Source organism: Penicillium cosmopolitanum, assembly GCF_028827165.1.
Source record: "Penicillium cosmopolitanum strain IBT 29677 chromosome Unknown utg000009l:1.0-9042332.0:1.0-9050551.0, whole genome shotgun sequence".
NCBI lineage: Eukaryota > Fungi > Ascomycota > Eurotiomycetes > Eurotiales > Aspergillaceae > Penicillium > Penicillium cosmopolitanum.
The window spans coordinates 4,691,883-4,961,419 of record NW_026622679.1 but is presented as its reverse complement, the minus strand read 5'-3'; the positions used below and the strand labels follow the sequence as shown (position 1 = coordinate 4,961,419).

Below are 269,537 nucleotides of genomic sequence, written 5' to 3'. Positions count from 1 at the left end.
GCAAAGGTTCTGTGGAGACTGATCAGACTATGAGCAACATTGTGTCTAGAAAGATACACACCTGCGTACATCGCTTGACACAATTGCAACAGGGATACTTGCGGTCACACTATTTAACTCAGAGTAAGTAGACGACGAGATAACTATCACTTCAGGCTCCCTACCTTTTGCTTGCGCCGATGGCATTCGGTACAGGACATTACAGTCCTATTTCTTTTCCGAGGTTTATGTCCCCCATTCACGCCACTTGAATGTGACATAGATAGTCGCGACGCCATTTGACACAGGTAACTGGCAGGCAAAAGAGACGGTTCAGAAAGGCTGATTGGGGGGGGGGGGTCACCATAATTGGAGAGGGTTCAGCGGATGATTTTACCGCGACACGTTCACCGCTTACGTCATTCACCACGTGAATATAAATGCTTTGTAGAAGTAGAAGTAGAAGAATGTAAAAAGAATGCATGTTGAAGGACGACTTGAAGATTCTGACATACGTATGGGGAAGACGACAGTCTCGGGCGTTATTTTCACAGGTACTGATTTTCTAGTTGTAACTAGTAAAGATCGAACTTTTTGTTACGGTGTGAACCACACGAAGTCCTGGATTCCATCAGGTGGTCAAAAGGGATTTAACAAAAGGATAGGACATAGAGAGCAAAAAAGAAAATCTTTGTTTTAGGCACCGGTGCGTATGTGCACGTAGTTTGATTTTCCTGCAAGTGCCTACTACTATCTTAATAGAAACACCCTATCTCAGCTAAGAGACAAGAACAAGCATTTTCTGGCAATGCCCGTAATATGATGCAGATGGCTTGGAATTTGCAGGACTCGAGAGGTAGTAATTGAAGAGCGCAGGTAGTGGCACTGATGTCCAGAAGTACTATTGTATAACACTGATCCTGTTCAATATAAACTCCGAGCCCCACTCATTATAACCGAGCCGAATTAAATCCTCGGAATCTATCATGTGAGATTATTCGAGATGCAGCGGAGCGTAAAGAAATTCAAATCTTGTGACTCTAATCCTTTGTTCGTGATGTCCTCGAATATGGTGAAAGGCTTCCTTGGGCGCGATATCGTTTTGGGAGGGTTGATGACTGCGGAAATATTTTTCAAGGAAATCCATGGACCTAATCGATTCATGGAGAGTAATGTATGTAAAGATACGTACTAAGTAATAAAGTATCTCTAATACTTACTGATTTGGAGGAATGCCCGGGCTACCAGCTCTTAATCAAAATCCCGACTGGGCCATCGCGATGCCAATAGTGGGGCTGACCGAGGAGGATATCCTCTTTCTTTGATGTGATTTCCGCCACAGAAATTGTGTTGCCAGTGGCTCAGAACACGGCCAATCCTACATGACTTTCAAAGAACTCGGCTATTTAACAACAGCGCAGTTGACCTATGGAATCATTCCTGTCAGAATTTAAGCGAAATGTTGCGGTGTTGAAAACAACAAAGATTCTGAACGCCATCGAATATCTCCCCGAAATGGTGCCTGCAGATATATATGCTCATCTCGAAAACTCGTAATGCTTCAATCAACACTTCTTCCCCAAATACCGAGTCACCATGGCCACAGAACTTGTTGATGAGCGGACTAGTAGAGTTTCCCAGTCGGTTTTTCTGGTAAGGATTGATTATCCCTTTTTAATCAAATGAGAATCTTTCAACTAATTTGTCATATGGCAGGGGTACTCTGGGCCCTAACTGGGACCTCTTTTCTCTTTGTTCTGTTTCGGCTTTACGTCCAGATTTCGTCGTTCCGTCGACTGTTTATAGATGATTTTCTTGTTATACTTGCCTGGGTTATCATTCTCTCCGCGGCAGTTATCTGGCAGATTGAAAACAGCGCTCTTTACGAGCTTTATGCAATTACCGCAGGAAGAGAGCCATTCAACCTTGACTTTTTGCCTCGGTTCAATCAGTTCATGCGGCTCCTCGCCCCGCTGCAGATATTATTTTATTCTAGCTTGTGGTGTATCAAGTTCTCGTTTTTAGTATTCTTCTATCGACTCAGTTCAAAAATCAAGGCTTTTCGAATTTGGTGGTTTGTCGTTTCTTTCTGCACTGCGGCAGTCTATATCGCGTCTATCAGCGATATCGAATATAAATGCAGCTTCGGAGGTATAGAATACATCATACGTAAGTATCAAAACGGCCAGAGGAATTGGCTAAGGGGACCCGGAAGACGGCTGAAACTTGATAGAGCAATGTACTCAACTGAAGCACATCCATTACGAAAACCGCACCTTTTGGGCAAATTGCGGAGGTGATGTCCTTACCGACTTAATGAGTGAGTTTACGGAGACAGAAACCCATAAACCATTTCGACCTAATCAACAGTGTGTCTAGTTCTCTCCATTCCTATAGTTGTCCTGTGGAATACTCATATTCCGCGCCGCAAGAAGATCCTATTGCTCAGTATATTTTCTGCAACAATAATCATTATGGTAGTGGCTATCGTACGAGTTGCTGCTGACAATACCTATGACAAAGAGATAAACATTGGCTGGCTATGCTTCTGGAGTTTTGTTGAAGTTGATACAGGTGAGAAGATGTGCCTTTCTAGGTTATTTCCACATATGAGCTAACCTAATTTCCCAGCCATCATTGTATCTTGTGTGGCTTCTCTCCGCCAGCTTATAGTAACATCACAAAACCAGAGCTCTTCGGGAAAAACAGCCTACCATGGTACAACTGATCCAATACTGAGAGCCTCAAAGCCTGGCTTTAGCCCGACATTTTCACACTCTGTTGCATACGCGGAGTCTCGAAATGAGGATGATGAAAAGGCACAATTCCCAAGCAACATGGTTCACGTTCAAAATGATATTGAAATATGTACTAGAGTTGCAAGTCAGTCTCAAGATGGTAGTAGATCTGCGACCGAAGCAAATCCGAGTCTCGGCCAGTGAATTTATTCTTTTACCATGTTATATCGCGATACATAGTCTTCACTTAGTAACACTGGATAACTATGTAGACTAGATTCCAAGACAGATATTGAGTCAGAAAGTTATCCAGATATCCAGAAGCCGGGCAGAATCAGGGCAAGTACCCATCCACTCCAGCAGATCAAATGATTGAATGAATGAATTCCGCTGGGAGAGTTCATTTCGTGAAATAATATGTCAATCGATGATTCTCCCGGCATCTATCCGATACTTCTGAAATGTTCATTGTCCAGCCTTGTGGAATTTGGAAAGACTTGATGCTTTGGTGATGATCCTTATAGTAGTTTTTGAAGCGGCCAGACGACCTGACGTCGGCCACTGATCCATCCTTCCAATCATCCAATACTAGTGTGATGGAATGCCTGCTAAGCTGGAAGCATCTCACAAGAACAAAGTCTAGCTCTTCCATGGGGAGAAACTCCAGCCCAGAAACGCAGAACATGTGATCCACCATTTCTGTCTGGCGCGAAAGAAATGACTCCATTCTGTCGTGTACTAGTTCGCTGTACTGACCAGCATGGCGAGCAATATCAAGCATTTTCTTGGAAATATCAACTCCAATCAAATGTGTGATTTTATTATCGGAGCTTGCATGTAAAGCACGACCGATTGCACCGCTACCACAGCCAAGATCGATCGCTGTCCCAGATAAAGAAATCGGGACTTCAACTTGATCCCCAGACTGCGTAGTCTGACCATAGCAATCAAAAAGAGAGGCTAGTTCTGTGAAGTGTAATTCGCGAGTACCAGGGTTCTTCAGGAAGAAGTTGGTGATGTAAGTGTTGATGACGGCTCTATACGCTCCCGGGAATCCATACTTGACGTCTGTGTCCTCAAGTTGAGATCCAGTTGGATAAAAGAAGACAGGAAGGGGATCAACCTCGATGACGTAGGCTCGACCGTCGCGGCCAATACGCATGTCAACGTCGCAACCCATATAATTTGTGTACATCTTCTTGGTTGTAAACGCCTCCACCGCCATCTTCTGCAAAAGCCGATAGAGATCGGGATCTTCAGCTTCCTGAAGGAGCTCGTAGCCAGATTCCGAGTCAAACTTTAGATCTAGCGTCAGGAAACGCCCATCACCGGAGACTTGTTTGTATTTGGCGCGTTGCGGAATGAGTGGGACTGGGGTTTCTCCCATTGCTATCACCACGACCGAGAATTCTTCTCCATCAATAAATTCCTGAACGACGATGTCTGTGCTATCAGGCCCCGCGGATTCATGAGCGTCTGCATATTGATCTGGATCAGGATGATCCAGGGCTATCGCTCGTTGTATGCGTACGGGGCGCATTAATTTGTTCAGTCGCTCGATACAGTGAATGAGCTCGGTCTTATTGCGGCATAAAGAATGCTCATCGATGAACATGCTTCCATAACTGGACGCAGGTTTGACAAATAATGGAAAGTTCTCAGTTCCGGGAACTAGAGGACTACCCTCCAGTTTTGCTGCAGCGAAGAAGTCCCATTTTGACTCCTCTCTTTCGGAGCTTTGAACACCAGCAGATGGAAGGTTGAATGACTCAAAATATCGAATCGCATCTATTCCTGCGAGTGAATCATCGTGTGTACCCCACATAAAGTTCAAATAAAAGTCATATCCTTCTTGCACAGCCGCATCAATCTGTTCCTTGGCTGTCGTTTTATGGATAGTTTTGTGCGCGACCGTGTGCTGAGTTGTGAATACACCTGGATTCATACATAACTCCTGCGCCTCGCCAACCGAAGCTTGCAGCTCCTCAAAACAAGATTGGAAAACACAAATTCGCATTGTGGAAAAGCCGTGCCTCAAGATAATCCGGGATTCTGGCTTGTGTTCAAATCGATGAAGCACGATAAAGCTGTCGCGTGTTCGCCTAAAAGCCTCCACCAGATCTCAGCTGAACCCCTCAGTAGTAAACACCAAACCTGCACGATCAGCTGAAGAAATCGACCCACTTTAAATTAATTCGAACCATTCAGCTCGTATTCGATGGATATTTTAGTCAATTTACACCGCTTATCCTTGATATCAACCAATGGCTCGAGTGCAGCGGATACTCTTAGCCGATATGATGAAATTGGATCGCGATCTTACCCATGAATTGAGATATTACGAGGAGGAATAGTATATGCAGTATACTGGAACCTGGTAGATAATTTAGAGACTTGTAATAAAGCCACGAAACGCATGGTCTAACATATCTCAACACATGAATATAAAATCTGGCAGTCCATTTTCAACTTCGAACGTTATTGGCAAAAACAGCCGTGGCTGTAGCAAAAGCCACCATCCCCTCTTCACGCCCCACAAATCCATTTTTCTCGTTGGTCCCTGCTTTCACGGAGACACGAGCCCTGTCAAGTCCAACTATCCGAGCAACTGAGTCTCGCATTGCGTCACGGTGGATGCTAATCCGCGGTTTCTCGCAGACAAAACTCACATCGCAATGTGTGATTGTGCCACCCGCCTCAGCAACGAGCTTGGCAGCATGGCGTAGAAACATATCGGATGATGCTCCTTTCCACTGAGGGTCAGCGGGAGAAAAATGACTGCCAATGTCGTCCGCTGCGATAGTGCCGAGGAAAGCGTTTGTAAGTGCATGTAGACCGACGTCGGCATCCGAATGACCCAGGAGCGATGACTTGTGTGGAATTTTCACGCCACAAAGAATAATCTCCTCTCCCGGTACCAGTCGATGCGTGTCATAGCCATGGCCGACTCGAACATCGGGTACACTGTTTGCATGGGTGCTGTTGAGTTGTAAAAATCGATCGGCTTCCTCGAAGTCCTCTGGGTAGGTCAACTTTATGTTCTGAGCATCTCCTGTTACAATGCGAACAGGTAGCCCCGCTTCTTCGAAAAGGGACGCATCGTCTGTGTATTCTGTTGTAGACGTGGCAGCACGCTCGTGGACTGCGAGTATAGCCTGTAGCTCAAATGCCTGAGGCGTTTGCGCACGAAAAAGACCATCTCGCGGGATTGTCGCTGTGATCAGCCCGTTTGAATCGGTCTTTTTGAGTGTATCAGACACCGCTATGGCTGGAATGACACCTACGGCAGGCTCCTTTGTGATAGATTCAAGAACCCTACCCAGTAGCTCATGTGGAGCGAATGGCCGGGCTGCATCGTGTATGAAAACATGCGAAGGACGACCGGGAAGTGTGGAAAGAAAGCGAAGACCTTCCAGAACCGACGCCTGTCGCTCATTACCACCAATCGTAGTGTAGATATTTTGGTCGCGATCGATGCAGGCCTCCAGCAGATCCGTGTCATCGGGGTGGTGAACAACAATAATAGGGTAATCGCAGCTCCATGACCGAAAAAGTTTAATGACGCGATTTATCACAGTATCCCCTGCGATCCGGCGGTATGCTTTCTGGCAGCCAACTCCTGCACGCGTGCCTCTGCCAGCAGCAGGAATGACAATGCCGACGGTTGGCATTTGTTGCGAAATGGGAATAGTCATTTGAAGAGGATGCTTTATTGTGACAGGATGAGTGTGGGCACAGATACAAACAGATAAGACTTGCCCCTCTTCTCGAACTGGATCTGCAGGTTCGTGGGGATCGGCGCACCCAATCTCGAATTTCGAACAGGTCGCGTGTCCTCCTTCCATCTCCAACCATACCGGAATTTCCCAGTCTACTCTATCACACGTTTGTCCTCTTTTTTGCCAGCAGCTGTTATCAATATTTATTGCACAACAAAATGACCCTCACATCCAAATCTCAGATTACCTTGCAAGTTCCTGCCAAAGTTAATCCCCAGATTTGTGTTGGTCCGCTTCGAAAAGATGGTTATCATGATATAACACTGGCATACCAGGCTATTTCGATCTACGACATTCTGACCATTTCTCATGCACCCAATGGCCCCACCATACAGGTCACCGGCATGGATAGCGACCGAGTCCCAAGCGATGGTCAAAACCTGGTGATCAAAGCAGCCAACATGGTTGCAGCTGAAGCCAAGATCGAGCCACTAGTACATTTTGAGCTCGTCAAATCAATTCCTTCGGAGGCGGGCCTTGGAGGTGGCAGTGCAGATGCTGCAGCTGCTCTTGTGGGGTGCAATATCCTGTGGAACTTGAGTATTAGCACAACAGACCTCATGCATATTGGTGCACAGCTTGGTGAAGATGTGCCTTTCTTCATTAACGGCATGATGGCTTTAGGAATGGGGCACAAGCAGCCTCTAGTGCCCCTCGTGACGAAGGAATATACCTGGAATTGGGTGTTGGGTGTTCCCTATCGCGGCCTGTCGACGAAGGCTGTTTTTGCGCAATATGACGAAATATTGGCTCAGTCAGACAATCCAGAAGAAGAATATCTTTCACGACGACAAGGCTGCATTGAAACTCCATGGGGAACAACTGACCCTGAAAAGCTCATATCAGAGCTGGTCAACGACCTTGAACGGCCGTCTTCTAAGCTTCTTCCTGATATCCCCACTGCTCTTCGGGCGGGCAAGACCGCAGGTGCTATCTGGAGCCTAATGAGTGGCTCCGGATCAACTTGCGCCTTTCTAGCAAAGGATGAAGTCCATGCAAAGTCTTTGATGATAGGGTTACAAAAGCTAGATATTTTTAGGGATGTCAGAATGGCCAATGGCCCAGTTGAGGGCGTCAAGGTCATCGACTCTAGCCCATAGACTGCAATGCGCACATTCATTCATTCATAAAAATATGTATATGCCATGCATCCAACACTGATGGCTACCATTATTTTCCCTGCCTACCTGATCCACGCAAAATTCATTTCTTTGATACGTGAGACCTTTGTTGGGCAAGGATGCATGGAATAAATCCGTGAGTCCGCGAGTCCGTGAATTTGCGGGGCGTTTCGTCCGCAAATCCGGGAATCCGTTTCTGTGATCTATTGCCAACTCCGAACCCCTCCAATCCGGATTGCTTTTCGAAATACATAAATAATGGCTTCGTATTTTGGATTGTTTATCTACAGCTCTCCTCAAATCATCAACATTCTCTACTATCATCACTTCCGCTCCTAAATTCTCAAAATGGTTGGCTTTGATATGCGTGGATTGACCCCGGCACCGGTCACTCCCTTCACCCCAGACGGCACCGTCGACTATGAAGCTATCCAGCGCCTTGGCTCTTGGCTCGGTAACATTGATGGGGTCAAAGGCCTTGTCGTCTTAGGTCACGCCGGCGAGGGTACTTTTCTCACCACAGATGAGCAAGTCTCCGTCATCAAGGCCTTTGTCAAGTCGGTTGACAACAAAATTCCAATCATTGCGGGAATCACGGGCGAAGGGACAGAGGTCGCCGCCTTGGAAGCAAAGCGAGCCAAAGAATCTGGGGCGGCTGCTGGGCTGCTTTATCCGTCTCATGGCTGGTTGCGCTTTGGATACCAACCTGGAGCGCCTCAGGATCGTTACCGACGCGTCTATGAAGTGTCTGGACTTCCCCTGATCCTGTTCCAGTACCCCGACAATACAAAGGCCACATATAGCCTACAAACTATGCTCGAAATCTCCGCTCAGCCTGGCTGCTTCGCAATGAAAAATGGCGTTCGTAACATGCGCCGTTGGGACACCGAAATTCCTGTTATCCGTGCTCAACGCCCCGATCTTCAAATCCTCTCTTGTCACGATGAGTATCTGTTGCATACCTCTTTTGATGTCGATGGATTCTTGGTTGGTTACGGAAACATTGCGCCTGAGCCTTTGATTGACCTCATCAAGGCTGGCAAGGCGAAGGACTACAAGAAAGCTCGAGAGATTCATGACCGACTCCTTCCCGTCACCAAAAGTGTCTATCACCGAGGATCGCACATGGAGGGAACTGTCGCTCTGAAGCATGCACTCGTTGCCAGAGGAATTTTGACCCATGCTACTGTCCGCTCTCCTCTGCTCCCATTAGAAAACGGGGCTGAAGATGAGATCCATGCAGCGATCCAGTCTGCTTCACTCAGCAAAATTATCTAGCAAGGCATCATTTTTCTGTCAAATAGTCCAAACACTTGAAATATTATAGATAGATGTGCATACAGAATTGAGCGAGTTGGTTTACTACCATCACTACCAGGACCACTTCAGGCTGCTATCCGAACAAATCCATGCGACACTAATTTAATGCATTATGTTTAGAATAAAACAAAACAAAATAAAAAAAAGTAACATGAAGCCTGGAAGTCTCACAAAATGAGAGGCTCCCATAGGCCGCCGGTTACGGATTTACCCCGGGCTCCAAATCTCCGCACCCCCGCATTGTCGACATGCCGGGCTGCCTATTTGAATCCGCGTTTTCCGATTTCGATCTACCTCTCTGCATTTCCTCCCTGTGCCATCCCATGCAGGGCCCAAGCTCCACTATGACCCCTTCCACGCATTCCTCGGCATCACCGGGGGTTGAAGCCGTACGCTCACCGGATTTGGGCCGCGTCACGTCCAAACGGCCTCTGACAGCCACGGATAGCACGACAGACGCTGAGAATCGTCGCAAGGATCCCAAGGTCAGCAGAGCCTGTGATACTTGCAAACGAAAGAAGATTCGATGCAACGGTACACTGCCTTGTAGAAGCTGTGCAAAACGAAAGATTGCTTGTGCTTATGACGCCAAATATGGCCGTGGCCGACCCCCGACCCCACCTTTCTCGATACCATCGTGAGTCCAGGAGACAAGAACTCCAAGACCGCTAGTTGACTCAAACACGACTGACCGAGGATATGTGGTATCGACGGCATCTGCTCCGCTCACCCGAGAAATTTCGCAGCATCCACATAACGATCCGACATCTCAAGCTTTGCAAGAAATAGAGATCGAAGATCAGTACTTTGACCCAACTTCTGGTTTGAACTTCTTACATCGAGCCTGGCGAAAACTCTCGACTCAGAAGGGAGATGGGGCTTCATATGGATTTCATGAAACAGATAAACGTCAGCTTTTGGCTTCAGCTGGAGATCGTCCTTTCAAGGTCGACAGAAATGTTTTCGATGCTTCGGGGTTTGTTTGTGTTCCCCAAGAATCGACACTGCGGAAGTTGCTGGAATTTTACTTTGAAACCTGTGTTGTAACATATCGCATGTTGCATCGACCAACAATAGAGGCTTGGATGGACGCTTTCGTCAAGGATAGGCGAGATGGCCAACCGATTGGGTGCTCGCTCGGGCATGCAAAGTCGGCGATTTTGCTGGCTATCATGGCCATTGCCACTTTGAGATACGAAAAGGTCCACGGAGATAAGTCGTCTCAAAACGAGGCAGTTGCGCTTGGTCAAAGTGACCAACTTTACTGCATGTCTACGAATTTAACCGAGACTGAGACCGGATTCCCGCGACTAGAGTCAGTGCAAGGGAGGCTTCTCCAAGTGCTGTATCTACTCCAAACGTCGCGTATGAACAAGGGTTGGTATACTTTCGGAAATACGTGCAATATCACCCTATCTTTGGGTATGCACAGAAGACGCGACTGTCAGCGAGACGTGTCATTTGCGAGTCGTCGCCTGGGTTATATTTCACTTCAATGCTACAAGCGCACCTTTTGGGTAGCATACACTATTGACAAGTACTTAAGTGTGGTTTTCGGACGGCCGAGGCTTTATCAAGATGAGGATATTGACCAGGACTTTCCAGAAAGTGTGAATGATGAAGACATGACACCTCAATGTCTATCATTATCTGAAGACTCGGGAGATTGCCACATTGATTCGCTAATATTGCATGCTCGGTATGTATCTGCTGATATGGCTTTGCGGGTTCGAAGCTGATGGGGAAAAAAGAATCGCTCGAATAATCGGCACCATTTCGCGTCAAGTATACTGTGTCGGAGAAATATCGAAACATGATCGATTAGTCTCTGCCCAATTGCTTCTCCAGGAATTACATCAATGGCGCACCTCTCTTCCTGCTCATTTGGGATCTGTGAAACCGTCAACCTTAGTACCAAGTTTCCGACGCCAAGCCGTCGCACTTCAGTTGGCTTACTCTCATGCAATAATGCATGCCACAAGACCATTCTTGCTAGGTGATGAAAATGCCGAGGTTTCAATGGAGTGTATTTCTGCAGCAAAGGCAAGCCTGGAGTTAGTAGACAAAATGGCAGGCGACAGCACCTTGTTTCACTCCTTCTGGTGGACACACTATGTAACATTCTGTGCTTTGGCGGTGGTTTATGTCTGGGGCATTCAGTTGGTTAGGCGGCCAGCGCGTCAGACCGATGATGAATTATATGCGAAGTTGTTTGATTTAGCTGAGAGATGTCGAGCTCATCTAAGGCAAGCAACAGCCGGGTTGTCACCTAATCGGCGATACGATATTATCCTTGAAGAATTGAGAAGAGAAGCTCGCAACTCCCACAATCATAAAGGTGGAGAAGCTGACCTCGACCATCAAGAATTTCAGACTATCGAGGATGATGATGGCCCCGGTCTACACGACCCATTTTTCAACGATCCGCATGTCACGAGCTCTTGTGACCCGAATTTTCTAGGAATTGCGTATAATGGAGGGACCTCTTCAGCATTTGGATTCGAGGGAGCATTTCAGTTTTCTGATTGGCTAACACTCGACTCATCGGTACGTCTTACAATCAACATTGGTAGAACCTCGTCGTCGACTAACTTTACTCAAGGCCTTTTTCCCAGTGGCTGATCCTAAGTCTGTGTCTCCACCATGGCTTTCTGCCTTACCTGAATGAATTTACCATTTCGGTTAGGATTGGCGATAATAAATATGATGTGTAGCTCCCCACAATTGGATTTCGGATTTCACGGAAACGCTCGGGGGGAATCCGGAATCCGGGGAAGCCAAGCTTTTTGCGGTTCATCTCCGCGGGCTGCTTTTATGTCGCGCCTCTTCTCCCGTTCGTATATATCACTCAGAATCCCACCTGCAATTGAAAGGGGGGTATCTGTGTCTACCATCATGGTTTCTCTGCGACAGATCAGCACTCGCCGGGCATCCGAAGACATGTATGAGAAAGACGCTGCCGTGATGCATCTTGAGGAACAACCGCATTCTGGGATCTCTCCCGAGGATCGAGAATTTCTGGACAATTTCACACATGAAGCAAAGCTCAAATTATTGAAGAAGGTGATTCCCACAAATAATGACCATCAATTGACCGCAACTGAAAGAATTCGCTAATTTTCTGTTTCTCAGATTGATGTGCGTGACTCAACCTTCCGACACGATGCACTGTAATCCGCTTTTCTTAACTAACACTTTGATTAGTTGCGACTTGTTCCTATGTTTGTTCTTCTTTATCTGATGGCTTATATAGATAAAACGAATATTGGTGAGTGAGTCTAGACATTGACCTCGTAGTGGAACTAACAGAGACCAGGAAATGCCAAAATCGAAGGCCTCCTTCCCAGCCTACGAATGAACGGAAATCAATACAACATTGCACTCTCAGTATTCTTCATACCATATGTTCTAGCTGGTGAGTTACTGAAAAATGAAACTTGGATGGTACTAGTACCTAGAGTTAACAGTTTCGAAGAGGTTCCAAGCAACATGATATTGAATCGATTACGCAGGCCATCGCGATATTTAGGGGCCCTTATATTTCTTTGGGGAATCATAATGACATGCACTGGATTTGTTAAGAACTTTGCTGATCTTGTCGTGATTCGGCTCCTTTTGGGACTTTTTGAGTGAGCTTTGCCCTTATACGATATGGTAATGCAGAACTCTAACCCAACATTCTCCATAGGGCTGGCTTTCTTCCTGGCGCTGTGCTCGTTATATCGAAATGGTATCTCCCGGATGAGACACAAAGTCGAATTGCCATTCTTTATACCTCCGCTGCCTCGGGTGGAGCATTCTCTGGTCTTCTTGCCTTCGGAATTGCCAAGATGGATGGCGTTGGCGGCTACGAAGGCTGGCGTTGGGTCAGTCTCCTCAACACAGTTTAGACCGCTTGGCATGATCGCTAACTTTGAAGATATAGATCTTCATCATTGAAGGACTCATAACCATTGCCATGGCAGTTCTGTGCTATCTTCTTCTCATAGACTCCCCAGCCCTGTCTCCTAAATGGCTTAGCACGGATGAGATTCGCTTTTTGGAACTTCGTCAGATTGCGAATCTTAATCAGGGTGAGAACCATAAATCCTTTGACATGAGAGCCTTGATTAGTGTTGTTACAGATTGGAAGATTTATCTTCTCATCTTTGGCGCCTGGTCAAATGCTGTTCCTAACTATGCTCTCAAATTCACCATGCCTGAAATCATCACCTCAATGGGATATACTTCTGCCAAGGCCCAGCTGCTGACCATCCCACCTTACGCTGTTGGAGCCTTTTCCTCTTATGGCTTTTCGGTATTTGCCGACCGCTATAAATGGAGAATGCCATTTATTCTTGTTCCACAACTATCTATCGTCGTCGCATTTGCAATCTTATTTTCCAAGGCCGCCGAAATCGATAACAACATAGCTCTCTGCTACTTTGGAGTATGTCTCGCTTGCTTTGGAATGTACCCTATTCTCCCGGGTGTCAATACTTGGAATGTTTCCAACAACCCCGATCCGCATAAGCGAGCCGTCGCCATCGGATATCTCATATGCATGGGAAATGTGGGCGGAATTATTGGCAGCTTCATTTATCGTGCAGATGAGAAGCCCCGATATCCAACGGGCTACGGCACATCGTTGGCATTTGCGGCGGCAGGAATCGTGGCATGTCTTGTCTTAGAAGGATTGCTTTGGAGATCGAACAAAAGGAACTCGCATCTCACTGTGGAGGAAATCCGCCAAAGGTATACTGAAGGAGAGCTTCAAAAAATGGCCGAAAGAAGTCCCCTTTTCAAGTACACGCTCTAGTCACGAATTAATTTTGTCATGATGGACCCGGTGGGAAATAACATTATATATGAACCTTGGAAGCTTTTGACCGGAGGACAAAGTTGAAGAGTAGATGGATTTATATGCAAATATATAATTTACATCTGTTGAGCATTTGTTTCTCGTACAACTTGCATGACAACTCATGGTCGCGGCAGATTTGCCCAGGAATAGAAACACAGCCAAAATTCAGTACATTCCTCCAATAGTACCCAATCTGCCAGTGCCGTGGAAAGCCATGGAGGGATATAGTTTGTTCAGATAAATATTCTGCACCAAGCCGGTCTCTTACTAATTTTTTTTGTAGATTGTGTTTTTTATCTTGAACTACGGGTGAATTTGATCGACGTCCGAATCTCTGAATTCCAATGCCCGAAGCCCCTATAAGGAAAGTGCGCGCGATGTGCGGGAATGAGTGCGATGAGTCAAACAGACCTTTGTGTTCGTTCTAGCCACTTTTCATTTTTGAGACTCTACTAGTACATTTGTTCATTCAAGTTGAAGCCCCAGTTCACGGAATATTCCTCAGATACTAGTATATCCGCTTTTCTGTCTCATTCGTCACTACCTCCGAATGCCGCTCCGAGGATTAGTCACAGACTCACACCCACTCACTTCTGGCAGCTACATAAACTACTAGTAGACTCGGACCTTGCATGACATATTGCATTCTTCCATCTCACTCTACAAACAGAGCCAACCTTTTTCATTTCCAGGAAAAATTTCATCGACTGAATTTTGGATTTTCTACAATGGCATCGTCAGAAGAATACAAAATCACCAAACTCAATAGCAATGACTTTGACGAGTGGGCTACCCTCTTTCGGGCTTATATCGATTTCTATCAGACTACAATCCCCGACGAACAATACCGGAAAACCTTTGATCGAATCCTTGATACCAATTCTGACCTGTACGCCTTGGTGATGAGACAGCAGCAAGGCGAATCCGGAGATGGAAAAATGATTGCGATTGCGCACTTTTTCCCTCAGCAAACCCCGTGGAGCGAAAAGAATATTATGCTATTGAACGGTATGTTTTGTAAATCATTACCTGAGCCATGTGTCCGTCTATAGTTTACTAACGAAATTATTTGCTACGACCAGATCTCTTTGTGGATCCAGCAGTCAGAGGAAAGGGTCAGGGTCGCAAGATGATCCAGGCAGTGGCAGATGCCTCAAAGGAGATGGGGTGCCTTCGACTTCAGTGGCTGACGAAGCATGATAATGTCACTGCTCGTCGACTCTATGATACGATGGCAGACACCTCATTTGTTCAATATCGTATGGGACTATAGAGAATCCTCTCCGGTCTCACAAACATTGAGATCCTCCGTACCTACGAATCAATTTATTAATTTCTTTCTAAATAAATCGTCAGATTCGATTATTTCTCAATTAAACTAGTCAAACAATGTGCCTTTAATGACTTGTTTGCAAAATATTTGTCGCAATGCCTGTGACTAAGCATGGTCTTGCATATGCGACATGTGACTCCTTAAAAGCCCAACAACCACCAACAATCGAGATCTCCCATTTTTCTCATAGACCCCATGGTGAGAGGTCTCCTTTCGAATAAAAGGACTTCTCCACGGCGCTCAATCTTTCCCAAATGAACAACCATCTACTACTATTCCCCTACAATCAACCAATATCAACGACATGGCTAGCTCGGGTGACTCTGCCGCTTCGTCAAGTCATATTCTCCGGGCCCAAACAACACGCACCCAGTCAACCACAGGCAACGCCGATTTCGATTGAAGGCGAGGGAGACAGGCTATCTTTAATCAGAGTCATATGCATTTTGGTTTATAAAGATGCTGCTCCACCTGCACCGGATCTACATTTGGTCTCCGATGCTAATCTTTCGGGGACAGCGGGGCAGATCCGCCCGAGGGGTAATTTCAGATAAAAGCGCCCCGGAACCGGAAGGTGTATAAACTCGCCGAGGTGACACCATCTTCTCCTCATCCCACCACTATCTTCCTACACAGCAATCGACTCACGCCATGGGCAATCAACTCTCCTATCTCGAAACGCCTCATGAAATTGACCTAGGCCCTAAGGGCAAGCTCCGAGGAATTCAATATGACAACAAAGCCCGCCGATACGCAGGCATACCCCTACGCTCTACCACCAGTAGGTGCGCACCGTTGGAGAAAGCCTCGCCCATTGCCCGCGGGCACAGCTATAGTGAATCGGGAAGTCCTTTCGACGCCTCGTTTTTCCGTCCTGTTTGCCCTCAAGCGAAATTTGAGTCCGGAGCCGAAAAGGACGTGGGCCCGGAAACGTATAGCGAGGATTGTTTGCTGCTGAATATCTGGACTCCTGTTGAAGACCCTACAGAAAATTCAAAAAAGAAATGGCCGGTTGTTCTTTGGCTTCACGGTGGCTGGTTCCAGCTAGGCGACCCGCTTCAAGAAGTTGGAATGAATCCCACCGAGATGATCTCCACTGGAAAGCTCAACGCTATCGTGGTTGGTATCGGCTACAGACTCAACGTGTTCGGATTCCTTGCTGGTCAGGCTCTGCTTGACGAAAGTGATGGTGATAGCGCTGGTAATTTCGGTCTCTGGGACCAGCGCTTGGCCATGGAATGGGTGTACGAAAATATCGCAGCTTTCAACGGTGACATCAATAATATTACACTGGGTGGTCGCAGTGCTGGATCTTACGGCGTTCAAGCACAAGTTCTCTATGACTTCCGACGCGAAACACAGCTATTCCACCGTTTCTACATGATTTCGAATGCGATTCCGGCGCAGCCCAAGGCACTGTCAGATGTGAATCCTCAATTTGACGAGCTGTGCGAATACTTTAGCGTGCCGGCCAACCTTTCCGGTCCTGAGAAATTAGACAAACTGCGTGAAGTGAGCTACCAAGATCTCGTTGCCGCACTGGAGAATCTCAAAAACCACACATTCCGCCCCGTGACAGATGAGCTTTTTATCTTCAATGGATTCACCGAATACAATCACAGCGGTGCATTTGCCGAGGAATTCAAGAAGCGGAATCTACGGATATTCATTGGAGAAGTTCTCAACGAAGAGACTCTCTACGCGACATATAACAACCCCGAGCCTAATCTCGAATCACTTCGGCTGCAAGTTTCGAACTATTACGCACCGGAAACAACAGATCGCGTATTGAAGTCATATAAGCTTCCCACCACCCAGAACCGAGAGGAATGGAACACGCTTTTTGGAAATATAATTGCAGATGGGCAAGTTCGAGCTCCCTCACGCTGGTTGGTGAATTGTCTTAGCAACCATGGCGTGCCTTTGCGTGACATCTGGCGGTATCGCATTGCGTACAGACTTTCGTTCATTACAGATAAAGTGTCACCTTTGTCTTTTGGCGTAGCACATGCCATGGACAAACCATTTTGGAAGTGAGTTTCAAATAAACTGAGTTCTCTTTCTCAGCTAACTCTTCATTAGCTTCTCGATCATGCACGGTCCCACTCCCCGGGAAAGAAAACTGATGGAAGACTGGATTGAGGCATTTGTCGCATTTGTGAATGATGACCAGCAATACGATTACGGCACGAACTCAATTGATGAGATGAGGGTGGCAACACCGAACTGCAGGATTGATGTTGAAAAAGATGAGAGATGGTCAGATCTGGTCAAGTTGGGCGAAATCTTTGCAAACGATGTTTGATTCTTTCTGATCATCAGCCTCTCTTTCCTTCTTTCTTGCTGCATAATATGAATTCTGAACTTGAATTTAATTACAACCACCATCAGTAAGGTGACCCCTTCCAAGGTTCCAAGCCCCCGAGGTTCCAAGATTTGATGAACTCCGAGTCTTCGATTAATAGTTCGAGGCTCCGGTCGACATGCGGCGCTCCTCGTCGTAGTATCAGAAAAATATAGGTGCAGAGGACTCGGGCGAGATAAATATAGAACCTACTGGCATCGTCTCCAGGGCTAGTTGAAACAGTCCTGGGGAACGCGACGTGCAAGGCAATTGGTAAAGTATCATAAGGCATTCATGGAAGTGTCGATCATGTTGATCCTCGTTCAGGCGTCCAAGCGCGTTAAGATAAGCATTGGCCGGCAGCGCGGGGTATGCGCTGTCAGAGGACGCCTGACGGCAATGCGTTCGTTTAATTGACACTGCCACTGCCATAGCCTTATTTGCGGGATGGAATCGTATAAATGAGCCGCAAATTCCCACCCAGAAATGAAAAAGACGGACATTGCAATCCACTCCACTCCAAACCATGGTGAACATTCACTCTGCGGCTGAGTCTGCTGTTAAAGCCTACAGTGCTGCTATCGCACTTGGTGCCAATTATTCTTATCCACTTCCAAAACTAGCAAGCCATGTCTCAACTTTTTTTATGCCTAATTATACTTCCTACTCTCTTGGAGAGATAAACCTCTCGCCTAACCAGTCGGTTGTTGCCAGCGATTTCGAGTCCATATATTCCGAATGGAGATCAAACGGTCAACCCGGAACTGTGATTCAAATTATTCATCATAAAATTCAGCCTGTGTCCAATTCAAGTGCCATATGCTGGTTGAAATACCATATTGATCCACAAAACGGACTGCCGGAGTGGGAGTGGACCAATGTCTATGGATTTTGTCGGACCGAGGAGAAGTTCACAAATGGTTTATATGGAGGGTGGGAATTCGCGGTAGAGGATAACGAGCATTTGCAATATGCGTCGCATGTTCATTAGTGTCCTTCAGGGATACGTATAGCGAAAGTCTGGACAGACGTCGTTCTTGGCTTACATTTATGACGCAAAAGATTCCATAATTTCCTTCAAGTTGATATAACGAACAATTTGATAATTCCATATCGTCACTCATAATTATATACAGTATGTAGTCTTTCTTAGCTATCTCTACTCTATCAATCTAAAGCTTTGAAGAAGGTGCTTTTGCCACAAGGTGCTGGTTGACAGGGGTGATTGCCTTGCCATTCTGGAGAAACGAGATGATATTCTCCATTCCCAGTCGCTCGAATCCAATATGCGAATCCAGGGAAGCGCCAGCATTGTGCGACAAGATTTCGACATTTCTCATCTTTCCAAGCTCCTTGTTCACATTCGGTTCGTCGTAGTGCACATCCAGTCCAGCAGAGGACAATTGGCCCTTCTTCAGAGCATCCAGCAAAGCAGCCTCATCGAGCAGCTTTCCGCGGGCGATATTCACAAGCCTGGCGCCAGTCTTCATCTTCGACATCAGTGATGCGTTGAGAAGCGTCTCTCCACTGAATGGAGTAGCAACCAATACACAGTCCGACTCGGCTAGTAGGGTATCCATGTTCTTGTGGTAGGTGGCTTGAGAAACTTCCTCCAGCTGGCGAGGCATCTGGACAATATCATGGTACAGAATCTTCATGTTGAGAGCCAGGTATGCCTTTTCTGCGGTGCGGCGACCAATTTGACCGAACCCAATAATACCGAGTGTGTGCCCTTTGGGGTTCAGCGAAACCGGAGCAAGGTTGCGATTTGCGTCGACGAATTGGTTAGGATCGAGTGAACGAGCTGCCATCGCAGACCACGAAAAGAGGCGAAAGGTTGAAATGATCAGCCAGAGAGCAGCATCGGCAACAGACTCGGTGCAAGCTGCGGCGGCATTGCAGTAGACGACGCCTGAATGAGAAACCACCATGTTAGAACCGTCTCGTTAGAACGAGGGAGTCCGTCAAAACTTACCCTTCTTAGCCAGGGCAGCAGTGTCAACCCAGTCGAAACCAGCGCCCGCGCTGGCATATACTTTGCAGGAATCCGGCAGCAATGAAATCAACTCATCGTTCCAGTTTCCCATTTCGCCGCCAGTATTCCAGAATGGCCGATAGATCGCAAAGAAATCGCCAAACTTCTTATCCTTCAGAGCTTGGATGAACTCAGATCGCGACATGCTGTATGACCGGCGAATCTCGAAGTGCTCTTGGAACTTAGTGTGCAATTCATGGTTCCAGCGGATGTCATCACCAAGCTGGAGGACGACTGGCTTTCCCATTGTGATTTGTTTTCCCGTAGCTTTCTTTCGTGGGGTAAATATTTGGAGATGCGCGATGTGTCAGGAAAATGTGACGGCGACAAGATTTTTTTTCTCAATGGCTAAAAAGTGAAATACAAGGCTTTCCATACCAACTCATGCATTAAATTTAAATATTTAAAGACGGCCAAACTCAGGCAATACGGTTATTGCAGTTTGGCGGCCTCTGTCCTCCGCGGCGGACGGCTATTGAATGCGTTCGGCTATTGAAATCCGAAAGATGGAACAACCCCACGAAAATGGGAAGATCGTCCCATATTCCATTTGATTAGGAGCCAAGTGGATCGCTTGCTCACCCCCCATGGAGAACTTAGAATCCTAACTGCCAGTGAAAATGCAGATCCGCCTTGGGCTGCATTACTTGTTTCTCCGCACGATCTCCGCACGGGGTTTCGGCTACCCCAGTTATTCGCTTCGGAAGTATGTTTCCCATTCGATACGATGTGGTTCTGATTGAGGTAGAGCTTTAGGTCAAAATCATATCTGTATACGTTTATCTACCATTTGAAATAGTTCAATTGTAGCAGGCTTATCATAACACTAGGTAACTAGCTGCCAAGTCATGCCATAGTGTCCATCCGCTTCAATGGCCGAGCTTTTCGTGTCCACTGATTCAAGTTTTCATGTCGGGGGAAAAGACCAAGAAAACGCAGTGCAGTAAATTATCAAGCATGGCCTCTTTCTCCAAGTCCATCATTTTGCACGAGAGCAACGCCCGGATAGTATGTATTTTCGCCCGGATCCTCTTCCCTTGACGCAAATCCCAGTGTCATACTCCCATCCTTCCAGAATCTCACATTAATATCATAAACCCAAGAACCCTCAGGATCCTCTAACCTCTCAATGCGAAATCTTTCCTTCACCCTCGGGCTCTTTACCCAGATTTTCTCCATTTGTTTGAAGGAGTTAGTCACGACCCTGCGATAACGAAGTCCACGTGGTCCATTACCTGCACGAAGCGATACTGATAAGACGTAGGGTCGAACTGGGGAGGTGTAGCTCCAGCCAGGCGCTTTCTGGTATATTCTGTCGTTACAAATCCAACCACCCAAGTCGCGAATAACAGCCATGAGCCGAATTTCAAACCGTACAGATAAAAACGGGCAGCGCGAATGCCTGTGAGTTCAATCCCCAAGGAACGGGCATAATCAATGACGAAATTTAATATCCAAAGAATATGAACATGCGGCTAATTTAAGGGGGTTGTCAGCGGTATTCTCAGAGTTGGAGCGTCGTCAACTTCAACTTCTTTGGAAGGTATAACTATTTACCTTTCAGCGAACCACACGAGTGCGGCGATGAGGCGATCGAATCCCGAGGCTGTGTTCAATATTTCCATGCCAGAGTTCCCGATAGAGGTGATGATTCTTTCATCTGGGATATTCAGAGACTCGAAAGTAGGGTCCGCTAGCACATCTCGACGGGCTGCTAGGAGAAAGAATAGGGGTTCGAGAATCTTTGCGGTAGCATCGGTTGCCAGTGGTGGGAGGCTGCCATTCACAGCCTCTAGGTCTGACGCCGTTCTTTTACTGGGAAGGTGATCTATGGCTGCTGCCATTGTCGATATCTTGATATTATCTCCGAAAATGGGAGACAAAAGGGTGGAGGAATAGTTGCCAGGTGAAGAAAATTCGCTGCTCGGATGTGGCTGTGATCCTGACTGCCTCGCTAACGGACCTCAAAACACCCTGACTGCCTTGCCAGTAGCCCCCAACTGTCTTGCTAGTGAGTAGTGGCCCCAGATTCTGAGAGAATTTTGATCAAGCTTTAGTATTCAAGGACACTTCGAGTTTTTTATTCTAAAAGAAAGTTTCTATTCAAACCGCTCTATAGGTTCAACATCTAGATAATATACCAGTCACCATAATCACTGGCAGGTATACGCCATGGATAGGTAGACAAGGCACTAGCAGTTAAGCAAAGAGACTACACAGCCTTCAAGTCAGAACTATTGCACCGATTCTAACTAAAAGCTTCGATGTAAATATCTTGCCATTGGTGAAATAAAACAAAGAAGATAGTACACGATACATCTTGCGTGCAAACAGAACAGAAAGGGAAATCAATAACGAAAAAGGAAAAAAAAGCTAGAAGCAGAAGCAGAAGCAGATAAACGCCTTGCGCCCAGCGCAATACCGAAAGAAAAGAAGTTCGATCTTGAAATCAGCAACGAGTCCGAGTCCAGTCCGGTCCGGTCCGGTCCGGTCATGATAGAACAGAAGCAGAAGAACATCCGATGAGAGAGGGGGAAACCCAGAACTTAAAAAGAAAGAAACAACCTAGGTAAACGTGATGGACGAGATGAGATAGAGGAAAATGATAGAATAAAGAAGTGGGGGAAAACCCGTCCACAAAATTGGAAAATGGATTATAAGAGACAAAAGAAAAAATCAATATCACGGAGACCAGCAAGGTAACATCAAGACCAGACAGACAAAAGCACAATGAATGACATTGACACCTCATGCAAACAAGATAGAAACCAAAGGGGGTAAGTAAGTAAAGTAACACTAACTCCACACATCCCGCCAGATTCGGGTAAGAAAAAAAACAAACAAACGCCATTTAGAACAGAGATAATCAGTGAAGAGAGAAAAAATGAACAAGATAAAAACTCCGAGTCTCCGGACCCCGCTCCTGAAATGATATCCCCCGAATGAAAACCATTGCCATTGCATTTGTTGGTGAAAAGAATGAGCGTGAAAAAGAGAGGAAAATGGAAAAAGGTGAAGCGATGAAAATAGGAGAAAAAAGAAAGGGAGGTAAATCTCCAACGTTTCGGTCATGAGCAACAACACATCGATCGCTCGCGGGGTTCAGCCGGTCTTCGGGCCAGTGTACTTCACCCGTGGGCGGAATCATTCCAGCAAAGCAAAGCAAAGCGTCTAGCCTAGACTAGCCGCGACGTCTTCGCAATCCATAATCCTCAGCTTGAAGTTCCCGAATAAGGCGCAAGCTTTCCGCATCGGGACCCTCCTCTTCCAAGTGGTGGTTTATATGCTTTGATTGGTGAGGAGACATGGAGGTCGTTGCGTGACGTTCGCGCTTCTCGACCATTGGAGAGCTCTTTTTGGCATGAGAAGAGGAGGGGCGAGAGGACGGTTTCTTAGCTGGGTGTGGACCGGGCGTGGTTCTCCGGGGAGGAAGAGTAGTCCGCACTGTTGGCTTGTGTGGGCGGGCGGCAGTAGTTGAATTAGCTGTCGCTGTCGTTGCGGCCTCTAGAGCGAAGCGCTCATTGTATCGGGGTTGGCGAGATGAATGACGAGAGCTTGAATTGGGTGTGTGTAGCGTCGGTGCCTCGCCTTCGACGGAGGTCATGGGTTCGCCATCTTGGACTACATCCATTTCATCTGCTAATGACGTGGGTGGTGAGACGAGAGAGGCCGTTGGCTTTGAAGAGACAGAAACAGAGTTGGCATCTTTCATCTCGACAGACTCTGCGTGAAAGGCAGGTGGTGATGCGTATAATGATTGGTTCACAGGCACATCTTCTTCCATGTGTGCTGAAGGGAATTGATAAGCCGAGGAATGGTCATGGGGGTCGAGAGCTTCGTTTTCGTATGTTACCGGAACAGCCTGCAAAACCTCTTCCTTGCTATCAGCCTGACCGAGGTCAAAGTGTCCCTGATTCACGATTGGCGATGTGCTCTCTTGCTTTGTCTTCTTCGAGGCGGGAACCGTCTCATCATCGTTCGTTCGAGGCCGCTTTGCCGAAGTGGTGTTGCGGGGTTTAGATCGCTCTTGAGCCTTGATAGGATCTATCCGGCCGTATTCGTCATGTATACAACGACGCTGGTTTTATTTAGCTTAATACATTCGAAAGTGGGTGTTGGGTCAAACTTACCTTGCTCTTCCGGCAATCGTCGCATGCCTTACTACGACCTTTCTTCCCACCATTAGCGCCATCAGGGCTCAAATCATGAAGCCTGTTAGCTGCTGCAGTAGACGTTCCCATGACTGCGGATTGGAATTTTCCAGCGGCCTCAAACCCATCAAGGCCAACCACGCCATTGTTCGGAAATCCGGCTTGCGAGGCGATTGCCGCTAATGAGTTCAATGCGGAAACCGCATCTTGGGCCAGTGAATTTGGAGTGCTAACACCTGACGCGGATCCAAATCCATTGATTGTCATTTGTTTGCCCAAAATCATGTCGGCCGGCTCATCCTTGTGGCGACAACGGATACGCCGTCTCCGACAAGCATCGCAAGCTACCCGCTTCGGCCCTGAGACCGGAGCCTCGTGGTGCGGAGGATCGCGATTTTGGAGTCGTCATTGCGTCCGGAGCCACGTAATCAGGTGTATAACCAGCCGGCAAGGATGTCGGATTCTCGACCAAGCGCTCGGCCTGGAGCGCGGGGGATGGCATGATGTCTTCCAAGCGCTGAATGGGGTGCCTCTCCGCATATGTACGCTGGCTGTCGATATTGCGGTCCGATCGGCGACTCGGTCGTCCAGCGGGCTTCTTTTCATTGAGGGAAACCTTGGGGTTGCTTTCGATAACACCCGGTCGAGTCCATCGCGGTGCCGTCTCATTGCCACGTTTCCATGTAACCCAGATTCCGAACCTCCGAATCATTTCAACAGGATCTGTGATTGCTTTCGGGATGGAACGGCGGATGGCATTGCGAGCTTCTGTCGTGACACCTTCAACAAGATAGCCACTAGCAATGAGCGCTGTCCGAAGAAGATACTTAATCAACTCAGGCAAACCCTCAAGCTCCGCTTGGGAATAGAATCGAGCGTTGTAGTAAGCCGATCCCCGAACTTCTTGGTTGGCAAGTTCTCCAAACTCGTAGTACACGGGGTACTCTCGGTGAAATCGAGCGTTCTCATCCTGCACGAAGTAATCGAATACATTGGAGGGAATAGGGTCATCTTCCAGATATCGCAGGGCTGTGTACCACTGGATCTTCTGGAAGAATGGGTATCGGAATTTCCTAGGGACCTTGGTCTCCTTCTCAATGTTGAGCACCTTGATTTGCATGCCGTAGTTCAGCCTGGTGAGGAAGTTGCCGCCGATTACCAGGCTGTTCTCAGGAGTCCATACGGCATGAATCCAGCCTGATGGAATCAACATGGTGTCCCCTTCGGAAAGATCAACACGATAACACTCCTTTGTCTGGTTTCCGAGGAAGATTGAATCCTGCGCAGGGGAGTTGCACCACTCTTCATACTTCTTCAGGTGCCTATCCTTGGGTGGAATGAAGAAAAAGGTCTTCTTGCCCTTGAGAATATGATAGTACACTGAAGAACCACCAAAGTCGATATGAAAGTCGGTATAGCAGTCGGCAACAGACATCAGGCAATAGAATTGCACTTTGGGGAAGTCACCAATTTCTTGTAGCTCCTTGGGCCAGACAGCATCTTGCAAATCCAAGTCCCGAACGATCTTAGGTCGCTTGATGAGTCTGCCGAGCCTGCTCTGGGAGACCTCCAAGCTGATGACGTTTCGGACGGGTTTGTTGGGTTCGTTACTCTCGTAGTAATCCGCCCATTTCTGCATATCCCACCTCCTATCCTCGCCCTGTTGTGATTTGACATCAATGACCTCAACTCTCTCTTCGGGTCCGTAGAGTTCCGCCACCGCCCGTACCGTAAGGCCTTTGGGGATCACCATGTCCAATTGATCCTGGCCACAGTCAATATTCTCTTCAACCTCGGCCTCCTGTTCCGGGAGATGCTCAAGAAGATCATCAAACATTTCCTTGGTAGAAGCATCTTTGATCAAAGATTCAAAGTCTGGGTTCACTTCGGGGACAGGCTCATGGGTGTTCCAGCAGGCAGGTATCACGATGGGTTCATTCCAGCCATTTCCACGCTCGAAGTATTCGGCAGTGACCAATTCGGGCTTCATGCGGGGGAAATCCTCCGGTTGGAAGCGTATTTTCCCTTGTCGAATAGGCTCCAGGTAGTGGTGTTCCATAGAATCGGAAGCTGCCTTGACAAGGCCTTGGTTGAGACCTGCGTAGTCAATTGCTGTACGGGCTCGCGAGGATTTGCGGACAAAAGTGGTCTGGCCGTGGGCTGGGCGACATGAGCGACATATGAACTTATCAATGGTGCGCACTTCTCGATCGCTTTTGAAGCCAGCGCAGACGATATGGAACCATCGCTTGCATCCATCACAGCCAATCCAGGTATCCTCTTCTTGCTCCTCTGTCTGCACTGGTATTCGAACCATATGACATGCAGCACAGCTTGCCTGGCTTGGTTCGGCTTCGTCTTCCTCAGCTTTAGGCATCGGGTCAAACGGTTTTTGCAAGGCACCAAGTTCAGAAATGCCGGTGGACCGGTGTTCCCCATACCCAGCATATCGAGACGCGTCTCCTGATGAGATATCCTCACTCTCGTCTTCCCACACAATCGGAGGTAGTGTCCCTGCGCTGGTGGTCGGACGTGCCCCCCGAATCACCGGACGTGGTGCAAATGCTGAGCCATCCGAACGAGATCTCATGCGCGAAGGCGGGTGACTGTCCTCCGAGAGGAATGCATGTTTCCCGTCCGGGTATCCATCATTTGCAAATCCAACTCGATTGTGCCTTAATTCGTCACCTCCGTAGTGGTTATGAGACTCGTCGATGCTGACTCGTTTTTTGTGGCTGCTGGGGTGAAAATTGGTCGGTCGGGCGAGGTTTAAAAGAAGCTCGGCATCTGTTGTCATGCTATCTGGGATCGAGGATTGTATATTTGAGGGCGCTTGTGAATGTGAATGGGAGTAAGAAAGGGTATCGGAAAGGGAATGGGAATGAGAATGAGTTGGTTGGCCGCGGGCATGGTATGGTGAGGGGTCTCTTTCGGATCGAGCTCTCTTCGCGGGGCGTTCGGAGGTGTTGGATTCGGGAGGAAACAAGGGCACGGTCGATCGAGATGGGGGGGAAGGTGGGCGATCAGGAAGTGGTGTGAATGTCGGGCTGGTTGCGAGGGCGATGGTCGCAAGAGTGTCGATGGTTGAGTTTGACCGGCCGTGACCCGACCGATGATGTGAAGAGCCATCCACCGCGGGGGTCCGAGTATGATTCGACGGTCGTTGATCACCATCCAGACTTGTAGCCCGAGTGATACCGCGCTCGGCCCATGATGAACGAAATTCTGCGGTGGACGGTGTGATGGGCTCGACGGCGCGTCGCGGGGGGGACGGAGTTCGGTACTGGGGCGGACGCTCCCCCAGGGGAGTCAGGAAGGAGGCCGCGCTCATCATCTTGGCCTGGACCGAGTCGGAAAGTATTGGACGTAGAAACGGACGAGTAGGAGGATCGGGGTTGCGAATAAATGCGCTTCCGGCTGGTGGGTGCAAAGCGGGGATCATGGACCACACGGACTAGCGAGTGGCCGTCGCAGAGGAATGGAAAGTCATTCCTGGCAAACGGACATTCGCAGTCGAAACCGCAAAGCAAACCGGGGCGCGCTGGTCGACAATAATATCGACGGCGCGGTGGGGAGGAGGAGGAGAAGGTCAAGTTATGTTCGGAGTGGACGGAGAAGTCGCAGTTGAGGGGGGTTTCGTTTGGACGGCGGCAGGCCAAAGGCGCCGAGGGTCGCGGCGCGCAGCCCGCGGGCAGGGAAGGAAACGGAATGAAGACAATCCAGTGGGCAGGAGAATGAATTCCTGCGGTGTAGCTAACAGGCGCGACTGGAGCTGATGATGTCGGAGGGGAGGAGGGGAGGAGGATGAGTGTAAGGAGGGAGGAGTGAGTTGGTGGTAGTCGAGTTGGCAGGTCGCAAAGAGCGCAAGGTCAAGGTATTGGGGGGAACGCGGGACAGCTCAACCACCGAAATGCCTTTTGGTGCCGGCAGATCTCCCTTTATACCGAAATCAAATCAATTCCAGGTGAATGCTGAGAGTGAAGCGTCCCGCGATCGATTGAGTGACTTGGTTGAAAGAAGGGAAAGAAAGTAGACTTGAATGGCCGAGAGCTTTCCCAACTTGCGACGCTCTCATCGAGCTCTCAGTGTAGTATAGTGTATGGTGTAGAGGGTATATACCATCCGGTACGCGCGTATTGACCGATCTCCGAGCAGGAGTACCTAGAGAATGCCAGTTGATACTAGTCAATTACTCAGGAGGGGTAGGTACCTGGTGCTCTGTGCACGTGCACTGATAATGTCACGTATTGTCACCGCTTACCTCATCCTTTCTGCCTCAGGCATTAACTCAACCGGATTAGGCAACGCCAAGACTTCCATGGCTCGTCTGCATGCTGCGATGTCTCGCGCTCTCCTCTCCTTCCGAAAAAGAAACCACCCGCCCAATCTCGATTCCTCCCCGGGTTTCTTGCTCTTCAATTTACATTCATCAACTCCATTCTCTTTTATTTCTGCCACTGAGGATGAGCCGGAAGCTCGCCCCCGAAGCAAATCGGTACGTACCTGGAATCTTTTGCCCCTCTCAACTCGGCCTTGTCATCCCGCAAAAAACCCGGAAGCCCATCCCGCACCCCCGAGACCACCATTTGTCGTTCAGATATGCTAACTCGTCTTTTCTCTTTTTGCTAGGATTCTCTTCGTCAAGAACCTCAAGTATGTCTCAGCGCGATCCGCCATCCTCCATCCTCAATCGATTTTCATACTCGCGTGATGCTTGCGTGATGCTTGCGGAATACCATCTACAGTCGAATTTAGATCACTGACGAGATATCTTTTTTTCTTCTACAGCTACAACGTAACCGCGGAGCAATTATTTGACCTCTTCGGCAAGTTCGGACCTATTCGGTATGGCATTGCTCGTGTTCCTTCTTTCCTTTGCTCGACTACGTGGATGGACACGCCGTTGACACTTTCTTTTTTAAAAACTAGGCAAATTCGCCAGGGTATCGCCAACAACTCCAAGGGCACGGCGTTTGTGGTATACGAAGACGTACACGACGCCAAGCAGGCATGCGATAAGCTCAATGGATTCAACTTCCAGAACAGATACTTGGTCGGTATGTGCAGCAAGATACGTGGCGGTGATGGTGGTGCTGGTGGCGGCAGTGGTGTGGAAGCAGAGGCGATGAACACAAAGCTAACGGATCTTCCTCCTCTAGTATTATACCACCAGCCCGAGAAGATGGCACGTTCAAAGGAGGATTTGGCGGAAAGGCAAGAAAATCTCGAAAGACTTAAACAGCAGCACGGGATAGAATGATGTGACGACTCTCATGATGCCCTCTGCGTGCGGCTCGCAGTGCATGGTATTGCAACGGCTTTCCTGCTCTATCGATTCCGGGATGGTTGAGGGGTTCTTCGGCGTTTTGTTTATTCCCTCTGGTTGATTTTATTTCCTTTCGTTTCGTTGCGTTTCGTTTCAGGTGGGAGACGGAGGCTCGATGGGTTTTGACTCCTCGGTTATCATTTATCAACCAGGAGGCTCTCGCTTGAAGGATACACTTCGCGAGGGCGGTTTCTTTTCTTCTTCACTTCTCTTTGTCTATGCTATTATCCTCCTATTCCAGATTCTCGTAATCAAATATGGAAACCCTTTGCTCGACGACTCCGCTGGGACCAGTTTCTGTACCCCATATCGTCTATTATTCTAAATCTCTACTCCCTGTTCATCATGGCTCTTCTCCCCTCCATTCCAACTATTTAAGATCTACTCAAACATTAAATAGAGTCAGGCGGACACTGCGACACTGCGTCACAGCCGCACTCGACTCCACCCTCCGGCAGGGTCCAATTAAGGGACTATCGCTCTCCCCGTCTTTACTTAGGAAACCCCCCTGGAAAACAAAAGCCAGGGAAATTCTAATCTATCTTGAAATGCAAAAAAGCTACAGCGATAAACCGGGAGTTCATGTCCATAAAACCTGCTGAGACTACCTCAACACCCGAGTTCCCTCCAGCCAAGTAACGTCTAGTCTCCGGTTAGCCGCGTCGATCCCGGTGCGGGGAGAGACACCGCCTCCAGGCAGAGCTCGACTGCGACTGCGACTGACTGCAACACTGCCCGGTTTTGGCTGATGCCTCAAGACAGAACTTCATCTCTTCATTCATTCTCTCGTCCTCCTCCCCAGTTCCATAACCTCGACACCCAAGTTCATGACATACTGAAGCCTCACCATTAATCAGCCTAGTGGCACCCAAAAGCGCCCCCGCGTTACACGAGCCGCCTGGTGTCTTGGCTTGGCCACCCGACCCCATTTCTCTCTGTGAATCATCCTACAACATCCGGGCTTGCTTTCAACCTATCGACCTATCGGCCTACAAACCACACCCCAGTAATTCACGATGGATCTCGCTGCTCCCATCATGGTAGCTGCGAGAGCGACATCAAGTCTCATCGCCGCTTCCCAAACCTCATATTCCGACCCGACGCCATCACCGTCCGACGGCCATAAGCTATTCTACCATGGCGCATCTGCCTCCGACTCTGGTGCCTCTGGTGGAGAGGATCAGGGAGAATGCCACTTATTAGGACCATTTTCCCTTCTTGTTCAGTTAGCGCTGGGAGGACTGGCGCTACTATCGTTGGTCTTCAAGCGGTGGAGAGAACGGCCCCAGCGGCCGGTAAAGGTGTGGGCATTTGATGTCTCGAAGCAGGTCTTTGGTTCGGCTATGCTTCATCTCTTGAATTTGACCATGTCCATGTTCTCCGCTGGTCAGATAGAGATCAAACCGTCGTACAGACCGAATCCCTGCTCATTCTACCTACTAAATCTGGGAATCGACGTGAGTATCTATCTCCATCCCTCCACTCTTCTTCTAGCCAACCATCATATCAAAAATATGTGCACAGAAAGGAAAATGCTAACAAAAACCCACCAGACAACCCTCGGCATCCCAATTCTAATCCTCATCCTCCGCATCCTAAACATCCTCGCCTCCTACACACCACTAGCAAATCCACCCGAATCAATCGAATCCGGCAACTACGGCCAACCACCCAAAGCATTCTGGTGGTTCAAACAATCAATAATCTACTTCATCGGCCTACTAGGCATGAAAGTCTGCGTCTTCTTCCTAATCCAACTATTCCCCTTCATCGTCAAAGTCGGCGATTGGGCTCTACAATGGACAGAAGGAAACACTGCACTTCAAATCATCTTCGTCATGCTCCTCTTCCCTGTTACCATGAACGCGATTCAATATTACATCATCGACATATTCATCAAGAAATCGATTTCCCAGGACGGTTATAATTCCGACCTAACGACTGAGGGATCAACGACTGATAGCGTGGGGCGTGAGGCTCTACTCGCTGGTATTGATGATGCTTATTCGTCTGATAGTGATGTTGAAGGTGAGGCGCCGAGGAAGTCTTCTATTGCTAAGTCTGTTACGAATGCTACGGCTACGGCTACGGCTAAGGCTACTTCGCTTCAGGAGTCTGAAGGTCGGTTTTTGGAGGAGGAGTTGAGTATTCCTGCTCCGCCTTATCAGCCTGAACCACCTGGTTCGAGTGGGAGTGGGAGTCAGAATGGGCAGAAGGAGGGTTCGGGTCTGAATGAGTCGTCGCAGCACTGATGATTGATGGCTCTGGGATGGGCCTTGGCGTTAGGGTTGGAATTGGTCATTGCTGGTGTATGGGAATTTTTATGAATAAATGTGCACACGATTATTGTTTTTGAGTATTTTATCGATTAGAGACTATGTTTATTACTTCACTGCCATGTTTAGTGCAGTCATAACAAATTAAAGCAACTCGAACCTATACTGTTTGGACTGGGAACAGTCCAAGACCATGACTATATATTCTTTGCGTAAACTCATTTTCGATCCTTGTGAGGAATCTAATCCATGGATATACCACTACTACTTCCAAGATTGCAACCGTCCGTCCGGCTATTACCTATAACTTGAAGTTATAATTTACCTTGAATAAGATATTAAGTACTAGTAGTATTAATATGCATCAACCAGTACCGGGTCTATGATCATTTCCAAGGCCGGGTCTACTAGCACACACCGCCTCCACCCACGGCCATCTTTCTGCCGCCCGCGATCCCAAATTTTTTTTCTGCATCGAAACAGCCAACCTTAGCTCCCACGCCGATCCCGTGGAGAGATAAATTTCGACCCAATTTCTGTTCACCCGGGTTGAAAATTCGAAGCACCGAGAAAATGCCCAAAACAGCCCTTAAGCAAAAATCCAAGCGGACGACCGCCCGGTCTCCGCTCGACAATGCGCCGATGCATCCCCGTCCCCGTCCCGCAGACAACGACATTGACATGGGTGACGAAACCTCCAGTGACGAGGAAGATGCCCCCGAGAAGGATGCCGCGGAGAAGAAGCTTGAGAAGATGCTTTTTGGCGACGACGAGGGGTTCATGGGGGCGTTGAAGAGTCAGCAAGAGCGTGCGGATGCGATGCAGCTTACCCTACTCAGTGATGAAGATAGTGAAGGCGCTGATGGTCTGGGTGAGAGTGATGCGGAGGAGCAGGGTGATTTGGCCGATATGGCCGATTCGGATGTATGTGCACATTTCCCCTTCTGATGTTGCTGTTTCCCAGCGCATTGTATTGTTATACGCAAAACTGACAAGATTGGTTTTTTTCTTTCTTTCTAGCTCTTCTTCCTCGACTCCGGCAGTGCACCCGCTGATACGAATATGATTCCTTCCCCGGAAACACCATCGGACGAGGAGGACTCGGACGAGGAATCTGCTCCAGCCGTCTGGGCCGATAGTGACGACGAGCGCATCGCAGTCTCACTAGCTGGCCAGGCTAAATTGCGCAAGTTGCGCACTACCGAAGACGAAGATGTTATCAATGGCAAGGATTACGTTCGACGACTGCGCAAACAATTTCAGCGCCTTCACCCCACGCCCGATTGGGCGAATCCTGAACTCGCGGCTAAGCGGCGCAAGGTGGACTCGGACGACTCGGACGCGGATAGCGCTGAGGATATGGACTCTGATGAGGAAGAGCAATTATCCATGCAGCCTCTTGCCAAATTGCTTCAAAATGCTTCGGATCTTACTCGTGTGGAGGATAATGCCCGTACTGGCGGGAAGCGCAAGTTGCGCCAGGAAGTTTTGGATATTCAGCGTTTGAAGGATGTTGGCAAGACACAACCGGTAAGAAAAAGAACCTTCCAACAAAGGCTAAGAACAGATTGCTAACCATTTCTGCTTCTCTCTCTCTCCAGTCCTCCGTCGACTCCCTCACTTTCCACCCACACTACCCCCTCCTGCTCTCCTCAGGACCAGCATCAACCCTCTTCCTCCACCACATCTCCCCCTCATCCCCATCTCCAAACCCACTCCTAACATCCCTGCACATCCGCCGCACACCCCTTCACACCTCAACCTTCGCCGCACCCAGCGGCAACCGAATCTTCGCCTCAGGCCGCCGCCGCTACTTCCACATCTGGGACCTGAGACACCGGCAAAGTGGACAAAGTAAACGGCGCCTCAGACCGCAACGAGCAAAAATCCATGGAACACTTCAAAGTCTCCCCCTGCGGCCGCTACGTCGGTCTAATCGGCAGTTCGCGCAAAGGCGGCGGTCTAATCAACGTCCTGGACAGCGGTACTGCGCAATGGATTGCGCAGGTCCGCGTTGATGGTCGGGGCGGCGTGGCTGATTTCGCTTGGTGGTCTGATGGTGAGGGATTGACTGTTGCTAGTAAGAATGGAGAGGTTTCTGAGTGGGATGGGAAGTTGCGTCGTGTTGTGGCGAGGTGGGTTGATGCTGGTGCTGTTGGTACGACGGTTCTCAGTCTTGGTGGGAGATCGGGTCGTACTCAACTTGGTGGGGATCGGTGGGTTGCTATTGGTAGTTCGAGTGGTGTTGTCAATATTTATGATCGGAGGGATTGGGCTACTGCGTACGCTAATGCTAGCGCTGGTGGTGCTGGCGGTGCTGGTGAGAAGGATGCTGCTGCTGTCCAGAATGGAATTCCCAGAAACCCGGTCCCTGTTCGTGCATTGGATCAACTTACTACCCCGATCAGCCATTTGGTTTTTGCGCCGGATGGACAAATGCTTGCTATGGGTAGTCGGTGGAAGCGTGATGCTTTGCGACTTGGTATGTTTAATTTGTTTTCTATTCTATATTGCTTGTTTCCTCGGTTTACTAACATTTTCTTTTTTTTTCCCTTTCAGTCCATCTGCCCTCCTGCACCGTCTACAGGAACTGGCCTACATCCAACACACCTCTTGGCCGTATTTCGGCAGTGGCTATCTCGCCTAATTCGGAGCAATTGGCCGTCGCTAATGAACAAGGTCGTGTGCGACTTTGGGAGATTCGTGGGTAGAATGATACCTACCAGTGATCACGACGTTGGACTAGATTGAAGGACGATATTCTGTGTCCCGTGTCTGGTAGGTGGGTGGATATTTGATATCTCGCCCAAGTGGCTTGGCTTGCCTGGCCTGGCGATCTCTCGTCGATTCCAACCTGGTATGGGATTGATTGGATCATTCAAGTTTTTTATGTATATTCAAGTTCGGCTTCGGCGTAACATATATGGCATGGCATATTAGAGTTGGATAGTAGCGCTCTGCATGATAGGAATGTATGATGACCTCAGGCTTGATAGAAGGAAGAATCAACATTCAAATAAAAGTACTAGTATTGATGCATGAACTTGAATTTGAACCGCTGTAGAGAGGTAGAGAGGCTTCCGATACATAATCTACTTTGTACAGTTATGTAATCCCCTATAGAGAGCAGCAGGAGGAACTTGGCTTAGAGGTTTTCTATTGAGTTAAAAAAAAACCAATAATAAAAACAAAAGGAAAGGGATATACATAATTCTGCTTCAATACCAAGTCCCAAATTGTAGAAGTACCGTATCAGTCGCCAAGTGAGTGCGGACAAAACCATGGATGTATTATTTGGGGAGAGTTTAGAACTGAGGATCGCACTCAATACCGGTTTCCCAGGCAATTGTCTTCTTCTCTTTCTCAATTGACTCGTGAAGTCTGGGGACATCCTCATCATCGGAATCGATTGCTTACTCCAGTTCTGCCAGAGCCCTTTCGAAGAATTTCAAGGCACACGCATGGTTCTCGATATTTGCATAGACAGTTCCAATTAATTCAAGTATGCCGGTGAGGTCTTCTTCATGTTCAGGTGCAAGTATTTTCTCAACCCCTGCGAGGGCCTTTTCGAGGATCAACAAAGCATCTTCATTCTCTTTGCTAAGTATTCCCTATAGATTAACAGAGAAGACAGACAAAGCTACTACTATTAGATAAACAGTCCTTCCTTAATATATTACTGTCTAAAATAAACTCTTAATGTATCTGAATCTAGGACCTAGGAGGATCTCTCTACTGTGTATCGTAATATAATTACAGTACCAAAAACCCCTTCTGGTCTAAACAGTACCGTATATAGTCTGATAGATAGTCTATTCCTAGTAAATATATGCTTTAAGTCTACTTTCTTAGTAGTACAGTGCCTAGTTAGCCAGGAACAGTAGACAAACCCTACTGTATATAAGGAATTAGATATACTTTTTAATAAAGAGCTTAGTATATAGCTGTATATTGATAATCTACAGAAGAAAGCTTGTAAGGAATATTATTGTTGCTTTACAAAGATAGAGTAGCTTAAGAGGAAGATCTATAGATCTGCTTCCTACGTTTATTAGGTTGAGTATAATCTCTATCCTTAGTTGGATTCTTTTTTCTAGTTTATTAAGTATATATTAGCCTCAGTATCATTATATTAGATACTATCGATTATCTATAGTCTCTCATAATTTAATCAATTCTAGTAACCTTTGTTATAAAGATACCTAAAATATTCAGTATAGAATTCCTCTAGGATCAATACAGCAGCAATACCATAAAATATAGCCTAAATCTCTATATTTTATGCAAATCACATAATATTATTATTTGCCCCACTTATGGGCGGGTTATAGGCAGTCAGGGCATGCCCATCAATGGGCGGGTTTGCTAATAGGCATGCCCATGCCCATATGGGTTTACACAGGTCTAAATATACCGCGAAACTTGAGAAAACGACAGCTTTCTTTCTTGGCAATATCTTTCTCAACCTAGACCTCGATAACATAGATTGTAAAACCGATTGCCATATCTGTCAATGGAAGGGAAGATGTTGGTATGTGCCATGCGTGGACTCCATCTTTCCTCTTCTGAACAGTCTTCTTTCTGGGATAAGTGGAAGGGGGCGATTACTATCTTACTCGGTGGGTTCACGGGTGTGACTTAAGTTCGAGGCTGAATCAAACTCATCGGTGCAGGGTTATACTGCAGCCACTGGCTGTCTTTGGGGGTTATCTCAGAGAAACGCCTCTCCGTCATAGCCTCCAGCTAGAACGTCGCCTTGCTTCCTGACTAATTCAGGATAAAATTCCCAACACTCGCTTAATGAGTTTCGATTGAGAGGAAACGAATGAAATTCCATCCCTAGTCAATGGCTGGGGGCATTAAACCAGAATACTGGTTAAAAGACACCTAGGTTAGATTATAGTCAAAAGAAGCAAATATCGAAAGACTATTGGAATGGACCTTCGTGCTACATAACTAATCTTGGCGGGGATATACAGCATATCCTTTCTCCGGGTATCCACCAATCCTGCTGCTGAGACACCTTTCTTAAAGCCACGTGACAGCATCCTCCGAGGGGTTCTCGACTCCTCCGATCTCACGAGAAGTATTGTCTGTTGTCGCTTAATCGCTGAAATCCACATAGAATGGCTTCTCCCATTTTCAACGTCCGGAAACGCAACCAGAGAGCATGTCGGCGCTGTCATCGGCGGAAGCAAAAGTGCGTGGGATTCCCCTCTTGCGTCAACTGCGAGGCTGCAGGTTTGCAATGCACGAGATCCGAAATAGCCGGGTCACAGACGGTAGCGCAAAGGTACCATGGTATGTCAAAGGATGTACTTTATGACAGAATCGAGGTTTTAGAGGCCCAATTAGAGGCCATTTCGAAGCAATCTGCAGAGGGGCAAACATCTGCTCATTGTACCGGCCAACCGTCATCAAAGGGCGGAGATCTGACCGATGTGATGGGGCTATTGATGTCGGAAGATTCATTTCCAAGAAGCTCGATTGGACGAGATATGGACTGGCAATTTCTTGAAACGTTTAAGATCCACCCCGAGGCGAGCATTTTGAACCACGATGGCGAGCAAGACTTTATCTTAGACACACCCCGGCATGACGAGCTTGCCCCAGTTCCGAGTCATGCTGATGGGCTGGGATTCTTACGAACATACTTTGAGACCTTCCATAACCGGATGCCGTTTCTTGATCGAGCCGAGATATACCAATTACATGAGGAAAGACATCAATTGGCTAGCTCAACACCTCGACAGCAGTGGAAATCTTTCATAATATTCGTTATCTACGCCATCGGAGCTACGACACAGATGTCGCCAAGCTCTACTTCTGACGCTCCAAGCAACTACTTCCGAACAGCTCTGCAGCTCAAACCGCCTATTACTAAACTTCGCTCCTTAGAAAGTATTGAAGCAATGATGTTGCTCATCATGTACAACCTGAGATCACCAACCAGCTCTAATATCTGGTACATGATTGGGTTGGCTATGAGGGCAACAATTGACCTAGGACTGCACAGAGAGGTCAATTACCTCATGTTGAAATGCGATGATGCGCAAAGGATGCGCAGACTGTTTTGGAGCGTTTATCTCATGGATCGCAGTATCTCCCGACTTCTCGGTCGACCCTTCAATATCGCTGAACACGATATCAACGTGGCATTACCGGACAACAATGATATCTCCTTCCAGATGTTTTCTGATCCACAATCAGCGTTTAAAGGGTATACACAGTGTGAACCGACCGTTGGGGCTTTCATCCCCTCCATTCACCTAGTCCGTCTCAAGTCACAAATTCAGAACAAGATCTATAGAGCAGATAAGGAGGCCCGACTACTGTTCCAGGAAATTTTCCCTTTGCTCGCTGCTCTGGAAGAGTATAAAGCGTCCATGAAATTTCAGCTCCCGCCTATCGAAAATGACTGGATACACATGCACTGGAACAACGGCATTTGCATGCTACTAAAGCCATTTCTCAGCCTGCTACACCCAGATCATGAACTTATACACACTTGTCTGAAAGCCGCAGGGAATATGTGTCGATTCCTGAAAGGTCTACATCAAAAGGGCTATATCGGATTTGGCTATATCCTAATCAACATCTTATTGAATGCTGGACTTACAATGTGGTCGGTAGAACAATCCTCATGTCTTTGCCCCAGAAAATCTTTGCTTACTCCGGCTTTTAGCTCCTGTCTTCTTCGATCGCCGAAGCACTACTCCACTACGGTTGCAGATGATCTGTGTGCCTGTTCCTCCGTTTTATTTGCAGTCACAGAACGCATGAACCACCTAAAAAAGTATCGCGACACTTGGAAGGCCACCGTCGCTAAGGTCATGAAACATCTTGAGCATAGTTTAAATCATTCACAGCTAGTGGGTCAGGGAAGCTTCACAATGCTGAACTTGGAGGACGACTGCATGGTATCAGGGGTGAGCAATCTGGCTGCCCCAGATGATACTGGCAGCCTTTTCCAGTTCCACTTTGATCAGTCTCTCAGTCATGTCAGCAATTTATTTGACCCCAGTACACAATTGCCTCTCCAAATGCAACTATCGGGTGGAATTCCTGCTGTTGACGATACGCAGCTCGACTTGCAATGCATCTTCAACGACCCTCAGGACTGCCACTGTGAAGTCCACAGCAACTTAGCTCAACTACAGCCATTTGGATTGAGAGAAAATCAGCCTTGCGATTGGATCCTCTCAGAGACTTCCTGGAGCGAACGCGAGCTGGACTTTCGAATGATTGATGAACTGTTTGGAAATATTAGGGCTGGGGGGGTGAACGACATTCATGTTAGAGCTTTCTCCCTCTAGGGTACCCGTCTGTAATTATTTTCGGTTGCTAGTTATATTCAGATTTACGGCCAGTGCGTAGGCCTCGAGATGGAACCGCAAGACCCGCGCGGCGGTTTTAGGCGGAGGAGAACTGACCCTCAAAGGTGCGAGTGACCCGCGCGGGTCTACAAACATAACTAACTATTCTCCCTTTTAAGCTAGCTATCCTTAACCGGGAGTAGTTAACGATTAGGTACTAGATCGGTCGCGTGATAAAGTAGGTAGCACGTTTAGGACGCCTTAATAGCCGCCCGTTTATGTCATGATATCGTTATGGGGGCTATTCCCGCTTCTAGGGGTATAGAATATTTAGTTATCCTGATTTAGAATGAATAACGTCGTTTAGTATATTACTCCGTTAATAGGTAAAGAGTAGTGGTTTACGGACGGTAGAACCTGCTTGATTTACGCCAGGTGCATAAACACGTTGTACACACGAAATGGGATTTGTGTGACAGTGGTGGTTGGCGTTGATTATGCGTACTACTAAAAGCACCACAATCGTGCAGGGTGAAGAGAGACTAATCAAGAGAGAACAAAAATCGGCCTGTTAGACAGAGGAACAAGCAGTGGAAGTTTGAATCGGATGGTCAAGTATGCCCGGGACTTCTACCCGAGATTAAAAGAGATGTCAAACTTGTTCATTTTACAGTTATATCAACAGGGCGTCATTAATCTCATCTACGTCTCGATTTCATAATTCAAGTATGGCAAGAGCAATTCTCTCGGTTGAATTCAACTGTCGTCCGGCATGAACTTGATCTGTTCCCCCAAGTGGTCACGACTGGCTGATTCAAAGCATCTCTCTCTCTCACACCACATCACCGTTCCAATGCTTAAACGCCCTTGTGGGCAATTTCAAGGCAAACATGCGATCAATCTCCATGGGGGAGCGTCCTTTCATCTCGGGGACGGACCACCATGTCCCTATGATCCCGACCGCTGCAAGTCCGGCCATGACAAACCCGGTTTTTGCTCTGAGATTTCCCTTATCTGCGTTGTAGATATAAGGCAAGATGATAGAGAATACGCCTGTAGCTACGCCGCTAATAAACCAGCCTATTCCCTGTGTCTTAGCTCGCAATTGTAGAGACGACGTTTCGGCAGCCACGACATGGGAGGCCGGCCATATCCCCATGCCGCAAACCATGGTGATAACCATCATTGTGACAGCAGAATACCTGCTATAAAGTGAGAAATTCTTTCAGTAAAAAAGGTCGGATGTACCTACCAAATGGTAATAGGCCCCGTGAAGCAACCTGCAATGCCCATTGCAAGCCACAAGCCCATGGCGGTTCCTAGGGTTGCCAGCGATAGAAACCGTCTTCCGAATCTATTCAACACCCACAAGCTGACCACATTTCCAATCAGACCCAGCCCGATGCCCAGAATGAGAAAGATCAAACTGTTGGTCGATCCCATCCCAGCAATCTGCAGGAAGTAAGATGCATTAGCTAAGAGAGGTAGGCCGAAGAGCTGTGGCAGCGCACTAGCGAAGGCGACGATGCCTGTTCTTCTCAGATGGATTCCCTTGAAGCAGTCCGCATATGTTTGCGACTTTCTTTCTTCCTCTTCAACCAGTATGGACGTCCGCAATTCGTCGATAATTGCTTCCGAATTAACATCAGGCCCATCAAGTCTCCGCTGCGCATTTACCGCTTTATCCACCCTTCCTCGCCTCACTAGCCATGTCGGGCTCTCCGGTAGCATTACCGCCAGTAGAAATGGAACAGCGGAGAATGGCCACTGTGATGCAAAACAGATGCGATAACTCGTCGCTCCCTTATGCTTCAGCGATGTATATACCACGATTGACCCAATTAGCTGCCCAAGGAGGGTGAAAATCGGTAAAAAGGCAATGATGGGGCCTCGAAGTAACACCGGCAAAACTTCAGACATGTATGTTTGTACCACGCACAGCAGTATACCAACACAAATTCCTTGAAACAGCTTTCCAGCAAGGAATAACCCTCGTCGCGAATCTATGGCGTCAGGTACGTCCGCAACGTAGCATATGGCGACGGCGATTGCTGAAAGAAAACTTCCAGTTGCGAGCGAGAGCCGGCGTCCTCCGCGATCTTGGAAATGTCCACCGAAGATGGAGCCGATCATCATTCCAATTGGACCAGCAGCGTTCCAGAGGGATAGCCATATGGATGGAATGATGTACCTGTCACCGAGTTGTTCTCCAAAGCGATGTCTTTCCGTGGTTAGAAGATAGATAGTTGATGGAACCAAGGCGAGACCTTACTGAAATGCCGGCATCGCAGACACTGTTCCCACAATGACTAGATCATAGCCATGCAAAAGAATGGCAGAGCTCAAAACAACATTGTATGCGATGACCCTAGGCCACTTTTTCATCGACTGCCAGAGAGGAATATGACCCTCCCGAGGGTTGTTATCTGTATCGGGACGAAATACATCTTGAACAAAGACTTGAGTACGTTTGACTTCCGAGCCTATCATAGTGAAATAAATCACACTTCTCGTGGAAAATTCAGCTACCTTGCCCCCAGATTTTACTGATTATAAATGATCTTCCCTACAGCACAGACGATGCGGGATGGACAGAGTCGCCGAGGCATCTTCATTGTCAAATGTGACCTGAGCTAGGACTTCGAGCAAAAGCTATCTCTAAGCGAGCACCAAGGCGAAAGGCAAGTAACGCCGCCGTCGAATAGGTACCCAATGATCCCATTGCATTCGCAATAAATAGCTGGATTTGCCGATTGCACCAATCACACCTCGCGGCAGCGGCTCACCCCGCACGAATGCCGCGGATGCCTATTGGTCGTCTACAGGATTGAGTTGGGCGTTTCTTCTCCTCTTCATGGACAACGACAACTGTTCTGCATTAACCGCGCTTACCCTGTGTTGACATTTTGGAAAAAGCTAGAAGCCGAAAAATAGGCTTCAAAGGTCCGAAAAATAGGCTTCAAAGTCCGAAAAATAGGCTCTGCGGATGGGGTTGGGACGCTAAATTGTGCCCAATGAAAAGACATGATATCAACAGAGACTCTCATCTGCGGGGTATTACGTTACTTTACTGTAAGGTAACGTAACCAACCACCGAACTACCAGTTTTTTCCGCACCACGAAAACTTGAATGCAATTGAAGATTGTTTATTCAACGCGTGTTTTCTCATCACTATGTCTGAGAGATGCCTTTACCTTAAGAAAATCGCATGCAGATTGCCACATCAAGACGTGGAAAGAATTTCGTTGAAGACCATTGCAGCTAGGATTTTTGTAGTAATCTAAGGAAACAATTTCGTGTCTATTTCGTGTCTGCCTCCATGGTGTCAAACCCGATCAGAAACACGCGCAAATGGCCACATATAAACGGTCCTTGAAATCCCTGTGAAACCCCTGATAGATGCAATAAACAAGGCTTTTCAATTCGGCCAGACTGCCTACGCAGAATTGCACAGATATTGCTTCACTGGTGAACCAGCACGTCGCAAACGATACAGTCGTATATCATACAATGCGCGAAGAAAAAGGGTCCAAGAGTTATAAAGTAGTGGTTCAGGGCTTTATAAACCATGATTCAAGACATAGAGTATATAATGATATCTAGAATTTTGACGTCACTGGCTTTGCTATGGGACTTTGATCAATATCTAATGAAGCACAAACCGGTGAAAAGCCTCGGAGGATTATCCAGGGAGGTCGCGAATGAGTCTGTCGCAAAAATTAAATATGTCAGATTTGATTTCTGAACTACAGCAGTTGCATCAAAAGGCGAACACTAGGCAGATTGGAATCAAGAATTCAATCTTCCTCTCTGCTTCTCTAGGGAGGGTTCTTTTTATATCTACACAGGTAGGTCTTAGCCCGTGTTCAGTAGATTAATTAATAGGGCGCGGAGCAGGGTGAGAGGCGTACACACTAGGCCTCGCAAAGGAGATCTGCAACGCTGTAGTGGTTGTGGAACTGTCGGACACACAGTACGAAGCTGTTCTAAGAAATAGATCTGTTTTGAGCTTTCAGATAGTCTACTTTAAGCGTTCGTGGTTAAAAGGCTTAGAGGAATGGAAGAGCGCGGAGTCACTGGCTGTTCGGTTGTTGATTTCATTACTCCTTCAACGAATGAAATGATGAATCCTCTGTATGGTTGAACGTTGAGTTTGGGAACCAAACATTTTCTGCCATCACAATTCTCATCTTGACCCTAATTGATCTCTTCTGTCATCAAGTCCTGAGGCCATCGAGGTGCGTCATGTCCATTTCCACGAGTGCCAATGTTATAACCGAGCTGGACGGCACCGTGGAAATCGATTACAGGTTTGACAGTTTTGATCTTGGATTTCAAGGCTGAGCTCTCCCTTGTCTCGAAGAAGAAGGGGTTCAAAATTACTTCCCTCTTTCCCGTTTCATTGAAGCCAGGACTCGCGATACCGTGGTCGAAGGATTGTCATAGGATCTATGTGCTCGGTATGTTAGACACCCGCGTCAGAGCTTGAGCTCGCTTTTCATGGGAAGTACGGCACTTGCCTGAACACCACGTTACCATGACGAGCCCATAACTTCTCCCAGATAGCCACTGGATACTCCCCAACGCAGTCAACAAGCCATTTGTTGTAATAATTCAATGCCGTGTCCACAAGGTAGCTGCCCCCGCTTTCCGCCCTCTTCATCAAAGCGATTAATATCGCAGAGACGCCGACGACACCTGTCATATAATCGCTATGTGGGAAGACAGCCGTCACACTCTCACCATCCTTTAATCCCATGGCTTTGCCGAAGCCATGAGAAACCCCGACACAAGAGTCGCTAATTTGCTGCCAGCCACTACGGTTAGACCAAGGTCCGTACCAACCATAGCAATTCTCACGAAGCACGATGATGCCTCGCGAGCGACCTTTCGTCATATTCAATATATCATGGGGCCCGAACCCATACTTCTCGAGTGAGCCTGGCCGGTAACCTTGGACGACTACATCCGCCTCTGCGAGGAGTTTCCACAACTCCTGCCTGCCGGTTGCGGTCGTGAGGTCAACACTGCAGTTCCATTTGCCCCAATTCAGGTCTATATGGAGTACGTGCATGTCCGGAAGACGTGGAGAGGTAACTCGCATAACCGACGCTCCCAACTCTGCTAGACCGCGAGCTATCGCTGGACCAGCGATGATGCGAGAGAGATCCACTACTTTAAGACCCGCAAGAGGCCTTTTGGTCGATTCTTGGCAGTTGGCGTTTTGCCACCATGTCGGACCTTGAACTGAAGACGGGTAATCATGAATTTCGAACAGCGAAAGATGAGAATTCGCCTTTGCATGCTCGGTTGCTCGAAACGACTCCACAGATTCGCATATGACACCAGATGTCTTGTATACATCCGAGGTCAGATGCTGCAATTCTGTGCTAGAGAGTCGAGCCACGCGCTCAACGAAAATTGCCGCCGCTTCATCACTGGTCGACACAGCAAGGTCGTGCGGAAGACCTAGCATATCCAGAGTATGATTTGGATTCAGATCGCCGTGCAAGTTGAAAAAGCGCTTATCTGCAGTTTTATAAATATTTGTAACCATTTTTCGATAGGCCGTTGAGTCCCTGCCGTGGAAATTGTAGTTCGGGATAATATTGTCCAGTGCGTTGAGATTCTCTGTAGGCGAAATTGGATTTTTGGAGTCGTGATTGATTGTCCAAAGATAGCAAGACATGAAAAATAACTGAGCATGATCGGTATCGATTGTCGCACCTTCAAAGGCCAAGTCATGCTTTCTCTTCATCAATACACCGACGAGAACTGCTTCAAGGGCCTTCAGTGCTGCTGCAGACTCAGCAAATCTCCAATTAATTGGAATGCTCGGTTCATCGTCTCCCGAAAAACCGATCTGATGAGAAAATTCTAGCGCCTCCTCTGGTAAATACTTTTTGATCCAGGCATTGTTGAGAAGTCGTTCAAATACCTGCCGCGCGCTAGACGGGACAGAGTAATGTAGTGAGTGTTTCGGCGAAGCCATCCCGTTATCCCACAAGTAGAGCGTCGGTAGGATCTCTATACATTTGCCAATTAATATGGATGAGTGTGGATGAGATGCGTGGAAGACGATAAAGCTGGGTTCCTGTCTACAGTAATTCAATTGCGCAAGGACTCCGTCAAGTGGGTCCGTTCCGTTACTAGCTTCAACAATACATTACAATACCATTCCATACCCATGATTTCCGATACCAGTTGCTTGATGGAAGGAATTTCCCCGCGAAAGTATACTCTGGCAGGGAATGGGTTTGCACCGCCGCCATACTCCTCCCTCATTGTGGGGCAGCCCGACGGCAGACCGAAATCCCGTTGAGATTGAGCAACAAAACCAAAAACGAAGCAAGAAATCACCATTAATTCGGCCGGAAACGGACAAGTTTACCGATGAATTTTCTAGCTTGCAAATTTACTTCTCGAAAATGACTCGTGGGCGCCACATCGCGGATATTTAAAAAGGCAGAGCTCAGCTAGATATATGCCAACCTCACCGGGCACTTCTCAAACCCCAGCAAGAGAGAATACAAGATCAATATATGGGCACAATGGAGACATCTAGCACTGATATGGAGCAGGCCCGAGAGCTTGTCAATAGCCGCATTGACCAAGTCAGTCAGGAGTTGCACGAAAAGGTCAACAAGGCGCTTCATGCCAATCCAGAGACTTGCTTCAAAGAGTTCTTCGCCCACGATACGCTTACCTCCTTGCTAGAACTGCATGGATTCAACGTCACGCGAAGCTCCTATGGCCTGGAGACTAGCTTTGACGTGTGCGTGGGCGATGGCGGACGACAAGTTGTTTTCTGTGCCGAGTACGACGCTCTTCCAGAGATAGGGCATGCCTGCGGCCATAATCTCATTGCGACTTCGTCCATTGCCGCCTTCTTCGGAGCTGCCCACGCAATGTGCAGGCTTAATATACCGGGGCGACTCCGACTCCTGGGAACACCTGCGGAAGAAGCCGGCGGCGGCAAGGCGAAGCTCATTGATGCAGGCGCCTTCGACCCCCCCGAGGACATTGCTGCTGCCATCATGGCGCACCCGATTTCAAAGCAGCGGTTGAACTCCAATGCATCACTTGGCGACATTTCAGGCCTGGCGGGTCCCAAGGCCACTGCTAACCATAAGTTCCATGTGGAATTTCACGGCAAAACCGCTCACGCAGCAAGCGGGCCATGGGGTGGTACTAATGCCCTGGACGCCGCAGTTTCGGCCTACCAGAACGTCGCACTTTTACGTCAACATATTCGCCCAGATGAAAGAATACATTCCATTTTCGAAGTCGGAGGTACAGTGCCAAATATCATTCCTGACTATACGCGCATGAACTGGTGCGTGCGCGCTCCAACTATTGCGCGAGCCGACCTCCTTCTGGAACGAGTGAAGAGCTGCATAGGTGCTGGTGCAGCGGCATCTGGCTGCAGAGTCAGCTACACTCCGTTCGTCCCCATACTTCCATCCTGCTGAAATGAGGGATTACGCTTACACGTTTTTCCAGGTCTCCAACATATATGAATCTCCGGGCGAACAGTACACTATGTCATGCTTATGTTGAAGACATGGACAAGTTAGGCAAAAAGGTTATAGCCTTGCACAACGAAGGGGCTGGTTCGACAGATATGGGCAACGTCTCCCATGTTGTCCCAAGCTTTCACGGTGTATTCGCCATACCAACTGATCCGGGTGTTGTTAGCCACAACCCAAACTTCGCCGCCGCCGCCGCCACAGATGGAGCACATGCCGAAGCAATCACATGTGCCAAAGGCATGGCTATGTTGGCTCTCCGAGTTCTTGCCGATGATTCTATAGCAAGTAAAGCCCGGCGCGACTTTGAAACACCCGATGAGACACACTGAGCTATAATCATCAAGTATCTCAAGCTGTGTTTGGGTTCTTCTAAGAAGATATTTTCGATACGGCTCGAAGGATGGGAAGACTCCACCCCCCAAAAAGGATGGATGTGGATATCAGCGGAGGGCTTGTCTATGCTTAACTTGAATTTGCTACTTAGGAAAGGAGTAGATTTGGGTAGTAAAATACACCCGAAATAGTTTAGTTCCATTTATATCGTGATTGCTTTACATTAGGGGGATTCTCAACACTCCGAGAATCGGGATTTTCAACACCCTCTTTCCCTATCATATAAGCAAGGATACCGTGACATGTCCTTGTATCATCCACTCTCTTTATCTGTTCTTCAACTTAATTCGACTTATCTTTTTGGCCTGGGTTTCTTAATATATTAGCCCTATCCCATAGGGGTAAATACATCTAGTCCCAATGTATTTAGGGGTTTTTGCTTAAGTATGGCCCTATACCCTTATTTTACTTCGCGTCGGCCTGCAAATCCCCGATTCCTGTCGATTTCGACCCAGTAGCCCGCAATGCGACCAGCCCCGAAATTCAATGGCTAGCTTCGGTTTATCATACTTACCAACCATGGCTCGCAGAATGGAGCGATTTTGTAGGTGATAACAGAACTTCCGGCGATCTCCAGCACCGCCCCAAACCGAGTGGGTCGATATGGGATAACACCACTGTCACAGGGAGTTGGATTGAGACCAAAGACTCAGACGTCCAAGAAATTTCTACTAAGTATGGTCGTATGATTAACAATATTACTATGGCGATGCCCCACGGTGGTATTCCTGGTGCGGCAATGGATAAAAAAAATAAGATTCCACAGCCGAATGATATCTCGGGGGAAGTTGAAGGTAAATACAATCTTGAAGCTACTGTTCCATCGCCAGCGGTCAATGTTCTATGTGTTGGAATGAATGAGTCCGAGATATCTCCCCTGGTCTACGATACATGGCCTGATGCAGACTTCAACGCAACTAGCTGGATGGCTTCCCCGCCGGAAAATATCCCTAGGGCTCCATCCTGGCTTAACAGCACAGTAGTCGATGATATCTTCGGCTTTGGGGAGAAGTATGGCCAGCGTCCTCCTATTTTCGGTACATTACCGGAAGCAAACAACACAATCTCTAATATAACAGGCCTTTGGCCCTCCAGTGCGATATACTTGCTGGGTAAACCAAGCCGTGCTGATCCACCATATGTTTTGTGCTCAATTCGCACTAGGTTCACTGGTGTATGCTCAACGCGGTACCGTGCCTCTCCTAGCGGTGCTGTTCTGAGTTCAAATTGTGAAGATCCCAAAAATCATCTTCAATATAACTACCGCAATCCCGATTTTCAAGAGAGTAACTGGCAACCTGATTGGAAAAATGTCGCCTCGATGTGGGCTAATTCACTGAGCCTTGGGTCAGGAATCATAAACAATGAAGGCAGCAATTCACGTCTCTTGATGCAAATGGTGCCTGCTTACGACTCCTCCACAAAAAGATATTCTCTCAGTGAACATTTCCCTTCTACTAGCGAGACACTTGCTGTAATGGCCAGTACTATGTTGATTTACAGTTCGAAAGACGCACCTTTTATCCCGGAATGGAACTATACTACCGTGGATGATGTTCTTGTCGAGCCTGTTTATCAATATTTCAAAGCTTCTCTACAATTTACTAGCCTCTCTACAATTTACTGGGTACGCTTCCGGCAGCAAAAATCGCTGGCAGGGTGTTTTTTACGTGATATTGCTGTCTTGCTTCATCACAAGTTTCATTTGTTTCGGATTTATTATATTCGAAGCCCGTGGTCACCAAGTCACCGACTTTACTGAGCCACAAAATTTATTTGCGTTAGCAATGAACAGCCCATATAGTTCGCGATTGAAGGGGGCCTGTGGAAGTGGTCCTGTTGGACGGCAGCTTAAAGAGCGTTGGCTTATTGGGATGGCAGAAGAAGAGGCGCACTACTATATTCGGGCCAGAACCGACGGGCAAAAATTGGTTGCTGCTAGACGAGCTACCAGATCCCGAACTGTCGAACAAATGAGCATGGATGATCAGTCAATGTCATTGGAACCTGTGAGGCCTGCTGTCGATGAGTATCGGCGGGTTTCGGAACGAGACTCGTTCCTTGGAAGGTTCTATTAGGTGCCCAAGATTCAGTACAATCCATGCTTTTACTCAACTGCCACAGCCAAAACACGAATGTGCTGGCTACGCAGGTGCTTCCTTACTGTAATTTAAACAGAAGATTCATATTGTAGTAGGGGGCCGCTAGAAATTAGTTTGACCGCTTGATTCACGTAGATCTTTCGCGATCCCTACTTTAGTCTACCTTTGATTTAGCTCCTTTCAGACATTTCGTTAATGCATTGTAACCTATAATTCACGTGATAGAAAATCTCTAAATTCTTGGACAAACCGATACAACTCTTACTCGACATTGATGCTTATCATAGCAACTGCTCAGCTCTAAGGTGATTTGGGCATTTAAGCCGTGATGGCCCTGTTCGATGAGGCTGAAGTTGGGTGCGTTACACCTTCCTCGTAGGACTGGAGTGTAAATTCTCTAATCAGTGTATTGTATACTACCTTTTTTTTAGAGATATTTGTCTTCTAGTCGAGATAGAGAGATATAGGCAAAGGAAAGAAAAAGAAAAGAAACCTTGACCCCAAAAAGGAAGGGAAGCAATTCCGCACGCTCCAGTCCAACGGAAGCAGAGCGGCAGCGGTAGCAAAAACAAAAACAAAACAAAAGAATTGAATCAAATGACAGGTCCAAATCAGTGTAATATAATAAACTCCACAAAGACCCAAAGAAGCAATTCATATACTATACGCCTTTCTCAGCCATATCAAATCAAACCAAAATAGGGTAGTCCCAAAGAAAAGCACCAAAGGAGAGAGGGAAATCGTGCTTCGTTGGGTTCTTCTCACACCAACCCTTGATCTCCTCTTTCTTGAAAAAGGGAGAGGTCGGGTAAGTAAGTAAGATAAGAGGTGGTTTCATAGATAAAACCAAGCAAGCGTAAAGCGTAAGGTAGCAAAGCATAGCATAAAATAGTAAGAATATAAGAAATGGGAACTTGAATTGAAACGCTTCCGTTGAGACTGGACCAAACCAGACCAGGTCTATCCTGTCTGGTCTTGGAATAATGCTGGGATATGGATATCAGGGGGTATAAATTGAAAATTCGAAAGTCGAAACAAAGTGGTATATCGGGATCTTGTAAACTTGTGGCGCGGGTTGAGTCATGTAATAGGTCGTGAGAGTAGATGGCGAGGTTCGTGAAGGAGGTAAATGGGAAAGGAGATGTGGTTGTGGGAGGTAGGATGCCAAAAGGGGCGGCGTGGTGTTGGCAGAAGAGGATGAGATAGGACGAGACAGAATGCGAGCGTGAGTTGTTTATTCACTCCCCGGTCCCAGACGAAGTCCACCTTGGAGTCCGCACATCATCCCCAATCCAGTCCTTAATCACGCAGACGGCCCGATCCGGGCCCTGACAGAGCTTCCGGCGATTGAGATGTTTAAATCGGGGTCCAAGCGGCCCATTCACAAAGTGATATTGACCGGCGAATCTATACTGGCGACGATCGCCTAGCGGGTAGAACTTGTCGCCCCAGTGGCCTCGGAAGAAAAACCACTCTGTTGGTGACTGAGGATTCACGGTGGATGCGCGTAGAGTGTTGTTGGCGTAGGTGTATGCTTGCTTATTTTGCAAGGGGTCCCAGAGCGGGCCCCGATCTGTCACGTCATGCAATAATCCCCATGGGAGAATATATTCATGCACCCCGGCCGTGGCGTACATGGCATGGCTTCCTTCGGCAGAGTAGATCACGGGCTAGGGGGGGATTTCTGTTAGAGCTGTGCGCGACTTTGGGTCTCATTTTGTTATTTCGATAGTGACTCACTCGTTGTCCGATCTTTTCTATAGCCTCGTAGCGGTAGGCTTCGCCGCCATTGTGGGCGCTAAAGAACATGGCTTTTGGTTTGCCGTTGTGGAATCGCATTAGGCAGTGCTCCCAGTCGCCGACATGATTACCGAATCGCACATTGACGACCGTATTTCCCAGGTTGAAGCTGTAAAAGAAGAACCAGAAGGCGTCGACGACGCCATTGCCTTTGTCCATGACGACCAGGATGGCTGGGGCATCGCTGCGGCCTCCAGGGTTCTCAGTCCCAGGAGGGCTCCCAGGGGGGCTGTCAGTTGGAGCCTTCTGCAGAGACTCCTGAATTGGATGACCGCCGAAGCGCTTGCGCAACTCGATATGAAGTTTGCGATTTGCTCGCGAGCCCCAAGAAAACCATTGGTCATTGCCCTTTTCGCCGAGATGTCGCAGGTCGTCCCATATACTACGATCTTTTTCAGATTCACCAGGGATTTGACCATCGACCCGACCATCCCAGTCAGCCCAAGCCTCTTCTTGGACCAACTTGTCATCGATTTCGGGAATGTTTTGCTCCCCTTCTAACCATGGCGGGCGGGACGAGGGGTCATCATTGCTAGTCAAAAAGACCGGACGACCCCATTGATATTGATTAAGTTGATCGAGGTCGCTCAGGTTCGGATGCTGCGATTCGGACTGAATTGGGTCGTAATTGAGATGGGGGGTAGTGTGATAGAGATGCTCAGCGATGTCGCCAGGCCAGAATTGTTCCTTGGAATAAAGATGGACGAGTGGGGCATAGTCGAAGACATAGTCGGGGATCTCCCGGCGTTCCCGCTCATCGGCATCCCAGTCTGAGTGATTGGACCCGCCGCTAATCCAGTAGGACTGCCAAGGTTTGGTAGGGTCGGTACCATTGTCGTCGTCGCCGTTGTCGTTATCGTTGCCGTTGTCATCACTATCCCCGGGATCTGTCCATTTTGCGGGATTTCGCCGACCGAAAGGACCGTGGACGGTTTGTAAATGCGCCGCACCGCAGATGCCGAGCCAGCGGCAGGCTTTGCGATCGAACCAGGAGCGAGAACTGGCGATCCACGAGCGCTCGTCCTTGTCCTCCTCATACCAGACGAAAGCGCGGGGGTTGGTCGCGCGGACTATGCTGTTGACGGAGACATAAGCGATGAGTGTCAGCAAGACAACAATGGCGACCTTTGCCGTTCGAGTCATCTGCTGAACGAAGCGGCAGGGACTGCCAGAGTTGACGCAGGGTCTAGTCGATGATCATGGAACGAGAGGAAGGGTAGGGTCGGGTAGGGTAGGGATGGAGAGAGAAGGGAAGGAAAAGAGAAAGAATGGAGAATGGGAGAAAAGAGAGACAAAATCCAGTGATCACGACAACAGGGTAAGACTGGGCATGGGTTGATAACAAAGCAAAATGGCTGAATGGGTTAGGCAGGGTGGGTGGCCTATAAGGATGGAATGGACAGAATCGACAGGATTGGCAAGGTGGGCGGGATGAACGGCATGAATGGCATGGGCGGTGCCGATATACGCAAGCGTTCCTCGTGAGCAAAAAAAAACCAGCAGGAAAACCCAAGCCGAAAGGTAAAAGTGGCTCGAGCGAGTCAGAATGGGCGGACCGGGAGTGTGCGGAAATGGGCAATGCAGGGCGATGGAGAAGCCGGATGCAATGGGCTAGACTAGCGGCCGATGCGAACGGGAGAAGAGAATGGGATTGGTGCAGGGATGATCGATGATCAAGGGAATGGCGGAAAAGTCGGGAGAACAGTGCGAGGCTAGCATAAGGCTGAGTGGAAGTACCTCGTGGTGAGGGGAAGTGGTGGAAGTGGTGGAAGTGGTTGGAGTGGTTGGAGTGGAGTGGAGTGGAGTGGAGTGGGTGAAGTGGGTGAAGTGCAAGTGAAGTGGAAGTAGGAAGCGGGAAGCGGGGTTAAGAAGTTCCTGATGATGAGCATCACTTCTCTTGAGTTGTATACTAACTTGACCCATATAAATATGATTATAGATCTGGATATAGAGTATAAATTAAGCCACTATTATTACCACTTCGCTAATCATCCCATTGTTAGAATATACTAGAACAAGTACTGTATACAACCAAGGCCCCCTCAGTAGAGTCCTTGGTCAGCACCTACACTAAGTAGGGGAATTATGCACACATCTTTTAAAGGACAGCAAGGCAATACACAATGGGAAATAATCCGAGAGAGGAAGGGCAAAGACAATAAAAATGGTAATTAACTTCAAGTTGTACTAAACAAGTAGCCTGTAGGCCCTGATGGAAAACCGATGGAATGGTCACCTGATATAATGGTAACCGCACCTTACTATTTGCGAAACCAGACGACAACCACAACTTTCACTGCCACAACGAAGCCTGGGGGCACTAGTAGACAGAGACTTGGTGGTATTATATGACCAGTGTATGTCCTGTACATAGAGTAGTTTTCAAAGTTAATTTTACCTATATTTCCATTTTAGCAAGGAGAGAGAGAGAGAGAGAGTGTGTGTGTGTACTATCAAGCGAAACATTGCATGTACAATTGGAAAAAGTCCATCCTCTTGTATTTATACCAAGGCTTCCGGAGCGCTGCCTACGTAATACTAGAGCCAATGACGTGGTTAAACTATATGTCAGATCTATTAACGTAGGGTGGGTGAACTACGCTAGTATTCATGCCATTGGAAATGTATGTCTTTACTACTAAGCTCCTGTGGGTATGCATGGACTGTACGACCGGCCTGGCTGCAAGTTTTGGCCTGGGCACATTTTTACATGACACCCACTGACGGAACCATGCACTTCAAGTTCTTCCTAGAATTCGAATCTTGACCTCATTTATCAGGACCATGTATATGATTCGCTTTGTATTTAGAAAAGAGCCGTAGATCCGCTCAGCTATTCTCAAAACACATTAGATCATACGGGATCTCACTCGGTGACGACACACATAGATGCACATGCAGATCTCTGCACCCGTCTGCGCCCTTACTCCTTGATCATCTGCGAAACCCAACATCTCCCCCGGCTTTTCCCATTATGAAAGGGAGACCCGCCAAGTGCCAGCCAGCTGAAAACCTTACATTTCTGTACGGCGCTTATTGAGGCGCTTCCAAGGTTTGCATTACCGTTGCCTTATAGAATCCGGGGAATGAATCGATAAATCACGTTGTGCAAACTTAAACTAATGCTGTGTGATTTCAGAGGCACCTGGACCCGCATATTACTATGCAGCATGCACTAGTTATCATGTAGTAGCACCAGTTCCTGTCCCTTTGTCGATAAATAACCCAATGGCTCAAAACAAAAAACGAGGTTCCGCCCAATGATAGATGGTAGTTGTTTCTAATCAGCTGGTTGTTATGCAGTACATGTCGCAGGACGGTGTACTTCCAAGTTTATGTAGTATTTTTCTCTTTTCTGGCTGATCATGCCAGTTGATGTAGTATGGCCTGGATGGATTTTTGGACAATGATACTCGGTCTCACTTCAGGCTGCCAGTGCCCAGGTGGAATTTTCAATTTAGTTCAAGTTGTAGCATGAAATAGTAAGGCGTTAAAAAACGTTGGAATCTCTATCTGGCTAACCCTCGATCTCCCAGGTACTCATCCAATATTTCAGCAAAGAAATTGAAAGCTAGGGCCAAAAACATATTCCCAAAACATTCCCACATCTGACATTTAGTCCTCATTGGACTATGCTATTCTAGATGTGACCCGCCTAGAATCGGGTCATCTGTCATTGTACCTGAAGCCTGATAACTCGCTCACCGCCTAGATGACTCACCCTTATCTCCCAGGTCACGTGTCGATCGCGGGTCGCGACGTGATGGAAGCTCTGTAGATCATCCATTGCACACTTTAACAATAACACTGCCAGCTCTTTATTACCTCAATTGCCAGTCATGGAGATCGACTCTCACCTTGACCCCGACTCAGATTCAGACTATGAATACGAGTACCACCCCACCGAGACAGAGGTTCTGACCCCTCTTCCCTTCCATTCTCTTCTCCAATTCATCCCCAGATCCAACTAACCACCCTCCCCAGAGCTTCTACCTCAACCTCGACCTAACAGCCCACCATGGCCCAATCCGGCCCCCACGCCAACGCCAACCCGACAAATCCAAAGATCAATCCCGAGCACAAGCCCAAGCCCAAGACGACGACGATCCAAACCAACCCATAGACGCCTTCACCCCACTCGAGAGCGCCGAAGACTCCCTCACCCGCGAACGAATCCAAATCCTAGCCCTCCACACACGCAACCCAATAATCGCCTACCAAAATCAAATCTTCAGCTGCTCCTGGGCCGATCAAATGGGCACAGAACTCCTCTTCGCACACCCAGATACTGATCCAGACATGGATCCCGCCCGAACCACGCCCCTCCACAAGGGCCCCGCATTCGAGCTCCTCGCCGCCAACAGCGTTAAGATCGTCGGCCGCAAAGCAAACCTCACCTCCAGCAGCGGCCTATCTGGGACTGGGACTGCAGCGCAGAGCGGCTCGTCCACTGGACAATCGCACCAGGCGCAATTTATCGCAAAGCTACAAGCACTCAAGAAGAACAAGGGGGAAACGGACGAAGTAAGGACAGTCTATCAAGTGCGTCGAAATGCCGATGTCGCAAAGCGTCTTGCTGCGTGGGCGAACCTGGAGGCATGGGCGAAGACGGAGGCACAAATCGCCGATGTGCAGAAATTGCGGGAGAAAGCTGCTAATGGCGATGCGGATGCTATGGAGCAGTTGGAGATACTTTTTCGTGCTTATTATGAGGAAGACTCGGAGTTTCAGGGTCAGGGTCAGGATGAGGATGAGGATCAAGATCAGGGTCCTTCTTGATTTGTGGTCTGGTCTGGTCTTGCCGTTGGGCTTTCTTTTTGTCGAATTTATTGTGCTCATTGCTGCTCATTTATGGGTATGAGTTTGTGGTTGGCCGCTGGACCCTGATTGCCATCGCGGCTAGCTCAGCTGCACTGGACTGGACTCTGTTCTCTCTCTCTGAGGAAGGTTAGTGCAGTCGCGCATCTGAGCGAGACGAGAACGAGCTGAAGTCCGGGATAGGCATCCCTTACGAATTCTTCCACAGTGCATAAGTTCTGCCCAGAGTCCCTGCAAGTTTGGCAGACCGAGGATCAATCCCGTTCGGAATCACGGGCCCCACTCGGCTTCGCGGCAACATCTATAATCGGATCGGATCACATGGCACATGCAAATGCAAATATACTGTATGAGTCCAATTCCAGACCCTACAGTCTCCCGGGCGATCATCTTCCCCTGATGTGATGGGTAACGTCATCCCAACGCCTTGGATCGTCGGGCTCCCCGTTCCTGTCCCCGTCCCCGACCCGACCAACCATCCTATCTACCTCGGGTGAAGTGAAGCAACCAGTTCCCCGTGCGACCGAGCTGTGTTCGTCGGATAGGATAGGATGGATATTCGACCCGTTTTGTCGCCTCTTCCCTCCTGTGGCGAGAGCATTTTGCAAAAGTACTAGTACATTGGGTTGATGTATCGCATCCTTCCAAAGGTCTAGGTCTAGGCCAGACCTAGACAAGTTGGATAAAAGCAAGCTAGACTAGTCGAGTCAAGCATCTCGCTCTCGCTCTTGACATCATAGCAAATCATAGCAAACCTAATAATGTACCTTTGCACACCTCTTTTTGATCGTCATACGACAGTAGTAATCTGTACATTACATGTGAGATGGCATTTGGATACGTCTGTATGTACTTCCGTCACCGACCTCAGTCGCAGACAAGTGTAAAATTCACTAGCCTGGTCAGCCCAGCCTGGCGTCTCGTATGCCATAGTATGTGGCAGACTGCCAAGTTCTCCTGAAATCACTCCAAAACCTTGGAACAAGAGAAAGGAAAAGGAAAGGAAAAGAATCAAGTAAAGTAATAATAATGAAATTGCTCAGATCATAAACAAACACACAAACGCCAGAACAACCCGAACTTGAACGCCTATCTCCATGACTTTTATGTATCCCAGAACTTAAACAGAACAGAACAGAACAATTAATCCATCCATCCATCCATCCGTCCAAGCTAAGCCAAGCCAGACCAAGCCGTCCATACATATCCCTGACCAGCCCCGACCAATAACCCACACTAAAGATAGAAGAACAACAAAATCACAACAGCGCGTAAATGAAATGAGAGAAAAAACAAAACAAAGGTATTAAGCTGGCTGAATCCCAAGCAAGACCCCCCCAAAAGGAAGAAAAAAAGGGAAAAAAAGGGGGGAAAGTAACAGAAGAAACAAATCACGCCGCCATGCCGCGCTAACCGAACCGAACCGAACCGAGCTGAACTGAACTGAGGAAGAGTAGAATCGCAAATATCGCTGCAAGATGAATGAATGGTGAAGTCGGTCGCTGTCGTGTCGCTCACGCCGTCGCATCGTCGTTTTTATCAAGTTTCAAGGCGTCCAGACGGGCGTGGAAGAATATTGATGTGGATGTGATGTTGACGGTAACGAGTAAAAGTAAAGTAAACTTGACACTCTCAGCATGACCCATTGGGTGCTGCCCTGCCCTGGGCTAGCCTACTCAAGACTCAAACTAGGAATCTTCTCATGCTTGGACTTGGTCGCTTTGCCCGTACTGTCGATGGCCAGGGAGACCGGGGACGGCGGGGGTGCGGGAGGTAGAGTATCGTGGAACTTTGGTTTTGAAGCGGAGCCCATGAATGCGCGGGAGATGTCTTGTGAGAAGGCGTCTCTGGCGGTTGTGGGTGGGGAGAGGGTTAGGGTGTTTGGCGTGGAGATAGTGGCCATTTTGTTGGTGGAGTGGGTGGTGTTGCGAAGAGAGATAAATGGATAGATGGAGGGAAGTCGAGGTGAAAGTGTTGTGGTTTGTTTGGCTGGAAGTAGAGTAGAGTTGGAGATTGAATTGAGATTGAGATTGAGTGATTGAAGAGGAGGGTGGAGCTGGAGCTGGCTGGATGGAACTCTTTTGTATTGTGTTGATCGGGTAGAAGTGGCAGGAGCTTCACTTGAGTTCACTTGAGGTGACGTGACTTGGGTTGACCTCGGTACGGCGCTTAGATCAAATGTCGCGGCTGATGGATCGGATATGGCCCGGGTTTATCTGTGTCTGTCGATGCATGAGCTTTTGTCCGAGCTGTTCTGTTGGATTGAGTCTTCCGAAAGCGCCCGAGGGGAGAGCTCAGCTCGGCGGATCGGAGTGCTTGATATGATGTAACGAAGGATGGGCCGGGGTAGGGTGGGTTCGGAACTTACTCAGGATGGGAGGATGGGATGTTGCGAGTCTTTCCGATTTGCAGGTGGATAATGTAGTGTAGTGTAGTGTAGTGCAGTGGTTGGAGATGATATGGAGTATGTGTGTGAAAGTGTAGGTGAATGAATGCCTAGTAGCTGATAGGTAGAGAGAGAGGTTTAACGAATGGGTGGTAACAAATTGGAAAATTAGAGATGGAAGGACTAATGGAAGGACCAAGGGAAAGCAAGGTAATTATACTCGATCAACTCCTAATCGGAAAATCCCAAATCCCCCTCAAGCCAGCGGAAATGGGCGTGGAGTAGGCCAGCAATTACTCCGGGGTACATGCCAGACAGGGAATCAACAGGTACCCAGTACACTGCACTGCACTGTGGAAACACTCTTCACTCCACCTCCACCTCCACCTCCTCCCAAGCCCAAGGGGAAGATCGGCCTCGCCAAGATCCCCATCGCCTCATTCCCACTCTGGGGATAATTGGATGAAGACATTCCGGAAGGGCGGGAGGCTTTCCCGCCTGACGCGTACTAGTCTAGTGTGGGGAAATGGAAATGGAAATGGATAAAAGGGATCAGGATCAGGATCAGGGCTACTCCGGGGGTTACTACAGTACTAGTGTGTCCACCCAATTTTGTGACTCAAAGCTCAGACTCAGGCTGTACTGTACACATCATGATGTTTCAAGGGGCAAGCCAAGGCCCAATTCCTTCGACACAATTCCTTCTAGAAGTTACTTTACCTGAATTTACTCTTCTTGCCGGAGAAAACCCGGAGAAGCGCTGATCCCATCCCGCTGTCCTACCCAACAACCACTCTGTCGGGCGATTCTCGCCCCCGGAGCGTCCTGTTTACGGGGGAGTTCCGGGGAAATGGGATGGAAATGGAATGGAAATGGAAATTGAACCGCGAGATACGGTACAATTTCACTTCAACTCTACTTTAGATTTGGCTACGGCTTAACTGTAACCTACACCTACGTACGAGTAAAGACAAAGACAAAGGCAGTCGAAGTGAACCATCCCATTCCATCCACAGCCCCAGCCCAGTGGATACCAACCACACTACACCACACCACTCCAATACTCCATGAACTCCACACTTACTCCACGCCAGGGGTACACATCGCCTGATTCTTCAGTTGGAGAATGGCGGTGGCCGACACTCTTTTATGGTTTGGCAATTGCGTACTTTACGATAGATTTGCGGGTCAACTTCTCGGACGATCACTGGCACTCACTGCACAATGAATTTTACCCGTACCTCTTATATGGATCATCGCTTTCCCACTGGCAGGATTCGACCGTTTCTTTGTTCCGACGGTGTACTGTAGCCGTGGAGACCGGATGCACTATCGATTCGATTCGATTCGATTCAATCGCGCCTCGCTGGCATACTGTACTCTCCCGGTGGGTAATGGCTAATTATTTGGATTTGGATTCGGATTCGGACCCGATCGCCCCGGCTTCAAGGGATTGATTGAATCGAAGCGAAAATCGAGACGAGGTGTGGTTAGGCGAGGGAACGAGTAACGATACCTGGAGTACTCCTACTGTACATTAGAGCCCAAGGAGAGATCACATAGCACATAGCACATCACATAGCGTAGCGATCATGCACTAACTACGAACTTGAAGGGCTAACTAGTGGTTATTATGTATGGAGGACGGAGTACGGGGTGCAATTATTCTAATTGTTTAATTATTTAATTATTTTTTTCCCTGCCGGATCGAGTTCGTCTCTGATCCGGGGAAGGGGGACGGGGATGGGATGGAGAAGGGGAGTCCCCATTCCAGCCACTCCGGATTTCCTGGTCCTTGGATCTCCGGGGCTCCAGTTTAGTTTAGTTTACATCTCGTAGTACTACTATGGAGTACTATTTCAATATTTTCAATCCCCGACATTCCTCAGGGTTATTTTTATTTTTATTTTCAGACTATTTGGCTATTTTGTTCTAGACCCCCCTTGTGATGGGTGAAGGGGGTTGGTTGGACCTCTTCGCTGACACTCAGGCTGCCACTGGCAGTGCCTGTGGTTAGGTGGCCTTGGAACTTGGCCTATCATTAACTAACACGGTACCCTAACATCTATATGTATATGTATAGTGTGTAGATAGGACGGTTATCTATACTCGAAGCTGTAGAAGTGCCTACGATAGCTACGAGTATGCCCCTGTCCCTGCCTCTGCCCGGGGCTGCGGCATCCCATCGCATCCACTCCACCACCGTTTGCAGTGCACTGTACAACTAACCCGCCTCACCGCCAGACGCCAGAGCCAGAGCCGTTCTGCAGATGAGTTGTTCTGTTCTGTTCTGCAGGTAGATCTGATCAGGTACCACGGCAAACATGTCCAATCGTATCTTAGTGAGAAGCGAGTAAAGTAGCGAGTACCTGCTCTGATGCGGTGGCCATTGTACTCATTCGTACCTGGAGCAGGGACTTTGCAGTGCTCGTATGGGATGAGATGGCCACGTCGACACCTAGGTCTACGCCCCCGGGTCTCGGGCCTCAAGATAAGGGAGTTTCTACATATTCTACCCCAGGTTCCCATGATAGGGTCCGCGTAAGGTAGAGTTTGCTCTGGTCTTACTCGTACTTATCTGCCTGGAATGGAATTCGAGCAAACTCAACTCTGCGCCTTGTTTTGGGCATGGAGCTCGGATCTCGACAGGGGGTGGATGGTAGGGTAGGGTGGTTATCTATGAGTTGGGGCGAGGCTGGGGCAGCCCCGAGTCAGACACGCAGGGGATAACTATCGTGACCACGCCTTGTTCGGGCTCGAGGAGTTGTCAAGTTCTTGACCTTGACATTTGGACTGAAGAATGCTTCCGGGTTGAGGTGAGATTGATCGACGAGATCTGTCTCAGTTCAAGTTGTCAAGGTACAGTACAGTACACCAAGAGATAAGGTCGCTGTCCAGTTGGTCTAGCAATGGTTAGGTGGCCTTTACTTCTGCCTCTGCCCGCTCTGATAAGCACAGTTGGACACGAGAAGATTGGCCGTTTTCTCAACGGGGAGATAGCCGGCTCAATTAGACTGGACTCTGGACACTGGCTTGGACCTCCTGGACCTCTTTAATGCATGGCAACATTTTTCTTCCCATGACGGCCATGGCCATAACCACGATCATTCCCAAGGAATGAGATGAGATGAGATGAGATGAGATGAGATGATACACCCTAACGAGCACGAGTCTGACGTGACGTGCTGAATGGCCCAAGCCGCCATAATTTACTCCATACAAGTTATCCCATCTCCATATTCCCAGTACTCCCGCTATTCATTCTTGGAAGGTATTACCTTAAAATAATCGCCGGTCGGAGACAACTTCCAATGATGAGGCGGCGCACCTGCGCAGTTGCGGACGCGATCACGTAAGGGCCCCGCCGGTCTCCAGACTCAGACCACGATCCAGACTTTCCAGATTTTCACCCATCCAACGATTCACGATTCACGATCCCTCAACGCGGGGCGAATTTGCAGAGATTTCACCACGACCACCGGCCACTGGTTGTGGCGGCTACCCCGCAACCAGTGACGATCGCATCCAGGTACCGCGGGCTTCCCCCCTCCGGTTAGTCGTTGGTTAGTTGGAGAGACCGGGCCGGGTAGGAGTAGGCCAGGGTTTTAAGGCGTAATAGCCTTGGCTATTACCCCTCGATAACTGGCTGCTTGGCTTCTGTTTGGCTGCGAGTACTAGATGGTTCCCCAATGTTGATGTTGAAATTTCCCCAATGGCGATAATCCCCCGGACATGACGATTTGGTGGTAGGGCTGGGGTTGTTGAGGGATTTTACTGGGGATTAGCGGAGTTGTTTGGATGAAAACTCTGACACATTGGATTCTTTCATTCTCTTCAGCTGGCAGGTGACTTGGTTGCCCCTGTAGTGGTGGTCACGGGGGTCTTTTTTTAGAATGAATCAGTTGCCACTGGTAGTAGGCTGGAGATAGTATGGGAATGATACTAATTATACTAGTGAGGTATACCAGAGGATAGATAGATACTAGTAGACAGTGTAGTAGTAGTGATACTGCTACTACTATCGCCAGTACTATCGCCAGTACCAGGGCTATATCGCAAGAGTATGTCCAGAGTATACCCTCATGAGGCATTATTCGGCCCGCATGACGCGGGATTTTCCCACTCGGTCTTGTCCTCGGGGAGAGGGCGATATTAACCAATTAGAAGCCCCGCCATCGCCGGTTCTTAGTCACAGAAAGGAATGAGCGTTGCTGCGGATCCCCCAAAGTCCATCGAGACCGCGGGTCCAACCAACTAATTATGGAGTCATGGAACTCTGCCAGTGCGCCTACCGTCGGTTGTCTCTGGTGGTGGTGGTGGTGTCTACCTTGGAAGTATCCCATCTCTGGTTTGTATTTAAACCCTGCCCATTCCCCGGATTTTCTAGATTTCCTTCCCCTCAACCATTTCCTCCTCTATTTTCTTCATAGATCTGTGGAATAGTCCATGGCGCTGGTGAGTACTTCTCCTCCTCCCCCCCACTTCCCTCCTTGCCGGCTATCTGCATGATATCATCTTTCCCACTGCCCCGTCACCACCGTCACCGTCTTTGGTATTCTGGAATTCCAGATGCTTCGGAACCAGGTCAACCCTGGCAGAACTGCCGATAAGCAATTGCTTTACTCTGCTCTGCTCTGCATTACTCTGCATTGCATTGCTCTTCTCAGCTGCCAGCTTATCTGTCCACGTGCTGCACCTGCCTTGGGGTAACTCGGAGATACTGAAACCCTTTTGTCTGGAACATTTGGAAACCCCCCCCCCATTCAATCATTGAATCACTCAAAGAGCTGGCTAGGACACCGCGGCTAACCTCCCCAGCGTCTTTCTTTCTCTCTCGCAATTCCCATCTAGACAAACATGTCGTCTCCCGCCCCTTCCACTCCTCTGTCGGAGGCCTCCAATGGCACTTCCCTGCCATCCCGCCCTCTCCCCAAGCTGTTCAACAGCCATGACGGAAGCTCCTCCGGCACTGGAACTCCCATCGGCTTCCAGCGCTACCCTCACAACAAGCACCTCGATCATGCGGTCGGCCCCAACTCGCGGCATCCGTCCCCGCAGCCCACTCACCTGGGTATTCCCGGCACTCCCCACCGCATGCTGTCCGAGGAGGACCCCGGATATATCGCTGCCACCTTCGAAGGCAAGCAGAAGCAGATGGAGCAAGGTGAGCAACATAAATTCAAGAAACTGCCCTACAATTGAGCCACTTGCTAACATAACCCCAGTGATGGATCAATTGGAGGAGAAGGGCTTCTTCCCCGCCGATTTCATCACCTCCGAAACCACTTGGTTCTATAACATGCTGGGTATCGATGACACCTACTTCCAGACCGAGTCCGTGGATAACATTGTCACCCACATCCTCTCTCTCTACGCTGCCAAGGTCGCCGCCTACGCTCGCGATGACAAGAAGCTGGAGATCCGTTTGGACAAGGAGGCCGAGGACCACGCCGTCTACATCGATACCAGTAAGCCTGGTGTCGCCTCCATGGATGGCCCTCGCTACGAGCAGCGCATCGATGAGAAGTACATCAACCCCTCCAAGGGTGCCAACAGCTACCGTGTGGAGACTTTCCGCTCGCCAACTGCCCTCCCTGGTGACAATGGCCAGCAGCTGCGCTGCTACTTTGTGTACAAGTGCCAGTTCGCCAACCCCAACCCCGACCCCAACGAGACCAACATCGATATCATCGGTGAGAAGCGCTTCCTCCAGAAGGCCACCCCCAACACCAAGGCGGTCTACCAGGAGATCATCTCTACTGCGGTCGGCCGCCACGGTCCCGTCATCGAGATGTTTGAGATCGAAGGCAGCCGCGAGAAGCGCGTTGTCATTGCCTACCGCCAGGGCTCCGCCATGGGCCTGTTCAGCGCTCTGTCTGACCTGTACCACTACTACCGCCTGACCAGCTCGCGCAAGTACCTCGAGCACTTCTCCAACGGTATCACTGTTATCTCTCTGTACCTGCGCCCCTCCGATTCTCCGGAGGTTGCCGCTCGCCACCCTCCCATTGAGGCTGCTATTCACCAGATCATGAAGGAGATCTCTCTCCTCTACTGTATCCCCCAGAACCGTTTCCAGAGCCACTTTGCTACTGGCCGCCTCAGTCTTCAGGAAACTATCTACGCTCACTCTGCGTGGGTCTTTGTGCAACAATTCCTCAACCGTCTTGGCTCTGAATATACCTCTCTCTCCGCTCTGCTGGATCCCAACAACAGTGTCCACGCTGAGCTTCTCTCCAAGATCAAGAAGCGTCTCCGCACTGAGACCTTCACTGCCGACTACATCTTCGAGATCATCAACCGCTACCCCGATCTCATTCACAAGCTCTACTTGGACTTCGCCAACACCCACTATGTACAGACCCAGGGCCCCACCAGCGATGACTTCCTGCCTACTCTCTCCTACCTCCGTCTTCAGGTGGATGAGGTCCTTGATAGCAACAAGCTCAAGCACTTGATCCGCAGCTCGGCTGCCAACGAGCACGACGAGATGGTCATGACCTCCTTCCGCGTGTTCAATTCCTCCATTCTCAAGACCAACTTCTTCACGCCCACCAAGGTGGCCCTGAGTTTCCGCCTGAAGCCGGACTTCTTGCCGGAGCATGAGTACCCGCAACCCCTCTACGGCATGTTCCTGGTGATCGCCTCGGAGTTCCGCGGTTTCCACCTGCGTTTCCGTGATATCGCCCGTGGTGGTATCCGCATTGTCAAGAGTCGTAACAAGGAGGCTTACAGCATCAACTCCCGCTCCCTCTTCGATGAGAACTACAACCTTGCCAACACTCAGCAGCGCAAGAACAAGGATATTCCCGAGGGCGGTGCCAAGGGTGTTATCCTCCTGGATGTCGACCACCAAGACAAGGCGCGGGTCGCCTTCGAGAAGTACATCGACAGTATCATGGATCTGCTGCTGCCTCCCGTCAGCCCTGGTATTAAGGATCCCATTGTCGATCTGCACGGCAAGGACGAGATCCTCTTCATGGGTCCCGACGAGAACACCGCCGAGCTGGTCGATTGGGCCACCGAGCACGCCCGCAGCCGTGGCGCTCCCTGGTGGAAGTCTTTCTTCACCGGAAAGAGCCCCAAGCTGGGTGGTATTCCCCACGACACTTACGGTATGACCACCCTCTCGGTCCGCCAGTACGTGCTCGGTATCTACCGCAAGCTCGGCATCGACCCCTCCACCATGTCCAAGTTGCAAACCGGTGGACCCGACGGTGATCTGGGATCCAACGAGATTCTCCTCTCCAACGAGAAGTATGCCGGTATCGTCGATGGTTCCGGTGTCATCGTCGACCCTCAAGGTCTGAACCACGACGAGCTGATCCGCCTCGCGAAGAAGCGCGCCATGATCTCAGAGTTCGACCTGTCCAAGCTTTCGCCTGAGGGATACCGTATTCTCGTCGACGAGAAGAACGTCAAGCTTCCCAGCGGTGAGGTCGTTACCAACGGTATGATCTTCCGTAACACCTTCCACCTGCGCCACACCGAGAAGTTCGACGTCTTCGTCCCCTGCGGTGGTCGTCCCGAGTCCATCGACCTCTCCACTGTCGGCAAGCTCATCGTCGACAACAAGTCCGTCGTCCCTTACATCGTCGAGGGCGCCAACCTGTTCATCACCCAGGACAGCAAGCTGCGCCTCGAAAAGGCCGGCTGTATTCTGTTCAAGGATGCCTCCGCCAACAAGGGTGGTGTCACCTCTTCTTCTCTGGAGGTCCTGGCCTCCCTCTCCTTCAACGACGAGGACTTCGTCGCCAACATGTGTGTTGGTGAGGATGGCACTGTTCCTCAGTTCTACCAGGACTACGTCCGCCAGGTCCAGGAGGTCATCAAGGAAAACGCCACTCTTGAGTTTGAGGCTATCTGGCGCGAACACGAGCAGACTGGTGTCCTGCGCAGTGTCCTTAGTGACCGTCTCAGTGTGGCTATCACCAAGCTGGACGAGGAGCTTCAGCAAACCGAGCTGTGGGATAACATTGCTCTCCGCCGATCTGTTCTGGGTGACGCCCTTCCCCGTCTTCTTTTGGATAAGATTGGTCTCGACACCATTTTGGAGCGGGTACGTTTTACTCCCCCTGGGGTTTCCCTGGCTTTCATCCGATTGTGCTTTACTAACTCTGCTATTAGGTCCCTGAGAACTATATCCGCGCTATCTTCGGTAGTCACCTGGCCAGCCGCTTCGTCTACGAATACGGCAACCAGCCCAGCCAATTCTCCTTCTTTGACTTGTATGTCTCCCTCTCTTTCCCTTTCCTTTCCCACTGAGCGTGATGAGAATATTTTAACTAACCCATTCACTCTAGTATGAGCAAGCGTCTGGCCAAAATCCAGTAGAGTAGATAGATGATCTGTTCTGTTCTATCTTCTTATTTGTGTTTGTTTTGTCCCGATCCGATATCGATTCCCACATCACGCGCGCCATCGCGTAATGGTTTATTAAACTAATACGGGACGTTTCATGCGTCCCCTGATGAATGTATGGTTAAAAAACAAAAATGTGCCCAATGTTTTGTCTTGTCTTGTCTTGTTCTGGTTCAGGTTCAAGTTCAATGCAAAAATGAAATGCAAATGCAATGCATGCCGAGTGTCAAAAGCCCAGCTCTTTTTTTTGAATTCTAAATGAATTTTTCATGTTCATGTTCATGTTCATTGTGTAACGGTTCGTGGTCCTTGTTGAAGGGAAGTAAATTGAAGTAAACCTTAAAAAGAAAAAGGAAAATCGACCCGGATAACTGTATCCGGGAAGTAAGTAAGGTAGGTAAAGCCGATGCAACGCTGATGCTAGATGCATGTAAAGAAATGAAAAGAGAAGAATAAGAAGAAAATGAAAGAGCAGAGAGCCCCAACCCCCACACCCTCTGAAACTAATTCGGGATCACCCCAATTCACTCCAGGTAAACAGCCTTCCTTCACGAACTTCCACCACCCACCTCCTACATACTACCGACTCTCATGCCTCACAGACTGCGACTCAGCAATAATAAGCACAATACAAGAAACCAACAACAAATCCACCCCCTCAGCAATCTCAACCTCCCACCTCGTCCGTCTCCCAGAACCAACAATATCCAAAACCCTTCCCCGCTTAACATGAACAATCTTCCTCTCCCCCATCATAACCTCCGCAACCGTCGAACTAGCCTGCACAACCTTAAGTTCAACGCGGGGGTCAATACTAGTCCAACTCTCACTCCAGCGTCGCCGAGTCGGATACGGGGCTGCGGATGCGGGGGCTGGTTCTCGGGGTGGTTCGATTGCGTCTAGGAGATCGCGGAGACTGTGGTGTGAGGAGTGCCGGCGCATTCGTCGGACGCTTTCGTAAGAGGGTAAGACTGTGCTGCGGCTTTTTGTGTCGCTGTCGTCGTCGCTGCTGTCGGCGGTGCTGGAGAGGGATGTGCGGCTTGATGAGGCGCTGGGGGTGTTGGATGTGTTGCTGTCGTTTGAGTGGGAGTTTTCGTGCGAGATGTCGTTGGAGTTCTCGTTATCGCTGTGTGTTGCGTGTCCGGCTGCTGCTGTTGCGCTGTATGGGGGTGGGGCGTCCCGGGCTATTGGTGGTGCGTGGGGGTAGTTGCTTATTGTTCGGCGGCGGGTTGGCGTTGGTCGATAGTATGCTGATCCGAGGGCTGCTGGTCTTGGTGCTGGTCCTGTTGTTGCACTCCCTGTCCCTGTCCCTGTTGCTGCCGCTGTTCCTGCGCTGCGTTCTGCTTCTGCGGCTGCGGCCGCAGCTGCAGCCGAGGCTGAAGTAGATCCTGGCCCGGACGCTGGTGCTGGCGTTGGCGTTGGCGTTGGCTGCGCAGTTCGAGGCCGTGATCTTGATAATGATCTTGTCGTCCTTGATCCACTCGATCCACCTAAACTGGTGCCGGGTCCCGGACTCGTACTCGGACCTCTCCCCCCGCGCGAAACGGTCATCCCCTCGCTCCCCGCAACGAGGGCGTTGGAAAACCTCGCCCCAATTTTCATCCCGATAGCCCATCTCATTTCTGCGCAGAGGAGTTCATCGCCGACGCCGCCGGCTCGTTTAACGATCCACTGGCCGCGCCACCAGATGCGGCGCAGTTCGAGAAGTGGGCGGCCGGATACATCTCTGATTTCGCGTTGTTGGGAATTACTCCAGACGCGGCCGGAGACTGTGTAGAGCGGGGTGCTGCGGCGGAAACTGTCGATGGGTTCGTCTTTGCGGAGCTGGGCGATTGTGAAGGCTGTTCGGGAGGAGGGGGGTTTTCTCGTGTTACTGTGAGTGTTGTGGGGGTGTTTGTTAGGCGGTCTGGGGCTGGGGCGAGGAGGTGGGAGTGGCGGAGGGCGATGGGGTGGTCTGGTGGTTGGAGGGGTGTTGATGGCATGGTTGCATGGTTTTAGTGAAGTGGGAGAAGAAGAGAGGAAGTGAGGAAGAGAGGAGTAGAAGTGAAAGGAAAAGTGAAAGTGGGAAGTAGAAGTGCCTAGGTGTGGCTGGTGGAATGCCAATGCCAATATGAGGGGCAGTGCAGGTAACAGCATTCGGATATCCTCAATCAAGTTACAGGATAGTTACAGGATACTAGAGTAGTGCAAAGGCGCGGGGGTTGGCTTGGCAGATCATGCAACTGGGTGAGATAATGGCGCAGTGGGGATTATGCAGGGGATAGTGTAGTGTAGTATATAACTAGTATACTATGTTAGTATACTAGTATTGTTGTTGATCATATAGATCTACTGGATAGTGTAGGGTACCTAGTATATCACTGTGAGTAGTCAGATAATGGAGAAGCGATACATACGTCGCTAGTGAAACACGTTACTACTCCTATACTGCTGTGTACTCCGAGGTTAACTAAATATACTCCGACTCCGCTACTCCGCACTCCTCCCCGAGTATAATTAGCACCGCCACCAGGTACCAGACTAGCTGCTTGGCACTGGGAGGCTACTCTGTACTATCGTTATCGGAGCAATTCTTGCCGAGGTGGTATAAGTGTAGAAGTACCAGTGCACACGACATAACTAGGTTACACTGTATAGCATGTAGTATACAGTATAGTATAACTATAGTATAAGTATTGTATTATGGAGTATATCTGCACACTTATTTCATTACTAGTATAGTATCACTGGTCCACTGCCTCGTATATTCATCTATTCTACGGAGTATACCCTCCTTTCTACTCTACCCTATGTGATCCATCTGGTCTGGCCCGTCAAGTGGGTCATATCGACACTCTCACTGTTGGCCACCACTCCTCCTGGCCCACTCTTCTCTCCGCTTCTTCATTTTTCTGTCTTGCTGCCAGCAACGGCTCTGGTCCAGGCCTAGCGTGCCTTAGTGCTTCTCCCCGAAGCTTGTTTGCTGAGGAATCGAATGATATCCTCCGCCTTGTCCCCCGGGCATGCATGTAGACAGCCACCATCGACACACCCGTTCATGAACCGTCAGGGTTCTCTTTCTTCTTTTGTTCTGTCGATCCCAGGAACACCGAACCATCCCCGTCCCCGTCCACTTGGCAATTTGACCGCAGCACTCGGACAACACCCCATGTGGACCCGGACGCGTTTCTCTCCTGATCCAAGCCGACTTTAGCGGCCATATGACTTCAACCCACATTAGCGACGTGGGTCAGGACTAGTATTCATAAAATCATAAAACCCAGGACGGACCCCCCAAAAAGTCCCACCCCCCAGAAATATGAATTATTGCCGTTTGTGGGGTGCGTCTTGCCAGGACTCTTCCTTGTCCTCCAGCTCACTCGTTTGCATCCCCTGTCCCTGACCCTGACCCTCGCCCTCGCCCTGAATTTTATTAAATCACACCCAGACTTTTTCCTTCCCCGGAAACTTTAATACTGGTCAATACTGGTCAATCCTTCGCTGAGAAAAAAAAACAGTCCGCCTTTTCCGACACTTCCGATTGGTTCCGCCACTTGACTCCGGTCATCTTCTATGTCGGACCCGTTCGATAGGGAGAAGGTCACCCCTTCTCCTCCAAATTATCCCTCCGCCGATACATCAGTGCACGAAGATGATACGAATCATCATCCGGCACATGCCGCCGACCCCGATATAGGAGGAAGGAATGATCTTGAGCCCGAGACTTTTTGCCGCGATGAGGCTAGCGAGAAGCCCAGCACAGCATCCTACTCAGCCCGATGGAGAACCCTCAGCAAGCGGGTCAAAGACCGTGCAGGCACAATTGCCGAGGCACTAGGTCGACCGCATGAAGCCGGGGAAGATGGACTGGATGCCAGCTTCTCGCCCGAATATTATGGCGCAACCGATGATATCCACAGCCACCAGGCCCGCGTGGCAAATGATGAGGAGGAAAGGATGACGGGCCATGATCATGATTCTCAGGCTGAGCATCTGATCAATAATCTCGGCCTACCGACATATCGAACTCGCGACTCGTTGCCTCCATCCGGCGCAACCACCCCGGGGGAGCGGAGCATCGACTCCGCTGAATGGTGGTCTTTTGTCTCATTTGCTTCGTGTTTATGCCAATAATCTACCTGCGGCTAGTCGTATGAGCTTGGCTACTACGGCTGTCGACTTTGACCCTCCGACTGAGACTATTCCACCTACAGCTCCAGATACCCCGGGCACATCAAGCACGGCGGTTGACAATGGCGCCAGAGCAGCCACTGCGACAGGCACGGCGACGGGCACTGCTACCCCGGGGGAAAGAAGGATAAGATGAAGTGGTACGCCAATTCGAACAACAGCAAGCCAAACGCGCTGGACAAGTTGAAGAAAATGGAAAAACCTTTGACAGGAAACGAAACTCCAAAGCAAAAGAAGCCCGGTCATCACTATACTTCCTCCCTCGTGGCTGCATCCATGGATATGGGCAGGGTAGGTGTACCCGGTGCGCAAGGCTCAACGCCAATGGGCTACCGGGAACGCAAGAAGCAAAAGCGCCAGAGCCAGAAGGATGTCAAGCTGAAGGTGCATATTGCGGCAATTCTCGCACGACAGCAGTATATCATGCAACTCTGTCGTGCATTGATGAAATACGGTGCTCCCACCCACCGTCTGGAAGAGTACATGATGATGACATCCAATGTGTTAGAAGTCAAGGCCCAATTCTTGTACATCCCCGGATGTATGTTCATGTCCTTTGACGACGCCTTAACGCGCACCGCCGAGGTGAAAATTATCCGCGTGGTCCAGGGCTTAGATCTCTCCCGACTCGCAGAGACACATAACGTTTACAAGAACGTCGTGCACGATCTCGTCGGCGTCGAAACAGCAACCCAAGACCTGGACGAAATCATGCAGCGCAAACCTCGCTACAACCGCTGGACTTTGGTCCTACTCACGGGTCTAGCCAGTGTCGCCGTCGGACCCTACGCCTTCAGCGCCCGACCAATCGACTTGCCAATTATCTTCGTCCTCGGCTCGATCGTCGGCTTCATGCAAAATGTCCTCGCCCCAGCCTCGGCAACATACTCGAACGTCCTCGAAGTCTCAGCAGCAGTCCTAACCTCCTTCTTGGCCCGCGCATTCGGAAGTATCCAGCACAACGGCGACCGCGTCTTCTGCTTCGCAGCCATAGCGCAATCATCCATCGCAATGATTCTCCCTGGATTCGCCGTCCTAAGTTCCTCTCTCGAATTACAGTCCCACCAAATGAACGCCGGCTCAATCAGAATGGTCTTCACAATTATTTACTCCCTCTTCCTGGGCTACGGCGTAACAGTCGGAACAACCATCTACGGCTTAATGGACGGCAACGCAACAACAGAATCAACCTGTCCAACAGCAAGCCTAGACATATGGGGCAACGAATATATCCAACATTTCCCCTTCGTCGCACTATTCTGCCTCTTCGCCGCTCTAATCAACCAAGCCAAATTCAAACAACTCCCCGTCACAGTGCTTATGGGAATGTGCGGCTACGTAACGAATTACTTCAGCACCAAAGTCCTCGGATCAAACCAAGTCGCCAACACAATCGGCGCATTCACAATCGGTCTCATTGCGAATCTTTATAGTCGGATTTGGCACGGTCATGCGGCTGCGGCGATTATTCCGGGTATATTTACGCTTGTTCCTTCGGGGTTGGCGTCGAGTGGGTCGATTATTTCGGGTTTGCAGTATGCTGAGGCTGTTAAGAATCATACTACTAGTTCGACTAGTGGGGCGACGAGTAATTCTTCTTTGACGTCGCTTGGTTATGGGATGATTCAGACTGCTATTGGGATTTCGGTGGGGTTGTTTGTTTCTGCGCTTATTGTTTATCCGCATGGGAAGAAGAGGAGTGGGATTTTTAGTCTTTAGCTTTCTTGTTTGTGTTTTGCTGGTTATTAGTTGTATTAGCCTGTGTCTGAGCCCTCTACTACCCTCGCGATTTAGCCTTTATCTTGCATAGCCTTGAGCCTTGACTCCGACCTTGCCTGGTGCATTTTTTGCGATTGTACATACTATTGCATCTGCATTACGTGCTTTTTATCTCTGTTTTCAAGTTGTACATTTACACCAGATTCTGTCCAACAACTTCAAGTTAAACGCTTGAAAACACCCATTCCACTTCCCTTCAAGTTCCATTCGAGTGCTGCTCATTGGCGCACCCCTCAGGACGTGGGGTCGTGCTAAGCTGAGGTCTTAAAAGGCTAGAGGAGAGTTAAAGTGCTCACATAGAAAGCACTGGCTGCTCAAGCAAAAATGCATGGTCTAGTTCCAAGTTGGCAGCGATGTCACGCCCGACTTATGAGTATTTTCATGGATTTAGAAAAAAAGAGTCGCTAGTATTTGGCGGCCTTTGAATTTCACGAAGTGGAGAGTGACCTCGCGGGGAAAAAAAAGAAATGCATCGTCCGTGAATCGAACACGGCTCTCATCTTTGGAAGAGATGAATCATAACCACTAGACCAACGAAGCTGGTATATGTAAATTTTGCTAAATATTTGAATAGCGAACTCAGGAGTTCACTCAAGTCTTATGGCATGTTTTTCCCTTGGAATAGAACAAGGCAAATCCTTTTGGATCTGGCCTCTAGTTCGCGACCATTCATGCTTTATCCATGGCACTAGTACTGGTTACTAGTAGTCCGAGTCCTATTCAACATTGAGCAGAGCATCGTCCCCTTCCAAGGTTCCAAGCATTCAAAGTTAAAGCTTGGACTTAGCCCATTCATCAAAGTCGCTCTGAAGAACAGTATTCAGTCGCGAAAATGTGTAGGAAAAACCCTAGCCACAGATTAGTAAATGGCTGTTATCCTTTCCAAATTTCTACTTATACCACGCATTTTTGGAAATTTGTTTAACGTGTCGCCTGCCACCCACCTGGGCATGGGCAGTTCATTTCCACCACATACCTGAAGAGAAATAATTTCCATAATTTCCCTATGCGAGAATTCACTTCTAACACGCTCCCATAACTGATCCCCGACTTCAGACTGTTGAATAATTGTTTCGACAAAAGTAAGTAGGACAAGATCTTTATCACTGAACCCGACCTTTTCATCTTCGAAGTTCTCATCCTTGAAAAAATTCAGTTAATGAAATAATTATTCTTCTTACCTGATATTTCAAGAGTAGACTGTTGTTCCTTAGTCACCCCGGCCTTAAGGGACAGGGGAAGACGATGAGCCCATTCGTAGACAGGGTTGAATTTGGATGAGGTTAACAGTATGACAAGTTCGCGGTCTCGATTGGAGAGTTTTAGATTTTTGAATTGGGCATGTCCTAGTTCGGTCCAGTGATGCGCTGTTGCTGTGCTGTAGGAAAGAAGTTTTAGTATGTTGATGGTTGGATGTGATGTGGCGGCGGCGTGGGGGGTGTTGTAGTCAGGGTAAGGGAGTTGGGCCATGGCTTTTTTTATAGGAAAAAGGTTGGATATATAGCTTTTATATACAATAGATAGATAGCTGGGTTGAAGAGCTAAGTTGGAGTATACATAAAAGTTATTCTGTGAGTTTGATCATTTTAAGGTGATGAATGCCAGGAATATTGCGCTGACAAATTCGACCTCGTATACGAGCGGGCCAAGCTTTGGATTATTTTTGAGATTATGGATCTGGAAATTTATATCCTCGGTCCCAAATTGATTGTACTAGTAGTTCCAAGGCTAATTATACCTAGGTAGGTATACTCTACTTCGCTACTATTTTTTTGGAGCTTAGTTCAAAAGGTGTATACTACTAGTAGATACCCGACCCCTTTCATGGGGATATATATGCACATACTATCGTTCAATTTTTAGCGAAAAGATAAAATTTCTTTTGACACAAGGTCAGAACCATGAAAAATGGTGATGATATGCGAACGCTAGAGATCTAGGAGAGAGCAATGTACTAGCGACGAATAGGTGATCTTGGATGCCGAGGGCATCTCAGCCCTAACATTCTGTTTTTACCAGACGGAACCTCCCATCTAAAAGCAAGAAACCGAACATTCAAGTTTATTTCTTCCCTTTGTTCCTGCCAAATCTTGCCATGTTTGCTTTGAATTCACGCGTCCGTCTTGCACTTCGTCCCGTGGGTGTGCCACTGGGATAAGCAAGCGAATCCCCTTCTTCTAGTTTTAATCGACGATCACATCTCTCACTGATATATCAAGTTAGTTATCCCATTTTGACTAGACCTCGAAGATGAAAGAAGAATGTAATTACCTCCACACAAATCCCGCGTAAGAGGAACGAGGATGAGGACTTGAATCCGCGCATTTCTTTAAATATTGCTCTATGTCGACTCGCTTGTAGTTCTCTTTATTTCCCCATAGGCTGTTGTAGGGTGTCTCTGATTCGCCGGGTGCTTTCTTGAATGTAGGAGTTGCGACTTTTCGTGTTGGCGGTCCAGGTCGTTGATTGTCCTCTGTTTTTGGCTTCTCTTCTGAGGTTGAGGGAGATCCGAACCCGCTCAGTAGCTTTGAGAGGTCTGGGTATTTGCACACTGAAACGGATATTTCCTTTTGAGGCTGTCCGTGTTGGGCCTGGGATTGGGGCTGCTGTCCTTCAGCGTCAAGGTTGGAAGGACGAGAATCGACTGCCCGGGCCGTGGAAGACTCCAGTTCCACTTGTTTCGGGAAGTCTAAGTCTTTGTAAACTGGAGCATATATTTTCTTCTGATTCTCTCTGAAACGGGTTTGAGGTTGGTACCCTTTGACGTCGTGCTTGGAAGGACGAGAAACAGAAACACGACTGACTGGTTTTGCGTCGTGTTTGCAAGTTCTCTTTGTACTGTCCATAAAGACTGGCGGCTCTTTCAATAATCTTTTGCTTCTTCTTGTCGCTTCGGGGGACTTGTTTTCACGCCTGCGCTTTCGTGATGACGGCATGGTTGGGGATAGTCTTCTTGCTTTTTCGTTTCGCAGCGCTTTGTGCCATAGAGATGAGTAAGACATGTGTTTGACGAAGTTGGATTATTTGGGAGGTACGAGAGGGCTCTTGGGGAAGAAAGAAAGGCCGGTGCTGAGAAAGTTCCAGTGTCTGGGTAACTCAGTGAATAAAGAAGCTGTACCGTGGTAGCGGGTTTCAAAGAAAGGGTCGCTTTCCACATGAGTTTGTGAAATCGGGAACGAAATTGAGTTAGACTTTACGAACTGGCGAATGGGATCACACCTTTGGGTTTGTTGCTTTTTCTCTTCGGTGTTCTTTGGAAGGCTGGTAAACATGATTAGTACTTATAGAACGGAGTAACGGTGCGGGGAAAATCGTGGTCAAAAAGTCGTGGTCACAAAACCGTAGTCAAAAAACCGTGGTCAAGGAAAATCATGGTCAAGGAATACCGTGGTGAGACTAATGGTCCATGCAAGTTTTTATCGAAATATTTACCAGCTTCTAGGAATTGGACCATGAAATCTCTCGGTCTAGAGGCGCCTGGGTTTCTCAGGATTTGAGTTGATGATCATCAGGCAGGGCTGTAAGATATACTAGTACTAAATGTAGTAACAACGTTCAAGTTATTCATTGATCCACAACATAGTAACAGATCCCTTAACGACTCAGACTCTGAATCATACTTTTGAGTTCAAGGTCTAGTTCATTTTTCACTCGAAAAGACACGCCAGTGAACCGCTGTACGCCGGCTTCCCAAGCCCAGAGATCGATGAGAACTGGAATGATCTTATAGGTGGTAAGTGTGAGTCCATTTCTGGCAGGTACATATACGCAAAAATAACATGATCTGAAACCAGGTCGTTACAGACGCGCTCGAAATCAGTTTTACCACGTTCGATTCTTTCCCAAATACAATCCTGAAACACACTAGTCCATGTGTGACCTGGTTAATTTCAAGACCTCGAAATGTATATTGTAAAATCAAGTCATATGATGAGTTGCTCTGTAATTACATAGAGATAACAATACGATAGAGGCTGGCATCTCGTGTTGCAGTTGACTCATGCTTTAACGTGTACCACTGGCCCCAGGGGCAGGATTTCCGTCCCGGGGGGTACCGAATTGCTGTTGCTGCTTCTTTTCTTCCTCGTCATGGTAGCACCGAATTGATTCCTCCCGATAGCATTCGTCTTCACATTGGATTTGATCTGGAAGTGACAGCTGCTGATCAACATGGCACAACTCATGACACGCGTTTGTCGAATTCCCACCTATATATTCAGTCAGTGTCTCCCTCCTAGATAATGCAAGAATAGTATAGTAATCATACAATTGCCGGTCGACCCAGGTGGATAACGGGTATATGGACTATCTTCTCTTGGACCTTGTCCGGGAATAATGGTAACACCAATTTCCCAAGGCTCAGGGACACCCTCACTACCACTTTGTCGTTTGACTGGTGCAGCACTCGCAGTGAGGGCAAGGAGGATGAGCGTAGAAATCTTGCTGAACAACATTGTGAATATAGGATCAGGGTGTAAGAGTTACTCTGTTCTTAACTAATGTAAAACTGAATTGAATATATACAGCTTGAGGGTAGTTTGGTCAGTATTTAAATGTATTTTTCTCTTGCACATGTTACTGTTGGATATGTTGGACATAGCATGTAGGGCGAAAATTGGTAATGATGTGCGCTAAGCCACAGTAAATGCTACCCAAGCAGTAGACACGAGCTTTTCCGATCAGTAGTGCTGACTTGCGGCCCCAAAAGGTACTAAACATCCCTGCTAGATAAAGGCACAGCTGCCAAGTCTCTTATTCCATCCTGATGTCTTAGAAATTAGCGCCGCTTTACGTTATGGTTGGTGAACGAAGAAGGGGCCATGCATCCAAAGTGCAGGCAACCATAATAGGCATACCCTAATACAGAATAGAGTTCGAAAAAGGATCGAAGAACATAAAGTGGTGAAACTGAACTTGAGCGCGTTTATACTTCCGCTTGGAAGACACCGGAGTATCATTTTTGTACCTTGACACTACGGTTCCCAGGCTATCAAATATATCCACTGGTGGGAGAATACCAAAAGGAGGGTTTTACGGTGGTCCGGATGTGTTGCAGTCTTCATTGTTTGAACGCGATCCCCAAGCATCTGGACTTTGATTATTACGCTAGATCTATGACCCTTCCGCCCCACTATCGTCGAATGTATATCGATCATTGTATCGTCCATTTTCGACAGGCCGTGCTTTGCTGTGGTGACCTGATACCGGTGACTTTGAAACCTGTTCTGGTGAATTCGTCTTTCCCTTATCCAGTCACGTTTTATCTCGGGCAGACAGAGCATGAGCACACCTGTCGGGGTACCGAAGCAATAAAAACTTGGGATTCCACTAGGGGAAAACGGACAGGTCGGATTAAGCCCCATCACTGAAGGTATGGTTTGCGTCAACGAAGGCATGGGATAGTTGGCCGGCTTACTCACCTGATCGATCCCTGGCACGAAGGACACAGCTTATGCATACAGTAGATATTACTGTATGAATTCATGTACATTGATCCTTAAACTTCATTCATAAATTCCTTCACTTTGAAATTTAAGCCTTTCAGATGGTATTCATCAAATCAATTTTGATACGAAAAGTTGGTCTAGGAAATTAATGGACATAGGGTAGAGATTGCGGTAGGTAGTCCAAAGACTTCGAGTCTAAGAAGATGCCTCATAGAAACTTCCTCGGTGAAATTTGAGCGCACAATGCTCAAAGAGCCTTTCATTTGCCTTAGTTTTGGCTTACCAAAATAGACTTTCCTATTCTCTTTGTTACATATTTGTCATAAATACCCTCTGCATTACCATCTGCATGCTCTCTTTGTCAACCCTCGACTCGACAACCATTCTTACATTTTCATCCAAGTGAGATTCATCGCAAAATGGTGAATCCCGATCCCAATCCAAACGTCAGCCTCGAAGAGTTTCCAATTAGTCGTCGTCGATATAATCGCAGGACAAGACGCTCTGAACCGATTCCTATACCCCCAGAATGGGAGAGGAAAGTGAAAGCTCCGCCTGAAGCACCACCCGGGGCAGAGGATGAATGGCCTCGTAGGGACGTGTGGTTAAGTCAGTTCAAGAATGATGCCCAAAATAGGGTAACATGGATTCCGCCCCAGTGGCGGAAGGGGATATACTATCCTGGAAGAGATTGTACCCAGCCCGACGACCCCGACTGGGAGAAGCAGCAACGAGAGGATGTCGAAAAACAGCAGGAAAGGTGAGTTCGAATCAAACATTGGTATTCATCCCATTGTTAGCTTCCTTTGACTAATTTGCTTTGTTTAGACTCGATTTTCTTGAGTACGGGGACTTCATGGAGGATCTTGATGTTAGACCACAGCACGAAGAAACCATACGGAGAACTTTAAAAACTGTCGGCATATGGAAGGACAAACGCCTGAAGTCCCATCCTCCATCTGATGGTTTGACTATAAAGATGCAAAATGCTATCAAGGAGTTTGCTTTGAAGTTGACTCTGTTGCAGCTGGCAATGCGGAATCAGCCAAAAAATGAAAAAGCTGACAGCAAGAAATGGATGGCCTTTAACGAGCAGATAAAGCAGATCCTGCACGAGTGGTGGGGAAACAATACTAAATCGCTCGAGAAAACAACAGACGAGTATCTGAAGGAAAGAAGCAGAGAATACCAGGATGAACGAGCAGAGGAGTACAGAAAATTTAAAGAGAGTCAGTAGTGATTGACAAAACTGAGATATCATCTTATAGTCTTTGTGCATCCAGGCGCTCGAGGTGTGCGCAAGTTGATGATTAATAGTTGACTGGTTAGTGGTCATAAATCCAAATTTCCTCAAATAACTCAAAATTGCAGGACCGCTACTTCTAGGCAAACATGAAAGTATTCGCACACTTCCCATTTGCCTAGAAGATCCTGAGTCTTGAAGATTATTAGAGCATATTTATTGATATACATAATTGTATCTCTCTTTATGTCATTGTTTATTCGTGATCTTTTAATATAATTTATTGCTCTTTTTGTCAAGGATTCGAAGCCGAATATCAAACAACCTTGTAACCTTACGCTGAACCCCTAGAGAATATATTAATAATTTACCAGTAAATCACTAGCAAAGGGTGTCCACTTATGCTACAACATGCCTTTCTTGATTGTCAAGTTGACTTCTTGATTTATTTATCGGCAGATGCTTTACCATGAAATCAGATACAATATTCATTAACTGTGCTTCTTCACAATCATCAATACCCCTTCTACTCCCATATTCAGTTCCTCCTGGCCCTTCGGAACCCCAACTTCATACAAAAGTCCTTCAATATGCCCCCTCATAACCTTTACAATATCCTCCTCCGTTCCAGTCTTACATGCATTAGCCTCCCTCCATCGAGTAACAGTCCCCTTAGTACCGAGCATTTTCTCAAGCTTGTCAAGATCGAAACTCATAAACTGTGGTTCCTGTTGACTAGCAAAGAATTCATCACCATTGGAGCATACAGTTTCCTTATTCCATACTTTATGGAAAAAAGCCCCTTTGTCAAACTCATCTTGTGACTCCTCCAAGGACCAGGGGAGTACCAGATCGGTGTATAAATCAAACACAATCCCAGTTCCCTGTTTCGCATGCGCTCTCAGAAATTTATCTTGGATCTGAGTTATGTAGTCCTGAATAGCCGCATGGTTCGGCGTGGATGGATGGATGTAGCCTCCTCTCGCAGCCCAAAGTGCAACACTACCCCCAGGATTGAGAAGCTTCGCAGCCCGTGGCCAGAAGAGAGACATGTCAAACCAGTGTGCCGCCGTCGCAGCGACTATGAGGTCGACGCTGGAATCGGCTAAATTCAAAGACGTGCCAGCGCCAAGTTCCTCGGCAGTGGAAGTCTCAAACTGGATATGACTGCCGTCAGAGGAAGTCCCGCCGAGAGAGCGGGCAGCCTTGATCATCCCCTCAGAAGGATCGAGGCCGATGGCTTGGGTGAAATGCGATGAGAGGTCACGAACGGCATTTCCTGGACCACAGCCGACGTCGAGAATTGTGTTGAGCTTGCCTCCGGTGGAGACGTGGTAGTCTATGATTGTTTTGTATAGGTTTGGGTGGTATGTTGGTCTGTTTTGAGAGTAGATTGCGCCTTGCTTTTGGTTGTAGGAGCGGAATGTAGGCTCTTTCGAATCTTCCATGTTGATATGCGTTTTGCCTTTTTTATTGTGAAGGAAAGATGCGAAGTATTCAAGACTAACTCAACGTTCTTGTCGATTGGTTATTTACATTCTTCAGGTTGTCGAATCCCGACCCGAACCCCGCGGTTCCCTGGAAGATGCACGCTGAAGAAGGTTTTAGGGGTTCGGAACCCCGAACAGGGAGAAATGCCATGATTAACCTTCGTATGGATTATGGTTATGGTTTATGCATCATCCATTTCTTGAGGATAACTTAAGTTCCTGGAGCCTAGGGCGCTGCCTAGATCTGTGTTTACCAGATAATTTCAAAGAGGTACATACGGTAGATTATACGTCGGATTTTCTAATTCAAGAGGTGAAAAAATGCATTTTTATTGATGCATAAAACCTGCAAAATTAATAAAGTGAGCCAAAAAGAAAAACTATATTTCATCCCAAATCTCAAACAACAGGCTCAATATCAAACCTCATCTGCAAATTCGTAGTCTCCGCAAGCTCATTAGTATGAAACCAAGTAGCAACACGCGCAATCCGCATCGTCCCGCGCTCAAAAGCGCCTAGAACCAAATAAACAACCAATTTACCAATCCGAGTAGCCAGTAGCGCCTGATAATCATCAGTCCCATAGTCCCAAGTCAACATCTGCTTATGTTCCTCAGCAAGCTGTTTCGACTCATGATGAATATGATGACTAACAAACTGCCTAGTATCGACATTCAAAATGTCAGACACGAATACATATCTCAAATCATGCAGACAAAAGTCTTCCTCGTAGACTGCCTGCGTAACTCGTGACATGTAGGGGAAGATACTCTGGGAAGGCTTGCCTGAGGGAAGTATAGCTGGAAGCTGAAATGTTTTGAAAATATTTTGTAGGATTATTACGCCTGGCCCGGTTATACCGCCCCAATTCTCGAAGCCGACGTCAATATCGACTTCTTCGTCTTCTTCTAGTCGGGAAATGAATTTTGTGCGATAGTTGTTCTCTAGCGGGAGGCCTAGTGTGGTGGCTTGGACTTGGTATACTTCTGGAATAACGTGCGGACCGCCTAGTTGGTCGATGCGCCATTCTGCCTCTAATACGATGTCTTTGAATGTCAGCGTTGATTTGGGGATTGGGCAGGGGATGGAGGGGTCACTGAGCCATTTTTGACGTTCTTCTCCGGCTAGGCGTCTCTCCTCGTACGTCTCGTACTCGACATGCTCGACTGAACGAAATGCCATGGTGGAATAGTCACCTAGGTGAGTCTGAGCTGGAAATAATGCCGGTGGGGTGTGTTGGTTAGAGTCATATTGAGTCAAGGGTATGGGAGTTTAAATATCTTGATGTCGAGGGCTGACAAAGAGGTAGGATAATCGTATTGTTATAAAACATCTACGGTGGTGGGATGAATGGCTAAAAAAGGGAGTAGCTAAGGGGATGAGCCTAAACAATGGAAAAAGAGGCATGTAAGACAATGGTGCCAGGAGGCAGAATGATTTGGATAAAAGGAATGTGGCACCTTTGTCATAGAATCTAGAACAATTCCAATGTTTGCCTAGGTGCTAGAGTCCTAGAGAATATCTTCATCGACAATTGATCAGTCTCAAGTGCGGATATGAGATATGCTAAACGAAAATGGATATCTCGTCTTGGTTTAGTCTGAATCAAGTACGAGGAGTAGTGCTCATTCTTTGGTTCATTGCGCCTGTGTAGTATGTACTAGTATGCTTATTATATACAGGCGACAAGCCTTCTTCCAAGTATTATTGTACAATTCAAGAACTAGACCCATGTCTCATTCGTGATACCATCAAATTTTAGGCCCTCGTCACAGTCAGTGCGCTTAGTCTTGGACAAATGCGCCCACAGATCGGGATATTTCTCGCGAGCCCATGCCTCGATCTTGTCTTTCGCGTATTGGGAGGGAGAAGCATTATAGAAAAGTCCAATTCTGGAAGAAGGTTAGTTCAGAAATATTCAGCACCAGGAGTGGGGATATGTCAAGTACTCACGTTGTGCTTGTCGGGGCCAATCCGATCTCAGATTCCATATTATCAATAGCCTCGGTAGCCAGGTCAAAATCACACTGAGCAGCGAGCGCCTCGATATAAGAGCTATACAAACGACGATCAATCTCAATATCGAGTTTCTTGATCTTCTTCAGCATCTTCGTCGCCTCGTGGGTACCATCAGCATGAGACTCGCAAGCCTTGAAAAAGATGGCGAGGGTCTTGTGCGAAGGCCCCTCATCCGACTGAAGGATTTGTCTGAAAATTTCCATACTCTTCTCCGGAATTTCGCACGCTGCGTACGCCAGCATCAAGCCATTCAGGATGCGCGTGTTAAGCTCGACTTCAAGGTCAAGCTTGAGCATGTTGTGCACCAGTTCCAAGTTTTTCTGATCAGCCGCACGCGCGATTCCCTGCAGACATCTGGCATATGTGTCGGGCTTGGGTCGACGCGTAAGATCTTCGGCCTGGCGCATGTGTCCGAATACCAAGGCCGCAAGGTCACTCCGATTCCGATCGAAGAAGGAGCCCATAAGCTCTGTTCTAGTGCTAACGCCGGTCTCGGGGAAAGCCACCTTGAACAGTTCGTAGATAGTCCATACGTTTTTGTCTGACTGGCTGCGATCCATGATATAATCGATCAATGCAGTGCGGACCAAACTCTTGCCTTCGCTATCGAAAGTGCCCAGTCGTGGGCGAAGTAGTTCGGAAACCGCGCCAAAGTCGCGACGGTAGAGAAGCATGCGCGTAAGTGCAGTGACGGTTTGTGGATCGAGACGGACGTGATCTTGGAAAAGTGGGTCAAGGAGAGCTGAAATCCGTTCAAAAAGAGCACCGCTCTGCTTTGAGGCACAAAGCATAACGATGAGCCGGTTGGCGAGAGGAAGATAATCACTCGCCAGGGTGCTAGGGTCAATAGTGGACTCCAGAATCTTGAGTGTCCTTTCCACATCACTGGAATTGACTGCCGATTCCAGTTGGAGTAGGTAGGTCTGCTCATTGGCGATGAGACCCCACTTCTCGGGTTGCTCTTCGAGGTCGATAACCAGCTGAGGATTTTGAACAGCATTGGCATACTCCATGAGCGCATTCAAGTCTAAAATTGTAATCGCTTCTTTCAGGTGAGGGTTTTTGGATGTCCAGGAGTTGACCTTCTTGCCAAGCAAAATCGCATTGCTGCCCTGAGCGGCCTCCCAGAGAAGATTGATACCAACAGTCTCGGAGGTCGGGCCTTGGGGCAGAGATTGAAAGATGGGCCTAGCCCAGTCAAGTTGCGAGTGTAGAATTGCAGATTTGACGACAGCGATCTTAGCGGCGATAGAGGGCTCGCCATTACCGGCGAGAGGACATTCAAAGATGGTCTGGGCCGCATTGAACAATCCCTGGGCGACAAGAATGTTGATCAGCTCTTCCTGAGAAGATTGATCAAACTTCACCCCATATTGATCGAGTTCTTGTGTAATCTTACGCAGTTGGGGCCTGTCATCCTTCATGGCAACTCCCTTCAAGACCGTCAACCAAGGTGACGGTTTGGCACCGCGAAATTGACCTCCAAAATTGATAATCACCTGTCGAGCCTCCTCGGGTTTTCCGTTCACTGACAGAAGGTTGATATAAAGAAGAAGGGCAGGTCGGCTTATCGTGTTGGGACCAAATCCATGGTCCGCACATAGTTCGAGGTAGGCAAAGCGAGCGATCTTGAGCATGGTATCACGCGCCTCAGGAAGACACTCTGATTCCGACAGCACAAAGAGCATCCTTTCCAGACTCTCAATCGAGAAAACCTTGTCCCATTCCTTGTCGTCCAGTTCGTTCTGCTGGGCCTTCATATGCTTCCATGTGATCGAGAGAAGTCGTGCTTGGAACAAATTGATTGATCCTGGAGTTTCCACCCGGGTAGAAAAGAAGAGCTGGAAAGCTCTTGCGAGCGTGAAATTTGGAGGAGCTCGGCTTCTATCCTCGAGGGAGCGCTTCAAGTCCACCATTGGTTTCAGGCCCTTTTCCGACGGCAAGATATGAGAGCCACCTCCTTCCATGGAACTGATGTTGAATGCAAACATTGTCCGTCGGGAAACATGGTTCAAATTGGGGAGACTCGTCCGTACTCGCGCGGGGGAGATGGTATGCAATAGGTGGTTTCGGCGGCATCGGGAAAATTGTAGGGGCTCATTGTTGAGAATAGCCCGAAAGACTCGCCTCGAGAGATGAGACTGCATTTTCAGAGTATTGCAGGCTTGATCCCAGCGAGATCAAAGCCAAAGCAAGTGGTTGAAAAGGGGAAGAGGGGGACAAAGGTTGAAGGTTGAAGGTTGAAGGTGTTGAATGTCGGGGAAAGCTGCGGATGCAAAAGTTCGCGACGCGGAGAGAAGGCGGTCTTGGCTGCCAAAAAAGATCCGCCTTGACTCTTCCTCATCAGCCAACTCCACCACAATTCAACTCAACTCAATCACCACAGCCAGAGTGATCGAGTTCAGTCACACTCATCATGTCTCTCAATCTCTTCTCCCAGTCCTCGCTGCTGCGCAGTGTTGCCAATGCCGTCCCCTCGGCGTGTCGCTGGAGCTCGACCGCCGCCATGAGTGCCTTCACCTCCCAGCGAAGCACAGGTCAACAGCAGAGTATGTCGCGATAGTCTCACCAATTTGCATTCAGATTTCTTTGTGGTCACCCTGCTTTCAAGTGCCATGCCCTTCGTTGCTAACTGTTTCTACCTCTGACAGGTCCCCGAGTCTCCCGACGCCGCTTACCGAACCGCATGCGACTTATCGAAGATCAAAAGGCACAGGGCGAGAGCCGTGCTTTGGAGAAATTCCAGACTCGCGAGTGGAAGGCTGGTGATGTTTACTCCCCACACGATCTCAGCCCGGCTGAGATGAAGAAATGGGGAAAGCGCAAGAGTCCCTCCCGGGATGCTTTTGATGCGTTGAACTTGAACCCAATGACTCTCTACAAGGTGCGCACACACTCTCCTCTTTCCGCTCTTCTCTCTTAAGTCAATTGTCGAATCGTAAAATGTCGCAGCCTGACTCTTCGCCGGGTCTGGTCTGCCCATTCACATGATTTGGACAAGGCATCTGCGATGGCAAATTGGAATTGGCCGTTGACATGTTTCCCATTAAATAGAACTTTGCCGTTATGTCCGAATACGTTTCACCCCTGGGCCGTATCAAGCACCGCGATCAAACTGGCCTACGACCCGTCAACCAGCGCAAGATCGCAAAGGCCATCCGCCGAGCCATGGGCCTCGGCCTTATGCCCTCCGTCCACCGACACCCCGAAATCCTGGCTGGAGAACTCAAGGCGAGGATGGAGAACCGTCACCGCTAAGGGACATGCATTATTCTTGGTTTCTTTACCCGAGGTATTCCTCGAGGGGCTATGTATGGCGTTCTTGTATAAATCAGCCACCCACTAAAGTATTAGAAGGGGGCGCACATGTATTACTACTCCTGTGGATTGAATATATCAAATCAAATCCTTAAGTAACTGCTTCTTCTGTATCTGAGAACATTAATTGTAGCCTAGCACACCCTCAGCCCTAATTGTCCATGCGTGGCTGAGGTGAAACGAGCTGCCTGATTTGCGATGTGGCCCTGACCCGCCCCCGACGTCAGTAAACAACGTGGGCAACTTGGAACTTCTCCCCTCCATTTCGACTCTCACCTTTCCCCCACCTCCACCGTACACCCCCCCAATGTCAATCACAAACGGTATGCATATACGGACCTTAACTGATGCTGGATATACCACAAGGCTTACATTCCCCGCAGAATCCATCTGGGCCGCGAGCCCCTCCACCACTCGTGGCCAGCCCACCCAGCTTGCATCCGACTCCAAAGGCGAGCGACTTGCTTATGCTGTACGACACTCCTCCAATGCCACACGAATCCCACATGTACCCATGACTATTTCCTGACCTCGTCAATTACAGTCCAACAAATCCATCTTCCTACGATCGATCGATGACCCCGCAGTCGCCAGACAATACACCGAACACAAGGCCGCGACAACCGTCGCTCGCTTCTCCCCCTCAGGCTTCTACGTCGCCAGTGGTGATGCCGCCGGTATCGTGAGAGTATGGGACTGCATCGGCGACGGCATCACCAAGGGTGAATACAGCATCGTCAACGGCCGCATCAACGACCTAGCATGGGACGGTGATTCGCAGCGCATCATCGCCGTCGGTGACGGAAAGCAACGCTACGGACACTGCATCAGCTGGGACAGCGGCAACACAGTTGGAGAAATCTACGGCCACACGCAACAAATCAACTCGGTCTCCATCAGACAGCAGCGACCACTCCGAGCCGCGGCCGCCGGCGACGATAAGAAGCTGGTCTTCTACCACGGCGCACCATTCAAATTCAATACCGGAATCGGAGACAAGCACACGAACTACATCGACGGCGTGGAATTTAGTCCCGATGGCTCGACTTTGGCTAGTGTGGGTGCTGATCGTAAGATCTGGCTCTACGATGGCAAGACGGGTGAAGCTCGGGGTCAAATTGGTGAGGGAGAGCATAAGGGTAGTATCTTTGGACTGTCGTGGTCGAAGGACTCGCGCAAGTTTGTCACTGCGAGTGCGGACCGCACTGTTAAGATTTGGGATGTCGAGGCTGGTAAAGCTACTCAGAGCTGGACTCTGGGTGAGGAGGGTGCCCTGGCTGTTCGCGATCAACAGGTTGGCGTTGTTTGGCCGCCGGCTAGAAGCGATAACCTGCTTATCAGTTTGTCTCTGAGTGGTGATCTGAATTACCTGGTGGAGGGTACTCCCGAGCCCCGACAGGTTGTTCAAGGCCACCAAAAGAATATTACCTCCCTGGGCCAGTCCACGGTAGACGGTAAGGAGACGCTGTGGACTGGTAGCTTTGATGGCCGCGTCTGCAGTTGGGACGCTGCTACGGGTATCGCTGGCGATATTGAGGGTGATGGTCACCCCGGTTACATTGCCGGTCTGGAACCGACATCCGAGGGCGCGGGTAGGATTTACAGTGTTGGCTGGGACGACACGATCCGCTCGATTGATGCCAGCGCGAAGACTTTCACTGGCACTGCTGCCAAGCTCGGCGGACAGCCCAAGGGTGTTGCGGCGGGCGATAACACCGTTCTTGTTGGTGGGGCTGAGGCCGTGGAAATTTTCCAGGATGGCAAGAAGACTGGCGAGTTCAAGAGTAAGGTCGGCGTTACGACTGTCGCTGCCCATGGCGCTCTTGCTGCTGTTGGTGGTGAGGACGGATCTGTTCAGATCTGCAATATCTCCAGCTCGGGCTTGTCGGTCCAGTCTGAGATCGCGGCTTCGCGGGATCAGATCTCTCAACTTGCTTTCTCCCCCGATGCTGCCAACCTAGCTATTGGAAATGGAAAAGGGCGTATCGTTGTCTACAAGGTCGCTGATGGAAGTCTCGTCACTGATCGCTGGACGGCACACACAGCTCGCGTTACTTCCCTTGCTTGGAACAAGGCCGGTTCTCATGTTGTTAGCGGATCGTTGGATACCAATATCTTTGTCTGGAGCTTGGCTAAGCCTGGTACCAAGTTGGAGGTTAAGAATGCTCATAAGGAGGGAGTCAACGGTGTGGCTTGGGTTGATGCCGGCTCTAAGATTGTTTCCGCGGGTGTCGATGCTGCGGTCAAGGTGTGGAAGGTGGAGGGCCTGCAATAAATCGACCGGTCTTCGCCATGAATCGATAAATCATATTTTTTGATACAAAGAATTTACTTGACTGTGATATCGGACTATTCATACCGTAGCTTACAATAGTAGTACTACGTTCATGATTCTCGGGGTGGGTGGGTAGGTAGACCGTTAGCTTTTAGTAGTTGGCCATATTGTGGGATTATTCCTTCAAACCGTTCCTGATATCATATCGTACTACTATTCATGACCGAGGTATTCTGGCACCAATTTAATACTAGTTATAAGTTCTGGTAAACGACATCGCGGTAAAATCCTCGTTTATCATTCAAAGCTCATTGGGAAATTTCAAGGTACGAACTCCATCCGACAATAGATTAGAACAAAGGCAGAAGACCTAGTGATTCCTCCTTCCAGTCTGCCAGACAAACTAATCAGTCCAAATAAGCATGCGCCGACATTATCAAGCAAAAAAATACAAAAGCCCAACAACTACCACTGATAAATCAAAACGATTCCGTTAGACTCCATTGATACACATGCTATGCCTCTAAACATGTATATTTCTCATGTGCTGCGTGAGATTATCTGCCCGATTGCACACCATATCACAATTTTGAATGGGACATGGGTGAGCACCGGAGAAAAGTGGAGTTTTTTGAGATGTCGAATCAATAAAGATTCTCGCTTGAATGTGCCGGAATAACGACAACCGTCCCATTTGCAGCGTATGGGGGCAGCTAGTGGGTGATCCTGTGATCTGTATATGAGAATGGTAAGTAATCACCCTCATATACTAATACAAATTGCGTTGTCGAGGCAAGTATCAAGGGAATCGAGAAAATAAAAAACATAAGAAATAACATACCGCTGGGATATTCTGGACCTCTTGCGTGTAGTTTGAAGACGGCCATGGGGCTGATGACTGAGGGCTCGATTGTAGACTTCGTTATTGCAGGTATCCTCCTCCTGGTTTGCTTGATCTGGGAAGTCCGCAGACTGACTCCCCGGCGAGATGCGATCAACATGTGAGAAGAAAGTTGGTGTCGTTTCGGGAGAATAATTCAGACTGGGACTTGGAGTAGGATTGTCGAAGATAGTCGAAGTCGCATTGACAGCCTTTGTTGGAGATGGTGCATTCCAGTGAAAATCTCCACTGACAGATGGCGTAGCGTGGGAAGACGAAGCAGCATTCCAATTCGATGTTGATGCTCTTGCATCCCCACTCCACCTCCAATCATGGCTTGGGGACATGTGCGGGAATGGATGAGCTTGAGCCTGAGAAAGGCCCGTCATATGGTGTTTATGATAATTGCTTTGATCGCCATCCCAGTTCATGTTGATTTTTGACCAAGCCATGGCCGAAAGAGATAGCAAGCAAAATAATAACTTGAAGTTTTCTGTGGCCGGGGAAAGATTCCTTCAAAGAAGAACAACTTGAATGGACTGTGTTCGGAGGGCTCTCAATCCTTGATTTAGATATTATGTCTGGCGTAGGATACGATATCGATTAAGTACTCAAGATCCATTGAATACGAGAAAGGTGTTCCAACTCAAAATATTGTAGATCTTTACATATCGGCAGGGGTGAGAGGCGCCGTGCCATATAGAATCGTGAAAATTTGGGAATGGACAAATCAGGGCCTTTGATTTCAGAACGCCACCAAGGTGCTTAGGTTAGTTGACCCTAAGTCCAAGCCCTTTGTAGAGGCACTGAACCCCGATATGCGCGAGCCCAACCATTTCACAAGTAGCAGCTTGATCTGCAGGAAAATTTGGGAATGAGCCAATGAGGGCATTTTTCTGGTCCTGAGAAATTGGAATTAAGCCAATTACATATCCATATATTGCTCCACATACCCAGGCGTTGACAAGCCGGGGGAGCGTTCGACCCCAGAGTGGCTGCAGTGTCAAAGCCAAATGGACCAGTTAGCCCTGCAGTTGCGTTGTCGATATGCGAGGTGAGTTAACCACGCGCCAACCCAGAGTGAGGCAAGGCAGACAGCCATCCAGAAAAAGAAAATACATTTTCGAGGATTTTCCTTTAAAAAGCGTGACCCCGTCCGTGGGATTCGTTTCAAGCTCCCAGTCCCTCTAATACGTAGACGGTAACCATCGAACCTTTTTACAGTCACAATGGCCGACCCAGGATGGGATCTCTACAAGTCCGAGATCGAAAGGTTATACATTCACGAGAATAAGACACGTGATGAAGTGATGAGCTTCATGGCAACAGAATACTCCTGGAACAAAAGGTAAGTTTCTTTTAGATCCGGGGTTGGATTCTCCGCTCACGGCGATATAGCGGTGCAGTGTACTCGAAGAAATTCAAAGAGTGGGGGTTGAGAAAGCATTCCCAGCCGAGAGACGACCAATGGATTTCCAGGAAAGTCGACAAAAGGAAGCGAGAAAATGAGAAGGAAAGCGAGGTCTTCATCAATGGGGTTCAGATCCATCCTGCGAAGATCGCTAGATCGAGTTACAGAAAGGGTTTCATGAGCGAATATTCCCGACGTGGTAAGCCTCATCTTTTGACCTCATCTGAACGTGTAATAAACAATTTCTAGGCCTTTCTCCAAGTACCCCTGAAGGCTATGTTGTGGCTACGCCCGTATCGCCTGGTTTACAGATTTCGTGGAACAATCCTCTTCCGTGGATACGATTCATGCGTCTACTTCAACCCTTACAAAATGATGGTGAGACCAACTTTTGAAATATTTACCTAGGTATGAGTTTAACTAAATGCTTCGTTATATATTTAGATGCCTCCCTCTCTTCCTCTGCCTCCCTCGCTTTCAAGTCGCATAATGGCTATGAAGTGGTCAAGGGCATGGACTTTGAGCTCATGCAACACTTGAGCAAAATTGTATCGTGGAATAAACTCCAGCACTCTCCAAACATGCATAGCGCTTCCCGTACGTCAGCAGCTCTGAGTATCCTCATGCCAGAAAACGAGCCCGGCCAGCATGATATCTTGTCAGCAGATCTGAGTACTTCAAGAGCAGGAGTTCGGGAGCATATGAGTGTATTACTCTACCTTATCTCAAATAACCTGACCGCGCGAGATCCTAAAGAATATTTCGAAGACACACTGGCACGGAACGACAAACTAGTGTTACAAATTCTGAAGGATACTGGCTGGAATGATTCAAAGCATCTCGAGATTCTACTTTCAGCTCGCGAGCCAACTGCCGAGTCTATCGCCGAAAGGTTGTTTGCTGCTGCAGTAAGACAAGAAAACTTTGACATTGTCCAAAGGATGCTCCAGTCTGGTATGAGCCCCAATGGGTTGATCGAGGGGAAAGTAGCGTGGCAGGATGCAAACTTCGTTGCTCCTTTGCAGTTTGTATCGGCAAAAAGAGGAAGTGTTCATTTTATCAATCTTTTGATTTCTCACGGTGCCGATGTGAATTTCTCGATTGGCGACGATGGCAAAACTGCCCTGTTTTATGCCCTCTATCGTGACAATGAGGCTGCCATTCGTATACTCCTGGATCACTGCCGCACAGTGACATGGAAATGCGCCCGTTTAGCAGCTTCTTATACACCTGGTGATATTCGGGATTTTACTCTGATTGAAAAGATCATCGACATATATTTACATCAAGATCTGGGAAAGCAACGGGGTCATGATACCGAGATACTTCAAGAGGCCGTGTGGTGTAACAATCTGCTTATCATTGAGCGTTTCGTTGACAAGGGGGCTAACCTGAATGGGCTGTTGCCATTGGAGATACGCAGGATAGGTGGTGAAGTCCAACACGAGACTACTTTGCTAGAACTTGCGACCAGGCATGGATGTATTGGTGCCGTACAACCTTTACTTCAAGCTTCGGTTAGCGAATATCCGTTCCTTATTTGGCCGCCCTACATTTCACCACTGGATTTAGCAGTTGAAAAAGGCTTCATTGATATTACTGAAGTTTTACTCGGCTCGAGTGCTGACAATCAAGCTGCTGACGAGGGTGAAAAGACGTTACTTGAGCGTGCCGTTCCAACTAAAAATCTTGCTCTTTGTCAAGTGTTAATTCGTTACGGTGCTAAGATCGATCGAGAGCCATGCTTAAGCCAAGACTCTCCCTCGGCACTTATGATTGCTGTTCAGCAAGATGTCACTGATATCGTTGACCTTTTAATCGGCTCAAATGCTCGATTAAATGACGTTTTCGATATTGACCCGGAGACTATCCTTGGAGCAGCTGTCGAAGTTGGGAATGAGACGATGATCAACAAGCTTATAAGTGCTGGTGCAAGAGCGATAGGACCACGAATCAACAGAATTGGCAATTTACAAACTGCTATCTTTCTGAAGAACGATGGAATTCTTCCGCGACTGCTGGATGAGTCTGGTCCTAAGCTCCTTGCAGCGGCTATTTCAGCTCAGGATAATGGTCTGGCATGGTTCTTACTCCAGAGAAATGCCGATAAAGAACGGAACAAAACAGCTTTGCTTGAGAAAACACCACTGCGGGCCGCCATTGAAATACATAACTCAGCCATTGTACTAGCTCTCCTTGAGCGTGGTACCAAAGCGACAGATGATGATCTCACGGAAGCTATCAAGGACAATTTTGATCTTCTACCGATCTTGCTTGCAAGTTTCACGGGAAGTGCCCCGACGGCAGCTTCAGCTGCGGTGTTGAAAGCCTCAATGCTCGCCCTAGAGCTACTCCGAGAAGCAAATGTCGACTTGAGGGGGACACCTCAAATGTCTGATCACAAATGGGATATTAAGAACGTGTATCACCTGCAAGGCTGTTCTTTCGAGTCTGTACTTGAAATAGCGGCTTGGAAAGCCGATGAGGTTATGTTCAAGTACCTTCTTGAATGGGCCTCTTCAGCGCAGATGTCTTGGAGTCCAGAGTCTGTGAGCCGTGCTTTAACAATGGCAATCTTTGAAAAAAGACACGCTCATATAGTCGAGTTAATGCGGCTCGAATCAGAATTGAGCTGTGACATTGCCAGTGATCCCTCATCTGATGAGCCAGCCAGGCGCCAATTTCGGACATATACCCCTCTGCAAGCAGCTGTGAAAACGCAGCAAGCATCGGTCGTTCGTGATCTAATAGTCTCAAAGGGAGTCAATGTCAACTATTTAGGAGAAGGTAAATTGAGAAGGACACCATTGCAGCAAGCTGTTGAGCTTGGAAACATGGAGATTGTCAACCTTCTTCTGGAGAACGGGGCCAATGTCAACTATTTAGGAGAAGGTAAACTGAGACGAACACCATTGCAGCAAGCTGTTGAGCTTGGAAACATGGAGATTGTCAACCTTCTTCTAGAGTATGGGGCTGATGTAAATGCTCCTGGTGCCTACGACGGAGGTGCGACTGCTTTACAGATCGCGGCTATTCAAGGATACATCGGCATTGCGAGGAGGCTGCTTGATCTTGGTTCAGATATCAACCAAGAACCCGCACGGGAAAATGGGCGTACGGCTTTGATGGGCGCTGCAGAACATGGTCGCATTGATATGTTACAAATGCTTTTAGACGAAGGAGCAAAGGTCGTGGGTGATTTTGAGGGTTACTATTACGACGCTATTGAGCTTGCAGAGGGCCAAGGCCATTATGCTGCAGCTAGACTCTTGAAATCATTCAAAGGCTCGGTTGAACTGGGCACATTATGACGCCTTGGCTTCTTTCTCTGTTTTCCTTCCTCTTTCATGTGCTATATTGTGCTTTACTGCTTTTCATCCTTTATCAAGTTTTTGCTCTGTTATCGACACTCAAAAAATCTAGGTTTATCGATAACGAGACGTATCACTAGGCCTAATCATCTGTCCCCATTGCCGCCAGTATCTCCTCCGGGCCCTTGGCTAGAAACATATGACGAGTCATCCAGTGACCCTTTTGGATTGCTGCCACAGCACGCGGGCGCATCTCCTTCTCGTATGCTAATGTTGCTGATTCCAGGTCATTTACGCCAAGCAAAATGATATGCCTCGCTAAGTTGACGCTATCATGCATGGCATTGTTAACTCCATCTCCGGTCGGTACTCTGTAGAAAGGCAACAAAAGCAACTTCTGTCAGCGGGAAGATATTCCTTTGGCTATCTAATAGGGAAGAGAACCGGTTCAGTATATACTTACGTCAAATGCACGGCATCGCCAACAAGTGTTACTCTTGGAACGTGATCCCAGGATAGGATTGCATCCTCAGTCATGGTATACAATGGCCATGAGCGAAATTTGCCATCACATGATCGAACGAATTTTGTGAGGTCTGAAGCCCATCCTGTGAAGTATTCCTGCAGAAAGGTATCCCACAAAGTGGATGCACTTGCGAGTATAGATTCGTCAGGTATGTTTTTCTCGGAAATCTTCAGACCCACGGAGACATGGTACGACCCATCACCGAGGTAGTACAGAAAGATTTGCCGTTCTTTGCCAAAGGCAAGAAAGCTTCCTGTACCTGCCTTTGAGGCAGCCAGCGGGTAGATGGGGTTCTCGGGTTTGATAAAAGAGGAAAAGAAGTGAATACCGGAGTATTGCGGTTTGGAGGAGATGATCTATTACAATAATATCGTGAGTTTGGAATCCGGCTACTCCACTGGAGCCATATGGGAACTAGGAAGTTTACTCACTGTCGACCGAACTTTAGACCAAGCACCGTCTGCGCCAACCACAAGACGAAATCCCGATTTAGGGTCCTGGTGCGTGAAATAAATAGTCACAGAGCCATTGTTTTCTTTCTCGATCCTTTGTATTTTGTGATCCCAAAGAATCTTGGACGGTGGAAGAGAGCTGAGAAGTAGGTCTCGTAGATCCTTTCGATCGATCTCTGGCTCGTCTTCGTCGCCCTCACGAGAAAGAAAGGAATGAATCTTCCCCTGAGCATCAGCTATAGTAATCGGAACACCATAGCGTGCAAGAGATTGGAATTTTGGAAGTAAGCCGGCTTCAAGGAGGGCGGCCTGGCCTGTATTAGGGTGAAGATCGAGTGTACCGCTGCTCTGATGTTCATTCGCCCAATTTGCAGAGACATCTCGTTCAAAGACAACATAAGGTATCTCGGCAACTTCCAAGAGCCGTGCGAGAGTAAGACCCGCTGGGCCGGCACCGATGATGGCGATGGGGGCTTGTGTCTGCATCATGTTATGAGTGAAACTCGAGGGACGATTTGAATGCGGACGCAGACGAGAAGGCAGTGAGAGGCGACATATTTATAGATTTTTTTCAATGGCAGTTAAATACCGAAAGTTGTACTCGAATTGATCTCGCATGCTTGAATACATCGGAGGTTAATATGAGATATCGGGATTCGGAGTTTAAGTCCACTCGGAAGTTACGCGCAGGCCACGCCACCTGTCCGGTAACTTCCGACTTTTTCTGGCACGGAGATTAGCTTCAACAACAAGCACGTCCGCCTCGAAAATGCCTCCAACGCTGAGCGATCAGAATACCACCCTTTCGGAATATGCCTGCGACTCATGCAGATCGAGCAAGGTAAGCCTCGCGTATTAACTTACATCCGCGAGCGAGCATTGGAACCTAAACCCCCCTTGGCAGGTCACTTGCTCCCGCGAACAAAATGGATGCAAACGCTGCACGAAATCCGGAATTTCGTGTATTTACTCGCGATCGGGCGTCATTCGTCGTGCCAAAAAGCGAAAGCACGAGACACAACAGGCTAGAGACGCGACTTCTCAGCGCTTAACTCAGACCGATGATGGCTCGACTCCCAAGATTATTCGAAGCGACAGTAGTCTACAGTCATATCTTGCGTCTGATATTGAAATGACCCAGGAATGCTTGGGTGGCTCTAAGACCGCAGATCAAAGAGGGCCATCTGACGCACTGCTGATTTTGACCGAAGCCTGTACAGCCACACCTGTTGACCGCGAGCCAACTTTGCCGGAGAGTGGTAAATCAAGAAAGAGGACGCGACTTTGGTTCAAGAAATATGCCTCAAGATGGTCGGAAAGTGTGCATTATATTAGAGCTGCAAATTCTATTTCCGCCGCTGACATTGCCATTAGTTTTTGATAATGCCTTCCGAGATAAAGAACCCTTGCTCAGCCCGGCGCCTCCTGAGGTGGTACGATCTCTCAAAGCAGGTCGCCAAGACCAGATACAAGAGAAGGCCTGGTTAGTGATGTACTACTGCATTATATTAAAAGCAGTCGACGATCCTCATCTCAAAGACCAGCTGCGACAGGACCTCTGGGCCTCACTCGAAAACATCAGCGTCCTGCTCAAACCTAGCGATGCGAATATTCAGGCTATTCTCATGGTTATTGGTCTTGTACCGAACTTGGTCGACCCATCCTTATGCTGGATGCTATCTACAAGCGCTTGCAGAATGTTGCAAGCTCTGGGGGTTACCCACAAAAGGATTGACACTCAGACTCGGGAACAGCGGCAGTTGAGGTTCTGGCAGCTCAACCTCGTGGATAAGGCGCTCGCTGTCATATTTGGTCGATCTCCGACCTTCCACCAGGGGATGGTCAATGAGATCAACCTCCCAACATTGGAGCAGATCCGACCATCTACACAGCAACAAACATCAGACGGTAGCAAAGGATATTTTGCATCGCACCTCATATACCAGAAATTTCTGCTCTCGAAAGTTATGGCAGATATCTGGCAGTGCCTCTATGGTGTAATAGAGGATCAGAATATCGCGATAGAGATGGCAATTGTTAGCCTTGAATATTGGTATAAGCAGGCACACAAGGTATGTTTCAATCCCGGGGGCTTTGCATTCAAATACGGCTGTTGACATCTCAATCCTTGACAGATTCTTGAAGCTGCTGCGATGTCCGAGAAACCATTTTGCGACGCCCAGAATGCCAAGTCAATCGACATTGGTCTTCGCAGCCAAGAGTTCCTCTACCTTTACCTGAAAATTATTCTGTCTCGAAAGTCCCTACCTCGTTACTCCGAGTGCATTACTGGCTCCAAGGAATTACTCCACCTGCTTCTTCACCTATCTCCGGAGTCAGACGAACCATATCACCCTTTTCTCTGGCAGTTTCTATACTCCCCATTCACTGCATTTTTATTATTATTTCGTGAAATCTTACTCAACCCCGATCCGGGATCCGAAGGAAATAAAGAGGCTCTGGCTGCTATGGAGAATCTTCCGGAGTTTCTGGAGAAAATGACTTCACGAAATCCCCTTGCTACGAGGTTAAGGGAGGCCTCCAGAGTGCTCATTGACCACGCGAAGTCTTTTTTGAATTCTGGACCATCCGCGGCTGGATCCGAGGGCCCAATGGCAAAGTCAAAACGCATATCGAGGGACACAACGAATTTGCTTGACTTAGATCTATCACGCAATCAGTCTGCCATTGCAGATGCAGCAAGAAATACCTTCTGTGACTTCAATGCCGATGATGTGTTCGAATCCCTCAATCAAGATCTCGAGGGCAATGAATTATTTGACTGGCTGAGTTGGCTAGGCGAGACATGATGAGGATGTGGATGAGGAAGGTCTAACAAATATGGGCGTCTTTAAGGGTCGCTTCATTCGGAACCATGGGACAGTATCCACACTATTGGGATTTTCTAGTGAAGGAAGGGAGCAAGGTCTCGATACCAAAATTCAATTCCAACTAGCGAAGATCAAGTCATACATAATAGGATGCAAGGGCATTGGAAGTGCATCCTCTTAATGCAGCTGCGGTGCATTGCAGAACCAGCGCAGGCCTCGAATGGATGGAGTAAAGAAATACTCTCCTCCTCGCTGATCCACCCAGGGACTCGTTCCAAGCTCGAGTTTGTGGGTCTTCTCCGAATCCACACCGTCATACAAACTGATATGACCTTCAGGATGGTCCTTACGCTGTCTCTGGTTGATGAATGGATCCATTCCAGGGCCGTCCTTGTGAGCTCTCTTCTTGGACGTCGGGAACACGCTGTTGCTTGCCCAGCCTTCATAACTGTCAGCAGTATCCAAAGATAATCACGGAAAGGGGGCTTACGGGTCATAAGAAGATTAAATCCATCTCGGATGTCACTCTGGTAGCAGGTGAAGTAAATACCACGGCTTTTGGTGGTTTTCTCCGTCTCATCCGGTCCAAGCTCAGGTCCAAACGTGATACCACGGCGCAGAATAACGGTAGCATCTTCCTTGTCAGGTTCCTGATCAGGTTCCTCGTCACTGTCAACCTCCACATCCGGGGGGTTGCTGGTGTCGTGAACCAACGGATCGGTGAATTGACCTTTCACAAAGTCGTCGTCTTTGCCCAGGTCGCGCTTGTGGTCGGCTCTTGGACGCATTTTACGGGCATGCGCGGCGAACGGGCAACCCAAAATGCTCTGCTTGGGCCGGAAATCGAAGTCGTTTCTGAATGCAAGACTCTTGTCGTCCTTGTCGGGAGTTAAAGCGACGGGCGCGCCTATAGAACATCAGTACGGTGAATATAGCAATGAAGAGATAGGTCACAATACCACTTTTCCAACGTCCCATCATGTGTGCGGCCAGTTTTTCGGCACCGTTGACTCCAGTATAGTTCGGAATATCCTTTGCAGCTTTCTCAATAAATCTGAGCATGGTTAGCGAAGCCGAAATCTGGAAAGCCAGACAACTCATACTTATTGAACTCAGGGACCTTCTCATCTAGTTGACGGAACACAAGAAAACTACCTTCCACGGACCAAGGGGGGGAGTTTCCCGTCGTGGGTCTCCCTTATGACCGACAAAGATGTATCTAATTCAATCAGCTCATGTTATGATAGATATGGGTGGAGATATTACCCCGGAAGACACGAAAGTGGCTCACGTGGACCCGGCTCGGGATCCAGACCCTGGATCTGAGGCTGCGAGATGTGATCCTCAAAGCCGAAGCTGCGTATTAAGTTAGAACATTCCTACTGCTCGATAGGAACTGACTTACTGCTCTCTGCCACGGAGTTCTCCGGGCCGACGCTGTCCATGCTTCGCGACTACCGATTCCATACTACTCTTGTTCAAGTCTCTTAGGTGGAAATTGGTCTCAATCTTGGCAATTCCCTCATTCAGAGTTTGCTCGCTGGACGCAGCCACGATGAAGACCAAGTCAATTCGCCAGCTGTCATCGTTTGCTGGGTGTCCAGGAGGTGGCTTGAACTCGGGAAGCAATCTCTCTGGGATGTCGGCGCCTTCGAAGATGAGATCGCTGTACATACCCTTCTCAAAAAGGCCATCGTTGATTTGCGCTAGGTTCAACTATTATATTCTTGTTAATGATCCTTTTTTGAAAAACCCGAAAAAAAACTGAAAAAAAGAAAAGAATTCGGGGTCCCGATACTCAATCGAAATAGCCAAACCTACTTTTTGCAGCCCCTTCTGGGAAAATGAGACATTTATACCCGACATGGGAATTTTTGTTGGTCTGCCACTCTCTGCAGCCGAGCTGATCTTTCCCAGACGCTCTTCACACTGCTCTCCAGTGGTGATTTCGTCGATAAAATCTTTGAGGTCATTGCGGAATCTGTTCACATTCGTGATCTTGTAGAAAAGGTAGGACTCAAACTCCTTGGGCAAGCGCGGCCAGATACCGCCCTGGATGTTGCTTTTATCGACTGGATGACTCATTGTTTTAGCTCTAGAAAATATAGGCACAAGAGAATCAGGGGAAAAGAATAAATGAGGAAGAGTTGGAGTTCTTATGCCTAACCTCCCACATCTATGATTTATTTCTACACTATAGTTTGAAAAAGATATCGTATCCAATAAAATCTCTTCAATTTCAATACCGGGCCACGGCCTAATCATCGATATCCATTTCTACTCGCTTCACTTTCCTTCCACCTTGGCTGCCTGTGAGCTGACCCTCAACACCGCCAAACTGGGATTCTCGCTGATTCTAGGTGGACCTTGCCCCGCCCCAGTCAGCTAGCTCTGGTTTATCAGCGGGGTTTGATATTGAGAACCGAATTTTTCTCCCGCCGAGGTGGTCGCCTATCGACAAAAAAAATCGGGTCACTTGCCGCCTTCGGATGGCCTGGATTGTATTTGTTTATCCATGATGTCAAAAACATGCAGAACGCCACCATATATGGAGTAACTCCGGAAGAAACCCACAATTCGTGCAGTGGCGTGCTTCATGTCGACGTAAGTATCGAACATGTCAAACTCTGAGGAAACTTAAATCATGTCAAGAAGGTTGCGGTCCGCTGGCGTGCGCCCTGGCCCGGGCCCCTTGTGGGTCTGCACTACTGCACCGCTCTTTCCTCGGCTCGATCTTGATCCAAAGGTTCTCGGCTTGATCGTCGATCGCTGTTCCTGTCAACTAGCGTGCACCGCGATCGGCAACCATCCAGCAAATTAAAAGCCCCTGACTTCCAAACGATGTTTTCTGATTCGCCCCGTAATGACGACCTGGCGTTCACAAGCGCGAACTGGTGAGTGGGGGTGTAATGTACAGCCCTCTCTGTACTCGACCCAACAACTAGCTACGCTAACATCTTCCCCGAGCCCCCCCTGTGGACCTACGAGCTGAAAAAAAAATCAGGAAACTCCGTACATAGATGGATCATGGATGTTTCTCTGGCTGTCGAGGGCCCCATCCTGTGCCCAATTTGCAGTTGTGTCATCATGTAAACATTTACTGGTTATTATTTGACCATGTTTCATTATCCTACCATTGTTGGATCGGAGAGATACGATAAAGGCTATGCACACAATTGCATCCTGCATATAATGACATTCCTGCTTTAGATTCAAGCTGACATCATCGAACAACACAAGTTCGACATTCTGTTGAGAGGCGATATATCGTGTGGCGTCCGAGTCTGTTTCCGATTAATCCCCACCTGAAGATCAACTGCAAACTTGTCTATTCTGAAGACCTCCACAAATCCATATGAAGACATTCCCAATGTGGAAATTGAAGCATCGCTCAGGGTAACATCTGTTCAGTAGAGATTAAGAACTCCCTAACAGGCTTGTGCCTCCATAGCGTATTTGTGGAGCAAGAATGGTTCACACCCAAAGAACTCCGGCATGTGAAATGACGGACGATACCTGGAAGACACGTATGTAAATGACGGGACATTAATTCATCATGAGCGACCCTGTGGGGTCGATGTATGATGATCGCATCCATACAGAAGCCCACATCGCCTGCGCTATGTTGGCGTGGCGGTCATTAGCTGCTTGGGTCCAGCCCCACCGTTCTGATCGACATCGCCTGAGCTTCCTCTTCTCGTTTTGAGTTTGGCATTGGAACCCTTCCTTTCCATTATAAGTTCTCTGGCGAGGAACTCCTGTATACAAGGTAGTCAACCATCTATTCATTTTTTCACAATGAAAGTTCCATACGCTGCCAGTATCCTTCTAGGAGCTGTCTCCGTTGGCGCCCACAAATCCGCCGATTACTCCTACGAGTCGACCGAGGGCAACCGCCCCGAAATCAACGGCCAAGTCATTGGTGAAATTCAATGGCAGTCACCGCCCGTCAACTCGACTCTGTTGAACGTCAAGCAGTTCCGGGTCACTTGCACTCGTGAGAAACATCGCAACTGGTGTACAAACGCCATTGACGGCAAGAGTGACACATATTGGGAAAGTGACAACATTGGTCATGGGGTACCGTGGATTTCAATTGATCTGAAAACAGTGCACAATGTCAGTGGTTTGACGATGCTACCTCGGTTAGACGTGAATGGCACTGAGGGCCAGATTGCCAACCATCGTGTCTACCTTAGCAAGGATGAGCGAGACTGGGGCGAGCCGGTGGCCTACGGAACATGGGGCAAGAACAAAGGCATGAAGCTCGCTGCTTTCAACCCCACGCCTGCGCGCTATGTCAAGCTCGTTGGTGATACTCCTGCTCTTCCCGACGCGCCTGGCTGGCACGAGCCTATTTCAATCGTCAACCTTGGTATCTACGCTGCCAATTATACTCTCCCCATCGAGCCTGGCAAGGGTGCCTGGGGACCGACGCTCGATTTGCCCGTCATCCCAGTCGGCGCGGCCCAGGAATCGAACGGCCAGATCATTGTCTGGTCTGCTTGGGCTGATGACCAGTTCTTTGCTTCCCCAGGTGGCAAGACACTCACCACCACATGGAACCCGAAGAACAAGACAATTGAGCAGACTGTGGTCGCCGACACCCACCATGATATGTTTTGCCCAGGCATGTCCATGGACTTTAACGGGAGTATCGTCGTCAGCGGTGGTGGTGACGCTGGCCGAACAAGTATTTTCAACGGAAAGACCTGGGAGTATGGCCCTGACATGCGTCAGCCTCGAGGATACCACGCAACAACGACTCTGTCCGACGGTCGAATCTTCGCGATCGGTGGTTCTTGGAGTGGTGGCAACAAGGTGGAGAAGAACGGTGAAGTGTACAACCCCATTAAGAGGAAGTGGTACACCCGTTCCGGAACAAAGGTTAACCCCATGTTGACTAATGACCGACTGGGTCGCTGGCGTGCCGATAATCATGCCTGGTTGTTTGGATGGAAGGATGGCAGTGTCTTCCAGGCTGGCCCCAGTGTTAAAATGCACTGGTACACTGTTGATGGCAGCGGAAGTACCACTTTCGCTGGAAGACGAATGGATGATGGAGACTCCATGTCAGGCAACGCTGTCATGTTTGATGCTGTACAAGGCAAGATTCTCACTTTCGGAGGCCAGCCCTCTTATGATGGCTCTTATGCCTCCAAGAACGCCCATATCATCAGACTGGGCGCTCCGCTTGAGGAGCCTCTCGTCAAGGTGGCCGGAAAGGGTTCAGGCAATGGCATGAACTTCCCTCGTGTCTACCACACCTCTGTGGTTCTTCCCGATGGCAAGGTCTTTGTTGCTGGTGGCCAGGCCTGGGGACAGCCCTTCAACGAGCATACCGTTCAGCACTATCCAGAACTTTACAACCCCGAGACGGATACTTTCGAGCTCATGAACGGTCAAAACATCATCCGTGTCTACCACAGTATCTCCATGCTGCTCCCTGATGCGACTGTCCTGAACGGCGGTGGTGGTCTATGTGGAAACTGCTCTGCGAACCACTACGATGCCCAGATCTTCACTCCACCCTACCTGCTGACTTCCACCGGAGAACTACGCGAGCGCCCCACGATTCTGAGCGCTGACAAGCGAGTCGTCGTGGGCCAGGTGTTGAAATTTTCCGCTGACAAGCACATTGGATCGGCATCCCTCGTTCGCCAGGGAACGACTACTCACACTGTCAACACTGACCAGCGTCGTGTCCCGCTCGAGCTGAACGCCCATGATGGCCACTCTTTCACCGCGAACCTCCCGGACGATGCTGGTATCCTCCTTCCTGGCTGGTATATGCTTTTCGCCCTGGATGCCGAGGGCACGCCTAGTGAAGCGTCCCTGGTGAAGGTGGAATTGTCTCAATATGCAGAAATCGAGCTTGAGGAGATGCTGGAGGACGACAGTGACCATGAAGACGTTGAAGGTCACGTTGCCCATGAAGAATGCGATGAAGAGAAGATGGCAGGTATGCTGTCCGCTATCCTCTCCTCGCCTGGCCGAGTCTGGAAATCGTGGAAGCCCCTCCTTGTATTGCAGGGCAACTAAGGTGTTCAGTTGAAGGTGTTCTACAATGCCAAGCCTACGAGACTTGCCATTTTAGCGGGCATAGACCTACTAGGTTCTGTCCGAGAATATTTGAGATGGAACTCCCATGGTACATGCTGTACAAGCATCGACTGATTTTAGCGTGTTGGAATTTCTGAATTCAAAAAATCCTCGAGTCTCCACCTGGTAGATTTCTAGCTGAATTCCGCTCCTGTAACGAAGGGGGATGGTATGATCACCAAATATATAAAAGGATAATTTGGTGCTGGTGAAATGTTTATCTAGGATAAATTCATATGTTACCCCACCACCCTAACATAACCAATACTACTAGTAACCAAATCCTGGTCGTGAAACTTGATCCTATAGCTACAGTATATACTTTCTCTGCCCAAGGCAGTTGCCAAGACCGTGATCACAGGAACTCTGAGAGTATCTGGTATGTCCTTGAGCCGCATGATTTAAATCTCTCCTAACAGGTTCTAGAAACCACATTTCTTTGATTGAAAGCAAGTTAGATATAGTACTAGGAAATTAAATTTTGACTGATTGAAGAATTGCCATTTTCCTTAGCTTGGCTTACAAAAATTTCACTACGTCCATCCAGAGAAGATAACCAAGACCAGAATAGACAGTGGTAATGACCACAATATATCTAGTTTCTATAGCGTCAGCAAATCAGTTTGCTCGTAGCCCCCAAAAGAAGGCAAGTCTAAGGGCTAGAGTAGTATTACAAGGAGTGCACGAAGCACGGCAGGTTTAGCCGAGGGCCTATATCATCCGTTCAGGGGCTTCAGGGCGTTCAGGTAAAGGACTGAAGGGGCTGAAGTGGTAGGGGGCAAAATATACAATAAGATGAAAAATAAAATTAAAAAACAAAAGAAAACGTACAACAGATATTGTATAGTAGTAGTCAGCTAGCACCTACAAGTCTGTCCTAGACAGCCTACCACCCTAGCAGGACACCCCTTTAGCTCTTTACCCAACGAACCAGAACTAGTATATAAAAGTTATCTTTGTAAATTCTAGCAGAGAAAGATTTGATAAGATACTAGAGTATAGATAAGGGATGAAATACATAGTTTTCGCTCTTCTTCACTAAGCCGTCTTTATCTCCGTACGGGTTTCTAAATTGATGTCAAACCCCCCCATCTAGCTACTAATATTATCCTTTACTTAGTTAACTCTTTACTATTCTCTACTATAAAAAATAAAAACAGTAAATATGCAAGCTCTGGATATAAATGGTAAAGCTTCCCTTTTAATGGCCTCCATACAGGTCCAATAGAGTTCAAATCGGGTGAGTGGGGCGGCCAATCTAGGACATGGATACCATGGGTTTCAAACCACTCTTTTGCTTGTTTTGACTTATGAATCCGCGCATTATCCTGCTGGAATGCCATATCAGCCGTGTAGGTGTCAACCAATTCCATTTCCGGTGCCTCTAAATAGGAATCTGTTGTATATCCACCTCTTCTACTCTCATTATAGTCACGATTCAGTATAACCAGCTTTGTACGTCCACCAATCCAGATTCTGGCCCAAACCATTTGGGAAATATCCCTCACATGTGGCTTAATTAGGACAAGATCACGTCTATAGATTTCCCCTTCAAGCTGAGTCACATATTTAGCGAGGTAAAATACTGGATTCTCCACACCTCTTGGTTATTCAGCATCTCCCGATGAACCTAACTTTTGCATATATGTTCGAAAGTCTCGTTCTCCCTACGATGAACGTATATCTCAATCTATCTTGTCGAGACCATAGCAGACCATTTCCAGTGGAGTAGCCGAGTAGCCTACTTTGTCCACAAAGTGTTCATAGTTCAATAACGCACAACACACTCCGGTCAATCCGATTTGAGTAGATCTGTGCTCTCAGTATTCAGTGCTCCATCGTAGTATAGATCTCAACATTTGTAACCCTGTGGTTCATGGATTAAGTCCGACTTGATCTTCTCCGGTAAGTAATTCCCAAAGAACCACTGCGGACTGATCCAATCATATCCATCCCTCTTGTTTCCCTTTGACATCATCCGAAAGATCTTTTGAATGCCTTCTGGGCTCCTCGGCTTGATATTCCAGTCATAATGTGGGATTTTTCTTTGAATGTAGCCCAGCATGAATGCTGCGATAGAGACGGCCACCGGTGTCGCGAATGATGTGCCTGACATATACTTGCTCCCTACATTCGCTACATTCGGATCGTTCAGTGGCCAATATGACGATACGCAATCTCCAACAGCGCTAAAGTTATCCTGCTTCGTATCCGGCTCTTCTGGGGTCGGACTAAACCAGGACTTGTCGCCAACTCCACTTGCCGAGTGGATACAAAGAACACGGTTATATTTCCCGGGATAGGTACGTGGTCTGTTCCCGCCGTCGTTGGATGCCGAGGCAAAGACAACGATGTTGTTGTTCAAGCATTCCTCGACCTCTTCCTTTACCTCGTCCCGAGTTCCTGTCTTATTAAAGCCAAACGATAGAGAGATCATATGGACCTTCCATGTCTCTCTGGCATGACGCAAAGCCTTTTTTACTTGTCAACGTGCGCTCTGGAAAGTAAAGTGAAAGGAAGAATTACTCGGACTATCCTTTCCCGTATCGTAATATTCTCTTCCTCGCCGCATATTCGAGAATTGACGAATTTTTCAATGTATAGGTCGACATTGCTCGTAAGCTCCAGCAGGATGCCAGCAATATGGGTACCGTGGCCGGACGTATCCACTGTCACGTCACCGCCGTTAAAGGACTTGTATTCTTTAATTCGGTTTTCTCCGTTCAGGCGTGGATGATTGATATCGAAACCAGTGTCTATAATAGCGACTTTGATGCGTTCTGGCTCGCGTCCGATACCAAAATCCGTACGCAAATGATTGAATAAACTCATCCACTTCTTTGTATTCTCACATTCCCTACTGGTTTATTAGCCTAGGTCAACGTCGACTGTGCATCTCTTACCGAGAACTGGGTGGACCTTGATCTTCAACTCCGAATAGTTCGAAAATGGCCCTGTTTATATCGCTATTCTCGAATTCTGAGCCACCAGAAACCCGACCTCGAATATAATGCGACTCAGTTGTAACAGCAGAGTCGAACGGTGAATTGATAGCCACGTCCGATTGCTGTAGCGGACTTCCCAAGTCAAGGGCTTGGCTCCCAGCATGCGCATCCATAAGGTCAAACCCGTGAACTGCCCTTTGAATCAGATTTTCAATCTGAGTCGCATTCTCAAGCATTTTCCGAGGTACATTTCGGTGTAGGTGATTCTCTGTGGTTCTTTCTTGCATAGTAATGACATCCTTGAGCAAATGCACTGCGTTTCTAACAGCGTCGGTTTGATACATGAGTGCCAGCTGACACATGGAGGCTAGTAGAGAAGAATCCTCTTCGCCAAGTAGCCTTTTTTGCGCCCCGACCACATTCTCAAACAGCTGGACTGCCTTCTTATTCTGGCCACCGCTCCAATACGCGACCGCGAGGTCATGCTTGGATGCTAGTAGAGCAGGGTCATCTTCGGTACGTGTTCTTTGTCGCACTGCGACCACATGCTCAAGAAGCTCCAATGCCTTCTCAATCTGCCCGTCGCTTCGGTACGCGACTGCGAGGTTATGCTGGGACCATAGTAGGGAGGGGTCTTCTTCGGCAAGCGTCTTCTCTTGTAGCGTGACCACATGCCCGAATAGCTGGACTGCCTCCTTAATTTGCCCATTGATCCGATATGCGACTGCTAATTGATATTGGGAACGAAGTAGAGAAGAATCATTCTCAGGAAGTGTCCTTTCTCGTACGGCCACAACGTGCTCAAAATGCTGCACTGCCTCCTTAATCTGACCTCCAGCTCGATACGCCAGAGCGAGCTGATAGCTAGATGATACTAGCAAAGAAGTATCCTCCGGCCATGCCCTTCGTCCTACCGCCATCACATGCTCAAGTAGCTGAACTGCCTTATGGACCCGGTCGCAAGTTCTATACATGACTGCCAGGTCATACTGGGATCCCAAAAGATATGGGTCAAGTTCAGGGAGTATCTTTTTCCGCACCGTTACCACATGCTCAAGCAGCCCTATCGCTTTTTGAGTCTGGCCATTTTTTCGATATGCCACTGCGAGGTTGTGCTGGGCTCCCAGTAGAGAAAAGTTTTCTTCACCTTGCGCCCTTTCCCACGCCATAACCGTGCACTCAAGCTGGCACAGTGTCTCCGTCTTCTCCGTCTCACGGTCGCGATTTTGATAGGTAATTGGGAGGCCATGCTGAGAAGGAAAAAGAGATTCGGTGCCATAAGCAAACGACTCCTCCTTCACCTGAAACTGATCATGTTGTCTAGGTTCCATATCACGACCACCCGGCTATTGAAGAGATTTGGAGGATAGTGTTGAAGATTGTTGTAGGATGATGATCTTGGCTTAGTTGGGTCCCAAGGATGGCTGCTAATTCTTTGCTTTTGAGCCCTGTCAGATTCCCTCTGGGATCGTACAGAAGGATAATGCAGCCTGACAACGATATAAGTCCGCCGTGCAAGAAAAATTTGGCCCTTGGGTGTTGGTTGTGAGATGTATTGAACTATAGGACTATTAATACCAAGCGCCTGATTGGATGAGGAACCAAAGAGAAAGAGGAAAAATCGCTAAGTATACTTATATGTTTCGAAGGACCTCCTGTGGGGCCGGGTCTCGAGGAACTAATTTATAGCCACGTTTGCGAGCAGGGTGGGTTGTATGCGCCCTTTACGGACTCTGCTAAGAGTTAGGGATAAATTCTCGTACCAACGGTAGGCTTCAGCCAAGGGCCCATATTTTTAGATTCTAGAACTCATCAGACTTCAAGACCGCACAAGATTTCGGGACGGCAGTATCTAGACCACCGGTCCAGACCACCCATCCAGTCATTTATCCCATGACTCTACCCGGACAACTATTGTCGTCAAAAGGCGCTGGTTGGGTTTTCGTGGGTCAAGCTGTCCTTAAATGCTGCATCATTTTATACACGCTGTCTGCATCCGCATGCCTCCCTGTTGATCTACACTCGTGAGTTCAAATGACCCACGGCGCCGCTGAGTAAGGATACATTACACCCAAATCATGGGATGCGTACAAGCCGATCTTGCCTAGACCACCTGCTCGTAGAGAGCTTCCTGCTGGGTTTTCGCGATTCTTGCCTCGTTCAGTTGGACGAACACCTATCACAAGCGTATTTTCCTCACTTCGTCGTTGCCATGAGGCTGACCACTGCAACTTTAAAACGCTCTAAAATGCGTCAACCTTGATATCTCTCGGCAGCTACGATTGAATTTGACATTTTGCGCATCCCACCGCTAAGAGGCATCACCTGAAATGCCAAGATACGATTTCGATATGCGCCTGCTAGAAAATTCAGCTTATTAACAGTGATCGCTTTGCTCACGTAGTATTAGACATATTACACGGCTAAATGTGGGAATTAACATGTGTCACCCTGAGGAATTATTAAACTGAATATATCAAATTCGAGACGGTCCAATGATGTAAGATCAAAGAGGGGCGACGGGGGCCTTTTTTTTCATTGCTACGTGTCCAAATATACAAATAGAGGCGGGTTACGTACATGTTGGATAATCATACCCTGTAGGGTGCTAGTGGAACGGCTCCTTCAGTACGTTAACGTATTTCAGTGAGCTCAGAATTGAGAATTTCATAACTGACAATCTGCTAATCATTGTTCCAAGTTAACTACACTTTCGATCAAACTTCAAGAAGTAGAGATACCCATCGAATAAGGAAAATATAAAATGGAAAGAAGTGCAGAGCCTTTCTGGTACCAAGGATACAAGTGTGCCATACCGCTGGACTGCGGCAAATCTTATCATTTCTCCATGTCTTCATAGCATTTGGGGTCAAGATCATCGAGAAGAAGATCCTCGGCATCCACAGGCTTCTCCAGCGCCTCTTGAGGAGATTCAATGGGGACTTCGGCAAGACGGAGGGCATCCACTGTTAGCCCAGCCTCCTTCAACTTCAGCGTCTTGCTGAACAGCTCGGTTGTGACCTTCTTCAACTCTACAGCAAAAATACTGCTCTTACCCGTCCTGGCCTTGAACACGGTTACCCTTCGCGTGGTCGAGCTTAGATTAGCATGTGGGTCAAAGAGATTGCCCACTGGGTTGGGAACACCAGCAGCGAGAGTTATCTGGCCGATTGGGAGTTCAGCATTGCCTTCATATGTGCGGGAATCTGCCCCTTCCATAGAAAGCTCAACTTCCTCGCAGATCATGATACCGACGACAAGGCACACAGGCCACGTATTATGGTAGGAGATCCAACTGGGAACAGTTTTTCTTTACATTGACGTCCTTCTTCAGGAGGGCATCCATCTTCCCGGTACAGCTCTTGTATTTGTTTGTTGCAGTAGAAACTCCCTCGCTGTATGATGGATGAGGTGGACACGTGAGTCAATTATGCGGACGAACAGGCCGCACGCATCACGTATCCACTGCTTTCTCTGAGCAGGGCCTTCAGGGTCTAAGTCCCCATATGACCGCCTTGGGATTATCTCTTCACCACTGATCATGCCAAGGTAGATTCCGCCTAGCTCACTTTGGTTGATCACCACTGGTGGTTGGGTTGGGAATGAATGATTATGTTTGACGACTTTTTCGCCCCTGTATAAGAGTATTATACTTTGCTCAACAGATAATGTATATGAGATACGCATACCAGGATCGGATAGAGGATAATGCACCGCTAGTGTATGAGTAATTGAGGTCACTAAAAGAAGCTCTTTGGCATATGCCGCAGCAGTGGCAGCGGCATAATCCTGCCATTCCTTATTCTTATGCGAGTTGGCATAGTCGCAGATTCCATGAATAACCAGACATGGAAAATTATTCATTAGTCCCGCAGTTTCCATCTCCACGCAATATGCACCCAGTTCATGACTTATCTGATCCCGTAACTGACTGTCTTTCACCACTTGATTGGCGGATGCAATCAGTCCATAGTGAGCTACAGGCTGATTTAGATCCCGAGGAGGACGGGGTACAGAGCCGCTGCAATGATTGATCTTGAATAGCACGTCGCCCATATCGACAACACGTCAGCCGTGTATGCTGCGGAGCTACGTACCATAGAGGTGGTACTCTAGTAAATTCTGAGCAGTACCGAGCCCTGGGCTAGATAGGCGAAGAATGGCCTGGTCATCTTTGCAGACAGCGAAGCGGCACTGAAAGCGCTCCGCCGACCGCGCATGCCCTCAGGCCAAGTCAATCTGGCAGGATGCCTGGACTTGATCCGCAAATTGACGGAGCGGGGGATTCGAACCGAACTCACCCTGGGGCAGGTGGATTTCAGCTTAGACTGCGGCATATCGTTATCCGCTGGAGCGGATAGTTGGATATCGATCTATGATCGTTATCGTTTTGCGGATATCCTACGATATCCAACAACTATCCGCACTAGCATAAACTTCGCCTATTGACCCTGTTCAAGGTAGTCAGGTGATAGTTATGCAGCTGATTAGCTCCTGGTTTTTATGTGTATTTTACCACGTTTTGATTTGAGTGGTACGCAGTGCGTCTTTACCATACTCTACATAGAAATAATCAAAAATTTCAATTGTATTCATATTAAGAAAATCTGGTAATTCTGATGGGTTATATTCATCCACATAGAACCGGTCATGGTTGTGGCTAATTTGATTTTTACATTTGGATCAGTATGAGTTGTTGAAAATATATCTATCTTACTGGCAAACCTAGACACCTTGTCAAGTTCAAGTGCTCTCTTATATACAACGCCACTAATCTCCATAAAATATTGTTGAATATACTCTCAAAATAATTGCTATATCCTCAGGATTTCAGGAACATATTTTGTAGCCTACCTGTTTGTATACCATTAAGGAGAATCCATGAAAAATATTCTTATTGTCATGGTAAGCATTTTTTTTTTCACTTGGCCACGTATTTTCAGAATAACAATGTGCTTAATATACTCAAGACACAAACGAGGCATTGTAGTCACTACTTCACGCCCAGCAGATAATTGTAGGCATGCACGCCTCCTCGTTCTATGATGGTCTCCTCTCCTTTTAACCTGCAAAAACAGGCAATGGGGCTGAGTTTTCCGAGCTTAAAATGGGAAATACTAGTTAGAAGTTTACTATACAGAATGGAAATGAACCTCATTGGGGGTGCAAAGTCCGACTCGACAGTGAGCCCTAAGGCAAGAGTATGCTGAGTGGGAAGGAAGCCTGTGCCATCGTATCTATGGGACGGGTTGTAGTGATGATGATGAGATTGAAGACAGTATAATGTGATTTCGAAATGGGCTGTGTTGGTCGCTTATGAATTAAATCAAATGTCTCGAGTATCTTCCTGCGTCCTGGCCATTTGGTTGAGTATGGAGACTGTTAAGCTGCTACCACCGCTTACCATATCCTCTGGATACCGTTTGCCCTAGCCGTGTGCCAACCTCATATGTTGTTGCATCTTGTCCCTGCGACTAAGCCTCTTGTCGCAGTACTTGCATTCAAATTCGGACGGCGAAACATGCTGTGACTGGATATGTCGCCATAAGGTAGATTTCGAAGAGAAATTCCTCGCGTATCTACAGCCCTCCCATTTACATGCGAAGCTCTGGCTTTCAGTAGATTGAATATTTGGATCTAATCCGGCTGGCTGTGAGGAAGGAGTTGAGGGGATTCGTTGGCTGGAAAACTGCGTTGGGTCAACCGACTGGCGGCTATGGTAGCTGGATGTCGGGGTCTGCAGGAATTGAATGCCCGAATTCAACCCGGGCAAGAATCCACCTTCATGTCGCGAGTACCCGTGCTGGAATGTTGGGCTCGATGAGTCCGTCAGGTCGGTCAGAGAAGGAACATAGGTTGTAGTGCTCGGATCACTGTTCGGAGCCATCGGTTCAGGAACGAAATTTTGATTCTCTCTCAGAATAAAGGATGATGGGCGCAATATAGAGAACTCTGATACGTCGTGTGTTTCTGGCAGCGGCGGAATGAAACCATGCTTGGACTTTTCCGCCATGTCGCCGAAAACATCGAAAGCTGGAATAATAATTGCAGTTTGGGATTCTGTGTCACCTGCAGCGATGTGACCGTATATCATTCCTGTCTCTGCGTCTCGGACCAGCGAGCCCGAGTCACCTTGCTGAAGGAAACCTTTAAATTGAACTTGAAGAGACTCGCTGTATTTGGTAGAGTTCGGAAGTCGAATGAAAGAACGCCGATTGGACAAAACACCACTAAGAATACTCCCTGAGCCTGTTGCTGAGATGACATTGACTGAGTCGGAATTCAGACGAGTGATGTTTTCAAGAGAGAAAACAGGAAGTAACAATGAAGACTCGTCGATATTTTCAATCTCTATCAACGAGTAATCCAAAGTTTTTGATTTTAAGTAGGCGAATTCTACCCCTGCTCGGAAAGAATGAACCAATGAAGATGACTCGCGACTACCAAGAGGGGGCACTCCTTGAATGGGTTGACGATGAATAACATCCATTTCTCTAATGTCTTTCGACCGGGGTGTGAGACCATCAGATTTGGATTCTGATGCTGCATCGGCTTGACTCAGACCCCACTCTGTCTCTTGGCTGCTTGAGCCAGGAGTCAAGCTATACCGGCTCATAAGGTCAGCCTCACGAGTATCTGGTGGGCCTTCGTTCGCACCATCAAAACCTTCAAAAAAGTATTCGTCATCATTTGACTCCAAATCAACCGTTGAATTCGATTCGGTTCGAATGTATTCTTCTGGATAGGATATATGTGCTGGCACAAAGTAGAAACTTTTGCCAGATATCATGACCCTGGCTCCGATGGTTGCCACCCGAGGATGCCCAGAGGTCGTATAGGTATTTCGTAGCACCAGCTGCAATGCTTGGGCGGAGTTCACAGTTTGTCGCCCATGATCGACCTTGCTCAGAGTATTGGGACGGCTCTTGCTTGGTAGATTCATTGGACTCGGGGATTTAGAGCCGCGACCACGGAGTGGGTTGTTGTTGAACATTATGAAGGGAGTTCTACCACTCGAGGAGGAAGTAGGTTCGGTTTCGATGTTGAATTTGCAGCCCAAGGACCGCGGGGAAAGCATCAGCAATCGCACGATCTTGAGATGAGGAGGATGTTTCCAATGGCCAAGGAGGATTCCGCTCGGGCAATTACTGAGAATATCGGACTGTTTGATTGCTTCGACTGCTGCTTTTCGAGGCTCTTCCTAGCTGCACGAGAACATTATGTGGGGAATTGCGGTGTCGGGCGCTTTTCCGATCATGAACATATCGAACAGAACTAAGCTAGGACTTGGGACTGGACCCACAGAGTTATCGAGTACTTCCAGAATTCGTGCGCTGATTTCCTCGAAGACTTTTTTAGCAGGCCCCTCGGCCTGCCAACAATGATAGTCGCCTCTCATGCCGCAGTGTCTTCCAATGGAAATTTGTGATTCGGGCCAATCGGGCTTCGATTTACTGAAAAATGGAAACGAAGGACGGCGCCCCGGAAATCCCATGATGGCTCTGAAAAAGGTTCGGATAGGAACTGAGCTCGCTCGAGATGATATCGCATTCAAATAGTACTGATCAAGGGAAAATAAGCGTCCACTCTGTGTTCGTAAATGAACCTAGCTAGGATATGCATGAAGAAGAAGTCGTGAAAGGACAGGGAAGTATGCGGTGAAGAGAAAACGCAAATACGAACCCCCGATCTCAATCTCAACAACAAGTCTAGTATGCCTCGATGCTACGTGGCGTCAGAGGCTGTGCTGCCAACGCATGACATATCACTCTCGTCACACCGCCTGATGGATAGTGTACTTATAAGAGTGTCGAACAGGTAAGTCCAGTAGGGGATTTCAGATAGAACGAAAAGCCCCACAAAATGCTTCACTTACAAAATCTACCTTCGCCCGCAAATACTGTTTCGCTAGATGTTTCATTTGTCGAATCACCAATGCCCTCACCCCTTCAGGAGAAAATAATTTCCCATTTATGGGGCATCGTCGACAGATACCCGAAGCGATCTTTTCGCCCATATTTGCAATATTACAGCGAACAGTGCAGAAGAGCAGTGGAGTCCCGCGAGAGCAGCCTTGAAATGAGGACGCATGAGCATCTCGTGGAAGTTGCTGCTTGCATACAAAAGGGAGACTCATGGTCCGAGGTGAGGAATTTTATACAGCAATGTAAATGGACCAGCGACCCACCTTCAAATAAGGCTATCAATGCATCTATAGACCTGACAGTCCGTGTCCTCTATATGATTGATGTTGGAGGACTTGCAAATGCCCATTATGGAAGGGAAAGGTTGATCTGGAATGATGGTTTCTTGCAGGACTTCATGCGGGCGAAATTTCCGGAGGCTTGTTATATCGAAGACGATGGAATCAAACTGGGTATGGAGTTTAAGATCTGCAATATTGATCAGATTGCAGGTTTTCAGGTAGTACCTACCTCGAACCTTTACGACCATCTTCGAATTATTGACAGGAGGGTGGAGATTTTCCACCACGCATCCTTTTTGGAATCCCATAGAGAGTGAGTGTAACGAAAGTTTTGGTACCACAAATCCTCTAACTTATGTGGTGATATGTATCTTACAGAGACCGAATTTTTCCAAATCACCTTGTTGATGAGACAATGGGAACCTTGGCCCTTTTATTTCCACAAGGGGATAAACGGACAAAGAAGTGGTTTAAAAGGCTTAAAAGGCAGCACGGACCGGAGGAGCTAGACGGTAAATTACTGCACTGCGGAAAAGCGGAAAGACATATCAGACACTACAAATATTGGCACGACCGGCTCATTGAGCTCAAAATAGAATTCGATAAATCTCGGCCATCCACCTTTGCACAATGGTGGAATGATAGGCGTGATATTAGCCAGTGGTATCCACTCTGGGTCGCCATTGGTTTGACGGTCTTGTTTGGTTTGATACAAAGTATTGAGGGTGCGTTGCAAGTGTATAAGGCTTATAATCCTTAATGATGGAAAGATCAGCCCAAATATGGATCTATGTTGTTTACGGAGGTAGCTACCCATTATTCGAGGCCTCAATTAGCCAGTCTTTCGGTACATTATTGAAACATCCATCAATAGGAAGTTTGACTTGAAATATCACGGACAGTAGACCCAAGGTGAAATTCAGAATGCCCATGACGTAATGTCAAATGGTCAATTTAGATGCACCCATTTCTCTAGCTAGCGTCTTGGCAGCGGGCCAAGAAATAAGAAAAGAGTCCAAATTGGTGAAGCTGGATTTGCACTTCTCTGTAAGTCCCGCCCCCAGTGAGCTCGCACTGGGCGACAGTCCTCGCCAGGCTGTTGGGACAATGGATTCATACCTTCTCGTGGTGTCCGGTGTTAATCCCCGTTGCGGGAGACCAAAGTGAATCTGTCGTGGTTGTGCGGTCCGGCCCGGCGCGCTGTGTGTGGGGCACGACCATAAAACCACACCAAAATCAGGGGAAAACGGGATATGAAAACCATCCGACTTCTTCTTACCCGACTCGCACTCGGGCCCAGACGCTGGTCTTGCATTACCAGTCGAAGTGGTGTCGCCCTAGGAAGAAGACAGGACACCCCTGAGCTTGTATACGGTCTGGGATCGTATCGTGCGAGATGCGGCGAGGCGGTAGTGAACCAGCGACGTAGGCAGTCAAGCTAATATCAGACAGACCTCGTTCAAGGCCCAGAGGCCTCGTTAAGACTCGAACTCGTTAAGACTCGGAGACGTCGTTCGCTGGAGACCTCATTAAGGCGAAGCTACGGGTAAGCTCTAGCGCGGCTGTTCTGCGAGACACGGGCACCGCCGAGACACGGGCAACCCTCTTAGGAGATACATGGGCAATCTGGAAGATATTGGTGGTTGGCTGATGGTAACTGATGAAGCTCGTTAAGGCTGTGCCACGGGTAAATCATCGGCCCTGTTTAGTCGCTGGGGACCAAGCTTGGTTAGTAGGGAGCGATCGACATACACTGCCGGCTGGAGTGTATACGAGGGCTCTCTGCAAGACACGGTCGACCTAGTAGAGGGAGACCTCCCTAGGTAACGCGAAACGAGAGCATAAGCTTTCGCGGGGCGTGGTGTACAATGGTAGCCACTGTGGCAGGGGTGGGCCCTTGTCAAGAGACTGTCTGTATAGCCTGAGAGGACCGATGCGCGTATCGGTGTAGAAACAGACGGAAGTCAATTACCTTACTCGCACTGGGGGCCTGAGACTAACCTCGTTCGGTTAAAGCGGTGTCGTCCTAGTTGGCCTGCCTATGATGTATGCTTAAGGAGCAAACTAAGAGATACCCAGGGTGAGAGGCCTGGTGAACCTCAAGAGTCCAGAAGCCTCATTATAGGGTGAAAAAACTGGGGTAGTGGTCTATACAAGTAGGCCTGTCGAAGCTACTTAATGTCTTTTGGCCCTTGTCCGTTGCCCCCATGGCGGTCGGACGCCTTTGCGGAGATCGAGCTCGAACACGACCGGGAAACAGCGAGAGAACGAGCAGAGATTGCGAGGAAAACATCGAATATTATCGTCTACTCGGATGCCTCCGGTCGCGAGGGTCATCTGGGGGCTGCCATCGTCACACTCAATGATGATGATGAGGTGATAGAGTCTCAACAAATCCAGGTAGGACCGATGGATTGTTGGTCGGTTCATGTAGCGGAACTCATTGGCATCTTCTACACGGTCAACATGGTGTTTAAGTTAGCTCACCAACGTCCGATCATCAGAGACAGTAGGCACACAACCGCCACTATTCTCTGTAATAGCAAATCAGCCCTACAGGCAATCCAAAACGCGAAAAATAAATCGGGCCAGCGAATCATCCAGACAACCCTCTATACAGCCACCAAGGTCTAAGCAGAATCTATATTGCTCCGCCTCCAGTGGGTGCCAGGGCATTATGAAAACACCGGTAGCGATGCGGCGGATCGACTCGCTAAGGAAGCAGTACAACCAGTACAACCGGGCAAAACCTATCCTTTTCGGCCGCTACTGTCAAGGGAGAACGCGTATATCCGTAATAAGATTCATGCTCAGTGGGGACAAGAATAGAAGTTAAGCACCAAGGGCTCACACCTACGGAAGATTAACGACACACTACCAGCGCGGTACACCAGAAAACTCTATAGGAATTTACTCAGGAACCGCGCATACTTGCTGACACAGCTACGCATGGGCTACAACTGGCTATCTAGCTATCGAAAGAAGATTAGCTACAGTGATGATGATCAGTGCGAGTGCGGCACGCAGAAGACAGTCCGCCACGTTTTGATGGAATACCCGAGACTACGAGAGCCGCGAGCGGAATTAAGAAGACAAGTTGAGGACGCGCTCAAAAGTGTATCGCGTCTGCTAGGAGGCTCAAATAAAGGTGACAAAGGTAAACCAGACACCGTCTCGCGAGCCAAGACACTACGAGCTGTACTGGACTTCGCCGAGGTGTCACAGAGGTTTCGTAGTCGTGCGTCATAGGGACAGCCTAACAATAGGGATGGCAATGGGCCACGGTAGGCCTTGACGAGGCTCTAAGATACTGTCAGGAAGTGGATCACTCTACTTGTACATAACCCAAGATATATAGTTGTCGTATCCTGCATATCGTTCGCGAAGTTGAGACACTGGATTGAGATACAAGTATGATGATTATTCTCTAACTATGCAACCAGGCGCAGCTATTTGTAGTCCCAGTAGCTTCCTTCTGCCTAGAGTGATGATGGCAGCCTAATAGGCTGCCACTACTGTATCTATACGTCATGTAGCCTGGGAACTCGCGAGGGGACAGGGTAAATGATTTCACACACACACACACTCTCTCTCTCTCTCTCTCTGTAAGTCCCTGAATTTGCACTAACCATAACTACAGATAGTGACAAGCTGGCAACGTTACAGTTCTCAGTGGGTCTCATATTCGCGGCTTACCTGGCGTTCATTTAGCAACAGCAATTTACAGGCAGGGCTATCTCCCGACCGTATCAATAATAGAGGAGAGACTGCCGCTGATAGTATGATCCAAAAATTTGGCGGTAGACTCCGCAACCTGCATAATCAGCAGACAACAATTGATATCTGTTCAGACCTGCTAAAGGTTGGAGGCTATATGACTTAGTCAGCCCTTGATTGGAGACACCGAGAAAATCCCTTCAATCCTGCTTATTATGCTTTCCGTGGGGATGGACGCAGAAATGATGCTCTGTTCGAAGACTTTCCCTTCCACCTCATTTGGAAAATTGCTGATGAGAAAGGGCTTCAAGGTAAGAATGCATTACAAGAAATTTTTGTCGCCTTACCCCTTTTGGGTGGATAAAATATATGATCCATCTCTGTTTTTTACATCTGTTCCGTCAGCGTGAAACCATATTATTGAATACTCTATCAATATGAGGAACTATGAATAAATACTTATGTAAAAGTAAACAGTACACATTGTTACCTGTGAATCCTTAGTGTTATCTAATGATTTCGACGTTGGAAGTGGTCAATAAGGGTTATCGACAAAACAGTATGTAAAGTTGTTAGTATCTATGGAATACATTGTATAGCATATGTATCTTTATGGGTAGAACTATAATTTTATAAAGTAAACCTTAAGATGTCGTTAAAGTCACCTTATTTTAATATCATTTGAACCGTTAATTTTTCTTCTATCATTCTGTTTTAAAGAATCAAGAATAACTGGCACAGATACGCTGTAAATCAAGTTCAAAGTTCCTAATATTAGACTTAGCTGTTCTAATTATACTATTTTCTTAACCTGAGGGTTACTTTGAGGTGCAGTAAGGTTTATTCAGGTTTATCTCTGAGGTGTGGTGAGGTGTATTGAGGTGTAGTGAGGTTTATTTAGGTTTACCCTTGAGGTACGGTGAGGTGTACTGAGGTGCGGTGAGGGTTAGTATAAGGATCATCCACTAAGCTAGCCAATAGAATCTATCTATGTGAATACAAAAGACGATAGATTAATTCTAGTATCTAGAATAGGGTCAAACAGAGGCTCTAGAAGACTGTATATCTTTTTGTGTAAAGTAATCAGTAAGTTTCTTATCCTCTTCTTCTCTAGTATCTAGCTAACTGAATCTACTATATCTTAGCTCTTAGACCTCTATCTATCGTCTAACTTCGATAGTTAAGACGGGGTGCCAATTGACGTGCTATACTTTCTCCTCCCTGAAGACTCTCTATCTTAACGTAAAAACCAGAGCCAGAGCCAATACTAATCTGAGAGCTAGTTTAGATTAGTTCCTGACCTTCTAGACTCTCAGTCATATACTATACTACTTACCCCAGATACCCTTTTACGAATTAAACCCAACCGTATCAATAAGATCATTGTCTGTATACCAGAAATAATAAAGGAGTTTGTAGATTAGTAGCTTAAAACTGGCTATAGTAGGTTGAAGCAGAATCTTAACTAGGATATAAGTCCTACTTAATATTGTATAGATTACTGGGAAAGGTTTCAATAAGTTGTGAACACTAAAGATAGAAAGCTAGGCGTTATATATAAATATTGCCGTATAGTTCTCGTGTATCTAGCTATAAATTATACAGGGATATTGATAATACAGAAGTATCTTGATGGCCTAAGGTATAGATAATGATTACTAAAGCAGGTACTCTAAGAAACTAGTAGTGTCTATCAGCTACTTAGTAATATGGTATATTTACCTAGGTCTTTTGTTGGATATTAATACTAATCCTTAATTTACTATATCTTAGGCTGAGAGAAGACCAGTATCTATCTTTACCTAAGAAATGTAGGAGTAGAAGCTTCTTAACCTAATTACTGTAACGTATTTACTCTTTCTCTTCGTTGAGTACTAAGAATTCTATAACCTTATCTCCTATACCCAACTAGTACCTATGCTACCAAGTGTCCTATTAAGAAAGGTTATTCGTAAGTATCTCTGAGAGTTTGTTAGAGAGTCTTAACAAGAGATACTAAAATAGCTTTTACCTAATATGAAGATATTGATTATTCTTAACTGTTAGACTTTACTATTTAAGTATATATTTATAGCTATCACAGGATATTTTGTAGACTAGGAATAGGAGTATTACAAGGTACTCCTTGGATTTAAGCTAATTTCTGGTACTTATGCTGGCATTAATCTTGGTGAAGTTGTCATTTGGATTCTACGATAGTACTAGATTATTTACTGTATATTAGTGGTAACAACTGATAATACGTCTAATAATAAGATACTGTAAGATGGGAATGCTCGTAGGCTGTCTGCGTTGGCAGACGGGTCGATTGCGAAGAGACAACACCACCACACTCGCAGAGTGCAAGGAGACGATAGGCAAGCGTGACGCTATAGAGAATCAACAGAACGAACACCAGAGCGAATAACAGAACCTTTCATAAGCAGTATACCGATACCGCAACCTCAGCAGCCTCAGTAGAACATTTCATAAGGGGGAACATCCATGTTGAATTCATGATCTAGAACGAACGCTACTTATTCTCTAGAAACAAAGCAGGGGCCTTGTTGCTAAGGCTTCTGTCACATGACCCTAGGGCACCGATGTTGAGAGCGGAAATCCCCATTACAATACTTAATATAGTGGTAAATCAGTTAATCAAGAAACTACAGTTAGAATTAAGCTATCAGGTGTATACAGCCAATTCATTCTTGTTTTGCACATCCCAGTGCTTCCAAATCCTATCTTTAAAAGGAGCCCCAGGGCAGGGTCTGCCAGTCTCAGATTAAGCAAAGGTAGCTGTAGTTGTAGTCGTTACTGTCGAGTTAGAATCAGTAACACCCCAGCCCTGCGTTGGGCCTGTGCAATATGCATTTCCAATATGTAGATCCGAGGTGCAGGAATCTGCCGATAGAGATGGGTTTACAGCCAAAAACAGCGAAAATTCAATACCACCTTGTACACAGATTGCTGTGCAGCTCTCATCATACTTAATGACTGTATGCCAGCGTCCACATTTTAATGTAGTGCCAGCTGCCACCGTGCTATTTTCAGGCGGTGCCACGGTTTGTTCGGTGTAGCCAGTGCTAGACCCGGGCAACGAAGTGACACCAGGTGGAGGAGTCAAATGAGTATGGGTACCTGCTTGTGGTGATACGCAGAGAACACGTCCGTAGTTGACAGCCCAGTCCTGAAGATTGGTACATCCACCATTAATCCAGGGATTCAAACGGCGCAATGTGCCACTATCCATGTCAAAATCATCTTCAATGGTGCGACATGTGGAGTTGGCAGGATATGTGAAGACATTATCACACGAAAATGGCAGGCAGATATCGAGGCCTGCTTTAATGTGGTCACAGCTGATAATCTCTTCGGTTCCGATGAAGAGGGCCGCTGAAGAAACCAAATGCTTCTTGGCGATGGAATCACAAGTGTCTCCCTCAACGGTGGTGTAGGTGACATCAGACCCACAAAAGTCATTTGGCTCTTCAGTGTGATCTTCAACTGGTGGTGCAATATCGGTATCTCCGCTCAAACTGCACTTTTCCTTCACGAGTTTTAGGACTTTCCGATAGCTTTCATCGTAGAACGAGTATGGGGAGGATTGTGCCATTGTGAGAATTTTTGTATGGCAGTAGGAGCACAAATCCTGCTTGGCCATATCTTCTGCAAACCTGACCGCTGGGAATGCCTCAACCACATCTATGATGAGACGAAATGTTAGGATCATTCTCTGCCCCGGCAATGAAGAGTTGCAGAGAAGGTGGTTGACTCACCACTGCAATACTTGCCACTTTCAGGGTCTTGGAGACATGTCTGGTTCCAACCAGCCCACAGAACGCCACCGCGGAAGTTCATGACGTCCTCTTTAGTATCGAATTCTGAGCAGTGATGGGTAACATCCTCATACCAAGTCTGCATCGACTTCTCGCATTCCGTACTACAGACCATTTTGGCGATAGTTTTGTTTGTATACGACCTTGGCCAGCTTCGCTCGAGGAAAGAATAGGTCTCATCCGGACAATTGATCAATCTGGTCATTGCAGTTTGGCATGCAGAGGACAACCCTTCAAGCAAACCATCATCCTCTGGGCTCGAGTAAAGGTAGTATCCTGTGAAGTTTCGTTGTCCCACGGTGTCAGTTGGCTTTCGATACCATCCCAGCAAAGAGGAAGTGTATCCGTTTTTGACATCCCTTGACCACAAAGGGACACTATCATGTGGGCTAATGCTCTCTTGAACTCCTTTAGTAACCAGGTTGAAGATCCAAACATCACTGCTTTGTTCAATATAAAATACGCGCTGTTGGCAGCTCTCCGTATTGAGGCAGTCTTGAGAATAGTCCGAGAACCAACTGTACATTCCTGTATAATATTATTAGAGCTGCCAATATAAAAATTGATAGTAGTAGCAAGATAGGTCTATGTGAAGCGAAGGACTGTGGGAATATACTAGTACTTACCAGATCCCAGCAAGTACACCGAAGAAGAATCAACCACGCGAACAGCCCAGGACACAGCACATATCGAAGAATCATCGCGGCAATCTTCAAAATTAGGGTCACTTGGGAAGGTGCCGATCGAGAAGGGAGCAGGGGCTTTGGGAATGGGCTGGAAGTAAGGCGACTCAGTTTGTAGCATTCCCATAACCAGATTCTTTGCATTGGAAATCTGATATTGGTAAAGCACATTGTGCTCGGATGCAGTTCCATATAGCCAGCTGGGACCCGAACTCTCGACCAGAATACCTCGGGCAGAATAGACATCAAGTTGGTCCTGTGAGGAAATGTCAAGATCATGATCGGCTGTCCAAGCCCAGATATTTTCCATGTACGCAGATGCTTTAGGAGTAATGTGCATTAGAAGTGAAGCTGCAATGCAGTCCTTTTTCACGTGACCGGACTTTTTGGGACAATTAGCAGCTTGGAGCTTAGAGCCTTTGGCACCACCAACACGGAAATGTGAATCTGGTAAAGAAGTTGTTAAGGAAATATCAGAGTTAAAGAGTGCAAGTTTCCAACTTACCCCACAGGCCTACTGAGCCTTTAGTGGACTCATGGATGTTCCATTCCAATAGTACGGCGCCGGCGGTCGGCCCAGAAACCGTGAAAAGTAGGTCCTGGATCTCCATAATACCCAAATCCCCAGGATCACCAACCTTAACGGCCACATGAGGGGTTTCAGCGTCATGGAACTTTTCCCCGCTAGCCATTATTTGCGACCATGCCTGGCCAATGACACGGGACCCCTTTGGAATCTTCAAGGTGTCCTTGATGACGTATATGCCATGCGGAATGAACACGATGGAGGAGAGATTGGCCGCTATAGAGAGAACACCGTTCAAAGCAGCAGTATCATCAGTGACACCGTCACCTTTGGCACCGTAAGCTTTCACATCGAAAACCTGGCTCTGTCCCAAGTCGTAGTATTGCGGCCTCCGACGGGTAAACAAGTTTGCTTTCACATATTTGTTTTCTCCGACGAGACTTTCTTCACGCGTCATAGTGGGAAACTCGGATTCTTGAGCGAAATGGATTCCACTGGAGTTGACGTAGAGGCCGAAGCCCCATGCGTCAAGCAGGACCTCATTGCCTCCTGCAAGAATTATTTCTGAGGCTTTCTCTGCCAAAATAGCACTCTTCACGTTAAAGAAACCGACATTTTGCAGCAGAAATGCCGTGGAGTTCTCGCCGTAAAGCGATGTTACAATACCAGTAGGCGTGTTGGCAATGATAGCATCGACGAGAATAAATGATCCCACGCCCTGACCAGTGGACGTTGGGCCTCCAGCCTAGTTTGAATTTGTCATTAGATTCGAGTATAATAGGGATAAGAGTACTTTTGGGTAATTGTAGACTCACCCCGCCTGTGATGGTAATACCAGTTCCACAGCTTTCGATAACAACATCCTGCATGGTCCACGCCCAATCCCAATGAATTTGCATGGCAGTCTTGCACTGAACAAATACTAGCTGACTGGTCGTGAACTGCTGATTGCCTAGATATGCACTGCCTCTAATTTCAGAGTCGGATCCCTTCATATTCCGGCCCAGGCAGGAGGTAGGAGACATACCCAAAATTACCACCAACGAATGTTAAATTCGCCATGAATCCACCGCTCCCATTTTCCATATAGATTCCCTTTCAAAAGACATGAGTAAGGGAACTTTGAGTAAAACCCAAAATGAGACCTACTTGTTGCGTGTTTCCTGTTGCTTGAGACATGTAAAACTCAATGTTCTCAAGGGACGTGCCCTGTGCAACTTGCCAATGAATAGCACAGACGTAGGCACTGGGATCAGTACGTGTGATATCGACTTTAAAGTTCCTCACACTACGGAGGAAATTATTCGTATTGATATACCTACCATCAAAGTTAGAGCGCTCGTCAATTCGGAACAGAATGATTTAACAACTGAAGAGGCTTGCAGGTGTAAAAGTTTTACGTACCACTCTTCTTGATCTCCCACATAGACATCTGATGTAATAACACCTAAACCGACAAAACTTCCTGCAGCTAAGATGGTTGGGTAATTCCCGGGCTATTTTTGATGAGACTGGAGACATGCGAAGGCGGATTTCTTAGGTTTTGAACTTACATCTCCGAGAAACTGGGTGTTATAATACTGAATGATCGAAGTGCTAACAAGGTACGTACCCGGCGGAAGAAGACAACCGCTGGGTAAATTGTGCTAGAGCCGCAGTCGGCACCACATCTGTTGCCATCTGCAATGGCTTTGTTGATTGCGGCTAAAATTGAAATTGAGCATTAGCTTTCTTTGATTTCATTTGGCATTTCTTGCCCACTCATGAAAAGTATCATACCAGTATCATCAGTCACTCCGTCGCCTGTTAATATTCTCTTTATTTAGTAATGACTTCGGAAAAACGGGAAGACAATCTAAATAGTATGCTGACCTTTTGCCCCATAGTCCTTCACGTTTCGAAACACCTTATAACCTGATGGTGCATAAGGGCTAAGGCCTCGCTGTTCCAGGTTCGCCATCCAATAGCCTGACCTCGAAGCTCTCTTGGATAAATTTCCAACCTCTTCGGTATTAAAAGTATTTCCAAGAGAAATATTATCTAGCGATGGCGTTGCATACTCATATAGTCCACTAGAATGTTTGTATGTCTGCTGCGGGGTGTTGGTGTCATTCGATGGCGAGAAGTACTTCATTCTCGCCTTTCTTGCCAATTCCTCATGCTCTCCAGTCGAGGGAGTGGGAGGCTTTGACTCGGCCAGGATACGAGCCGCTCGTGCCAATTCAATAGGGATACTATATGCACCCTGGCCGATCGAGCTCGAGTTACCTTCATCGCGTTTCTGATGCGCGCCACTGGGACGAGGTCTCTGGGTGTCTCCAGATGCATAATCCAGCGGAGGTGCGTTAACCTTCTGGCCAACTACGCGATCAGAGTCGGCGAACTCATATTTGTTGTAGGTGATATTTTCGTAACGCTGTTTGTTCACCACTGACAACTTCTTCAAAGCAAGAGCTACCATCTCCGTGGCATCGCCCAGTCCATCTCGAGGAGAGCTAACTGGAGAAGAGGCCGACTCAGTGCGATCAGCCGCTGTACTTGAAACGGTTTCTACTCCACGATGGAAATGTTCATGAAGGTGGGCATGCCCCAAATGCCTCCCATGACTCTGGTGGGCTATGACAGCCAGTGCCTGAAGAGCTGTCCCGACAATAAGAGCGGAACACTTCATTGTGACGACTGGTAGCCTTTGGAGTACTAGGAATTGCTGGATAGAAAAGACCAAGTGTGTCAAAGGTAGGTTTTATTTCCAAGCGAACTTTGACCACTATCGACTGCAACATACCAATCCTCTTTCAGCATCCGGTAATATCCGGGTCTATTATTTCTCTTCTGGTGGATTCAATTCTTCTCCGGCCCCTTCTCTTTCTAGATTTCCATGTTGTAATTCTTATCGATTGCCATAAATTGTTGAGGCGAAGCGAACGGTCTTGGCAGGATGTAATTACTATTAGTCCATTCTTCGATATGTGGTTGCCCCATGCCTCGCTTTTGCAAGTTAGTCTTATTTTCTTGGGCTATAATAGCCTTGTGGAGCTCGAGCCATTGTTTGCCTCTTTCCAGTAGTGTGAAATAGTTAGTCAGTATGAACCACTTGTACTCCGTACAGTTCCTGAATTTCTCCGTATCCTTGGCATTGATCCGGCCTCTTAGAAACGATCCGGCTGCTTGGCATGCATCTAAGAGAGAAACGTTGCCAATCATCTAAGACATCAAACTATTGGTGGAAATTGCGATTTTGAATCTGGGCGTGAGACCCTTATTTTGAGCCAATTTTTCCTCACAGCTTCAGCCTACTGGTAGTAGTATATGGTTGAGTGGCTTGGAGCTAACAGGTACTAGGTAAGGACATCCGTTAGTTAACTATCCAAAGTACTACGACTAGTAATGTCCCACCTAATTTCCGATCATCCTGTTCACTTGTGAATTTCCCATGAATCTCAATAGTGAATCAAATATACTACTAGTAACCAAAATCTCATGCTACAGCTCGGCTATACTAACGATACCTACTAGTACTAGGGCCCGATGCTCAACGGGGGCGGAAGACCCTGGTCTTGTTTCATAAGACAATAGAACGATGTAACATGCGTATCCAGCTAGGGACTAGATCGATTGAAATATATGGATAGCCATCTAACATTCAAAGCTATGTAACACGCCTCTTCGCTTCTAGTACGATACCACTCCACGGAAAGCAAAAAATTCAGCACGCTACTCCATAATCAGAATTTCGCTTCGGAGACGCATGTTAATAGCTCGAAACTAGATGAAAGAAGGAATCCACCGACGGAAAGACCGGAGGATGACAGGGGCCGTCTAGCTATCTGGAAATCTTTCTCTGGTCATGAAATTGCGGATGTTGTTCTTGATCCGAATTGTTTTTAATAGGAATTATTTTGTGTATATCGCATCCAAGTCATTGTCAACAAAAGCTTCTGTGCTCTGCATAGGCACCGGGATATTGGAAATATGTTAAGAAAACGCTGGGGGCTCTTAAAGAGCCTCCTGCTTATCTTTGTCTTCAGCATCCTGATCGGAAATGTAGTTGCAAAAGGATGTAGCAAAGAAAGCCCATGTGCTACTGGCTGCTGGTGAGTTATTGTTGATTTTTGAACTGAAGACTTGGTTATCTAATGTAGTCTTTCCTATCACTACAGTTCAAAAGATGGATTCTGTGGAACAACTGAAGAGCACTGTGGTGCTGGATGTGTCGATACTTGTGATTACAAGCTTGGATGTGATGCATCAAATCCCTGTCCAGAGGGATGCTGGTAAGATGAAAGCTGTCTCGCAGAATGTGGTATAATATCTAACATTCGAAATCAAAACCACATAGTAATAAGTTTGGAATTTGTGGTCTAGGGCCTGACTTTTGTGGCAAAGAGAATTGTGTGGCAGGTTGCGATTCAAAAGCTGAATGTGACCCGGGAGACTATGGGTTGAAGTACGCGACGTCGAAGAAATGCCCTCTCAATGTTTGCTGCTCAAAATTTGTGAGTTTGTCGTACTTTATTGAAACGATCTGCATATACTAAGTTTCTAAGGGATTTTGTGGAGTGACAAAAGAATTTGTAAGTTCTCGACCAAGCACCCATGGATCTCACGCGATATTCTTAAAGGGGTTTTTTTTCTCTAACAATAGGTCGCATTGTAGTGCGGAAACAAAACTGTTGATCGAGGTCATTGCTCTGAAAGTGGACGGCTAGAGCGAGTAGTCGGATACTTTGAAGGCTGGGCGTCTCGGAGACCATGCAACCGGTTCTGGCCTGAGAATATCCCTGGTGGAGTTTACAGCCACATCAACTTTGCCTTTGCGACAATCGATCCCGAAACCTACCAAGTCAAGCCCGCAGATGAGCGCGATGTCGAACTCTACACCCGCGTCACCACTCTGAAGAAAGGCGATCCAAACTTGAAGGTTTTCATTGCTCTCGGAGGTTGGACTTTCAATGATCCTGGTCCTACTCAAACAGTCTTCTCCGATATTGCTAGATCGGAGAGTATCCAGAAAAAGTTTATTAAATCACTACTTTCGTTCATGGCGACCTATGAGTTTGATGGAATTGATCTCGATTGGGAATATCCTGAGTCAACTGACCGCAACGGGCGTCCAGAGGACTTCAAGAATTTTTCGAAGTTCATGGCAAATTTGAGGAAAGAGCTTGATAAATCTGGTGGTCGAAATGGAATCTCAATCACCCTACCTGCATCATATTGGTATCTTCAGCACTTTGACGTTAAAGCTCTTGCTAAATCAGTGAGCTTCTTCAATATCATGTCATATGATCTCCACGGAACCTGGGACATGGGCAACAAATGGACAGGCGAATACCTCAATGCTCACACCAACCTGACAGAGATCGACCTCGCCTTGGATCTACTTTGGAGAAATGACATCAAGAAGGACATGGTCGTTATGGGCCTAGCTTTCTACGGTCGTGCATATACCATCAACCCAGCTTGCACCAAGCCGGGATGTATGTATTTTTCCGGCGGTTTGAAGGGCGAGTGCAGTCGAGAAGTTGGAGTTCTGCTGAATAACGAGATCGATCAGATCCGTGAAGACAAAGGTGGCAAGCCGACGCTAGACAAGAATGCTGCAGTCAAACTCTATACCTGGGACAACCAATGGGTTTCATACGACGACGCTGATACCTTTAAGCTGAAAGCCAACTTTGCACGAAAACGTTGTCTCGGTGGAGTGATGGTCTGGGCAATGAGCCACGATACAAAAAACGCAGACTACTCCAAGGCCCTGGGAAAGGTCACAGGGTATATAGGTGATAAGCAGTTCGATATGGGTAATTCGAATGTCACTGAAAAGGAGAACCACGACCATTGTCATTGGACTAATTGCGGGTTACCGTGTCCAGCAGGTTGGCACATGATAGAACGTGATGATAAATTCAGGAACTATGACGGCGAGCCAATGATGGATTCTTCGGAGTGCGGAGAAGGTATAGGCTATCGTTCATGGTGCTGCCCACCCGGTAAATCGCCAACCTGTGGCTGGTATGACTTCAATAATGGTCGCTGTGAAGATGGATGTCCTGGTGATATGAAGGAAATTGGTTCGACTAGAAAGGGCTGCCGAGCTGATACGTCTCAAACGGCTTGCTGCACCAGTGAGATCCCATCCATGGCTCTCTATGATACGTGCGACTGGGGGGCCTGGCCTTTGTGTGAGACTGGTACCTGTTCTTATAAAGGAAGTACCATGACCTCAGAGCTTGGAAGATCCGCCACTGGCAGTGGAGCGCACTGGTGTCAAGATGATAGTGGTTGGGATGACTCCGTTTGGCCAAAGGGACAAATCGGCGAACAGAGATATTGCTGCAATACCGAAACGGAAAACCGAAAATGGAAGAATTGTGGGTGGGAGCAACATCAAGGTGCCCTCTCAAAAGACATGAAATGTGTCGGCTTCTGCTTGAATGGAAAAGTTCAAGTGGCTATGGATGTCCGTAACCATGGCTGTTATAATCGAGGTTATCGGACTCTTTGTTGCGAGCCCGCTTATTACACTGAGACAACTCGGTATTCAAATGATGTTCTGACATTTCAAGATGCCGTAAAGTCATGGGGAGGCAATCCGACTTGTGCGATAGGGTCTAATAAGAGATCTGTGGAGACGACGGCTTTGGCAGTTCGGTCTGTGCTTCCACCTTCAAAGCAAGTGAGATCCTTCTTACTAGAACTGTTCGTTGCCTACGCCGCTGCGAACTTGGCTAAAGTTGGCCCGCTTTGCGAAGTTTGGAACAATTACGTCAAGGAAAAGGGATGGTCGAATCTTGTGTGTGAGACTATGTGTAAAGGCGTCACAGATAACACATCTCACGATTCTTATGTAGTTCAATATGGGTATTACAACCTAACGAACGCTATAACATGTGATCCAGACCTTTGGAGCGAAGTTCTTGTTGATGGTGGTAGGACTGATATTATATGCGATTACGACCCTTGTACAGATGATCCTTCATTGTGCACGGAGGAAGGCTTTGATGCAGATTCCATAGAGGAAACCTCATCAGACATTGCGCGAAGGCATTTGGAATGGGACGAAAAAGTAAGTTTCTTGAAATAAACTACTATTTCAGACCAAATTAGACTGACAATTGCCCAGAATGCCGTACTTCATATCCTGGATAAGCGAACATCCAGAGAGAAAGATTCTTTCCTGTGTGATGATGGCTTACTTCAGGTAAAAGTAGAATTTTTTCGCCAGGGATTTCCGAGCAGTGGACAATGGCCTACCAATGATCCCATCCGAAGTGAGGCTATTGATAACCAAGATGTGACTTGTACCAACACACAAACAAGTGTGAGAACAGTTACGTTGACGGCAACGTCAAACTACCATAGTAGGTCAAATAGCCCGGGCTCTATCTCTCATTCATTCGAAGATTATTAACGTAACCAAGCGGAACATATCATTGAGCTACAAAGCATGTCCCTATTCTTCAAGTGGGCTGCGGAGACAGCGCGCTGCGGAGTAGATTGCAATTTTTTCCTCGGCTTCTTCAATCAGGACGTTTTGAGGGGAACTACTGCACTTCCGGGCGGGTACAATCCAGGAAAGCCGGCTGAAAGAATCATGGAAACACTTGGCAGCTCAAGAAACGACCAGCAGTTCCGTTTGTTACAAAAGCGTCTAAATGGAATGAAAGCGACGGTGAGTTGACACAATATGCGTCTTTTCCTGATTTTTGCCCCGTCTATTTCAACTTTGCTGATCGGGAAATACTATGAGATAGATATGGCGCGGTGCCGATCCTGTGGCTAAGACTAAATTGGCCTCTGCCATCAAAAACATCAATCCGTCACAGGCATTGACCGGCATTAAACGGGTATGATTTATATTTTCCAATTAATATGACAGCAACTGGTTGATAACAGTTATTGCAGGCAATCTCTGTATTCAGTTATTTGAATGACTCTGAGGTCTGGAAACGATTAAAGGCGACGAACAAGCTTCTTCGGCAGGAGCTTAAGCTCACACAAGACGAATACAATAAATCAACGGGAAAGAGCGCCAAACTCTTGGATTGCTGGGATGAGTGGTTCGAGAATCATTTGAACGACATGGTCAGTGATTCCACAGACTGGCTCACCGAAGCACTTAAGAAAATGGAAGATGCATGGAAGAACAAAAACAGCAAGCAAAGGGCTAAGGTACTCCGAATCATCAAGGACCTTCGAGGCCAAATCAGCAAAAAGGTTAAGCTCAATGTAAAAGATGTTTACTAGAAGCATGCTTTAATTTAGGAAGAGAACATGAATAGTGAGATAGCAGCCGGACAGAATCAAATGTCTATTGACGTGATACTTGAGACTTCACACCTTCAAGTTGTAACAATGAAGACATACTAATACTAATACTAATAGCACGTAGGCAGGACTAAAAAAAAACGAATTTTGCTAGAAGACTTGGTCCAACACTAGTAATAGAATATTGAATCACTATTGAGAAATAGTGAGTTTCCTATAATCATTGCGGAAATGGGATCGTGCGTGACGTAGTCCGAGTCCTTGCAAGATTTGAAGCATAGTTACTAAGTAGTTTTAAGAACCTCAAGTTGGAGGGTTTTCTATCGGTGCAGTAAATGTGAACGACTTCGCATATGTCTTTTTCTGATTATCATGACAAGATTTCCTATTCGGCTCCTCACTTCCTTCTTCCTCTCTGGGAACTCCTAGGCCCTTAAATCTTTTCTTCGTACCATAAAACACCATCTGCATCGCGGCGATTCATTTTAGAAATGTGGTTCATAGATCCTGCCCATGCAAGGGACAGCAGTCTGTTGAGATGGCACCGCACAAACCCCTGATATAAGCGACCCCTGCCCCTAGAAGTTGAGCTGGGTTCATATTCAGGGTCCACAACTGTCACCCAGGCACCATTTTCCTCAATCGCACCAGGTTTCGATAAGTCAGAAGCTTCAACGGGTTGAGGGTAGCGCAAAAATGACTGAATGGCTTCTGCATCTATGACCAGACACCAGCGAAATCGCACACCAACAGGAAAGAACTCATTTGTAACAAAATCTTTGAATTGCTGCCGAACTTGATCGATACTGGCTCCATCGAGGGTAGTTTTATCTTGGAACACGAGGGTGCGATATCCGTCGCGTAAGATTCGATGTGCATCCTCGTTCTCTTTCGGTCCATCTCGTAGCGTTCTTTCAAGAGTGGCAAAGATGTTTCCTTGGATTGCGTCCATGGCAGTGTCCCAGTGACTGTCGGATTCCGGGGTAAAGACCGTTCGATATATCGTATATCCCCATGGCCAGCGATTGATTTGCTCTTGCAAAAGCTGACTGGCTACTCCTTTAGGCCTATGGAGCTTGCTTTTGATATCACGTCGTCTCAGCCCATGCTCGCGCTCAGTCTCCTGTGGTGGAAAGTCTCCCGACTGAGATTCCCATGGCTTCTCCCAGTTTTCATGGTGAAATTTCCAAGGGAGTGGCACTCCTGCGGGCACCTTGTCTAGTGCCTTTGACAGTGACATGGCGGAATCTGAAAAAAAATAAATTCAAGTCTGCACTTGAGAATATTTTGGAAAGTCGAGGCCCGCTAACTCGCGCGGGCACTAGATTCCTTTATAACTATTTACTGTTGTACTAACAGTAGCTAGTACAGTTTGGACCAAGCCATCGTCTTGGCGCCAAGGAGCTTAAATGACCCATGTAACCTGGTGATACACCGATACCGTATTTTACAGGCAAGCACCTGGGGGAGCCGAGCACTACATTAGGGTCTACTCCGTACTAGTTAGTCATTTATGATCTAAGTAGTATTACCTGGTAGTTATCTTTTGACAACTGCACTTATACCTATTTCCCATGTTTATGATTCTCGCAGCTGTACACTATATTACCAGTGGTAGTAACTAACTAGTGTAATGGGGATTCCCGCTCTCAACATCGGTATCCTGTAGTTATGTGATGGAGGCCTTAGCAACAAGGCTACCGTTTTGTTTCGTGAGATTAAGTAGCGTTCGTTCGATACTATTAATAACAATATATATGTTCCCCCTTATGAAAATGTTCTACTAAGGCTGCTAAGGTTGCGGTATCGATATACTGCGTATGAAAGGTTCTGTTACTGCTCGTTTGATTATCTCTCTATAGCGTCACGCTTTGCTTATCTTGTTCCTGTACTCTGCAAGTGTAGTGGTTTTGTCTCTTCGCGATCGACCTGTCTGCTTGACAGACTGCCAGCGAGCATTCCCATTTTATACTAGTTAATGTAGTGGGGGAATCGCTCTGGTGATATCAGGTGACGTTGTAGGCCTCAGGCCTTGCTCCCATTTTGTATATAAGCCCTTGGTGATAGTTACCTTACCACCACCTACCGTTTGGGTTAATGTTATCGTTCCTTATTGTGGATTACGTGCGCCGGTAGTGACAGAGCTCGGATGCTCTGAATATTCTATCTCTAGGGTCCTGTCTACTCTCTATAATACGTGTACTCTACGGGTGTGGTGTTATCTCTCTTATTTCTCTTCCCTTGTCTGCAGTATGCAGACTGCTATCGAGCATTCCCATCTTATATTAACTAATTAACTAACTACTACCAACACCCGCACCACCATGCCTGGGCTACCCTACCGCCCACCTACCTGGCAGGATTCTGCCACTCGATAAGATACCACGCAGGGGACCAACAGTGCTAAACCGGAAGGGTGATAAACTAAACTAGAATAGGCTCCACCGTAACTGTCTGATAGTTAACGTGTTTCGTAAGCGAGCTGGCCACATACGAGCCGGCCTCTCCAAAACACATAGTAAATATGATAAATTACAACTTTATATCTGAACAACCATCTCTATTCAAGAGGCTTTAACCAGTGACTATACTCTAAATAGTGTTGGGAACTAACCTTGGAATATTTGAAGTCTAAAATCTGAAGAATATTCAAGTTTTGGCTATAGAAACATATATATTTTCGTTTAAGACATTTAAATTCCTATTGAAAGATAGGAATGCTCGATAGCAGTATACGCACTGCAGATAAAGGGAGAGAAGCAAGAGAGACAACACCATACCTACAGAGTACACATATCGTAGAGAGTAGGCAGAACCCTAGAGATAGAACATTCAGAGTATCCAAGCTCTATCGTTACCAGCGCACGTAATCCACAATAAGGAACGATAACATTGACCCAAACGGTAGGTGGTGGTAAGGTAACTATCACCAAGGGCTTATATACAAAATGGGAGCAAGGCCTGAGGCCTACAACGTCATCTGATATCACCAGAAAGATTCCCCCACTACACTATATATTTTTATAATATTATTCCAAGGTTTAATAATTATCTAATTTTTTTTTTAAAAAAAAAATAACTAGAATAACTCTTTATTTTAATAAAATCCCATATGATAAAGTAAAATCAAAAATAATGTCTGGTTGTTGAACTATTTAAAGTTACAATCTGTTATATTTCCTGCATTTCATGGGGTGGCCGGCTCGCTTGTGAAACACGTTATGGCGTAGCGCTAACATTACTATTTTTCACGAGTACAGGACAATTGTGGACTGAAAATTATTCATCAGAGTTTGATACCGAACGTCGAATTTTCCATGGGATAGAAATTTGAGATCACTGTCTTAATTTAGCGACGGTCATTCATGCCACTGATAAAAAGCTTCATCTTGCCCACTTTCTCGCAAAATGCCACCTCCTCATTGAAGATCATTTCGAGCCGACGAATGCCAGTCTTTTCCTTCCAGAGTCTGCTTGACTTATCTTGCGGAGGTCAAATTGTGGCAATAGAGACATCGGGCGAGATCTCACGATGGCAAAATATGTGGCAGTCTATGCGACGTTTTACAGGCTGCCTCAGGAAAAGGCGGCTGCAAGTCTATCCTGGCGGTTGCACGGCTTGCGAGTGAAGGGGGAGACTCTAAGAAAGAAGTGACTATCGATCACACATTTTACCAACTATTCGTCTATTACTCACAAGGGCTTCACTGCGTTTTTTGATGTGAAGGTAGCCAAGCCCGGACTATACACCTGTCAGCAGTGACCCAGAGTAAAGCAACGGAGCAGGGCAAGTTTAGCCGAGTGGCCACTTCATCCATGCAGGGGTCTACAGGGCGTTCAGGTGAAGGGCTTAACAGACTGAAGGGTAGACACTAAACCCAACCAATCCAAAAAACCAAAAAGAAGAGTAACATACAACAGCAGGGATTCGCATGTGGTCACCCACCATACTACTAACCTGCCGGCGTGTGGCTTAAGTACGGCTGAGCGGACGGGAAGCCCTGTTCTCCACACCCTATGGTCGTATGTACTAGATATCGCTGGAAAGCGGCATATATTGTACTCAATAGTAAGATTATTACCACGAATAACATAAGTGCTATTTCTTGTGAGAAAGGTGAATGTGGAACAGAAGGGGTGAGAAGTTACCCTAGAAATCTCCATATGCTAAACATGAACAAAATCTCCTCTCACCCCTACTGAGCGGGTGATCGTCAAATCCTTGGGGACTGGACTGTTCCCGTGATTGGAATTTATTCCTTTTTATTCTCTGTCTCTCTGAACCAAAGTGTGTTACCTAGCGAAGAGGCAGCACGCTCGTAGACGTACAGGTCAAACAAACAGCACCAACAGCCAATTTCATCCGCCACCAGCAAGAAAGCTGGAAATACCCTTATACTCAGGGGTATAGCGGCCTGATGTCACTTTCGCTTTTTTATGCATATCTGTATGAAGGATTTGAATCAGTGTCCGAATTAAGTTCGGTAAAAGAATTGGTCTACATGGAATATTATGGCAACTTTTTGTAGCAAACTTCTCGCCGAGCAATGTTACAAATGCACCAGGATTGCGGGTGCGGATATCCACATCTATTGAGTCAATATTTCAGATATTCACCAATTATTTAACGAGTTAGGAAGACACAAATTTCACATCAGGATATGCTACAGAAGGGCCGCTCAGCAATTCTGACTTGTGCCCGTAAGCAAAATACTGCAGTGTCGCAACGGTGTATGAAGTAATCACATCCTTAGCACGCAAACCACCTATCGTCCCAATACTATTGGCTTGAATAATTTGTCGAGCTTCATCCGAAACACCTAGAGCATCAACAAGCACTGGAAAGTCAGAAAAAGTGTAGTGTTCAGACTGTGCGAGTTGTAGCTCAAGTTTCCATCCTCGTAAATTTGACGAAAATGTTGCCCAATTATGATCTGTTGCCTGGGTGTGGTTTGAGTTACCAAAAAGCAGGAATGGACTCGACAGTCCTTTGTCCAGGACAGACCCCCATAATTTACCATCTAAATTGATACCCCCGACGAACCGATTATCAACTAGTATTGTCTGCGCTGCTGTTGCTCCGCCGAGGGAATGGCCAAGGATAGTTACTCGATCAAGAGAAAGTAGATGCGAATTTTCCTGTGACAAGGGGAATATGTTTCTGATCACTTTCTCGTCGTGCATTTGATCAAGTAAAAATGACATGTCCTCAACACGAACGTCCAGTGCTGAAATGTATTCTGTTGTGGTAGTGATGGGTATTCCGAGAACAGTGCGGCCATCGGGATATTCTATGATGTCGGCATCATACGGGTGGTCGACGGAGACAACAGCAAATCCGTTGCTGGCAAGTTCTTGAAGCAGCAATGTGTACATCAATCTTGAGGTTGCCACTGCCGGAGAGAAAAGCACCACTGGGTAATCTCCGTGAAGTTTGAAAGGCGGTGGCTGCTGCTGTGTCCGAGTCTGGATACGAAAGGACTCGAATGTACCTGGGGGTAGTCCAAAAGACTGGTAAGTCTCATCTTCTAACCTGGCTGTTGCATTCGGGAAGTAAGATGTAGAGGGTACACTTCCGCAATTGATGGGTGTAAAGGTGGTGACCATAATAGATCGTTTACCTCCCGTTGGGTAATAGGGATCGGTTCGAGACACGTCAACTAGTTCACTTGCATGAAGCGTGACATCGCATGGTCCGGTGCTTGAAGGGAGAGGAACAATTGCCGTTTGCGCGAGGCTGATGAGAAGAGCACCAACTGAGCTTAGGATGGCCCGAACCATTTTAGCGGCTCTCCGACGATGAAAATAAAATGACACGCGTATTGTAAGGTGGAATTAATAGGGGAGTCCAGCAGCAAACTATCATGTTTATATACTAATAGTAGTTACCACTTGATATGTACCCATATAGGAGTATAAGATCGATTTAGTCTTGATTCTACCAGAAGCTAGATTGCCTATGAGGCATTTTAAAGGCATTTGCGGTATTTTCCGCCGCCGGCCTGTGCCAGCGGGCAGCGCCCCGGAAGGCCCCCCGTGCCCAACCCCCCCGGCGCGGGAAGGCCCCAGAATCTAGAGAGACCGACGATGACGACAACTGTGCGCCCCGTTATTCGCGACCGGGCAACAGAGAGCCATTTTGCGACGACAGGACTATGCAATGTAACATCTGAAGGGGTGGACGGAGCGAGACATGCGGCATCGAAGGAATACCGGCACGTTATAGATACGAAGGAGGCCGGCGAGCCTTTGGACAAAAGCAAGAGTACCGACACGAAATAGCCAGGAGGCCGATGTAGCCCGAATCACCCCAGTGGCTAAGCTTCTAGATGACATGCATTACAAACTTGGTGTCGGATCGAGCGGCATCGCTATTAAGAAAAGGCCAGTACGTCAGGCTAAAATCAGAGGCACCATTGTCGGTGGGATGGGGGAAGAGTAGCGATTGGAAGAATGGATATGACACTGGGTGCAAAATAGAGAAGATGAGGAGAGGAGTTGCGGAGATGGAGGAAAGAGAAATTGAGTCCGAATAGATCCCGTAATGGGGTTTTTTGGCCTGAATTTGGTTCCTACATTTGCCTGAGAGTTGGCAAAAGCCTTAAACAATCCAATTTGTAGTGCGATGCTAGTAAAAATGTGAGAATGGATGAGCTTATCAAACCTTCTCCGTCTCCTCGGCATTCGGATTCCCATCCTTGTTATCTTCATCGATAGATTTGTTGTAATGGTCCTCATAAATAGGGTTTGTGCGCAGCTGGTTCCGGTAGCCAAGACTTCTCCAGGCTCTGGGCTCATTTTCATAGAGCTCATTGACTTCCTCAAGGGCCAATCCCTTGGTCTCATAAACCATGGTGTACACAAACACCAACGCAATCCAGCAGAAACTACCCCAGATCCAGAAAACATTAGACTGGGTTGGATTAAGCGCTCCAGTGAGGTATGGCGTGATGAAAGAAAGAAGCCAATTGAAGAACCAATTGGCCGCTGTGGTCATGGACAGACCCTTTGCACGAGTTTGAAGCGAGAATATTTCTCCCGTGACAACCCAAGCACATGGACCAAATGTAGAAGCTTTTTTCGGCATTAGAAAACTTGACTTGTATGATGGCAATGTTTATCTTACCAAAAAAAGACACGTATATGCATATGAAGGCGAATTGAACGCATTGCGAAGTGAAATTTGAGATTGGAGTCGCCGCGCCACAGGCCGAGACAATATACTGAGAAATGCCCATGCCAACTGCTCCAATCAAAAGCACTGGGCGACGTCCAAAATTGTCGATTGCCCAGAGACCTGGGAGCGTCATGACAACATTGACACAATTCACGATGACTTGCAAGATAAAAGAGTCGGGCAGGCCTTCCACGTTTTCTGCAAAGTAGCTCGTACCATAATAAATGATAAAATTGATACCAACAAGCTGCTGAAGAGACTGGAGTATGATTCCAGTAATCGTACGTTTACCGGTGGTACCCTTGAAGCATTCTATGTATGATGCAGATCCAAGAGACTGCTCGTGTTCCCAATTGCTCTTCAATTCCGCGAGCTCAGCGATAATGACTGGGTCATCCGCACTCAAGCGACGTAGGAAAACCAAGGATTTAAGAGCTTGTGAATCTTTGCCTTTTTTGATCAGAAAACGAGGCGTTTCTGGAAGACAGAGCAAGCCTCCGGCCTTTTTCCAAGTCAGTTTCGCTTACTTTTCCTCGTGATGTAGAAGGACAGGCTCACCAGAATTAAAGCCCATGCAAATTGGATCGCAAGTGGAATACGGTAGCTTCCTGGAAGCTCGTCAGTCATCCTTCAAGGTCTGTCAGTCCCGGCAAGGAAAGCATTGGTAAATACCGCTGTCGTTCCTGTTCTGGGTAGCCCAGTTCACTATGGCAGCCAGGAAAAGACCGATTGTGATGCACAGCTGGTAACATCCAACAACCGCACCTCTAATCCACTTAGGGAGTGTCTCGGATTGGTACATGGGAACTATGGACAATCAACAATCAATTCTCAACTGCATTTCGCCAATTGAAATACCTTGGGCGGAGACCAAACCGACTCCGAGACCGGCAAAAAAGCGACCAGCAATAAAGAGAGGCTGCGAAGTAGCAGCCGTTTGAAGAGCGACGCCAAGATTGAAGGGAAACATGACTGACAGGATGATTCCCCATCTCCGGCCGGTGATGTCTGCCATGATACCCGCCGCGAGGGCACCGACAAAAGTACCAACCGACAAAATAGAAACAATTAGGGATATGCGGCCTGCATTAGGATGATTGAATTCATCGAGCCAGTAGGGCATTGTCTGGATGCCTGCGATAGTCCCAGTATCATACCCATAGAGAATACCTCCGAAGGACGCGAACAAGCCAACTAATATAGCTGGCCACGCGTCTCCCTTCTCATCCGAAGGGCGTTTGAATAGCATTGTTGTTATGGGATGAGATAAGAACGACTATTGGGCAGTACTAGTAAATGGAAGGGGATTCATCTGGTGGAAGATCAATGATCTTAAATATTTCTTGCTGGTGCCACTGCCGAGAAATGGATTTCTTGGAAGTTAACATCTCGGGCGCAACCCAAGCCCTAATATGGAGTTTCAGCGACTCAGCGTTGATCGCCAAGGTAGTCCCGTGGGGGCTAATGACGCACTCGAAAGCCTAATTTATGCAAAAGGAGCAAGCAGAAGAGACTCTCGGAATATTGTACCCTTTGACTGCTTCGGCTTCGGAATGCCGACTGGTTCTTGAAATGTTCTCTTCCCCCCTCCAACCCGACCTAACCTCGCAGAATTATTGGCTGCCCAGATTTACGACTGGTCTTAGACCTCGCGACGTCTCAAAGACAATGTGTTTCAGTTAATGCATTTCCATTCCAACGCCCCACGATGCAAAACTGCTCCCCAATCAAAATATCATCCAGTTGCTGTATTACTCCGACGCGATGCCGATACATGCCCGGCTCGCACGGGCTGTTAGACTTCCCCGTGGATTCCCCGTGGAGATAGGTCTCCCCACACGCGCGGAGGCTTTCGTAAAAGGCCACTCTTGTCTTGGCAATACTCTGGCTCGGTTTTAATTTCCCACCGAAATACATAAGGAGAAAATATCACCGGCTTGGCATGCCTACTCTTCCAGGTATCAGGCAGCACCAAAGGGAAACTACTAAGCGGTTTTAATTCTGGACTGTACATTCGGCGAAGCAATAAGCCAAAGTTTTGACATGAAGCAGTAATGCTAGCGCTACAGCAACCCGATAGCGGAATTATGTCAGGATAATGCCGCTGTCAGCCAATTTCACATAGGCCAAATAATATACCATACCCAAGGCATATTACTATTACCACAGCAAGCCCTGACCAATAGAGCCTTTCTACCGAATATATCTCCCCAGACGACTGGCTTGAGCATCTATAAAGATCAACACGGGCGAAAATGAACAATTGTGATACCAGCCAATACAAGATAGCTGGAGCAGTGGTAGATGGGATAGCCCATTTGTATGGCGAAGATAAAAATAAGCTGACCGCTGTTCTGTGTTTGGCAGACCAGAGATGACGACGCTCGCAGCTCTTTAACAGGGGTTCCTGATTTCAAGTTCGTAGCATGCTAGTATGAACACCATTCCGCCATCACAAACATCGAAGTCAATATATTGTTGAGCACAAGATATATATGAAATAAGCAGTTGGGGTATATTTGCAAGCAGAAACCCCCGTCAGAACACTTATTAACAATCGATTGTATACCATAAACTGGCTCCACGGGTCGCCGATAATGTGGCTCATGGATGAAAAGCTGTTTGTGCCATGACTCTTTGCAGAATTTTATAGGGCTAAAAATGCAGCCAAACATCCCGATGAGATCAGAAAATAAATGCTCCACTACCATCCATTGCTTACTTCATGCCAGAGCTAGCGAGGGTCCAGTTAATATTGGAGAAATTTAGTGCGGGGCGGGTAAATAGGCTGCATCAGGTTGAAGATCATCAAAGGTCTGTATGGTGTTTAAGGAAGGACACAAAACATGGTGTCGAGCCGAGCGGCCACGTCATCAAGCCATGACACTCGGGGCATGGGAATAAATTCAATAGCCAAAAAAGAAGCAAAAGACCAAAAAGAAAAACATACAACAGATATTGCATGGTGGTGGTTACCTAGCGCCCACGAGTCTGTCCTAGGTCGCTCACCACCCTAGCGAAGCGCCTCTTTAGCCCTCTACCGAAAGAGCCAGAACTAACATACGAATGTTACCCTCGCAAATTCTAGTAGGGAAATATTTAATCAGGTACTAGATATTAATTTCTATGGTTATCTTTTAAAAGTATAGCCAAGAAAAATTAAAAATTAGAATCAATACTGATCAAAATAAACTCCTCTTTAATAATACTTATAATGCAAGGAGAAGAGCTCATCTAAAGTACTTCTATTAGTAAGCTTAAGATATAAAGATCATAAAAAGACTATAGAATACTTATCTATACCCTAGTATAGGTAGATATTTTTTAGATTTATAAGCTAACTAAATAGTTAGACTTAGATCTAAATACTCATAACTCTAATGTATTTCTCTTTAAAGATATAGTAATTTTTTAAAGTATTCTCTTTACTAAATTACTAGCTTTCGTCAGAGGTATCTCTAAGGGGACGATCGGAGGTGTACGAGTATATAGAATACTCCGAAACACTAGATTTGGTTAGTCATCGATTACATCATCACGATACCCCTGGATCCCAGTCTGGTTTCTGCAGCACTTCCGCCTTACTTTGCTGGCAATTTCCTTCTTTGACAATTACCTGCTCGGGTCCAATCTGTCCCTAAGAACCACTAAAATGAGGCGTAGCTATGAGGTAATGAAAAAAAAAAAAATAACCCCTCTCCGTTCCATCTAACAAAGATACAGAACGCCCTGAGGCTTCTTGAGACACGAAGGCGGAAAACCCGACCAACAAACCCCGCAGCACCAGCCACACCCCAAGATTTCGCGACACCTAGCGGTAACCCAACTGTGAAAGGCATACCTAGTTTGGTTGGAATGAAGGAATGGCTGCAGGCGTTAGGACACTCTGTACGAATGCTTTGTAATCTACTTTCCCGGCAGCGCCCATTGTTCTTACCAAGCCTAGGAAAACGATGTCGACAACCTGAATATAATCCATATCACCGGGACAAAAGGAAAGGGGAGTACTTGCGCTTTCACCAGGTCCTTTCTCCACACGCATGGCTTGAAGACAGGATACCCAAAGCGAATTGGGTTATACACTTCCCCTGATTTGCAATGCATCCGGGAGAGAATACAGATTGATAATCAACCAATCACGGAAAATCTCTTCACGCAATATTTCTTCGAGGTCTGGGAAACTCTTACGTCCCCGGGCTTAGAAATAGCTACAGGAACCACAAGACAACCCCGTTATCTGCAGCTTCTGGCTTTGCTAGCCTTTCATACCTTCATCAAGGAAAATGTCGACGCAGCAATATTCGAGACACACCATGGCGGAGAGTATGACGCCACGAATGTGATACGGAAGCCTGTTGTGACCGGTATAACGTCTCTGGGGATGGACCATGTTGCACAACTAGGCCCTACTGTCGAGGATATCGCTTGGCATAAATCGGGCATTTTCAAACCTGGAGCACCTGCGTTCTCTGTCAGCCAGGAGACAGGACCTGGTGAAGTTCTGCGGAAACGTGCGACCGAACGAAATACTGATTTGACATTTGTCTCGTCCTCTCACACCCTCCCTGTCAACGAAAAGGTGCTGAGTGCTCCAGTACAACGATTGAATTGCTCTCTAGCCCTTCAGCTAGTTAAAAGATTTTTGCAGCTCAAGGATTCCAAGTATGTACTGGACGACGACGACATATCTAGGGGCATCGACGGTTTCTCGTGGATGGGGAGATTTGAGGTGATAGAAAGTGGAAGGTCACGATGGTTCTTGGATGGTGCGCATAACACGCTGAGTCTTGAACAAGCAGCAGAGTGGTTCTCGAAGAATATAAATGCTGCAGATGCACCTACGTAAGTATATACCTTTCATGCTCATACTGATTTGCTAAGTCCTGTGCAATCCAGATATCGTGTCCTTATCTTCAGCCATTTTTCTGAAGAGCGAAATGGAGTTGATCTACTAAAATGCCTAGCGTATGCACTTCCTAAGCACGACGCTAAACCTGATCACGTTATTTTCACGACTTACCAGGAGAGAGAAGATGGGACTACGAGAATAGGTGAGAGATTATAGACAGCTGCTGTCATCGGATATAAAACTAACTGTTCACTTGTTAGACAAAACACTTAAAGTTCCAGAGACTCCTTTTCCGGACCTTTGCGCAATATATACTTCACTTTGGAAAGAAATCCATCCTCATGCTACAGTCTCAACTGAACCAACTATTCAGGGTGCCATCAAGCTCGCGGAACGGATAAGTATGCAACAAGGTGGTATGCAAGCTTTTGTTACCGGGAGCTTACATTTGGTTGGGGGAGCGCTCAATTTGTTGCGGCCCTAAATCTACGATCCGATCCACTTTGATGTTCGGAACAGCATAGCCACACACTTTTGTGTTTGCACCGTCTTCTCAAATGTCACAGTCGTGACGGATAGGGAATCTTAGTTCGGCAATGGCTCAAGGGAATGCTGTGCGTGTCATGACTCGACAATCTTGTGGGACGGCGACGCTTCGGGTCTTGATGAAACACACTTCTAGAGACAATTGATTCCTGACTTCCTCTCCAACATTGAGGATAATGGCTATGATTGCTCTCGTCAAATGTTTCGTAATAAAATGGAGCCTTGATCTAGACTACCAGATGTACCACTATTTCCCATAATATATGAATGCCGTCTTCTAAACCTACAACTCACACACGATGTGTGCTTGGTCCTGTGAGGAATTACCTGGGACGTATTAGGACCATATTGAAACTGGTAACAGCTCAATTCACAAGAATCTAGATATTGGGAGAACTGATAGTATAGTCGTCCGATACGGTGTAGCGTTTAATATTGCTATTTCTCACGAATACAAGACAGTTGGGGGAAATCCACGGTTAATCAAAGCATAGATGGCCACAAGGTCGCAGTTGTTTCTGCATCCAACCAGTCAAGGTCTAAGGAAGTGCCGACGTACAAACAAGAGAATTGTTATACCAGTCATAAAAGTACACTCTCCAGGAGAATCATTTTAGATTACAACTGCCAGTATTTCAGCAGTGGGCTCGTTTATATTAGTCTGATGGGAAATGGGTCAATGATCCTGATCCTCTGCAGGGTTCTAGGCTCTACTATGTTTGCTTAATTGGGCCTGCAGCGCCTGTACGAGATCTTATTAGCATGGTTGAGTCGGTAATGATTATCGTAATATGCCTATAGGCATACCTAAATAGGTATATCTATGGGTTTGTATAGGTCTAATTGTAGAGTAGCAATAGTAAAGCTTCTGCTCAGCCAGAGAGGAGCAGATATCTAAATAAAATGCGGACAGCAGCACCTAGATCTACTTTTATTCTTATATTCAATCTACTGGGCGCTTGGAAATATCGCAGCTTCATATTCAAATGTAAAGCAGTTGAGGGCCATCCGAGGAGTCATCAAAATTTACGCTGATTCACTCTAAGATACACCTAACAGAAGCGGCTTGAGTTTCGTCAATGTTCCATATCAGTCACGCCCCAAACGCATGCGGTTACAAAATCACAATTGTTGGTTATAAAATGATAGGTGGTAGTTCCTCCTAATGGGGTCGCGATAGAGGATTACCAGGTACATGCCGTCCATAGAAGCCGGTAGTCCAGACTGCAGAGAAGGAAGGAACTGGTCGAGGATTGCCATTTGCTTTAGCTCATTTTATCGACGGGGATCCAGGATCGTCGATCCTTCGCTGGCAAAAACTTTTCGCTGTCTCTAGAGAGGAGGCAGCCAAGCGGTGACGATGGCCACAACATACCTAATTTCCGCAGTGTCAGCGAGTCAGATTGTTCAAGGCCCCCAAAAAGGCGAGTTTCAGGGCCGGTGCAAGAAAGCAGGAAGCACGGCAGGTTTAGCTGAAGGGCTACGTTATCTGTCAGGGGCCAGGGCATTCAGGAAGGAACCCGAAGGGCTGAAAAGTATGGCGGAAAGGATCAATGCAACCAACGAAGAAAAACAAAAACATACAACAGCAGGGATTCGCATGTGGTCACCCACCATACTACTAACCTGCCGGCGTGTGGCTTAAGTACGGCTGAGCGGACGGGAAGCCCTGTTCTCCACACCCTATGGTCGTATGTACTAGGAACCACAGAGTAGAGGAATATATGGCTGGAGATAGGTACCCAGACTGTCAGGGGAATTATGTACATGATATTGGGCACTAGTCGTACATATCCAATTGGAGTAATCCGAGTGAATGCTCATATCCACATGTCAACCCCATTGCCAGCGCGCTGTGCGGGGCTGCGATGATATGATCGAGCTCAAGTTGTCAGACAATCTTCGCTCTGCTTGACCATGCGTACCCAAGTCCTCTGGCGGGAGAAAAAAGTTCAAAGTACACTTGCTACCCAGGCGTTACACGCTCGTACGCCTTTGGTTGGATTACTGAGTCCATATGTCCTGCCCACCTCGGAATGAGTTCCAGATTGGTTGGATATGCGCTCTGGCGGTCGAGGCCGCAGCAGCCAAAGAGATGCTTGACGAGAGGTATGAACCTCTAGATGGACAGGATGGTAACGATTCCAATGCGTACATTTTGGGTCGAATTGGCAAGCATAACATTGTCATTGCATGTCTGCCAGCAGGGCAGTATGGGACTTCTTCGGCGACGACAGTTGCAAATCACTTGACACGCACCTTTTCCAAGTCACTTCGAGTTGGATTAGTGGTTGGAATAGGAGGTGGAATCCCTTCCAAGGAAAACGACGTTCGCCTCGGCGATGCTGGTATCAGCTGTCCTTTTGGCACTTATGGAGGTGTTGTTCAATATGATATGGGCAAACAAGTCGCTGGTGGTGCATTCTCTAGAACTGGGTCTCGTGGATAGCCCGCCTCGGTCGCTATTGACAGCTAACAGTCGTCTCAGAGCCGATGAGCTCACGGATGATCCTGAATTTTTCGAATACATCGAATGTGCAACGGCGAGAACAAGTCGTACGAAGAAGTTGTTTTGTCACCCCGATCCCAAGGATGATCGACTTTTCAAAGCTGAGCATGATCATCCTGTTAATGAAAGCTCTTACGACACCTGTTCATCCGATTGGGAAGTGATACGCGAAGTTCGGGAGGATCATCTTCCTCGAACTCACTACGGCCTAATTGCATCTGGTAACTCGGTGATCAAAGATGGGAGAGTCCGGGAAAAACTAGGTACAGATATTGGCGCACTCTGCTTCGAGATGGAGGCTACAGGTTTAATGTTAGACTTTCCGTGTCTCGTCATTCGGGGAATCTGTGATTACTCCGATTCCCATAAGAACAAGTAATGGCAGGGATATGCAGCGTTGGTAGCGGCGTCTTATGCTAGAGAGCTGGCGGGAAATTTGCCTCACAGCCAAGTCAATCAGGAGCAGCTGGCGGCTAATATTTGTCGTGGGCGATTTACCAGTATCTCCAAATATCAATGCATTTTTTCTCACCTTCCATTGAACAGACTCAATAGAAGATTTGAATGGAGCAGTTCATGGCACAAATGAACGGCTTGACAGGGCTTTCAATCAACAGGCAGAGTAGTCCGATGACCAAAAGGCAATAGTCTTCATTGGAGAGCAACACAAGTGCCATTAAGCTCTTAAAACATCAAGCTACGAGAGCTATAAGGATATCAATCCATCACGCGCTCCAGGGGCTTGCCAATGGGTCTTACAAAACCCAACTTATCTCAACTGGCGTGATAGTTTGTCAAATAGCCTTCTTTGGGTATCTGCCGACCCAGGTTGCGGGAAATCGGTCTTATCCAAATCATTGATAGATATCGATTCCAAAGAGCTGGAGTCAGGAACATTGGTTTGCCACTTCTTTTTCAAGGACAACGAACAGCAGAATCGGTTGAATACTGCTCTATACTCCCTTCTGCGCTAGCTATTTACCCTAGAGCCGACCCTGATTTCTCACGCAGAGAATCTATTCAAAGTGACCGGAGAGAGGATGCAGTATGAGACTTCTACATTGTGGGAAATATTGCTTGATGCCGCCGCAGAGTCTCGGGCGTCCACGAGGTTCGACGTTCTACACATGGAAGGTGCGATGACTCTACACAAGGCAGGCGCGATTTTTAACACTCCTCATCGCCGAGATCGGCTTTTGATGACACAAATTGGAAGCAACCATGGAAGAAAGAGACGATAATGGTGATGGAAGTGTATGTAAAGTGATCTTGAACAAAATAGAGATGCCGATATAGGCCGATATAGGCCGATCTTGAATGCCCGAGGCATAAGCCTCCACAGCTTTGTGTGTCTTTATAACCACATATAGCACTTGCTCCGTTGGTCATATTTTATTTTTTACTCCGCATTTAACCTTTTGAATAGAATTTGCGAATAAAACCGTCTTGTTTTGGGCGTCGATCAGGAGGTTTCGATTTTTTCAGCGCTTATAGCGCAACATTTCACGTAGCTTTTCCGACGGGCTTGCTTGCTTTGCTAAGACTATGTACGTCTTACTTTCTCGTCTCCGATAAGTCCATTGAACACCGCTATGTTATTTAGTGGCTTATTTCTGCTTGATGTTCACTCTGCACTACTTCTGAAAGTAGCAGAATTCCGGCATGAATGAATCAGTTATTCCCTGCTTCAATGTATATCTCAAAATCCGCCAAACCTTCAAACCATCAAAATGCTCTTGCTTTGTAACATAAGCCACAGTTCGATCAGCTTCTCACAAAATCCTCTTCTACAATAATGTATATTCCTATACTAGATATATGACTTGGCTTTCGTGTTAATCGAAGCTCTATATTTAGATGTGACCTAACAGACAACGTTACATTAATGATAAGCTGGTCTGTCTCTTTTTTAGGTATATGAATGCAATGAGTGCCACTTTCCGATTCGGGCCTAATAGGCCAGGTCTAATTTGGAAAGGAGGAAAGCCGTAACAAGCGTTCAAGGTGGCGGCTTACCCGCCTGTAAAAGAAGCTTATGCGGGTGCTATCTCGGGCTTATTTACTACTAGATATATCGGCCCGGGGGTGCCTGAGTATATCGAAGCATTTGCCTCGATATTTTAGTTTTTCTAGTATGTTGGAATAGCATATGAACTCAAGCGTTCGCTGTTATACAAAGAGCCTGAGTGATGAGGCTCAAGCTGAGCTTCCTCGTCTCATAGGAAAATAGTAGTACTCCAAGTTGCCATACTCCTCATTGGTCGGCAAAAAGCTCCAGCGTTGAGCTAGGTATTTACTAGTTCAACTTGGCGATCTTATGTACTACTATCAGAGATTATATATATATATCGATCCCGATCATGCAGGGCAAGTGGTAAGCTTACGACATGCTATATTAGTAGTAGTGCTTATCTGCAGCAGTTGACTTTCCCCTACTCGGTCAAATGGACCCTATTTTACGCCATCTTTACGGGTTATCGCTTTATATTGCCGTAAACCTTGGCATCGGTCTTGGAAAATGCTTAATATGGCTCAGCTGTAGCGGGACTGGCCCCGTGTCCGCACTATCTAGGTAAAAGGGGATCCCGACTAGTAAGATCCTCATGTGAATTACTTCTCGGTACTACTCGGAGTTTGTTACTTTATGATTTTAAATCATTCTCTAGCTATATATAGCACAACTTTCTCTTCGATTGAAAACTCAGGCAAACAATAAAGTCAATAACAAATTGTCACTTCGATTCGATTCGATTCAGTCAAAGCTCAATTGTCACTAGTTCTACTTAACCTACCAATAAGTGAGCATTCCCTCTAACTACTATATATGAGACGTAAGGCTAACCTGGTGTCGAAGTTATCCAATACTATCTTCGAGCTAAAGTTCGTCACACGTCCTCCACTGAGGACACTGTCTGAAACCACGATCCCGCACTACGTGTACGATTGCCAGCATTACAATTGTTACAAATCCCAAACGGTATTAGATATCTGCGTCAGAGCGGCCACAGACCATTATGAAGTTCAATAATTTGATCATGTACTTGGCGTTGCATCTCAGCTTTGTGGCTGGCAACCCAGTGGATCTGAGCGGCACGACAGCTGGTGAGACTGGCAAACCAGTCGGTCTAAGCCATACGGCAGCTACCAGTATCGAGGCAAGAGGGTTAGTGCCTAGGTCATTGAGTATCGCTGGTACAACTGACTGGTATTGCTGGGCAATAAGCTCTGGAGTATTGGCAAACCCAGGATATGCGACCAGTCTAGCCAACCTCCACATTCAGATGTTTGCGTTCTTTAACGCCCCCGGCAGTCTTGGGCCAGATGAGTTCAAGTTTACAAGCACACGCAACAATGGAGTTATTTGGACGGCAAAAGTTATAGTGCTGGCTACTACGCAAGCCTTCACGATAGCTGACGCAATAAATGACCTATATGCCAGTCTCAATCTGGGGAACGGAATCTCGCGGAGAGGGGGTGTTGCCTCGACTGCGCAGGCAACAAATGGCAATGTCGGAGCATTAATAGAGATGATATCCATGATCAACGGCGGTGGTAGTTATAATACATTGAAACGTGATGTCGACAGTGATGAAGAGGAGGAAATTTTGTCAAAACGGGATAGCTGTGAAGCTGCATCACTGGAATACCTTGACTGTTGCAAAATCGAGATTGATTGAAAAAGGAGAGCACAAAACGATTGATGGAGAGAGAAAATTGTGTGATGGTGTATTGAAATTACAAGTTACAGCCACGTTCGAGTTCAACCTCGTTTATTTTCTCTCTTGAATTCTTCTTGGAATTATATTGTGCATGAGGCTATACGGATTGCTGAAAGCAGATAATGCTGTAGCTAATAACACCGCTTGCTTTATTTACACAAAATCAACACTTTATGACGTTGCATGATTTCCCAAGTAATATATAAATGAAAGTACGATCATCGTATCTATTTATCGAGAAATCATCGCGAAGAACATTTTCCAATGAGCTAAAAGAAAAGAGTTAAGTTATCCAATACCTAAGGCAAAACAGAAAATAAAGTATAAATCAAGAATTTGCAGAGATACGATGGGAGAATGGTAAAAATACAACAAAATTAGTTATCTTCCTAGTAACCATGTCAAGAATCCCACGTTGATAGCCAAAGGACCAATACTCATGTTGCACTTGAGCTACATTTTAAAATAATTGACATTCAAGGATGCAGCTTACAGCCAACACAAGGGGCCGGCGGTTCGGTTCCTTGATAGATATCTGGCCTTGGATCCCCTGAAACGTTCAAATACCCAACAGCCCCCTTCTCCAGACGAAATATCGCATGATCCACAAGCGTATATGTCCCAGGAACGAGCATTTTCATGTCGACCATTGTAGTATCCCCTGGTGGAACACTAACAGTTTGTACAAACTGACCTGGCGGGCTCAAGACATCACTATCCCGATATACCTTCATGAAGTTACTTCCAATGACATGGAAAGAACTCGTCAGATTTGGTCCTGCATTGCCGAAAAAGATGCGAACAGACTCTCCAACTTTGGCCTTTAGTGGTTTTTCCGTTGTCAATGCACTTTCATGCCCGTTGAATACAACGACACTTGGTTCTTCGCGTAACGCATTAGGATACGAAAATTCCACTTCTGACGACGGCCTTCCATTTTCCTCCACTTCTGGTGGCTCATGGTAGAACTCACTCTGCATCACGTAGTACTCGTGGTCTACCGGAGTCAGATCACCCTCAGCTGGCTGCACATACATAAGGCCATACATGCCGTTGGCGATGTGTACAGGCACAGGTGCGGCGGCACAGTGGTATATGTAGAGCCCGGGACATTGAAGACGAAACCTCCCAGTTTTTGTCTGTCCTTCTTCGGCTGTAGTCAGAGCCGATCCTCCCCCGGGTCCCAAAAATGCATGGCAATCGATGTTATGGGGATTACCGGACTTGTCGCAGTTTGTCAGCGATAGCTCCACGACATCCCCCACTCTCGCACGAACAAATGGTCCAGGAACCGAGCCGTTGAAGTTCCATTTCTCGTACTTATACTGGCTGGTCAATTTTTCTACCTTTGTTGTAGTCACGAGATTCACTTGAAGGAGGACTGGGTAGTTTCTCGTTATTCGTGGAGGCACATCGGGTGCGGTCGTGAGTAAAGCTTCTTCTGTAGGAAGCGTATTGGCTTCGTCGGGGGTTTCCCCTCCGCGAGACCCGTTCATATGGAAAGATAAATATGGTTTCTCTGGTCGTGCGACTGGCCGATTTAACTCTTGATTTGAATGGCTAGATGTCCCTCCTCGTGTCGAGTCCATATAGAGTGGGTTTTGTAGTTTGGCATACACGATGATGCTCGTTATGATGGAGGTCGAAAATAATATGGTTCGAGCGAGCCCCAAATTCCACATGTTAGATTCCTCTTGTTGCTTTTCTGATTGAGGCTTTGCATTTGTTTTCATTGATATACGACGTGGTAGAAAGGAGTATCTTGATGCCAGTGTGAGATATGTGTTGTTCCTACACGCTCTGGCTGGCGTTGTCAATCCGGCAAAGACCCTCGACATTTTCATTTGCTGCTTAAGAATGAAATATACTATTTGGTGGGTTGATGTTTTTATAAGGCAAATATAAGGCAAAAATAACCTCCTTTCATTATAATAGTTATTGCTATGTATATATGAGATAGGACTGGAAGTCTCTTACGTCATGACAGTAATGGGTGTTGACTTAGTACTACTTTAACACACCTCCGCGGAGTTGTCCAAAATTACCACGGCGGTCACCGATGTGTATACACTGGTAGGATTATAACATCGTTGAGACCTTTGTAGGATAATTGGAGTTGCGAGATGGTAAATTGAGATACGTTTCATCTGGCACCCACATTTGTCCCTGGTCTGCGCCCACCTTACCGCATAAGGATGGTACAAATAGTGGGACAAGAGATGAGGAAGCGGGCACAGATCTTAGACCATCCGAATCCTTCTTTTCAAATCCTTTTTAATTTTTGCTGGATACAGAGGAACTGGATGGAATGGGATGATGGACGCAAGCTTTGGAAGAGACTAACTGACGGGCTCTAGACTTCCCGTACTGAGAAAGCAATTTAGACAACTGTCCATGGACATTATTGGTATTCAATTCTGTGACCGAGAAAAACCAATCGTGATTCAAATTTCCTAGCATCTATATCGACGGGTTAGGCTTAATCGGCTTCGGACGCTCGACCCAGTCAAAAGGACCACATGGTTTGGTCAACCACACATCCTCCGGGCCTGCAGCCCCCCCTCGGGTGCGAAAGGTCAAACAAAGTGCCACTCAAAAAGCTATGAGGGAATCCGTGATCAAAATCATACCCGGTCTCGATCTCTTCAATCTCATCGTTCGATAGCGAAACTGCCAGGCCAGGAATACTGCCTTTCAGATGATCAACAGTCCGACCACCAACAATGGGGAAGACATAAGGCGCCTTATGACAGATATACGCCAGCGCGATATTCAACAGCGTCACACCTTCACCCTTCTTGTTGGCGATTTTCTCCAGAATAGCAGCAACTTGCCTATCCCGCGCGCACACTGGGATGAATTTGCGGCCATTATTAGACTTCTCGCGGGCCTTATAGCCTTCAGCCGTCTGGAAATTACCGGCGTTTAATGTCGCGTACGGGGCAAGACCCATTCCTTCATCGGCGCACATGGGAATGATGTCTCGTTCATGGTCTCGCCTCGCGGCATTCCACTTCCCTTGATACACCGAGAATTGCCGTAGCCCGTTCTGGCGAGCGTACTCGTTCGCCTTCGTCACGACCCAAGCAGGTGTATCTGAAATGCCAAGATAGTGCACCTTCCCTGAAACGACCAGGTGGTTGAGGCTCTGCATCAATTCCGGGATCGAGGTTGTGTAGTCCCACCAGTGCACGTAAAACAGATCAATATATGTGGTCTGGAGCTTGCGTAGAGACTCGTCCACAGAGTGGTTCATGGACTTGGTTCCGGTGCCGACGAAGTTGGCTTGGATCTTGTCTTTGCAGTGCAGCATATACCCAGAGGTGTACTTGGTTGCTATCACGAGCTCGTCGCGGTTCTTGCGGGAGGCGATCCATTCACCTAGCCAGACCTCAGACTGGCCATCTTGGTAGGCATTTGCCGTGTCGAAGAAGTTGCCACCGTTGTCGTAAAAGAAGTCCATCATTGCAAAGGCTTCGTTTTTGCTGCATTCGCCGTATTTTTCGGGGTACTTGCCGCCGAATGTCATTGTGCCCATGCATATTGGCGAAACCCGCACTGAGGCAGAGGGGGGCTAGCTGGCGGTAGCGACCTAGCATGCTCTTTGGATCAATAGGCATTCTGTCAGGCAGAAATTTACCTGGGCTGATTAAAAAGGGATCTTTTAATGCATCGTATTGAAGGCTGGCTTTGCGAATTTATAGGTGAACTTGAATTTAACCACAAACCTGACATAAAATGACCAAGCTATACAGCATATCTTCATCCGCTCTTAACCTTAACTCCGGTCAGCAGTAGATTTCCGGTGTGGGGCATCGGCAAAGATCGTAATACCCAACCCGCAATTCTCAGACCGTTTCCTTGAATAAGTGCTTTTGTTAGATTTTTTTGTTGCTAGGGATGAGTCGATATTAATGAATGCAGTAGATATTGCAAGAGATAGAGCCCTTTTTTTTTATATGTATCTCCTGACTCAAAAATTAATTGAAAGTACGCCTTTTATTTGGGAACGAATGTTAATACTTCGCTAAACTCCAGATAAATCCCAAATGCTGGAACGATTGTAAACAATAGAACATGGTCCCCACATGACGTATGATAAGCAAATTGCAGAATCTTAAGCCCGAAATTCCTACGGATACGGATTTGCGCAGTTTCCAAGTTGCAATGAGTAGTGATAGCCGAAAGCACGCATTAGGAAGTGACCCCGTTGCTTAATCGGCATTTCTCAGTTGACCTTCATCCGCTACAGATACTTTTTCAAGCATTTTGCTCCATAACTCAATTGATGGCTAGGTGAAATCTCTCTTGGTGGCATACGACGTTATCTGCCAAGAGGACATGGACAGAGATATAGCCCTGGAGTACCTAGGTATATATTTTATTTCATCTTCAACTCAATATCCTGCTCCTTCAAACCTTCCTATCCATCCTTCCAGGTCAATTGTCAGGGCCATGACCTTTCCTCCTCTAGTATCCGTAGTATTGACGGGGTGTTCTGACTCCCCTCCTGTGGTGACATAAAGTATATTCTGCCCATTAACAGGCTTGCCAAAGGCAGCCGATGTGGCAGTCATCAAATCCGTCGAATCCCGTGAGCCCGCTATAACCTCGTGTGATCCATTCGGAAAGACCTTAATAACCACATTATTCGTAAGTCCCGCTAAGTATGCAACGCCATCTGAGGTAACGGCAAAATCATCAGCGAGAACATCATGGGTGATGATCTCATATGGTCCTAATGCTTCACCGGTACTTTCATCAATAAGAACACGACAGAAGATCTGCCGAGGGCTATTGTCGTAGTACATGTAACTGTTGGCTATCCTCAATCCATTGATCCCGAGCATTAATCCCAGATCATCATTCGGTTCCATTGTCATATCCTGATGTATGACTGTATAGTTGCCAGTATGGGTATTGAGTCGCCAAACCAACCCCAACTGAGAATCTGAGATTGCAACTGACACCCTTTCGTCATCTAATGTAGCCATACCATTCAGGGTTCCAGCAGGAAGAGTTGCAATTCGAATTGGCTCTGAAGCCTTCTCGTAAACACTTAGATCGACCTTCCATACAGAGTTTGATGCAATGACAGCATAAGTATCTGGTGAAAGCTCCGTAATCCCATTCACGGAGTCTGCTCCATCAAAGTGGTAAACCAATTGGGCCGGGTTGCAATCTGATGGAGCTGAAGGGATGATTTCCCAGAGCTCCGGTGTATTCACAAGTGCGACGAGAATATTGCCATTGGGCCGCACAGCGATATTTTCAACCCAGGTACCATTGGGGAACCTGTAAAACTCACGTAGACTGTGAGAAGAGAGGCCCAAGGCGCAAACAACGGTAAGCAGAAATATGATGAAAGCCATTCTTGGTGCCAAGGCCTGGGACGAGAAGCAGAAACTATTTGGTTTGGTACTATGCGGGGGAGGGCTGTGATCGAGGAAGTAGTGGGCAGGCAATTCACTCTTCTCGATTTTGATTATCTGTGAAGGGATATTTATGAGCGTTCTTTTTTTTATTATGAATCGTCTTTCCCTCCCAAAACGGTTTCAAGTTAGTTGAATATGCTGGATGCTTATTATGCGTCATGGTCCATTCCGACGGCGAGCCAATGGAAATGGACTTTACTTTGGACTCTTCGATAGTGGATCAATAAATGCCAAAGGGGATGTATGTACGGCTACCTGAGCGGTTGACGTATGATAAGCAGCTTGCTTGGCCAAGATTCTTGGCGAATTCTCCAGCCCGCATCCCTTTTGTTATGGAAATCGGATAGATAGTATAAGTTTGTGCTCCTCCGGGGCTTTCAGTGCCTTAAATCAACACAATTTGCGAAACTTACTTACACCTTGTCATTATGCTTCTATTTAAATTGTTGTTTGACACATTCTTCCTAATTCTATCTGTCGATGCGCTGCAGCACGAAACGAATTTAAGCGCCACCAATCCACCCGGAGCAGCTTGTGCCAAAGCGGTAGGCTCATTTGTAGTACTCTTCGACGGATTTTCACTGACATTAGTTATAAGTGTGGAGAACTATCTTCCGAGTTTGGACCAAATCTACACTATTCGAATGATCGAAATTTTACGGTTTGGGACGCCAAACAACAGGAAGTTGAATCCGCCTGCCACGTGGAGCCATCCACTTCCCAAGATGTCAGCAAGATCCTGAGTATTTTGGTCAATCATTGGTGTCGATTCGCAGTCAAGGGTGGAGGTCATGCTCGCAATCCAGATGACTCGGTATCAGTTGGCGGCGTGACGATCGACATGCACTTGATGAAATCCCTCCAAGTGGCCCCTGATCGGAAGACGGTAATTCTTGGTAGCGGCCATGTGCTTTATACGATGTATCATGGCCTCGAAGCATTTAATCTGACCACAATCGGTGGTCGGGTCGCTGATGTCGGCCTTGGTGGTTATGCCTTGGGCGGAGGTATTTCTAATCTATCACCCAAGTATGGCTTGGCCGTCGACAATATCTTCGAATATGAGGTATGTACTAATTCGGCGAAAACTGCCCCCATGCATTGGAGTCTTGATTAACAGGACGGAAAGATTGTTCTGCCAAATGCGACAATTGTGCATGTCAGTGAACAACAGAATTCTGATCTCTACTTTGCACTCCGAGGCGGGATGAATAATTTTGGCATTGTGACGCGATACACTATGCGTGCAGTTCCTCAAGAGATGATTCTGGGTGGCGACAAGACCTATAGCTCGAACCAAAGAGACATAATCGCCCACAGCGCTTTTGAACTTACTACCATTTGGAAGAATGACACCGACATGGCATTCTCCTATGGTTACAGCTTTGATCAAGCATCCGATAATTTTTCCCTTAGTTTCACGCATGCATATGCGCGACCGGTTCTCCACCCAGCTCCCTTTACCCAGCTTGAAACGATTCCATACGAATCAAGTACAGTGCGCATTGATCGAATGAGTAACCTGTCTATGGAAGGCGCTTCTCACACGCCTTCTGGGAGTCGGTTAGTCTCATCCTTGTCTTAAAAGGTTTTCCGGGGGTCTAACATTGAATTTGAAGTAACCTTTTTGCTACCATGACATATCATCCTTCCGCGAAAATGGACCGACGCATCATGGAAATTATGGCGGAAGAGATTAAGCCAATCAGGCAACTGGCAGGATTTTTCCCCAACGTGATTTTCCAACCTCTTTACGGAGGTGTGATCCGCGCAGGTCATGAAAGAGGTGGGAATGCTCTTGGGATCAATGCCGATGGGCCCCTGACCAGTGAGTTGCCTACTCCATCAATGGATCTATCATTTGCCTCGCACATTTGGATACTGATAGTTACTACTTGCCCTAGTCTGTCTTTTGACAGTGATGTGGAATGATCGACAGGATGACGATGCTGTGAATGCCTTTGTCCAAAGGTGGATCGAGCGTGCACAAACCGCTACCGTACAATCGGGAAGCCACCATCGCTGGCTTTACATCAACTATGCTTACCACCAACAAGATCCCTTCTCTGGATATGGTGAACACAACAAACAAAAGTTGATTGATGTGCAAAGGGTGATTGACCGGCGGGGAGTGTTTACCTCTCGAGGCTTATGTAGAGGTTATTTCAAATTGCTATAACAACAATATTGCGAAATTGCGTGCATATAAAATCTGAGACAAGCTTACCATAACATAGATCTTCATTATGAAACAGCTAACTCATGAACTATTAGATCCGTATCTATTTTCCTATGTACAATTGCAAACAAGTAGAACTGATCCCATACCCAGACCCGAAAGGAGATGGGATCAGTTATTGAACACCAAAGGTTCTTCTCCACGAATTCCGCGCCAATAATTGGTAGATTTGGCAAGATCATCACATCCCTTGACGACCCAGCTCCACTTACGCAAGAAAGTCTCACTAACTTCCCACCCTGACGGAAGCCATGGGTTGCTCCATACAATCAAACCGGTTTCGTCGTTTGAAACATCGTAGAAATCAACAAGGTCGTTGCAAAGGGCATATTCATCGAAGTCTCCATATTTTTGTAATAGATTATCCCTCATTTGGGGTATCGGGAAAAGGTCTATCCAAGGATGATGGCAAACATCCTGTTGTAATGAAGTAGGACGGAGACTTGGTGGGTAATAGCTGATCTGAGATTCAGGAACACCTGCACACCAGGGGGAAATGGCATCTTCATCTAGCCAGTCCAAGGTGAATCGTATCACAGAGGTGTTATCAATGAGCGCTCGGAAAACATTGAACTGAATCAGAGTCAAGAGTTGATCGACGTTTGGAGAACCCAATGAATAGTCGTTACGCGCCGAAGCCTCGTATTGCGCCATAGTTTGCAAGATCTCTGCCCCATTCATTTTGTGTATTGATCTTTTTGTTTGTATACTCAATTCAGATGAGAAGGTATTTGTTTCTATTCTTTCAATTCTTCTCGGCGCTTTTCTGCGCTCCTGTTCGTGATTTTCACATTGATCTTCCGTAACTCTATGGCTCTCCGATCGCTCCAACGGGATGGAAGCCATGTCGGACCCAGGAGTGTTTGTAGTGGGTTTTGCTTGTCTTCGTCGACCTAAAGCTCCAAACCAATATCAGCCAAATGCCATGCTTATTCAATAAGTGAAAGCATACGGTAAATTCTCTGGTTCAGCCGATTTTGCAGCTTTCGCCGATGTGCCGGATCAGTGATACCAGCCCAGTTTTCATCGGCCGAGCGTACTTCGAGCAGGTCCGGCATGCAGCCCGAGGCACGGGCAACCCCGCCTCCGTGGGAAAATTCACTTATACTGTTCGGCATTTTCAGAGGGTATCCAGAACCGCGAAAGATCCAACACTGTAAATGGTATTTTAGCCATCGATTGCCATAGTGGGCCGTTCATGTGACCCGCATACTCATTTCACCATTCACCATTTGCTGAAATCCAATGTGGAGATTGATGACGTATAGTAAGCAGGTCGCATGTTCTCTAAACCTTTTTCCGCTGTGGACTTTCTAAAACCTGCGGATTGTCTTGAGATGTTTGTACTGCATATATTACTTGTAATAGTGGGTGGGTGTCTTTTATCCAAAACTCCAAAGTACCCAGAAAATCCTAGAAATGTCTTTGGAATTTGGAGAAAAAGACCCTCGAATTGGAAGCAAAAATCTGCAAATTCTTTTCGATTATGATCTTTCAAGTAAGATAGAATGTAGGCCACTGAGATTGTAGCTGAACAATAATATTATTCTGATGCTAGCATATGCTGCCAAGGGAACCAGAGATGTCCTGAACAACATTTAGGGGCACAATCCTGTACCAGCCTGGTCTAAACTCCTTGACCTGGATAATTGGGATGCCAGCTTATGTGTGGAAAAGCTGCAGAAGACTCCCTACATGACGCAAAAGACGACATATTCCTGACGAAATTTACCAATGACTCTTTGGCGATTGGAACATATCAAGCGGGTATTCCGGAACTTGTTCTCGCAGTTCAAGTTCTCATGCGCGATTTGCGTTGCCGAGATAGCGAAAATTACACAGTGAACCTGGTTGAAATATACCATGATTACATTCTAGGTCTTGTATGGCAGATGATCGATTTTTCAAATATGAATACTTCCAAGGTTACCGACAGTTGTTAGGAAGCCAAAATTATCACCAGCCCAGGTCATCGACTTTTGTCAGAAATACGACTCGCTATGTAGGAACTTGACATTATCAAGAAGTTCAGCAGGTCCCAGCAGCTTCTGTGTACCAATTGCAGAAGCTTTATTCCCCTTATTCATTCCGGATAGCCACAACCTCTCGTCAATCATCTTTCGGGTCAGAGAAAGCCACGCTTGATTCACTAGTGACCGGCCTCGAGGAAGATACAGCAAATATTGACCGGCTCATTGAAAAATTCGAATCACTTACCAAGGCAATTTAAAGTGGCGTCGAAGCACGACAGGAGGATCATGGCAAGGCTATTTCTGTTTTCACCATTGTGACTGTGATTTTCCTACCCTTATCATTCGTGACAAGCTTCCTTGGAATGAACACAACAGACATCCGGGACACAGATAATACGCAAATTTTGTTTTGGGTGGTGTCTTTGTCGCTGACAGCACTTATAACTGGGCTCTCCCTACTCATTGGTCTCAAAGGAAATGAGATCCAAGAGTTCATATATTCTCGAGGGTGGTTCAAAACGGGAAGTCATTGAAACTGGTAGTCAGTTGTACCTCGCCCATAGAAGTCGGTGATAAATCTGACGATAAAAGAGAAAAAAGTCAGCAATGCATAATCTATGATCAATAGCTCTACCTGAATCTCATCCAGCCCACATGATTCAAAACAACGTTCGAAATATACTGCAACTTAGAGCTCTTCTAGCGACGTATGAGGTCTTATGGCCTCCGCCTACTATTGCTTCATCCATTTGTCGTAGCTACTATGCTCTACTGGTAGGTACCTAGGTATCTGATCACCATTCATCCATTGTGTAAGAGACTTTTACTATATTATCTATTGAATATATAACTTGGACTTCTCCAGAGGATGGTTTAGTCTACGATCTGGATTACTGGAAGTGCCCAGTATAAGCAAAGAACCCATGGGCTCTTAAATTCACAAAAGGTACAAAATATTGTTATTATGATTTAATTGAGGAACAAGGTCAAATCACGAGCAATATAACCTAAGAATAGTATTCCATAGAAAGTGCGTGGTCATTGCCCACCGGACGTGGCCGCACCGACCCTCACGCGCCTTCTTCCTCCAAAAGGGCTCCGCTTCCAATCGTCAGGCAGCAAAACGTGGAGACCTGCAAGCCCGGTCTTGCAAGACTGCAGCGATCAGAGAAACAGGGAAGATCTCCTGCTGAGCTTTCACCAACAATGCTCCGCACGCAATGAGGCCGCCCCCATCCTGAAATCCCCGTAATGTCGACGACTGGAGCTCCAAGTAGCTCCATTCCACGCCGTTTTCTGCGGCCTCAGGTATGTTAAACCTACACCGCGAGACCGCGAGAGCTGTCAGCAAGCTTGACAGAGCTCCCCCACACAAAAATCCCCGTCAAAAATTCCCAGATCCCACAACGGCGAAACCTTCTAACAACTATACAGCTACGCCAGGCAACATTTGTCCTCCCTCGAACCGGCCAACGCGTCAAAGGCCTCGTGAACCTACACAACCCCAGCCGCATCGCAGGCGCTTCACACGCTACCGATGACGATAGCGCCAACGATGAGCGTCGCGGATTACTCACGGGCGAAATCGAAACACACCATGATGGAATCATACTGCGGGTCTCTGCGCGGGCGCGAGGACTCGCGACCCGGTCGAAACAATTCGTGGCGTCGGAACAGGGCATTGGGATTTTGAAATTTAGTCTGGCTTACCTGCTTGGTTCGTGTGCGACGTTCATTCCAGCTATTTCAAATTTCCTGGGCCAGAATGATGGGAAACATATGGTTGCTACTGTTACGGTGTACTTTCATCCTGCCAGGTCTCAAGGAAGTATGTTCCGTGCCTTGATTTGCGCACTGCTTGCTTTCTGTTACTCGGCTTTCTTGTCCGTTTCGAGTATGTTGTTTGAAAGTCTGTTTCAGGATATTCTCATGGCGCCGGCCCTTGGTCATGCTCTGGTTTTGATTGTTTTTTGTGGAGGTGGGTTGGGGTTTGTTGGATGGACTAAGCAGCGCCTGGGTGATCCTCTGGTGAATGTTGCTTGTTCACTCACGTCCCTCTCGACGATTACGGTTTTGACAAAAGAGGGTGCCGTTCAGAGCGGTGATTTGTCTCTGAGAAAGATCTCCCAGGTCCTGAAAATGGTGATTATGGGCGTGGTTGCTGCCACAATGGTATCCTTCCTGATCTTTCCCATTTCTGCGCGCAAAAAGCTTCGAGCGAGTCTCGTGACGTCCGCGGATACATTGGCTGTTATGCTAGCCATGATCACGGAAAGCTTTCTGAGTGGCTCAGAGGAGGTGCTCAAGTCGGAGGAGTTTCTTGTGGCCGAAGCCAAACACCGCAAAGCCTACAGTCAGCTTGATAATTTAGTGCGCGAGGCAAAACTCGAGCACTTTGTCGCTGGTACTGAAAAGGAGTATCGGTTGGAGAAAAATCTCGTCCGTTGGGTACAGGATATCACCCACAATTTGGGAGGCTTGCGCAGTGCGGCGTCTTTGCAATTTAGCCTGATTCGAGAAACCATCGCCCGGGAGTCTGGATCATCGAGTGAAAACGCTCACCCTCAAGGTAGCATTCGCTCTGACTATTTTGCTTCTCTCGAGCGATCATGGTCATTCCCTGACGGATCTATCCTGGAACCGATTGAGGAGCGTTCCGAGGAAGATTACTCGCCAAGTGGGACATTAAATTCCCCGTCATCAAACAAAAAAGACGACTCGAATGAAAGAAACCCTCTTCTTCCTGCGGATGTTTTCACAATTTTCATTTCACATTTAGGCCCGGCTATGGTAATCTCCCCTCCCCAAAGAAAGATGAGAACCTACAAAACTAACAGTTAATAGCGCTCGCTGGCTTTTACAATGAAAGAGATATTCAACGAAATTCCTTTCGGTGCAGCCCCGACCTACAAAGTTTCAGTGGACAGTCGCCTCCGCATGAGTTTGGACCGAGCCCTTGAACTCTACCGCGAATCACGAGAGAAGACACTCAAACAGCTCTACCAGCAAACACAAGCCATGAAAATGAAGACTCCAGAAGCCGAAGCAGACCTCGAGGAAGTATCCGCCAGTTGTGGTCATTTCAGTTTCTCGCTGCTGGAATTCGGCGAGCAACTTCACGAATTACTCGCAATATTAGATGAATTGCAGCTCGAATCCGAGGAAAGACCCAATGGGCGATCTTGGAGCTGGTTGAAATTTTGGAAGTACAAGGGGGACCACGTCGTTCGAAGAGGTTTGTCGTGCCGCATCCGTGAAATTTAGAGTCTATTAGCGCAAACCATACTAACTAGATCCTAGAAGCTTCTTTTATGGCCCCATTACGCGCAGAGAATCGCAATGCCGCCCATACGCGAGCTAATCTACGACCCCCTGCTGAAAGAAGCGTCAAGGAAAGACTTGGCTATCGTCTGTGGAAGTCTCTTGAGTTTTTCCGCCGTGATGATACCAAGTATGCGATCAAGGTTGGTGCGGGTGCTGCGCTTTATGCCATGCCAGCCTTTCTCCCTTCCACCCGTCCATTTTACACACACTGGCGAGGTGAATGGGGACTGCTCTCGTACATGCTTGTTTGCTCAATGACCATCGGAGCCTCCAATACCACGGGTTACGCGCGTTTCTTCGGAACATGCCTAGGAGCCGTTTGTGCCATTGTTGCTTGGATCAGTACAAGCGGTAATGTCTATGGCCTGGCATTTTTCGGCTGGCTCATGGCTGCCTGGACTGCATGGATCACTATTGTCCGAGGAAATGGGCCCATGGGACGATTCATCATGCTCACCTACAATTTGTCCGTGCTCTATGCCTACTCGCTTTCCCAGAAGGAGGGTGGCGGATCGCAGGATGAAGGTGGTCAGGAACCCATCATTTCGGAAATTGCACTCCATCGAGTCGTGGCCGTGTTTTCGGGTTGTATCTGGGGTGTTATTATTACTCGACTCATTTGGCCCATCAGTGCTCGGGAACGATTGAAGGACGGCCTTAGTCTGCTTTGGCTGCGACTGGGTCTTGTATGGAAACGAGACCCTCTTTCCTGCATGGAGAAGAGCGGTAGATCTGTTGTTTACATGACTGCACGAGAGAGACTCGAGCTGGAGCGATTCCTCTCGCGAATGGAATCTCTTCTGGCTGCGGCGCGTTCTGAGTTTGAGTTGCGAAGTGCTTTCGCGGACAGTACCTACACTACTATTATCCGACGTACGCGAAACATGACGAATGCGTTTCACGCGATGAATCTCGAGTTAATGAAGTCCGACATGGCGACTGCGGGCGAGATCTGTCTGCTTCGGTATACTGCGAATGAACGACGACAACTTTCGGCTCGTATTAGCCATCTTCTATCTGGTACGTCTTGAGTTAATTGGGAGGCGGGCTTGTGTCTCACTTAGATTTCTTCTAACCTTGTTACAGTGATGGCTTCATCTATGAAGCTTGAATATCCGCTCAGTGATGTTCTCCCTAGCATTGACCATGCTCGCGATAGGTTGTTGGCTCGCATCTACCGATATCGCCAGGACCATGAGGCGTCGCAATTAACCACCGACGAGGACTGTGCCCTATTGTATGCTTACAGTGAGTTCTTTTCCCTATTTCCTTGATCTGGATAGATTATTCTGGCATTCCCTGGTTGAAACATGCTTACATTGTTGTAGTTCTTGTAACTGGCCAGTTGTCGCAGGAGATTATGGAGATCATTGCGGAGATCGGGCAGCTCTTTGGCGTACTGAGTGAGGATGTGATGCAATTAGCGTAGAGAATATCTAAATGCTATTTAACTGAGACCAATCATATTCTTCCTAGTTATCTACCTTATTTAATTGTAAATAGTATATATAAATATCTCTATTCTGCAAAATTTATACTCTGATGTTCAGTCACACTGAATTCGGGGCGACTCATCCGTTTCTGGCGGGGAACCGCACGGCGGAACCTCAACCTCCAACCTCCTTCCATCACTCCCTTACCTTTTCATCATCGATCCATCATCTCAACGCCCATTCCATCTCGTCCCTCACTCTCTTCAGTTGCGCACACCTCCTGCTACATGAATGCGTAGTCCCACCCTTCGGCCTCGCCTCGTCGCGCTCCTGCGAGTCCTCCAACCATGCAGATCGACCCGGCCGCCCTGAGTCGTACCGACTCGGCCTCAAATCCGGCGAAGAATGCGACGCAAAGCGCTCAGACGACTGTCAAATCTTCCAGAGCTCTGATCTCAGTTCCGCGACTCGATCTCGAACACTCTTACACGGACCTGAAGGCCGCCATCGGAGACAAGTGGGCCGAGTACAAGGAGGCCACTGCTCTGTTCCTTCTAGGTATGTCCCGGTGCTGCTGCTGTCTTCACGGGAATAGGAAATGCGATATCTCGGATTTGATTTCAAATCACTTATTTCTGTCCATTTAAAATGGATGAAACTATATTGCGCAAGCCGAAGCTAACCTCCTACCCTCCTTCTAGGACATTACAACCAAAATGAATACGCGTCGCGAGTCGACCCCATCCTATGCGCCGACCCCAAAACCGAACACCTACATAATAACTTCATCTGCGCGATTGTCGGCAATTTAACACGAGACCTCCCCGATCATGGCGTCGCAACTTGGGTTTCCGCGAACGATAAGCCGTCAATGGTATCCAAGCCGGTCTCGGGCGACGCCGCAGAACAAAGATTGAAGACGGAGGTTATGCAATTACCGCCCAGAGACCGGAGACGAATTAAGGGGATTCCAGAGGTATGCGCTGAAATTTCCCCCCCTTCAAAACGTGACGGTGGCCTTGGTAGTTGTGTAGGGAGGGCCTGGTCTGGCCTTGCGCTGGGGGAGAAGAAGGAAGCTGGTGTGTGAGACTTATGGCTAACGAACGACTTCATCTAGCGTGACCCCAATGATCCAGCGCCAAATGAGCTGGAAGAATACCACCAAGCCAAACAGATCAAGCTTCCAAGCCAAGTTCCCGCAAGCGCAGGCGGGTTAAACAAAACCAGTAAGGACAACCATTTACTTTTATCTCCATCTCCATCTCCACCTCCACCTCCACCCTGGCCCAGATATGACATGCGAACTCGCACAAGCACAAGCACACGCACACATACACGCCCTCACATCCGCCTCCGCATCTCGGGCTCCGGCTCGGGATCCTCCCCCGGACCTCGGCCGCCACCCCCAAGGACAAAGAACTGGGACCAGGACTAGGACAACTTTCTAACTAATCGCGTCGCACTGTAGATTGGGAACTAGAAATTCGAAAACGCTACGCGCAACCCCTCGCCGCAGAAACCGGAGAATTCCCGGACGCCGAATCAATCCACGCCCGCATGGTACCGATGTGCTACGAAGAGTCCCTCCCAAGCGGCGCGGGTCTACCCTGCGCGGAATTCATGGCCATTGCAACAGAAACATTCGTCAAGGAGGTACTTTCTGCTGTATTTTCTCGGACTCGGTCTAATGGGCCTTCGGGAACTATTAATGGTATGATGAAACGCAATTACAGGCAGCAGTTAGAAAGGGAAGAACTTGCTTTTACTCGTGGTGAGATCGTTAAGGATACCGCTACGGGGCTATTACCTGTTGAAGCGAGGGAAGCGGGGACGCGGAGAGCGCTCGGTGTTCGAGATTTGAGGTTAACGCTTGAGCTTGGTGGTGGTGTGTTAGGTCATATGCCTTTGATTATTGATCAGATTGTTGGTGGGTATTTGGAAGATGAGCTTGAGACTGAGAAACAGGATCGGGTGTTGGAGAATGGGGTTGGTGTTGGTGGGACTGGGGCTGAGGTTAGTGAGAATAGGGATATCAAGCCTGCTCCTGTTACCGAGGATGAAATGGATCTTGATGAAGATGATGATTCATTCGAGGATTGGGAGTGGGAGGGTGGGACGGCGGCGGATCGAGATCAATTGGGCTCATTACTTGATGAGTGTCTGTCCCTGGCTGCTTGAAAGGTTTGATTGAGACTTATACCCCGTGCTGCTTCTGCTTCTGTTTCTCTTTCTTGTTACGTTCTCTCGTCCTGCCCTGACCTGCCCTGCCCTTTTGTCTTCCTTCTTCCAAACACGCCGCTGCGACACTGCCCTCTCTTTTCTTTTCCCCTACATTATTCCCTTTCGGTCTTTCTTGGGTGGTTGGAGGATCACGGCGTCTGGGATTACTGGGATTGTCACGCCTCGTGACGCCCATTCATGCATTTTGGTTCTGGAGTTCTCTTGAAGATCCTTCGGGCTTTGCTGTTGCGTTGTTTTCTTTCTTTTTCTTTTTCTTTTTCTCTTTGTCTTTTTTATATGGGGCTAATCCCAAACGATGTAAAGTACATATCCCTTTTGCACTTACGGATGAGCTTGTTGGAGATTATCCGTTTTATTTCTTTGGAAAACTTCAAAAAGCACTGGCACAGACAGATACGATACGATGGCGGTGGTCTCTTGACGGATGAGGTGTATTGGAGGAGACCATCATGCTTGTTCGATACCCATGAATCAGATTCGTTCATTTTATACAGTTGACATAGTTGTAGAAAGTTGAATTCATCACTTGGATTGTAGAAATAAAATAGCCATAGAACAATTCCTTCCATGTTCAAAACGCCCTTTTTAATTGCATTTGCATGTTAATACAGTCCAGTTCGGTGACCGGGCTTCTTTAGTTGATGGTGTCCGCAACAGCCTTCAAAATCTCCTCCGTCGACTTGGTCGCATTGGCTGGGTCTTTGGAAATGGATTGCCACACCTCGCCATGCTTAGGCTCAGTCGAGACACACTTCGAGACAACGTCGGCTCGTTTATCCTGAACAGAATATTCGTTAGTAACTGTTCCCATTCCTGTTCCGTGCACACTCGGACGAAAACTAACCTCTGTTCCATGTTGCAGCAAGAACTTGTAATACCAAGCCCAACCATCGCCATAGTCACTGTCTGAAACAATCGCCTTCTCAAACCAAGTCATAGCCTTGTCCAATCGTCGCTCACCCCAGAAGATCCGCGCCACGGTGATGAACAAGATCGGGTCATTGTCCACCTTCTTGATAGCCTCTAGACTGCGAGACTTGCGCTGAGCCCGAGGCTCCAGGTGCCAGATACTTTCGCTCCAGAGGAGACCAGATGCCGGGATTTCTTGAATGGCTCTTGACATGAGATTCTTCGCTTGTTGGATATTATTCGCCCGACGTTCCACTCGCACACTTTCTGTCCAGAGCTCGGCGCTCTTGGGTACGGCCAAACGGGCTCGATCGAGAACAGAACGTGCGCGAACGATGGCACCGGCCTTTTCTTCCAATCGTGAGGCTAGTAGCCAGAGTGGTACCGATTTTGAGCATGCTCTGGTACCAGTTCCGTATGCCTCGCGTGCTTGGGGGAATTTCTTCTGAGACTCGTAGATTTGTCCCTTCAGCATCCAGAGTTTGTCGGCCTTCGGGTACAATTGAAGACCCTGTGTGACGAGATCCAGCGCGTCATCATCATTGCCTAATTGTCGCTCGAAAGCAACACTTTTGATCCAGACACGATCCGTTCCAGCTTCGCGACGAGCTGTGGCAAGTAGTTCACGCGCTTGGTCGATTTGCTTGGCGTCAGCCTCGAGTTTGACGGCGGCTAGCCAGATATCTTCGTTGTTGGGGTTCTGGTTGAAAGCACGGCCGAGCACACGTCGGGCATCGTCAATTTCTCCAGCCTGCCACTTCTCTCTGGCGAGCTGTAGCCAGAGTTCTTCGCTCTGGGGGCATGCCTCGACTGCTTTCTCGAGAACCTGCCATAGAGCTTCCCGATCGCCGTGATTACGTTCGAGGTCGGCGGCTGCAAGCCAGATTGATCGGCGGTTGACAAAGACCCGCAGGGTGTAGGCGTAAATGGCTCGGGCTGTTTCATAATTACCTCGAGCAATGCTGGACTTTGCATCGTCCATCCAAATATCTTTGCGGTCATCATCTTCGTCCAGGCCCCATCCGAGTGTCTCTCGGATAATAGAGCCGCAAGTGAGGATGGCGCCCTCCGCCTCGCAGCGTTCAGCTTCAGCAATCCACTCCTCTCGCTTCAACATCGCGTTTTCCTTGGCGAGGGACTGGATGGCACGTTTCATGACATTGACCTTCTCGAATGTACCCATCTGCTCTTGAAGACGAGCGGCGGCGATCCAAATCTCGTAACTCGTAGGAACAGCCTTGCGGGCAGAATTGAGTACTTTCTGCGCATTCTCCGGTGTCTCCAGTCGAGCAAGAGCCAGCCAGAGTTCCACTGACAAAGGAATCATTTCCACGGCCTTGGCCAGTAACAAGCGCGCATCCGCTGGATCGTCTTCCAAATTAACGGCCTCCTTCCAGATCTCGACGGATTGAGGGATATGCAAAATGGCCTGTCGAAGGACATTCTTTTTCGCGCGCAGATCTGTTTCCAGCTTCATGGCCTCGAGCCAGAGTTTCATTGAGCGGTCGTTGTTTTTAATAGCATTGGCAGCGATGATTTTCGCATTATGGCCTTCGTTGAGTCGGATGTTCTCCAACCAGCCGTCCTCGCTCTTCGGACAGAGCTCACATCCTTTGGCGATGGTGTGCCTAGCCGCAACAATACGACCCGCCAGCTCCTCTAAACGTGCGAGTGCAATCCATCCAGGTGCATGCTTGGGGTTGGTTTTGGTGACTGATTCCAGCAGGACTCGAACTCGCTTGATATCACCGACCTCGACCTCTCCAGCCTTCTGCTCAGACTGTGTTAAGCTGGTGAGATATCCCTTGGGATCAATACTAGTGGCGCTTCCAGAGGTATCGCTGGCGGCTGTCGATCCGAACGCGGCTTGGTCCAGTCTGACCTTCAGAACCTTGTCACGCGCCGCACCGATATCCGCGAAATTGGTCATGGTCCCATCAGCAGCCTCTCCGTCAGGCTGAGCTCCATCTTCAGCAACAGTTGTATCGAATTGTCCAGAGTCCCTGGCGCCTGCGATGACGCTATCCGGTACGGCGTAGAATCGTTGACGTAGGTTCTGCTTCGCTCGTCGATTTTTGCCGGTAAGATCACCGACTTCGGGGAGGTTGGCCCAATCGTCTTCGGAAACGGCAGCGAGTGATCGCTTGAGGTCGGCAAATTGCTGTTGAATCTTGGGGTTCTTCTGTTCATAATCTTCTTGTTCTTTTTGCTCTCGAGCTTCCCTGTTGATGGCGAACGAATATAGTCGGCAATCTATCCAAATAGAGGACTGGCCCGATGAACAAGATGTTTTACGGGACAGAGGTGGGAGAGGGTAATAAAAGGGAAAAACTAACCTTCGAGCTTTGCGCCTCCTGTCCATCTTCTCATCTACCTCTTGATAAATGCGATCTGCCTCATCGTCCTCCTGATCGAACTGCCCATAGGCAAACAATCCCACCTCATTATCGGGATCCTGGAATCGTTCATCGTCCCCCTCATCTTCCTTCTCATCCTTGCCTCCCTTTTCGCGAGAATTGTGTCCGTATGCAGTGGGTGCTGCAGCTCCGAGTTGTGCTGCGCGCTTCGTTAATGCGGCTTGGATCTGTTCTGGCGTTGGGCCTTCACGCGCGGGACCCAAGTCGGAACGAGTGGTGAAACCGGTTGCACCACGACCCAGACCGGCGACGTAATTATCAGGCGCCTGTTGGCTGAGGAAATCCTTGCGTCCGGACGCCATGGTTGGCAACGCAGCGACAGCTAGAGAAAGTCGGCGCAAAGAGAGGAAGTAGTTACTCGTAGTAGATGGGAGGCAGCAAGCAACCGGGAAAAGGTAAATCCGACGCCGACAATCTTATCTTTTCGTTGCGGCAAAAAAAGTCGCCCACTTTGAATCTTGGAATCTTTGGACTTTGGTCAATTGAACTGCAAAGATTTTGCAGATTTCAGACGAATCTCAGGCTGTACAGCTGGTCTATTCAAAATGCCCAAAGTCAACAAGAAGAAGCGCAACAGCGCAACTTCAGATGCGGCCGCTAAAGCCTCTGCTGCCCACAGTATCTTCAAAATGAACACAGATATCGGTCAACACGTTTTGAAGAACCCCGGTATTGCCGAGCAGTGAGTTTGTCATTTTATTGTGTATCACTTGTCTAGGTTACGTCGAGACTAATCTCCAAATCTCCATCTCCAGAATTGTCCTCAAGGCCGATCTCAAACAAAGTGACGTGAGTATTTCTCCTTCTGCGGGGATCCGAATCCCCATATATATACTCCGCTAGATGCTAACCATTCACCACCACAGGTTGTCCTCGAAATCGGTCCCGGTACTGGTAACTTGACGGCCAAGATTCTGGATAAAGCGAAGAAGGTCGTTGCGGTGGAACTGGATCCTCGTATGGCGGCTGAAGTCACCAAGCGTTTCCAAGGCACTCCGGCTCAGAAACGTCTCGAGGTTATTCTTGGTGATGTGATGAAGACTGAGTTGCCATACTTTGATGTCTGCATTAGCAATACTCCTTACCAGGTATGTTTTCACAAACACAAGAAAAAGAGACTACGTCTACGTCTTCTTGGTCCGAATTGGAGTCTAAATAACATCCCATCTAGATTTCTTCCCCTCTTACATTCAAGCTGCTGGCGACTAACCCGGCACCCCGTTCTTGCATTCTCATGTAAGTTGTACATTTGCGACACTGCAATCATTTATTCGCTCTATCTATCAAGCTAACATATTTCCTTCCCATCCAGGTTCCAGCGCGAATTCGCCCTGCGCCTCTTCGCCAAACCAGGCGACAAACTCTACAGTCGTCTCTCAGTGAACGCTCAAATGTGGGCTAAAATCGACCACATCATGAAAGTCGGCAAGAACAACTTCAAGCCACCGCCTCTAGTTGAATCGAGTGTCATCCGGATGGTTCCCAAAGTACCCAGGCCACAGATCGACTATGATGAGTGGGACGGTCTGCTACGCATTGCATTCGTGCGTAAGAACAAAACTCTACGATCCAGTTTCATCGGTACACCCACCATCATGGGCGTTCTCGAGTCAAACTACCGCACCTGGTGTGCGCAGAATGACATTGCTGTCGAAGATGGACCGGCCGAAGACGCTGATGGCGATGTCATGGACATGGGCGATCAACAAGAGAACGCTGAGGGTGATGAGGTGGATGAGGTTATGGAAATGGATGACGATGATGTTCCTGACTTCTTTAAAGAGGAGACTAATGCCCGCCTCGCGCAGGCGCTCAAGGGCCAGAACCCCCGGAAGAAGAAGGGCAAGGTTGCAGAGTTGGTGCGTGAAAAGGTGCGCTCTGTTCTGGAAGATGAAACTGGTCTTGGCGAGAAACGTGCGCGTATGTGCGACGAGAATGATTTCCTGAAGTTGCTTTGGGCCTTCAACCAGAAGGGAATCCATTTTAACTGATTGGGGACTGGGATTTGGATTGGGACTTAGAATCTTTCTAAGTCTTCTTGCTGGGGCGCCAGACTATTATAGAGTCCAGTGTGTAATTGATGAATTATGATTACTTTCAATAAAAGATACCATTTTCAGGAGGCACGTCGCCTTGCGGTCGAAGATGTGCGCTTGAGTCCTGGAATAGACTCTGCCAGATGAATGCTTCGCTCAGCAGGAGTTCGATATCTTTCTCGGTCCAGTCCTTAGTAGGCAATGCTTGGAGGAACATCATAACCTCCTATGAAATTCGTTAGACATTAGACTTGTTTTGCAGCGGTACTGACTGTGAGAAAGAAGATACTTACCTGGAAATCCATCTTGACCAATTGATCCGTCCATTTGACCAAGAACGCAGCACAGACATAAAGATGAAATCGGGAGAAGCCCTGCTCCTCGGCCTAGAAACACCACGAGCATCAGTATCGATCTTCAGCAAAAGTATAACGGCGGAAGGGGGCATACCATGTAAGTATCCCACATGCGTATGGTATTCCTGATGCTCATTTCCCGCATGAGCAAACAATTCATCCACCGGAAACTAAATTGCATAAACTCCACGCCTTCTTGCTCCAAGTGCTTCGCAAGAGCCGAGTCGATTCGCCTCGTCAGATCACGCAGAGCCCTCACCTGTCGGTGAATTCCCGGCTGGGCATAGATATAATTATCTTGAATCCCATCGAGTAATTTGGTCAGACACCAAAAGGTATCGGCTTCAACCGCATCCAGAACGCTTCGGGGTAGTTGGCCAGGATCCATACCCTCTCCCACATTCAGATCCGTAATATACACACCTAGAAATACTTGCCAGAATGGCGTGACCAGATCATTGATACCTTGCACATAACCACTGGCCGGGTGTCTGATAGCCCACACATACAAAATCCGTTCTAAAGATCGTTGTGTAGCTTCATAACCGTAGAGTGGGATGTGAGGGCTTGTGCGGGGAACATCGATGCTGATCTGGTGCCAGACTGCCTCGTCCAACCCCGGCCACGGCCTGTACTGGTTGAAGGCGGGTTTGCAGCTGCCCCGCTGCCGCGCTCGAAGGCCTGTCGAACTCCGTCCAGGTACTCCTTGCGCTTCCGCTCTAGTGTCGAGATTCGTCTTTCGCTGTTTGTGGGCAGGTATCCAAGAAGTAACTGCCAGGTCATTGGACGAACTTCCTCTGGGACTCCAGACCACGCGAGATCCCGTAATTCGTTTAGCGAAACAGTGCTTGCCTGAAGGATGCGTTTGAACTTGTTGATCCTTGAGATGCGACTTGAATGTATCTCCCTGTCTTTGACAGAAGCATTTGTGGGGGGTGCCGAATGGTTGATAAGATTCAAAGCATTTGCCGGATCTAGATCCTCACGTTAGCATGCATTCGATTCGATTCGATGCGACAACTTCGAGAATTATTCTGTCTGACCTTGCAAGATATCCTTGTATTGAGGGCGGAGAATCTTCTCATCGCTCTTTCGTGAAGTGGGATACATGGGTGTACCGCGTTCCTCTGCAATGTCCGAGCTGTTTGCCCGTTGTCTGCTGCTTGATGCAAGGCCGAATCCCAGCGAGGATGAAAAGCCCCCCCATACCACCCCCGGGCTCAATATTCTTTGATTTTGAGGGAACGGGTTTCTTCTTTCTCATACTCGCGAGACTTGGCAGTCCAAATTCGTCTTCGTCGTCATCATATACAATGTGGTCTTCTTCTTCTTCATCGTCGTCGTCATCGTCTTCTTCCTGGGTGGGATTCCCACTCCAGCCATCCATTCCTTCTTTCATGAGACCGGTGTAGCTTTTATGGGATGGAGACGCGACGTTTCCTGTTCGGTGGCCTAGGTATGATGGTGGGGACGGCGCATTTGTAGACGAGGATCGAGGTGGGGTTCGTGGGCGCGTATGGGTGGAGGTGCCACTACCAAGAAGGCTGTTTGTCAGTATGATCTCCGAAAGAAGCAATTGGGCTCAAGTCGAGAATGAAAACAGGGGGGGGGGGGGACGAACTGTACTATATCCGCATGGGAATATGAAGCTCCGACAACAGTATTCTGGCCATATGTCTTCGACTGTCCCTGGTTACTAAGGGACGTAGATCGGCCAGCCCAGAAAGGAGAATCGGCGCGTCTTAGAAAGAAAGGTTAGCTTGGAAGAGAAGACAATGGTGTATCACATACTCGGGAATTGTCTGCAACCCGGCCAGCTTGGATTAGCTTGATGAATGATGGGGAAGTCGCGAGGCGATATATTACGAACCAACCTGGACCATTTCCTGGGTCAATTGTCAGTTCAGTTCTTCCAGCATGTCTTAATAAAGTAAAGGGCCAAGCTTACCTGCTGTCCTTTCTTATTAGCCATGGCTGTCAACTGTGATCTTGACGAGTTTCAAGTGCGGGGCGATCCAGTCCAGTAATTGGAATCGGGGTATGTAGTGTGCTGCGCCAATCGAGCCATATAGCAACGAAGAAAGAAGGATTCTAGAAATCCATTGTTAGACCGAGTAGCTGTGGGGGAGTAAATGTTTGAATCTGTTCAAGTTTGAAAGAAGCCAGGGTAAAGGGTAAAGGTAAAGTAAAGGTGGTTGTTGACGTAGAAGAGCACCCGTGCGTATGTAAGCCAAATCCTCCTCCGCTTTTCCTCAAGGGGGACCAGCCAGAGAGGAGATTACCGCTTCATCTCTTTCCACCCACGCCGGATTTCTAACTCTACACAATCCGTCGGTTTTAGCTTCTCGGATCCTTGTCACTTCCTTCCGCATTGTCCCCTTACACTTCGCAGCCACCTTCTTCCAGCAATCATGGCTGAACCGGAGGATCTCGAGGAGGATCTCTTCGCGGATCTGTACGTTAACCCTATTTTCTCGCCTCTTCCCCCTCCCCCTTCGCTCGACTTCATTTGTGCCATGAATTGGGTTTCTAATTACTTTGCTCTCACTTAGTTATGATGCCGACGAATCAACCACCCGCACTACTTCCGCAGTAGAGGCATCTAAGCCCGTCGAACCTGTCGCGGCCGCAGTTCCTCCTCCCGCCGAGGAACCTGCTGCTGCTCCTGTTTCGGCTGTTCCAACTTACGACTCTTCAGCTCCCGATTCGTACCCCTCATACCAGGCGCCCCAGCAAGATTACAATGCAGGTTATCAGAATGGCTCCCAAGCCTCCGCTCCACCCGCGCAAGCTCCTCACGCAGACCATGAACCTCATGGATCCGGTACAGGAATTAAGGAAGATGGGTAAGTTCACGTTTCCCCTCCCTGCCTTACCGATGCGCTCGCACTTGGTTTATTTTTGCTTTGTTTTGCTCTTGCTTTTGGCTTCGATTTTCGAGGTCTACTCTCGCTATCAACCGGGATATCTGGGTGGTGTCTATTGCTATTCACGGTATACACATATGGCTGGTTCTGCTTAAGGGATTGGAAATATGACTCCACTTCTGGGCCACGAGGAAAATCTCTGCAGAAGATTGAATGAGCTTTGTGGGGCATTACAAGATTCATTTTATTCTCGACTGTGTGGAAATGAATGGCAGGTTTCAGACTGAATTCGATCCACTGTTCGTGCAATTCATGGGGCTGGTATGTGGTGTGGAGGAATGTTCCTCATCGGCGGTCATCGGCAACTTGCAAAATGGGTTACACCGGATTTTTCTCCTACTCTCAAACCTACCCGGAAACACCACTTTCAGTAGCTGGATGCTGGATTCCTAGAGATCGGAATGAAACTGCCCGAAACAAACCTTGGAAAGAGAGAGACTCGTGGGGATCATATCATACATTATCTCGATCAAGGCCAAGGACCGCGGAGTCAAAAAGTTCAGCCACCTCGGACTCAAGTGTGAAACTGAAACTGTGGAACAAAAAAAAGATCGATCTCTTCCGCGAACCTTTGTTGCGAGCGCCCTACATATAGTACAGCCGATACTATATAGCTTCTTGTCGATATACGTTGATAGAGCAGAGCAAGAAGTAGCAACGCTGTCTGGTCAGAGTTGAACAAGCTAGTTTCTATCCGAGTCTAGCATGGGGCTTCTCTATTGGACAAGCAAAGGTCTTCGCTAGCTGGGAAAAAAGAAGCAAGCAAGCAAGCACAGAAAGAGAGACAGTGACAATCCACTTATTCGCCCTCAAGAGTTCATATTCGCAGACCACATCTTCTACTCTACATTGCCCATGGCGTGGCAAGTTCTCAATCTCAAGAGGAGGATACGGCATGCAAGGTCCCCCACCCCCAGGCTCAGGTAAACCAAGTGGGCCTGGTTGGGAAAGGGATCCTTGGAATAACGCCGTGGAGTCGATACGTGATTCTACGTACTCTGCGCAATTAGCGTATATCCCATCCATATGCCGCAAGCAAACACAGGGCAAAGGGTACAGGGCACAGGGGTGGAGGCCCTTCCCTCCCCTCCCCCCCTCCAGGCAGTTTCAGTTCAGCATTAGCTGTATTCGTGAATAGCAGCTTAGCACCACCCAGCTCGATAGCACGAGCTTTCATTTACACTTTCTTCAACGATGTGATTGATTTGACTTGAGTCTTGCCGTTGCATTCAAGTTTTGCATTTTGCGTTTTCTCGGTGGCACTTGTATTCTGCTTTTGATATCACTCTATATCCGTCGATGCTAATTACTTATTACTCTGGTTAGGAAAATGTTTATTGGAGGATTGAACTGGGAAACCACAGATCGTATGTATTTCATTGCACAGGACTCGGACAGGAAGGGCATCATAATAATTGATATCGGGTCTAATCTGACAACTTTGTGGCAGATACTCTTCGTGAATATTTCTCTCAATTCGGCGAGGTCCAAGAATGCACAGTTATGCGAGATAGTGCCACGCAGCGCTCGCGTGGCTTTGGATTCTTGACCTTCCGCGATCCTAAAACTGTTAATACGGTCATGGTTAAGGAGCATTACTTGGATGGCAAAATTGTAAGATATCTGAACACCCACGAATTTGTAGTATTCCCTCTCTACTCTAGACCGTGACTGACAACCTCAATTCAAAGATCGACCCCAAGCGTGCCATCCCCCGTGATGAACAAGAGAAAACCAGCAAGATTTTCGTCGGCGGCGTAAGCCAAGAAGCCACCGAGCAAGACTTCAAGCAATTCTTCATGCAATTCGGCCGAGTCGTCGACGCAACCCTCATGATCGACAAGGATACCGGTCGACCCCGCGGCTTCGGCTTCGTAACCTTCGACAGCGAAGCCGCGGTCGAAAATGCCCTCTCCCGACCCCTGAAATCCTAGGCAAGCCCATCGAAGTCAAGAAGGCCCAACCCCGCGGCAACCTTCGCGATGAGGACCGCGGTGGTCGTCGTGGCCGCGATGGCGGTTATCAGAACAACATGAACCAGGGCGGCGGAGACGGTGGCGCCCAACAACAAGGTGGAGGACAGCAGGGTATGGCCAACGGCATGACTCCTCAAATGATGGCGCAGTACTGGCAACGCATGCAGCAATATTTCGCCATGATGCAGCAGCAAATGAGCATGGGTGGCGGCGGTGGTCCTGGCGGCGGCATGCCCGGTGGAATGGGCGCGATGGGCGGAATGAATCCAGCCATGATGCAGCAAATGCAACAAATGCAACAGATGCAAAGACAGCAGCAAATGGGTGGTAACCCCCAACAGCAGCAACCGCAGCAGCAGCAACAGGGAAGTATGAGTCCTAACCCTCAAAGCCCCGGATCTCAGTCTCAGGCATTGCCGAATATGATGAATCCCGCCATGATGCAGCAGGGTGGTCAGCAGGGTAATGGAGGAAACGACGGCGCCAGTCCAAACCCTTACAACAACCGCGGCCAACAGCAACAACAGCAGTCAGCGCAACAGCAGGCGGCCGCCGCTGCCGCTGGAGGACCTGGCTACAATGCGCAGGAACAGATCGCTTTCGAACAGCAAAAGTATGAGCAGCAGCAAGCTCGCCGCGTCATGGACAACCGCTCTTTCTCGCCTTACCAGCAGGGCGGTGGGCCGACCTCTTGGGAGGGTATGTACGATGAAGTTCCTCAGCCCAATATCCCCACTGGGCCTCAGGGCATGGCCCGTGGCGGCAGTATGGGTCGTGGTATGTTGGATGGATACCATACCTACTCTACTCTACTCTACTTTGTAGAAACAGAGTAGGGTAGGGGTCTTCGAAAATGGAAAAAGAAACAGATTTGCTAATTCGTGTTTTTGTCACAATTTTAGGCACACCTCCTCAATCCCAGCAGAGTGCTGCTCCAGCAAATGCTCCCACCGGCCCCCGTAATGCCGGCAAGCCTGGTGCGAATTATCGTGGAGGTGGTCGAGGTGGTCACCGTGGTTTCCATCCTTATTCTCGGTAGAAAGGAAAGCGAGAGAAAAAAAAAAGTTTTTCTTCTTTCTTGTCTCTGTCTTGGTGGTCTGTCTGGTCTGGTCTGGTCACTTTTCCCTTGGAGGGTGGGCAATGAGTTGCGCCTCCATCTGTATCCTTTTTTTCTCTTCTCTTTCTTTTGTTTTTTTTTTTTTGCCTTTTTCATTATCCATTTCTCTTTCTCCCTTTCCTGCCTTGTTTTTCTACAACTGAAGTGAAAATCCCTCGTCAAAGTTCAAAGTCTATTCTCTGATTTGTGCACTTGCACTTGCACTTGCACTTGCGGTTAAGGTTGTCTTGTCTATCCATTTCATCCATTTCCGTTCCAATTAGCAAGTCTGGTCTGGTCTGGTCTGGTCTGTCTAGTTCTCATGATTCTTTTCGAACGGCTGGGAATATTCCTTTTCTTTTCTTTTCTTTTTTTCTGTTTTCTGCCTTGTTTTAATTTTCTCAAGGGAAATGATCGATAGTGTATGAGATGAGATGAGATCAGAAAGAGCTTACCCTAGCATTCCATGGTGTGGTTATTTCGATAAATGTTCGCCCCTACCTTGCCTTGCGCTCAGCTCAAAACAAGAATCAAACGGTCAATTTGGCTGTTCGCGTAGTGTACGTTAGGATAGATGTTCGAGTCTGTTTTTCCCACACACTGCACCGCACCGGTCTGACTAGTACTATCCTCGATTTCTGCCTCTAGTGTTAGGTAGTACTCTGGGGAACTAAGATTCGAGTCATGTAGGTAACATCACCATGTCCAGAAAGTCAATATACGATACCCATCAATGTCATCCAATATTCCATCCCGCAGAGGTGGATCACGCCAAGAAACTATTCTTAGAGTCTCAGGCATTGAAAATACGTTATTCTATTAAAAGTAACTCCGGTTCTGTCATGCCATTAACTCCCACCAAGTCTTGGATTCTTCGAGGTTCTGATAGAAGAGAAAAATAAGTGTAAAAAGGGTTTACTAAATTGCTTTATGGTCAAATCTATAGCATGTACAAGGAAAAATCGACAACGCATTTTTCACCAAAGCTGAACAGAAGACACGACAAATGCGCTGAAATGAGAGAGTAGGTCGAGGTCGAGGTCGAGGTCGGAGTATGGAACAGAAAGAAAAACGATGGTTGAGTATGTAAAATGCGACGCACGTGTGCGTGTGCGAGAGAGAGTGTGTGAGAGAGGTGTAGTTTTGGCACAAAAAAATCCAAATGAGAATGAAAGAAGGAAACCGTCCACGCTAAACAATAACACAGAAGACAAGGCGTCCAAATGGAGCCAGCCCCTCTCTCCTTCCTAGAGAAAAAAAAAGAAGAAGATAAGAGAGTAGGGGTATAAGAAGGAAGTTCAATGAAAGAAACGCAACGGCAGCATCGTGAGATCAATATCAGTACGCCATGCCGTAACCGGGTTTAGTCGGATGGCGGCCCTCAAGTGATGGGCTTCGCCGACCGTCGTGAGACTGCTGGCTGTAACTGCGGTCATGGGTATTGGCGACGCCGTAGTCAGCATAGACGAGGTTCTCGTGGCTGCCGGCGGAGGCGTGGCGGTGTGATGGTTGATCCCTATATGGCTCGTAGGGACTGGCAAAGTTGAACCTGCTCACTTCGTTGTAATCTCTCTTCGGGGGGTGCTCGATCAGCAGGGATTCGCGGGCATCCAAGGGGGTGAGGTCGTCGAGGTCACGGTTGGCCTTTTCGGCTTCCTTTCTCCTCTTGGCGTGGGGGTTCTCGCGAATGCACATGATGATAGCGTTGACTGCGATGAGGATCGCGAGGACACCGGTGAGAGTGGACTGGACGACAATGAGGACAATGCCGGTGACTGTCTTGGTGGTCTGGGAAAGACCTAGTTCTTCAACGAAAACCAACACACAGGCAACGGACAACACACGGACGATCTGGATGGTCATGTTGATTCCCATGGAGGACTTGGTGGCGTAGGGGCGGTTCCACAACAGGAGAATCAAGAGCAGAGCCTCGACAACCAGCTGGCCGGCACTCTGGGCCATTCCGTGGCCCTGGGCTCCGGCAATGATACATCCTTGGCCAACGAGTAGACGATGATTGGGATAAACAACCACCAGAAGTCCTTCTTGTAGTTATCATAGAAGAGACTGTACTTGCGCCAGGTGTCCTTGTTATCATACAAGGAAGTCGCATCGCCTTCAGCCTTCTTGTACTTGCGAGCCATGTAGATGATACGCCAGGCGAAGAAGAGCAAAACGGCTGTGAATAGAGCCAGAGTGATCGCAGCCAAAAGTTTAGCGGCCCACGAGTCACCATTCTTCAGTTGATAGACACAGTAGAGCACCCAGATGCTGTAAAGGACAAGGATCATATTGGTGATGGTACGTGCCATCAGACCCCAGTAGTCTTTGCGGAAGGTTGACAGCTTCTTGGGGAAGTTACCCCAGAGGGCCCAGGCTTCCAGGATAACCTTCACCAACAGGATACCAACTATAACGACGGCGATGACAATGGCGAAGATCAAGAGGACAGTCATGAAAATATTGGCGGAAGGCACCATGAGGTCCTCGCCAAGTTTCTTGAGACCGGCTTCGGAAGTCACATTAATATCCGAGAGGCTGTCGCTGCTGCCCGTGCTGTTGGTCGAGTCGGACGAAGAGGTTTCCACAGAACGGGCCATAATCTCACCACCGAGACGGAGCACCATGTCTAGGCCACGCTTGGTTGTTGTCGACGAATTCGTTTTGGAGGAGCTAGAAGACAGGTCGTAGAGGTAGCTGTAGCTGTTATCGGTCAAGTTTCCACCGGTGGATTTGCGGAAACTATCGATCGAATTCTGCATGCTGTCCCATGAGATGAGGCCAGTACTCCAAGCAAAGTTCTTGGAGAAGCTTGAATAGACTTTAGGATAGCTAACACTCAACATGCCATTGGTGGCCATGGAGTGGAACCAACCCATCACGTCGCCGAAGCCTGGGCTCGAGGAAGTAGCTCCCGGGTGACCTGCGGTACCGAGAGCAGACAATCCACTGAGAGCTAGGGCACCAGCTGCAATACCGGCGGAAGCCCAAGCGACACCCTTCACATCGGTCGACTTTCCATTGGACAATTCGGATTGAACACAGGCGACATTATCGCCATCAGCACTCTTCAAGACCATCTTGGCCTGGCCATCCAGGTCGGGTATGTTGAAGGCGATCGAAGGGATTTGACTGGCGTAGTTGTCGGGGATGCTATAGCTTCCCTTGGCGGAGAAGGCGCCAGAGGGGACTATTCACGAACATCCGGTCAGTATTACCGAACTGCTGAAGGTACCACAATTGCGATTGGAAGGGGATGGCACTTACCAGGACACAAACGGTCGACGTGGATTTCCGTGCCACATGGATCGAACGTCTTCGAGTAAAGTTCGTTGCCGTAGGCAGTCACGGTCAGGGTCGCAGTAACGTTTTGTTTCTTCGAGTTGGTACCAGCCACGTCGAAGACAACCTCGTTAGTAGAGCGAGTGTAAGTGACATCAAGATTTTGGACTTTGATAGCGGAGTCCGTCATGCACAGGTTGAAACCACTGGTGCTCAGGGTGTCGGTGGCCAAAGCAGGCACAACACCCAGGCCCAGCAGGGCCCAGACGAAGGACCGCATATCGAATCTGGTCTGGTGTTGGGGTAACCAGAAAGGATGTATATTCAATCACCAGTATCGGAGAATGGCAATTGGGCAAGTATTCGTCAAGGGGAGAGCAAAGGCGAGAATATTACAAGCACATGGGCGAAGTGAGGGAAAAGATCGTCGCGTAGAAGGCGGCAGGATCAACCTGCGAGCTGAAGAAGGGAATAGGAGGTGAGGACGCGGAACGAGGGACGAAAAGTCGAGTAGTCAAGTAGTCGAGTAGCGAGGGGTTCGCTAGGTTAGATGAAAACGAAAGTGAGTCGAGGAAGAGATAGAGAGAGAAAGAGAGTAAGAGAGAGGAAGAGAGAGAGTGGAGGAGAAGATCGAAGGGAAAGTCTCGACCGGACGAGGTGGTGGTTGTGGTGGTAGTGTGAGTGGTGATTGCCCCCTGAAGGAAAAGGCTGATTGGTTCTGCCGCGTTTCAGAAGTCTAGACTTTCCTCCTTCTTTTTCCCTCTCCATTTTTATCCTGTCCCACCAGGTCTAGGTCTACGCAATTTTATTTTTATTTTTACTTTCATTCTTACCTTATTCTTATTCTACATATCCTACCGTGGATTCTCGTGAATGCAGTCAGATTCACCCCATGTTGACAGTGGAGCTCAGCTCCCTGCGGGCCGTCCAGTGCCCATGGTACATACAGACTACCTGAGACTAGAGTCCCCCCCATCTCCGAATGGCGCTACGCAGGATTTCCCACTTCCCAAAACCAAGACCTGACTAGTCCTGACTAGTCTTGAACGAGCCCAAAGCCAACGCCACGCTCAAGCCACAACCAATACGGAGTACCCGTGAATGACTAGAGGGAGGCCTTCTCCGTGTCTCGTCCCAGAATAGTTATGGTTTATCTCCCCTGGACCACTGCCACAAATGCAAGGTACACTCTTCAGTACTCTGAAACCTGGACAACCGTGGATGTCACTGCGGGTCTTGACGCAACATTCCTAAGCTCCTACGGAGTACTCCTAACGGTAGGAAGCCAGGGTTCGCCATACAAAACGCAGAGACGCGTCGATCGCTGGAGCTATCTGTTCTAGACGCTCTGGTGGATCTCCCTGTCCCAGTAGATCTCGATTCGAATCCAGAGTCTTGGCCCTGGCGAGAACATTAGCTCGTCCACTACGGAGTACTCGTACATGTACACCTCATGAAGTCAAACTCTGCTTCCCACTTCCCATGACCACTGGAGGAAGTGGTCGTGTGTGCGGTCCTGTCCTGCCCTGATCGAGGGTTGTGACAACAATCCACCCTCAGCTGCTTATGAGTGGTCCCAGCGTCATCAACCTGAGACACGGCCAAGCGCCAGGGCACCGAGTCAAATGGCCCCCCGCCTGCGGCTGGTCTATAATTACCACCACCGCTGTCTCACAGATCCTGCGCTCCGGGTTTCCCGCAAGGCTGAGCCTTGACCCTGTAAAAATTTCTCCGTAGTGCCACTGCCATGGTGCCTATGCCGTAGACCCTTCATGCACTTGTCAGAAATCACCCCAGCCCCAGTCACTTGGTATGTGGCGATGACCTGCCATGTGAGATCACACACTGAACTGCAGATCGTCATCCCACCATACTCGTACACATTCTTTTTTTGTATCTCAGCAACCAAACCGCAGTGGGCCTCGATTTGAGGGCCAATCTCCCGAATGAGTATAGTGATTATGGAGAAGTAATCTGTCATGTTATTGTTCCTGGATCCTACCGCCGATATTAAAGTTGACCCTTCAATTTCACCACACGGGTGACGGGTGACAGGTTATCGGTTACCAGCCCTGGAGGTCTCCGACCATAAAGCTTACTGTTACAAATGACGTGCGGGCAATTTTAATATAATTGCCGATTTTCTGTAGTACTCTACAGGTACCCTACTAACGGTTGTGTATGGATGAATGCCAATATAAACTGACTGGGCAGCGAATCTCCCTTTCCATAGTTCCGGCGGTGGCAGTAGTACGCACAATAATATTCTCACAAATAGCATCTCAGCAGTTCATGCAGTCTCACTCAGGTTATTATTCACTGACAGGATCTGTGGTGAAATTCACGTACTAGTATGACCTGTTTAATCACTTCAACATCACACCGCAAACTTGCATATCTGATATGATACCTCTCACGGAATCATCCCCGCGAAAATCTGGCTGCATAGATGTAACTCTGAATCATACAGTATGTTGCGATACTCTGCCCAACCCCCACTATACCCACAGCCTGAGATACATATTCTCTTCACTTTTTACTCTGCATTTCACGCATCGCAGCTCTGGCACTCCGACTACCCCCAAGCTTCGGTCCCTTAGGCGGTTCAACCTTGCTACCACTACCGCCGCTGGTAGTCGCTGGCTTTGTGTTCGTACGAGCCCGACGTCTCGACTGAATCGCATCCATAAAGTCGCGCCGGAATTGCTCTGCGATTCGGTCGTCGGCTTCTTGGTCGTCGAGATTTGGTTCGTCTTCGGGTTCGTCGTAGACGTCCACTGTGGAGAAGGACCAGGGTTAGAATAGATTCTAGAATCGAATCCTAGTATCTACGGGTCAACCCGCAGGAAAGACTTCACTTACGTTTGCTCTCACGTAACACTTCCTCCACAAGTCGGTCTCGTTCAATATCGGCGCTGGTACGTCTGCGATTTCGCCTTGACTTGCCAGAGTCTTCTGCTTGACCGGGCCGATCGCGGTCTGTTTGTGATTCTCCAGAGCCGAATCCTCGTGTTGCTGCTTCAGTGCGCTCGATGTTGCGCAATTTGGCCTCTTGTCCGAGGTCGATTTCATGTAATCTGCCCAAGGAAGCGGGCTCACGCTCTGATTGTGCTTGTGCTTGTCCTGGTCCTGGTGCTGTTGGTTTCTCGGAGTGCTGCGAGATTGGTTGTTTTTCTTCATTCTCTGGTAACGGGCTGTGTCGGTATCGTTTAGCCATTTCGGAATCTATAAAGGCCATCCTTATCTTGTTAGTTTACTCGCTTTGTGAGAGTGGTCTTGCAAGCTACTGCAAGGCAGAGGAAGTCGGGTCGTACATGTGCCTATCTACATCCACCGTCTGGCCGGCATTCCCAGTGAATCTGTCGGTCATATCGCGTATGCTCTCTTTCTCGGATTCCCTCGATGACACTAAGGCAGATTGTCGGTTTGAATTTTGACCGGGTCGCGATGTGGCGGAGAATCCAATTCCTCCTTTTCGAGCAGGATTGGGGCGTCGCAAACGGACAACACCGGTGGATTGTGTAGATTCGTCATCATCTTCGTTCAGCTTGGACTGGCCCTCTGGTGTATGCTTCGGATCCGTTGTGCTAGTCGCAGTCGTCGTGTCGCGACTGGTCTCTTCGGCGTCTTCATCTGGTCGGCGTCGAATGAACTTGCGCCGCTTCGCAGGGCGAAAGAGAGATTCTGGGGCAACATCGACGTCCTCCATTATGTTCTCAGTATGAATTGATATGGTGAGAGAATTGATGCGTGGGCAAAAAGTAGAAAGAAAAGAAAAGAAGTGAAGTGCAGTGCATCTGTGAGGGTGAGGTCATCTGCCAAGCGGAACTCTTTCTCTCCGCCAACCGCAAACCGCCCAAAGCTCCTCCCGCACCGAAAAGAACCGCTTCTTCTCCCTTGAACCACACCCTTGTCCCCGCGCAAGGTTTCGGTCCTGTTGACGTACCCGGTTGAAGTTTCGATTAAATATTGCGGTATCCTTTCAATTGCGCACATATACTCGCGCCTTCATCATGAATCCTTCCAATCCACCCCAAGCTGCTGAATACGGCGGAGGTACGTTGCTTTGCGCGATGCGACAAATTCCCTTCGAAAAAGCGTCCATTGTTACCTTTAGCAAAAGAGAACCGCGAATTGATTACCCTGAGCTGAAACTAACCTATCTCTCGACGCGTTATAGACGAAGTCTCCGCCATCGTTCTCGACCCAGGCTATTCAACCACCCGCGCTGGCTTCGCCGGTGAAGACGCCCCCAAGTCCGTCATCCCAACGTACTACGGCAAGTACAACTATGAGGGAAAAGAGAGGCTGGTCTTTGGCGACAACATGTTTGTCCAGCCGCGCGCGGGAATTTCCGTGCACAACCCGATCGGCAAGGATGGTATTGTCGAGGATTGGGATATGGCAGAGAAAGTCTGGGAGTACTCCTTTGCCTCGCGACTCACTGCCACGAAGCCGGACAATCCTTTTCATAATGGATTAAACGATATCTCTAGTGAAGAGCTCCCCGCCGAGATGGAGGTTGAGACGGATGAGAAGCCTCTCGCTGATACGCCGCTGTTGATGAGTGAGCCTGGTTGGAACCCTGCCAAGGCGCGTGAGAAGACTATTGAGATTGCTATGGAGAAATGGGGCACTCCTGCTTTTTACCTTGCGCGGAATGGAGTTCTTGCTGCGTATGTTTTACCCCCGCTTTGGCATTGACAAGCATTAAAGGCGTTCTGATTGTCTGAGCTTGTCTGCATGTCTGAAAACCCCCATCCTTCCAGTCTGCTAACTCGACAACAGTTTCGCTTCCGGCAAGGCCTCCGCACTGGTCATTGATATCGGTGCCTCCAATATCTCCGTCACCCCAGTGCACGATGGCATGATCCTAAAGAGAGGCGTGCAGCACTCCCCACTGGGCGGCGACTACATCTCATCGCAAATCCGCGCCCTGTTCAAAAAGAACTCGCCCCAACCCATCACCATCACCCCCCACTACCTGATCAGTTCCAAAACCGCCGTCGAAGCAGGCCAGCCACCCCAAGCAAACTACCGAACATTCCCCGCAGACCGCGCCCCCGACGCCTCCTACCGCGCATTGCAAGAAGAGCGCACCTTGGCCGAATTCAAAGAATGCGTCGTGCAAACCTGGCCGGGACCCAACAAACTCTCCGGCCCGGGCCCACGGGAATCTCAAACGAAGAACTCGCTCGCAGCTCGCCGGGCCGTCCATTCGAGTTTCCAGACGGATATAACCAGGTCTTTGGCGTTGACCGATTCCGCGTTGTCGAATCGCTCTTCGATGTCAAGGCTGCTATCCCGGATCCCGACTCTCCTGTTCCCGCGCCTACGCAGGCCCAGACTTTGCCGGAGGTTATTAAGGCTTCGTTGGCTGGCGTTGATGTAGACATTCGTCCTCATTTGTTGTCTAATGTTGTTGTTACTGGTGCTTCGAGTTTGGTGTATGGTTTCACTGAGCGGTTGAATCAGGAACTTATGACGTTATTCCCCGGTCCTCGTGTACGTGTCTCTGCTCCTGGTAATACCTCTGAGCGTCGCTTTGGGTCCTGGATTGGTGGTAGTATCCTCGCTAGTCTGGGTACGTTCCACCAGATGTGGATTTCTAAGAAGGAGTACGAGGAACATGGTGCGAATATTGTGGAGAAACGGTGCAAATAATTTGTCTCTTACTTATCTATTGTTTGACTTTTGTGGTTTTGTTTCTCCTTTTGCCTTCTCCCCAGCTTCGTGTTCCTCAATGGGCTCATGTGTTATGAAGTGTAGTGGTGCTGGTCCATGTTGTTTTGGCTTCCATGTTGGGCGTTTAAATGCTTAGGCGCTTTGCCGGGGCTTGAGTATGCGGATCCAGTTTGATTCGATTCGGCTCGGCCATAAGGGTCTGAAAAATGAATGCTAGAATTTTTCTTTTTTTTTGCCTCTATAATATCCTATCCTCTCTGTTTCCGTATGTGTACGAATAATGCCATGGGTACTTGAGGCTTTTTCTTCCCTCTTTCAAGTTCTCTACAAGGGGGAGCAAAGAATACTAGTAGGTCATTGTTTCTAATGGAGTCTGTGATCTGTAGTCTGTAGTCTATATATCTGTCTATTGTAGGAAAAGGAAAAGACCGGTCTGTACACTCAACAAGAGTGATTGGGTATCTTTGAACGGGAACCGGTGAAGCGAAATGTTAAAACGAAAAGAAAAAGAAGTCGCTGTATGCAATGTGATGTTTGTTGTTTCTGGAACCAATCCAGGGCGTAAGGAATGGGTTTCTGTTCGGATCAGGCAGGTATCGAGGGGTTTGCGCTGGTGTGTGCCGGTTTGTATGAACTGAGCTGAGCTGGAGTAAAGAAATGACTCTCTCGAAATCCTCAATGAGCACATTCAACCGTCCGAGGTTGATACTCCGCCGCAAGAGAAGGAATAGACGCTGGCGTCGGAGGCGGCACTGCCGGCAAGGCAGTAATAATAGATCCAGAATCCCCTGCAATATCACGAACCTCCTCCTCTGCTTCTGCGCCTGTTATTTCCTGCGCACCACTTTCAATACCAAGACCACCATTAATACGTTCAATCTCTTCATCCAAATCCATCTGAACAGATAAAACGTGAATCCTCGGAGAAACATCCGGCCTCCTCTTGAACGAGTACGTATTCAGGAACTCCGGCTCCTGAATCCAGGACATTTGTCTCTCCAAATCTTCGGCTGATAAATGCCCACCACCATTACCGCCGCCCTTGTTTCTGGAGTGGAGGTTTTCAGAAGACTTAGCGCGGAAAATGGAACTGGGCCATTCTTTCGTTTTGGAGAGTGAATTGCCGCAGCAATTTGCTTTATGCGTGATATTATCCCATGCTTCGACTACACGGTCTGTTTTGAGGAATTGGGATATTTGGTCTTTCATTGTTTCGGCTCCCGTTCCGTCGGCTGGGCGCTGTGAGGAAGTCTGTGGTCGGGATCGGGTGGGTGATTTGCTGTTATTGGTGGCATTGGTGGTATTGGGATTGGTCATGGTCATTCCTTGCTGTGTTCGCGGACGTCCGTTCGCCCAGAGAGTTTTCAATTGTTCGATTGATGCGCTGCGGGATTTGAGAGTTCGGGCTGGGGCTGTAGATGGTCTTTGTGGTGGTTTCTGAGTTTCCGGGACCTTTTCACTGGCGGAGCGTTTGGGTAGGAATGGTTTCGATAACTTTCTGCTTAGTCTGCCAGGTATCGGCATGGGAGGGGGTGGTAATGGTGGTAGGGTGTCGTCTGTGTTGGCGGCTGCGACTAGTGCACTGCATGATCTGGCTCGACTGAGAGATTTTGGTAGAATTGAAGTTCGCTTCGGGATTCTTTGTTCGGCGTTATCGCTGGACTTTTCTGCGGGCGTTGCAGGTGTTGCAGGTGTTGCGACTCGTTGAGATACTGATGTTGACTTTGGCTTCAGGAGCGGATCGCGTGGTAGTGGTTTGTTTGATGCGATGCCTGGAGTTGTCGGACCCTTTGCAAAGAGCATTTGTCTGACGGACCTATTTCGGCTCAGGCCGCCATGGGATGATTTGATGAATGATCGCTGCTTCAGTTAGAATTAAAGCTTACGATGGTGGAGATCTGAAAGAGAACAAGACAACACAACACAAGACTTACCAGGTCTTTTCGACTTGCTACTCCCACTCGTCGTTGCATCTCAGTAACAGCAAAAGCAAGTTGACCAAGTCCCTTCTGAAGCGCTGCACCACGTCGACGTAGTTTAGACATAGCAATAATCCACCCTTCCATATTTTCCATCATAGCCTTATAAAAAGCCTTCAGATTCTCCGACTGAAAAGAGCCCTCGTCCGAAAGTTGAAGAAGATAATGCCAAAGCGCACCCATCGCCTCCTTCCCCTTGAGAAGATCCTTAATGGCGTCGGTGATAGCAAGCGTGAATCGATCAATGGAGTGCTCGATCTGATCGTTATAGGCCACCAGGGCTAATCTGAAATTCCGATCGGATAACATCTCATCAAACATCTCCAGATTGCCGAGGGGTAGGCTGAGATACTGGATTCTAGTACGAACGTCCAGGTGAATGATCAGGAAATCTTCTGTGCTTCGTTGTAAGAAGCCGTCTAGTTCGTCGACGTGGGTTTGAAGGATTTTCATCACTTCTTGATCTGATTTGGCCATTCCTTTCGCTAGCAGATGGACGCCGAATACCATTTGGGAGACCAGCTTCCAGAATGGATGGTATCTGTGTACAGGCCAGGGTCAATCTCAATGTCGTCGAGTGTAGGGTCACTACGAGAGAAATCAAAAGAGTTAACCACTTACTTCTCGGATTCCCTTTGGCGCCATTTTCGTCCGCAGAGTCTTTCGTATTCGTCATTTTCTAATAAATCCCGACGCCTGGTCTGCGCGTCGATCTCCACTACCCACTCATTCGCTGACTTGTGGGTTGCTTCGAGAATTGATTCTTGAAAGGGTCCTTGGAGCTGAGAGATCGGATGACTTGGGTATGGACTGGATTCCAGCTCCGTGTTGGTTGGATAATCTGGTTGTGGCTGTTCTGTGTCGGTGAGAATGATAGCAGGTAGCGCCACCTTCTCCATGACTTGGGTTTGGGTTTGGGTCGCCATTAGACCGGTGTATTCAAGTTGCGGGTTTCCAACCGCTCAATTCCCGTATGGGTTGGGTCACGGTTGTTGTATTGCTATGGGTTTGTCGAATTTCGCGACGAAGTATATAATCACACCGGCAGTTGCGGATAGGATCCACTTCTCTCGGTAACACTTGAACGTTCAAGGACGAGTTGAGATTGAAATTGGATCAGTGTTGGCGTAGGACATTCCAATTAAAGTTGATGCCAGCATCCATCGGGGGTGGTCGGGTATAAAATCGAAATCGAAATCACGATCGGGACCAGGACCAGGAGTACTCGGTACGCAAACTGTGGGTCATCGAAGGTGGTTTATGTACTGGTTACTTCGTTCTCCGGATGTGAGACTGAAAATGGCTGGAGTATGAATCAACATGCAAGGCCGCCTCAACAACCACAATTCAGGCGGAGGCGGGCTATTTCACTGGGAAAGCGAGGGCGATGGAGATAAGAGACATCCAGCAAAGAGGGAGAGGGGGGAAAGAAGCCCTCGAGGGGATCAAAGAGAATGAGATTGAAAGAAAATGATGTGGTGGCGTGGGGGGGGGTTGATGCGCGTCGTGTTTCAAAGGAGACGAAACCACCAGATGAGAAATTGGGGAAATTAGCGGAAACCGTGGGTATTTGCGTGTCAAAGGGAAATTGTTGTTAAAAGATTAAAGAGATCTGGACTAATTTGCTTTCACTACGGAGTAAAATGACCTGAATATTCTTATTTCCCAGTCTTAATTTTATTTTTTCGTTCGAGGGTGCCCCCCCTCGGCTCCACCAAAGGGGAACTTGACACCGTTCGTTCCGTGGCCCACGACTTGTTTTGACAAATGACAGATGGCTCTAACTAGCAAGGATGGGAAACACGAACTGACGATCCGGGCTCGATTGTGCTGACAATAGAACAAGTGGGAACCACCCACGAGTCCGAGGCTGAACAACCCGCCTCTTTCGGTTTATTGGCGGCCGATCGCCATTTGGCTTCTCCACCCACCAACAGGGCGTGAGTTGTCGTGTGTGGGTGCGAAACGGAAACATGAGAAAGAGACCAGGTTCTGGCCGCTCGAGAATCAATGACGATCGGCGCTTTACCGAGCCAGAACCACTCTCGAAGCTTACCCCAATTGTCCTGTCGCCCCGGCGCTAGCCTCCCCCCTCCTACACCCCCGGCTATGACTATGGCTATGGCTATGGCTAGTCTAGGTACCGTGCTGCTGGTCCTGGCCCTGGCCCTCCTCCGCGAAAACGGGGTCCCAGAAGTTCGTCGGGAGCGAGAGATCCAAAAACTCACCAAAGAGCATGTCGATGTCCGCAAACCCCTGCATCGGGGCTTCAGCGTCAAAATCTTGCACCGATGGGAGCGCACTCGCACTTGCACTCGCACTCGCACTCTCTAACGGTGTTTTCAGCGGGCCTGGGCCTTCGCACTCAGGGGCCGTAGATGGCATTCCCGATACCATATCGATCGTCCCTGGGGCCAAGGCCAACGCAGTGGAATTCGTGTTTGTGGGTAGTGCGAGCCCGGGCGGCTCTGACTCCAGCTCTAGCGCCTGCTCCTGCTCCTGCGCGGGGGCGGCACGGACTGTATTCGTAGACGGGCGCGGCAACGGCAACGGTGCTTCTGCAGGTTGGGTTTGGGGCTGGGGCTGTCGACGTTGCTCAGGGTTCAAGTCCATTTGGTGCAAGGCTTTTCGCCCCAATCGCGCCATGGCCTCTGCAGAATACCATTGAGGGCTAATCTTTTCCAGTAGAGAGCAACACGCCTCGAGACTAGCCTTTGCTCGATTGAAGTGGGTAATCAATTTGCTTGAGCGAAGCTGTCGATATGAAACACCCATAGAGAGGGAAATGGCGTATGGAACGATAGGATGGGGTGGGAGTTGATTGTCGCATTCGACTGCGACTATGGAGTAGATTCGAACGGCTGCTAGGCCTTGTCGAATTGATGATATTCGTGTTCCATCGAGGCTTTCGGTTAATTTGTAGCGACAGGATAGAATGGCGACGCAGTGATAGTATAGTTCTAGTAAGCCTATATTTAAGAAAAAAAAGTCAGTTACATATTCTCAAAAATAAAAATAAAACCGCGTGCCAACTTACCGAGAGTACCAAAGTCCACACCTCCATTCGTATGCTCCTCCACAATATCTTCAAAAGCAGGAAATCCTTCCTCCCACCCACTCGTGACTCCCGCAGAGGGGCGATAGAATGATATAACGGTCGCGAGTAATTCCGAAACGGCCAGCCAGACCGCAAATGCGCCTCGCGTCTCTGCGACCCGTGAATCCGGTTTAGTGACCCCGATATCACGGTCGGCTAATAGAACTGGACGACCCCCGATACTCGCATGCATTTTATCCAACGTCCACAGACTCCAAAATAGTCTCGGGAGGGGGTCTGCAGATGTTCGGCCCGGCCGGTCAAGATGCAAACCTACCGTTTGGGCCTGGTGGATTGCCTGGCACAGGTGCAGAGATGCGGCCTCGGCTCCTTCGTGTCCTTCGCAGTGTAGAGACATCAAGGCCCATATACGAATCCGTGTTAATCGGTCTGGCTCCAGTTCTGCTTCCATGGCTGTGACGAGGCCTTTGTAGACTTCTGAGCAGAATTGACGGGAGGATAGAATTGGGCCGTCTTCTATTAGACGGAGGTCGGGGCTGGCGGCGGGGGATTTGGCTGCGACGAGACAAATGGCTCGATCTAGGAATGTAGATGCGGATGCATTTGCTTGGGTTTCCTTTAACACTTTTATGTCTAGAACGGGGACGAGAGGGTGGATTTTCTCGATGAATATTGTGGTGAGTTTCTCTCGGGTCGATTTGGGAAGCTCGTGGCAAGCTTGCATTGCAGATACATATCTTTGGTGCAGGATCGAGCTAATCTTTTGACTCTCAAGGGCCCCTGCTGGTGGTTGAGGCAATACCGAGAGAGAAATCGCGCCTGAACCAGCGGGTTGACTTCTGTCGGGCTCGACATTGTCATTTTGCGTCACAGCGGTCGAAGAATTGATCCATAAACCAATCCGATCCCGAAGGGGACTGTCAGTGGGAGCGTCGAGTCTTTCTCGAATAACAGCCTCTGGGTTTAAGTCACCCACAAACCGTTCCGTACTGTGGAAGGAGTGAGATGGCAACACTGGATCTGCAGAAGCGGTCCTCCTTCGAGGACGTCGCTCGAAATCGTCACCAGCGGCGTTCGACGCCTGCGCTCTGATTTTGCGCGGCGGTTCAGCAGCTTCTTCCTCTGTGGGTTCTATGCCGAGAGTAAGATGTCGACACCGTTTCTAGGAAGCATGTCAGTATTAGATTGCCCATATCATATCATATCATATCATAGGGTCGATCTAGGGTCTAGGGTGATCCTTTGCGCACCTTTCGCCGCTGGCATGCGGGACAGGCTCGCGGAGCGCGTGTCCTACTCCGCGACTGGGGAGTATTAGCCAGCCAGGTGAGCTCCATCGATCTCACATCGCACTATGGATTTAATAAGGGGGTGAAATGGGGTGCAACAATTGATTTATCGCAAAAAGAGGTCGGGTTTGATCTGCGACGCTACTCTGCCGCAGGAGCTTCCAAGCTTGAGGTTTATCGATAAGTCTGCGCGTGGGGCCAACCCGAAGAAGCTAAATTCCAATGTTCCTCTTGCGTGGAGCTCCATTTAATTACTACGAGGCTTTAGTTTTGAGTGACCACCTTTCAGCAGTCAAGAAACTGGAAATAGATAAATAGCGAATTTAATCTCTATTGACTTTTATTAATTTTGTGTAGGTACTAGTACAGAGAACCACCGGGTCTGGAGACATATATAGTCTACTACTAGGTCCAGTATCGACAAGCTTTCGTGGCGCAATTGAGCGGTTACCCCGGGCTATATGGCATTCAAGAATGGCAGCTTCTGTAGCTACATATTCTGCAAAATGCTTATTGTTATCTATTGACTCCAACAAAATAGGATTGGAGAGAGGAAACTTACTTCAAACCCGAGCCCGCCGATAATAGTTTCGCCGTGTCCCAATTCAGTGATTATGAATTAGGCATTGACTTGACGGATGCCTTCTATCGTCAGCTTGAGATGAGTGATGTGAGTAACTGGTTCTGTTGGGTTCCCATTGAAGTCTATAATCGGAATAGGGAGTTTCAGGCGTTCGGTCAGTCTCGCTAGCTGCGGTAGTGGGTTGCGGGTGTAGCTTCAGCGGTAGCAATGACAGAAGGAGATGCTTTCTTGTCAGGACAGTCCTTTGCCATATGACCTTTCGCCTGACAATAGAAGTACTGTCCACCTTTTAAGGAGCGTAATATACTCAGTGGGAATGATGACATTCGCCCAGTAATGTTCGGCATCGCAAAGTATCCCCCGTGCCGGAATTTGATATTTATCAGGGGTGGTGATGGAGGTAATATGGTGATAGTATCAATAGGTGGTTGTAGGTTGATTGAGAGATAATAATGAAGCTACTACTCAAAAAATTGTCGCATCCTGAATGCCTGAGTCATGTCAGTCTCAACAGATGTCAATTTTCCACCCTCGCTCGGGTTTCGTAAGGAATTCTGTGTCAACCTTATGTGTGATAACCCACCCGGTTTAGCATCGAGTAATTTGGACGCCATTTGTGAACTTTTATCTGAATTGAGCTGGCTGTGAATTTGTGTCGATACTTGGACCAAGAGAAGAGGCGTGTGCTAACCCCGAACTGTGGGCCATCTGGTCCGTAGAGGCATCGGCGAAGGGTAGTCAGTGTAGGTGGGAATGTCGGCAGGGAAATCCTTCGCATTGTTATAAGCACCAATATTAGAGGGCTGCCGAGTAGTAAATGAGTTCTTCGGCGATTAGAGATTCTGCTAAGGCCGGTGGACAACGGGTGCTATTTATCTGTATCAGCTACTTCCTTCTCTGACATGGTCCATAAAAAGCTCAGAGGCTGATCTCACATATATGGCCGCACCTTGTCCGTTCCAGTGACATTTGGCGCAGCACCGAATCGAGACATCCGGGGCATGGAACGTCACGCATTAAGTCCAAGGTCTCATATCTCGCTTACAGCTTGTGCGTGGCTGGGGCTCCACGGTTCCAACAATCTGGATGGATATCGACTAGAGGTTGTACCGGCTGGCGTGGATACGTAGGAGCATATCAACGTCTGACCATGTAACGCGAGCTCGGAGCACTGAAAGAACGTCCTTTCCCTTGTAGCCATGGATGCCTAGTGGATGCCGCAGGCGTAGGGCATCAACGAATGACAACAACACCAGTTCGTTACAGGGTGCCCCCATTCATATGCTTCATATACCCATGTGTATATATATGGAAAAACACCACGTTGAGTCTATACCACCAGCATCCCCATTACCAATATTATTTCCCCGATAGGAACTTGAAGTTTTGTTACTACCCCTGGGCCTACCCTAATTTTCTAGAGCCTCGTCTCCGGAGAGCACAGTGGAAATAGTGCAGTATAGAAGGATAAGAGGAGTAATTTTTATTTCCGAAGTTGTAAAGGCACTAGTACTTACTTAAAATAATATCATGATTAGGCAGTAACAGGATGTTAGTTTTCACTTGCTGTATTGGTCATGGTAAAGGCTCGGAAGAATGGTCTGCTATCTTTGTTTAGCAAGAGCATTATATATAGTGTGTTTATGGTCACTCTTTTATTGTTAGAGATTTATTATTAAGACTAAAAGGCGTATAGATATGTATCCTAAAATATGATTTATTTAAAAATTAAAGATCAAGGGGTTGTGGTATGCAGACATATACCGGCAAAACCTTCCGCGAACCAAAATCGAAGTTTGTGGAATCCGGTTAGTTACCTCAGCATTTACCCAGCCTAGTGGCCACGTCCTGGGGAGTCCCATAATGAATAGTGCTCCTACCAATTATAGTCAGAATGCGCCAAGCTATGTACCATATAGCAGGGCAATTGGGTGGAGGATCAACTAGGTGTTCTATATATGATCTTAGGCATTCAAATGAATGGAGTAATAAAGGGGCTTTATTATGCCTGAATATTTGGTGCCAAGCAGAGAGATTTAAGAAAATATAATACCAAATGTATAGTATAGTATCTTTGTGCTAGTATAACTGGCGCCAACTTTATATGTTATAGCGAAAATGTACAATATGCCTGTACCAAGAAAGGGGGTCAGTCCTAAAGAATGACAGGTCAAAATTAGCAGGGAGTCCGACCGCTCATTCTTAAGTAGGACAGGGCGCGAAGGTCACCACTACTCCTTTGTATATCCTCTTCTAGGGTGTTTAGGAATCACAATACATTGGACCTTTCACATCATGATAATGTATGCTTATACTAGATAGAGGTTACTGCTAGCTATATACATACGGTCCTAGACATAATTAGCCCTGGGGCACATACAAGATTAATGTCTATCACTTGAAGTATCCAGTAGGCCTCTTTCCTAGACTAGCCGGGGAAAGGAATGCTATTTAACCATCTGTAAAATCAGGGGAAATGGGAGTTATTTATCATGCAGGAAAAATTCCCAGGCATTCCATTCATGGCCCAAAATTCTAACAGGAAAAGAATGACCTTAAACCCCTATATAGCTAGCCCCTTCTAATAGATGGATAGAACAAATTGTGCTTATTTATCACAAGCAGCAGTACAGCAGATTGAAACTCATATTCTTTCCCAACTGAATTTGCAAACGCCTTCGCAAAAATGCATGTTGCTCTTCTTGCCCTTTTGTGCAGTGCTATAGTCACTGCGCTCCCTGGAGATGAGGCTCCAGAAAAGTGGGGTGGGCACAGAGGTGGTAACAAGATTTCCCATGTTGGAAATAATATCGGTAATGGGAATGGTGGTGGTCTTAATATTGACACTGGGGGTGGTAATATTGGGTGTATTGGGGTTGGGGTTGGGCTCGGATGTGTTACAACCAATTGTCCTACTACAGTAACAACAGTTACTTCTGGATATGATTGTGGCGGGATATTCCAAGGTGATTGTGGCGGGCCAGGAGGAGGTTTTACAAGTTATTGTGCTACTCTGGCTGGCGAAGAAATATCCACGACCAATTGCTGTGCTTGTGCTGCTGCTTCCTTTTCCTGTTCTACTACTGGCAATATTTTCACTTCTGCGCCCTATGCAATTGATTGTGGATTCAATTTTCCCATGACGACTGCTACTATCACGACAGTTACGACAACTCCATGTGTCACTGTGATAGTCACGCAGGCTGATGCCCTGCTTGACGCCGTGGAAGATGTGCCTGGCATTCTGAAGGTTGTCTAAACCAGCGGCACTGAGCGAGAGAGCTACAGAGATCCTTGGCTAAGGTAAAGATCTTCCTTCTTCACTACTGTTACGTGTGGGCTGACGAGTTACTTTATTAGCCTGGCTCGGGACAGTCTTGGAGCTATATTGCCTTGGAGTAGAATGGTGCTACTATACACCGAGAAGACTTGTAATTGCGATGTCTCGGGGAGTTAGTGGGTGACAAGGGGAGGAGGGGCCATTGAGATAGCGACTGTTTATGTATATTAATTATTCATACTGCTTTTTTTATTGCCTTTTTATCCTTCGTTTGGCTGTACACCCCCACGACGCAAAGTGGCTATCTACCTAACTGATACAGAAAGAATAAATCCAAATGGCTACATAAGAAATGTCATTTGGATGCAAAACAAAGAGATGAGTGGTAGCAATCCTGAAAATCGCTCCCCGATTAAGAAACAGCATGCGTTTCCCGCTAAGCTACTGCAATCAAGGCAGGCCGAGCAATCTGGCAAATTGCGGGAAGAGAACACGCTAGAAGGCTTTGAGGACTTGAAGCCATCTGCAGTGTTGAATTTGGTAGAAATGACCAATAGAACAACCTTTTTGTTTGCAATGGCATGACGAATGCCATGGTTCTTGACACATGTGTTTTGCGTGGTTGTCATTGGAATCAGAATTCTTCATGAGAGCATGAACTTGAACTGCTTGATTGTCTTCGTAAATGAAAGTCGGCCATTGAAGAAATTGAGGTAGTTGAGCCTCTTCAAGAACTTGAAAGTACTATTACAACCAGGAAACGTCCTAGGCGGCGAGAATGGCTGCAATATATTCAGACTCAGTACTGGGCTGGACGATGAGCTGTTAGCGTCCACGCATAAGGCTCCCAGACAATATGAACCCGAATCCGCTTGCTGGCATAGCAGTATCGGCATGCTTTCCGGTCCAATCTGTGTCGACGTTTCCGTACAGAGGATTGACACTTGCGACGGTAAGGGATGCAGATGTCGATCATACCGACGAGAAATGGTAGGTTCGACCAACTGCAACGAACTACTGGTGATACGGATTGCGCATAAAGTCACGAGCCTTAGTCACGGGAAAGGCAATGTCATATCCCGCTCGCTAAGAACTGAGATCAGGGAATACGTGACATGGTCATTGCGTTCTGTTCCGGGTTAAGTGCGCCGGTCAGGTAGCCAAAGAGCACAAAGTATGTACCTCGCAGAATTGAGCAAAGCAGCAACCCTTGGAAAACAGAGGGTCGGGATGCTCCAGTCTACAAGAGACAGAGAGCACCGAGCCAAGTGCACATGATCCCCTCAGGAATCACCAGGAATGCAATTGGTAGTTTATGCTCCACGCATCGTGTACGTGACTCGATATCACCATCGAGACGGTACTTAGTTACCAGTAATGTACATATATCAGCGTCTGACCACTTTGGCTTGCGCACTCTCTGGTCTTTGGACTTGGTTAGCATCCGGTATGCCCAGACTATGGGGCCCGGGCAAATCGTAGGTCAGGTCACCATTATTGAGGCTCTCTCATAGTCTCCATGAGAAATGGAATGAAAGAAGACCAATCTCGACTCAGTCCTGTTGAGGTATAATGACAACCTCAATCACCATCACGCTGTCATGGAGTGTGGTGAAGAACCGGGTCATTTTGTGGTTACTGGGCTCCAGGTCTGGCAATTTGATGCATGGTGCTTGTTGATTTCCAACATATTTTTAGCTCCTTCGCATATTTTGTACTCTGCCTCGAATGCGGATCCTTTCTTCCAATAGTCCGGGGCATCTTGAAGCATAAGACGATGGGTGGTTTGTTCTCTGCGGTGCATCGGGAGCTAGCCTTCTTTCCCCCCAAGCCCAACCGACTGTTGACCTCCAGTCCAATCCGCGAGGATATAGTCGATGAGTGCCCGCGCTTGGTTCCATTCTGCTCGATTTCCATACTGGTCAGAAAAGGTATTATCAGTAAAAGCCTTCAAATATGCTCGAAGTAAATGCTGGTCGGGAAGCTCTTGTGGCGTATACATACCGCGACTCGGGTTGGAGGATCTCTTCAGCGATATTTGCGACTTTTGGGACGCAATTTCGATGACGTCCGGTTTTCCTTCGGCTGGAAAATGACGTCCAGTTGGTTTTCTGGAAGTGACTTTGCAGTTTTTAACTTGAAAGGCCTCAGAAACAGCGAGAGCAAAGTTTCCCAAGAGTCCAGGTATCTATCTCAAGACTTCTAATGTATAGACTTGTAACCCCATTGCTGGATGCGCTGATTGAACGATTGAGCAGAGTCCTGATAAACGGGGTATATCATCGCTTTAGCGAGACAGTATTCGGAGGTCCCAGGCAGCTCCTCGCTGAAGGTCGTGGAAAGAAGGCTGGGCGGGACCATATATGAGGCGTAGCCCCAAGACAAGAGTCCGCAACAAGGAAGCCGACTCCTTTCACAGTGGAAATGGGAAAGAAACGCTGATATTGATCAGAGTGTGTGAGTGTAGAGCGAAGTTTCCCGGGCGAGGGGGAAATGTCAACAATAGGTGTCCCCGATGTTTTGGGAAAGAGCGACCCAGCTGCCTAAGATAGGCAGTCGCACCTTAAATAGTCTCTGTTTATAGTGCAAGATCACAAAGGGTTTATTACTTGTTGATGTGATTTTTTATTAGGCCTATCTCTCCATTGTAGCATTATCCATACATAATAACTTGAACCTCAGAATCTGCTTGCACTTTCTACAGATCGTAGGCTTTTTGACGTCCACAGATGGATGCATTTGATTACTGCGAAAGTAAACAAGTTAAATGATCCGTTAACTTAATACCTGCTACCCAAATTGGAATCAAATAAAGCTTGGCGCTAATGCAACCCGCTGACGTCTTAAGGGAAATTTGAAATTTCTGTGGGTTACTATGTGAGCCTCACATACACGTAACCCCAGGCTAGGATAGATCCTGGAATCACACAAGAAAGAGGTCCTTAATACCGGAAAATTAAATTATCTCGACTGATTTTAGGCAGATAGATGTCTGCGACCCTTAATAAAAGGAACATCCTTTCCATGACATGACCTAAAATCAACAATACAATTCCGCTCTCAAATCCGAACACCATTGAACGCCCTACATCGCGACCAGCCAGACTGTACTCGAGACAGCCCTAATTCCAATCCAAACAAAAGTAATCAAACACGATTTATGTCCCACCTCTGTCTTGAACCACCACAATGCAGTAGTATTTAACCCACTCTCTAAATCTTGAACTCAATCAATCAAATCAAGCCTTCCCAACAGGAGAAGAATTCTTCTCCGCCTCAATCAAAGCCTCCAACGCATCCTCGTCATCAAACTCATCGACTTCAGCATTGGCCTTGCTCTTCGCATTCCCTTTATCAAGAGTTTCAAGTGAGCACTTGGCATTAGTGTCGGGCACCTTGGCCTCCGTCTTCGTCCCCGAGGGAGATGCATTTGCCAAACTCGAGGAATTCTCCTTGTCAGATGTAGACGTAGCGACATCCTCTTTAATCTCCTTTGTAGAAGTACCCGGTACCAAAGCCCAGTCAATAATCTCATCGTCACCGTATCGCGACGCGAGCCACTCATTACATTTGATGAAATGATTGTTGCCGAACTAAATAGAGTTCCTTGTTAGTTTTTGCCTTACACACATACAAACAAGAATGAAATGCATTCCATGCATAGAAGTAAGTACTCACAAATCCACCATGCGCACTCAAAGGACTAGGATGCTTAGAAAGCAAAACACAATGCCTATCCCTCTGAATCTTCGCAACCCTCGCCGCAGCCGGATTCCCCCACGCCAAAAACACGACTCCGTGCGTGCGAACCCGAGCAACGAGATCAATAGCGCGTTGTGTAAATCGCTCCCAGCCTTTATTCGAGTGGCTGTTTGCCTGATGGGCGCGCACAGTTAGACATGTGTTTAGCATTAATACGCCCCGCTCGGCCCAGGGGATTAGGAGGCCGCCGTTGTTGGGGGGTAAGGTGAAGGTGGTGGGGTATTCCTTTTTGATTTCTTTGTAGATGTTTGCCAGGGATGGTGGGGCGCGGGTTGGGGGGCGGACGGAGAAGGCGAGGCCGTGGGCTTGGTTGTCGTTGTGGTAGGGGTCTTGACCGACTATTACTACTTTTACTTTGTGGAGGGGGGGTGTGGCGGGACCTGGATGTGATGAAGGAGAATTGTCAATTGATATGTTTGGAGGAGAGCGAATGAGCTGGAAGGAAAGGGAGGAAAGGGGAGGTACCAAGAGTAAACATCTTCCTCCGGGGAAAGACTTTAGCTTTAGAATCCTTCTCCTTTTTCAAGAAGCGTTTCAAGTTCAGGAATTCCGGTGTCACGATTTCATCTTTCAGGTGAGCGAGCCAGCTTTCGTCTAGAGTATCAATCTCCAATTGTAGCAGCTCTTTCTGCTCCGGTTTCAGAGACGCCACCCATTTTTCCTTGTTGAAGGAAGTAGGTCGAGGGGGAGAGCTAGCATTCCCCGATTGAGTGTTCGCAGGCTTTGGCTTGGGCGCACCGAAGAACGAGGTAATGCTGCCGCCCTTGGGTTTCTTGCTGTCTGCTGGTGAAGAAGCGGAGTTGTCTGCTTTGCGCTTGAGGGCTGGGCTAACCATGATGGCGAGAGATGTGCCGAGGTAAGAATGAATCAATCGCGTCACAGCATGCAAAAAAGGAGGGAATAAAGGTGAAGATAGTCCAAGGAGTGGAATTGTCCAGGGGTAAGGAATTGACAGGACTCGAGAGATCGGTTTGATGTGAGCCGCATTGATCGACGCGCCGCGGGTTCGGACGCGTCGTGCATTGCGGCCGAATTGGGTTAGATAGACAAGGCGGTGAGGGAGAGTATATTGACTATGAGTATGTAAACAGCGGACCTGTGAATGAGTAGTAGCAGTAGATCTGAAACACATGAGAGTAGAAGTTCATTAAATCACCGTTTCCTGAACGTGCTCATGCCATGATTGGGGAGATGTATGGTCCGTATGGAAAACTATCCACGCACGGTAAACCTGGGAGCTAAAGAACAAAAATAAGCCCACTTTTCGGAGGTTGAATCTAGACCGAGTCTAATACATCATGGCTATCTCACGAAATATCAATTTCTATTCCTCAAGTTAAATATGAGAGTATATTTAAAACTAGAAAAGGTGGGTAAGATCGTGATGGATGTCTAAGTCCATTCTCCAAGGTAATTTCCAAGATGACAAGAACTGCACCCTTTCTGCTTTTTGCACTAGGTAAGATAGGTGTCAAAGTCTAACATTCATATAGGTAACTGACACACACACACACATATATATATATATATATATAAATTGCTTGGTTCGAGGACAAAATACTGCAATCAAACTTGCTGAGTGCACTGCATGGTGTGCTCGAAATTACCCAAAACTAGCTATAACCTGTATACTTTCTGCTTTGCGTGGAACAGGGTCATGTTATGTCTGTGGGCCCTTTAAAGCCTCACCATCGCAGTCACTGTGTGACGGGGCCTGCAAAGATGCGAGTACCGACATCAACAATTGTGGGCAGTGTAATAAGGCTGTAGACAATTCCCTGTCACATTGATGCGGAGCTGCGCTTACTCTAATACTAGTGTCCACTGGCAGCTGGGCTACCATGCGTGGCATCTATTCCTACCATTACGGAGTATGTCTACTAAGTAGACGAGATTGGGTAAATGGCATCACGCAAACAGAAAATTCGCATTCAACTTAGTGATACAGTAACACTAAACGACAAAACTTGATTCAATTCCCAAGAATTGAGCTAACTTACAGCTCATCATGACCCTCCTCCTCAGCAGGAGTCTCAGCAGCCTGAGCAGCCGAGGAAGTAACATCACCACCCTCCTGGGCCTTCTTAGCGCCCCCCTGGAAACCGTCAATCTCGTACTTGCCATTCTCCTTGATGAAGGTAACAAGGTCCTCAACGGTACGAGAACCGTTGTACTCAACAGGCTCGTCCTTCTTGCCAGCGGGGAAAAGCTTGATGGTGGGGAATCCGGTGATGGAGTCAGGCACATCGTTGGCAGTAGCGTCAACCTTGGCGACAACGACCTTCTCCTTGAATTCGGGCACGTCGGCGTACAGAGCGGCGAGCTCGTCGTACTTGGGTGCCAGGGCCTTGCAGTGTCCGCACCAGGGGGCGTAGAACTCGACCAGGACGTCCTTCTCGTTGTCCAGGACGACTTCTTGGTAGTTCTTGCCGACGATGACGGTCACGGAACCCTCTTGGGTCTCGGGGATGGGCTCGGACTTGATGCTAGCCTCGACCTTGCCGGCCAGGACGTTCTTGATGAACTTGCCGACTTCCTTGGCGTCGATCTTCTTGGTCTGGTCGTAGGGGTACTTGGCGTTCTTTTTGGTCTCCTGGATGGCGAAGGCGGGGAAAGTCTCCGGCTCGAGGTTCAGGTTGCTGGCGTGGGCGCCGAAGAGCTTAGCGTCCAGGGTGACGATGTTGATCTCGCCGCGGTGCTTCTCGGCAATGGGACGGAAGTCCTCTGCGAACTTCTCGCGCTCCTCAGCGGTCTCGGCGAAGATGTAGGCCAGGGGAAGTCCGGCGGCCATGTACTTGGAGTAGGTCTCGGGACCGAGCTCACCGACCAGGGGAGTGCTGGCGGTCTTCACCCACTTGAGGAGGGACTCCTCGTCGAGCTTGCCGTCGTAGACAGCCTTCTTCTCGTCGAAGTCCTTGTAGAGGACGATGGAGGGCTGCTTGGCACCCTCGGCCTTGGCGATGGCGGCGTCGTGGGAGACACCGAAGAGGTAGTTGTCGCGCTGAGACTCGGCGAAGTCGGCGAAGCTCTTGTCGGCGGTCTTGTCGTCCGAACCGACGTAGCCGATGATGACGATCTTGTCCAGGGTCTTGAATTCCTCCAGGTTGTCCTCAGTGACGTCGGAAACGGCGGGCATGGACTGCTTGGTCATGTAGGAAACGATGCTAATAGTAGTAAATAAACAATGTCAGCGGGGGCCATTATTATGATGGAATTGGCGCGGCATTGCCAAAGGAGCAAAAGGAAAACTTACGAATCCGTTTGACGGGCACCACCGTAAGGCTTGGGGTCCTCAGCGCCGCGGAAGACCTTCAGGGTCGGGTATCCGTCGACATCGTAGTCGCGGCAGAGCTCCTCCTCCTCGGTGCAGTCCACCTTGACCAAGGGAATGTTCTTGCTCTTCAGCTCGGTGGCAGCCTCCTCATACTTGGGAGCCAGAGCCTTGCAGTGACCGCACCAGGGAGCGTAGAACTCGGCCAGAACAAGGTCGTGCTCCTTGACGAAGTCCTTGAAGGTATCGGTGGTCAAGGTGTGAACGTCCGAGGCAGCATCGGCCGCGGGCTCAGCAGCGGAGACCGCCGCAGTAGCGCCTAGAAGGCTCAGAACAAGAGGGGTGAACGACCGCATAATGATGATGATTGAATAGGGAACAAATGAATGCCGTATCTCAGATCACCTGGAGAGGGGAAGCGTGTTAGTTGGGGGTGGTAATGGTGGTGGTGGTGGTGGGGATAGTATCAGAGCAGGGGAATGGGAATGGGAATGGGAATGGGAATGGAAATGGAAATAGAGGGAGTAGGAGATAGTGAAGCTATAGAGGGAGTGTAAACTTACCCAGACAGTTAAGCTTGGGGGAAGAGAAAGAGGAGGGCAAGTATGTATTTATCGAAGGAAAGATATGGGGGCCGCAGTTGAGGACAGTTTGTTCATTTGAGGCTACGTAGAGTGGAGCTCCTCTGCAGAGTTGCTATGCAGGGCGCCTACGCAAGGGTTTACCTGGGGGGGAGTACCCACTGGGTACGAGGAACTGCTAAAGTTTTTATATTATATTAGCAAGTATTTCCCAAGTATTTCCCAAGTACTCTGAATTCCCGTCAGGTACAATTTGCATCTTTGTCGCCCGGCTAGTGGTGGATTTGCTTTTGGCACGGCTCTAGCTCGTTACACGCCGTCCAACTGGATTATTCATTACGAGCACTAGCCTGACACTATTCCATGAAATACGGGGCTGGGGGCGGGCTTGGCATCATGTCGTACAACCATTCTTACTGAACACTGTGTCTTAACTTTTGACAATAATGCTGAGTACTCCGTACCTAAAATGTTATTATTGAATAAATCTAACGATCTGTCCACATGTAATACACATGGTACATACTATACGTAACTACATGGAGATCTCAGCCGAGGAGACCCCGAAAGGAGGACCAAATTAAGGAAGACTAGACTGGCAAAATGATCTACATGGTCCGAGCCACATCCTCATCTTCCACCCTGACCGACATAGTCCCATAACCCGTGGCCGTGGTTTCTGAGATCCGATCTAATTCGGCTCCAAGCTCAAGCGCATCTCGTTTACCACGGTCCACATCCACGAGCAACATCAGGGGTAATGGTAGGATAATGAGAACGGCCAAGAACACAAAGGCCGGACGAATCTCCCCCATATCGATCGGCAATGATGCCCACGATGGCAGGTCCGAAGACGCTAGAGCCCTTGTCGGTAATTGCATACAGTGCATAGAATGCAGCCTCATATCCAGGGGAATGAGCTCGGCAAAGAAACTCCGACAGTATGAGGATAGGCCTCCCATGACAAGTCCATAGACGGCCCCCAACGGGTACATTTCCCAAGGTTGCTGGAGGCCAATACCGAGTCGCTGCACGGACGGAACGAATCCGAGGATTCCGTAGATTGGAATAAGTTCAAAGAGGATGATGCAGGCAATAATAGTCTGTGACGCGCGCAATCCGAGAAAGTTCGATACGTAGCTCCATGAAAAAGCTCCAAAGACCCCGGCAATCATGACGATCACATTGATCAGCCCCAGAGCTGCCGGTTTCATGTCCAGCTGGGTTTTGGCAAATAGCACGGCTGTCCCGCTGACGGTGGCGATCCCATCACTGAGGAGGAACCAGGCGGCAAGGAAAAGGAGAATGTCTTTCAGACGACGTGCGCGCATTGCGGTTTTTCCGAGAGACTTCCAAGCATACACGATGTACGCAACCGAAGAATCGAGGGGTTTCCCATCCGTTCCTAACAGAGGTGGACCCGGTCGGGGACGCAGCCAGGTCATTGCTGGGATGGTGAATACAAACCACCACAAGCCGATGAGAAACATCACAAGACGCAGTGATAATGTCGTTTGGTTGGTCATTGCCACGACAAAAATTAGGATCATTTGCAGAATTACTGCCCCAATATAGCCTATTCCAATTCCATTGGATGAAATCTTGGTGGATAGATTGAGCTCCAAGGAGGTCACTGCCTCTGCCTTTCTCCCATCTCCAGAAGTGGATCGCAATAAGGGCGTCGATGAATCGAAATAATCCTCGTTATTGCCATTTTCGTTGGCGGAGAAGGGTCTCGTCGTGCCGTTCCCAAGCTCTGCGAGCCAGATACTGGTGGTTCACCTTCCTTTTCGAGCATCGTTGGGTGATAGCGCACAAGGACTGGTAAAAAGGAATTCAACAATGTAAAGGATGCACCGAAGCATGTATTCGCAACGATGGCAAGGAAACCACCGAGAAGATAAACCCGGGGAATCACAGCAAGAAACAACATGGTGGCTGTTGAGCCGACAAAGGCAAAAGTGACCAGCAACTTTTTGCGATAACTTCCGTGGTCAGCGGCCCCAGACATCGAAATAATGAGAATGGCCTGAACCAAGACACTCAGAGAGAATGTATACAAGGCAAAACTGGCAGTGTTGACCTCGGCACCTAGGATATAGACGATACATTGGCCGGTTGCTGGGGATTGCGCGCTGTAATCGTCACCTTGGAGTGGATGTTTGGCAGGGTTCCAAGTGAGGCTACACGGAGTTGTTTTATCTGATAAAAGAACACCTTGATCTCGTGCTAGTTGTTCCAGTGTGATCGGGAGGAATGACCCTGTATAAGCCTGGTTAGGAACAAGGAAGCTCTAAAAGTAAAGGGGGGGAAGAAAGGAATTGATCAAAGAGAGGACTCAGGTACCCATAGCACAGACGGTGAACACCTCGGCAGCCCAGCCGTAGCAATACCAGCCCGCGAGCTCCTTTTTGCTGGTCGGTCTGGGGTCATCGTCTAAAAAGCGAGGATGTGGCCCCTCGACCTCTTCGTCAGGATCCATTGTGGAGGTATATTGGGGTAGGAGAAGGAGAGGAAGGAGAAGCTCAAGAGGAGTGAGCTTTGAGCTTGAGTGGAGATCCCGCATGATGAGGAACGGTGAGGTCATGTGGGACTGTCTGTAATTACAATGTAAGGCCAGTGTGCAGATTACTATTGTAATACCAGGCAGCAATACTCAGGCAGCAAGGCCACCACACTCGGAAGGGACGTGCGCAGCGCGCTTTCACAATTCAATCACCTTTGGGATCTGCCGTTGCATCTCTGACATCCCACTCACTCTCCCTCCTTTCACCTCCCTTCGATCCCTCACCGGGCTTATCCGTCTAGCCACTTTCCTTGCGACAACCTTTGCCTCTTCGCGGGCTTTCTTCCGTCGGTCCTAGACGCATCACGCAACCGCCATCACAGGCGCAACCCCGAACGGCCTCACTCAAAGACGCCCTTTCTCCGCACATCCGATCCAAATTTCTCCTCGGTTCCGAATCCCAGTACGAGCTGCTTTATTGCGCCCGGTTCTCTTGATTATGCCCGGGGCCATTGTGCGGGGTGGCTAGTGATACCGCATGGCACTGGGTTGAGAAACGTCATTCTCGCCTAGTCTTCAGACCCAGCTTCCCTTCCTTCCCCCGGCGTCATCTGTTTCGATCCCAGGCAAGCGGCTCGATTAGATCGCTTGTTCTGCGCCGCGCAGAAGGCCCAGGAAGGGAAGGCGCCGGTTAATCAACGCGCTCTGCCGAGAAGATTCCCTTAGACATGCCCGGCGTCATCATGGACAATGTCAACACCGAGGGATTTGTGCAAAGGCCGGCTCCCAATGAGACAGTGAATGGTGTATCTGGCTCATATGGGAATTATGAGAAGTCCGGCCAACATCCTGCTGCTACGAACGGGCCGGTCCTGGTAAATGGCGCAGGAAGGGGACTCGATGCTTTGAGCCAACAATCAAAGATGCCCATCCGTAATGCTGGAGATAATGACTCAACGCCATTCGAACTGCCTCATATCACGCAAGGGTTTTTCCCGTTCGGCACCCTTATCAATCGAGCTGTGCAGCAATGTTGGAACGATCTGTCGGAGTTAATCACTGAGTTGGCCGCAATCCAAGTGCCTCATGAGCCATCCTCTGCGTTGACAAATGGGAAAACCCCCGGCAATCAGTCTTCGGAAAATGTGCACAAGAAGCTGCGCATTCTTGATTTCGCGTATGCCAAAAGGGCCGAGTTCATCAAGCTTCTGGTTCTCTCTCAGTGGAGCCGGCAGGCTGCGGAAGTCAGCCGACTTATTGATATTCAAAACTTCATACGTACGCGACATCAAGCATATATCTCAGCGGTCCAATATGTGGGTGAAATGAAGCGAGATCTGGTCCGAGCGCAAGTCGCCAACCCAGATCTAAAAACGGCTCTAGAGATTCTCTCGAGGGGCCGGGTTAGATCTCTACCAGATGTAAGTTCAGTTGTGTTTTCCGTTATATTTATTCTCTGGAGGTCTTTCCTAATGCGCTGCATTTAAGTTTGGCTACAAGCCCCCAAAACCATTGACAGCCAAATCTACGCTCAAAAAATTGCGCAAGATCAATCGCATCATCAGCGTGCGATTAGCGGTATACGACGAAGTACCTCATGCCTTGCGCAATTACCGAATTCACGATGGCCGGGTTACATTTACAGTTCCTGGGGAATTCGAGCTTGATCTTGCTGTGGCAGAGCAAACGAATACTTCACAGTTTTTCTTCGTGGATATTCGATTCCTTTTCTCCCCTTCATCTAAAATTCCGAAAGGCCGAATCTTCAACGAGCTTGATGCCAAGGTCAACGAGATTCTTCACAACGACGGCTTATCGGGATGCTTCGACTTCCTCCACGGCCTGGTCCTCACGAATAAAATAAGTACCTTGCATCGACAGGCTGTGGACCTTGCAAGAGGTGCTTGGTCGGATTCTTTGCGTATTGAGTTGCTTCATCGGATATTGGTCATTCAGTATTGGTCATCCAGGGCCGGTCCCAAAAGCTGGATAGAGATCGGTGTTCAACGAGGCTCCCGGAATTGTGCCAATGGAAACAAGAACCAGGTTCCATATCTCGGTCTTCGCTGGGTTCGAGACGGCCAAAGGGTTAACAGCGATAACATCAGTTTTGACTCGACTGTGCTCTCGCTTGAGCAGGTTCTACGGAGCGTTATCGCATTACATACATCACACCTACTCGCCACCGCTTTCAACACTCTCAAAAAGAGTTTACTTTTCGCTAGTCATACATTATCACTCCGTGCTCAGTTATCAAAAACAGAGCCAAGCGACTGCCACCTTGACATGCAATTGACAGCCTCACGGGATCTCAGAATTTCCGCTGAGCCTTTGTCAGGTGCAATTACCCTGTCTGGTCCATCCAGTGCCCTGGAGCGACCAGACCTTGAGCGACAGCACAAGTCTGCGATTGATGAAATGCTCTCACGGGTTACTCGCCTGAGATGTCACACTGCAGTGAACCAGATCGAATTAGGCATCAAGCCGCTCGGTCTTGAAAGCATTAACCAGAGAGGCCTCGGAGTCAACGTCAGCCGTCTTTTCCCTCCAAACACCTTGCGCTCTGCCTTCTTCAGTCACCAGTCATGGGATCGCCGCTGGGTCGTTGCTGCGACAAGTAGCATGGATGGCGATAAATGGTGGCTAGTTCATATCCTTGTTCGACCAACAGACGCGACGCGTCCCTTGCCACTGTCGCATTTCATGAAGGACTCAGCACAAGCCCATCCTATCAGCAACAACTTGATGCCCTCTCAAAATTTTGACTATTCTCACTTGCTCAGAACTCGTCCATTCCTTGTCAGGAATATTGGCAATTTATGCCAACGCCCGGTGCTTGGCTGACCTGCCAGGGGCGCTGTTCCATCCACCATTGAAACAACTGCGATTAGGGCCGAAGCTCGAAGTTCCAGACCTCGTGTTCAGCTATAAGGCCAACGCTATCCCAGCCGTCTTCCGACTTGCCTTGCCTCCAGCGTTGCAAAAAGGATCCTACTTGCGAGATTCGGTCCGCCTTTCTTTCAAGGGAATCGATCGCCAGACTCACTCGGCCATTTTGGTTGCCTACGGTTCTTTCCGATTCTGCATCAGATCCCTCCTCCCTCTTATCTCTAGCACAGATCCATCGCTCGTCGTACAAGACAAGGGATCCGGTTTCGCAATCCGTTTGCTTGTCCCTGTTGGCCAAGCTGTGCTTATTCCTCTTCTTGAGCGTCTTCAACGTCTGGACTGCGTCATCTATATACTCCAGTCTCTCCTCCAGAGGAAAATGGAGCCTCGGTCATTGTCGCTATCACAGATCGCATTCAAATATGGAGAAACCAAACTCCACTCTGCCCGCCTCAGTATCGATGTTTCAGAGCCGCCGCTATCGTCCTATACTGAGGTCAAAGCTGTTCTATCAAACTCCAACCCGCTCTTCCGCCTACGCTTGAGGATAGACTTCGACAGTCCCAGCCCCCATCGTCGTATTCAAGAATCACTCACTGTGGCTTTGAATGAGCGATTCTCCGAATCAGGCGTCGAGTCTGCCCTTGCCTCTATAGCCGAAACGTTCCCGCTCTTACATAGCCTGGAGCAAATCACCAAACCGGTCCAGCCAACGTCGTCAGTTATACACATCATTGTCCGAAGCCCAACGGTTTTCCAAATCCACTATGCTCAGAAAGCCCGTTTCCGATTATCTGCTCGGCCGAGGCAAGGGCGTACTGTGTGGGTACTGGAAGATTTCAAAAGTGGCGTTGGTCAAGCTCAGGCTCAGGCTCAAGGCCAGAGCCAAATTTTTACCTCGGTGCGCGAACAGGTTTACAATTCCAAGGGTGATGGCTGGCAAGGTCTAGGTGATGGTGCTCTATCTTCCACGGAAAAGGTGGGAAATCTCCTTGCCAAGTTACATGAATGCCTCAGCTCCTGTGCTCCTGAGCCCATCCCCGAGCCCACGAAACAAGAAAAAGCGCAACAATTCGGCACTGTGGCTCAGTCCCAACCACCACCAGGTCCAGCGCCCGTGCAAGCGCAAGCGCCAGTGACATCCGCCCCGAAACAGAAAACGAAACCTGACTTGAACTTGAATTTGAGCAACCTGAAGGCACAGCCACAGGTACAGGCACCACCGCAGCAGCAGCAGCAGCAGAATAATGGCGCTCCGGGAAATGCCGATATCATCACAATCGACTAGTGGACTGACTAGCTGCTTGATTTTTTTCTATTTTCCATGTTTACTGCCAGGTGGCGGGATGGAATGGAACGGAATCTATTGTTTCTTCTTTTTTTTCCAAATCTTATCTTAGGATTTGTTAATCCTGGTGAACTTGAACAACTTTACTCGGCAATTGCCGTGGGATGTTCGACCCTTCACGATTGTATTCTTAGAAATTTCCGCTGCGAATTATATGCATATTTACTACCGGACCTACCTATTCTACGTACACTATTCGGTAGAAAATAAAAAAAGAAGAGAGGGGGGGGGGGTTTATTATCGTAGCATCATTCCATTCCAAATGGTATTATCTATATTTTATACTAGTATCCTTCCAACCGCCAACATCACGGCGCAAATACCCGCACATGCACATACTAGAGTAGAGTAGAGCAAAGCAAACTCAAAATCTGCATGCATAGGACCTCATACCAGCCGGCGTCTGCTTAGTACCGGTCCTCTCTAACCTTCCCCCGATTCCGCAAAACATCATACTCAATCCATCTAACAGTCGGCACCGCACCCTCAGGAAGCAATCGTCCGGGATTCATAACATGACATCCCTCATAGGTCATACAGAAGGGACTAGCCTCGGCATCAGCTAGGATCAGAGCCGTCGGTAGTGGATACAGTTGAATGGCTGAGGCGTGGTCCCAAAGAACCGGTCTCATGGTCAGTGGGAATGGGGCAAGTGTGCCTTGGTCAAGGACTGTTTTGACTAATCGTCGCGCCATCGTTGCGGCGGGGGATGTTGTGTCGGGTTTGTTTGCGGCTGCGGGTACAGATTCGGGCTCGGTGGTGACTGTGTCGTTTTCTAGGGCTTCGTGCATTGTAGTGTCGGGTTCGGGCTCGTCTTCGTCTGTCTTGGTGTTTATTGCTGTTCGTCGGAGACGGCTGGATATATCGTCTCGGAATATGGCGATGTCGTGGACGGGTCCGAACCATGATAGACGAGCTGGGTTTGAGGTCCAGAAGGCTTCGCCTGGTGGTGCGGGGGTTGAGTTCTGGTGTGATCGATCTAGCTCTGCATTGGCGGTTGCGAAGGCGCGTTTGATTCGAGATGTGAATAGTTCTGGGATTGGATGGCGTGGTATTGTTGATGCTGCGCCTCCGGAGAAGGCAGCGGCCCAGGGGTCATTGTCGCCGGGGACAAAGACGAATGTTGAGTGTTGGAGTAAAGCAGGGAAGTCGGACAACACGACAGCGAGGGAATCGAAGTATTCCTTGTATTCGATGCTCCCTGCTCGTCCACCTCCATTAATGACGGCTGTTTGCACGAAGTTGCCTATCAGGACGAAAGTCTGGGGGCGTTCATGGAGGGCTAGGTCATTGTAGGAACTGAAGACTTTGCGTAGCGCATCGAGAGTTCTCATGTTGTCGAGATTGACCTCGCTCATCACAGCGACTTTCAATCTCGGCGGTGCTGAGGTCTCCGTTTGAGATTCTTGTTCCCGCTCGCCCTGAAGGCACTTTTCTTGAATTCTCCTCATACGAGCACCCTGGGCACGCTCGCTGCCAATTCCTAGAAAGTCAACCCAGCCGAATCCGCCGCTTGAACTGAGCTCTCCGCTACCTTGGCGGTTCCCGGTTCCAAGAGAAATATCTCTTCTCTCGCATGGTGGGCCGCAGATAGATACTCCGACAAAATGGCCGCCGATGGAACCGCCCACGCCAGTGTTGCCGCCCAGGACAGATCCCTTGATCATTTCTTCCTCTTCGTAGATACCATCGACTAGCACGATCATGCCCGGTGCGAACCAAGCTCCGTCTTCCGGGATCATTCTTGCATGGCTCAGATCGAGAGACACGGTCCCGGTCAAGTCTACCAGTGATAAATCACCGGTTGGTGATGTTGTCAAGAGTCCCAAAAGGAGATGGGATGTACCGCTCCGGCCGAGCAGGTTTGCAATCGGCGTTAATTTGTACGATTGTCCCGTTGCGAGATTCGAGGAAGATCGCTGCAGTGAAGGAACACCTGCGATTCCCAACGAGCTTTGGAAAGACTCGTTGCGAAGCAATCTCTGATAGACCAGGTTATACCTGTCTCTGAACAGGGCAGTTTTGTGTGACGGGGGTGGGAACAATGTCGGCTTTGACTTGAGGGTCTCGAAATATTTCTTGTCGACGTTGTAGGTTAGGCGGGGGAGGTCAAAGGCTTCAATCGCCTTTAACCAGTGCCGAGGGTGAATTGATAGCTGGGACTCATCTTCCTCATTATCGGCGGATCTCGAGGCAAATGAACCTCCTTGGGAATGATCGTTCAAGTCAATACGACCAACATCAGCACCCATACTTGAAATATTTCCAGATCTATCTGCGGAGTTGTTTTGTTTGCCAGCGACGACTCGCCCACCACTCATACTTCCTTCGAGAGTTTGCAGGATAGCTTTGAGAGAGGCACCTTTCCCTTCTTCGACAATGACTCCTCCTCCGGCCCTTTTCCATATTTCGCAACTTCGTCCAGGACTTTCTCGGCTAGGCCTTCTTCTCGCCAGCCGGAGCCACAATTTTTGCCCACGAATGCTGCCAATGTCTGGAGCGCCGAGGAGGAAATAGTGAGGTTGTGCTTGCGAGTGAAGGTTCGGAAAGCGACTGGTCGGAGGGTGGAAGGAGGGAGTAGGATAGGTAGAATAGATGTCTTGGTAGGTGGCGCATTGGATTTGTTCAGTCGAAATGGACGTGCTGGTGTTCCAAACGCCGGCGAAGACGAGGGAATTGGATCTGTATTTCCCATCTTGAAGCGATCCGTATGCCGTGGGGTGGAGGTGGGATCCATCGTTGCGAGAGAACGCGCTGTGGCGTGGAGGGGGTGAGATATTGAATATTTGAAAAATTCAGTCAATCAATCCGATGATTGATTTGAAAGCAAAAGCAAAAGCAAAGGGTGATCAACTTGATCACAAAGTCTGGAGAGTCGCCAAATCCAAACGAGGTTGGAAGTGGAAAAGACGAGTAAGACGCGTGACGCGCTCGCGTGGAAAGTTGGTCTTATCGATAAGCCTCACTCAAGGGCAAAAGGTACCGCAACACTTCTTCACCTCTTACACTCACCCACATCGGCACCTCCACCTACATATAACCTCTCCCTCTCCCTCCACACAATGACTACCTCTCCACCCCCCGAGGCACCAACGCGCGCCCAACTGGACGATCTCATCGCCCGCGCCGCCGCCAAAGATGCCTCCAAAGATCACAACGCCGCATCAGAGCTTTACTCGCAAGCCACCGAGCTCCAGGCCGCGCTGAATGGCGAATTGTCACCCGAGAACGCCGATCTCCTCTACTCTTACGGTAAATCGCTATATAATGTCGCCGTCAGTAACAGCGACGTGCTCGGTTCCAAGGCAGCTGGCGAGCCTGCTCAAGGGCAACCGAAGAACGCGAATATTTCCTCGGCCAAACCAGCACCCAAGGGCGAGGGATTGATCAAAGACGCGATTTCAAACTCCAAGGCCAGCGCCAATACAGCGGATGAGAAAACAAAGTCTGAGCCAGCGCAATCGAAGCCGCTTTTCCAGTTCTCTGGTGATGATAATTTTGTCGACTCGGATGAAGAGGAGGAAGATGGAGAACAAGGAGAAGAGGAGGAGGAGGAAGATGATGATGATTTCGCCAATGCCTTTGAGGTGCTAGACCTGGCGCGCATCCTTTATCTCAAGAAACTGGAAGCTGCGGAGGAGAACGATACTAGCAAAGGCAAAGGCAAAGCCACCTCCGCCGACTTGCCAGAAGATCTGAAACACATCAAAGAACGCCTCGCGGATACATATGACCTCCAAGCGGAAATTTCTTTGGAAGCCGAGCGATTCTCTGATGCGGTGACTGATCTACGCACTGCACTTGAACTTCGCAATGCCCTGGTCCCCTTCGAAGATCCCTCCGTCGCAGAATGCCATTACAAATTGTCTCTTGCGCTCGAGTTTGCTTCTGCGCAACAACCAGGCGATGAAGAGGAAGAGCAGCAACCGAAGACCATTGATGAGGCCATGCGCAAAGAAGCCGCGACGCATATGGAGCGTGCTATTGAGAGCTGCAAGGTTCGTATGGGACGGGAAGAGAAGGAGCTGGAAGCAGCCACAGATATGGAAGAGGACAAGGTCACTGCGGCGAAGCGGAAGATTGCAAATGTCAAGGAGATTGTCGCTGATATGGAGCAAAGAGTGAGTCCTGCACCCTGCCACCATTGGGGATTATTCGTGATCCATTTTATACATTTATGCTAACAAATTCTGCAGCTGATTGACCTCCGCCGATCTCCCGTTTCACTCGAGCAAGAAGATCAAGGGAACGAAGCCATGCTAAAGGGTATCCTTGGCCAAATCGTCGGCCAGTCCCCGACAGATCAGAAAGCAAAGCTGGACGCTGTGAGCAAGGGTGCAACAGATCTTTCATCTCTGGTTCGTCGGAAGCCTGCTGCTGCCCAACCCCCCCAGCAGGGATCGAAGCGCCCGGCTGTCGATGATGCTGGGACGGAAGAAGACTCCAAGCGCGCGCGGGTGGATGACGCATAGGCTTGAGGCTTTCATGGTCTGTCTTATTAGTGGTTTTTGGATTCCTCGGGCGTTCTAGGATCAAGTCATATCTACTTTTCTTATCTTTCTCATTTTTGTTTTTTATCATCAAGCTCATAAAAGAGTCATTTCAGTTTATGGATCTTTACGAATCAAAAGCCTCCAGTAAGGGTATCGCCTTTCAAAAATGTGCAAATGAAGTATATGGTATCTGATTAATTGCATATTAATAATAGAATGGGAAACAGGGCATGAACATCGCTAGAGAGTCCAAGTCGACAGGGTATGGGGGGTATCATATTGTGGAAAGGAAATCAAAGAAATGCCAGAGAAAAAAAAAAAAAAACCAGGAAATTCGTAAACGATCATCACTCAAGCCCTCCCATCCTTGAGAGCTCAACTCCCCTGCAAACCCTCACGAAATTCCAAACATCGTAGGTTTCCGCTCAACCTTCCGACTTCGACGACGACTGGCCAGACCAGAACTCCATATACCAGCGAAAAGGTCCTCACATTCATCTTCATCCTGGCTATCAAATTCGACCTCTGCCTTCGCGTACACATCACCCCGGTCCCGATCCCGATCCTCCCGCTCCCCTCTGGGCAGTGCGTCGGCGTCAACTTGAACCCGAACTCGATGATCATCTAGCTCTGGCTCTGGGTCTGACGGCGGCGACTCCCAGCACGAAGTTGCCATAGTTTTCTTAGTTTCAAGAATGAACTTGCCCACTTTATACCGCTGAGACTCCTCCTCAGCAGCAACGTATTTCCAGCCTAGCACACTGCCGCAAAAGGCGCAGCAGACGTCACTGACCGTGTGTGCGCCTGTGACTAGTTGGCGAGGAACGGGTCGTTGTAAGAGTGTATTTGGCAGTGATGCTGTGGCTGATGATGATGCACTGACTGATACGGCTGGCGCCGCGGCGCCGGATACCTCGCCTGAAACGAGGTATGCGCGTCCGTGTCGGCCTGTGAAGCCTTTGCTGATTATTTGGGAGGTTAGGCAGAGGTGCACGGCGCAGTCGGAGCAGCGGAGGTAGGAGGCGTGGCCGTTTAGGTATTTGTCGGTGTGGTTCAAGTTCAAGTTGGGGGTGGAGCTTGAGCTTGGAGAGCTTGAGCTCAAGGGTGGTGGGGGAGACTGGGGAGATTGGGGGGACTGGGGAGAGTGGTTTCGGGGTTGGGATGGGAGGAGAAAGCGTGGGAATAGGCTTTTTTTGCTCGCTTCTTTCGACATTTTATATGCTTGCGAGGTTGATGGAGAGAAGTTGAAAAGTAGGGATGGACTGATGGCATGCGCCCGGTTGTCATACTTCCCTTGCGGTGGCTGATCTACTGATCGCTTATCTTATCGCCGAGCTTCTATAAAAGAGTCAGGGTCCCACTTTGGGTTGGGGTAATTTAAGGTATAAGTGGGTAAGATCGATGATCAGCTACCTTATGTCTATGGGGAAAGTATAGGAGAGATTGAGAAATAGTTCGTTGTTAGAACACAGGTTGAAAAATAATGATGCCATAGACTATCTCTGGGATACGGCAAACATGAAGAAGAGAACCTTATAGGAAAGAACTGATTATAGCCGATGTAATGACCAAGGTCATCGTCGCTGATCATCGAGGCTTTCAAAAAAAACAATTTTGAAAAGAAAGCGAAGAAAAGCGCACAAAAGAAAAGAAATAGAATAAAGAACTCCAGAAGCTACAACGCATGAAAAATAAAGCGTCATACTCGCCAGCGCTTTGAATAAGCGAAAGACGCACCGGCGCGCGAGGGTCGAGCGAAAGCGAAAGCGAAAACACTCTTCATCGCTGCGCGAACGGCTATACTTCTGCCGCTAGGAAAAGCCATTTTGGGCTAACGAATGGACCCGAATCCCCAGCCGTAGACCACGGCTCAAGGGTTGTCAGGTTGAACCCACACCATCCTAGACTGCGAACGAGTTCCATTTCATTTGTGTGTTGTGAACGTTTGACGCAGGCGACGATCTGTGAGCAGTCGAATGCTTCTACCCCTGCGAGTTCGAAGAGCGCGATTAATCTGGGGAAATTGGTGTTAGCATAAGCACTAAGAACTCTCCGGGGGAAGTAGAATGATGACTCATGAGTCAAATTGCGCAGTGCAGTAGTGCAGTAGTGCAGTAGTGCAGTAGTGCAGGGGATTCTTCTTCTTACCCAGACTTAAGGCCGTGGGCCAGAGCGCCATCCTCGAAGAACACGAAGAAAGTTCGCTCGCCGTTCATATCTACCACAAAGCCACGATAGATTGCGTCGCCAGCATAGTCCCAAACTTCCACCCACTTCTGAATTCGATCATGTCCGAACTTAAACTCTGGCTGAATGTTCTGAAACGCACCCATTCCCAGTGACTCCTGTTCCGCACCGATCCCCTCACCAAGGAAAGTCGCAGAAAGTGTGTCACAGAAGAGTCTCTCACACTCTTCCGGAATAGTATGCATCGCCTCTCCCTTGTACTCGGACCGGTAGTTTCCGGGCCAGGAGCTGCGTTCCGCGCTCGGGGCGGGACGCTCGGGGAGAGGGCTTCTCATGGAGGTTTTAGACCCTGAGGGGACCTCAGGGACACCACTGTGCTCCTGTTGCGTGTGGGGTTAGTATGGCTGGCCTGGCGGAGGTGGGAATGGGGATCAGAGGGACGTAGACGTACCGGCGCCCAGCGTAGTGCAGTAGTGGAAGCCGTGAACCTTGGAGGTAGAGGAGTCAACGGAATAGCAGCTGGCGAGAGCTGTGGATTCTTGGTCAAGAAATCGGGTCATTTGATTGTAGTGACTACTACTATGATTACTTGAGTAATTCGCCATAGTTGATTTGAACTCGGGATCTTGGGAGAAAGTATTGTGAAGGTTGGATTGAGTTGGAGGTGGTGGATAAGGATATGACTGATTAAAGACGGGGGGGAAGTTTGAAGATGGGGGGATTTTCTCTTGGGGGAAACGGAGCATCACCTGATCGAGTCCGTGCGGTGCCAGTCAATTGGGTTGATATTGCCACTTGGGCAGCTCCTTGCGATCGGATTCTTTTATGATGCAGTGTTGCATATTTTTGGTTTTGTTTTGAATTTGTAGGTTCATCTATTTTTGACTAGTTCTAGGGTCGGAGTTTGGTAATGTCGCAAAGCGCGTACTTCCGGAGTATACAAGTAGGTTCTATAGATGGTAGGTAAATGCAGAATACTACGACGTAGTACAGTCGGCACTGATCAACATAAAGAGCAATTTGATTTTTTTGGTCTTCTCGGGAGTATCTGAAGTAACTAAGTTATGTTCGTAAAATGAATCATGCTTCATTGGGCAACTCGGTTAGAAATACATATGGTTTTTAGAAATGCATGGGAACTTCCGTACCGCTGATTGGTGGAGGCACGATAAGAATCAGATGAAGATGAAGATATCAGGGGAAAGGAGAAAGGGGAACAGAAATAGAATGGGAAAAGAAAATGAAGAAAGAAAAATCACACCGCTCTAAAAGAAAGAAAGAGAAAAAAGTAAATGAGAAAGGGATGCCTGTACAAGGGTGCATCCAAACCAACGCCAAACCATTACCCGTACCCGAACTCGCATTTCTAGGCTCAGCTCAGCTCAGCTCAGCTCAACTCACATCAGAGTTCCCGATAATCACTCGGTCTCACCCTGCGATTTCTCGCCTGGTGACGCTGAGGATTCACCGGCTGTCGAAAATACGGCGAGTCCTCTTGATGCGAGTAAGGGCCACCAAACGAAGTCCGTTGCTGGTTAGAGAAATTGCCCATGTTTGGACCGGGGAATCCGCCATTTGGCATCGGGGGCATTTGGCCCATGGGGGGAAATCCCATACCCATGGACGGATCGCCATTGAACATGTTGGGAAACCCGTTCGATTGATCGCCAAACATGCCAGGTTGAATTTGGTTGAATGGCATATTGGGCATATTGGGCATATTCCATCCACCGGGACCCATATTGGGAAAGCCGTTGGCCATGGCCATGGGGTTCATGAAGCCCATCGCGTCGTTGCCGAAGCCGGAATTGGAGAATGGGGGCATCATGCCGGGTCCAGTGAATGGTAATTGCTGGCCGTTGAAGGGGGGAATTGCAGCTTCGGCTGGGCTGTCCTTGGCATTACCATCGACACTGGCATTGGATGCGTCGGGCGGGTTGTCACTGCGTGGTTTCTTCGCCGCAGTGTCGGAGTTCGCATTTGCATCTGCTGACTCTGGAGTTAGATCATTTTCAGCGGGCCTTTTCCTTGACTGTGTTGATGCAGCATCGTCCGTCTCAGTACGAGGAGTAGATTGTTTTTCCTTGGGAGCGGTAGCAGTCTCCTTATTTTCCGCCTCATTAACTGTCGCTGCTTCTTGACTAGCAGCAGCTTGCTTCTCCTTTTCTTTCTTAGCCTCGGCCTTCTCCGCCTCGTAAGTTTTGATTTTGGAAACAGCCTCTTCATCAGGAATAAGGTTATCAAGAAGGACACCCTCAGTGGAACATCCCGGGCAAACAAAGTCACTTTCAATCAAGGCATTTGAGATACAATCATTGCAATAGGTCCTCTGACAACATGGTGTCTTTGTTGGCTCTAAAAACATCCGCTTGTCAATCGGGCACTCCAGACCTTTAGCTTGCAGAGCCTTGCTCTCCTCCGCGGCAGCGGCCTCGGCAGCAGCCGCCGCTGATGCATTCGCCTTTTCCTGGTAAAGTTCCCAGGCTGCCTTATCCGGCTTCGCGATGACGAAGTCTCCATCGGCATTCACCATGACTCCGGTGTTTCGTGAATCGTCGGTGGATCCATCGGGCGCCAGAGACTCGGGCTTGTCTACCAAAAGCTGGAGAGATCGCGGGATGCCGGTGGATCGCTTGACCCTGTATTTGCCGTCGTATTTGGGATCGTCGTTAGTTGGACACTCCTGGATCCAATGACCTATAGATATCAAAGAGATTAGTTTAAGATTTGAGGATGAAATGGTTGTTGGGGGTAGATGGACAAACCTTTCTCTCGGCAGCGATAGCACAAGTAGCCAGGCGGAGGAGGGTGATTGGGGACATTGACGGGTTTGCCGCGGCCGCGGCCGAATGGAACTGGGGTTGCACTGCGTCAAGGTGTTAGTGTTTTTGGACTTGGACAGAATATACAAACACAAACACAGATACTTACTTGGCCATCTCTTGCTGTTGTTCCTTCCATTGACTGGCCTGCAGGTTCATGAGAGCATTGATCTTTTCTTCTTCCGTTTGCGCATTGTTCAGCTCCAAGACGTTATTGCTGACTGCACGAGCCCCTCCAGGTGCAGCGCGAGTGGTGGACGGTTCGATGCGAGAGGCGTTGCGGGCATTGACGGGCATTTTCCCGGAGACATATCGAGCGGCGCCGCCTTTGCCGGGTCGAGCTGCAGGCAATCGGCGGGCAATGACCGAGGTTGATCGTGGAATAATGGTCGTATCATCGTCATAAGCTACTGTATGTTAGAATACTGCTGGGAGGACAAGTCAAGTTTCTCGGGGGATTGGGGATTCCCATCGGCCTACCTTCTCCGTTGTCCTCGTTGTAGATAGATAGTTCGAAATCAGATCCGTCACCCAATCTACTTTGGCTGATAATCTCTCGCTTGAGTTCGAAAACAGAAATACCAGTACCGTCAAAGGTGACCCGGGAAGGCTCCTTTTGGGACTTGAATTTGAAATGAACGGACGATGACATTGTATTGAGCTGTGTGTGTGCAGCAAGTATTTTGGGCCTGAAGAAAAGATTGAGACCGAAGATGAAAGGCGCGACACAATCACAGAAGTACAGACGAGAAAGCAAGAAGTAAGAGGGGAAGGGAAAGAATGTCAACTGAAAGGTGGGGGAGAGGGGTTGGGAAGAGCGAAGCACGAGCAAGATATTAAGAGCAGCACAGTAAGTTGATTCCTGGATAGTCGCTGGGGCCTATCACTTGAGGGATCTCTTGAGGGGATGGTAGATTGTTGGGATATCTCTCTCTTGAATGATGGAAGGTGAGAGTTCAAACTGCATATGATTCAAGACAGATGGAAAATACAAATTCCGAAAGTGAAAAAGAAAGAAAGAAACCGTCGCTGACACTGAAACAGGACGCGGCGAGTGAACCAGTTCCTTTGTAACTCGCAGAACCACCTCCTTTACCCAAAGTGAGACCGGTTGTCCGCCCTCGCGGTCGGGGAACCCTGTCAAACGAGAATCGAGATCGGTCCGAAACCAGGCCGAGAGATACTGCTTAGTACGATGTAAATTCACTTGCCGGGTGAAAAGGAAAGGGGAATTGGATATGCGATGTCGAGTACGTTGGGAGGGGAAGGTGGGTGGTGGTGGTGAAGGGTTGAGGTTGAGGTTGTCGGAGGAGAAGTGCCGCCGTCGCCACTTTGCGTGGTGAATGAGTCACGTGGACTGACCCACTCGGCGAGATTTTAGCTGCTTTCGGTGGTTTGTCATCTTTTCGAGACTGGATGCCTCGATTTTATTCCATGCCCACCGTAATTACCTTTAGATAGTTCTAATCGGTTCGGTCTACAATATCGTCGCGATTTGTGTTCAGAGTACTACACGTTTACATTTATATCAGATATATACTTATTGACATCGTATGAATGGTCGCGTGACTCACCGCTTGAGGCGCCGCTATACATATTACGAGTAGTAGGGAGTACCTGTCATCCATATCGAGATATATTGGTTTATAATCACGTTCCATTCATTTCATAATATCTATAACTTTGAAAGATTCTACAAGCCCGCCATCACCTTGCCAATTTAGATCGTCGCCTCAAATTGACGAACGAGGAATCCTCCCTCCTGGAGGTGATCTTTGACTTGGCTGACGGTATATTCACCTCGGTGGAACTATAATTCAAAAGGTTAGCAATTTGTCAATTTCACTTTCTTGCAGATTAGGACCTGGATAATATCTACTTACCATACCCGCACCCAACGCGGCATCGGTAGTCGTTTTGCTAAAGACCTCGGCAAAATGAGCCGGCAGACCAGCACCACTAGAAGCAATGACAGGAATCTTGATAGAGGCCTTGACATCATTAATCAACTCCAGATCAAAGCCGCTGTTGCTGCCATCCTTATCGATGCAGTTCAGCAAGATTTCACCGGCGCCCATAGCCTCGACGGCCTGCACCAGTTCACGCACGTCCATGTCGCGAGTCTCCCGGCCGCCCTTGACGGTACATTGGTACCAGCAGTAGCTTTGACCTGCTGCGTTGGGGTGCGCGGTTTTCAGAGTGTGGTGGTGGGTGTCTTCGGGTTTATCGACGTAGACTCGCTTGGGATCAATACTGACCACCACGGCTTGCTTGCCGTATGCGTTTGAGATAGATTCGATGGCAGTAAGACCGCTCAGTTTCTTGCCTGCTGCGTAGTATTCTTCCGCAGCGAAGACGGCGTCAGAGCCGATGCTGACCTTATCCGCGCCAGACTTGAAGTACATCGTCGCCACATCCAGTGCAGGGACGTGAGTGCCGTCAGTATCGACGGTATCCTTGATACCGCCGCCAATAGTCAAGGGAACGAAAACCGTTTCCGATGCCCGGCGCAGAATTTCAAGCATGGGTGTATCGACCAGCGGGCAATTGCGGAATGAAGTGATGTTGAGGATAGTGACTTCGTCAGCGCCTTGTTCATAGTACTTCTTGACCATATCGACAGGCTTTCCTAAGTTTCGGACCTGACCCCCGGCATCAACGCCGCTCTTTTCACGCACATCGTATTGATCGCCCTTTGTGACGACCAGGTCGCCGTTGTCATTGGCTCGCACGTCAAGACAGGCGATAACTCGGCGAGTCAGACCATCTTCCTTGCCGGCAGCTAATTCTTTCGAGAGAGAGGTAACCTGGTCACCATTCAAGAAAGCGCGAAGAGCCCGTAATCCTGCAACGCCACTCTTCTCCGGGTGAAATTGTGTGCCAAAGATATTTCCACGGCTGACTGCACCGATGAATTCCTCCTCGCCGTAGGTTGCTGTTGCGACAGACCAGCCGTCCTTCTCCAAGACACCTGGTGTGTAGGGGGCCGCGTAGGAGTGAACATAGTAGTATTTGCTATCCGGTCGCAAGCCGAAGAAGCTCTGTTCCTTCGATGATTCTCCCTGGTTCTTCGCGGAATTCCATCCGATGTGCGGCACGCTTTTGGTCTTGTCGTCGAATTGTTTGATGTGGATGGGAATGACGCCCAGTCCCGGGACAGCGGTGTCTTCGTCGGAACCTTGGAATAGAGCCTGAAGTCCAACACAGATGCCCATAAAGGGTTTACCGGAGTCGATGTGCTGTTTGATTGGGCCTAGGAAGCCGCCCTTTTCGAGTTGGGAGAGACAGTGGCCGAAGTGGCCGACACCGGGGAGGATCAATTTCTACCACCAGGAATGTTAGCGGGGGTTCCAAGACTAGCCAATGAATCACCAATTGTAGTATATCGTCACACTCACGTCCGCATTCTTCACATCCTCGGGGGTCTTAACCCACTCCACTTCATATCCAACCTGGTTGATCGCGTTGACAAGGGAGCGGATGTTCCCCGCAACGTAGTCGAGAAGGTGAACAGTTGGCATGATGAAGAGACTGTTCAACCTGCTAAACCAAGTACTCCAAAAAATGTGCGGAAAAGTGAGCGGTTCCAATTGCGGTTCTTAGAAGAGGATTAAATGCGATGGAGCCCCTCCAAAATTCACCCGCTGACTCACACTCTTTTCTGCCCGGCAGAATGGCAGAAGATGGTGGGGTGCGGTCGAGAGCTCCACATTTACTCCAACTACGGAGTAGTTTATTGATGTTATCAGTTCATTTGGCTGACATCTGGTTTTTATAAAGACTTGTTTATAGATAGAAGATATGGAGATGTTGGGGGGGAGAGGGAAAGAATAGTTCCCTCTCCAATACGCTTTTATTTTATTTTCCCGAAATAGTGTGCTGATGCTGTGTATCTAAATGATCGCTCATTCGCTTGATGCTTGAAGGTAAACCAGTCCATTTGACGGCTGTGATTGTTGATTAGTGATGAGTCAAATCCACATCAATAGAATGGATTGGCGGGACAAAGTGCTTACTGGAGTAAATTGTCGTAGACGTACGCCTGCAGACTTGAGTATGGCGGCGCTCTGAATTCAACCACATTAGTACAACGATTACCCCAAATACGAAACACTTCATCCTTGCAATTGCGTACCGATTCATCCATGTTGTAACCATGGGCGTAGACCACTTCGGAGATTCCCACTTGGGCAATCTTGACGGTGCATGTTAAGCACGGACACCTATGACCATGACTCATGAGTGATTGATCCAACAGCACCCGCACCCAAAGTGATATAGATTAGATTAACTTACGTGTCACAATAAAGGATCGCGCCTTCTCGAATACGCTCTCTGCCCGCTTCCAGAAGCGCATTCTCCTCAGCATGCAGACATAGACACGTGGAAAGACCGACACCTCCACCATCGCCGCGATTACAGCGAGGACCTAGGGGTTAATTCATTAGTCGCAGGTAATGGTTCATTGCCAGAAAACAAACTTACATCCGCCTTCATTGCAGTTTGTCAGATGTCTCGGGGTCCCGTTATACCCCGTGCTAATAACCCGGCGTTCTCGAACAAGCACGCATCCCACACGCCGCTTCATGCAGTTACTTCTCTGGGCCGCAAGAGATGCAAGCTGCATAAAGTATTGATCCCAGTTGGGCCTGAGTCGCTGCTCATCTCCAAGGTCAAGCGTTTGAAGAGATTGGTGGAGCTCTTCGAGTGATGAGGAGGAGTTGAATAGGCGGGCTTGGGCTCGATCGGTCAGGTAGACGCGCCCGATATCCTTCTCGTAAAGGTGACGATCATTCCATAGAACGAATTTCTCAAGATCTGGTGGGTCTAGTTGCCTTCGCCAGCATCTGTATGTTTCCTTGTGAGTAAGTTCAACTTCCTCCGAGGTGATCAAAGTATAGATAGAGGTCGGGGACAACGAACCGGTCCGAAAATCGCTTCCAGCGGAGGCTGACAGGTGCGTCAACGCTCACAAGTAGGAAGAATGGGCGCAGAATGAAGCGATCGAGGGTTTCGCCATCCGCAATATCGGTCGTGACCCAGCGTTGTTGCCAATGTTTTGTCACGAAATCGAGAAGGGATTCCGGTGTTTGGAAAATGTGTTCGGGCGGCGTGGCACCGGTTTTGCTGACCTGGGAGGCTTGGAGTCGTAAATGATCATCGGGTTCATCGGTGATAGTGCGACTCGATGGCTGACTGGCGAGTTCTAAAAGGCGAAAGCCTTGATGTTCAATAAGGTACTCGGCAATTGCATGCTTGCCGGCACAGATGCCTTTTTGGGAAGGGTTGTTAGTTCGGGCGAAGTGATGATTGTGGCGAAGTGATAGGACTGTTCTGCTGACCTCCACACAAGCCGATAAGCATTCTTGCGTCAGTATGAAACTAGGACCTTGGAAGGGGAAAAAGAAGAGAGCCCGAGATCTGGTGGGGTGGACACAGGGCAGGGCGATCACGCGTCGGCGGCGGCTGATCTCTCCCGCGGGACTTTGCTGGTTCGCGCAGCCGCCGATTACATCAACTTCCCCACTTCACCCCTCTCACTCTTATCTACATACATACAGCCACATCCTGTTGTACCAGATCAACTCAAGCAATAAAGGCCACTCGGCGATTTTCCTGCAAGATGCAGTACGCCCCATTTGCCTCCGATATTGACTTGCCGTTCTATACGACGCTTGCTTCTCATAAGATCAACCATGACAAGCTGGACGACTCGGCTCGTCCTGTCCTTGGTCTCTATGAAATTCGCTCTACAGACCCCGATAATGCTTCTTGTCGGATCCAGATTCATGGGAATTCCCTTGCTTGCTATGAGTAGGCTGAGACCAGACATTCCCGGGTTGGCGATCATCATCGCTGATTAGATCAATAGGGCACCCGCCGGTCACTATCGCGCCGAAGGTATGATCAAAAATGTGAATACCATCGAGGATTATCGCAATATGGACAAGTCACATATGCTGACCCAAGCTGGAAGGACGGTAGGGAGAGCCTGTCTCACTGTCTTGATTGATTTCGACTAATGATATTACTATAGATCTGGGATGCCATCAATGATGGTACTATATATTCCTGTCCTTCATTGCTTTCGTCCTTTGTTATCCTGTCATTCGCAGACCTGAAAAAGTATAAGTTCTCTTATTGGTTTGCTTTCCCTGCTCTCCATTCCGATCCGCCATGGATTCCCGCGCGACCAGTCGGCTCGCAATCCGACACCGACACCAACCAGGAGGATCTAAGCACCCTCCAAGGGAAGAATCTATCTTCAACCGAAAGTAACTCTCTCGTTGAAGCGGTGCAAACATGGAGTTACAGCGTCGATGACCGACAACGGGGCTTTTTCTTAGCCCGCAAACAAAAGCCGGATTCGAATAGCTCCGACCAAAATACCTGGCGGATAGCCTCGTTATCGGAATACGAGAATGGTTTCTTCAACGGTGCTGCTCTTGAAAACCGCTATGTTTGCTTTGCAGATCCCTCAAATTACGAAAAGGCTCCGGGCTGGATGCTGCGAAACTTACTGGTCCTTGTCAGAAAACGCTGGGGTCTCAACCAGGTGCAAATTCTCCGATACCGTGATACCCAATCGAAGCGTGACGAAGGTCGAAGTATGGTGTTTTCACTACAATCCAGTTCTGAGCCAACCAAGGAGCAATTGCAGCAGAGCCAACTGCCAAAGATTACTGGCTGGGAGCGCAACCCAGCTGGGAAGTTATCCGGGAGGACTGTGAGCTTGGCGGAATATATGGACCCTACAAGGTTTGTTTCACCTGATATACGTAACTCTTAGGCAGTATTCCTTGCTAATTTCCTTTCAGACTAGCAGACCAATCAGTCGATCTTAACCTCAAATTGATGAAATGGCGAATAAGTCCCACGCTAAATCTAGAAAAGATCAAGCATACCAAGTGTCTACTGCTGGGTGCGGGGACTCTTGGGAGTTACGTTGCCCGGAACCTATTAGTATGTTATGCCTGGTCCCCCCAAGATCTACGAAAATCTACAAAACCGAACTTTTCTCTAACGATCTACGAAATTCTAGGGCTGGGGCGTCAAAAAAATCACATTCGTGGATCAAGGCAACGTCTCTTTCTCCAATCCCGTTCGGCAGCCACTTTTCAAATTCACAGACTGCTTGGATGGCGGTGCGCCAAAGGCTTCTCGAGCATCAGAAGCTCTCACCGAGATTTACCCTGGCGTTGAAACTGCCGGCCACGTACTTTCGGTGCCAATGGCAGGTCATCCGATCATCGATGAAAATGCAACTCGTGCCGATTTCGAGACCCTTCGAGCACTCATAGATGAACACGATGCTATCTTCCTTCTCATGGATACGCGCGAGTCTCGCTGGCTTCCTACAGTAATGGGGAAAGCGGCCGGGAAAATTGTGATGAATGCGGCACTCGGATTTGATTCATTCGTAGTAATGCGTCACGGTGTGGCGGCAACTGATGAAAGCTCCGCGGAACTCGGATGCTACTTTTGCAACGATGTTATGGCGCCAGCAAACGTAAGATTTGATTACAAAAATTCTGGATGCAACGCTAAGCTAACCACACAAAACAGTCTGTCAAGGATCAAACGCTCGACCAGCAATGCACAGTCACCCGCCCAGGTGTTGCAGCCATAGCTTCCGCACTCTTGGTCGAGTTGCTCGTTTCGGTTCTCCAGCACCCAGACGGAGTCTCGGCACCAGCCCCGTTGAAAAAGGACGAAGATCGAGGGGATCACCCTCTAGGACTTGTACCACACCAGATCCGAGGGTTTCTCGCAACGTTTGAGAATATCGCCGTGACGGGAAAGAGTTATAATTGCTGTAGTGCGTGCTCGGATCGAGTAACGAAAGCGTATGAAGATCAAGGGTGGGACTTTGTTCGCAGGGCCCTTAATGAGCCTGGGTATGTGGAGGAACTGAGTGGACTCAAAGAGGTACAGTAGTCCTTTTACCTCCCTTGGTAGAGGTGGACCGTATCTCCAAGATCCCTTTACTAACGCCAAAGCTAGGTTCACGAGAAGGCGGAGGCAGCACTTGCTGATGTCGATTGGGATGAGGGCTCTGAGAATGAAGAGCTCGAAATTCTTTAGCAGGGTCTCAATACGAGCAACGACGTCGGTCAAGTTGCTGTAGATCATATGCGGATTGCTATGCTATGCTCATTATCACGCTTTCCGATCTATGCCAACAAAAAATGACTCTTTTGATTCCTGGAAAGGCGTTAGCTGGTGGTTTCTTCAGGGGCTCAATGGGACGGGGAGAAGTTGAAAGGCCTACGCTTCGGGACGATTCAGGTTTTAGCCGGTGGACTTTGTTGAATATTGCTTTGAGGTTACTTTCCAACTCTTTATCTTCAATTCCTTGGTAGAATTTGCAGACAAAATGTCCTCCGGTTCGAAGAACAATCGAGCTGAAATGTAAAGCCGCATTGCACAAATCCTGGCGATGCAACTTGATTGTTAGCCATGAAATAAGCCCTGGAGGTGTCTTAGGAAGATCCCTAAGGTCCAAGATTGTGTGCAGTGCAGTGACGGGGTAACAGTACCATGCTTCCAGCGTGGTCTCGAAAGGCGTTTCCACTTGTATTCATCATCCTGTTGTAAGGATTACTTAGACTCCGTTTCCAAAAACCAGTGGTTTGTTGCCAGGGAGCGGACATATCACTAAGGACCACATCTACCGTCCTTTTATTCGCCAGTTTCTCGGGGTTGGTGGCGGTTCCATCTCTCTCGGTATCGGTCTCGGTTTCTAAGGCACTGGGTCCAGCCTCGTCAATGGCGCCGGGCGGACGCGGCCTGCCTCTATTGGGATTGCGCAAAAATTCGAGAATATATGATTGGATTTCGGGGTCTAGGAAGTTGCCCTGGATGGTCGATACACCCTTCGGGGGTTGTGCTGGGATAAGGTCGACGCCGAGGACTCGGCCGCCGGGTTGGGTGCGGTTCACAGCTACCTAATGATTGCATATGTCAGAAAACTTTCCTTTCTAGAAAGTCGATAATCCTGTTCATGTTGGATCTGAAGTAGTGATCACATACTTGCGACCAAGACCCTGGCGCATATCCCTAATAAACGTCAATTGTAAGCTATCCCGGAATATCATATCCAGCAGTTTTGAGAGATCGAACCAGATCAACCACAGTCTGCCCCCGTTTGAAAAGCCGATACTTCTCATCAATCTAGACCATGGAATATCGTAAGCTAAAGCGCAGCAACGAGGAGATCAAGGGCGCTAGGCTAGAGTACCTGAAGCAGCTTAAAGGCCGCTCGGCTTTTCAGGCCTTGGACGGCCGCCTCTCTCGTGAATTGATCCTTCTGCTGACGCGCTTGCCAGCGCTTAGACGATGCCCATCGGATCTGGCCCAGGAGAGAAATTTTCGAGAGGCCATTTGGTCGGAGGGAGAAGAGAGAGCACATATTGCGCGTCGAGTATTATTTAGGGGGTGGAAGAAGGAAGTTGGGGTTCTGCCGGCAAAATGGATAACAAGCTCCAGTGGGTCTTTTGATAAGGGCAAGCGTGCATATCCCTTCCCGACGAACTAAATATATTACATATGTACCAGCAGCTGAAAGCCCTGCTACTAGTCTATTATACCTGGGTGGTTGTACCTAGGTACTAATACGTAACATATTTCCCATGCAATGTGGGGCTTTCCTATTCTAGGTACCGCCGCTTTAATGAGGGCGCTCAGAATCAGACTCACTGAGCAGCTCAGAGCAAGTCACTGTGGTCAATTAGTAAGGCTCTGAGTATCTCTGAGTGATCAGTGATTCCTCTGTGATTACTTAGAGACTGATCAGAGGCCTTTATTGAGCACCCAGCCTATACCCGGCCTATGCCAAAATTGGCACTCAGCCCCATAACAGTGTTTTAGCGGAATTTTTTTTTCGATGGCCTACTGAGCTTTAGCTTCTTGTGGTGTCTTTTCTATTCTTGGCTTGGCTAATCTAGAATAGATTGAAAGGGCGATATGACAATGAAAATTCTAATTAAAAAAAAAAAGATTTGTATTTGTTATGTAGTGCTATAGGAATAGTTTCTCTTTACTTATTTTATTTATGGCTGTCACGGGATTCGGATGATACAACACCTCAGGCATTCGACTTCGATCTGAGGCCGAATCCCCATCGAGCCCCCAGCATATCGAGGTCCACCCAAACCCTAGTGTATTTAAGATCCCACAATCATTCAGGATTCTTGATCTCTTCAAGAATCAGTCTATGTATCAACTGTCCAATCTGATCTCTACTATCCGATATCCTTGCCTAGTCACAGGTCTCTAGCCTGACAACTTAGTAACTATTACACCATCTTCTAAAGTATCTCCATTAATCATACGCAAGACTAAAATACCATTATTATAGTGGATAAGTTTGACCCGTTTGGTGGTATCCCTATCCATCGGGCTGGATTCTAAATAATGAAGAATATCGTAGAGATTAAGGACATGTTCACGCTGAGCGACCTGATAAGACATCCAACATACGAATTTTTTGCCCGACCTGATAGTAAAGAAATCTCTGTTGATAAAGAAACTCTAAGCTATAGGCCAGAATAGATACTAAGTAAGGAGTAGCTATAGCGATTGCCTTGTTGATATTAAAGTAATAGAAGACAGCCTTGCAATAACTAGCCTAGGTCTATAGGGCTATAGAGCCTTCCTTGCTATATAGTAGGAAAATCTACTGACTGAAGTTAGCTTTTGATAATCTATATATTCTTTTAGCCCTCTTTAGATAAAGGAAAAGTAAAGAGAGGAAAGAGTTAAGTTTAGCATGGCTTACCTTAATAGTTTTCTTTACGATAAGCTCGCTTTGTATAGAGTTGAAAGTAATATAATTAGTATAACTAAGCTGGATAGAGTTATAATGGTCTAGTAAGATAGTAATTTAGTAGAAGATATTAAATAGGAGATTATCTAGTTAAGATAGACGTATAGCAGAAGAAAGAGGGATATAGTATTAATAGTATAAAATGTAGGGGAGGGTGGTAGGAGACAGAATAAGTATAAAAAGTATAAAGAAGAGGGAGGTTAGGAAATAGGAAGATAAGTAAAGAGAAGAGAAAGAATAGAGTTAAGGTTAGAGAGCAGAGAGTAGAAGTAGAAGGCAACTTTAACTAGGGGAGTAGAGAGTAGATAAGTAAGAGCCCATACCGTACATCATAACTACAGAGTAGTCTCTTCTCTCCTCAGAGCCTTAGAAGCTCAGTCTTCCCCCCTTTCACACTTCGCTTTGTCACATTACACAGCCCCCTTACCCCTCCCTCGCACTCCTCGCCTTCACAGTAGATATACGATATCCATATCCTCAGGTTAAATCTAGTCACGCTATAGATGCCATCAGTGGATCCCTCATATCCACTAATAGCAAGAGTAAGGCTCTTTTGCTTGTGTTGGGCCCTTTACCAGGGCTTCTTCGAGCCCTGACTGGTTATACTATCCTTCCCAGCTGACCGTTGCTTTGACTTGTTAATTTCGATTGATCCCAGATCTCGGATCCGACAGATCTAAACCTTGCCATAGTTTCCCCCAGCACAACAGGGCAACACAGGAAATTGAAGACGGCTGGTATGGACAATTGCATTTCAGGTATCTGCTTCCTTCCAAATCCATATCTCAGTCTGGATATTCGTGTTCATAACTTATACTGCGATGGACATACTGATTGTATTTCTCAACCAATAAACAGCGATCTTCCAATATGGCCCCCAATGTGACCTCTCCCCTGAACATCATGTCACGTGGCGGCTATTGGCAGCGGGTTTCTTCACGAACTCAGCCTCAACCCTCGAGTCTTGGATGCTCGTCGTGTCAAACAGACTGCCGGCTAGAACGAGAAAATGGTCCGCCTACCTGATCTAGTTCGCGACTCGAAATTAGAGACCCGATTTGCCCCCGACTTCAGCGTTGAGACAGTACACACCTATCACGAGTCCGAACCCGCTCGACGCCGACTTGTCTCGATATCAGAGCACTGGAAAAGAGAAGGGAAAGTCGGTGGCGGCGGCTACTCAACCGTCTGGGTAGAAAGATGTGGGAAGGTTTCACGACATGGTATCCAAGTGCGAGCTGTGAAGCAGATCGAGACAGGGGGCCGGTTTGCCCGCATTGATTTCAACCGCGAATTAGAGGCTATTGCTAAGTTCTCTCATCCAAAGGTACGTGACCGTATAATACCTTTCCAGTATGTTACTAATGTACACATAAAGTATGAAAGATGCTTCGTCAAATCTTTCGGATGGTACAACACCCCCCAGAACCTCTTCATTACGATGGAATATCTCAAGCTAGGCGATCTACATGACTACCTCCTTGATAAACCTCCGCTATCAGAGATCCAAGCACAGGATATCTCATATCAAATACTTGAAGGCCTCCATATGATGCATGAAAACGAGTTCATGCACCGTGATCTGAAACCGAAAGTGCGTTTCGCCACTTTCTCATGGAAAGATTATATTGACATCTCATTTAGAACATTCTCATCAAATCCCATCCACCTCAGCAGGAATGGTGGGTCAAAATTGCGGATTTTGGTATAAGCAAAAGAATGGAAGAATCTCCTGAAACGTCGACAACACTAAGGGGCACCACTGGCTTCATCGCTCCTGAACTATACGGTTTCATTGATCGGGGCAGCCTTTATTCACCGGATATCTGGTCATTGGGGGAAGTTATCTTCCAAATACTCACCAAAAGGCCTGCCTTCAAACCCATTGGTCAACTGTCTTTATACGCGCGACAACCGGAGATGTTCCCAAGCTTAGCTCTCAGCGATGCGGGTGTTACCGAGATTGGCATCGAGTTTGTGCGATCCTTGATGTGTCCTGAGCCTGGTGGTCGTTTAACAACTGAAACGGCACTTAAGCACGCATGGATGCAACCGCCAAACTCAAGGCTGAATTTGGACCGCTTTTATCAGAGATGTTATGAACCGCCAGACTTTCTAACAAATCCTTATCAACGTGCAGCCTATTTCAATCGACTTCCAGCAGATGCAGCAAATGGGAAACCCAACTCAAGGCCGAATTTAGACCCTTATCCGAGACCTTATGAGCCGCCAAAGTTTCCAACAAATCCAGATCCACGTGCAGATTGTCTCAATCCACGTTTAGCAAATCCAGCAAATGAAATACCCAACTCGAGGCTGAATTTGATCAACTCCTATCCAAGACGCTACAATGAACAGCCAGAGTTCCCATTTGATTGTTTTGAACATCCAGCCTGTGGCAACCTAGAATTTCAAGAAATCGAAAATCCTAACGAAACGACATTAATTTATGAGGGGGGGCTATCAGGCACCAAATATAATCGTACGACAAGGGACTTCTTTCACGATGACTTCAAAAAATGCCCGCCTTGACCAAGAGCGACCTTTTCACCGCAGTCATAGGGGTTTCCATCAACAGGAGCTAATAGAACAATACCCAAAATCATCAAATGTCGATCCTAATCAAGATATGTTTTGGAAGTGGTCTCACTTCAGGGAGGATCATTCTGAGCCATCATATTCTTCTTCTCAGTTCCCGAATTTCCCCGGACCATGCTCAAAAAGAAACCGTCTGTGGCCTCAATTTGTACCCACTCAAATGTACAACGAAGTCGATCAGGTTCCAGATGATAGAGCCGGGATAGGAAAGCGATCTGTTCGATCTAGCGGGTTGAATGTTCAACCCTCCTTGTCGCATTTGAGAAATCGCAATGTCGCAATTAGAGGTCCCAAGAAGAAAGGAACGAAGGGGTGCTACGAAGATGAAATTTTCATCCCTCAAAAACGGCCCAGGAACAGGGATCGGGTCAGTTAATACGAGGAGATAAGAGACAGGGCAAGACTCCTATTCCGCGGAGCTTGGTTCATGTATAAGCAGTTACTGATCTGTGTTACCAATTCGAAGGAGAGGTAAGAAACTCAAGATTGCCAAAGCCACGGCTCATGAACGCGCTTTTGACCTATCAGTAGGACGATTCCTGTTTACAATTCACGGAGCTACAGGACACATCAGTGAACTCATCAAATACAGCGAAGATCATTGCAGAGCCTGGATGTTGTATATTAATGACCGGAGAAGACCATCCTGCATGCCGGACGCGCCAAGGCCTCAGCAGAACCAGAAATGATACTGATAAGTTGAACTTTGGCTCGCGCTTCTTGAAATCGTGGAGGGGATGGTCTCATTGGAGTCTACCTATCATGTACAGTTTGGGCTTGTTCAAGCTTGGAGGTTATTAGGAGGATTTTCGATATTGGATGCCAAATACACCCGTCCCAGTGTCCCGATAAACAGGAGAGCTGGGTATAAAGACACTTATTACCAAAGTTTGTATTTAGCTTTTCGCCTTCACTTATTTCTTCTTCCTTGAGCATGAAATTACTTAGCTCAAGTGACACTCCACCCCGCCATTTTGATACTCTACAGTTCAACATAAGGACACACCAATAACCAGGAGAAAGCCTGAGTGGTCACTTCAGTTACCATTGACTATCCAATCGAGCGCTCTGAACTCAATTTTGCCTTACCGATGATACATAATAACAACTCGGAGTATAGGGAGGCCCAGTGGGAAAGGGTAGCGTAGCATGGCTGTCCATGGCCTCTTCTATGGAGTCATAATAATCATACTATCCGTTCTACTTCAGTGACTTTAAAGATCCCTATTGCTTTCTGAGAGATATAAACCTAATGTTGCGACGTGCGACCGCCAAAATATAATAGGCCTATGCTACCTGTGACTTTTGCACATGGTGAATTAATTAATAGGGGATGAAGTTGGGTCTGATAAGCTCTTAATCTCGGAGGTTTTTAGTGATAGGAAGGTGTACAGTACGTCGTAGACAAGCGAATGAAGCACCCTTATTGGCTCCCTACATTTTCCTTTCAAAAATAAGACTGAGGTTAAAAGGGCTATATGGAGTACTTATTCAAAATTTACAGAATATACAGGTGATCTGCGATTAAAAAGGCTAACAGAAAAAACTTTCAATATCGAAACCAACTGTTGCTAGCCAATGACTTTTACTGTTAGTAATTGACTAGGATTGACTGGCGCTTCTTAATATTATAGACATGCTTCAAGAATAGTCATATCTATACTAGATAATTACAGGACAAGAGCACGTATATGCTGGTCTAGACGTAAAAGCTAGAGAATTATCTGCAAGTAATGTCTCACTGATTAATTCTCTGGTTAAAGTTGTAATCGAGGTTTGATAGTCTGTTAAAATCAAAGTAAGAGTCTTGACTGATGATTTACCAGTAGAGAGAATTAGAGAGGCAGATTTCCCAGTTGGGGCTAATACTGACGACTGAATTCCTGTAAATATTGACGTAAATAGCTGAGAGGAAACTAAGCTATCCAAATTATATCTACTGGGTATTTAAAGCCCATTTTCCAGTATACAGCTTGAGGTTTCTCCTTAAGGGTTGAGGAAAGTTACCCTGCTATTTTTGTTTACTATCACCCAAGCAACTTGTTTTCTGTCTTCCGTGCTATATATATCAACTTTTACTGATTCTCTATTGGTACTAGTATTAATTAAATCTTTCTAACGTCAAAAACGTTCTAGATGATTCTGATTTATATAGTTACTTACCTAAACAGTTCTTGCCTTTTCTATTAGCAAACGTTGCTGAGTAGCCCAAGCAGCTGTAGTTTGTCTAAGACTATACTCTATAGTTCTTATCTTCCTTAATATTATAATAAAAGTAAAGAAGCTACTTATAATAATATTTTCTATAAGTAAAACGTAAATGAAAGTATATATTGTGAGAGTGTGTGACTTCAAGCCTCTATAATGAAGGTAATACTAGGGACTATTTATATGTAAGGTAGAAAGCTTTAGAATAACATTTGGATTAATTTTGTATTCAGAAAACATTAATCTTTATATAATTTTGAAATAATTGAAGTACTAGGCAGATGCTTCAATAATATTATGAGGATACTCTATGGTATGGATAACAGTAAATGAATCTATCTATTTTTACGAGAGCAAATATTGATTTATATACTGTGCTAGTACTTCCTACCTTAAGGTATTTTTTGTTTTAATCCTCTCAGAAAATTGATCCTAAAGTAAATAAATCATTGGGCTTGATGATTATTCAGGAATCTTATAAAGCAGTTGTCACGGGATTCGGAGTATACCACACCTCAGATATTCGACGCCGATCCGAAGCCGAATCCCCATCGAGCCCCCTGCATATCGAGGTCCACCCGAACCCTAGTGTATTTAAGATCCCACAATCATTCAGGATTCTTGATCTCTTCAAGAATCAGTCTATGTATCAACTGTCTAATCTGATCTCTACTATCCGATATCCTTGCCTAGTAACAGGTCTCTAGCCTGACAACTTAGTAACAATTACAATAAAAATATCCTACTAAGGTTACCGAGGTAGCGGTATCGGTATACTACTTATAAAAGGTTCTGTTATTCGTTCTGTCAATCCTCTATAGCGTCATACTTTGCCTATCGTCTTCCTGCACTCCGCGAGTGTGGTGGTGTTGTCTCTTCGCGATCGACTCGTCTGCCAACGCAGACAGCCTACGAGCATTCCCATCTTTCAATACCTTTTTTGATAGAACATTTGAGCATTCTAAAAATGGGAAGGGACTTTTGTAAGGAGTAGTGTGTTGCGTTTTATTAGGGTACCTGAACAGACCGCTGACTCTCATATAAGCAATGCTCAGAGAGCAAATCAGAGCACTCAGATCAGGCTCACTGAGCACCAAAACGGAAAGGGAAAGCCAAGACTTTGTATAGGAAATCCTCTACCTAGGTGGCTTTCAGGACTGCATATCTCCTTTGCATTTTAACTTTCAAAAAATTCGCTTTTTCACAGATAAAGAAATACATTTCATTAGTTTTGATCGATTGTCTATTGAGACGTCCATTCCTAGCCTATATAAAGTGACTACAATATTTACTGTAAGACTATACCAATATATATATATGATATAGAAACACTTCCTGCTAGGGTCTAGAAGAGCACTGCCCGAGAAGAGCCTAGCCGATCTATATAAAGAGGCCATGAGTCACATGATGGTATAACGTCACGAAAGGAATTTTGTCATGCTTGACCACATAGAATATACAGTTTCAGCACTGCTCCTTCAAGCCTCAAGGGCTTTCATTAATTTCAGCCACTGAAGGAATCATATATTGACCAACACGGATGATGGATCAAATATATTTTGAGAGAAAGGTCTTCCTGCTACAACACCTTGAAGATACCAATTCCAAGGTAAACCAGAATGTCTCAGGTGCTTTGAACTTGAATTAGAGCATTATGACAGGAAAGGCCAACCAAATGACTATCCAGACAATGCGAATCACACGAAACAGAGTATCCACATCAAATCAGCATCAAGTCTCCGGCTCAATGCATATCAAATTTGAGGACTGTTTCTAAGTAGCTACCTAAGATGGAGTAGATTGGCTAATCCATTCCATCTTAGTAGCTACTCGTCTGCCATTAGAAGCCGGTCGATAATGGTAGGCAACATGGGGTTTCAAACTTTTGCAACGCCACTGTAACAACACCAGTTCGTTACAAGTATACTTGCTCTCTGGATAGAAATTGTTTCATTTATTCTTTTCCAAAACTAAAACCGCTTCCGGTCTTTCTTGAGAGGAGAAAATCCCATAGGTGCAGCGAAGCCAAGATTTCGAGGAATTCCACTGGCGCCCGACAACTGCGTGGAAGTTGCAAGTGTTGAACTTCTCCCACCCCCAAGACCTAACTTGCGCCCGGGTTTTCTCATGTCAAGTCCCCCCTCGTCCTCATCGTCCTCGAACAATGACCGTTCTCGCTGAGCTCCAAGCTTTCGCCGCTTGGCTTTAGCTTGTCCTTGGTCCAGTGAAGACTCTAGTTCATCGCTGTCTTCTTCTAAAATAGGTTTAGGAGCGGGGCGGCTGGCAGGTTTCCCTTCCTGTGCCTTTGACTTTCCCTTCGTAGTTTTTGAGGGAACACGTGTTGAAGGACCACGGTCCTCAAGTGATGCGCGCTCGGCGGCTGGTTCTTCAGCGATACTGGGTTTGCGAGAGACCGTCTTGGTTGCATCCTTTGCCTTTGCCTGTGCCTGTGCCTTTGCCCTTTTCGGTTGCTCCTCTTCCACATCCGAGCTCGATGGAGAGCCTCCGGAATTTTTAGTACGATTCAGGTACGGCGTTATGGAGAACGCGGATTTGTCCCCTGGTAAAGCCGATTGTCGTTTGAGCTTGTCTTGAACCCTGACAGCTCCCGGCGTTGAAATTGTCACACCACCCTGATAATCGGCCCCTCCAGGACCGGGGCGCTGAAGAGGCACAGTTCGGGATCGTGGTTCGGATGTTTCGTTTTCGATTCTCACATTGTTACGCCGGTGCTGTAATTCATTCTGGGCCTCTTGGAGTTTATCCTTCGCGGTCCGTAGTTGTTTCTTGAGAGTCTCGATTCTCGTCTCGAGGGCTGATCGTTGGCTTTCCCATCCTGTATTCTGCTGTCGGTTGTCGTGCTCGGATTGTTGTTTTGCTCGCAGTTCTCTAGCGAGGATACTCTCTAGTTCTTCGATTCGAACAGAGAGTCTGCCAATTTCTGCAGCCTGTTGTGAACTCTTGCCTCGCGTGCGATCATGTGAATTCTTCTCGTTCTCAAGCTGCACCTCCAACGAATTCAGCTGTCGTTCCAGCTCCTGTTTCTCTGGTATCAATGCTTGATAGGACGAATCCTGATTTCGGAGACGGTCGAGTTCATTTTGGAGATTGGTGAGATCCCGAGATAAGCGTAGTTTATCCGCGAGGAGATTGCTGTAGCTGGTAGATGTGTCGTTCATAGCTGAGAGCTCGTCCTGTTTTGTCAATTAGATAATTCGCCCTCTCAAAAGAGTGCGCGGAGTCAACGCCTACCCTGAGTCTATTCATCTCGCTAGAAGAAGACTGCACATGGGCATCTAGACGGTCAATCTCTTGAAAAGCCTCTTCCAGCTGTGTGCGCGCGTCCCGCTCAGATTCCGTAGCTCCAAGTAATTGTTCATTGGCTTGGTCGAGTTGCGATCGAAGAGCGTCGCGTTCGAATTGAAGAAGTAAATACTCCATGCGCCTCACGCGATCCTTTTCGGCATCTAGGATGCTCGTGGAATGGGCGCGCACTATTTCATATTCCTTCTCCAAACGCGTTGTTTGGATGGACATTTCGCACTAGAAGAGTAGAGTCAGTCTGGCACTTGTAGACCTGCACACTTGTACCTCATTCTCGTACCAAGGACATACCTCTGATATCTGGGCTTCTGCTGGGACTGCCATGGTGCTGGTATATAATATGCAATATGCAATATGCAATCACAGGCAATCCAATCTGATGTCGGCAGGGAAGCTCGAAACGCGCCGACTGTCCGACGCGGCTCCACTTTTTGGGCGGGGAGAGGATTACGTAACGGGCCACCTTGCAACGAAGCTTTGGGGCTTCTCCGGTCTGCAACTGGTCCGAGTCGTCTACAACATCAATTCCTCAGCTTCGTGTCATGCCATCATGAAGTTCTGGACTTCGCTCTTTTTGTGTTTCTCACTCCTCTCCGGCGCTCTCGCCGCGCAATCTTCGCCTTCTCAGGACAGATTTGAGAAGTACCAAGCTCTCTCTCGCTCCAGCCCTGTCGATTTGGAGAGTTCCTCATTTGCGGAACTCACAACAGCTCCTCGGGATTATTATGCCGTTGTTCTTCTAACGGCGCTGGATGCCCGCTATGGGTGTGTGATGTGCCGGGAGTTCGATCCCGAATGGAACCTTATGGCTCGAAGCTGGAACAAAGGCTCCAAGCCTGATGACTTGAAGGTCGTCTTTGGAACTTTGGATTTCGACAATGGCAAGGCTGTTTTCCAAAAGGTATTCAACTTTCCCTAAACTAGCCTAATTGAAGCCATTGGATATGAATTTGCATGGAAACTAAAGATCTGGACTTCCAACAGCTTATGCTCCAAACCGCACCCGTGCTTCTCCTGTTTCCTCCTCCTACCATTGGACCGTTCGCCAAGTTGGACGCCGAGCCGGTGAGATATGACTTCACCAGGTAAGAACGAATTCCTCTCGGTCCATTTTGAGAACCACCTACTTATCTGTTTGCCCCCAATCACAGTCCAATTGGCGCCGAGGCACTGTACGCTTGGATCGGTCGTCACTTGCCTGATGGCCCCAAGCCCCCTCTGGTTCGACCCTTCAATTATATGCGCCTCGTCTCTGCAGTGACAATTGTGATGGGTGCCGTCACCTTGCTCACTGTTCTGTCTCCCTACATTCTGCCCATTATCCAGAACCGAAACCTCTGGGCTGCCGTCAGTCTGATTGCCATCCTCCTGTTCACCAGTGGACAGATGTTCAATCACATCCGGAAGGTTCCATATGTTGCAGGCGATGGTCAAGGCGGTATCAGCTACTTTGCTGGTGGATTCCAAAACCAATTCGGCATGGAAACTCAGATTATTGCAGCCATCTGTAAGTGATGTTATCATTGAGACTGCGGTTCTAGTTATAACTAACATCTCCCAGATGCCGTTCTCTCCTTCGCAACCATCGCTCTTGCAATCAAGGTTCCACGTATGGAGGATATTAAGGGACAGCAATTGGCCGTGCTTATTTGGGGCGCTGTTCTGTTCATCACGTACAGTTTCCTCCTGAGCGTTTTCAAGGTCAAGAACGGTGGCTATCCGTTCTACCTTCCCCCATTCTAGGCGCGGTACCTTTTGCCTTTGCCGCCTTGCACAATTTGAACCAACGAGGCTAGACCGGCAATTTTTGAAACTGAAACTCGGGTTGCCTCGAAGGATTCTCGATCTCGATCTTTAGGAGAGCAGCCCCATCCAGGCGCAAGCATACGATCAAGAAACATTGAACTCGTGCGCTGTCGCCGGCGACATCATGTATCCATTGTACACTCGTAGATCAATAAAGAGAAAAGTTCTGTGTACTTTTTCCAACCATTTTATACTTATTTTGTAAACTTGCAAGTTCAATAGAATGACCATGGAGTCCGACTAAGTAGACTACGTAAGCGTGGTAGTAAGCGGTCAGAGGGCCGGAAATCCAAAGTTGTACTTCGGCTTAGCCATCAACAATTCCTCTTTTGGACACGCGTCAATTTCCCCCTCTTAAAATGGGGCGTGCCGGTCAAACACCAGCCGGCCATGGCAATCAAAATGAAAAAGAAATTGACAAAACCAGCGGCGATGGTAATCGAAATGTGCTTCGGTCCTCCGCCACTGGTACCACCTTTCTCATCATGATCCAATTGGCGTCGAGAATCTTTACCTTCGCCTCCAACCAGCTGATATTGCGAACATTGTCACCTATCGTGCTGGGCATAGCCGCTCAACTTGAACTTTTCCAAGTGACCATTCTCTATTTCTCTAGAGAAAGCATCCGGATGGCCATTCAAAGACAGCCCTTGGCATCCAGCCCATCTTCTAGCACCAACGACAAAGACAAAGACAAAGACAATCGAGACACAGATAATGACAAGCAATCTCTTGCCTCTCAGTCAGTTGTCAATGTGTCTTATCTGAGCCTATTTCTCGGTGTGATCTTTACAACCGGGTTGACCTGGTTTTACAAACATTTCGCTCCCGAACAAGCGCACTCAACCCCCTTTTTCAATCAAAGTGTGACGGTGACGGGTCTCGCTTCTCTGTTGGAATTGACCATTGAACCATTCTTTGCGGTTGTTCAACAACGCATGTGGTATGAGAAACGGGCTGCTGTCGAACTTCCAGCCGCTTTCTTGAAAAGTCTTGTGACTTGTTCTACGTTTTTCTACGCCTCTCGTCAAGGCCATGATGTCGGCTCTTTGCCCTTTGCGCTTGGGTATCTGGCCTACTCGATAACTCTCATTTTTGGATACTACTGGTCGTTGCTGTGGACTCCGTTCACAAGGCGGTTCTCGTTTCTTCTTTCTGGGGTAGAATCTAGGTATCACATCACATCACATTATCCCTGCCTATTTATCGGGAACTCGCATACTAACCATCTGAACGCAGCAACAATTCAGAATACATCTCCGGTCTATTCTCTCGCCGCTTAACCTTTTTAGCGGCAACTCTCTTTTTCCAATCATTGGTCAAACACCTCCTCACTCAAGGGGACTCGATGATGCTAGCTGCAATGTCCAGCTTAGAGGATCAAGGAATATACTCCCTAGCATCCAACTACGGCGGCTTAATTGCGAGGATCATCTTCCAGCCACTGGAAGAAAGCAGTAGGAATTTATTTTCCGCACTGCTGAGTCAAGACGGGCCTAACAGCAAACGAACCGATGTTCAACTCCGCACCGCGAAAGGTCAACTTGTCACCATTCTGAGAGCCTACCAACTTCTCTCAGCCCTCATCTTACCAATTGGTCCCATCATGGTTCCGACAGTCCTCACCATCCTTGGCGGTCGTCAATGGGCTTCGCCGAAAGTGGCCGACTTACTATCGTTGTATTGTTACTATATTCCCTTCCTGGCTTTCAACGGCATCACTGAGGCGTTTGTTTCATCTGCTGCCAATCCATCCGAGATTCGCACTCAGACGGGTTGGATGGGTGCTTTTTCTGCTTGCTATGCCCTGGCTGCGTATCTCTTTCTTGAGGTCGGGTCTCTAGGTGCTTATGGGCTTGTACTTGCGAATATTGTGAACATGGCTGTCCGAACACTTTGGAGCTATTGTTTCATTCGAGGCTTCTTCCGCAAAAATGGGAGCAGTCTGGGTATAATTGAGATCAGTATGAAGCCTGCTGCTTATATTCTTTCTGCTTTGGCTACGGTGGCGAGTCAAGTGGTGCCGAGTTTACATGCGAAAATCATCCCGGCAATTGCGTTTAGCGGTGTCTACGCACTTCTGATGTGAGTTCAAGTTTGTGCCAGAAAAAATTTTTGAAGCAAAAAGAAGAAATACATTTTGTGTGTCACGATCTAACTTGCAGCTTTGTCATTAGGCTCTATGTGGAAAGAAAATATATCATGCAACAATTGGCGGAAATTCGTCAAATCGCATCCTCCCGCGCTAAGGGACCCAAAAAACTCGAATAGGTCAAAGTCATAGATTGGGTATTTTCAATTTCAATTTCAAATTTTAACTCCTTTAATCGTCGAAAGTAATTTTGGTTGCCTTCTTGTCCGAGTCGACGTCCTTGAAGAACGCGCCGTAGGCGTCGTGCTGCTTCTTCTTCACGGTGGTGCCGAACTTCAGAAGGTCCTCGGGCACATTTTGCTTTGCGGCCTTGAGGACGTTGACCAATCTGTAATGATATTGTCAGTATGAATTATTCGGAACCAGTAGTAACTGCAAAAGGCTAAAAAAGGAATGAGAGGAAAGACTTGACTTACCCGCCAGATAGACCCTTGTCTTGCTCGGTAAACATGGTAATAGCATGGCCTTCTTTACCAGCACGTCCAGTTCGGCCAATGCGGTGAACGTAGTCCTCAACAGTCAGAGGGAAAGTGACATTGATCACCAACATCACAGCAGGGATATCGAGACCACGGGCTGCGACATCAGTTGCGACAAGGACAGTCGCAGCTCCACTCTTGAAAGCATCAAGGTTACGGAAACGATCTGACTGGTTCAGATCGCCGTGGATACCGGCAACCTTGAAACCTCTCTGACTAATAAGTCTCTCCACACGCATGGCTTCCTTCTTGTACAGGCAGAATACAAGGACCTTCTCCGGGTTCTTGCCCTTCTGGGACTTTGTCAGGAGCTGGATGAGTCGGTTCTCCTTGTCCCGGCCATCCATGACCTCGACGTCTTGCTTAATTCTGAGATTGGCGCGGGGGTCTGCGGAGGGGTCTCCACCGATGGTGACGGTTACCGGAGAGCTCATGAATGTGTTTGCGAGGTCGCGGACGGAGCGGGGCCATGTTGCGGTGAACATGACCGTCTGTCTGCGAGAGACTGGCATGGGTGCGACGATATCCTTGATATCTTGCTCGAATCCTTTGTCCAGCATGCGATCGGCTTCATCGAGGACGAGGTACTTGACCTTGGAAAGGTCGACGGAGCCGTCTTGTTGTAAGTCCTTCAGACGACCGGGGGTAGCGACGACAATGGCGGCTGTCTTGAGGGCAGTGCGCTGCTCATCTTTACTGACACCGCCGAAGATACATACCACGCCGACATCGGTCACTTCGGTGTATTTAATGAGCTGATCGTAGATCTGCATGGCGAGCTCACGGGTGGGGGAAATGATGACAGCGCTTGGGTGGTAAGGCTTATTGCTCTTCTTGGACTGGGTCAGTTTGCGAAGGCACGGCAGACCGAAGGCCAGGGTCTTTCCAGAACCTGTCTCGGCGATACCGATGACATCGCGACCGGCGAAAAGTAGCGGCCAGGTGCATGCCTGGATTGGTGTGGGTGCTGGGAATGACTTCAATGGGGCGTACAGATTGCTGTTGTCGCAGGGAGGCAGATAGTCAAAAGAGGTCAATGGACGGTAGGCTGGTGCGTCTGCAGAGGGATCGGTGAACTTGATCACATGCTCGCTCATGAAAGTATCGATTTGAGACTGGGGGAGAGCTGTGAGAGCAGATGCCTGGGTGTAGGTGGACGAGTCGCTGGACGAGGTGCCATTTTCCTGTTCCGCAACAACTTTCTCGGTCTTTTCGATCTTGTCGCTCTTGCTCTTCTTCTCCTTGAGAGGCTTGTCAGACTTGGACTTCTTCTTGGGCTTGAGCTCCGCCGAGTCGTGGCTTCGTTTTCCCATGGCGAATAAATTGTCTGGGGGGGCGACAATTATGAAAAATGAATGGGGAGTGATTTGCGAAGCCGCCTGCTTAGGGAAAATTTGGGAATTTTTCAAAATATTGCCGGGTGTTTCCGATGTCACCGCCGGAGATTGGGGTCGATCCGCCGATGTGGGGAATGGATTGTTTATTGCCCCGGATGAAAGGTACCTTGTATGTAAAGCATAAGATCATAATAATTTGTAAGAAACTAGGTAGTCAATTGATCTGGAACCAGATGCTCAGGATTGGCACTATTACACTAAAAGACATGACAATAATTTTGCAATCGGGTAACCCGCGTAGGAAGAAGAATGGAAAAGGTGCTAGTAACACCCCAATCAGTCAATATTCTTGACAGACTTGCTTCTCTGTGTGACACATTTTGTCTAGTTGATATTGTAGGCGCTGATAATATCGGCGAGACGGGAGGCTTCCTCGGAATAGTTGATGGCCGAGGCAGATGATACTTGGTACCGAACTCTGAGTAATGTTAGCTTTTGGGTTTCCTGGTCAAGATACATATCACTAGGTATTATAAAAACTTACCGCTGTTGTTCACCATAAGTGTCAATCTTTGCACGGCAACGGAAATTCCAGGTGCGGCAATTGGCTTCTTGGAACACTTCCCCGAATGCGACAGGGTCATCCTCGTGAAGCTGCATCAAATCATCCGCCGACATTCCCATGATCAGTCGTCCAGTGTCATCGAAGCAACTGAGCCAAAGCTGGCCGGTGTGATCGCTCACGCTAAGTGGCATGATGTAACGATACTCGGGCTTGGGGTGTGATTTGTCACACATCTCACAACGCCACTGGCCAGGATCCAGCTCAGTGACCTTCTTGTTGCAGCGTTCAGAGAGACAGGCGGGATAGCACCAGGTAGCATCTTGCTTGATAAAAACAACAGTCGCTTTCAAGGAGAAGTAATCCACCTGATCAGACATGCCCAGTTGCTCTTCAGTGACTTGGGCAACCGTCTTGAATTTATCAGACTTCATGCTTGAGCCGGTAGCACCAGAGAGAGACGCATGCGAAGTAAAATTCTCAGTCCGACCTTGAGCATCATACCATCCCTTTAGTTTATGAGCCTCTCCGATGTCAGGATCGACCGTCATTGAGCCAGAGCTCAGCAAGCTGAGACTGCGACCGCCAAAGTCGGAAACCTTGACTCCCTTGAAGGCAACAACAGACTCGGGAGCCACGTTGAAATTGACAGCAGTTGCACCCCAAATGGTCAATCGGACCGAGAACCCGGTATTGTCGACGAGGCCGAGCTCTCGTTTATCGTACGGTTTGCCCGTTCCCTTTGAAACGATCTGCGATGTTTCTCCAACTTCTTTCAGGATTCCAATCACATCGGTGGTTGTATCTTTCTCCACAGTTTGCAAGTCCCCGACAGTGGTGAAATTGAAACGAATCTGGGGCACATCATGTTGATCCTCCGCCTATCAACCAGCATAAGTAAATGATTCCGAGGAGGTCCCGCAGAGGTTATGAGATCTACTTACTTTCTCGACCACAGTATCCCGCTCGAATGTAAGCTCGTAATCGTTGTTCAAGTTGGTGAACTGTTTCTTGGCCATTTGCACCCGACAGGGGCTAGAGATGTAGTACACACCACCTTCTTGGAAAAGGTCGTAAAGCAGATCACACTGGTCATTAAATCCAGTCGCGCGGATCTCGCCGCTATCATCCAGCAAATTCACACTGAATAGCTTTCCTTCGCCATTCTTGTTGTGCCAGGTTTTGATGGGTGACTTGTTCGTACAGCGGGCCTTGATCGTCCATTTGTTATTGTAGGGAGAGATGGCCTCGATCGGGTGAATGGATGCATGGGTACCAGCTGAGGGTCCTCTCGTCGGTTGTGCGCGGTTTTGTTGCTGTGCCGGTGCGGCCGGAGGCTTTGAGCCATAGAATCCGTTGCTCGAAATTGCTGTGGGTTGGGGCTTTTCGTCGTCGTCGGCTTTGATTTCCAAAGGCTTCGGCTCGCCAATCTTCTCCGCCTCGCCCAGTTCCTTCATAACCTCCAGATCCAGAATGATCAAGATCCTACCACTCATTAGTATAGCACCGTGGTAGCGAATCATTACCCACTCACTTTTTACCCTTGACAGAGTTGGCTTGGAATGACTTCAGTTTGACAAAACATCCCTTTTGGCAGAGATCCGTCTGTAACCACATGGTTGGCCTCTAGGGACAACTATTAGCATCTAGGGAGCGATCGACAGGGGTGGGTTTATCTCGCATACGGCTGGCAAGCATAGTCTGGACATAGTTGGCAATGTCACTGAATACGGCCCGATAACGCTCTTGGTGACCGGGCTGAGGAGGCAGAGGTTTAATTTGCACGCATTGAACAATGGGTTCATGGATCTGAGGCTTAGTCTCGTCGAAGATCGAACTATGTCCAAGGATGTTAGCTCTATACAAGTTTTCTTCCCAGCTCCGTCGAGTTCTTTCAAGGGTCAAAAAATGACATACCCAGAGCCCCAACGGTTACCTGGGATGCCGCATCGGAGGCCATCTTCAATAAATTTGATGAAACAAGACAGAAGAGGAGAAAATAGGACCGAAAATGAAGCGTGAGAAATGAAGAAACCTCAAAGCTCAAGAGGCGACGAGGATGGTGGATGGTGACAAAACCCGCGACGCGTAAATCCAGCCAATACGACGCGTAGAGTGCTTCCGATCACGTGGATGACCCCTCCAGGCAGTACATAAGGATGATGAGGTAAGCCATTCTGCCCCACGCCGAGAAGCTCTTCCTGCCTTGCTTTGCCTTTCCTTGCTTTGCTTGACCACATCCTTCATTTGTTGTTATCTTCTTTGCTCTCTCCACCTTCTCAACCTTTCAGCTCAAGTGTTGAGTCGTTTTTACCCCTTCCCATCCGGCGAATCTTTTCCTCTTCCGCCTTGTTCCACCGACCTTTGAACTCTCCGGGGCTCCGCCATCAACCCCGCACCGTTTCTTAAAGATGGCCTGCATCCATTCGGAAGCTTCAGGTTGGTGAGATCGTTGGAGACTATGACTTCCCATGATTTTCTGACGGTGTATCGAAATAGATATTAGCCCTCCAGGGCCCTTCCAATCGGTTTATCGAGAAGATTGCACCCAGTGTTTTGATTCTATTGTACGTACGGGATCGTTCAATCTTCTACACGATATAATAACACGACCCTCTTTCAGGACGATGCTTCCGGCCTTAACGTCTGCCTTCATTGCTTCAATGGTGGCTGCGCTGGAGACCGAGATCATGCCCGACTTCATTTCCAGCGCTTCGGCCACTCTTTGGCCTTGAACATCAAAAGAACGCCAAAGCAGATTCAGGTGAGCATATCCACCTCGAGAAGAAAATTCATTTTGGTTCTGACTCGGATGTATCTAGCGTGACGAACCCCCGCCGAAAATCTCGAAGCTCGCAATCGCCGCCGAAACCGAGGCGGATCGTTACGACATCGTTACATCTGTGACATGCTATTCATGCGCTGAAGACAATGTGGATAAAACACGCGGTAACCTTCCCGCGACGGTTGAAGGTGTTATGACTGCCATGACATTTTCCAAGAAAGAGGAAGTCAAGGCATGGGAACAAGAGTTCATTCCTTGCGAGCATACTTTGTGTTTGGTTCAACATGAGATCGAGAACCCTGAATCCAAAGGTGAGACATTCATTCAATCGAATCGGATTATGACGAGGCTCATTCAGATCGCAGATTCAAGTCAATGCTCAGCGTGTGATTTAAAGGAAAACCTATGGCTCTGTCTGGAGTGCGGAAATGTCGCTTGTGGACGTAGCCAGTTCGGCGGGAGTAAGGGAAATTCACATGCTGTCGCCCATGCGGATTCGGCATCGCACGGTGTTGCTGTGAAGTTAGGCTCCATCACAGCCGAAGGATCCGCCGATATCTATTGCTATAAATGCAACGAAGAACGGACAGACCCGGAACTTGCCAATCACCTTGCACACTGGGGAATCTATCTGGCCGGGCGTGAGAAGACTGAAAAAAGCTTGATGGAAATGCAAGTCGAGCACAACATGCAGTGGGAGTTTTCCATGACCAGCGAGGACGGACGCGAGCTATTACCGGTCTATGGTCCTGGATTTACTGGGCTATCCAACCTTGGCAACAGCTGTTATTTGTCAAGTATCTTACAGTGTATTTTCTCCACTCAAGGGTTCCAGGAGCGATACTACTACCCTTCTAGCGAACCTCCGCAGACCGATGCTCCAGCGCAAGACCTTGAGACACAAATGAGGAAGTTGGCAGATGGCCTGCTTTCAGGCCGTTATTCTCGACCGGATCCACGCATTGCTGCGTCCTCGGATACACCAGAGAGTTCGCATCAGAAGGGACTGGCCCCGGCAATGTTTAAATACTTGATTGGGCAGGGCCATGAAGAGTTTGCAACCATGAGACAACAAGATGCCTTTGAGTTCCTTCTTCATGTGTTCAAATCAATCAGCTTATCAAATCAGCCCGAGGGTAAAGTGAACCCGGTCCAACATTTCCGATTTCATGTGGAGCAACGGCTCCAGTGTCTCAGCTGCAAAAAGGTTCGGTACAAGGTCGATGAACAGGACAATATCTCTGTTGCAGTACCGGCGCGTCGTCTTGAATCCAGTCCGGATCGCTTTGAGCCAGTGACACTGACCGAGTGTCTCGATATTTTCACTGCGGATGAAATAGTTGAGCTCAGTTGCCCGGCTTGCGAGGGTGGCCTTGGATTTTCCAAACGGTCTTCCTTCAAGACTTTACCGTCCGAACTAGCGGTCAATGCTCGGCGGTTCGAGTTGGTGAACTGGGTTCCCACCAAGCTTGATATTCCTGTGATCGTGGATGACGCACCTCTGGACTTTGGACCCTATCTCAGCAAAGAACACGATGAATCTGAGGAGCTATTGCCGGAGGAGGTTGCGGAGACAGCTACTTTCACTGCCAATCCTGCAGCCATGGATCAGCTTTTGAGCATGGGTTTCCCTCAACCAAGGTGTGAAAAGGCCCTCCATGCAACCGGGAATGCAGACCCAGAGGCTGCCATGAACTGGTTATTTGCACACATGGAGGATCCCGACATCGATGAGCCTCTGGTCTTAACTAGCAAATCGGGAGATTCATCCCAGGATGAAGGCAAAGTGGCTCAGTTAGGCGAAATGGGCATTGACGCTGCCAGGGCCCGGAAAGCTTTGGCTGCAACAGATGGCGATGTCAATCGGGCTGTAGACTGGGTCTTCACCCATCCTGATGATGGAATGGAAGACCAGTTCGACACAAATACTAACAATGCTCCAGCCCAGCAAGACACACCTGGCTTTGACAGCTTGCCAGCTTCTTACCAGTTACGGTCTATTGTGTGTCATAAGGGCACATCCGTACATGCAGGGTGAGTCTTTCCTTTCTCAATCAGTATCCTCCATCGGACTTTGCTAATCTCCTTTAGGCATTATGTGGCTCTTGTTCGTAAGGTGCTTCCGGACCAAGACCAGCTTTCATGGGTGATGTTCAATGACGAGAAAGTTGTCAAGTTTGACGACATTGAGGGCATAAAAAAGACTGCCTATATGTATTTTTTTACTCGGGTCTAGCCTAGAAGCTTAGAATCCTATTTTTAAAATACCTAAAAAATAAACAACTCTAACACATAAGACAAAAATAAATACTTAAATACTTAAATATTGGTAGATTCTATATCATATTGGTTACAATAACTATATCTGTGAAAAACTAAAATAATTTAAACAGATATGATAGAAACCTTGCATGAAGGGCTATGGCTGAACTTGGTTGGATTGGTTATGGCCACAAATTGTAAGGTGGTCTACAGTCTGAAGGACGGGTAGAGGAGAAGATAATGTATCATAGCCGTCCACCGGTGACAGATAAGTAAGTTCTAACTATGCAATGACTATAGGATGACACAAAATATAATATACATTATACTCTGCCCTCCTCTTGCGCCTCTTGCGCCTCTTGCGCTAAGTCACACTAGTCCGATTTTCACCCTGAGTCCTTTTCAGCCTTTATTACATTCCGGACTTATATTAATACTAAAGCATACTGCTTCTGAACTTTGTATCGTGTCTAGGCTTGAGGCTTGAGCTATCGCTGCCAATATTATTCAGGTGGTGGACCTCGGCACCAAGTTATCAGTCAAGTTATTTTTCTTTTGCAAAATCATTCAAGAATACGAGAGAGGCTATGATTTTCCTTTCTAGCAACATTTCTCTTGTGTGTGTAATCTTGTGGGGACTAGGTGACACTTTGAAAGATAAGTCTTTATCTAATATTTGTTGCGATGAGTCTAAAGCATACCCTGAACTGATTTCGAGACGTCCAGCAAATTCAGAAAGTGGTTAGCCATCCCAACCAACCTTAAAAGAAACATTTTTAATAAATTATAGGGGATTTGCCAATGGTATCACTTAACCTATTGTGAGGATGCTCAGATGCTCACAGAGATCAACGTATAGCGTAGTATACAAAGTAAAGGAAACAGTAGCTGTTCGACGAAAGTAATAGCTTGAGTAGACATCGCCAGAACCCATTTCACAACCCATTTCTTGGCATGCCAAGGAATTTATAACCCATTCAAAACCCATTTTGTAGAAAAATTACATAAAATTAGCATAAATTAGCCTAATTAGGAAAGTCTTGGCATTTTTATGCAAAAAAATAGGTCAAAATGGGTTCAAATGGGTTCTTGGCATGGGTTTTGGGTTGAAGGTTCCAACCCAAAATGGGTTATGGCGATGTCTAAGCTTGAGGAGAATATGGAGGAAGCTGAGATAGAACTAAGTACATATAGGCAAGGATGCCTAAGTAGATGTTATCTACATCGGGTATCCGCAAATGGTAATAACCTTAGTTCGTTATCTAGTATTAATTATTCTATATTTAAATTTAAGGATCTAAATATTAAGTATTAAAGAAGTTATTAAAAAAAGTAAGACTTTTTATAAAGATATATATATAACCTAACAACAACAACTCAAGACGCAAATCAAATTTTTGTTATATCTCAGGAACTACGCCAGTTAGCAACTTCTAGTATTTTGCATATTTTAAGTAACTCTATACGCTATATTTTAAGCCTAGATTTGTATAGCCAAGCTTAAAATACCAGTCCTGTGTGTGGATAGAAGTATTTTGCGGCCGTTAGGGCCGTCCTGCGCTGTAATACACTAAAACTTATAATCAAACAGAGAATATGTTATAAACCTTAACCAGGGTGCTACAGAGCTGCTACACGAACTAAGCAGTATTCTGAAGCTGGTTAAGTCCGATAAGGTTATAATACTCCTTAAAACTGTAATGAGTATAACTAATAACCTTATTTAACTTCCCCTGTATAACTAGTATAACAAGCTCGAGACGCTGCGTTAGGATCTCTATAAGGAGATTTAGGCAGTTAAAACGGCTATTACTAAGCCCTTAATGTATTTTAGCACTGTGTTATTTAAAAGAATAGCGGCTAGGGTGCCTATACTAGCGTACTAGCTCTCTATACTAGGCTTATCAATACCCCCTGTACCGCCCAGTATTATAGTATATAATTATAAGGTTATCGTATACCTAAATGATAAGGATCTTATAGAAGAATAGAAATGTAAGACTAGTAATAAGATTATCTAGTTTGCTAATAAGATATAGGTAGCCTATACAAAAAAGGCTAACCTACCGACCCTAGCCTCGGTAATAGTTAAGGCAGCCTACTAGTTAAAATTAGACAATATTTATCTTATTATAAGGAATCCCTAGAAAGCCGAGGTTATACGGACTTATTATCTCGGATAGGTACCTAGTTTTAGGGAGGCAGCCTTTGTATACCTACTAACCTAGGGGATTATTATTTACAGTATATAGTAGAGGTTGTTAGTAGATAAGCTGATAATTAAGGCGTTATAGGCAGTACAGGAGAAGAAAGGCAAAGTAATTATAGTTAAAAACTATTATTGATAGGGAAAGACAGAGATTACTAAGATTTACTTTCTACAGATACTGAAAGAAGGGAATAAGATAACCTCTATTGTCCTAGAATTTACCAGACCCTAGTATATAAATAAGGCTATTAAACAGGATGTATTATAGGACTTAAACAGCCTTTTAGCCGTTAAATACAACCGGGCCATCCGGGTACGCTAATACTACTATTATCAATAGTTTAGATATATAGGAACCTTCTACGTTAATAAGAAGCGATATATATATTGTGCTACGGACTATTAGTCTTAAGATTACCCTATATATCTATATAGAATGATAAAGTATACTAATTATAAGGGTGTATACCTAGCCTGGGCAGAGAAATATAATACGAGGGTTACTGCTATTAAACGCAGTATAGCCTTAGCTCAGAGCAGCAGCCTCTACCATCTGGTCCCGGCACCCTTCAGTCATACCGATCTGTCGGTCTTACTTACCCTATCCGACCTAAGTTTATAGGGGTCTTACTAGGAGACCTTAACGGAAGCAGATACTAGCGGGGTAGTAGGTAGTGCTACTATACCGGCCGTATATTTCTGTAACGGGGAATATACCTTCTAGAATACTAGCCTAGGGAGTACAGAGAGGACCAGCAACAGCATCTAGGCCTATAGGGCTAAGAGTACTTAATTAGGGACAGAGGGGTCTTTAAGACAGGGGTAACCAGTATAAAGGGCCTAGGATTTAGCCCTGGTAGATAAGGACTAGACAATAGATACAGAAGAGGATTATATCAGAGAATAGCCTGCCACTGATAAATTAGTACTATCAGCACTAACCTCTGAGCTACTAACAGTACTGGCCCTAGCGCTATTAACAATACTAGAAGCAGCAACAGTAACTACTAGCCAGTAAGCGTCAGCAACTAATAAAGCAATAAAGAAACTAGTATTTATTTTCAACATACTAACTATATACCGCGACCCTAATACCGGCGATATTGACTTCTAACCAGCTATATCCGCCCCTAAAGCAACAGCAGATATCCCTAAAGCCGATATCTAAGCTAAGGCGGCTAAAGCTAGAACTGCCAAAGCCTATAAGGCTCTTGTAAAGAAACGTTAAACTAAGAGTAATTCAAGCTGTTGTAGTTATAAGAAATCTACTAAGAGGTTCCGTTAAGCAGAGATTATAGAGTAAGCTAATAAAGAAGCAGAACAGAATAAGGAATTAGAGCTTAGTTCGATAGATATAGAAGCTATAGAGGTACTTATACAAGACGATCGGATAAAGGATAAGGACTTTTAGCTGTTGTTAGTACCGGAACAGACCTCCTCTCTGCCCGATATATTACATTAAGGTCTAAAACAGAAGGTAATAGGTAAGGAAAACTATAATCTGTACTAAATTACTACTAGAATATAAGTAAAGCCCTACAACGTTAACTATAGACAGAATGAATAGTTAACTAAGCTAACAAACAGCACAGAAACTACTCTTGATATATTAGTATAACGTTAATTAATCAAAGAATATTGTTATAGCCTAGTTTATATATAATCTAAAGATCCTAGAAGCAAAGATTATTATAATTTAAGAGCTATAGAGAAATAGATTTAAGGATATAACTTACTACCCTATAAAGGATATATATAAGCTTCTCTATTCTCTGTCTTAGGGGGGATTAGCAGGCCTAGGTATACCTCTTTATATCTAAGAAGCTAACCAGATAGACCTATACTATCTATTTAACAGACTGTCAGAAGCTATAGCTTAAAGGGGAAGCAACAGAGCTATATATTATTAATATATATAACGATTAAAGTACCTATACAGCGCTATACCTTCTGTCTGACGTCCTATCTAATAAGCCCTACTAGTATACTGAAACAAGCTAGATAGTAGTAGGTAGGTTTAACCTATACTATTTATACTAGAGAGGGAAGGTAGTAATACAGGACAATAAGGCAGAAGTACTTCTTAATATTATAGAGGTAAGAGCCCTAGATAACTAGTTACCAGAGGGGATAATTATAAGGGAGGGCTATAAGGGCCCGGGAACTATAATTAACCTAGTATTAGCAACAGCAGACCTACAGAACCGAATAATTAACTACTAAGTAGATAGGCAGGTTTATACTGATTCTAACTACCTTCCTATCTATACCCTAATCAATATACGTACCTAGGTAGCAGAAGCAGCCCTGCTACAGTAGAACTAGAAGATAATCAACAGGGGTAAGATAGCAGAATTTATCGGTATAAACTTATAAGGATAGAGCCCGGAAGTAGAGAAGGAGTACTAGATTAAGGCTACAGCAGAATATCTTATAGAGATAGTTCGGCAGGGCATCCAGGCGTTAATACTATAGGTACGCCTATTATAATATATAAGAGAAGGATAGAATAAGGAGTATACAGAAGTAATTAAGGCTTGTTAGAGAGTATTTCGGTAATTAGAAAGAAGCAGGGAGTATAAGGATCAGAAGGTCTATATATTACTTTAAAATAGAAAAGGAAAGGTAATTTATAACGTATTAAGGAAGAGATATTATATATAGATTAGGAAAGCTACCGAACAGAGCCCCTGTAGACTTTAGAAGGTATTAAAATAGACCCGGAATTAATAATAGGATAGCAGCGGTATAATACTAATATTAGAAGCAGATAGGATTAAGGCTCGAAGCAATACAGAGAAGGTAAAACTACTCTGTAAAACCTTCTTCCTATAACCCCCGAGGCAGATCTCTTAGATCTTAACCGGTATAGCTTCTAGTAAACTAAGCTTCTATTCCCCGATATAACAGAGCAAAAGGTACTTAACGCTATCTGGTAAGTATCTCCTAATAAGGTACTAGGTAAAGATAGTATCCCTAACTATATATAGAAGCTACTAGCAGACTAATACTATAATACGTTTATACCAGCGGCTACTAGGATCTTTAACGTATATATACAAAAGGACTATAATCCGTAATACTTCTAGTAATTAATTATAGTTATACTGTATAAGGAAAGGTCTTAGGACTACCGGAAACCGAAATTATACTAGTTAGTAGCCCTAATTAATACCTTTATAAAGCTTCTAGAAGCTATTATAGCCACCCGGATAGCCTAGTTAGTAGAGAAGTATAAGCTGCTTCCTAATACCTACCTTAGCGGCTGTAAGAGTATCTTAATTAACTATATTATATAGTTACTTCTAGACTGTATTCAATAGGTATAGGATATAAACCGGATAGCCTTAATAGTATTACTGGATATAGCTAGTATCTATAATAATATCTCTTATAATAACTACTTTCGAATATTAAAAAGCTTAGCCTTAGGTAGCTAGCCCTCTAGATAGCCTCCTTTCTAATAAATCAAAGTACCTAGATTAAGCTACTAGGATACCTTAGTAAGGCTTTTCTAATACTGACTAGTATTCTCTAGGGCTCCCTAATCTCCCTAATCTTATTTCTGTTATTTAATACTCTATCAATACGGGTATATTGTTAGGATAGAGGAGAAGGAAGGATAGAGGGCTTTAGATAGGTAGATAATACAGTAATTATAGCTATATCAGAATCCTACTATATAAACGTATAACTGCTATAACGAGTACTAGTAAAGACAGACCTCTAGGTAAGGCAGTATATAGCTAAGTTTATCTCTGATAAGTTTAAACTAATCTACTTTTAAAACCCGCAGAAGAAAGACCCTAATTTTAATACTGTGATATTAATCCCTTTAGACGTTGATCTGTATAACTATAATACTAACTATCCTTAGGGGAACGACTAAATACTAGTCTTAGTAGACGCTAATACGTAAATTTAACTATTAGAATACGTAAAATATCTTAGAATCTAGCTAGATAAGATCCTTTTATTTAATAAGCATCGGAACTATACTATAGCTAAGGCTAATAGAAGCTTAGAGGCCCTCTGGGGGATAATAGGATCTATATAGGGGATCTCTCTATTAGGTATATATAGAGTATACTAAGCGGTAGTTATTCCCTAACTGCTATACAGCCTGTCAGTATAGTACTGTCCTACTACAGAGATAATACTGGTAAAGCCTAGGAACCGGATAATTAAAGCCCTAGAGCGTATCCAGGAGCGGGCTGCAGTAATTATCAGCAGGGCCTTTTAGGGTATAAGCTATAAGGTACTTAATGTAGAACTCTTCTTATAATCTATCTATCTATAAATATAGTAATTAATTAAGGAAATAGCTATTTAAATCCTAATAGGGCCAGCCTAGGCTTATCTAGCTATACTTCTATAACAACGAATACTAAAGTAATAAAAGCTAGGGGGGCTGGTACTCTCTAGAAGTCCTCTGCTAGAAGAAAAACCAGGTCCTGAATACCCTTACCCTATCCTTAGGGATATAGAAGAGCCGAAAAGCCTATATTCTAGTACTGTAGGAACCCCAAATTCTCTGTATAATTAAGGATACAGAGGTAGCTAAGGCCTTGTATAATAGAATCCAGAGTAAGATACTAGACTAGCAAATTAAAAAGGTAATAGAGCTATACCTGCGGCTCTGGCTAATTAAGGATTAATACCTAATAATCCTCTTCTTTACTGATAGAAGTAGATATCAAGGTCTGGTAGGTATAGCAGCAGTTACCCTAGAGGTAGGTATCTACCTACAGCTTTATCTTAGAACAACAGAGAATTTAACTGTCTATATAGCCGAACTTAATAGGATTAAGATAGTACTTATATATTTTCTTTAGTAGAAGAGCTAAAGTACAGAGTTAGAGCAGAGTTCTTGCTAGGAGGGACAAAGTTCTTGCTAGGAGGGACAAAGTTCTTGCTAGATAGAATAAAGTTCTTATTAGTTAGGATAAAGTATTCGCTAAAGTACAGGTTTAGAGCTAAGTTAAGTTCTAGGACTGTATCCGATTAAGATAGTTATCTTCTCTGATAGTTAGGCAGCTATCTAGGCTATTTTAAATCTAAAGTAATCCTCCGGCTAATATATAATCAGTCTAATATATTAATATATATAGGCCCTCTGATTACTTATACCTACGTTCAGCTTAATTCCTGCTAAGATCTGATAGATCCCTGTATATATAGATATACCTAGTAATAAAACTGCAGACGTTGAGGCTAAGTTTACAGCAGAGAATATAGGTAGGGCAGATTATTGTAGTGCTGAGATCTAATTAGCCTTATTAGTATAACACTAGGTATAGCAGTAAATAAAGAAGAGATAGATAAAGAAGTAGGCAGTAAGTAAGGTAGCAGTTTACTATTACTAACTAGTAGAAATACTATATAAGAAGGTCCTATAGCTATACAAAGGGCTACCGAAGCTATATACGTTGGTTATTATTTAGATACAGACGAAACGGATTAGCTTAAACTACTTCCTATTTAAGTATATTAATTAATATAGGCAGAAAGATTAGTTTAATACCGGTTAGTATTATTATAAGGAGGGGAGCCAGACCCCCTAGTATATCCTCCTCTAATATCTGTTATATACCAGCCTCTGTACGATACTAATACAGAAGCTTCAGTACAAAACAGAGCTAGAGAACACTACTGATTATAATATAATTATATCAGACTTACAGGCTATCTGCTACATAGCCAAATTTATATACTAGACAGAATTTCTCTATTAATTCTGTTATATAGATAGAGAGAACGTTAAAGCTAATATAGAAGTGCTAGAAGAGACTACCGGCAGATACTAGAAGATAAAGACACTGGGTATACAGATTAGACAATAGTTAATAGCTATAAGAGGTCGGTAATTAAGGAATTATATTATATAAAGGAATAGCAATAAGAGAAACTAGGATATAACTAAGGTTATAACTAATAGGGCAGGGATAGGGAGAATAAACCTACAGAGGTAGTAGTGGCCGCAGGGGGCGCTATAGACTGGTAGCAGCCAACTATATTTATTATAGGAGATTTATTACTATTATTATAGGAGTTATTACTTATTTTCCTATAGTAATATACTGTATCTCCTTTGTCTTTTATTACTATAGCGTGGCGTTAGGATGTTTCTGGTTCCCGACAGAGAGAATATCTATATAGCTATTACGTTCGAAAGTATGGCTGAATTAGGTTATAGAATCTTGAATTAAATTAAATTAAATTAAATTATATATATATAACCTAGTAGGGTATACTACTATTGTAATGGTTACTAAGTTATCAGGCTAGTGACCTATAACTAGGCAAGGATATTAGATAGTAGAGATCAGATTAGACAGTTAATATACAGACTGATTCTTAAAGAGATTAAGAATCCTGAATACTTATAGAATCTTAAATATATTAGGGTTCAGATAGGCCTCGATATATAGGTAACTTAAAGAGGATTCAGTATTAGATTAGCGTTAAGTATCAGAGGTATTATATACTCAGAAAAGGTAAGAATTAGATTAAACAGACTAAACTTAATAGTATTACCTTAATTAAAGGCTCTTAGGTATATCCTAATTCAGTATATTTATATATAGATATAAATAAAGCAATATACTCTCTTTATTATCTCTATAATAAAAGCTTTCTTCTATAACTTTCTTAATCCTTACTTTTCTCTTATCTTTATTTTCTTTAATCTATTTCTTCTTATCTTTAATTTATTATTCTTTTATTATATTAGCTACTACTGCTATTACTAGTACTGCTAGTACTCTAATTATAGTTATAGATTCTTTTAGAGATATTAGGAATACTACTTATTAAGATAGAGGTTATACAAAAGGTAAGGGCAATATAGAGATAATAGAGAAGATAGAGATAATAGTAATAATAGACTACTAGAAGATAATAAGTCTAGTAATAACTTATATTCTCTTTATACTTACTTTATATATCCTTTCTTTACTATTTATATAAAGTATATAGTAGAGGTAGCTCTTTATTCTTCTATAGATAAGATTTCTAAAATTTAGTATAACTAGGATTATACTAATTCTGTTTTCTATACTCTATATAAGGATAACAGTAAGTTCTATTTCTAAATATAGTACTTCTTCTAATTTAATTTAAATTTAATTTAATACTAACTCTGTTTAGATACTCTATAGAATCTATAGTAATTTATACTAGTATTACATATTGCTAACTGGTCACAGTGAGTGGTTAGATCGTTAGTAAACAACTTACCAGTTGTTCTCTGTGTTGTTAGTTGTAGGTAATATCTATTACTTATAATCCTTAAGTATCGACTTATAATTATACTGTTACTGTACTAAGCCTTATACAGACTTAGATCTTATTAAGTAACTTCGAAGGATACGCCAGGTAGTACACCGAATAGGTTAGTCTAAAGAGCTCCCCTACTTATAGTATATTTATTATAAGATTTAAAACTAAATAAAGAGTAATCTAAAGATATACTGTAGTAACTTAGATTAATTAATTACAAAGAACTAAATATATATTGCTGAGCAAGCATCCTTATATACCTAGCCCTTCTTATCACTAATAAGACCGGGTCTTATCGCTGATCTGTTCCGGGCTTATTACTGATAAGTTTCCTCTTATCACCGATGAGTGCCTGTTACGTTATCCTACTGATTATATAACGTTAAGTTGTTTAGTGATCGTAATCCTGTGTCTTCTAGGGTTATATAGTATAAGGCTGTTATGTAATAGCGACCCTTGTCCCCTAAGCCAAGTTAGTTGGCTGTAATCCTTCTGTTATATCCATACTAGTTCCTATAATCTGCGGGGTTTGTTATGTTCTATAATAACTAGCTCTAACTTATCTTTAACTAGGTATATAAGGTTAAAGCTAGCAGTACTGCTACTTTTATTTCTAGGGCTACTGTTTTTATCTAGGGTATTATAAGTATAGCTATAGCTATATTAGGATTATATTACCTTCTAGTCTTCTACTATAAAATAATCTCTATTTATCTCTCTAAGTATAAACTTTATTTTAATACTAAAAATACAGACTAAACCTTATTAAGTTATATTAAGTTTATAGATAGATAATAGAAAGAATTAAATACTAAAGCTAGTTTATCTTCTACTCTACCTCCTTACTATTCTAATAATCTTCTATATTTATAGATTAGTAATATAGATTTTAGTCTCTAATAAAGTAGTATTTAATCTTTTTTCTAGAGAGTTATAGTTAGTTATCTATAAGATATTACTCTAGATAGAGAAGCTACTTTAACTCTAGCTATAGTCTAAACTACTATTAATATTTAAGCTTTAGTAGATATATATAGTTTACCTTAGTAAGCTTCTAGGTTTATCTTCTCTTTTCTAAGATTTAAATAGCTTTATTTAGTATTAATCTTAGACCTATAGGTCTTTTCTTTATTATCTTTCTTTTTATAACTAATATAATATATAAGATAATTATTATTAAATTAGTAGTATTTCTTAGTAGTATTCTAGAGATTTTATTATCTTTATAATATAGTTTTCTTTATTTTCTTTCTTCTAAATAAATTTATTATACTTTATATATTCTTTAAGTAATCTATAGATTTCTATTAGTTATATTCTAATAGCTAGTTAGTCTATTTAATATAATAGTATAAGATTTTATTAAAGATTCTTTTATCTTAAATCTCTTTAATCTTTTATTTCTCTTTATCTTTAAGTTTAGATATTAATATCTATAAATTATCTTTATTTTAGCTATTCTATAGCTTAAAAAGAAAGATAGAGAAAATATTATATAATCTTAAATACTTCTTTAGTAATATAATATAATATATCTATATACTAATCTTTATAAGGATATAGAAGAATCTAATTTATTAGAGAGATAACTTCTTTTCTTTAGTTTTAAAGTAGATATTTCTTATTAAAAAAAATATAAAAGTTTTAACCTTAAAGTCTTTTAGTTTATAATTTTTATTATATAACTTCTATTATATTTTCTATATAATTTAAAGCTTTTTCAAGATCTCTTTATAAATATTTTAAAGATAAATTATTTATTCTTTAGTACTTAGAGCTTCTTTTTTAAGTACTTTCTTTAGAGCTTAGACTTAGAAGTTAGGATTATATCTTAATAATATATAGAAAGAGATCTTATTAGTTAATATATTTATAGTATTATTATATATAAACTATACTATCTTAAGAAGTTAAGTCTAATTTAATTATTCTCTATTAATAAAATATCTAAGATAATTCTCTAGAACTTAGTTAAGTCTTTCTATCTAACTATTAGTTTAAAGATAGAATACTATAGAGAATTATAATTTAATCTTTAAATAGTAATAGAGTTATAATTAGAATCTACTTATAAAGATAGAACCTTAATTAAATATAATTTTCTCTAGATTTTTATATTTAAGTTTAATTTAATTAAAAAAAAGTTTAGTAAGGTTTTCTATAGATATTATTATTAATATAGAGAGAAATTAAAAAAATTTTATAAGTTAGTAGATAATTATTAGAATTATATTATATTCTCTTTCTTTAAAGATTATAATTAGAAGTTTTATTATAAAGTCTATACTTAGCTTTATAAATAGCTAATAGAGAATTAGAAAAGATTAGAGTTTACTATAAAATTAATATCTTAGAGTTTTAACTCTTTAGTATATTAGATATATTTTAATATATTTTTAAATATCTTTTAGTAGCTTTTTCTAATAAAATTTTCTTTTTAATAACTCTTTTATATAAGTTCTTCTAAAATATTCTATAAGCTATTTATTATAGTAAATTTAATTAGTTTTCTTTTTAATTTTTCTTTAATAAAAATATAGAGATAATTCTTATAATATAATAGCTTTTTAGAGTTAATACTCTAATATTTTTCTTTTAAATTATTTATAATAATTATATTAGTTCTTTCTTAAACTATTTTATTATTTTCTTAGAGCTCTTTAATTAATTTTTTTTAGTTTTCTTAGAGATTTATCTATAAGTAGATCTTTATTTATAACTATAGTAAATATTATTTAAAGAGATATAAATTAAGAGTAATTTAAAACCTTATAATATATTATATTATAGCTCTAACTTAGAAAAACTTTATAATTATTCTTTAGATCTAAATAATTAGCTTTACTAAACTTATCTATAGCTTTCTCTAGATTCTTCTAATCTATAAAGATAATAATATTATTCTAAATCTAGTTTAGTTCTAACTTTAAATTATTAAATAAGCTACTTATAGTTAGAGAGAGAGATAATAATAGACTTCTATAGACTAATATAGTTATACTTATTAATCTTTATTCTTCTCTACTTTTTTTCTCTAAATAATCTTATACTAATAGTAAATTACTATACTTTTATAAATAATTTAACTATAATTCTTTTATAAATTAGCTCTAATATCTTTTCTATAGATAGAGCTTTCTTTTCTTCTAAAGTATAAGATAATCTATCTATAGAATTTATCTTATCTAAGTAGTAATATATTATAAAATTAAAAAGGATAAGAAAAAGATACTAATATATCTATTTTCTATTAATCTTTAGTTAGTTTATAAAGAGTCTTAGATTATAATAATTAGTTAGAACTTTAACTTAGTACTAGCTTTCTTTAAAATATTAATATTAATATTTAAAGAAATAAATAATTATAAATAGCTTTTAATCTAGTATTATATAATTTTATTCTATAGATAAAAATTTCTTAGACTAGAATATAATAAAGTACTATATTCTCTAATTATCTAGTTATAAGAAAATTCTAGCTATTCTAAAATCTAATATATTAATTTTAAGTTAGATAGATCTTTTTAGATTAAAATAATAAAGAAAAGATATAGTTAAGAAAATATAGAGAAGATTTTAAAATATCTTTAATTCTCTATTATTTAGTTTAATACTTTTTAGTTTTTTTCTATCCTTACTTTCTTTAAGAAGTTCTATAAGTAATAATATAATTAATAAGTATTTTTTAATAAATCTTTAATAAAAATTATAGAATCTAAGAAAGATCTAAATATTTCTATAGAATATTAGCTATTCTTATTCTTAAATAACTTAAACTTATTCTAGGTTTATTAAGATACTATTTTAACTAATAATAAAGCTAAGAAATTTAACTTATAGTTTATAGAAACTATATTTTAATACTTTAATAAATAATTATACTTTCTATAGTCTTTTAAGTATAAGACTTAGATATTTTATATACTCTTTATATATTTTTAAAAAGATAAGAATATTATTAAGATATATAATATAAATAATATTAAAAAGACTATAGAGTATAGTATAGATATAACTTTAAAATATTATAGATATATTAGTAAGGCTAAAGAGTATAACTATATATTTAAAATAGCTATATCTTATATAGAAAGCTATCTTCTATTCTTCTTCTTTTTAAATATAAATCTAATAGTATATATTCTATATATTTATTTTACTAAGGAATCTAACCTTAGAAAGATAGTTAAAAATCTCTAAAATAAGGGATAGAGAATACTAGTTTTTAATAGAAACTTTATTTAATCTTTAATAATTAATATAGAGGTATAGTCCTCTATTCTTTTTAGGTATAAATAAAATAGATATATCTATAGGGCTCTTAGAGAGTTAGATTTAACTATTCTCTAGATTTTTATTAAGATACTTCTATAACTCTATAAGTTCTTATAGGACAGTAAAGTCCTATAAGCATTAGGGGATATTTGAATAGCTTTAGTAATTGCCAAAAGAGGAAATAGTATTAGAGGGATACCCTTAGGCTTAGTAATTAAAAGGTCAGATTAAAGAGAGCAAAAGAAGATGTTATCGAAGATAGGTTTGCTGGGGAGTAGAGGCCCTTTTTATATTGCTCTGGCTAAGCAGTAAGCTAGGCCAGACTAGGCCTAATTAAGCCTCTGGCAGAATATTATTAATAGGCAGTATAGCCAAATAGACTAGGCCTAGATAGGCCTGTAGCAGAACTCCAGAAGCTTAGAATATAGGCCTTGCTTAATAATAGTTAAGGACTTTAATAAACCTTGCTAAGTTTATTAAGCTTAACTATTTTTATTAAGCAGATCCTTAACTAGCTTTGTTAAACTTTAACTAGTTTTGTTAAGTCTTCTTTATTATACTTAACTAATTTTTATTAAGCTATCTTATATTAAGAGCTTTTTATCTTCTTCTTATATATATATATATTCAGAGTTCTACTTATAAGAAAAGATAGATTAGACTATATAGAGATAATATATATTCTTTAAGATTAATTAAATAATTAGTTTCTTTCTATAGTAGTATAATCTTAAAGTTTTATACCTTAAATATATTCTAAAATACTAATAACTTAGAGAGAATTTAATCCTAATTTATAGTTAATTTTTCTTCTTTTTCTAGAGAAAGCTAGACTTCTTTAGATATTTTAATAACTATAAATATATAAGCTTAGTTTTTATATACTTTTATAAACTAATAAGATTCTAACTATTCTATTATCTCTTTCTTATATTTAAACTATTATTATTTTTACTATAGGACTAATATAATTTATATTTTCTAAATAGTTATATTTAATAATAGTACAGAGGACCTAGATAGACAGAGATCTCTATTAACTATAATATAAGAATATAAGAACTTTTATTTAGTTTCTTAAGAGTTATATATAATAATTAGAATAGTCTATATACTATAGGTAGGTGTTACAGTATTCTGAGTATATAACACCTCAGATACTTAACACTAATCTGAAGCTAAATCCCCTTTAAGTTACCTATATATTAAGGCCTATCCGAACCCTAATATATTTAAGATTCTATAAGTATTTAGAATTTTTACTCTCTTTAAGAATTAGTCTGTATATTAACTATCTAATCTAATCTCTACTATCTAATATCCTTACCTAGTTATAGGTCTCTAGCCTAATAACTTAGTAACTATTATAATTCTAATTTTTCTTTATTAACTACCTAAGGATTAAAGATAGTACCCTCTATATATTAAAACTCTATATCTTCTTATAATAGTACTTATTCTAAATCTACTATATCTTCTCTAGCTATTTAATAGCCTAAAGTTAAATTAATTCTAGATTAACCTAGAATCTCTATTAAGCCCAAACCAGATTAGATATCTATCTATAAGACTACTAAATATATTATTAATATATTATTATCCTCTTCTCTATACAGAATATAAATCTAAGGAATTATAAGTAAACCTATAACTAGAAGTATTATAGAACTTAATTAAAAAAGCCTAAAGAAAAAGAAGTATAAAATTAAGTATCTTAAGGAGTTTCTAGTAGTTTATATATATCTTAAGAAACTTACTACTTAAGTCTCTGAAATTTATACAGAAGACTTCTTAAATAGTCTACCTATAAATTATAGATAAATTAAAGCTAAGAAATATAAGAAAGTAGAGAGTTTTAAGATTAATAAGTTTAAAAGATTATTTAGTATTTAGAAGTAAGAGAATTAGCTCTTCTAACTTAGTTATATCTTCTAAGATAATTCTAGAGTTTATAAGAATAAAGAGATAAAGATCCTTATAGAAGTTAAGTATCTTAATTCTAATTATATACCTTAATAATATTCTTATCTTCTTAAAGATATATAAAGAGTATATAAAATATCTAAGTCTTATACTTAAAAGACTATAGAAGATATAACTATTTATTAAAGTATTAAAATATAGCTTCTATAAGCTATAAGTTAAATTCCTTAGCTTTATTATTAGTTAAAATAGTATCTTAATAAGCTTAGAATAAGTTTAAGCTATTTAAGAATAAGAATAGCTAATATTCTATAGGGATATTTAGATCTTTCTTAGATTCTATAACTTCTATTAAAGATTTATTAAAAAATACTTATTAATTATATTACTACTTATAGAACTCCTTAAAGAGAGTAAAGACAGAAAAAAACTAGAAAGTATTTATGAATATTATACAGATATAACTAAGATCCAGTTAAAGATATAACTAGGATCTAGTTAAAGATATAACTAAGATCTAGTTAAAGATATAACTAAGATTTAGTTAAAAGGCTTAGTAACCCTAAAAAACACCGGATCTTCGGTATACTAGGTAGCCGGCCAGATCTTCGGTATACTTAGTATCCGACCGGATATTCGGTATACTAGATAACCAGCCGGATAGCTAGAATACTAGCTATCCGGTATAACTATTCTAAGGTTAAATAGGGCCTTCCTTCCTTTAGAAATAATAATATACATTAATCAGAATCCTCTATAATCAAGCAACTAAGTCCTTAATCTTATTAATTACTCAGTAATCAACTATCTATAATAATTCCTCCTTTATCTATATTCCCCCTAAGCCTAGTAAGACCTTTGCAGTCTTATAGGTTATAAGCCCGGATTATCTATATCTGGCTATACTACCTTTTTATATATACTTTTTGCCCTCTTTTTTATTTATCTCCTATTTGGGAACTTTTGAAGTCTAAAAATATTAAATCCGAGATACCCCTGTATTTCGGCTGAAATCTCAACAAACCTCAAAAAATATACAAAACCTATTAATATATATATATATCTATATATATATATATATATTATATACTATGGCAAATCTTTAAAAAATTAAGGTGCCTAAGCTCTTAGGCATCAAAAATTATACTATATGGTTAATTAGGGCCTACGCTCTATTGGTCAAAGAGGATTTAGGGTTCGATACCCTAGACCTAGATAGAACAATATCCGATAAAACTACTATAACTCCTGCAAAAAACAGGAAGACACTAGCTATTATTAAGCTATTATATAACGATAATCCTTTATTATATATAAAGGATAAAACTAGTGCTATTCAGGCCTAGAATACCCTAAAGGAATTATTTAATCCTAAGGGTTTTACTACTGAATTCCTAGTATTAAAAGAATTTTTTAATACTACTCTAGGAGATTTTGATACTATAGAGCAATACCTTAATAAGGTAAAACTGCTTATTAGTAACCTAAAATCTAAAGAGATTATACTGCCTAATTAGATAGTTATTACCTAGATTTTAAATAGTCTAGACGAAGATTATTCAGAATTTATACAAAATATTATATAATCTCTGCGTAATAATCCTAAGGTATATACTATTGATTTACTGATAAAATCACTTATTGATGAATTATATAGTAAAGAAGATAATACTATTTATAGTATTAATAATTCCTTCTTTAACAAAAATAATACAAACAAAATCACCAAAAAACCATAGAAAAAACAGCCTTATAAAGGCAAATTCTGTAAAAATTGTCACAAAACTAATCATAATATTAATGATTATTATTTCCTATACCCTAATAAGCGTCTAGATTAGTAGAAATTAATTAATACAAATAATACAAACACTACAAATAATATAAACAACAAAAACAATAAAAATAACAAAAACAAAAACCTACAAAATAACAATTAAGTTACTATTGTTAATAC

General features: G+C 46.7%; 94 protein-coding genes across 94 annotated transcripts in view; 42 read left to right on the top strand and 52 right to left on the bottom strand.

Moving 5' to 3' along the window:
• Nucleotides 1–186, bottom strand: part of N7509_009921 (fungal specific transcription factor domain-containing protein) — a gene marked incomplete at both ends in the record, with an annotated part of 2,110 nt that extends 1,924 nt beyond the window's left edge. Inside the window, 2 exons of the mRNA XM_056634558.1 lie at nt 1–18; nt 70–186. The exon at nt 1–18 is cut by the window's left edge and continues 906 nt beyond it. Coding sequence (XP_056485178.1) covers nt 1–18; nt 70–186 — 135 coding nt within the window. The remainder of the gene's footprint in view (nt 19–69) is intronic.
• Nucleotides 187–3,117: 2,931 nt separating this feature from the next.
• Nucleotides 3,118–4,734, bottom strand: N7509_009920 (uncharacterized protein; the record flags this gene model as incomplete). Its single annotated transcript, XM_056634557.1, has 1 exon — nt 3,118–4,734. The coding sequence occupies one exon, from the start codon at nt 4,732–4,734 to the stop codon at nt 3,118–3,120; it is 1,617 nt and encodes a 538-aa protein (XP_056485177.1).
• A 448-nt stretch (nt 4,735–5,182) lies between these two features.
• Nucleotides 5,183–6,388, bottom strand: N7509_009919 (4-diphosphocytidyl-2C-methyl-D-erythritol synthase; the record flags this gene model as incomplete). The annotated part of the gene is made up of 1 exon (XM_056634556.1): nt 5,183–6,388. The coding sequence occupies one exon, from the start codon at nt 6,386–6,388 to the stop codon at nt 5,183–5,185; it is 1,206 nt and encodes a 401-aa protein (XP_056485176.1).
• Nucleotides 6,389–6,654: 266 nt separating this feature from the next.
• Nucleotides 6,655–7,596, top strand: N7509_009918 (Ribosomal protein S5 domain 2-type fold subgroup; the record flags this gene model as incomplete). The annotated part of the gene is made up of 1 exon (XM_056634555.1): nt 6,655–7,596. One exon carries the CDS (start codon nt 6,655–6,657, stop codon nt 7,594–7,596), a length of 942 nt encoding a protein of 313 aa, XP_056485175.1.
• Nucleotides 7,597–7,965: 369 nt separating this feature from the next.
• Nucleotides 7,966–8,895, top strand: N7509_009917 (dihydrodipicolinate synthase family protein; the record flags this gene model as incomplete). Its single annotated transcript, XM_056634554.1, has 1 exon — nt 7,966–8,895. The coding sequence occupies one exon, from the start codon at nt 7,966–7,968 to the stop codon at nt 8,893–8,895; it is 930 nt and encodes a 309-aa protein (XP_056485174.1).
• A 386-nt stretch (nt 8,896–9,281) lies between these two features.
• N7509_009916 (fungal specific transcription factor domain-containing protein) lies at nt 9,282–10,676 on the top strand (the record flags this gene model as incomplete). Its single annotated transcript, XM_056634553.1, has 2 exons — nt 9,282–9,422; nt 9,585–10,676. The coding sequence occupies 2 exons, from the start codon at nt 9,282–9,284 to the stop codon at nt 10,674–10,676; spliced, it is 1,233 nt and encodes a 410-aa protein (XP_056485173.1).
• A 328-nt stretch (nt 10,677–11,004) lies between these two features.
• Nucleotides 11,005–12,827, top strand: N7509_009915 (uncharacterized protein; the record flags this gene model as incomplete). Its single annotated transcript, XM_056634552.1, has 3 exons — nt 11,005–11,484; nt 11,553–11,647; nt 12,626–12,827. The coding sequence occupies 3 exons, from the start codon at nt 11,005–11,007 to the stop codon at nt 12,825–12,827; spliced, it is 777 nt and encodes a 258-aa protein (XP_056485172.1).
• A 68-nt stretch (nt 12,828–12,895) lies between these two features.
• On the top strand, nt 12,896–13,735 carry N7509_009914 (uncharacterized protein; the record flags this gene model as incomplete). Its single annotated transcript, XM_056634551.1, has 1 exon — nt 12,896–13,735. One exon carries the CDS (start codon nt 12,896–12,898, stop codon nt 13,733–13,735), a length of 840 nt encoding a protein of 279 aa, XP_056485171.1.
• A 773-nt stretch (nt 13,736–14,508) lies between these two features.
• N7509_009913 (GNAT family N-acetyltransferase) lies at nt 14,509–15,053 on the top strand (the record flags this gene model as incomplete). The annotated part of the gene is made up of 2 exons (XM_056634550.1): nt 14,509–14,788; nt 14,863–15,053. The coding sequence occupies 2 exons, from the start codon at nt 14,509–14,511 to the stop codon at nt 15,051–15,053; spliced, it is 471 nt and encodes a 156-aa protein (XP_056485170.1).
• Nucleotides 15,054–15,764: 711 nt separating this feature from the next.
• N7509_009912 (uncharacterized protein) lies at nt 15,765–17,418 on the top strand (the record flags this gene model as incomplete). Its single annotated transcript, XM_056634549.1, has 2 exons — nt 15,765–17,146; nt 17,196–17,418. The coding sequence occupies 2 exons, from the start codon at nt 15,765–15,767 to the stop codon at nt 17,416–17,418; spliced, it is 1,605 nt and encodes a 534-aa protein (XP_056485169.1).
• Nucleotides 17,419–17,983: 565 nt separating this feature from the next.
• N7509_009911 (uncharacterized protein) lies at nt 17,984–18,448 on the top strand (the record flags this gene model as incomplete). The annotated part of the gene is made up of 1 exon (XM_056634548.1): nt 17,984–18,448. The coding sequence occupies one exon, from the start codon at nt 17,984–17,986 to the stop codon at nt 18,446–18,448; it is 465 nt and encodes a 154-aa protein (XP_056485168.1).
• A 181-nt stretch (nt 18,449–18,629) lies between these two features.
• On the bottom strand, nt 18,630–19,739 carry N7509_009910 (D-mandelate dehydrogenase-like dehydrogenase; the record flags this gene model as incomplete). The annotated part of the gene is made up of 2 exons (XM_056634547.1): nt 18,630–19,369; nt 19,433–19,739. The coding sequence occupies 2 exons, from the start codon at nt 19,737–19,739 to the stop codon at nt 18,630–18,632; spliced, it is 1,047 nt and encodes a 348-aa protein (XP_056485167.1).
• Nucleotides 19,740–21,045: 1,306 nt separating this feature from the next.
• On the bottom strand, nt 21,046–21,336 carry N7509_009909 (uncharacterized protein; the record flags this gene model as incomplete). Its single annotated transcript, XM_056634546.1, has 1 exon — nt 21,046–21,336. One exon carries the CDS (start codon nt 21,334–21,336, stop codon nt 21,046–21,048), a length of 291 nt encoding a protein of 96 aa, XP_056485166.1.
• Nucleotides 21,337–22,673: 1,337 nt separating this feature from the next.
• jhd1 ([Histone H3]-lysine-36 demethylase) lies at nt 22,674–26,977 on the bottom strand (the record flags this gene model as incomplete). The annotated part of the gene is made up of 3 exons (XM_056634545.1): nt 22,674–23,570; nt 23,623–23,822; nt 23,992–26,977. 3 exons carry the CDS (start codon nt 26,975–26,977, stop codon nt 22,674–22,676), a joined length of 4,083 nt encoding a protein of 1,360 aa, XP_056485165.1.
• A 1,129-nt stretch (nt 26,978–28,106) lies between these two features.
• Nucleotides 28,107–28,903, top strand: N7509_009907 (putative pre-mRNA branch site protein p14; the record flags this gene model as incomplete). The annotated part of the gene is made up of 4 exons (XM_056634544.1): nt 28,107–28,138; nt 28,273–28,296; nt 28,432–28,700; nt 28,803–28,903. The coding sequence occupies 4 exons, from the start codon at nt 28,107–28,109 to the stop codon at nt 28,901–28,903; spliced, it is 426 nt and encodes a 141-aa protein (XP_056485164.1).
• A 1,082-nt stretch (nt 28,904–29,985) lies between these two features.
• Nucleotides 29,986–31,221, top strand: N7509_009906 (STIMATE family protein; the record flags this gene model as incomplete). The annotated part of the gene is made up of 1 exon (XM_056634543.1): nt 29,986–31,221. The coding sequence occupies one exon, from the start codon at nt 29,986–29,988 to the stop codon at nt 31,219–31,221; it is 1,236 nt and encodes a 411-aa protein (XP_056485163.1).
• Nucleotides 31,222–31,818: 597 nt separating this feature from the next.
• On the top strand, nt 31,819–33,956 carry N7509_009905 (WD40 repeat domain-containing protein; the record flags this gene model as incomplete). The annotated part of the gene is given in 5 exon segments (XM_056634542.1): nt 31,819–32,169; nt 32,266–32,775; nt 32,847–33,090; nt 33,101–33,727; nt 33,805–33,956. 5 exon segments carry the CDS (start codon nt 31,819–31,821, stop codon nt 33,954–33,956), a joined length of 1,884 nt encoding a protein of 627 aa, XP_056485162.1.
• Nucleotides 33,957–36,371: 2,415 nt separating this feature from the next.
• Nucleotides 36,372–38,561, top strand: N7509_009904 (uncharacterized protein; the record flags this gene model as incomplete). The annotated part of the gene is made up of 1 exon (XM_056634541.1): nt 36,372–38,561. The coding sequence occupies one exon, from the start codon at nt 36,372–36,374 to the stop codon at nt 38,559–38,561; it is 2,190 nt and encodes a 729-aa protein (XP_056485161.1).
• Nucleotides 38,562–39,393: 832 nt separating this feature from the next.
• N7509_009903 (uncharacterized protein) lies at nt 39,394–41,051 on the bottom strand (the record flags this gene model as incomplete). The annotated part of the gene is made up of 3 exons (XM_056634540.1): nt 39,394–39,763; nt 39,814–40,782; nt 40,834–41,051. The coding sequence occupies 3 exons, from the start codon at nt 41,049–41,051 to the stop codon at nt 39,394–39,396; spliced, it is 1,557 nt and encodes a 518-aa protein (XP_056485160.1).
• Nucleotides 41,052–43,060: 2,009 nt separating this feature from the next.
• N7509_009902 (uncharacterized protein) lies at nt 43,061–44,554 on the bottom strand (the record flags this gene model as incomplete). The annotated part of the gene is made up of 1 exon (XM_056634539.1): nt 43,061–44,554. The coding sequence occupies one exon, from the start codon at nt 44,552–44,554 to the stop codon at nt 43,061–43,063; it is 1,494 nt and encodes a 497-aa protein (XP_056485159.1).
• Nucleotides 44,555–45,113: 559 nt separating this feature from the next.
• Nucleotides 45,114–46,423, top strand: N7509_009901 (M20 family metallopeptidase; the record flags this gene model as incomplete). Its single annotated transcript, XM_056634538.1, has 2 exons — nt 45,114–46,006; nt 46,066–46,423. 2 exons carry the CDS (start codon nt 45,114–45,116, stop codon nt 46,421–46,423), a joined length of 1,251 nt encoding a protein of 416 aa, XP_056485158.1.
• Nucleotides 46,424–47,006: 583 nt separating this feature from the next.
• On the top strand, nt 47,007–48,565 carry N7509_009900 (uncharacterized protein; the record flags this gene model as incomplete). The annotated part of the gene is made up of 3 exons (XM_056634537.1): nt 47,007–47,031; nt 47,114–48,114; nt 48,146–48,565. The coding sequence occupies 3 exons, from the start codon at nt 47,007–47,009 to the stop codon at nt 48,563–48,565; spliced, it is 1,446 nt and encodes a 481-aa protein (XP_056485157.1).
• Nucleotides 48,566–49,827: 1,262 nt separating this feature from the next.
• N7509_009899 (uncharacterized protein) lies at nt 49,828–51,532 on the bottom strand (the record flags this gene model as incomplete). Its single annotated transcript, XM_056634536.1, has 2 exons — nt 49,828–50,259; nt 50,330–51,532. 2 exons carry the CDS (start codon nt 51,530–51,532, stop codon nt 49,828–49,830), a joined length of 1,635 nt encoding a protein of 544 aa, XP_056485156.1.
• A 43-nt stretch (nt 51,533–51,575) lies between these two features.
• Nucleotides 51,576–51,840, bottom strand: N7509_009898 (uncharacterized protein; the record flags this gene model as incomplete). Its single annotated transcript, XM_056634535.1, is given in 2 exon segments — nt 51,576–51,771; nt 51,791–51,840. The coding sequence occupies 2 exon segments, from the start codon at nt 51,838–51,840 to the stop codon at nt 51,576–51,578; spliced, it is 246 nt and encodes an 81-aa protein (XP_056485155.1).
• A 2,388-nt stretch (nt 51,841–54,228) lies between these two features.
• N7509_009897 (TFIIIC subunit 6 family protein) lies at nt 54,229–55,168 on the top strand (the record flags this gene model as incomplete). The annotated part of the gene is made up of 2 exons (XM_056634534.1): nt 54,229–54,303; nt 54,374–55,168. The coding sequence occupies 2 exons, from the start codon at nt 54,229–54,231 to the stop codon at nt 55,166–55,168; spliced, it is 870 nt and encodes a 289-aa protein (XP_056485154.1).
• A 1,711-nt stretch (nt 55,169–56,879) lies between these two features.
• On the bottom strand, nt 56,880–57,110 carry N7509_009896 (uncharacterized protein; the record flags this gene model as incomplete). The annotated part of the gene is made up of 1 exon (XM_056634533.1): nt 56,880–57,110. The coding sequence occupies one exon, from the start codon at nt 57,108–57,110 to the stop codon at nt 56,880–56,882; it is 231 nt and encodes a 76-aa protein (XP_056485153.1).
• A 5,340-nt stretch (nt 57,111–62,450) lies between these two features.
• On the top strand, nt 62,451–65,927 carry N7509_009895 (glutamate dehydrogenase (NAD(+)); the record flags this gene model as incomplete). Its single annotated transcript, XM_056634532.1, has 4 exons — nt 62,451–62,757; nt 62,819–65,652; nt 65,721–65,821; nt 65,897–65,927. 4 exons carry the CDS (start codon nt 62,451–62,453, stop codon nt 65,925–65,927), a joined length of 3,273 nt encoding a protein of 1,090 aa, XP_056485152.1.
• Nucleotides 65,928–66,533: 606 nt separating this feature from the next.
• On the bottom strand, nt 66,534–67,936 carry N7509_009894 (uncharacterized protein; the record flags this gene model as incomplete). The annotated part of the gene is made up of 2 exons (XM_056634531.1): nt 66,534–67,778; nt 67,829–67,936. 2 exons carry the CDS (start codon nt 67,934–67,936, stop codon nt 66,534–66,536), a joined length of 1,353 nt encoding a protein of 450 aa, XP_056485151.1.
• A 1,570-nt stretch (nt 67,937–69,506) lies between these two features.
• N7509_009893 (threonine/serine exporter family protein) lies at nt 69,507–71,843 on the top strand (the record flags this gene model as incomplete). The annotated part of the gene is made up of 3 exons (XM_056634530.1): nt 69,507–70,027; nt 70,083–70,179; nt 70,248–71,843. 3 exons carry the CDS (start codon nt 69,507–69,509, stop codon nt 71,841–71,843), a joined length of 2,214 nt encoding a protein of 737 aa, XP_056485150.1.
• Nucleotides 71,844–72,673: 830 nt separating this feature from the next.
• Nucleotides 72,674–73,373, bottom strand: N7509_009892 (carboxymuconolactone decarboxylase family protein; the record flags this gene model as incomplete). Its single annotated transcript, XM_056634529.1, has 3 exons — nt 72,674–72,751; nt 72,880–73,044; nt 73,122–73,373. 3 exons carry the CDS (start codon nt 73,371–73,373, stop codon nt 72,674–72,676), a joined length of 495 nt encoding a protein of 164 aa, XP_056485149.1.
• A 797-nt stretch (nt 73,374–74,170) lies between these two features.
• Nucleotides 74,171–74,839, bottom strand: N7509_009891 (uncharacterized protein; the record flags this gene model as incomplete). Its single annotated transcript, XM_056634528.1, has 1 exon — nt 74,171–74,839. One exon carries the CDS (start codon nt 74,837–74,839, stop codon nt 74,171–74,173), a length of 669 nt encoding a protein of 222 aa, XP_056485148.1.
• A 1,069-nt stretch (nt 74,840–75,908) lies between these two features.
• Nucleotides 75,909–76,357, bottom strand: N7509_009890 (uncharacterized protein; the record flags this gene model as incomplete). Its single annotated transcript, XM_056634527.1, has 2 exons — nt 75,909–76,111; nt 76,171–76,357. The coding sequence occupies 2 exons, from the start codon at nt 76,355–76,357 to the stop codon at nt 75,909–75,911; spliced, it is 390 nt and encodes a 129-aa protein (XP_056485147.1).
• Nucleotides 76,358–77,769: 1,412 nt separating this feature from the next.
• N7509_009889 (uncharacterized protein) lies at nt 77,770–78,587 on the top strand (the record flags this gene model as incomplete). Its single annotated transcript, XM_056634526.1, has 2 exons — nt 77,770–78,110; nt 78,179–78,587. The coding sequence occupies 2 exons, from the start codon at nt 77,770–77,772 to the stop codon at nt 78,585–78,587; spliced, it is 750 nt and encodes a 249-aa protein (XP_056485146.1).
• A 497-nt stretch (nt 78,588–79,084) lies between these two features.
• N7509_009888 (putative S-adenosylmethionine-dependent methyltransferase) lies at nt 79,085–80,041 on the bottom strand (the record flags this gene model as incomplete). Its single annotated transcript, XM_056634525.1, has 1 exon — nt 79,085–80,041. One exon carries the CDS (start codon nt 80,039–80,041, stop codon nt 79,085–79,087), a length of 957 nt encoding a protein of 318 aa, XP_056485145.1.
• Nucleotides 80,042–80,482: 441 nt separating this feature from the next.
• N7509_009887 (uncharacterized protein) lies at nt 80,483–81,265 on the bottom strand (the record flags this gene model as incomplete). Its single annotated transcript, XM_056634524.1, has 1 exon — nt 80,483–81,265. One exon carries the CDS (start codon nt 81,263–81,265, stop codon nt 80,483–80,485), a length of 783 nt encoding a protein of 260 aa, XP_056485144.1.
• A 541-nt stretch (nt 81,266–81,806) lies between these two features.
• Nucleotides 81,807–84,093, bottom strand: N7509_009886 (uncharacterized protein; the record flags this gene model as incomplete). Its single annotated transcript, XM_056634523.1, has 2 exons — nt 81,807–81,975; nt 82,037–84,093. The coding sequence occupies 2 exons, from the start codon at nt 84,091–84,093 to the stop codon at nt 81,807–81,809; spliced, it is 2,226 nt and encodes a 741-aa protein (XP_056485143.1).
• A 425-nt stretch (nt 84,094–84,518) lies between these two features.
• On the top strand, nt 84,519–85,360 carry N7509_009885 (mitochondrial 37S ribosomal protein bS18m; the record flags this gene model as incomplete). Its single annotated transcript, XM_056634522.1, has 3 exons — nt 84,519–84,651; nt 84,754–84,986; nt 85,157–85,360. 3 exons carry the CDS (start codon nt 84,519–84,521, stop codon nt 85,358–85,360), a joined length of 570 nt encoding a protein of 189 aa, XP_056485142.1.
• Nucleotides 85,361–85,727: 367 nt separating this feature from the next.
• N7509_009884 (WD40 repeat domain-containing protein) lies at nt 85,728–87,695 on the top strand (the record flags this gene model as incomplete). Its single annotated transcript, XM_056634521.1, has 3 exons — nt 85,728–85,743; nt 85,804–85,892; nt 85,965–87,695. 3 exons carry the CDS (start codon nt 85,728–85,730, stop codon nt 87,693–87,695), a joined length of 1,836 nt encoding a protein of 611 aa, XP_056485141.1.
• A 762-nt stretch (nt 87,696–88,457) lies between these two features.
• On the bottom strand, nt 88,458–89,006 carry N7509_009883 (uncharacterized protein; the record flags this gene model as incomplete). Its single annotated transcript, XM_056634520.1, has 1 exon — nt 88,458–89,006. The coding sequence occupies one exon, from the start codon at nt 89,004–89,006 to the stop codon at nt 88,458–88,460; it is 549 nt and encodes a 182-aa protein (XP_056485140.1).
• A 798-nt stretch (nt 89,007–89,804) lies between these two features.
• Nucleotides 89,805–93,297, top strand: N7509_009882 (ankyrin; the record flags this gene model as incomplete). The annotated part of the gene is made up of 4 exons (XM_056634519.1): nt 89,805–89,923; nt 89,974–90,185; nt 90,236–90,364; nt 90,431–93,297. 4 exons carry the CDS (start codon nt 89,805–89,807, stop codon nt 93,295–93,297), a joined length of 3,327 nt encoding a protein of 1,108 aa, XP_056485139.1.
• Nucleotides 93,298–93,439: 142 nt separating this feature from the next.
• N7509_009881 (FAD-dependent oxidoreductase) lies at nt 93,440–94,764 on the bottom strand (the record flags this gene model as incomplete). The annotated part of the gene is made up of 3 exons (XM_056634518.1): nt 93,440–93,668; nt 93,761–94,179; nt 94,255–94,764. The coding sequence occupies 3 exons, from the start codon at nt 94,762–94,764 to the stop codon at nt 93,440–93,442; spliced, it is 1,158 nt and encodes a 385-aa protein (XP_056485138.1).
• A 280-nt stretch (nt 94,765–95,044) lies between these two features.
• On the top strand, nt 95,045–97,085 carry N7509_009880 (transcriptional regulator family TF; the record flags this gene model as incomplete). The annotated part of the gene is made up of 4 exons (XM_056634517.1): nt 95,045–95,116; nt 95,180–95,534; nt 95,650–96,347; nt 96,411–97,085. 4 exons carry the CDS (start codon nt 95,045–95,047, stop codon nt 97,083–97,085), a joined length of 1,800 nt encoding a protein of 599 aa, XP_056485137.1.
• A 198-nt stretch (nt 97,086–97,283) lies between these two features.
• Nucleotides 97,284–99,191, bottom strand: N7509_009879 (Dyp-type peroxidase; the record flags this gene model as incomplete). Its single annotated transcript, XM_056634516.1, has 7 exons — nt 97,284–97,546; nt 97,597–98,013; nt 98,066–98,160; nt 98,210–98,303; nt 98,398–98,462; nt 98,512–98,822; nt 98,928–99,191. The coding sequence occupies 7 exons, from the start codon at nt 99,189–99,191 to the stop codon at nt 97,284–97,286; spliced, it is 1,509 nt and encodes a 502-aa protein (XP_056485136.1).
• Nucleotides 99,192–100,904: 1,713 nt separating this feature from the next.
• On the top strand, nt 100,905–103,148 carry N7509_009878 (uncharacterized protein; the record flags this gene model as incomplete). The annotated part of the gene is made up of 1 exon (XM_056634515.1): nt 100,905–103,148. The coding sequence occupies one exon, from the start codon at nt 100,905–100,907 to the stop codon at nt 103,146–103,148; it is 2,244 nt and encodes a 747-aa protein (XP_056485135.1).
• A 1,912-nt stretch (nt 103,149–105,060) lies between these two features.
• N7509_009877 (uncharacterized protein) lies at nt 105,061–107,484 on the bottom strand (the record flags this gene model as incomplete). Its single annotated transcript, XM_056634514.1, has 3 exons — nt 105,061–105,681; nt 105,735–106,065; nt 106,112–107,484. The coding sequence occupies 3 exons, from the start codon at nt 107,482–107,484 to the stop codon at nt 105,061–105,063; spliced, it is 2,325 nt and encodes a 774-aa protein (XP_056485134.1).
• Nucleotides 107,485–108,991: 1,507 nt separating this feature from the next.
• On the bottom strand, nt 108,992–109,399 carry N7509_009876 (uncharacterized protein; the record flags this gene model as incomplete). The annotated part of the gene is made up of 1 exon (XM_056634513.1): nt 108,992–109,399. The coding sequence occupies one exon, from the start codon at nt 109,397–109,399 to the stop codon at nt 108,992–108,994; it is 408 nt and encodes a 135-aa protein (XP_056485133.1).
• Nucleotides 109,400–111,581: 2,182 nt separating this feature from the next.
• Nucleotides 111,582–113,147, bottom strand: N7509_009875 (C2H2-type zinc finger protein; the record flags this gene model as incomplete). Its single annotated transcript, XM_056634512.1, has 1 exon — nt 111,582–113,147. The coding sequence occupies one exon, from the start codon at nt 113,145–113,147 to the stop codon at nt 111,582–111,584; it is 1,566 nt and encodes a 521-aa protein (XP_056485132.1).
• A 7,693-nt stretch (nt 113,148–120,840) lies between these two features.
• N7509_009874 (uncharacterized protein) lies at nt 120,841–125,774 on the bottom strand (the record flags this gene model as incomplete). Its single annotated transcript, XM_056634511.1, has 12 exons — nt 120,841–121,760; nt 121,835–122,422; nt 122,521–123,024; nt 123,083–123,848; nt 123,919–124,066; nt 124,131–124,198; nt 124,253–124,421; nt 124,508–124,599; nt 124,657–124,683; nt 124,716–124,807; nt 124,883–124,906; nt 124,976–125,774. The coding sequence occupies 12 exons, from the start codon at nt 125,772–125,774 to the stop codon at nt 120,841–120,843; spliced, it is 4,197 nt and encodes a 1,398-aa protein (XP_056485131.1).
• A 2,370-nt stretch (nt 125,775–128,144) lies between these two features.
• On the top strand, nt 128,145–130,190 carry N7509_009873 (glycoside hydrolase family 18 protein; the record flags this gene model as incomplete). The annotated part of the gene is made up of 1 exon (XM_056634510.1): nt 128,145–130,190. The coding sequence occupies one exon, from the start codon at nt 128,145–128,147 to the stop codon at nt 130,188–130,190; it is 2,046 nt and encodes a 681-aa protein (XP_056485130.1).
• A 510-nt stretch (nt 130,191–130,700) lies between these two features.
• On the top strand, nt 130,701–131,353 carry N7509_009872 (Chitinase II; the record flags this gene model as incomplete). The annotated part of the gene is made up of 3 exons (XM_056634509.1): nt 130,701–130,778; nt 130,861–130,953; nt 131,003–131,353. The coding sequence occupies 3 exons, from the start codon at nt 130,701–130,703 to the stop codon at nt 131,351–131,353; spliced, it is 522 nt and encodes a 173-aa protein (XP_056485129.1).
• A 454-nt stretch (nt 131,354–131,807) lies between these two features.
• On the bottom strand, nt 131,808–132,614 carry N7509_009871 (uncharacterized protein; the record flags this gene model as incomplete). Its single annotated transcript, XM_056634508.1, has 1 exon — nt 131,808–132,614. One exon carries the CDS (start codon nt 132,612–132,614, stop codon nt 131,808–131,810), a length of 807 nt encoding a protein of 268 aa, XP_056485128.1.
• Nucleotides 132,615–136,006: 3,392 nt separating this feature from the next.
• On the bottom strand, nt 136,007–137,155 carry N7509_009870 (alpha/beta hydrolase family protein; the record flags this gene model as incomplete). Its single annotated transcript, XM_056634507.1, has 1 exon — nt 136,007–137,155. One exon carries the CDS (start codon nt 137,153–137,155, stop codon nt 136,007–136,009), a length of 1,149 nt encoding a protein of 382 aa, XP_056485127.1.
• Nucleotides 137,156–137,461: 306 nt separating this feature from the next.
• On the top strand, nt 137,462–137,656 carry N7509_009869 (uncharacterized protein; the record flags this gene model as incomplete). The annotated part of the gene is made up of 1 exon (XM_056634506.1): nt 137,462–137,656. The coding sequence occupies one exon, from the start codon at nt 137,462–137,464 to the stop codon at nt 137,654–137,656; it is 195 nt and encodes a 64-aa protein (XP_056485126.1).
• A 376-nt stretch (nt 137,657–138,032) lies between these two features.
• N7509_009868 (sugar porter family MFS transporter) lies at nt 138,033–139,800 on the bottom strand (the record flags this gene model as incomplete). Its single annotated transcript, XM_056634505.1, has 5 exons — nt 138,033–138,448; nt 138,501–139,053; nt 139,110–139,159; nt 139,224–139,358; nt 139,410–139,800. The coding sequence occupies 5 exons, from the start codon at nt 139,798–139,800 to the stop codon at nt 138,033–138,035; spliced, it is 1,545 nt and encodes a 514-aa protein (XP_056485125.1).
• A 2,403-nt stretch (nt 139,801–142,203) lies between these two features.
• On the top strand, nt 142,204–143,884 carry N7509_009867 (bifunctional folylpolyglutamate synthase/dihydrofolate synthase; the record flags this gene model as incomplete). Its single annotated transcript, XM_056634504.1, has 5 exons — nt 142,204–142,221; nt 142,275–142,439; nt 142,498–143,393; nt 143,448–143,602; nt 143,661–143,884. The coding sequence occupies 5 exons, from the start codon at nt 142,204–142,206 to the stop codon at nt 143,882–143,884; spliced, it is 1,458 nt and encodes a 485-aa protein (XP_056485124.1).
• Nucleotides 143,885–149,469: 5,585 nt separating this feature from the next.
• N7509_009866 (uncharacterized protein) lies at nt 149,470–150,132 on the top strand (the record flags this gene model as incomplete). The annotated part of the gene is made up of 1 exon (XM_056634503.1): nt 149,470–150,132. One exon carries the CDS (start codon nt 149,470–149,472, stop codon nt 150,130–150,132), a length of 663 nt encoding a protein of 220 aa, XP_056485123.1.
• Nucleotides 150,133–150,650: 518 nt separating this feature from the next.
• On the bottom strand, nt 150,651–151,670 carry N7509_009865 (putative multicopper oxidase; the record flags this gene model as incomplete). The annotated part of the gene is made up of 1 exon (XM_056634502.1): nt 150,651–151,670. One exon carries the CDS (start codon nt 151,668–151,670, stop codon nt 150,651–150,653), a length of 1,020 nt encoding a protein of 339 aa, XP_056485122.1.
• Nucleotides 151,671–152,680: 1,010 nt separating this feature from the next.
• Nucleotides 152,681–153,703, bottom strand: N7509_009864 (uncharacterized protein; the record flags this gene model as incomplete). The annotated part of the gene is made up of 1 exon (XM_056634501.1): nt 152,681–153,703. One exon carries the CDS (start codon nt 153,701–153,703, stop codon nt 152,681–152,683), a length of 1,023 nt encoding a protein of 340 aa, XP_056485121.1.
• Nucleotides 153,704–154,571: 868 nt separating this feature from the next.
• N7509_009863 (uncharacterized protein) lies at nt 154,572–155,546 on the bottom strand (the record flags this gene model as incomplete). Its single annotated transcript, XM_056634500.1, has 1 exon — nt 154,572–155,546. The coding sequence occupies one exon, from the start codon at nt 155,544–155,546 to the stop codon at nt 154,572–154,574; it is 975 nt and encodes a 324-aa protein (XP_056485120.1).
• Nucleotides 155,547–156,037: 491 nt separating this feature from the next.
• N7509_009862 (FAD-binding oxidoreductase) lies at nt 156,038–157,788 on the top strand (the record flags this gene model as incomplete). Its single annotated transcript, XM_056634499.1, has 5 exons — nt 156,038–156,154; nt 156,208–156,675; nt 156,730–157,172; nt 157,229–157,437; nt 157,514–157,788. The coding sequence occupies 5 exons, from the start codon at nt 156,038–156,040 to the stop codon at nt 157,786–157,788; spliced, it is 1,512 nt and encodes a 503-aa protein (XP_056485119.1).
• A 171-nt stretch (nt 157,789–157,959) lies between these two features.
• Nucleotides 157,960–158,529, bottom strand: N7509_009861 (DUF3425 domain-containing protein; the record flags this gene model as incomplete). The annotated part of the gene is made up of 1 exon (XM_056634498.1): nt 157,960–158,529. The coding sequence occupies one exon, from the start codon at nt 158,527–158,529 to the stop codon at nt 157,960–157,962; it is 570 nt and encodes a 189-aa protein (XP_056485118.1).
• Nucleotides 158,530–159,512: 983 nt separating this feature from the next.
• On the top strand, nt 159,513–160,354 carry N7509_009860 (Mg2+ transporter protein CorA-like/Zinc transport protein ZntB; the record flags this gene model as incomplete). Its single annotated transcript, XM_056634497.1, has 3 exons — nt 159,513–159,726; nt 159,785–159,956; nt 160,081–160,354. The coding sequence occupies 3 exons, from the start codon at nt 159,513–159,515 to the stop codon at nt 160,352–160,354; spliced, it is 660 nt and encodes a 219-aa protein (XP_056485117.1).
• Nucleotides 160,355–161,072: 718 nt separating this feature from the next.
• On the top strand, nt 161,073–166,756 carry N7509_009859 (Transcriptional coactivator SAGA-type complex Ada1/Tada1; the record flags this gene model as incomplete). Its single annotated transcript, XM_056634496.1, has 10 exons — nt 161,073–161,129; nt 161,256–162,611; nt 162,666–163,056; nt 163,122–164,165; nt 164,232–164,393; nt 164,474–164,541; nt 164,878–165,136; nt 165,280–165,554; nt 165,696–165,804; nt 166,047–166,756. 10 exons carry the CDS (start codon nt 161,073–161,075, stop codon nt 166,754–166,756), a joined length of 4,431 nt encoding a protein of 1,476 aa, XP_056485116.1.
• Nucleotides 166,757–167,453: 697 nt separating this feature from the next.
• Nucleotides 167,454–170,447, bottom strand: N7509_009858 (U4/U6-U5 snRNP complex subunit PRP6; the record flags this gene model as incomplete). Its single annotated transcript, XM_056634495.1, has 2 exons — nt 167,454–169,950; nt 170,065–170,447. The coding sequence occupies 2 exons, from the start codon at nt 170,445–170,447 to the stop codon at nt 167,454–167,456; spliced, it is 2,880 nt and encodes a 959-aa protein (XP_056485115.1).
• Nucleotides 170,448–170,690: 243 nt separating this feature from the next.
• Nucleotides 170,691–172,136, top strand: N7509_009857 (dimethyladenosine transferase; the record flags this gene model as incomplete). Its single annotated transcript, XM_056634494.1, has 5 exons — nt 170,691–170,827; nt 170,901–170,934; nt 171,012–171,233; nt 171,317–171,381; nt 171,458–172,136. 5 exons carry the CDS (start codon nt 170,691–170,693, stop codon nt 172,134–172,136), a joined length of 1,137 nt encoding a protein of 378 aa, XP_056485114.1.
• A 106-nt stretch (nt 172,137–172,242) lies between these two features.
• N7509_009856 (GTPase-activating protein GYP1) lies at nt 172,243–174,277 on the bottom strand (the record flags this gene model as incomplete). The annotated part of the gene is made up of 5 exons (XM_056634493.1): nt 172,243–172,407; nt 172,475–172,567; nt 172,632–173,511; nt 173,656–174,081; nt 174,159–174,277. Coding segments are annotated over 5 exons (1,683 nt in total), but the record flags the coding sequence as incomplete, so codon positions are not given.
• Nucleotides 174,278–174,948: 671 nt separating this feature from the next.
• Nucleotides 174,949–175,387, top strand: N7509_009855 (RNA-binding protein; the record flags this gene model as incomplete). The annotated part of the gene is made up of 2 exons (XM_056634492.1): nt 174,949–174,992; nt 175,090–175,387. 2 exons carry the CDS (start codon nt 174,949–174,951, stop codon nt 175,385–175,387), a joined length of 342 nt encoding a protein of 113 aa, XP_056485112.1.
• A 1,407-nt stretch (nt 175,388–176,794) lies between these two features.
• On the top strand, nt 176,795–178,479 carry N7509_009854 (RNA-binding protein; the record flags this gene model as incomplete). The annotated part of the gene is made up of 5 exons (XM_056634491.1): nt 176,795–176,831; nt 176,915–177,078; nt 177,129–177,315; nt 177,399–178,217; nt 178,343–178,479. 5 exons carry the CDS (start codon nt 176,795–176,797, stop codon nt 178,477–178,479), a joined length of 1,344 nt encoding a protein of 447 aa, XP_056485111.1.
• Nucleotides 178,480–179,874: 1,395 nt separating this feature from the next.
• N7509_009853 (transient receptor potential ion channel family protein) lies at nt 179,875–182,098 on the bottom strand (the record flags this gene model as incomplete). Its single annotated transcript, XM_056634490.1, has 3 exons — nt 179,875–180,507; nt 180,528–181,726; nt 181,804–182,098. The coding sequence occupies 3 exons, from the start codon at nt 182,096–182,098 to the stop codon at nt 179,875–179,877; spliced, it is 2,127 nt and encodes a 708-aa protein (XP_056485110.1).
• A 2,249-nt stretch (nt 182,099–184,347) lies between these two features.
• On the bottom strand, nt 184,348–185,527 carry N7509_009852 (telomere length and silencing 1 family protein; the record flags this gene model as incomplete). The annotated part of the gene is made up of 3 exons (XM_056634489.1): nt 184,348–184,595; nt 184,681–185,057; nt 185,106–185,527. The coding sequence occupies 3 exons, from the start codon at nt 185,525–185,527 to the stop codon at nt 184,348–184,350; spliced, it is 1,047 nt and encodes a 348-aa protein (XP_056485109.1).
• Nucleotides 185,528–185,831: 304 nt separating this feature from the next.
• N7509_009851 (actin family protein) lies at nt 185,832–187,482 on the top strand (the record flags this gene model as incomplete). The annotated part of the gene is made up of 4 exons (XM_056634488.1): nt 185,832–185,874; nt 185,999–186,494; nt 186,607–187,030; nt 187,063–187,482. 4 exons carry the CDS (start codon nt 185,832–185,834, stop codon nt 187,480–187,482), a joined length of 1,383 nt encoding a protein of 460 aa, XP_056485108.1.
• A 696-nt stretch (nt 187,483–188,178) lies between these two features.
• Nucleotides 188,179–190,381, bottom strand: N7509_009850 (uncharacterized protein; the record flags this gene model as incomplete). The annotated part of the gene is made up of 3 exons (XM_056634487.1): nt 188,179–189,363; nt 189,438–190,023; nt 190,104–190,381. The coding sequence occupies 3 exons, from the start codon at nt 190,379–190,381 to the stop codon at nt 188,179–188,181; spliced, it is 2,049 nt and encodes a 682-aa protein (XP_056485107.1).
• A 1,237-nt stretch (nt 190,382–191,618) lies between these two features.
• N7509_009849 (transcription factor domain-containing protein) lies at nt 191,619–193,877 on the bottom strand (the record flags this gene model as incomplete). Its single annotated transcript, XM_056634486.1, has 3 exons — nt 191,619–192,451; nt 192,520–193,702; nt 193,791–193,877. The coding sequence occupies 3 exons, from the start codon at nt 193,875–193,877 to the stop codon at nt 191,619–191,621; spliced, it is 2,103 nt and encodes a 700-aa protein (XP_056485106.1).
• Nucleotides 193,878–200,931: 7,054 nt separating this feature from the next.
• On the bottom strand, nt 200,932–202,289 carry N7509_009848 (uracil-DNA glycosylase; the record flags this gene model as incomplete). Its single annotated transcript, XM_056634485.1, has 3 exons — nt 200,932–201,285; nt 201,371–201,834; nt 201,920–202,289. The coding sequence occupies 3 exons, from the start codon at nt 202,287–202,289 to the stop codon at nt 200,932–200,934; spliced, it is 1,188 nt and encodes a 395-aa protein (XP_056485105.1).
• A 1,161-nt stretch (nt 202,290–203,450) lies between these two features.
• pdiA (protein disulfide isomerase PDI1) lies at nt 203,451–205,081 on the bottom strand (the record flags this gene model as incomplete). The annotated part of the gene is made up of 2 exons (XM_056634484.1): nt 203,451–204,618; nt 204,708–205,081. The coding sequence occupies 2 exons, from the start codon at nt 205,079–205,081 to the stop codon at nt 203,451–203,453; spliced, it is 1,542 nt and encodes a 513-aa protein (XP_056485104.1).
• An 833-nt stretch (nt 205,082–205,914) lies between these two features.
• atg22-1 (putative autophagy protein Atg22) lies at nt 205,915–207,788 on the bottom strand (the record flags this gene model as incomplete). The annotated part of the gene is made up of 3 exons (XM_056634483.1): nt 205,915–207,062; nt 207,089–207,568; nt 207,653–207,788. The coding sequence occupies 3 exons, from the start codon at nt 207,786–207,788 to the stop codon at nt 205,915–205,917; spliced, it is 1,764 nt and encodes a 587-aa protein (XP_056485103.1).
• Nucleotides 207,789–208,540: 752 nt separating this feature from the next.
• On the top strand, nt 208,541–211,989 carry N7509_009845 (mediator of RNA polymerase II transcription subunit 14; the record flags this gene model as incomplete). Its single annotated transcript, XM_056634482.1, has 3 exons — nt 208,541–209,233; nt 209,301–210,492; nt 210,617–211,989. The coding sequence occupies 3 exons, from the start codon at nt 208,541–208,543 to the stop codon at nt 211,987–211,989; spliced, it is 3,258 nt and encodes a 1,085-aa protein (XP_056485102.1).
• Nucleotides 211,990–212,456: 467 nt separating this feature from the next.
• N7509_009844 (DNA polymerase alpha/epsilon subunit B) lies at nt 212,457–214,301 on the bottom strand (the record flags this gene model as incomplete). The annotated part of the gene is made up of 1 exon (XM_056634481.1): nt 212,457–214,301. One exon carries the CDS (start codon nt 214,299–214,301, stop codon nt 212,457–212,459), a length of 1,845 nt encoding a protein of 614 aa, XP_056485101.1.
• Nucleotides 214,302–214,366: 65 nt separating this feature from the next.
• N7509_009843 (uncharacterized protein) lies at nt 214,367–214,786 on the bottom strand (the record flags this gene model as incomplete). The annotated part of the gene is made up of 1 exon (XM_056634480.1): nt 214,367–214,786. The coding sequence occupies one exon, from the start codon at nt 214,784–214,786 to the stop codon at nt 214,367–214,369; it is 420 nt and encodes a 139-aa protein (XP_056485100.1).
• Nucleotides 214,787–215,111: 325 nt separating this feature from the next.
• On the top strand, nt 215,112–216,521 carry N7509_009842 (SHNi-TPR domain-containing protein; the record flags this gene model as incomplete). Its single annotated transcript, XM_056634479.1, has 2 exons — nt 215,112–216,170; nt 216,246–216,521. 2 exons carry the CDS (start codon nt 215,112–215,114, stop codon nt 216,519–216,521), a joined length of 1,335 nt encoding a protein of 444 aa, XP_056485099.1.
• Nucleotides 216,522–216,936: 415 nt separating this feature from the next.
• Nucleotides 216,937–217,755, bottom strand: N7509_009841 (yippee/mis18 family protein; the record flags this gene model as incomplete). The annotated part of the gene is made up of 1 exon (XM_056634478.1): nt 216,937–217,755. One exon carries the CDS (start codon nt 217,753–217,755, stop codon nt 216,937–216,939), a length of 819 nt encoding a protein of 272 aa, XP_056485098.1.
• Nucleotides 217,756–218,686: 931 nt separating this feature from the next.
• On the bottom strand, nt 218,687–219,064 carry N7509_009840 (uncharacterized protein; the record flags this gene model as incomplete). Its single annotated transcript, XM_056634477.1, has 1 exon — nt 218,687–219,064. One exon carries the CDS (start codon nt 219,062–219,064, stop codon nt 218,687–218,689), a length of 378 nt encoding a protein of 125 aa, XP_056485097.1.
• Nucleotides 219,065–220,131: 1,067 nt separating this feature from the next.
• On the bottom strand, nt 220,132–222,203 carry N7509_009839 (cleavage polyadenylation factor subunit MPE1; the record flags this gene model as incomplete). Its single annotated transcript, XM_056634476.1, has 4 exons — nt 220,132–221,426; nt 221,495–221,595; nt 221,661–221,958; nt 222,032–222,203. 4 exons carry the CDS (start codon nt 222,201–222,203, stop codon nt 220,132–220,134), a joined length of 1,866 nt encoding a protein of 621 aa, XP_056485096.1.
• A 1,068-nt stretch (nt 222,204–223,271) lies between these two features.
• On the bottom strand, nt 223,272–225,072 carry N7509_009838 (imidazoleglycerol-phosphate synthase; the record flags this gene model as incomplete). Its single annotated transcript, XM_056634475.1, has 3 exons — nt 223,272–223,361; nt 223,435–224,874; nt 224,950–225,072. 3 exons carry the CDS (start codon nt 225,070–225,072, stop codon nt 223,272–223,274), a joined length of 1,653 nt encoding a protein of 550 aa, XP_056485095.1.
• A 384-nt stretch (nt 225,073–225,456) lies between these two features.
• On the bottom strand, nt 225,457–226,915 carry N7509_009837 (deoxycytidine monophosphate deaminase; the record flags this gene model as incomplete). The annotated part of the gene is made up of 7 exons (XM_056634474.1): nt 225,457–225,498; nt 225,592–225,618; nt 225,687–225,774; nt 225,848–225,980; nt 226,037–226,398; nt 226,475–226,823; nt 226,894–226,915. 7 exons carry the CDS (start codon nt 226,913–226,915, stop codon nt 225,457–225,459), a joined length of 1,023 nt encoding a protein of 340 aa, XP_056485094.1.
• A 259-nt stretch (nt 226,916–227,174) lies between these two features.
• Nucleotides 227,175–229,636, top strand: N7509_009836 (putative autophagy ubiquitin-activating enzyme ApgG; the record flags this gene model as incomplete). Its single annotated transcript, XM_056634473.1, has 7 exons — nt 227,175–227,365; nt 227,424–227,532; nt 227,589–228,310; nt 228,370–228,514; nt 228,594–229,061; nt 229,118–229,480; nt 229,556–229,636. 7 exons carry the CDS (start codon nt 227,175–227,177, stop codon nt 229,634–229,636), a joined length of 2,079 nt encoding a protein of 692 aa, XP_056485093.1.
• A 58-nt stretch (nt 229,637–229,694) lies between these two features.
• On the bottom strand, nt 229,695–230,963 carry N7509_009835 (uncharacterized protein; the record flags this gene model as incomplete). The annotated part of the gene is made up of 5 exons (XM_056634472.1): nt 229,695–230,023; nt 230,079–230,499; nt 230,585–230,611; nt 230,675–230,725; nt 230,793–230,963. The coding sequence occupies 5 exons, from the start codon at nt 230,961–230,963 to the stop codon at nt 229,695–229,697; spliced, it is 999 nt and encodes a 332-aa protein (XP_056485092.1).
• Nucleotides 230,964–233,388: 2,425 nt separating this feature from the next.
• On the top strand, nt 233,389–234,611 carry N7509_009834 (serine/threonine-protein kinase; the record flags this gene model as incomplete). The annotated part of the gene is made up of 2 exons (XM_056634471.1): nt 233,389–233,973; nt 234,024–234,611. Coding segments are annotated over 2 exons (1,173 nt in total), but the record flags the coding sequence as incomplete, so codon positions are not given.
• A 4,544-nt stretch (nt 234,612–239,155) lies between these two features.
• Nucleotides 239,156–240,833, bottom strand: N7509_009833 (uncharacterized protein; the record flags this gene model as incomplete). Its single annotated transcript, XM_056634470.1, has 3 exons — nt 239,156–240,379; nt 240,438–240,728; nt 240,801–240,833. The coding sequence occupies 3 exons, from the start codon at nt 240,831–240,833 to the stop codon at nt 239,156–239,158; spliced, it is 1,548 nt and encodes a 515-aa protein (XP_056485090.1).
• Nucleotides 240,834–240,888: 55 nt separating this feature from the next.
• Nucleotides 240,889–242,252, top strand: N7509_009832 (OST3/OST6 family protein; the record flags this gene model as incomplete). The annotated part of the gene is made up of 4 exons (XM_056634469.1): nt 240,889–241,410; nt 241,494–241,594; nt 241,661–242,016; nt 242,071–242,252. The coding sequence occupies 4 exons, from the start codon at nt 240,889–240,891 to the stop codon at nt 242,250–242,252; spliced, it is 1,161 nt and encodes a 386-aa protein (XP_056485089.1).
• A 422-nt stretch (nt 242,253–242,674) lies between these two features.
• Nucleotides 242,675–244,404, top strand: N7509_009831 (oligosaccharide translocation protein RFT1; the record flags this gene model as incomplete). Its single annotated transcript, XM_056634468.1, has 2 exons — nt 242,675–243,486; nt 243,555–244,404. The coding sequence occupies 2 exons, from the start codon at nt 242,675–242,677 to the stop codon at nt 244,402–244,404; spliced, it is 1,662 nt and encodes a 553-aa protein (XP_056485088.1).
• A 234-nt stretch (nt 244,405–244,638) lies between these two features.
• dbp3 (RNA-dependent ATPase DBP3) lies at nt 244,639–246,259 on the bottom strand (the record flags this gene model as incomplete). The annotated part of the gene is made up of 2 exons (XM_056634467.1): nt 244,639–244,795; nt 244,884–246,259. 2 exons carry the CDS (start codon nt 246,257–246,259, stop codon nt 244,639–244,641), a joined length of 1,533 nt encoding a protein of 510 aa, XP_056485087.1.
• Nucleotides 246,260–246,667: 408 nt separating this feature from the next.
• On the bottom strand, nt 246,668–248,462 carry N7509_009829 (replication factor A subunit protein RFA1; the record flags this gene model as incomplete). The annotated part of the gene is made up of 4 exons (XM_056634466.1): nt 246,668–246,761; nt 246,828–247,726; nt 247,790–248,330; nt 248,380–248,462. 4 exons carry the CDS (start codon nt 248,460–248,462, stop codon nt 246,668–246,670), a joined length of 1,617 nt encoding a protein of 538 aa, XP_056485086.1.
• A 794-nt stretch (nt 248,463–249,256) lies between these two features.
• On the top strand, nt 249,257–251,866 carry N7509_009828 (ubiquitin-specific protease UBP14; the record flags this gene model as incomplete). Its single annotated transcript, XM_056634465.1, has 5 exons — nt 249,257–249,284; nt 249,345–249,412; nt 249,469–249,609; nt 249,668–251,664; nt 251,722–251,866. 5 exons carry the CDS (start codon nt 249,257–249,259, stop codon nt 251,864–251,866), a joined length of 2,379 nt encoding a protein of 792 aa, XP_056485085.1.
• Nucleotides 251,867–269,537: the final 17,671 nt, after the last annotated feature.